This window comes from Myotis yumanensis, unplaced genomic scaffold (genome assembly GCF_028538775.1).
Source record: "Myotis yumanensis isolate MYYU_CA2020_CCGP unplaced genomic scaffold, mMyoYum1.0.hap1 SCAF_7, whole genome shotgun sequence".
NCBI lineage: Eukaryota > Metazoa > Chordata > Mammalia > Chiroptera > Vespertilionidae > Myotis > Myotis yumanensis.
Genome location: NW_027223758.1, coordinates 42732630 through 42975478, shown reverse-complemented (window position 1 = coordinate 42975478; position 242849 = coordinate 42732630). Strand labels below are relative to the sequence as shown.

Sequence of the window (242849 nt, the reverse complement as noted above, 5' to 3'; positions counted from 1 at the left end):
GCTGTCCTTGCTCACAGGTCACATCTCTCTCTGAGCCAGCAACAGTGTGTCCAATCCTTCTGGAGTTTCCAATCTCTGACTTTCCCCTGCCATCAGCCAGAGAAAACTCCCTGCTTTTAAAAGACACATGATTAGTTTGGGAACATCCAGATAATCTCTCTTGATCAGTTCAAAGTCAACTGATCAATAATCTACTTACACCTACAAAATCTCATTTGCCTTATCTAATATATAAAAGGCTAATATGCTAAATGTCAGATCATCTGACCAGTTGCTATGAGGCGCACTGACCACCAGGGGGCAGACACTCAACGCAGGAGCTGCCGTGATGCATTCTGGCCATTTCTAAAGAAATGGCACTGCAGACCTGGTGCCCACAAAGCAACACTCTGCTTCCCCCAAGTGGGACACAAGCCCTGCCACCACCCCGGAGCGACACCCCACCAAATTGCAGCCGACACTACTGAGACCACATGATGCAAAATGCGGCCCACAGCCCAGCCTAGCCTGGAAACGGTGGCTGTGGGAACTGGGTAATGATGTCACGTAGCAATGCCCGGCTTCCTCTCCCTAGCGACTAGCCTCCTTGGAGTTTCTTCAGCCCAGAGACACGACCTGCTTTATAGCCAGGTGGAAACATTTTACATTTTAACCAAATGTCTGTGAAGCATTTTCCTGTGCCTCATTTCATTTGATCCTCACAGAAGTCCTGGAGTAGGTAGATAAGAGACTCGGTGGAATCCTATTTTCTTTTCATTAGCTGGAAAATGGAGATTTAGAAAGCTTAGAAACTTGACCCGACTGAGAAGAAGTAAGAAATGGTGGACTTTGAAAATGACTTCAGGTTTTCTCACTGTGCAGAATATAGTCAAACACTGCTGCAGTTAAGTAGTTTACTGTTTTTTCTCCCTGCATAATCTAAAATAATAATCTGCTTCATGTTGATATTTACTGCTGTGTTGCTGACAATTACCTGAAAGAGAAATTAGAGTCCTTCACTGGGCTGGAAAAAGTTTAGCTAAATCAGAAAGCAGGTCTAATTAAGCAAGTTTATATATATACTAGAGGCCCGGTGCACAAAAACTTGTGCATTCAGGGGGGTCCCTCAGCCCAGCCTGTGCCCTCTCGCAGTCTGGGACCCCTTGGGGGATGTCCACCTGCTGGCTTAGGCCCACTCCCTGGGGGATTGAGCCTAAGCTGGCAGTCAGACACCCCTCTGGCAGCCCGGCAGCCCTCGGGGGATGTCCACTTGCCAGCGGGGAGCAGGCCTAAGCTGCAGTTGGACATCCTTAGCGCTGCTGAGGAGGCGGGAGAGGCTCCCACCACCACCGCTGTACTGGCAGCCATCAGCCTGGCTTGTGGCTGAGCAGAGCTCCCCCTGTGGGAGCACACTGACCACCAGGGGGCAGCTCCTGCATTGAGCGTCTGTCCCCTGGTGGTCAGTGTGTGTCATAGTGACCAGTCATTCCCAGTTGTTCTGCTGTTAGGGTCAATTTGCATATTACCCTTTTATTATATAGGATTATTATATAGGATAGAGGCCTGGTGCATGGGTGGGGCCAGCTGTTTTTTTTTTTTAATTAAATCTTTATTGTTCAGATTACATTTGTTCCTCTTTTTTTCCCATAACTCCCCTTCTCCCAGTTCCTGCCCCACCCTCCGCCGTCACTCCCCACCCACTGTCCTCATCCATAGGTGCACGATTTTTGTCCATTCTCTTCCCGAATCTCCCATTCCCCTTCTCCCCGCCCCCAAGAATAGTCAGTCCATTCCCCTTCTATGTCCCTGATTCATTGTAATCATCAGTTCATTCTGTACATCAGATTATTTATTCACTTGATTCTTAGATTCACTTGTTGATAGATGCATGTTTGTTGTTCACAATTTGTATCTTTACCTTTTTCTTCTTCCTCTTCTTAAAGGAAACCTTTCAGCATTTCGTATAATACTGGTTTAGTGGTGATGAACTCCTTTAGCTTTTCCTTATCTGTGAAGCTCTTTATCTGACCTTCAATTCTGAATGATAGCTTTGCTGGATAAAGTAATCTTGGTTGTAGGTTCTTGGTATTCAGTACTTTGAATATTTCTTGCCATTCCCTTCTGGCCTGCAAAGTTTCTGTTGAGAAATCAGCTGACAGTCGTATGGGTATTCCCTTGTAGGTAATTGAGTCTCTTTCTCTTGCTGCTTTTAAGATTCTCTCTTTGTCTTTTGCTCTTGGCATTTTAATGATGATGTGTCTTGGTGTGGTCCTCTTTGGATTCCTTTTGTTTGGGGTTCTCTTCGCTTCTTGGACCTGTAAGTCCATTTCTTTCACCAGGTGGGGGAAGTTTTCTGCCATTATTTCTTCAAATAGGTTTTCAATATCTTGCTGTCTCTCATCTTCTGGCACCCCTATTATTCTGATATTAGTGCGCTTGAAGCTGTCCCAGAGGCTCCTTACACTATCTTCACACTTTCGGATTCTTTTTTCATTTTGCTTTTCCAGTTGGGTGTTTTTTGTCGAATCTTTGGTTTGATTCTTGTGCTCCTCTGGTCTGCTATTTGGTATAATATTCTTTATTTCAGTCCGTGTATGCTTACTTTCTAATTTCTTTATCGTAGCATCGAGGGTCTCATTAGTTTTTGTGAGACTCTCCTCAAGTTTCTTGTAAGCCCTCAAAATTGCAATTCTTAGCTCCATATCCTCCATTTCTGTCATGTTTTTTTGTCTCCGCATCTTTTATGCTTTCTTGGTGCACCCCCTTGTGGTCTTTGTACGCAGTCTTGTTCTAGCCAAGCCTTAATTGTTGTAGTTAACACTAGAGGGATTTGACCACCAGGCCGACTGGCTGTAGGAATCAGCTGTGTGGAAAATGTCTGTCTTCTGGGGAGGCGCTAATCCAGCCTTTGCCTGAGGCGATCGGCAAATGGCTGTGTGCAGGGTTTGGGCGGGGCGGGCTCAACAGGGCGGGCGGAGGGAGCAGTTATGGCCTCTCTCAGTCCCGTTCCCAGAGGCTCTGCTTCTCAGAACCCCGGCAGCCACTGCAAACCTCGGAGAGAAAGCTGCCCTCAGGTTCCAACTGATGCCAGATAATCCCGCTTCTCCCGTTTGAGTCTGGGTCCCTAGAGACTTGCCCGGATCTGGAGCCCAGAGTCTGAGACTCACTCCCGACTGAAAACGACAACCGCGCCCTCAGCCACCAGCCCGCCTTCGCGCGCACCTCGGTACCTTTGTATTTTCCACACTGCGCCTCCTCTAAGCCTCGGTTTGCTGTTCTCTTTCCTTCTAGTTGTAGAGTCTCTCTTCAGCCAGCCTTCCTGTGGTTCTGGGTGATGTCTGTTCCGTCTTTTAGTTGTATTTTTGAAATGGTTGTTTGCGGCAGCGGTCTCCGGTGTTTACCTACGCCGCCATCTTGGTCTCTCCTCTGGGGCCAGCTGGTTTGCCCTGAAGGGTGTCCCGGATCAGGGTGGGGGTCCCGCTGGGTTGCCTGGTCAGCCTGGGTGAGGGGTTGATGGCTGTTTGCAGGCTGGCCAAGCCCCCCAGCAGTGACCCTCACCCCATGAGGGTGTGGCCAGCCTGGATGAGGGGCTGAGGGCCGTTTTCAGGCTGACCACATCCCTTTCAGGGTTTGGGGTCCTGCTGGGTTGCCTGGCCAGTCTGGGTGAGGGGCTGATGGCTGCAGGCTGACCACAGCCCCCAGCCACCCAAGCTCCCAGTGGAGGCTGGCTGGAAGCAGGTATCTGGGATTTATTTATCTTCTATAATTGAAACTTTGTTGCCTTGAGCAGAGGCCACAGCTGGCCAGGGCAGGCGGGAAGCTTGGCTTCCTCCATTGCCGGGACAACCAAGCCTCCTATTTGTTCCAGCTCCGTGGCTGCCGGCCGCCATCTTGGTTGGGTTAATTTGCATATAGTCGGTCTGATTGACTGGTGGGCATGGCTTGGGGCATAGAGGAGATGTGGTCAATTTGCATGTTTCTCTTTTATTAGATTAGATAAAGCTCTCGCTGGTGCCAATCACATGCATGTGTTTCCATTTGTCATTGTCGATTGTGAATTTGGTTGACATTTCTATTATAGAGAAAGGGTGAATAGTGATATTAAAATATTTCTTCTAATTAATTTCCTTTCAATGCACACGAATTTATGCACCGGGCCTCTAGTAACATAACATAAGCACAAGTGTGATATCTCACCATTTTCACAGTTCCAATAATTAGGGCAGGAAGTCATCTAAGTCCATTTTGGAACTCTTTCTCCAGTAAGCTCTCATTGTTAGCCATGTTTCATATTCTTTCATATCACCCTATGGGCCTGGTCCAGGATATTTCACAGAGACCCCTCTTCTAAGAGTAAGTTCTCCTTGCTTGCATTAGTCAGACAATTGCTGAGTGCAATTCTTTTCTCTATTTCTCCTGGAAAGACATAACCAAAGTCTCTTTAAGTCAAGTGAATCTTTAAAATATGCCCCAGACCCCGTTTTAAGAAAACTGAAATAATGATTAAATTAGAGAATTATGAGAATGAATCTTTCAACTTATAATGATGCAAACTTCCTTCCTTCTAATGCTGCTCCAGGGGCCCAAAATATTTCAATAGATACAAATTAGAATTGGAATAAAAAACTTTTGGCCAATCAGTAGCAGGTTTTCCAGAGAAGTATTTTTTACTGACATCGTGGAAACCAAAATAGGCTTCTCCCTCAGGGTCATCAAAAGAGTCTGGAAATATCTATCAGCCCTAAACACAGTCCAAGACTTTATGTTTTCTGGTTTTTTACAATGTCAGTTTTGATTTTTTATTGAGCAACAAGAAATTTGGTTGTTTATTGGAACAAACAAGGCTAGAAGTAATTCTTTCCAAGTGCTGGATCTTTCCACTCACTTAAACTAAATAAAGTATTTCTGGTATGCCCACGAGAGACAGGAATGTGGAACTGTGGAGCATGTCTTAGAAGAGTCCCAATGCCTCCCCCAGGTCATTTCCCAACGATCAGCCCATTTGCATTTTTAAAAATATCTTTAGCAATTCAAATTGGATACAAATTCTAACTCCCTGGTGGGGGAGTTGGAAGAAACTTTAAAAAATGAATAAATCAGGATTTGGAATTCTATGGCTACATCTTCATTTTAAAGCAAACAAACCTAGCATCATGTCCTCGAAGGTAAAAGCCTGGAGACTCCCACCCTGAAGAGGAGAGACAGGGCATGTGGTGGGGGACGAATTGGTGGGTGCCTTGGTGATGTGGCCTGTCAGTGTGAATGGTGACAAGGAATCAGTCACTGACACCCAGGAAGAGAGTGTGAGCATGTTGAAGCTGTAGCTTAGGCCTTTCCCTCATTTGATTGAAGGGTGAGAAATTCATATATAGTGTGATATCAATTAAGTAAAACAAAATCTGTGCATAGGAAAATGTTAATAGAAACAACTGTTGTGTAGTGGGATTTCAAGGGAATTTTTTATTCTTTATATTTTTAATATATTTTTTATATTTTTTTATACTTTATACCTATACTATAATTTTTTCTAAATTCTCAACATTGGCAAAAATGACTTCTGTAATGCAAAAGCAATTTCATGTTAAAACTAAATGCACTGAAACATTCATAGTTGTTTTTGGCAGATTGTAATATTGTGAATAATTTTTCCTTTATTCTAGTTTTTCTTTCATTCTCTTCTCTCAACAGAACCATGGTGTTTTGTTTTTTTTAAAAAAAATATATATATAATGTTATACAATCATCACCACTACTCACTCCAAAATATATATTAAGCATTCCCTATATCATTAAACATGCTTTCCAAACAAAATATTAACAACAGTCAAGCATTCCAGCACATAGAGGTCCTCTATCCAATCACTTATGTAAACTATTTTTATCTTCATCTGTCAATCCTCTTAAGCTAATGCTTTCTGCATTGTTTATAAAGCACATCTTTAAAAAACAGGTAAAGATGAATGGAGTATATCCCTGTTAGTGATAAAATTCTGGTTTTAAACAATATTCACTAGTAGACAATTCAACTATTAGCCAGGCTAATCAGGATGGGAGCCAAAATTCACCAGTGCCAACAAAAGACACAATAATTCCTTAAAAGTCCATAGCTAGTTCATGTATTACCCTAGTAATAGTAACATATGTTTTCCTGGTGATATTTTCTAGTGATTTTCTTCTAAGGACTGACAGTTTGATAAAAACTCTATTTGGTGATTGTTTAACTAGATTAAGAGACATATTAAAACTTTAAATCATAGAATTTTGATAGTTTATAATGTCAATTGCTTTTCCTTACAAGGACTTTAAGTATTAGCAGATGTGTAGCCCCCTGCTGGACCACTTAGGGTGTGGCAATACTTATTAATGAGGCTGGAAGTGTTAGTAGATGCAAATGGTTTAAGGACTAATTTTTGAATATTTAACCTAACTAATCCTTTATATACTAAAAATAGACATCCAATAGAATTAAAAGTACAAACCAGGTATGTTAGTTTACTAGTGATGCCTTAACAAAGTACCACAAATTAGATGGCTTAAAACAACAGAAATGTATTATCTCTCAGCTATGGGGCATAGAAGTTCAAATTCAAGGTGTCAGCAGGGCCATGTCCCTACTGAAACTTGTAGGGGAGAAGCCTCCTTGTCTCTTCTAGTTTCTGGTGTTTTCCAGCAGTTCTTGGCTTGTGGATGCATCGCTACAATTCCTGTCTCTGTGACATGTCAACATGGCCATCTCCATGTGGATGACTTCTCCACTTTATAAGGGCATCAGAGATATTGCATTAAGGACCCATCCTACTCCAGTATGACTTCCTCTTAGCCAATCACATCTGCAAAAACCCTATCTCCAAATAAGGCCACAGTCTCAGGACCTGGGGTTAGGACTTCAGCATAGTTTTTTGAAGGACACAACTCAATCCATGGCACCAGGAAATGGAAAGTTAAAGCCCCGAGTAACTGAAATTCCCCATGTGAGTATTTGCTCCTATTGTTTAGCTGGAAAGAGTGAATAAATAATAAAAACATGTTTCTACAATTGTGGGATGGCTTTAATTAATAGAGTGATGGAAAGTTCTCCTTTAGTCACTTACCAACCCACATTCTATTTAAATTCCAAATTTCAAGAGTATCATGTGAGCATTCTGAGAGTGTAGTATCTCTACATAGCATGGTCACAAACTTAGTAAGGGAACCTCCTGCGTTAACTACTGTTTTCTTGGAATTTCCCAGATTTCTCTGAATTTCAATATGAGTGATATGATCCAGAGTAACAGTACTATGTGATATAGAGTGATCTGGCTGGAAGGCACAAATTTTCCTGGCTCTTCATCTGATTTGCAATTGAGTCCATCTCAGTTGCACAAGAGCCAAAGGAGATGTTTCCCAGAATGAGCCTTGATTAGAAAAGTCTGCCCCAATGCACTCCAGCTACAGGCTAACTGGCAATGTCCTGAGTCACCAAAGACAGCATTGCAATGTGGCTTTCCTCGTCATTCTCCTCATCATTCTTGATAAGTAATTACTGGCCACTCGGATATTTCAGAAAGCACTCATTTAAACCCCAAAGCTCATTGATGAATTGATTGTCATGTACTAAATTAATTATACACAGACACTGTAGCCAAATTGTGCATGCTTTATTTAACCAACTGTGCTTATAGAATACCCGTGGTGGTATGAAGAATCTGTAGTATGTAAAATAAGCTTGCTAGTAGAATAATTTATAAAATACCCCTAGAACAAGCTCAACAAAGAGACTTACAAAGGTTAAGATAATTTTTCTTTACATTAGAACTGATGAAGGATAGCAGAAGGACACTTTGTGTTAATAATATGCCTCTCAGTAGAATGTACAGCACTATCTAAATGTTATTTCATTAATTGCCCCCATGGTTGAGGTAGGCATATCAGTTTAAAGGAGGAAAATCTGAGACAAAGAGCGAATTAAGTGACTCTCCTATGATCCGGGTGTTGGATAAAATTCAGATCCTTACTTAGGACTTCTCCAGTCACTAAGTGCACACTCACAGAAAATTGTATGCAGTATGTTTACTGAGCACACTTTGAATGCTCAGCACTCTCTCCTGTGTGGGACTTTCATGTATTATCTAACCTCACAGTAACCTTACGTAATGGGATTTATCAACTCCATTTTAAAGAAAAGGAAACCGAGCACTAGAAAGGTTAAGTGGCTTGACTATGACCCCTAGCTAGTAAGGTACAGCATAGATATGAACCCATGGGGGCAATTCCACCATCTGTTCTCTTCCTAAGTCTGGTTTATTCCCCTTCCTCTAAAGAGAAGACATCCTGTGGTTGTGTTTCCAGTCAATGCTCATTCCAGAATTCATCATAGATTCAAGTGTGACCTTAGTTATGTGAGCTGAAAAGTTAAGGCTCAAAGATGCAACAAGCAGCATCTGATCAGAACCAGCATCCTTGTCACTGCCATTGTCATAGATTGCCCATGATGTCCCTGCTGAAGGTCAGGCACGCACTGAAGTTTGGGCTCAGACAAGTCTGTGTGCGGGGCCATCGCTTCCTAGCCCTCCCAGGCGGCCAAGCCTCTTCTAAATTGGAAGCAGGCTGCAGGTGTCAGGAGAGCCAAGTACCTCCCTTGCATTCCTCCCAGCTCACATGAGCTGCTATTCTTGCTGTGGAAAGCAACCCCTGGATGTGTTCAGTATGAGAACAAGGATTATGAGAGATTATAAATAACACCCCACCCCCACCCCTCGCCGTAAGCATATTCCAGGAAAACACTTGGGGAGCCTGGAGGAAGATGAGTAAGTAGGAATAACCTTGGCCAGCTGTGACTTGTGCCAAAACATGCGTTTTGAAGTCAGAGTGTTTCTCTTTTCAAGTCAGATTTAACTCTGTAACAGTGAGCTGCTGTGGGGACCACCTTTTCTCTCTGATTTGTTTCTAAAATGTGTCATTCATGTACTGAAATAGTCCCCCAAAAGGCAAAGTAAACCCAAATAAAAGAACCCAACAGCTGACTTCATGAATGGATTACATGAGGTTTTAGAAAACTTGGGGTAACATCCCTTGATGGGGAATGCAAGAGGTGGTCTCAGTGGTTTGTTGGCCATGGAGAATGGGGGAAGGCACTGTGCCCTCCTGATACTCATAAAGTGTTTATGCAGCTTTTATCCTTAAAACTGGGGCCATAGCTTCCCAAGGAAGTGATATTGCCCACAAGGGGGTGTATTGAGTATGAAGCACACAGATGTCTCCTCCCCACCCCATCCCTGTGCTGTCTGCTCATCCTTGCCTCTGGCAGACTCACCGTGATTGCAGTAACCTCCCATCAGGGACCAGGCCACTTCCAACAATCACAACACCTCATTAACCACAACTTCCAACCTCTCCCATTGGGCTGCCTAGCAGAACTGTACCAATAGGGAAAGCTTCTGATGAAATTTTCATCCTATTTTCTTTTCTTCCCCCAGACTTGTAGAGCCTGGTGAGGTGGCTACATAGTGAAGAACTTCAGGAAAAACTGGCATCTAGAGGTCTAGAAACCTACACTATCTGTTCATTACATGAATAATAATTGATTGAGCTGTGAGGGTTGGCTCTGATTCATGGAGAGGGGAATGGGGTCCTAATCCCAGGTCGCATCCTTAACACTGGCTGCACAGAGCCCAGGACGTCATATCCAGGTGCCTCTGCTGCAGCCTCCTGCCCACCCGGGGAGCCAGCACTCAGCCCCTGCTGGGGTCAGTGTCTGTTTCCCATTGAGCTTCCCAGCCCATTTCTCTCTCTGAGGTCCTGTTAAGTCCTTTATCTTAGGGTACCCACACACCCAGTCATTCCTCTGCTGCTTGTTTTTCCTCAGGAAAGCCAGCTATAGCTGAAAATCCTCAGAAGCTGAGTTGATGGAAAAGAACCAGAAAACCAAATAGCCAAGGACCGAGCAAGGTAGTCAACCTGTCCTATAGCCTCCAGCCAGCTGAGGAGGAGGTGGATATGGTCGGGGTGAGACAGGCTGATCTGGACACTGGCTACTAGCTTCAGTTTCATGCCTGGAGCAGCTGATCTTTATCACTAGATGATGATGATGATGATGATGATGATAATGATGATAAAAAAAAAAAAACTTAGCAAATCGTTTCACAACTGACTCTGATCACTTTCTTCCGACCATGGTGGAATCATTTAACAAATAGGAGATGTACATCCTATATAAAGAATGCTACCATGCACTAAATAAATCTTTTTTTTTCCTTTTTTTAAAATATATTTTATTGATTTTTTATAGAGAGGAAGGGAGAGGGATAGAGAGTTAGAAACATCGATGAAAGAGAAACACCGATCAGCTGCCTCCTGCACACTCCCCACTGGGGATGTGCCCGCAACCAAGGTACATGCCCTTGACCAGAATCGAACCTGGGACCCTTCAGTCCACAGGCCAACACTCTATCCACTGAGCCAAACTGGTTAGGGCAATCTTTTTTTTTCTTTATCCAGAAATCAATTGTTAGGAATATGTTATGTATAAGGCCTACAGAAAATATTCAAAGATGTATAAGGTTTCTTGTCTTGAGTCTTAAACTTGGGCTTCAGGCTCTAGGCAAATCCCCAGTGACCCTGACTGTTTTCTTGTCAATAATGTAGTAACATGTCCTTTTGTTCACATGCATGTCCCTCGTCCCCAGACGTGCTTGAAGTAGCTTTTCTGGTTGTGGTCATGTTTGCAATCATCCATTTTTATGTGCTCACCAAGGTCCCTCCTGATTCTTCATGAATTTGCAGATGGCTGCCTGGAATTACGCACACAGCCTGTGGCCACGGAGCCCAGCACAGCTGTCTGGCTCACACAAGAACTATTCTATGAACCTTGGTGCCATGAGCCACCCAGTTGGGCCAATTAATCGTGAGTATCAAGAAGGCACCACAGGACACTGTGGGGAATGAACTCTGGATTCCCTTCCTCTTTCCTTAAGGGACTCTCAGACCTTGTTTGCAGGCAACGTCCAGGCTGCCTGGTGACTCAGGTCTCCAAGGACTCAGTGGAGATCAGACATGTCAGGAAAACAGTAGTGACAGATCCAAACGAGGTTTCTGCAGAGGGGTGGCCTAGGCAGTGACTTCTTGTGCAAAATAGTCTTTTTGTCTAGAGCCAGAGCTGGGTGGTAAAATAGCTAAGTGTGTGCTCTCCCAGACCATACAGGCCCCACCCTTACTGGCCAGGTGACCTTAGATGAGTGCCTGGCATTGCCTGCCTCAGTTGTCCTCATCTAGAAAATGGAAATCATAACACTTACCTGGCAGGCTTGTTGTAAGGACTGGATGACATCACATCACTAAATCACTTGGGACAGCCCTCGGGAGGGAATGAATGATCCATCAAGGATTGTCAAAATTGTTGGGGCATGACGGGGCACAAGCTCAACCGTGATGGAGACACCGGGAGGCCGAGTTTTCACCACAAGCACATTATTTGCACAGAGCCGTGAAGAATGTGCCTCTAATCTTCAGTCTGGCACCAGCACCCCAGCCTGGCAGCAGATAGTGGTATCACAAACAGGATTATGGTCCTTTCAGGGACACCCACACACCCACACAGAAAGGCCCTGCTCATGGGAAAACAGAAGGTGAGAATGCACAGGGGAAGGAGTTTCAAATGGGTTTTGGGCTCAGTTTGATCTCGGGGAGGGGGAATCTCTTCCTTTTCAGGGACTTTTCGGTACCCAAGTCGCCCCTCCAGGAATGATAGTGTTTTGAAGGCTTAGGCTACATCTTCCTGTTTTCCTTCAATCCCCTAAACTGCTGTGCTAAGTTTTCTTAACCTTGTCCTTATATTTCAGGGAAGTCAGGCCAGAAGCAAAATAGAGCCGGCCTCAAAATAGTTACTGTTGGCTACGGATTTCATAATATTGGGAAGACGTCCTATCCCCAAGCGGGGGCAACTTTCCCACTTTTCGTAAATGTCTTGATTTCCAGAGGTGAGGCCTTCGTGCTGCCGACAGGGTCGAGTTTCCTTTGGTAGCAACACAACTCAGTGGCTTTGATTTAGTAATTGCTCCAGGTTTGGAGAACAAGTTTGGCCTTAAGAGAAAGACAGTATTTTTTGTAGGGAGGGGCTGGTAAGCATCGGTAGTTACAACCACTTGCCTTCTGACCCCTTCCTTTGAGACTTGATTGAACATTGATAGTGTTTTTGTAAGGAGTGAGAAATAAATAAATACACAGCCATGGAGCTGTCACAGTGGCATAAAAGCTCCTGAGTCATGGTGTTTTGTGCTTTGGGGTCAAACATAGGAATCTCCAGTTACAGTGGTCTTTTCCAAAATGCTGGGCTTTAGTGCTGGTAGTAGGGAGACGGGAGGTGGCAGGCCTGGGTTCTGGTGATGGTTCCACTAAGCTACATTGTGTCCAACTGGATGGCCACACTTCACCGTCCATTCATCTGTAAAAGAGGGATGTTAGATACCAGGAAGGAAACTGATGATTGGCAGCCTCTGATTCCTGGTCCTTGCTTTGCTGTAGCCTCACACATTCATTCAGCTTTCATGGCCTGCAAACATTTAATCAATAAGCTCTACATTGGAGTCTTTGGTTTTATTTTATTTCAATTTTTATTTATTGATTTTGAGAGAGATTAATGTCGACTTGTTGTTCCACTTACCTATGCATTCATTGGTTATTCTTGCATGTGGGGATGAAACCACAACCTTAACCAATTGAGCTGCCAGGGCAGGGCCTCCACTGGAGTCTTATAAAAAAGAAAAAAAGAATAAGCTCGTTGTTTCTTTCCTTCCTGCATCCAACCAAAACTTTCTTCCAGATCCTGCAAAAGCAACAAAGTCCTGCTGACACCTTGATGTTAGCCCCAGTGAGACTGACTTCGGACTTCTCACTTCCGGAACTACAAGGTGATAATGTGGGTTGTTGTAAGCCACTATGTTGTGGTAACTTCTTCTTCTTCTTTAAATGTTTTTATTTATTTTAGAGAGAGAGAGGAAGGGAGAGGGATAGAAACATCAATGAGAGAGAAACATCGATGGGCTGCCTCCTGCACGCCCCTTACTGGGGATTGAGTCCACAACCGGGGCATGCGCTGTGACCAGGAATAGAACTGGTGACCTCTTGGTTCATGGGTCGATGCTCAACCACTGAGCCACACTGGCCAGGCTGTGCTAACTTCTTATAACAGCCATAGGGAACTAATATAAAGGACTTACACCACGCAGCACCGAGTCCGGGTGTGGGCACTTGCCCTGCTTGTCTCCCGTTAGAGCCGGAGCTCCTGGAGACAGTTGTTCTCTTGTTTACTTTTGTTATTACCATCCCCAGTATTGCCTGCCATACAGCAAATGCTCATTTGATTTTTTTTTCAGTGAAGGAATGAAGGTAGGAGAAGGTGTTTCTCCCCTCTCTTAGAACAGGAAATGAGTCGGTACTACCACACCACACCAATGCAAGCAACACAACCATCAACATCATGAAGACACGACAAGGTGGCCTGTGTGGCCAGCAGCGGGTGAGCAGAAGGAGGTTAGCTGGATGGAGCTGGATGCTCAGAGCAGATGGTGATGTGGCTGCACCTTAGGGCACATGTGACATGCTCGAGAGAATTTAAAACCTGAAGCTTAAGAGCTGCCTTGGATTTGTGAAGACTTGGAAAATAAACAGAATTCTAAGAAAAATATTTTCACAGTTCCTCCAGCTGAGAGATAAGGAAACTGCTGAACTAAGGTGAGAACACAGAGGTGGGAGGAGGAAGAGTCTAGGTCCTAGGAGGTGAGATCTGACCAAATGTAAAGGCATAAAGGAGACGCAGCCAAGGAGAGGAATGCATGGCCAGGAGGAAGCGATAAAGAGAAGATGGGAAATAGCCCTAGCTGGTTTGGCTCAGTGGATAGAGTGTCTACCTGTGGACTGAAGGGTCCCAGGATGGATTCTGATTAAGGGCACATGCCCGGGTTGTGGGCTCAATCCCCAGTAGGGGGCGAGCAGGAGGCAGCCGATCAATGATTCTCATCATTGATGTTTCTATCTCTCCCTCTCCCTTCCTTTCTGAAATCAATAAAAATATATTTAAAAAAATAAAAGAGAGAGAAGACAGGAAATAAACTAAAGGGTGGCCTGGGGAGGGAAGGGATTAAGCAACTGGGATTTGGAAACAGGAGATAAAAATCGAGTTGAAAGATGGACAGATGACTGCTTAGGGTGGGATTTCTCAGTCTCAGGCACGTTTGACATCTTGACCCTGACAATTCTTTGTTGTGAGAGGGGGCTGCCCTGTGCACTACAGGAGGCTGAGCAGCACCGTGGCCTCTACCCACTAGAGGCCAGCAGCATCCACCTCCCCACTTGTGACAACTAAAATGTCTCTGGCCGTTGCCAAATCTCTAGGGGTGATAAATTGTCCCCCAGTTTGTAGCAGGCAGTTAGACAGGCATGAGCAGAGCAGGAGCTATAGGCTACGTGCAGAGGGTCACCAGGGTGGAGACCCCTAGGTGCTTAGCAAGGGACAAAACTACAAGCCCTTGCAGCAAAATCAGATCAAGTGATGCCATGGCTGACATCAGAACCAGCTGCAATGGCCAATGACCCCCAGCCCTGGCGCCCACCAATTAGCGGAGACCATGAGGAGGGCACACCTGGAAAGCTGATTCCCTCCAGAGGCCCCCAAATAAAAGTCCGGTATAGGGACCCAGGTAGGCTCTCTCTATGGGGCATGCCCGAGCCTTTCCCCACCCCCCATCTTTCCCAGGATGCACTACACCTCCTCCCCCCTCCCCACGTGCTGGAACCTTTCCCCTCTTCTGCCCTACAGGCACAATTTCTCTGTTCTTTGTCTCTCTCTTTCTCCTAAGCTGTAACTGGTTTCCTGAGCTCACTTCTACCTCCGTGACTTCCTAAATAAACTTCCTCTTATAGTTGGAGTCTTGGCTCTGAATTCTTCTCTTAGCCAGAACTCAAGTACCAAGATTGCTGAACCCAGGTTAACACCCGGTGCTGACTTTCTGCCACTGGCAGGTTGAGAACCAGTGATTTTGAGGAGGACACAGGATTGGGGGAGGAGGATACTTGATACTTGGGTACTTGGGGAAGGATGGACGCTAAGGAAGAGCAGAGAAGGGGAAAGAAAATAACACAGATAAGATAAGGGGATAGAAAGTGAAAGTTGGTGGGTGAAAGGGCCGAATCTGACCAGAGGAGGAATTACAGCAAAATGATTGATGAAAAGAGAGGGACGAACAAGGAGACAAGCAAAAAAGCAGAAACAGGACTCAAAAGAAAATCAGGGATGACCGACCAAGAAGGAAGGACGCAGCCTGAGAGGGAATTGACTTCAAAGCAGGTCACTCGTGGGGTTTAATGATGGGTTCCTGACATGAAGGGTCAGAGCCCATTAATCTTCTATCAGGAGGTGAAGGTTCGAGAGCCAAATACATGTCAAAGTGCATACACATGACTTTCAGGCTCATTATATCTATACCACAGATAAATGCTGCAACAGGGAACATTCGAAAGGCCTTAACTCCCTTTCTGATGAATTGTCAGGATGCTCATCAGAATCAAACCAAGTAAACAACACAAAAAAGATACACTCGGGTCTAAACATCACTGATCAAGCAGAAGGAAGGTAAACAATTGTCCGGATAGGCCCCAAACAAAAAGGGAACCTAAACCAAGGCAGCTTATTTTATCTGGCATTCCTTGGGGCTTCTGCTTTGTTGGTAAAGATTAGAACTGAGGAATGCACACCCATGCTGATCTTAAACATCCCCTGCAGACTAGCACACAGCCTCTGAGAGCTGGGGGCGGGGGAGATCCCAAACTCTTCCGGCCATGCAACTGCTTACCCTCCTCTATTCTTTCCATATCTTTGAGAGGAATCAGTGTCCAGTTGGGAGGACATTGCATAGGACTATGCTGGACTCTGAAGTTTTAAAAACACGTTGCCTTGGTATTTCTTTGTAATGACTACAGAAATGCTTTCCCCCCACCCCGCAAGAGCTTTCCTAATCTCTACATTCTGTGCGAGTTCTAGGTCTGAGAAAGACCAGTACGAGGTCCAGGAATAGAACTGAAAGCATGGTTTGCAAATGTGCCAGAGCTCCCAGAGTTCTGCGCTCCGAGAGCTCTGCCATATTCCCACATAAATCAGCAGGCTGTCTGCCCCATGAGGACAGTCTGGTGCATCTAGCTCAGCTCTGTTGTAAAGAGAGGGGTCAGCTGATACACAAAGGTGAGAATTTATGGCAACGGGTTGGCCTAGAGCAGCAGCAGAAGGATTATACCTGAGCATGAACCATAATAGATCCGTAGGGTTATGGGTTATGGTGGCAGTCCTTTGGCTTCCCTGGTTACACCCCTGGACAAATTTCCAGGATGCAGTCTGTCTCTTAGGACAAAACTGCCCAGATACTTAGTGTAGTGTTGAGAGCATGGCCTGGGGGGGTCCAAAATGCCCCAATTCAAACCCTGCTCAGTTTCTCATAACTCTGGATCTGAGGCGAATTAATTGCAATCTCTACCTCAGTTTCCTCATCTGTAAAATGCAGATAATGATAGTGACAGAGGACTATAATAAGGATTAAATGAGACAGTGCTTTGTGCTTTGTCTCAAGTGCTCAAGAAATATTCTTTGTGTTAAATTCTTGGAAAATTATCATGATCCGTTGAAAGTTTGCAGGAATGTGGCTCTTTTGGTATTACGTCATGAATAGGTGCCATTTTAGTTCATGCATCTCATGTTATATTAGAATCTAACAACCTTTAACTTGAACTCTAAGATGTTGCTACACAATTGCCTTGGAACGTTTTCTTTATATCTTCTGTTTGTTTGACTTTTAATCCTCACCTGAGGATATTTTTTCTATTAATTTCCAGAGAGAGTGAAAGGGAGGAAGGGAGGGGGGGAGAGAGAGAGAACATTGATGTGAGGGAGACACTTTGACTGGTTTCCTCCTGCACGTGCCCCACGCCCCCACGAGGTATTTGCCCTTGACAGGGAATTGAACCTGTGACCCTTCAGTCTGTGGGTTGACACTCTAACCACTGAGCCAAACCTATCAGGACTGAAACGTTTTCTTAAAATGTAACTGCCCTGCTGGGAGATTGTGGCCTCCTCAGGCAGAGGCCCTTCACACTGGTGCAAATTTTCCAGACCTGACCCGCTTAAGCTGCCCAGGAATAACACAATCCCACCAATGGATAGCTTTGAAGAGAGTTTTTGCTCCACTCTAGAATTGACCACAGCTGGGTTTTCACTAGCCAGCTCCTTTACATTTAAGCCATGATTTCATTTAGAATATATGAAAGTCAGACAGCACAGTACCCAGAAGCACAGCTATTCTCCACGGGGAAGTATATACATTCTAATCTCCAGCCACTGTTATTGATTTCACTTACCCAGGGCCTTAATCACTCCCCAACGTCTAATTAAAGCACAGTGGAAACGACACTAATATCAACCCAGCAGCTTAGTTTAGTCTGTTCTGTGACAGGGCATCTCCACGCTGGCCATCCACTTCACAACGTATCTCTTAGGCAAAGCAAATGAGATGAGACAGGGTGGATAATTACATAATCACATCCACATTACTGAAGAAAAGCAGTTAAAATTATATTAGCTATCATTTATCATCTCCGATGCGACTTCGTCCCTGTTATATCTCTCATTTACTCTTTTCAACGATCTTGACTTGGAGATTGTTGCTTCTATATTTTTTATGGATAAACTGAGTCCCAGGATGGTTATGCAATTTGCTCAGGGTCGTCGAGGTTTTAGGTGGAAGAGCAGGATTTCAAACCTAATTTCTTCCCACTTCCCAACGCTATTTCTCAAAACCCATTTTTTTAAAGGAGGGAGGTAAAGTCAACCTCCTATCCAGAGGAAAAAGTTGTTTTTCAGGATACTAAGTACCCATGCTCTGCTAGCATGGGTAATATAGTTATTCACCATAAAAGATATCATGATTCAGATCAGAAAACTTTCAAAGCCAACATTCTTATTACCTGTCACACTGGCTTGATACCATACTACAGGGCTGAGTATCTTTCAGCTCTCACTAAATGTCATATAAGAACTCTTACCCTCAAGGAGATAAGGCATATAAACAGAATGAGCTCTACACAAGGAAAGCAGAGAAGCTGTGGGATTGGAGTTGACACACTCAAAGGAGCCAGCTCATAAATCCTGGGAGAATCCCAACACCCTTTTCTCTATCAGAGACTTTGTCGTGTGGGCCAGAAGCCCTGCCTCTCGTGCTGGCCCCTTACCCTCCCCTGTTCAGGCTGTGGGGACCACAAGAGATGGCGCCATCCCAACCACATGTCCTGCTGTCTCCACTTGTCCCAGAAGGAGTTACAGAATTGAGTGGTGTTAGAACCTTCTCTGAGAAACCCAGGGTTTGGTCCTACAGTTCTCACTGGTCAAGGAGACTGCCAACGCCTATTGTCTCAAGGAGCTCCTGGTTCGGGAGAAACCTGAGACAGGGACTCAGTATCAGAACTTTTAAGAATATGATACTAAAATCACAAGAATAATTTTTCTTGATTTTTTTGGAGACATTCAACCAAGTAACAAGAAGGTTCTCTTTTTTGGTATGGCTCGCACATTTTCTGTCAGCAGCCTGTACACACAGGAGGCTAACTCACCTTTTAAAATTGTTTTTATTTCTACGTTTGGCAAAAATGGTGTGATTTTGTTATACACATGGGAATCAGATGTTTCTTCCTGTCTTGGGAGGAAATTCCAGAGACCTATAGCTTCAATGTACTGCAAGTTAAAACTAAGGTAGAGTAAGTGCAAAGATAATGTACACACCCCAAAAGCAGGGCTTTAAAGCCCTTTCACTGTATTAACATGTTGGATTGTTGTTGCCCCAAGCATTTCCTCATAATGGCTTGGAAATTGGCACACTTGACCACTTTTCAAGGTGTAGCCCTGATTCTCTAAGTCTGTCAATCAAAACTGAAACTGAAGGAAAGGATTCAAGGCAACATGTTTATTGTCGAGAAATTATGTTGTACGTACATCACTCACAATTCAGTAGGAACTCAACCCATGCTTGTTGAGTCTTATTTCTGTGAAAGACATTTACCTGACAGCAGATGGCTGTTGTAACGTTTCAGGGAGATCTACAGGAAAAATCTGTAATTTTTTTTTTTGAGGAATTTATAGGTTTTTCCTTTATGGCAGCGGTTCTCAACCTGTGGGTCGCGACCCCTTTGGCGGTCGAACGACCTTTTCACGGGGGTCGCCTAAGACCATCCTGCATATCAGATATTTACATTACGATTCATAACAGTAGCAACATTACAGTTATGAAGTAGCAACGAAAATACTTTTATGGTTGGGTCACAACATGAGGAACTGTATTTAAAGGGCCAGAAGGTTGAGAACCACTGCTTTATGGCTACCATGAAACTTGTAACTGATCATGTAATTATCCTGAATGGACTTCTGAGAACCTGAGAATTGAGTGTGATCAACTTTAAACAGCACGGGACTTTCTGCTTATATGATCCTGTAGCTTCATTTTATTATCCAGTCCTGATTTTCCCCCCTTTGCCTTAATTGCTTCATTCAATCTTGTTCTATGCTATAATATGTCTAATATGCACAGAAATATACATACTGTATAATAATATGTATTTTTTTAAAAAAAATATGTTTTATTGATTTTCTACAGAGAGGAAAGGAGAGGGACAGAAAGCTGGAAACATCGATGAGAGAGAAACACCGATCAGCTGCCTCCTGCACGCCCCCCACTGGGGATGTGCCCGCAACCAAGGCACATGCCCTTGACCGGAATCGAACTCGGGACCCCCGAGTCCGCAGGCCGACGCTCTATCCACTGAGCCAAACCGGTTCTGGCATAATATGAATTTTTATCAGCCACCAGAAATCCTTTTAATTAGGACATTTTTAAACAAGCAATAGCAAAATGATTTGTGCCCCTAATTAGTGGTGTGTTTTTTTCTCTCTAGAGCAGGGGTCCTCAAACTTTTTAAACAGGGGGCCAGTTCACTGTCCCTCAGACCGTTGGAGGGCCAGACTATGGTTTAAAAAAAACTATGAACAAATTCCTATGCACACTGCACATATCTTATTTTGAAGTAAAGAAACAAAATGGGAACAAATACAATATTTGTATTTGCATGTGGCCCGCGGGCCGTAGTTTGAGGACCCTTGCTCTAGAGTAATATTTTTTTTATTGATCTCTCTTTTGTAATACTATGTTAATTGTCTCCAAAGGAGATGCTGGGGTCTCTTAAAAATGAGTGGGCAAAATGGGTGAAGATGAATGATACAAAGATATAAATGTCCAGTTATAAAATAAATAAACCAAGGGAATGTAATATACAAATCGTGACTATAGTTAATATCATCTATTGGAAAATTGCTAAGAGAGTACATCTTTAAATTTGTCATCACAAGAAAAAAGTTGCAACTTTGTGTGATGGTGGATGTTAACTGGACTTATTGTGGTGACTGCTTCGCAACATATACGAAATCAAATCATTATGCTGTACACCTGAAACTAATATGTCATATGTCAATTTGGCCTCAATTGAAAAATAAATAAAAGTTAAAAAAAAATGAGTGGAAGAGGCCACTGGTTTTATTTAGAAGGACACTCTCCGCTCGATGGCCCTAGCTTTTCTTTTCTTTTTTCCTTTCACGTTGGCTTTGTATGCTGGCCTCTGTATTCCGCAGCCCATCTCCTCATCCCCACCCCACTGCCCCCAGACAACACTCAGTGGTCCTTAACAATACCCGGGCCACCAGGGAGTCCAGCACATGGCACGGTCCATGCCCGAAAGCCCTGGACATGGTAAATTGTATAACTATCCACTCTCTGGTTTGTTTCAGGGGAGCTGACAGGTCTGTGTGGAAAACCTCGCAGAGTGGTATGCTGAAAAGAAATAATCACACAGAGCCTCCCCTGGGGAGCACTGAGGTCCACATCATTAATCTTTGTAACACTCTGATGGGAGAGGCAGGAGGCGAGTCTGCTCATCCGGTGTTTCAGAGAGGAGGGTGACATCGAGGGTCCTCATGACTTTGATTAAATTTTGTTTTAAATCCTAGCTCTAGAAATCCTCTCTGTCTATATCCCTCAGAGACCTATATCCCTCAGAGTCTTTCCCCCTGATAATCAACACCCTCTAAGGCAGCAGAGGAAGGTTGCCCAGACCTGCCTAATGGTCACAGTCCCAGACCCCTGGCAGCTAAAGATAAACTTCTTGACGTAAGTTGTGTTTCAGCTCCTGAGCCCTAAGATGAAACAACCCCCTGGCTACTTGTCCAAGAAACCAGACAGAGGGACGCTGGAAAGGACCTCAGAGCTGTTCTCAAGACCTGAAGAAATAATTCACCTCCCTTACCTCACCTCCGACCAATCAGCTCCCAGCAAGACCCAAACCCCTGGGACTTCGCCCTGTAGCCCACATGCCATCAGGGAGTTCAGGCTTCGAGCATTAGCTTCCCGTTCTCCTGGATGGCACCATTCATTACAAAACAGCCAATATTTCTCCACTGCAGTTCTCAGGTGTTGAGTTTTGGGCTCTGCTGGTGCCAGGAGGATGAACTTTCTGTTCTGTAACAAGGAAATGGGGAGGGAGAGAGTCAGGGTGTCAGGAGAGCAAACCTAAGACTCTGGAGGTCCCTATTACACTCAGCCTCATTCTGACATGTCCCATGCAGGCTGCAGCCTGAGCAGATGCAGGCTTTGTCTTTTACAGGAGTGTTTACCTCCTCAGGGGACTGTTATCCATACATGGCCAGTCACATCCCCTGCTGCTTGGCTCTGCTCTCTAGCCGGCCCCTCAAGCCCCATGCTGAATGTCACACTGTCAGTAGCTGCCAATTCGTTTAAGTTCCAGGCCTCCAGGCAAAGGTTTTCAAGAGGTCCCTGCTGCAGCTCACCTCCTTCATAAATGCTCCGACCACCCTTGGGATTGCCTCCCCTGGCAAACCCGGGCTGTTAGCTTGGCCAGGCCACCTTCTCTGACACCTCATTCTTATCTATGCTCAGTGTAAGGGGCTGAAAATAAGGAGGCAGCAAAGTTTGGCTCGGCCCCAATCTTCTGCCACACAGCTGTGCATATGGACAGTTTTGCTTTTATCAACTGCAGCCTGAGTTACTTTCTCTGCAAGGCAGCGTGTCCCCATAGGTGGCTGACTAGCTATTTAATGAAGCTGATAGCTAATCTCCTACACCGGTCTCTATTATCTGCAGAATTAGCATCCACAGTGCAGCAGTAGAAAAACAAAAGGAGTAAAGATGGGGAAAAGATAGCAAGATATTAAAATAGAATAATTGGTAAACAAATAAAATCACAACCTGCTAGAGAATAGCCTCTTCCCTGCAAGACGAAGATTAAACACTTTTGTGGGACAATCTGGAAGTGATACACTCTTTATAAATTCTAGGATGGGTTTATTTTTCATATGCTTGTCTCTTTAGGAACCCAAACAACAGTTGTGAAATAAACTCTTATATAGCCAGAAAGGGAAAGCTTAAAAGTTAAAACTGAAATTTCTGTGCAATGATTTATGTAAAAGAAAATAACAATAGTTAATGTCTACTGAGCACTCAATATATCCCTGGCACTATAAAAAATGCTTTATAGGCATGACCTCATTTAATACTCACAGATATTTATGAGGGAGGTTTCCCCATTTCACAAACGAGAAAACTGAGTTTCAGAAAAGTTAAAGGTAACGTGCCCAAGTCCGTACACCTAGGAAGCTCACAGCCTGGGTTTGAATCTAAGGTGTGTGTGTTTGTTTGTTTTTCTGACTACATAACGGCCACTCTCAGGTTTTGCAAACATCTGAAGTCTCCTCTGAATCACTACGTGAAAATACACTTATTTTGTCTAGTGCCATATTTAAATATTTGTGTGGTTTATGGTCTTCCATGTCTAGGTAAGATTTGCAGGGGGTGAAAAACACCTCACTGAACCAACAAGTCAGACTCGTAGCTTCAAGGACTATTGTGAGTGTCAAATAAAATTATAAATGTGGAAAATCCTTTGGAAAATATACAAGCATTCTACAGAGGAATGAGGATGTCATTGCTGTTAAAAATGTCGAGGTGTATGTGACAGGCACGGTAATTCTCAGTTGATCAGACTATTTTGAATCAAAACACCTGCCTACCTAACCAGTTAGCACCCCCATAACTTGTGACAAGCTACCTCCCACCTCATGGTCCTGGGGCTAGAGTTAGACATTACAACCTGGCGCTCTTCCTACCTTCTCTGGGCCAGACCACTTGCTTGGCACTTCGGGGCACGTTTATATCGCGAGCTTCTCGTTATCAGAAGAGAATTCCTAACGTGCAATTAAGTGTTAAGATGCAGACATATACGAATTACAGCCGAGCCCCCACCACATGCGCTGATGGACGCCCCCAGCCTGGTTTTCAGGCTATCCATACAGCGCTGTGTTAACTGGATGGGGTTGGGGGTGGACCTTCAGCCTCTCACCTGATCTTCCAGGAGTTTCCAGCTCTCACGTGTGACATATAAACAGCATTCAAGCGGCTCAGGGTAAGAGGATTTAAAACCCCTGGAAAGAGCCGCTGAGAGCTCATTACTGAACCCAGCAGCGCTGCTAACGAATGAAGCGAAGCGGGCGGGGAACTTTCTCCTGGGATTCTAAGGGGGGCAGACTAGCGATCGGACATGAATGGTAGTTTGGAAAAGCAGTCTTAGTCTCCCCACCACCTCCTTCCTCCGTTCAGGGAGAAGGCGGCGGGAAAGCCTAGGGCAGGCGCTCCAGGATGGAAAGCCAACGTCCTGGTCCTGGTCATTAGAAGCCAACTGACGACAGGAAGGAAGCGTGTTAACCCCTCGGCCCCCCTTCTCCCTGGGGGAGAAGCGGCTCCTCCTCCTCTTGGTCGGGCGACCCTGGTGTAAGATGCGAGCAGCCGCCCGCTTTCCGCACCCTGCCCTCCGCTCAGCCCAGGACCGAGGCAGGAGGGAGCGCGCAGCGCAAGGCTGAGTCCAGCGAGTCTGGTGACAGCGTGACCATCCCGGCCGAGACGACGTGGACCCCGCCACCCTCCAGGTCGTTCACCAGCCGGTCTACGGAATTTGCACTCTGCACCCCAACTCCTAGCCTGGTCCCCCAGCAGCCCAGCCCCTGTGCCTTCGCAGGTGGCGCAAACGCCCCTGCCCTCCGGCGCCCCCTGCCGGGGAGAGAGACGGCGGCAGCGGCGGGCGCGGAGGAGCAGGGCGCAGGGCGGGCGGAGGGCTCCGGCGCCTGGAAGAAGCCGGGAGCGTCCCCGATGGTGCCGCCGCCTCTGAGCCGGGGAGGAGCGGCGACGGGGCAGCTGGGCAAGAGCCTGGGTCCGCTGCTGCTGCTCCTGGCGCTGGGACACACGTGGAGCTACCGCGAGGAGCCTGAGAACAGCGACAGGTAAGCGCTGCCGGCCCCTGAATGGTGCACGCCAGGCGCTCCGGGTGCAGGCGACCCGCACCCTCGCCACCCATCAGTCACGGGCTGGGCGCTCAACTGTCCCGGGCGACACTCAACTCTGCCCGGGGGGTGACAGTCTCCGCGCCATCAGCCTGGGCTTCCCCCATCTGTGATACCTCTGCCCCCCGCTCCTGCCGCTATCCTGCGATCCGCTTCTTCAGCTCCAGTGCCCCTGGGACTGGGTTCCCTCGGTGCGACCCTCTCCGGAGGCCGCTGGGCGTCCGCGCTCGGGGACCAGTGGCTGCTCGGCGCGCCGGGACGCGGATCCCCCGGCGCGCACTGGCCGGCGCTCTCACGTGGGGAGTCAATGACTTTGCCTCTCTAACTTTTTCGTAGAGAAGTCTGCTCAGAAAACAAAATCGCCACGACCAAATACCCGTGTCTGAAGGCCTCGGGCGAGCTCACCACGTGTTTCAGGTAAGCCTCAGGCTGTGTCTTGTCGCCGCTGGGCACCCAGGCTGGTGGGAAGGCGGCACCGCAAAGGAGGGGGATGGAGGTGCTTTCGGGCACGGGGTGCTGGGATGCCCTGGGTGACTTCTCCGTGGTGCGCACCTTTCTCTGTGTTTTCTGGGCCAGGGCAGCAACAGGCACCCGAGAGTCTGCACCTAGAGTCTGTGCCCTAAGGGCCAGGGGCTGTTTGCTGGTCTCGGGAACTTTCGCGTGGCGGAGGTTGGAGGGGAAGAGGTGGAAAGTTTATAAGGAAAGTGGATCGGATTGTGGTTGTAAACAGCGAGGCAGAGACGAATGACTGCTTTTATATCTTGTTTTGAAAACACAACATCAATAAGTAAATACTTGGCCTTGGGCTGTCCTGTGACCTTCTGCCAGGACAGAGTGTAACACTGTCAGAGCCTCTGTGGGCAAAGGGGTGGGGAGATGGTTGTGTTGATTGAAAACAAAAACAAAAACAAAATGTCAAGATTGTTGAGCTATCAAGAAGAGGAACAGTCTTTTTCCTAAAACGTGGCCCACAGAGCACCTGTGTGCTTGTTAAAGCTAAGCCTGGATGGAGCTAGGGAATCTATCGTTTGAAAAATGCTCCCCAGTTGTTGTTTTTCTCAACAAAAGGAAGGGGAGGCACTGTTCTCTGCTTGCAGCTTTTTGGAGGTGAGGGTTGATGTGATTTTCATCATGTGTTCTTGGCTTCTATTCATTCCAGTGCTCTCACTGGACGGAGGAGGCGTGCACCCATAAGTGTGTATTAGTTGCCTGCTTTCTAAAGGTGCTGTGGGAGATACTGTGATCCCCATACACACCGGACTCATCTCCGTCTTTGGGAACCGTACACTGTTTGGGGTACCAGGATAAATATTGGGCAGTGCTAGGTAACACTGCAACCCCCAGAGATGAACTTGAAAGAAAAGGAAATTTTACTATTTATAATGTCATAGCAGATGAATCAACCATGATTGTTTTCAGCTTTCAGGAACATGTTATTTCATGGGCTCAGAGGTTCTGGTGTGAGTGGTTTCAGGGCTGGTCAGTTTAGTGGCACAAAAGCGCATCAGTTACGCCAGGTGCCATGCTTTAAAATCTGTCCTTGGCGGTGGAATGATGACGGGCTTTTAGGCGAATCAATAGTCACTCCTTGGGAAGGGCTGCCTTCTCCGGGACATGGTGTGTGTGTGTGTGACCACTGAACAAAATACGTGAGGGTTAGAGAAGGAGGAGGAAATGTGTTTAGTTGGCAGGTAAAAATCGGAAGAGGTTAACTGGGTAAGCAAGGTCACCCAATTGGTGAAATGACTTGGTGGTACTGGCACCAGAATTGCTTGCCTGGTTCTAGCCCTGTGTTTCATCCACATGACCACAATATTTCTTCGGACGCATTGTTTTCCTATCACCACAGTATAAAGCCTCTAATTTAATATGGAAAGTGTCCCTGAGGTGGTTTGCTCATTTGTTCAGAGCCTGAAGGTCCGCCTGCACATAAATCAGCGAGTTACAGAATGCTTGTCCAATTGCAGGAGCCACGGGTGCCTGATGAGTGTCCTAAGGTTAGGACAAGTCCATTTGTTAGGACTGTTACTGTCATTTTTTTCCCCTTCAGATGTTTGAAACAGCAGGGTTTCTTTCACACCTAGACTCTCAGCAAGAAACACTAGCAGTGTCTCGATGTGTTTCCACTAAGAGGAATGGGAGAGGATGTTTCCAGCTGGAGAAAATGCCCCGTGAATATTCAGTTATTTGGGTTTAAGTTACTTTATGGGAGTGGAGAGTTCTAGGTGTACTCCATTGCTTTAACACTACTTCGATAATATAGTGCTTTTTCCCTTTGTATTCTCATTCCTTTATTTTCTATTTTAGATTCCACCCCCGCCCCCCCAAAAAATTGAAATATAAGTGACATTGAGCACACAAATCTAAACTCTGCAGTTCCATATGTGTATACCCATGCAACCTCCACTCGGGGACAATATAGGGCAGTTCCAGTGGTTTAGAAGCTGTCTCAGACCGTCCAATCAGTACATTCCACCAAAAGTTAGTAATTTTGTAAAGATAGTGTCTTGGCAGTTGCTGCCCCCATTTGGTTTTTGAACCCTGAGAATGGAGGAATACTATGGACGCCTTGGTTTGTGAATTGTGGTTGTCCTGGCTCTTGCTAATTCGACTGTGGTCTGGAAACCAGCCACGTGGGGGGACCTCTGCAGATGGACCGCATTCACCTTAAACCAGACTGAGAACCAGCCTTCCAGGAAACCAACTCTTCAGCTCTTAGGCGACCCCCAATTAAGCTGTAAGTACCACAGCAACGCTACTGCTCTGGGAACTCTATCTGATTACGTAGGCCCACTCTTTACTAGCTGTCTTTTGGTGAACAATTTTAGCACAGAGAAAGAACTTCTTGAACTTGTTGAAAATGACTTAAGAAATTATTATTATTGATATGGAGATGGGTTTAATACTAAAATGAGTATGGTAGATGCAACAAATCTGATCTACCTAAAAAGATAGGGAGATGAAATAATGAGAATAATCTTTGTTCTGCCCCGCCCCCAGCCCATACATTTCTACGTGGCTTCACGTAAGCAGCATCTCTCCACTTTAGCCTTTTGCAATATGTTAAATAATGGCAATTTGAGGATTGACTATGTATTCAGCACTGTTCTATGCACTTTGCATACATTAAGTCTTATCCTCAAAGCCACACTGTAGCATTTGTATTCTCAGTTTTGCAGAGGAGGGAACCCAGACTCAAATGGATTAAGTAAACTTGCCCAGAGTCACAATTAATATATGTGAGAGCCAAGATTCAAACCCAAGTTTGTCTGACTTCAAAGTCTGGGTCCTTTTATCTTCCCAGAGGTGTCTACAGATGAGGCCGAACTTTCCAGATCCTGGGATCTAAGTAAGGAAGAAGACTAAATTCAAGTGACTATAAATTCAAAAGAAAGTTTAATAGAAACCCGGGTCATGGTGCGAACCCATTTAGATGGGTCCCAACATTCACCATGGCCATAGTGGTTTATGCCCTTGAGATCTGTCTTAAATAATTAACTCTGTATTATCATATTATACACAAAATTGGTTCATACATATATAGCTTTCCTTCCTTGTAGGATTTTACCTTAATCCTAGGGTGTGTCTCTAGAGATTATCTAGGGCAGTGGTTGGCAAACTGCGACTCGCAAGCCACATGCGGCTCTTTGGCCCCTTGAGGGTGGCCACGAAGTTTCAATCACACTGTACGTGCGCACCCGCATGTGGTATTTTGTGGAAGAGCCACACTCAAGGGGCCACAGTTTGCCGACCACTGCTCTAGGGCAATGTACATTGTGCCAATACCCAAAATGTACTACGCACTGTTGAATGAATGCCAATGACACCTTAACAAGAGTCCATGTTTACTTAACATTATCATCTGACATAGGGCATACTCTTTCCCAGCTAAGATGTCAGAGTTGGTGTGGGATGTAGCTGAGTTTATTAGAGCCAAATGAAGCATATAAAGCTATCATGGCCTTACTCCTCCTGTGACTATTAAAGCTTTTCCCACAAGCTGACTTTCCCTTAACCGTCCCCCCCCACCCCCCAAACCATGTAGCTTGAATGAAAGTTTTGTGTTTATTTTTACCTTCCTTTATGGGTCTCATATCAATAAAAGGAAATGTTAAAGGCTTTTTAAAAATAAGACAAAAGGAATACATATGTTATGTGTATGAATTGTCAGTAAAATCCAGTTTTTACTGAGTGAGGCTGTGTCTAATAAACATCCTAGTTAAATTTTTTTGTCTATTACAGATTTATTGAACATCTATTATGAGCTTAAAATAGTCCTAGAGCCCTAGCTGGTTTGGCTCAGTGGACAGAATGTCGGCCTGCAGACACAAGGGTCCTGGGTTCGATTTCTATCAAGGGCATATGCAATGGGTTGCAGGCTCAATCCCCAGTGAGGGATGTGCAGGAGGCAGCTGATCAATGATTCTCTCTCATCATTGATGTTTCTATCTCTCTCCCTCTCTCTCTGAAATCAATAAAAATATATTTTAAAAAATAGTCCTAGAAAATGAGCACAGAAGATTAAGCTACAGTCCCTGGTTGCAGTTTACAGACTTGATTTTTAGACAAGGCCTTTGAAACTGTAACCAACACACATGGTACATGATTGAGTTCAAAGTCATGTAGTTTACACTATACTATCAATGATCAGGGAGAGATTCAAGCAGCTGGGAACGAGTTTATGGGGAAGAGAGCACAGCTTTGTTTTTGAGCATGGCTGTTTAACATAGTGTGCTCGGTGTTTGTCTAAGTTGCGTTAGCTATGATTTTCACCATCGGGGTTCATGGACCTCCAAGTGGAGGCCCCCAGCTGCCCCTCAGCTGTATTTGTTCAGGCAGTGGTGTCTTACTAGGCACTGCTCTTGCTCAGGGTCATGTTCCCATAGGAAATAATGACATGGGGAGGCAAACCTCCCACTTCTCTTTGAGATAATACAACAGCGTTGCCAAATCCTATTAAAACTTGGAAGTTAATGTGATATTTCTGCAAATGTGTTTACTTGGAATTTGGAGAACAAGATGGTCACTTAATTAGAGCAGCATCACCAGATGAGAGCACCGGACTGTAGCTAAGGCTACACTGCGGGAAGGCCTGGAGAATGCACTTTCTGGTAGGTCACCGGGTTCCTACAGAAGACTTTGGTAATGTCAAACATGCATAATAGTAGAAACTCAGCCAGGGTTTGAATTCTAGCTCTACCATTTGTGTTGTGACCTTAAGCAGTTTCTTAATCTCTGTGCTTTAATTTTCTCCTTTGTAAAGTGAGGATCACATTAGTACTAGAGTTATAAGGTTGCCATGAAGATGAAATGAGTTAACGTGTGTAGGAAGTGCTCAACAACTATTATCTCTCGTGACTGCTGCTGTGTCTCCCTATGTCTGGTGTAGTGAGTGCATGTAGTAGATGCTCTGTGGACATCTGTTGAGTTTTATTTGTGAGTTTGGGGCTTACTAGTAGACATTTTTGAAAGTGCAAATTCAGATGACAGCCAGAAACACTGAGAGTGTTTATGTACCAGTCACACATCAGTTGTTTCTAGATGCCGTTCCAAATGTGGAGTAGCCCAGATTGGGAAAGTTACAAAAGAACTTATCTTTGCTTCCTGCCTTCTACCTGACTACTCAAGGTGCCCAACTTGTGTGACCATAGGGTCAGGTAGAGGCCCAGTTACCCCATTTTAGAGGATCTTAGCGGTGAATCCCTTGCATAGGGTCATGAAGGAGTCTTGTTGGCAGAGAGAAGACTAGAAATCAGATCATTCAGTCCTCAGCGCAGTTCTGGTCTCTCTTTCCGCTGCCCCCCTGTCTTGTGGCCCACATACTAGTAGCTCAGGACCGGCACCGAGAGCAGCTCTGTGAATAGTTGGCTTATTTTAGGACATGCGATCCCACTTTAAAAAAGCATTTATATCTTAACTGTTGACACCCTAATGTTAAGGAGAAAGTGGTAACGGATGTTGGGAAGAACAGAGCAGGGGACAGGTGAAGGTGGCTTTATGCAAAACTGCCTAAATCGCAGGCATGCTGAAGGCAGCCTGTTTCCCTGTGCTGGTCCTGTCTCCCATTGGGCAGTCAGCCCTCAGAGGGCTTGAATCAACTGTCCCCTCATCCACAGCTGTATCCCTGGAGGTTAGCCCTATGCCTGGACAGTCCTGCATACACATTATCAAATGACCAAGAGAATGAATATGTGAACATTACAAGTAAATAGTGATGAGATTTGACTTAAATCTTTCAGGCCTTTCAGCAACCCGATTACCTGCACCTCCACAAGATGCTGCCACAGTTTGCACTGGTTCCCAGTTTGACTGGCTTAATGTTAACTGCTGATGTAGTTAGTACAGGGCTAATTCTGGCAGCTCTGGCTAACTCCATGAGCTTGCTATTTTAAATAACGCCTGAAGAGGACCTGGGTATTCCTGCTCATGTGACAATTTCCCTATAGACACTGGCTTTGATGGGGAGGATGATAGTTTCAAAGGGAAGCCCGCTTCCTCCCACACTCTCTTATTTTTTAAGCTGAAGAACAGGTGTTAGAGGAGGGAAGGTAGCGGGCATCGGCCAAGGCAGCCTCTGTATCACTTTTCACTCATTCTTGGAGACACAATACAAAGTGTTAGGAAACAGCTAACAATTGAACTCGCCACCAAAGGCTGTGCTTTCACTGGTGTGTTCTTTGAGTCCGGGTCCAGTTGCTACTCTCATTGTCCCTGAAGTAGCTGATGCCTGACTTCCTACATTAATTCACTTCATCTTTTCTAAGTGAAGCTGGGGTGGGTGCACCCGGAAAAAGCAAATGTGCTCTTCCTTTGTTCTAGAATACTCTATCTTCTTAGGAGAAAGCTTGCATTTCAATCAGTAGTTTCCGTGTCAGTGGGTTCAGCTTCCGAAAACCCCTACCCCGCTGCTCAGCAGGACTCTTCACTTTTGTGCGTTAGAGGGTCTGCCTGCTCGGGCAGTTGCAGAATATCAGGAGAACAAAGGTCTCCAGTCTGTTCAGTTTATTGCTTTTATTTGGGGGATGAAAAAGTAAACAGCTATAACATCTGCAGCTTCTTTTTTTGCCAAGCTAGGCTCTTCCTTTTCTACGAAGCCATTTACCACTCTTCAAGTTTTACCAACAGTTTTCATTCATTTATTCAACAAATACCTGTGATCTTGTTTTGTGTGCCAAGCACAGTTTCTAGGCAATTGGAATACATCTGTGAATAGAGTAGATACAAAACAAACTTCTGCTATTATGGAATTTATGGATTTTAGTTCACCTTATCTTTCAGTAAAGGAATGTTGAGCCAACGATGACCTTTGGGACATTTTAAAGAGAGCTGTTTTTGGCACACATCTGATTAATATCACATTTTGGGGGTTAGGGACTTGAAATTTTCTGTGGCCCAGCTATATCCTTTCAGCAAAAGAACCAACACAGGTCCAAACAGGGGCACGAGAACATGAGGTTGGTGGGAATCAAAGATTTTTCTGCAGAGGTGCCACAAGTTTCTCCTAAGCATGATTGGAATGTGAAAGCATTACCGGGAGGTGGTGAATTCTCTGATCATGTGCCCTGACAGGTGGCCAGTGGCATCAGAATTGGCCCATTAGGGACAGATACCTTGGCCAGTTCACCTTGTATTTCCCAACAGTAACTTTAAGCAGAGTGCATCCACCTCCAACATTCCCCGATTCTCCTAATGATCTATTATAGATCTATTGTCATAAATGTATTAGGACCTTCTGGACAATTTCTGGACCTGAAACACCTGTAGGGGGTGGAGTGGTGTTATAATGTCTACGTGATAATCCCCATTGAGCAAAGGAGTGCTTTGTCTTCTTTCTAGCTTCAAGGTGTGATCCGTGCAAGTCAGTAGTAGGTGTGAGAGAGCTTGTCTGGGTCTATACGTTCCCTCCTTGTTCAGTGGGATAGAAAACTAGAACATCTTTCCATGCCCTTTATGATCTCAGAAACTTGATCCCCATCTATTCTCAGCCTTCATATCCCTTCTTACCCTTTCCCCCTTGGCCCCTTCTGTGGGGTGTTTTCTGTTTACTCCTACCAGGGTGAAGCCCCCCCCCCCATCTTTAATTCTTTGGGAATGGCAGGGGCAAATGTCAGCCTGAACTGGCGGGAAGCCAGGAGGGCCCTCTGCACACAGATCTGGCCCTGAGAGTTTGGTGTAGAGAATAGGAATTGGCAAAGTAGAGCCCATGGCATGTTTTTATACAACCCATGATCTATGGATGCTTTTTACATTTTTCAAGAACTGTAAAAGAAAAGTCTATGCAACTGAGACCTTATTTGGCCCCCAGAGCCTCAGCTATTTACTATCTGGCCTCTTGCCAACTTCTAAAGAACCAGCAGAATACAGAGACCAGGAGTGGGTTTCTCTGCCATACATAACCCTGTCCACAGGTCTGAGTCCTCAAAGAGATGACTTTGGGGGCATTTAGTCAGCTTCATCGTTGGGTCCTTTGCCTGTGTATTGCTTCATTTTATTGTTATTAGACCTCCTGGTCTGAGTGAGCATCTTTGACCATGACTTGGTTTGCTGAATTACTTAATAGTTTTTGTTGAGCTGGAACTTTATTGAATCATCACCCCTCAGTGATATGCTAAATAAACATAACTTGCCAGAACATTAAGAAGCTGGGTTTTTTTGCAGGTAGTTAAGTATTAACTCACTGCTGCCTTTCTGCATTCCCAAGATGAGCCTTCCTTGCTTGTTGAGCAATCCTGGGATAGCCTGGGCCGCCCTCCCACCTCCCCTAATGCCCCACTTAATTCCTAATGTGCATATTGATCATCACATGCTTTGATGACTCAAAGCCACCCTGTGAAGCCATAAACTTCATGTACAGGGGAAAACTTTTCTCATTCAGAAATTAAATGATAATATGTATTTTACTTGAAGAATGTCTAGAAAAAGTCATTTTCAATGACAGGTATTCTAAATCAGAGTTGCAATGTTATATTTTTCCTTATATGGCTAAAAAGTATCATACCATTACACAACTGCACTATATACAAGATAGGGTGAGGCAAAAGTCAGTTTATAGTTTTATGCGAAACAATTTATTCTTGTATTATTAATAATTGTATTTTCCACATGAACAACTGTAAACCTGCTTTTACCCCACCCTGTACATCAGTAATTAAACTTTTGAACTTAAACCCTGAACTGCCTTTTCACAATGCCAACTCTTCTTTTCTCCTAGGTGTTTTTAGAAATTTTTATTGAATCTATTGGGGTGACATTGGTTAATAAAATTATACAGGTTTCAAGGCTACAGTTCTATACCACATCAGCTGTATATTGAATTGTGTGTTTACCACATGATGCCAACTCTTCTGTCCCATGAAAGATGGAGGAGAGTCCTAAAGAGTGATGCCTTCTGACACCGAGAATGGGGAAAAGTGGAGAAGGAAAGAGACCTGTTTAAAAGAAATATTTTGAGGGGAGAGAAGCAAAGTTTGCCAATGGTGTTTTGGAGATAGGAAGAAACATGTTGAAATGCACCCCTTGACATACTAGGAAGATTAAGATGTTGTGGGGTATAGCAAAGGGGTGTGAAGGTTTGATAAGAGCATCCTGTGGGTATGAAGATGGGCCAAAAAAAAAAAAAAGTCATGTGGGAACTTGTGACATTGACCACAGTCATTTTTACTGATTCGGCTAAATGCAGCTTAAAAGAAAGGCAGACTGAGCTTGTGAAAGTTGACAGACTTACAAACCCATTTTTAACATCTTGCGTGCATGCATTTGGCAGATTGTATTCTAGCTTCGTACAAGTTCTCACTCAGGGTCTCTGAGCAGGTGTGTGGCCAAGCCGGGGTTCTAGGCCAGACGCTCTGACTCTAGAGCAGCCGTGGGCAAACTACGGCCCGCGGGCCGGATCCGGCCCGTTTGAAATGAATAAAACTAAAAAAAAAAAAAAAAAAGACCGTACCCTTTTATGTAATGATGTTTACTTTGAATTTATATTAGTTCACACAAACACTCCATCCATGCTTTTGTTCCGGCCCTCCCGTCCAGTTTAAGAACCCATTGTGGCCCTCGAGTCAAAAAGTTTGCCCACCCCTGCTCTAGAGCCTATATTCTTCTTAACCATTGGGCTCTCCTGAAAGGCCTGACAATTGCAGTTACCTTGCCAACCACAGATTTAAAAGAGGCATTTAGAAGAGGGAGGGAGGGAGGGAGGGCTGCTAGAACTAGGGATGGCAATCCCACTGGTAATGACTGGTGAAAACGTAAGTCGGACAAGTCATCAAGAGTAGACACAAGACCCCCCCCCCCCATTAGTTTGCTCAGGCTGTCTAAACAAACTACCATGGACTTGGGGTTTAAACAACAAATTTATTTTCTCAGGTCTGGAGGCTAGAAGTCTGAGCTCAAGGTGTTGACAGGATTGATCATTAGGAGGCCTTTCTCCTCGGCTTATAGATGGCTGTCTTCTTCCTGTGTCTTCACATGTCTCTCCTCCGTTCGTGTCTGTGTCCTAATTTCCTCTTATAAGGACACCGCCTGTTGGGACGCATTGGATTAGGGGCCATTCTGATGGCCTCATTTGAACTCAGTGACCACTTTAAAGCCCCTATCTCTAAGTATGCTCATATTCTGAAGTACTGGAGTTAGGACTTCAACTTACGAATTTTGGGAGAAAAGTTCTGCCCATAACATACCCCCTAAAAACACACCCCAAACACTGGGTCCATGTAATAAAGGGGGCATTTTTCATACACACCGTAATCCCCATGGCATCGCTGTCCACCATGGTGCTCCTGAGCCAGCCAATGAAATTAGAGAACCTTCAGCAATACCCCTGAAGAAGAGAAAGGATTAAGTTGTACAGCTAAAGCCTGTGTTGGCGGGCCATCGGAGCCTGGTGTCTCCCATCCCTTGTCTGCTGGGTCCCAGTCTTTTTCTCCTGGCATCTCCTTTCCACTCAGGGAGGGTGGGAGGGCAGTCAGGGCACGATGAGGTGGCCAAGGTGGATCACAAAGGGTGGGGAGTTCTGAGTTTCCGAAGCTGATCAGTCCTAAGTCCCATGGTGCGAATTCCATCACTTCATTTCCCAATGCAGGCTCTCAGCTTGGTGTCTCTAGCTACTTAGTGACCTTAAATACATTTTTATAAAATGTCTTGCTTTGTTGCTGTACTGCATGAAACCTTCTTCCAAGACGTAAACATGGCTCAGAATATTATAAATTAAAGCGTTTCAGTGTCAAGCTGTGTTTTTCTTTCCTTGCAAGCATCAAACACAAACACACTTTTTTCCACATAGTGTGATAGAAAATCTATGTGCTGGCCCGGCAGTCTCTCGAGTCTTCCCCTGTGCTAACTGAAAGAATTCTCAACCCCCAGTTAACACAAGGCTTTTTATAGGTTTGCATCAACTTGATGCAACGTGAGACAATGCTCTCTGCGGTTTGACTGTGTAGTCATCATCCCAGCCCTATATTTACCATATGGCCTTAAGCCAGGCAGTCCCGAAGAAAGGTCTAATGTAGTGTGCATAGTGACATTCATGGAATTGCATCTTTTGAGTGCAATAACAGCAATTATGCTGATTAAATCATAGAAATTACTATAAATCCAGAAATAAAGGAACTGTAACTGTATTTCAGGGATGGGTGTGCCCCTGAGCTTCTTACTGAGGGATTTCTTTGAATTGGAGGCTGGCAAGATGTGAAGTGGTTCATAAGTGGTCTTGGAGTTTGATAGCATATGAGTGTGGCACCCTATTTGAGAGGAAATAATAGGAATGGATATTTAAAATCTTTTTAAAATCTATTGAGAGGGAGGGAGGAGGAGGAGAGAGAGAGAGAAAAAAATCAATTTGTTGTTCCACTTATTTATGCATTCATTGGTTGATTCTGTATGTGCCCTGACCAGGGGTTGAACCCGCAACCTTGGCAGATTGGGATGACACTCGAACCAACTGAGCCACCTGGCCAGAGCTGGTTATTTAAAATCTTAAGTGAAGGCATGAAAGAATCCCAACAATTTACTCGACCCCTCTGTCACCCTCACTCTCGTCTTCAAGTCCTTTCCCAGAGACCTGTCATGTTTGGGAAGCACATTTTCTGATCGAGGCACACAGAGTGATCATCTGTGGAGGGCACGTGGAGGTCAATGACAGAGGACGCTCAGGCTGGAGATGCCTGGCCCAGGGAGCTCTGGCAGCCTAGCTGCCACCGTGCTGTCCTAGGGCGAGAGGAGGGTGGGGTCCTCACACACCTGGAGCCATTTCTGGGCAGTCAGGGCTGGGAGGGTGTGATGGGGAGGGGATGCCCCTTTTGGGAAGCTCCAGTGTAGACCTGCCCTCCCCCACCCCCCTTAGCTATCCAGTTCTGTTCAAGCTGCATCCCCAAGTCCAGCCTCTTCAGTTAATCCTTCCATTGCTGTTTCTTAAGATGCGTTTTTCGCATGCATTCTTTAAAATATGACTTGTATCATCTTTGGACGTGTATTTATCCGTTCACTTATCCACAGCTTGGCTCGGTTGGATTGCCCTGACACTGGTATGTGCTCGTATGTGTACCTTTGATGTGATGCAGCTTTTGTTTTGTGAAGCCCAGGGTGCCTCTGGGACCGCATTGAACTCCCTAAGTCCTGACAGAGGAGGGTTTCATCCACTCTTTTTAGGACTTTACAACTGAGGGGCTTGGCTTTCGATGGAAACTGCCTTGATGAGGAGGAAAACATGCTTTTTTATTTTTTAGGGAAGAATTTATAAAGGGCAGGGGTCATGCTTTGCAGTCCCTGCAGGGAAAGGGGCACAAGAAAGAGGAAATCTCCCTTTCTAAAACTTGACCTTTCTTATGATGATGATAGCAATACTTGCTCTTTGCCCATTTTTCATCTAGCAATGTCTGACTTAGAACTGCAGGCCCCCCCTAATCTCAGCCTCCAGGTTGACTGTCAAGGGACTGCATGCGTTTTTGGTGACCGTTCCCTACCTGCAGGCATTGCTCACAGAAATGGGATTGTTCTGCAGTTGCTTTTTCACATAACAATGGGTAAGGGACGCTTACTCATCATTACATAGAGTGCCAATTCATTTTTACAGCACGGTATTCTTTTATAGCGTATTTCATGTACGGATGCACCATCAATCATCTCTTCACTGGAGAGCTTTTTATAAGGCAATTATCAGATGCTAATGGGGCCCTCCTTGATGTTGAGGGTTCAGGTTTAAACTTCAGATGCAGATTTAAAATATATTAAGCTTTAACTAAATGAATCAGAAAAAGAAAACAATCTAGTGTCACCAGGTAGCACATGGGTCTGGAACCTTCGAGATATGGCCTGTAGGGTCTAGCCCTGATACTGCCCTCCTAGAAGGTATGGCTATGGATCCTCAAAACCCTATGGTTCTCTTGGGGCAGGGCGGGGTGGGGGGGGTGTCACTCTGATGGAGTTCCGTCTAGGATCGGCAATGTGAGCAGAGCAAATGGAAGCAGGGTTAGTTTACAGCCCAGAGGATTTGTTTGACAGAAGGAAGACCATCTTGACTGTGAAGACACTGTGGGATATTTGGACACTTATCTTCCTAATCTGCCCTAGAAACAGGACAGCCATTCGTGAGCCATCAGCTGCATCTCTTCAGTGCCTTGGGTAGTTTTCTTATCCCAATTGTTTACTTAAAGAGGAAAATGTCTTTTTACTTTCCAGATACATACTTTTGAAAGCCAGCTCCTCTTTTTAAAAAATAATTAAGTTTGTTTTATAGACAAATCTCTCTTTTTAAATATTTTTATTGATTTCAGAGAGGAAGGGAGAGAGAGAGAGATAGAAACATCAATGATGAGAGAGAATCATTGATCAGCTGCCTCCTGCAGCCCTCTGCTGGGGAGGGAGCCCACAACCTGAGCATGTGCCCTGACCAGGAATTGAACGTCGACCTCCTGGTTCATAAGTTGACGCTGAACCACTGAGCCACACCGAGTGGGAGCCAGCTCCTCTCTTTGCTGCAAGAACATGCTGGGTGAGCATAGGAGCCATCGTTTCATTCTGCCAAGGGTTAGGGACACGCCCCATCCCCACCGGCTTGCTTTGCTCTCTGCTGCTTTCTTTCAAGGTGTGCTTCCCACAAAACAGGGCGAGGAGGGTGAGGTGTCGGTTTCTTCACCTAGGGAGGACCTATACTCCCATGGTGACCTCTCCCCTTCTAGAAAGGAGAAATTATTTCATTTGGGAAGACTCATGAAAAGAAAGTGGGAAGAAAAGGTGATATCAGGTGAGAAGGCCTTTTTATAAAATTTCGCATCTTTTAGCCTAACAGGCTTAATATTTGTCTTATATTTACAAAAAACTATTATTACAAACTTATGGGTCCATGTGCATATCCTTTTGAATTGATTTCTCCAAGGGCACTTGTAAAGAGTTCATGTGCTGCAGCCCCACCGCCCTGTCGCCTTCTTGCTGTCCTGGTTCTGGGTCCATATTTGGTTCTGTTTAGAGCCACCAAGGAGACGGTGAAGCAAGGCAGTCAGCTACATAACGGAGACACTAGCCTTTTCTTTTCTTTTTCTTCCAGCCACTTACCCACATACCAGGATGAGGCTTCTCTTGCATTATCAGCAGATAATTGTCAGCTATTTGCCCCTCCCTTTCCACATTTAGGCCGGCCCGCTGTAGCAGAAGGGTGTGCAGGTGAGCTTCGTATTTGAAGCCTGTTTCTTTCACTTGCTCTGCCTGCATGCTAGCCTTCTTTGTCTGCATTTCAACATGTGTTCCCTTGGAAGGCGTTTAAATGAGGTTGGGGTTATAATTTAATGGATGACAGTGAATCTTTACTGCAGACTTTGTTTTTCAATGGATTTTACTTGCACCATAAATCACTTATAAAGGAAAAATGTACATGCCCTAGCCAGTTTGGCCCAGTGGATAGAGCCTAGGCCTGTGGACTGAAGGGTCTCAGGTTTGATTCCAGTCAAGGGCACATACCTCGGTTGTAGGCTCCTCCCCAGCCCGGGACCTGGTCGGGGCACGTGCTGGAGGCAACCAATCGATGTGTTTCTCTCACATTGATCTTTCTCTCTGTCTTTCCCTCTCTCTAAAAACCAGTAGAAAAATATCCTCGGGTGAGGATTAAAAAAGAAAAAATGTACAAATTGACCTTTTTTGAAGATGAAGACAAGCTGGCCATGTTTTCCCTCAGAATGTGATTCTGAATTATGAAACTCAAATATGCTCCAGTAAAATCCCTTCCCATCTGCTCATCACCAACAACATTTTGCACCATGTGCTTCATCCGCCCCATTTTCCTGTGCTAGTGTATTTTGCAGCAAATCCCAGACATAATGGCATTTGACCACTACATATTTCAGCACTCATTTCTAAGAAATGTGGAGCCTTCATACATTACCAAAATGTCATTATTATACCAAAAACTAACAAAAAACAAACCAATATGAATGTTACTTTTAAACATCGCCCCCCCCTCCCAAATAAAATAGGAGTTTGTTTTGTGAGGTTATTTCTGTTGAATTCTGTCATGGATGAGTGGTCCTTCTGTCACCACTAATGAGTGATCTGACATTTTTTAAAAATATGTTTTTATTGATTTCAGAGAGAGGAAGGGAGAGAGAGAGAGAAACATTGATGAGAGGGAAGCATTTGTCGGCTGCCTCCTGCATGCCCTCTACTGGGGATCGAGCCCACAACCCAAGCATGTTCCCTGACTGGGAATCAAACCAGTAACTTCCTGGTGCATGGGACACACTCAACCAACTGAGCCACACTGGCTGGGCTGATCTTACATTTCAACACATATGCTTAATTCTGAGAAAGTGTCTGGAGTAGAAACCCTGTATTGTACACTGTGGTGTTGCCGGTAGCAGAGCAGGACTCTGTGGGAGGCAGTGGCCCAGGGGCAGCTATTGGCTTAACTTTAACCATAAGGTTGTGAAATTTTCACCTTAATAAGAATATTTTACCTCAAAAGCAGTTTTGTACATTGACCCCCAAGATGATACCATACTATAGATAGGTGTGTGTTCTTAGATTAAAATGTAGGTTCAAGGCGGGGGAGAGGGGGCTAACTTTTAATTTATTTTTATACTTATATTTAGGTTTTATTTATTTATTTATTTATGTTTTTATTTTTATTTTTTTAATATATTTCTTTTTTTAAAATATATTTTATTGATTTTTTACAGAGAGGAAGAGAGAGAAATAGAGAGTTAGAAACATCGATGAGAGAGAAACATCAATCAGCTGCCTCCTGCACATCTCCTACTGGGGATGTGTCCACAACCCAGGTACATACCCTTGACCGGAATCGAACCTGGGACCCTTCAGTCTGCAGGCCGATGCTCTATCCATTGAGCCAAACCGGTTTTGGCTATTTATTTATGTTTTTAATTGAATTTATTGGGGCGACATTGGTTAATAAAATTACATAGAGTTCAAGTGCCAGTGGTCTTATTCCAGCATCTAGAAGGGGTTCAGGAATCTGGAGAAGGCGCTATGCTTAAATTGATAAAGAGTCCAGAGAGGAAACATAATTTTGAAAGGCATTTTGGGGAGTCAGAGAAGACTTAGCTAAAGGAACTAAGACTCAGGACCCCTTGCTATTTATTAACACAAATTGTCCTAAGGCAAGGTAGCTAGCTATACATCAAAGGCCAGGGTTTAGTATACAGAATCCATTGTCAAATTGGAAGAATTGCCTACGGCTGTTCAGGTATTTGGCCAGTAGGAGGCAATAACATGTAGATGGAAATGCCCTCAGCTGTCTGGCAGCAAGCAATCAATTTATGCATGCTTTTCACGTTTGGGGAAATGCCCTCAGTCATTTCCAGATGATTCAGCCCTGCTGACATGCTAGAATTGGCTTCTGGCATTCAGGTGTACAATTCTATAAATACATTATCTGTATATTGTATTGTGTGTTCACCACCCCAAGTCAAGTCTCCTTCCATCACCATTTATCCCTCCTTTACCCTCTACTCCTCTCCTCACCTCCCTTTTTTTTTTTTTTTTTTTGGTAATCACCATACTGTTGTCTGTGTCTATGAGTTGTTGTTGTTGCTTAATTTCCTCACCTTTTTCACTCAGTCCCCCAACTGCCCTCCCCTCTGACAGCCGTCAGTCTGTTTTCTGTACCCGAGTCTGCTTCTGTTTTGTTTGTTAGTTTATTTTGTTCATTAGATTCCACATATAAGTGAATTCATATGGTATTTGTCTTTCTCTGACTGGCTTATGTCACTTAGCATAATACTCTCTAGGTCCATCCATGTTGTCTCAAAAGGTAAGAGTTCCTTTTTTTATAGCTGAGTAGTATTCCATTGTATACATGTACTACAGCTTTTTTATCCACACAGCTACTGATGGGCACTTGGAGTGTTTTCAAATCTTGGCTATTATAAATAATGCTGCAATGAACATAGGGGTGCATATATTCTTTCAAATTAAGGTTCTGAGTTTCTTTGGATATATTCCACTTTTAATTTTTTGAGGTAGCTCCATACTTCTTTCCACAGTGGTTGTACCAATTCGAATTTTCACTAACAGTGCATGAGGGTTCCCTTTTCTCCACATCTTCGCCAACACTTGTTCTTTGTTGATTTATTGATACTAGCCATTCTAGCAGGTATGAGGTAATATCTCACTGTGGTTTTAATTTGCATCTCTCTGATAATTAGTGACATGTGGTTTTAATTTGCATCTCTCTGATAATTAGTGACATTGGGTATCAGTCTGTTGGCTATCTGTATGTCCTCTTTGGAGAAGTGTCTATTCTGGTCCTTTGCCCATTTTTAAATTGCCAGATCTTCTCCATCTTGGAAAAGAGGTCATCACAGATTCTGGTCAGTTCATCATTTCTTTATCTTCTGCTCCACAGCCTTCTCTAGCGAGTAGACATGCATCTGCTCCTTCCTTAGGCTCACCTGGCAGGCCAGCGCCTCTGCCTGGGCCTCGCTCCAGACCTGGGCAATGCCCTTGTTGGCCAGTCACAGTTTCTCCTCCACCTAGGCCTTCAGCGCTTGGTACCTCTGGCCTTCCTCCTTAAACCTGATGATATAACTGCTTCAGGGATTCTTCATTCATATGGTAGCCTTTGAGTAACTCCTCCTGCTTCTCAAACCTCTTCAAGAGGTTAGAGAATGACTTTTCCATGGAGTTCAGATCCACAGTCAGCTGGTCTTTTTCTCTCAGAATGTTTTGGGTCTTGGCTTTGGGAAAGGCCTGCTATTTCTGAGTGTTCCCCATCGCCTGGTACTTGAAGCTCTTCTCCCCATCCATGACCTTCCCCATCCCCTGGGACATGAAGCTCTCATCCCTTCCCCGTCTCCAGGTTCATCTGATGCAGCCCCTCACACTGGCTCCTCAGCCGCAGGTTCTCCTTCTGTGTTGCCTCCATTGCCCGGTCCAGGTCCTTGGCGGTCTTGCAGCATGTCCACAATAGAGCCCCCAGGCCCGAGGACACACAGAGGTGGGCCCAGCACAGGAAGGTCTGGTGCTCCCAGGAAGTCCAGCTCCACCAGTTTGGCCTCAGGTGGGCTCCCCAAGGAAGGCACATCAGCATCCTGTGTACTGCTGGCCTCAGGGCCATACGCACTGGTTTCTGAGGATTTTTCTTCAGAAACAGGTTCAACTTGAAGTTTAAGCCAGGGCTGACTCCTTCACCAGGAATGTCCTGAACTGCTCCAGGTAGTGCCCGCCAGCCCCCGTGCCTAGAACCTCAGCTGGGTCTCGGAAGTGCTCCGCACTCAAGTCTATAGTTGTCCATTTTAGGTCCTTGTTTTATTTTGCTACAGTACTTAAATGATTTGTAGCTTATTTTGTGTCTTTTCCTGACTAGACATCAGGGCAGGGGCCAGGCCTGTCTTATTTATTTTTGTATCCCCTGTAGTACGATGCCTGGTCCATTTTCTGTGCAGCATAAATGTTTGTGGAAGAGTGAATGAATCCACATGGTTACTGTATAGTAAGATCATCCTCTGAAACAGAGCCACGTTTTGTATTTGTGGATTTAAATTTATACTTGGATCTATTCCAGATATATAAGGCAGTTGGTAATACATAAAGTATGAGAAGATAGCATCCATTAAAAAAACAAAAACAGAATTGGAGACTTAAGGAAGGGAGCCAGGACTGAGGGTAAGAATGTATGCCATAAAGGCACACAGGCTTGCGACGACAGGTGGGTCATAGGGCTCTGAGCTCTTTAGCAGCCAGGGAGAAAAGATGTCAAACTGGTCCACATGGTAAAATGCCCAGGACTATGACAGCTGTTCTTCAGACCAAAGAGAAATTTCACCCAAGGGTCATGGTAAAAAGAACAATACATCATGTGATAGTGCTCACCCCTAGGATGGGCATGGCAAGTTGCCCATGGTCATGACCTTCAAGTATAGTCGGTTGCTGTCTTGCCAATTGCAGTATGGTTAAGGCCCATTGATGGGGCCCAATAGGAAGCTGTCCAGGCTCTAGGCACTGTATGACATCGTTGCTGCTGCTTTGGTTTCTGCTGCTGCCTGCTTCACGTTACCTATGGAGTGGGGGCAGGAGGAGAAACACATATTTGTTACTTTCTTTGACCTAAACTGCTGACTTTTATTATTCATTCTTGCTTATTTGCTCCTGCTTAACATTTTTGAGATCCCGCTCCTCTCCTTACAGACTTCTCTGTCCTTTCCTTCTAGCCCGTCCCTGGGTCTGCTGCACACTTCCTCTAGCAGCATCTTCTAGCTCCTAGTGCTCATCTCCCAGGCTGTGTTTGGAGAATGTCCGAACCTTCTTTATCCTCATATTCTATAAGTGTCTCTTCACTCTGGATGGACCAACTCTCGAATGTTGTGGGACATCCTTTGCACTCAGTAGTGCTGCTCTATCTTCACAGCCCCTGGGATTCTAAAGAGAATGGAGATGAGAGACCAAGGAAGTTATATTCCTTTGTAAGAAGAGTCAAGTAAGTCTTTTAATGTGGGAGTTGTCCATGTACAGTGAGACTGCTTAGAGCAAAACTTGTTGAGGGGCAGAAGCCTACCTGATAGTTCCGTAATCCTGTGTGTGCGGCAGGGAGGGCAGGTGGAGTAGCAGTAGATCTTAGTTAGTATTGCTTGGTTTTCCCCATAAGGAGCTCAACATGAAATTGATCACTACAGAAAGCAATCATTATTCTAGCTGATAAGCAGAACTAGCATATTTTATTTAGTACCCTGGGTAGTACAATGCAGAAAAACTTCCTGCAGGATCGGCTTTCATACCATAAATTGGATATAATGCAGCAGACGAATTGGAAAACACCTTTTCTATCACACGCTGTCACGTGGGTAAAGAATCCTTCCTTCTCCGCTGGGAGCTACAACACTCATAGCAGCAAACGTTGTCGGTGATACCTGGTTTGAGCAGCTGACTGTTCGATTGGCTTTGGGGTCTTCCCTTCAACATTCTTATATTCTAAGCACAATTTATTTTAACTTTGGGGTTTTGTTAACCCTCGTGTTTCTACTTTATGAAGAGCCATAGTTAATAAAAATAATGTTTACAAGAGAGTGCAAGGGATAGTCTTGGTGGAGATAAAAAAGGCCTTTTGAGCACAACCTGGATGTGATTAAATACTAAATTTTCTCAGGGATGTTTAGGTTTTACAGCCCTAAACCCCACCTTTTCCCTGTAGAAGCAGTTATTTTTATAACGTAATTGTTGATTACACAAGATTCCTTAGAAATGCAATGTATCAAACAACAGAAGAGATTGTGTTTGTTAAATTTTTCTAGATGGTACCAAATACACACTTAATAACATACTAATTATGGTGATGTTCAGGAATATTCTTTTTGACCTTTTAATGATAATAATTGTAAGTACTATGCATTGAACACTTATCATGTCCCAGTTGCTCTATGGAGCAAAATAGATGGTTTGCTTGAATGTTCTTGGCAATCTTGGGAGTAACAAACTGCTTTTATTCCTCATTTTACAGATGAGATACATTAAGGTTTTGGCTTACCAGCAACTTTCTCAAAGTCATATAGCTCTTAAGTGGAAGAGCCATGGTGGAATAGCGTTTCCAATTTTCATAGTTTATTCTTTGTTCATTTCTTAGAATTTTGTTCTATCAGTCATGTCCTGCAGCATAACCAGCTCCCCAAGCCTTAGTGGCCTAAAACTGATTTTCTTACGGTTCTGTAGGTTTGCAATTTGGGCAGGCCTCACACGGATGGCCTGGCCGTGCTCCATGTGGTGTTGGCTGGGGAGACTCAGCTAGAGCTGGAGGGACCAACATGGCCTCGCTGATGTGCGAGACCTTGGTGTTGGCCGCCAGCTGGAGACCCTCTGTTGTCCTCCAAGTGACCTTTTGCTACCTGCTCTTCTTCAGTCAGTAGTCTAGATGGGACTTCCTTCATGGCGGTATAAGCATTCCAGGAACAGAGATGGAAGCAGTCAGAGGTAGGAGCTTTGAAGCTGTAAACTACCGAAGACCGGACTAGCACAAGTCACTTTCTCTTTATACTATTGATCAAAGCAAGGGACAGGGCCAGCCAGATTCGAGGTGGCCTGTGCAGAGGAGCGGGAGGGTTGTATGAGGCCATGCTTGCAGACACGCTTCCCTGTAGGTCTCTAAACACCACCCTGTGAGCCATAATCCTTCTTCACTTGACTTTTTCTCTTTTTAAAAAAAAAAAAATATTGATTTTTTTGCAGAGAGGGAGGGAGAGGGATAGAGAGTTAGAAACATTGATCAGCTGCCTCCTGCACACCCCCTACTGGGGATGTGCCCACAACCAAGGTACATGCCCTTGACCAGAATCAAACCCGGGACCCTTCAGTCCGCAGGCTGACCCTCTATCCACTGAGCCAAACCGGCTAGGGCACTTTTTCCCTCTTGACTTCTAATCTCATATGGTTACTGTGATTCTCTACACAGCCACTCCAACTACTTTTTCTCTCTCTTGACTTCTAATCTCATGTGGTTACTATGATATTCTACACAGCCACTCCAACCACGTCTTTGATACATTTTATATTCCCTGTTAATTTCTTCACAGAATAGCAGTTTGGAGCCCTTGGCTCCAAGGTCTACTCCAATTATACCAGCATTAATGCATTTATTATTTTATGCAAATAAAGACGGTCCCCATGCCCACAGCTAACTGCCTTGTTACTTTCTTCCGTCCTTTTGAATGTTCAGGCTTCACTCCTCTCTTGCTTGAACTTATGATCTGTTATCTTCAAACCCAGCATCCTGCCAGCCTTGTCATTATTGCTAATAGAGCTCGTTAAACCTGCTATCTCAGAATGAGTATTGATCCCTTTCTTAGCTTCCCTCCTTCCTTTCCTCTATCTAATCCAACCCGTAATAACAGCCTTTGAACATGCCTTTTCCTCCTCCCTTCACCACTCATGTTCAGGCTTGTCTCACCTCATCCCTCACTTCACACAGGGTTCAAAGTGATTGCTCTCCCAGCCTTATCTCCCCCACTCCACTCTCTTCTTTCCGCAGCTGCTGGTCTTTGGAAATGCTCTTAATGAAACCTACATTCTGTCATTTTCCTCCCCACAGAACCTCCCCTCCCACCAGTCATGTCATACTGCTGGGTGCTTGAACTGCTTTCCTAGTGTCCAGGGCCTGTCAGCAGCTACTGCCTGCTGCCCCCAGACTCAGGGATAGTTAAGCGAGCATTCTCCCATAGTCAACCGCTGTCTGCAGAGCTCTGCTTGAGACCACTTTGTGACATGGTTTGGAATGTTAGTCGTGGGTTTAGATTTTGATTTTATATTGATGTGGGATCATGGGTGCCTGGCATTTAGCAGAATGTTTTGCTGAGGAGGAGATGGGCAGATCTACTTTAAAGTAGTGGCCCTATGGAGGTGGTTACACAGTTGGAGTTGTCTAAGACATGGGCCGACTATAGAAGTTGTAGAGGGTATGAGCCATCGCATTACTGTGCACACACATGCATGGCTATGAGGTAAATCCTAATTATGAAGGTGGCTGATAACATCTCCTTTAGGATCACCTTTTCCATCCTAAACCCACACTTTCTCATCTCAGACACGGCAGTGGGCACATGCAAGGTGCATCCAACTCTCAGAATCCTGGGGTGCTTTTGACAAAGAGGACTGCTTTCATTCATTCTTTGGGTAATTTGAGTATTAAGGTTGTTGACGCCAATATTTAGCCTTCACAATATAATCTGCTTTTTAAAGGGAAAATTCTCATGAAATAAGAAATAATAACATTAAAGGCCCGACACAAGTTGGTGGTAAGGAGGCTGCCTTATAGCTGGGGAGGCATTATATCAGAGAAGCTAAGAGTGTGAGCCGTGAAGGCAGATGGCCCAAGTTTTAAAGTCTCTGACACAGAGAAGCTGTGTGACTTTGGGCAAAGAACCTAACTTTCATGTCAGTTTACCCACCTGGAAAATAGCAATATTACTTTCCTCATACGGCTCCTATGGCGACTCAGTGAGTTAAAACACAGAGAACACACTGGCACATGGTACTCGATGAACATTATCTAACACAGTGATTCCCAAAGTGGGTGCTACCGCCCCCCAGTGGGCGCTACAGTGATCGGGGAGTGGGGGGGGGGGGGGGCGGTGATGGCCACAGGTGCATTTGGGGGCGATGAGTAACTGCTATTAAAATTTAAAAAAAATTAATTTCCAGGGGCTGAGTAATATTTTTTCTGGAAAGGAGGCGGTAGGCCAAATAAGTTTGGGAACCACTGATCTAACACCATCTACCCTTCATTTTAAGGAAATCATGTTCCATGAAATAAGATGGGATGCTCAGGACTGTAAGACCAGAAAGGTTCAACCAATTGCTATTTCCATCAGCTCCATATCAAAACCTATACCCCACAAGGAATAACCTTTAAAAAATGGAGAAGAGAAGCAACCCAAGTCCAGGCGCATGCCACACATTTCTGTGAGTGGCTTCCACACACATTACAGAGGTCGGGGGTCATGAAATAATAACTGCAAGTCCTCTGACCTCCTTGGAGAAAAGTTCCATGTCAAGACTGGATTATGTTACTGGAGAAATTACATAAGGAAATGAGGCCTCCCACATTGAAGTGTAAACACATTCCATAAGTGCTCTTAATACATTAAGTTAAAAGATTTACATGACTTTTTTTGTTTTACAGGAGCCAATTTTGAATGAGAAGCCAGTACAGACACTGTTAAATTCAAGAACACAGGTTTCTTACATGGTTTTTGAATAACCAACTAATTCCCAAAAGTGCTGCTTGATGCCTTCTTGTGAGTATCACAAGGTGGGCAGGCAGAAACTTACTCCCAGCCTTTCTAAGCATTTACAAGAAGTGATCAGGTTGCACTTTTAGCAATTTATTCATTGCATGCCCAACTGAAAGAGGAAAAGTGACATGAAACAAAATTCATCAAGGCTGTTAGTGTGAGCCAGAGAGCACCATGCCATGGCTTTGCCTGACCACAGTATCAACATTTCTAGAGAGCCTGGTCTCAGGAAATGTGGCTGGGCCTGGCCACAGAGTCCCCTGACATGTGGCTGTGTTTCATATGGATGCAGAGGAAATAGGAGGTCTGCTCTGGGTGGACTAAAGCAGAAACCTTTCCCATTGTCAGCAAGGAGCTGCATTATCAAACACATGGATGAAAGTTTTCTTGACCAGAGTTTGCTCATCTGTAAAATGAGAAGGCTGTACAGACAAAACAGTTCTCAGTGTCTGTGACACCAAGTCCCTTTTCCCCTAGCAACTCCCTGTGGAACAGTTTTCTCTTCTCTTTAGTTGTGTCCTTAAGTTGAGTGGCAGGCAATGCCGGAGTTTATTGAGCCCATGATAATTCTCCAGATGGCCACTTCAGGACTCAGGACCTCTGTGTACAGTGGTGTGGGTGCGGGCTAGGAGGGGTCAATGGGGGGAAAAGGAGGATATCTGTAATACTTTCAACAATAAAGATAAATTAAAAAAAAAGACTCTGCCTATGTAAGTAATAAATGAAAACCCAACCCAATTTGGCTTTCAAAGATGATATGAGATAATCCAAAAATTCCTCCTGGAATGCTTAGAGAATTAGATTCATGGAAGGATTCAGCTGGAACTATTCCCTCATTGGAATAACCTCATAATTTCACAGCCAACCACAGGTCTACAAATGCCCCGCCCCCCGCCCCCCCCCCCCCCCCCCGACATCCCAATACCTGGCAAACTTTGAGACTGAGAGGAAATGTATAAATAGATACATCTTTGTAACCTTTTCCACCCATGACTACTTGATGAGCATGGATTTTCTATGTGTATTTTTTCCTCCTTGACCAAAGCTATGTTCCCTGGAGATGTTCCAACAACATACTGCTAACATACTCCCATTGTGGAATTCATCTGGAAAATTTTGCAACTTAACAAAACATCGCAGCCCTCTAACAGGCGTCTCTGTGGACCTGCAGAGTGGAGACCAGAAGCACACAGTAAATAGTTTTGGTCTAGCTCGGAAGGCGTTCGGCGGATCTGTGCATCTGAGCTTATTTCTTTAAATAATTTACAGAAGAAGTTAGAACACTTTGTTCACATCCATTTGGTTTGGGGGTTAAGGATCTGGAGGGTCATATGGACACAACTGCTGAGTCAGAGGAGGGGCTTAATAAATATTTGTTGAATGAGTGAAAGCTTCAAGTCTTGCGCTCACTAGCTGTCTGCGTCTTGAGGCAGGACATTGAAATTCTTGGTGCTTTCATTTCTACAATTAAAGAAATGGAGCTAGTACAGTCGCTTCTCATTATCCGTTTTAGTTATGTCCTGTGAGTTCGTCACAAACATCATTTAACCATTACTGACCATGACTCCTACGGGAAATGCAGGGTTAGGCTTCCGTGAGCCTCTAGTCACAGCATTTTTGCCAACGGATCAATACATAACATTCTTTTATGTGTTTCTGCTGAAAAACACCTTATTTAATGAATACCCACCAGCACTATAATTCATGCCTGGACAAAGTGTACCTAACACACATATTTTTTCCCAAGGCCCATCACTGCTTTCTTGTGTTTAGGACACCAGACAGCACTTCAGCAGTATACTTGGGGGCCATTTTCAACTGTGAGATCACCAACAAAAATGCAAAAAAGTGGCGTTAAAAAAGGACACGTGTTTCCAATATGAAAACTGAAACGAGAAGGCAGAGCCTCGCTGGGTCCGCCTCAACTGGAAACATGCACAGCGGGACGCTCAGAGTTTTCACTGCTCTGCATGTGTCTGTGAGTGACCATGACGGTCCCGTGAGGACTGACTGGGAGTTACAAATAAATATTAACCCGTAGACAGATTTGCAAATGCACGCTCCACAAGTAAGGAGGAGTGACTGTACTTTACTCATTCCCTAAGTATTGACTGAGAGCCTTCTCAATGCCAGCCACTGTGGTGGAAGCTGACCAGAATGGACAGGTTCCTTCCTCATCGTGCTGGTGGTCCAGGGGGAGGTAAAGTTAAACTAATAATCACCCAAACATGTAATTACAAAATGTGGTAACTGCATGATGTGGAAGACACGGGGAGGCATGCAGGGGGACCACAATCTACCAGCAGGTTCAGGAGGAGGATGGCATTTAAGCCCAGTACCAGGGCATAGGTTGGAGTTAGTCAGGGGGAAGAGAAGGAGCTGATAATAAGCAAGAATAAGAGCGTCTACATTCCTAAATCGCGCCCCCCCCCCCCCATTGTCTTCCTCTCTTAGAAACTGCATTTACTTGCAGGGTAAGCCCAAAAGCGAACGTCAGCCCTGACTTCAAGTGAGATTCCACTGCAGTGTCCTCCTTGTGGTTTCTGCATGGGAGTAACCACACACAAAGGCCAAAGCAGTTAAGAGCATCATCTGGCTTTCTCTTCTCAGTGCCTGTGGACCTTCTGAAAACCAGATGGCCCGACCTGTGTCCCCATCGACCAGGGTGCTGTGCCCCCCAAGACAGAAGCTCACTCATGAGGACACAGGCAAAGATCCTCTGTTCACGAGCCAATAATAATATCTTAATTAGCTCCAGAGGATATTCTCTATTTCAGCATTTTGAACCCAATTTTGTTGGTGATGGTACAGAAAATATGTTGACCTCTGCTCAATGTATTAGTATTAAAGGCCACCCCAGTGGTTAACAGCAACTAAAACAACACACACATATACACACCAGACTAGATGGCTGGTGATCATGGGAGAGGACAGAATCTGCAGAAATTTTTCAATTTCATTCTAAATAAGTGGGGGATAATCCTTGTTAAGCTTACAGATGAAGCGAAGAATGAATGAAAGCAGTCCTCTTTGTCAAAAGCACCCCAGGATTCTGAGAGTTGGATGCACCTTGCGTATGCCCACTGCTATGTCGTGCCTGCTCCATCAGGGTGGGATGCAGATGGAGAAGATGACGTTTGTCTTTGGGGTCTCCATTCTCTCTCTCCTTCCTTTCAGCAACCTTCTTAGTATTCCCTGTGTGTTCCACACCCCTTACTAAAGAACTAGCTCTCTGTCCCAGCTGTGCCTGGGAACCTTAACCTTCCCCTCCATTGCGTCCAAACCTGCCTCAGGTCCTGCTTCCTGGATGCTTGCTGGGTAGCTGGGCGAATCTGCACCACTTGGTGTTGCTACATATGTATGTGATTGGTGGCCTTCAAAAGTAATTTCATTTTTGTCCAGGACTGCTAGAGATAATGGGACCAAGGAAAGGAAGGCTCAAGGTAGAATTTTAGGTTGTGAAAGATAGGGGTAGAGCTCTTTGGGGACCCAGACCTGTCCCTTCCATTGGTCCCAGGGAAAGATCAGTAAACAGTTTGAGACCCTAGATTCATCTTCATAGTTGTAATGTTCTTTTCTGCTTTTTTGGAATCTCCAGGTTTAGCTAATGACAGATTACAGTGGTGGCCTCTAGGTGCTAAGCACCCTGAGAGAGATGCTTGTGGTCCTCTCTGCACTCTAATCAAAGGTTATGGTCACATTAGTATGAAGTTATACTGAACCTACAGTAGTTTCCATAGTGAAGGAAGTCTGTGAAATTAGCATTCGGTACATAAGGAACTTTGTTCTTTAGACAAATAATAAGCCTGTGTTTACAACTTCATCATTAAAAACACTGACCTCTTAAAATATATTGGTTAGCCAAGCAATTGCCCACTAGATGCTCTTACAAATAATTAGGCCCAGATGCCATTCCTGACCATCAAGAACTAAAACTAATGACCTGGAATTCGTGTCCTCAGATTGGCGTCTTTAAATTCTCCCTTTAAGACCAATTTAGAGCAGTGACTCTCTGAAAGGTAAATTAACCTCCTTCCATATATTGCAAACTAGTAATGACCAAATATCCAGGAAAATAATTTAGTTGGTACATAGTCATTCTCCTAAGATTTAATGTAACTTATTATACTCCATCCAATGTACAGTAAAATGAGCCACAATCATGATTGCTTTGTAAGGTTTTAAAAATTCTTCTCCACTGTTTAAAAATAGTACAAAATATAACTGGAGTGTGTTGTTTTTTGCCATGAAGGATGAAAATTTCAGTCAACTATTGTGCCCTCTGAAACCAACCCTACCCCCGTCTCATTGAAATGGACATTCTTCTCTCTGATTCTCTGGAAATGGACCTGATTGTTGAAAATCTAATGGTAAAATTACAGTGCAAGTTCACTTGCTTGGGAATGGTCATCAGTCTTTTAAAAGATGCCAAAGTAGAAATTGCATTCAGAGCACCTTATCTCCCCCCCACCCCTTTTCCTCCCACCCCTCCCTTACGTTCTGTGATCCTGGGAACCACTTTTAAAGTAGAGTCAATATTTGGAATAAATCGCCAGACTAGATTGTTTACAGGTTTATGAAAACCTCCCAGACCCACTATGAGGCTCCATGAAAAAGTGAACGAGGTGTTCTTTGCTTTCTGAGTGATGGTGTGTTTGTTTTTGGCGTGTTCACATGGGGCTTGAGTGCCTGATGGCTGAGTGGCAGTCCTTTGTGACTTTGTGTGGAGACAGGTTTCTGCCAACAGTTGTGGCCCGTGGGCTCTCTGCAGCCCCACTAGCCTCTTGTGGGATGTTTTGGCTTGGGAATCACCCTCTGTCCTCAGGGGTTGGCCAGTAGCCTATGCGCTGAATCTGGCTGCTGCCTGTTGTTGTAAATAAAGTTTTATTGGAACATAACCACACTAGTTTCTTTACATGGTGTCAATGGCTACTTTCCTGCTACAATAGCAAAACTGAGTAGTTGAGACAGAGACTGTATGGACCATTAAGTCTAAAGGATTTGCCATCTCACCCTTCACCAAAGAGTTGCTAGGAGGTGTTATATCCTATTTGTTTTTGTTTGTTTGTTTGTTTTGATGACCTTTTAAAAATAATTCTTTATTGTTGAAAATATTACATATGACCCCCTTTCCCCACATTGATTCCCTCCAGCCTTCCCCCACCTCCCCACCCTTGCCCCAGGCCTTTACCACCCTATTGTCTGTGTCCATGGGCCATGCACATATGCATACAAGGTCTTTGGTTGATTACCTCCCACCCATCCTCCCTCCCCTGCCTTCAATTCTATTTGTTTTTAAACAGGTCCTTGACACTTGGCTTCTGTCACCTGATGCACTGATGCTCTCATCGCTCCGCTCAGTGGTTCAGCCTCACCTCCTTGAGCTCCCTCATGTTGCTCCCAATGGGTGACCAGTCTGGAAGCTGTGCTTGGGGTCAGGCTCTCTTGCTAACCTGTGGTTGGAGACTTTGTCCTTGGATCTCCATGTTGAATGGAGCCTATCAATATTATAGTTACAAACTAACATCTAAAAGTGGGACACTGAATTTTAGAACCAGAAGAGACCAGCCCTTCGTGATCAAGGTTCCTCTTTGTTTAGATGACAGTGTTGAGGCCATAGGAGGCTGAGGGACTGCCCTCACACATCCAGGTAGTGGCAGTCAGGGTCCCCACTGGGCCTCCTGGCCCAGGTTTTAGCTCTCTCCCCACAAATGCCACATTGCTGCCACACAAATGCACCCACTGGAACAAAATATGTGCTTTGTGATGTTTAGTTAAAGGTGAGCACATTTTTCCTCCCTTATTTCTACTGTGTGTGACTGTATCCAGGTTGGCCAGAGAGAGATGATTTATGCTCAGAAATTAAAGCAAAACTCCTGTTAATGCTGGATATGTTTATTCACTGTTTATTCCAGGGACTCAGCCATCAAACAGAATAAAATGTGTTTAACTCTTCCTGTCAGTAATTCTAATGCTAACCCTCTAACCTAGTTTTAAACCATCAAATTATGCTTTTTCCCCCTGTTATATGTTCAATTTTAGCAATGCCTGAAGCCTTCTGGCTACATATGTAACCTCAAATCAGCGGTTTTATGTATTAATGTTGCTTAGAGAGCTGATATTTTTTTACGATGTGTGTGCATTATAAGCATTTCAATTTTGTAATTAACATGACAGCCATCAAATAATCCACTTTTGATATAATTTCCTATTCTCATGACAGGGTCAGTTTTAAATTGGATAGTAACTAATATTTACACTTGTATTTGATTTTCAGCAAATTAATAGATTAGTTCAGTGAAAGGTAGTTACCATGCCTGGTTCTGAATTTTTTTTACTTTTTACTGTCAGCATGGAATCTCTTAATCTGTTTATAGCAGCATTGGCATTGAAAGTGGATTTCGGGTCCTAGCTGGTTTGGCTCAGTGAATAGAGCATTGGCCTGCTGTCTGATGGGTCTCGGGTTCTATTCTGGTCAAGGGCACATCCCTTGGTTGCAGGCTCGATCTCTGGCTGGTCAGGTTGTGTGAGGGAGGCAACTAATCAATGTGTCTCTCTCACATGGATGTTTCTCTCTCTCTGTCTCTCCCCCTCCATACCATCCTATCTAAAAATCAATGGGAAAAAATATCCTCCCATGAGGATTAACAGAAAATAATAATAATAATTTTAAAAAATTTTAAAAAAAGAGAAAGAAAGTGGGTTTCAGGGCTTACTGGATGACCTTGACCGTGGGCAGTTTCTTAACTTCTCTGAGCTTTAGAGTCCTTATCTATAAAGTAGAACAATGGTACTAATCTCATAGGATTGTTTGAGGGAAAAATTGGCAGAACGAGTGGAAAGCACATGGTACTGTGTTTACCATAGTGTAACTTAAGCATGTCAAACTCAAAGGCTAACACGGGCCAAATAAACAAGGTTTAAGTTTATGTGGGCCGCAAAAAAACCCAAAAGCCTCAATTTTCATAGAAACCATAGAAATGTGGGTTTATTTCAATAGAGACATGCTGAATACAAAGGGCTGAAATAAATGAGTAATCGTTAACATAAAATAATAGAACATTTTAATAAAAATTAATATTTTTTCTTGAACATTAACTTACCAGACACTGAATAACTGCACAAATAAGCATAACGCAAATAAACCTATTTTTCTTGTTCTCTGAAAGCAAAATATTTCCTATTGTGCACACCCAACAAGTCAGTACAAGACTAATGACATGGCAATTGGCTGCTAAAATATTCGCTGCTAGTATTAGTGGAGAGAAATGGTACACTGTAAGGCACGTAAGGGAAATGAATGCAACACTATTATAGTGATCAGTTATTAGCGAATGTTGTAGTTTGTTATTAATAATTATGTGTAACAGGATATTGTAAAAATTAAGTTACGAAATTTTTATTAAAACATTTCTTACATACCGTTATATTGGCTGGGCTGCAAAATTATTCATTGTGGGCTGCATGCGGCCCGCGGGCCAGAAGTTTAACATGCTTGATGTAATTAGTCCAAATAGAAGCCTTTAAACTATGTGATTTGTTATTGGTTTTCTATTTAGATAGTTATGAGCCCTCAAATATATTTGTTTTATTAAGCAGGTGGACTTAAAAAGAAAGAAAAAACCAGTTAATTTTATCCTTAATAGGGAGTGAGGAGTTTTTATGTCTCCTTCCTTAAAGGAGTGGCCTCCAGCGGTCTCAGGGTGTCTATGGAAGGTTAGTTTGGTTCTCACCAGGCTCCTGGGGACAGGAGGGATGCTGGCCAGCTCTGCGGCATTGGAGACAAGAACAATGTTGTTCCCTGAGAGAGTTGAAGGAAAGGGTACTATGTCAATAGAAATGTTTTTCCAGGCTCATGCCACAAATCTACAGATTATTTTTTGGAACATGGTGAGGAGGAGGGCTGAGAAGTAAAATCAGAACAGTCCTGCACAGCTTTCTTTTCAGAGTTTCATTTAGAAGCACCTTTATTCCGGGGGCTGGGACTGCACTGGGACTGGAATTCCCTTCTATGCCTGGAATTCCCTTTCACTTGGCTCTGAGCCAAAGTGGTACAGTATTGGCAATCTCTCTTTACCTCTTTACCCTAGTGTCACAAAATGTTTTTGTAGATCAACTTTGCTGATTATAGAAACCAAGGATGTAGAAAGAGCCTAATCATCCCATTATCCTTTGGGGTCAGGCTAGACCCCTGGCCACATGACAGATCCATCACTGCTGATTGGCAACATCTGTCAAAGAGATTCAGCTGGAATTCTCGTAACTTGTTCAAACCCATCAGTGATGAAAGAGGGCTGAGTTTTCCTTGATTCTTTGATTCCAGGGCTGAGGCTCCCTGGGGGGAGCAGGTTGGGGTGTGGGGTGGAGGAATTGAGCAAAAAAAAAGAGAGAAAAAAAGAGAGAGAACTTATGGACACAGACAATAGTGTGGTGATTGCTATGGGGGAGGGCATTGGGGGAGGTGGAGGAGGATATAGGGGGGGATAAATGGTGATGGATAGAGACTTGACTTGGGGTGGTAAGTATACAATACAGTGTACAGATGATGTGTTGTAGAATTGTGCACCTGAAACCTGTATAATTTTGTTAACTAGTGTCACCCCAATAAACCCAGTTAAAAAAAGGATTATGCATATATGCATATAAGTTCTGTGATTGATCTCTTCCCATCTACTCACCCAACCGTCTCTGAGATTTGACTTATATATGCATACATGTATAACCCATGGACACAGACAATAGTGTGGTGATGCATACATGTATAACCCATGGACACAGACAATAGTGTGGTGAAGGCCTGGGGCGGTCATGGTTAGAATACCAGTCAGGGCACATGCCTGCATTGTGGGTTCAGTTCCCAGTAGGGGGCATGCAGGAGGCAGCTGGTAGATGATTCTCTCTCATCATTGATGTTTCTATCTCTCCCTTTCCCTTCCTCAATAAAAATATATTTTTTAAAAAGAAGTAGAAAATCTTACCTTTTTGCAACAGCATGGATGGGCCTGAATATGATTTCACTTATATAAGTGGAATTGAATGAACAAAAACTAACAGAATAGAAACAGACTCATGGATACAGAAAACAGACAGCTGTGAGAGGGAAAGGAGTTGTGTGGCTAAGTGAAAAAGATGAAGAGATTAAGCAGAGAAAACCCCCCAGACACAGATAACAGCATGGTGACTGCTGGGGGGAAAAGGGAAGTTGGGGGAGGTCTAAGAGGGCAAAGTTGGGGATAAATGGTGACAGAAAGAGACTTGACTTTGGGTAATGAGTGCACATGAAGTATGTAGATAATGTGTTATACAGTTGTACACCTGAAACCTGTGTGGTTTTATTGACCAATGTTACCCCAATAAATTTAATTTTTAAAATTTATTTTAAGTGAAGTTAAGAAATATTACCCAGTATTCAGATTCATTAGCTTTCATTAGCTCACCATGGCCTGAAACAGTCCATTCTTTAAAAAACAACAACAAAAAACACTGACATATAATTGATACACAATATCCTAGTAGTTTCAGGTGTACATCATAGTGATTCAATATTTATATACATTATGAATTCCCCATGATAAGTCTAGTGGCCATCTATCACCATATCAAGTTATTACAATATTATTGAGTCTGTTCCCTATGCTGTACATTGCATCCCCATGGCTTATTTATTTTATAACTGCAACTTTGTACTTATTAATCCCCTTCACCTTCTTCTCCACCCTCCCTCCCCCACCCACACACACCCTCTCTTCTGGTAACCACCAATTTGTTTCCTGTATCTATGAGTCTGTTTCTGTTTCTGTTTTGTTTTGTTTTGTTTGTTCACTGTTTTTTTTTGTTTTTTGTTTTTTGTTTTTTTTTGATTCCACATATAAGTGAAACCATACATTTATTTGTCTTTCTCTGTCTGACTTATTTCACTTAGCGTAATATCCTCTGGGTCTATTCATGTTGTCGCAATCCTTAATAACCCCTCAAAAAGTTCATCTTGACCTCTAAGTACTATTTTTTCTGAAGCTGCACTAGACTTTTTCTTCCTCCAGGTCCTGTGCTGCTCCCATGCACAGGAAGAGAACCTTTGCTTCCTTATAATGCATCTATTTCTGCTGCTTCCTGACTGCAGACGGTTAACCCTGTTTCCCACTTCAGCGTCACTTTCCCAGGTGCAGTTTGGTGGTGGTGGTGGGCGGGGGGGGCGATGGGAGTATATTTTCAGGTGGGACCTGCAAGGCAGTAAGAGGAGAGGAACTCATAATAAACAAAAATGCTCAGCTCAGTAGCCCACAGGAGTGGCTGTAAGGTCCAAGCACAGAGTAGATTAGAGGGTGACGTGTGGTTGGTTCTAGAATGTCTGGGGAGCTTTCCCAGGGCATCAGAAATGTTTGAATGCTCACATTCCTGCTGGGATAATAACTTTGAGGACATTGCACTGAGGGTACGCTGGTGCTGAAGTTTTCCCTGAACCGATTATTCAGGCTTACACCGAAGGGATCAGGCACTTTCAACACATCACTTTCTGAGTCTACTCACGTTAGGAGTAGAATGATACTCCATGGAATGGTACAAGCTGAGGGGAACAGGAGGTTAAATGTTTTCCACAGGAGGAACCTGGAGAGAAACAGGGCACTCTGAGGAGTTTCAGAGCCTGTGTTTTGATGATGCTCTGTGATCCCTCCCCATTCCACTCAAAGTGGTATCCAGGCAGAGGTGGGCCCGGAAACTAGAGTCTACTGCTGTGCATCTGTCTTATTTTTCTAAAAGCAGATTCTCTTAGTCCTAGCTGGTTTGGCTTAGTGGATAGAGTGTCGGCCTGTGAACTGAAGGGTCCTGGGTTTGATTCTATCAAGGGCACATGCCCGGGTTGTGGGCTCAATTCCTAGTGGGGGGCGTGCAGGAGGCAGCTGACCAATGATTCTCTCTCTTCGTTGATGTTTCTAACTCTCTCTCCCTCTTTCTTCCTCTCTGAAATCAATAAAAATATATTCATAAAATAAAAACAGATTCTTTTAGATAATTCTATGGGAATTATTTTCATTCTGTAGCAGAAGCCTTTCTCTGGGGAGTAGTTCCATGGATTCTGCCATATTTCAGATCAACTCTATGGTGCTGAAGCTGGGAAGAGAGGGCTGCAGGGGACTGGCTCCCCAGTTGGGTAACCATGGCTCACACCCCCTCCAAACTGGTGTTAAACAAGCGGACAAAGCCAGCCTGTGCCCCTGAGCCCCTTTCCCATATGCCCCTCGAGGCCACGCTGTCATGGTCATGTCCTGCCACTAGGGACCACAGAGCTCCGACTGAGCTCCTTGATGGCAGCCATGGCGGGGTCACTCCTGTAGCTCCTGCACCTGGACTGGGGTAGCCCAGGTCCCATCACTGCACCACATGCTCCGTGAAGGTTTAGATTTATGAAACCTTTGTCTCCCACCCCACCCCCTTTTTCTGTTATGAGAAAGGAATGGAGGGTATGTGTGCTATTGAAATCCAACAGTAGCCCAGGTGGCTGAAAGAGTGCACTCTGGAATCATTAAGATATCATCGGTTGAATCCAGACTCACTGCTCAACAATTACAAGGGCAGTGGGGCCCTCTCCTCACCCTCTCAGAGGCCCGTTTCCACCTCTGTAAAATGATTGTCATGAGGTTGAAATCGGCTCTTGTGTGTAAAATGCCTGCCATGTGTTATTAAAATACTCTGTGAACAGTAGCTTCTCTTTTGCATAAAGCCTTAACTTGTAAACGACTTTTTAATTTTGGTGAATTTAAGCAGGAGCGCTGGGTGTGGATTTTGACTTGCATTTCTGTAAGTCGACTGCTGGTCATGTAGAGTATATTTTCCTGGCTTATCTCGGGACTGGAGGAGCCGAGCCCAGAGGCCTGGCCACCAGGTTCAAAGCAGGCCGCGCACAGATCTCCTGGTGGCCACTCCTCTCCAGAAGATACAGGGAGAGATAGAAGTTTCGTGAAGATTCTAGTGTCTGCTAACAAAATAGTAAGTGTGTGTTGTATTTCATGGAACCTTCCTGTCCACTCTTAGAAATAGACATTGAACTTTAAAAAGTCTCAACAGGAACATTCAAATTGTCCACAGGCATGTGGAAAGTCCTATAGTTAATTTGAAATGTGTCGGGAGATCACACCTAGAGATTTAAGCAGGATCATCGAATGACAGCAATTAGCACAAGATGCTCACAGCTCTAATCTGAGCATCTCTGAGAGGGGGCTAGCCTTGGTTGAGAAGTAAAGGGAGATAAAGGGTCAGGCCCTGTTCAGGCCAAGTTCTGGGCTGTGGGGGAGGTGGCCTGTCACTAGCTGAGTTGGTTTATAGACATCAAAAGTTTCCCAGTTCCAGCTGCTGGTACCTGGCTTTACAAACTCATCAGCCAAGGGATTCTAGAAACATCTGAGCTTGAACAGTCTCTCCCATGGGTTCTGTAGCCACAGGTTCTCCAAGCATTTATGTCCCTAGGTCTTCAAGACAAGACAACAGCCAGTTCCATGTGGCTCTCTTCTCCGTCACTGGATGGAGGGGAGGAAGGGACAGGGGTGACACCACCACCTCACACTTGTCAGTCAAGCCTATTGTTCCTTGCAGTGCGGGGGAGACTTGACAGAGGTCAACCTCAGGCTTTTCATTTTCATACATTCTTCCTTTTTGCCTTCATTTGCCTTGCGCTGTCTGTTCCTCTTTGTCATGTACTTCAGTTCTGATATAAGGATTTCCCCAGATATACTGTTATGGTGGCTCTCTGAGAGAGTCTGGAGATAATGGTATATGCAAAATCCAAAATAGTTTCAGCTTTTGGCAATATATTCCCTAAACTTCTCTCCCTCTCTCTCTCTCTCTCTCTCTCTCTCTCTCTCTCTCCACTTTTTAATTTTTTATTCACTTAAAACGCTTCAAGGCTGAAAGCCTTGGTTTCTTATTCAAAACCAAATTTATATTTCATTTATTCCATGAAAACAATTGAAATGTGTACCAAAATAATGGAAAATTGTGACAATTCTGCCCTTTCTTCCACAAGTACCAGTTGAAAATAGCATATTTGAATACACTGGAGGTTATTATTCACAGGTGGAAGGGCAGGTCTATAATACAATGCATTCATTTATTTCTGTGACTCTGGACTCAATTATGCAAAGTGGCCAGAATTTTTCAAAGGAAGGAAATGAACAGCATTTTCTGTTAATCTAGTTGGTAGGAGCAAGCCTTGCAGAGTAAACAGGGTCATTACAGATTCTGATTACAAAAGCAAAATGGTCATTGTTGAAAACTTGAAAAATGCAGAAAACTATAAAAGTATGAAAATAATCCATTATTGTGTCATCCAGAGGTAGCCTTACTAATGTTTTAGTGCATATCCTTCCAGTCTTTTTTCTGTGTATATGTGCACATGTTCATTTCTTGTTATTGTGATATGCACGTACTGTTAATCTAATTTTTTTCATATATTGTGAATATTTTCCAAGGTATTAATTATACAGACATAAAAATAATTTGGAATAGTTATATTTGGGGATGATTTTTAACACATTCCATTTTATTGCGAAATTTTCAGGCTGAATTTTTTTTCATTGAATACATGGTAGGTATTTTTAGGCGCACATGAAACCAAATGTAAGTAAGGGATTAAAGAAAAAAAGAGTCTGGGAAACTGCCACCAAAGTTTTTTGGTTTTTGGTGTTTTTTTTTTGTGTTTTTTTTTTTAAAGAGTATAGCATCAGCATCAACTTTTTCTTGAGTCATTATTTCTATTATTAGATAAGGTCAACACAGCAAATTTCTTCTAGAACTGATGCTCCCGTCCTTCAAAACACGGAATGACCAGAGCCTATTGACTGTTTCGCCAAGGCTGATGGTCCCTGGTGCTGGATGAGGAGTGAACATGGGCCCAAAGTGACTTTCTGGGAGGACCTGGTCCTCATCTTAGGCTTCACATGTCACGGACAGCCCCATGCTCGGCTGATGGTTAAAGCATATGGATCAGCACGTCATCAGCAGCTGAGACGCCCTGCACGCCAGACCCTCCACAGGAAGCACAGTTTCGAAATCATGGTTGCACAAGTTCAATCAAAAACCTGCTGAGAGATTTTATGAGGGATATTTATGTCTTCAGGGCATCTGTTCTTAACCATATTAGGTCACAGACCTATTTAAGAGTCAAAACAACTGGCCACATACATGTGAAATTCTTCATTCATTTCACAAGGTTTGCAGTCCCCTAAAACCCACGCTTCTTCCCACGTGGAGAAGTCTTGCTTTAGATACTCTGAGCTCTGCCCTGCATAGCACCAGCGTTACCTGAGCACTGGCCTCTCTAAATGACCATGCGCATTCCCTTCTCGGTTGGGATCATCACTTCCTCCAGGTGGGGTTCTTCTTGGGTGGGGTCCCTCTCAGGCCAGGCCAGCCCTGCTCCCTTCCCTAGTCCTGCAGGAAACTCACACATTCTTGGCCTTGACACATCCTGAGGATGATCATCCATCTTGGTAGCCTTTTGGGATTTTACATTGTGAGCTCAGCACTAGTCATTGTGGCCTCCAAACTCCAGTGGACACACCATACATTTAGGTTGTGCCCGGGAGCCCCTCTCACTGGTTTGAGGCAAAGGGAAAGTGACTCCATTAGCTTCCTGCAAAGAAATTCTCTCTACCTCTCTCTTAAACGGCTATTGTGTGATATTCTTAAGGTAGGTGATGAGCCAAGTCTAGTTGAATTGGTTTCAAAACCACTTAGTATGTCTTGCATAGTGTGTCTGCTGCTTCCTTGGAATAAGGGAAAAGGTCTTTGCCACATATTATTTTGTCCTAGTTTATGGGCAATCTGAGAAAGAAAGTATTCCATTTTAACATCTTAACCTAGGTTGCTCCTTGCAGATGGCCAAAAGTAGGGGCCTCAATAGGATGGGATTTGGGAGAGAATGCCTTTGGCTTGGGGAGAAGTGCAATGGATATGCTTCTACACAGGAATGATTCTGAAAGGAAACAGGTAGTTTTTTAACCTGGCTCCTATTTTCTCTCACTGAGAAGCAGAAGGGACATGTCCAACATTAGCATGACATTTTCCACATCCTATCATACTGCGTGTGTTAAATATCCAGATGGGAAATCCTGGTTCTCAGAAGCCACATGTGGGCTTGTGGCATTCCTGAGACTTCTAAACCAACAGGTGACTTACACTGGGAGCAAGCATAGCATCTTGATATGATGGATATAATTTTTCATCATTACTATTTACTAGAGGCCCTGTGCACAAAATTCATGCATGGGTAGGGTCCCTAGGCCTGGCTGGCGATCAGGGCCGATCTGTGGAGCAACTGGTGGGGAAATTGGGGGACCCCACTGGCACTGCCTTGGCCGGCCTGGCACCGCCCGTTCGCCAGCCCTGCCTTCCGCTGCTACTGCAAGTTGCCTCCCTCTGTGGGGCGACTGGTGGGGGAGATGAGGGGGCCCCCATTGGCACCCCCCTTGGCTTGCCTGGGGCCTGTGGGCTGGGGGAAGCTCCCGTGTTGAGCGTCTGCCCTCTGGTGGTCAGTGTGCATCATAGCGACTGGTCGTTCCACTGGTCATTCTGCTGTTTGGTCGATTTGCATATTAGGCTTTTATTATATAGGATATTTAGTAAAAGCAGAGACTTGAAAGCAAGAATTTGAGATACCTATTTTTCACTGACACCTTGTGGGAAGCAGGGAAGTCTTTTCTTTGGGTTTTAGTTCACTTATTTAAGAATTGGTAAGGTTATTCCCATGGGGGAGAGGCAGTGAAGAGTCTCTGTCCCCAGCTGCCTTCCCTCTCCCAAGCTGGGAGTTAGTAAGGGAGGGATAAAAGGTATTAGGGAAACACCTATACCCAGAAACACCTCCCCACATATTGTACCAGTTAGAGACTTTTTTCATTTAAGAAGCTTTGAAATGGCAAGTGGTCTCTGAAAAGGATTACCCACATGGATGTTCAATTAGAAAATCAAATTGTTCTCTTGAGGGTCATTGCTCTAAATAAATAATGAGACTGGGAAACAGTAATTTCAGAGCATGCAGCTCTTTACTGGAGGGCAGGTTGAAATGGTTTGCTAGGATTGGGTCTCACAGGGTGCTTTCTGTAGCCAAAGAGCATAGCAAGAGCAGAAATTATACCATCCGTCAATAGAGACCCCTGAGAGGTGATCCAGGTCAGTGTGTCTCAAACTATGTCCCACAGAATATAATCCTGTGGATGTTTCAGACGGGAGAGGAAGGGGCTATGTGGAGATATGTTTGGGAGGCATCACTCGCATCCCTGGTTTGGGCATTCATGGTACATTTTAACACATTAATAGTTCTGATAAGACTCACCATTCAGGAACTTGTCTAGTTGGGTTAAAGAAGTGTTTCCCAAAGTTCCTTAACTAAGGAACACCCTACCCCTCAAGTGTTAGGACTTGTGCCATTGGGATGTCGAGCATTTCACTCCTGGGAATATTCTCAGTTTTCCTAAGCAGCTGCTATGACTCAAGATGCATTTCAAGTTCTGGTTAAATTGCTTTGAAACCAATGAAAAATATGCTCAAGTGGCCTCTATGGTGGTTTGTTTTCTTTATCTTGAGGGTCAGTTTGAAATTAGAGAGAACCACATATTTAAGTTAAGGTCTGATAAAAAGATAAACAGGATTAAGTAATATTACTTAGGCTTAAATAACATGAAATAATTGGATACGTGAAATGCACACAAATATGTTTATATATGTGTGTATACACCCACACAGGCTTTGAGTGCAGTTTAAGAAAAAGGAGTTTCAGATAGGACTTTGATAATAACTCATGAAAATAAATAACTCATTTAAAATATACAAAGTCTTCTAGTTTTAATACATCCAATTATTTTACAACTATGCTTTAGATCAAAATATTGAGGACGGAAGCCATGGCTGGACCCTGGCTTCAATGTAACCAATTTTTATTTTTTATTTTTACAAATATATAGGAGTTTAACAGCAAATTAAAGTTCATCTGGGGGGAGGCAGAAAGAAAAGCCATTTATAGTAAATGATCAAAGTCTGTACTGGAGCCACCCATCCATCCATCCACTCATGCACTCACTAATTTTTTAAAAATTAATTTATTTTTAATTAAATTTATGGAGGTGACATTGGTTAATAAGATTATATAGGTTTCAAGTGTAGATTTCTATAATACATGATCTGTATATTACATTGTGTGCCACCATCCAAAGTCAGATATTTGGCCCCATTTACCCTTCATATCCCCCGTTCCCTCTGGTAACTACCATTCTATTATCTGTGTCTTTGAGTTTCATATGAGTGAAATCATAGGGTTCTTAGTTTTTTCTGACTGACTTATTTTGCTTAGCATAAGTGACCACCAAAGTGTCCTTCAATAGAAGACTGGGTAAAGAGGATGAGAGATTATACACACACACACACACACACACACACACACACACACACACTAGGGAATACTAAGTCATTTGCAGCAACATAGATGGACCTTGAGAATATAATGAATTCACTAATTTTTGAAAGAATAACATTTGTCCTAAATTATTTTATCTTCAGTGTGCTCTCTGTTAGCTGCTTTATTACTTCAACATTGTGTTTTAAATAATAATTTTTCCCTATTGTGTTATTGACTCATTTTCACTGAAATAAACCCACTGATGTTTCTCACATTGATGTTTCTCTCTCACTGTCCCCCTTCCTCTCTCTCTCAAAATCAGCATAAACATATCCTCGGGTGAGGATTAAAAAAATTATTTCTACCACATCATTTTGTGCTTTTTTCCTTTTTTATGATGCTGCTGTGTTGTTGTTTTTTTTTTTTTTAATTTTCCTGTCTTCTTTTTAGATATTTCATCTAAATATTTTCCCTCTATCTTTTTTGGAAGTTAAATACTTTATTTCTAGTCATTTGGTGGGTTACTCTTAAATTTTTAGTCTACACACTGATTTTCAAGTCTGTCATTAATAAGTACCTGTTTCTTCTCTTGAATAAGATAATATTAGACTATTTAAAATTGTGATCATACCTTTCATAATTTTTGATCAGTATTTTGGATATATCTTCCAATCCTTCAAACTATACTTTTTATTATTCGTTTTTACAGTGGCTTATTTGTTTTTAGATTTCACCACATGTTTATTCTGTCTTTGCTTATTTTTCTTTATTGCATCTCAGACCTCTCTTTCAAGATGGTTATTGTCCTTTCTGATGAAATGAAACCCTTTGGCAATTTCTTTTGCAATGTGCTATTCATATTTAACTTTCTCCTTATTTCCTGAAAATTCTATTTTTCTTTATTTCTTGAATGCCAGTTTAGCTGTTCACACAATTCTAGATTGATAGTTATTTCCTAAAAGCACTTTGAAGTTATTATTTCATTGTCATCTGGCTTCCATCTATAGCTGCTGAAGTCTGATGTCACATTGTCATAGCTTTGAAGTAATCTATTTTTGCTCTGTCTGCAGACTGTCTTTGCTTTCTACATTTTTATTATGCTGTATCACCCTCCCCTTTTTTCACTAATTAGAATTTTTTGTGGCTTCAGAATCTGAGAATTTTGTCTTTCATCAATTCTAGGGAATTATCAGCTTTTGTGGCTATAAATGCTGTTTTTCTATTCTTTTTCTGGGTTTCTAATTGGACGTGTTAAACCTTCTTATTCTCATAGATTTCCTGTCTCTTTCTCTTTTTTGTTAATCCTCACCCAAGGATTTTTTTTCCCATTGATTTTAGAGAGAGTGGAAGGAAGGGGGTGGGGAGAGAAACATCAATGTGAGAGAGACACATCGACTGGTTGCCTCCCGCACATGCCCTGACCTCAGGGAATGAACCTGAAACCCAGGTACATGCTCTTGACCTGGAATGGAACTGGAGACCCTTTGGTGCACAGGCCGATGTTCTACCACTGACCAACACTAGCCAGGGCAGACCTCCTGTCTCTTAATCCCTTTTTCACTTTTCAGTTTCAGTGTTGTGTACTGGGATGTTTCCACAGATAATTATAATTCAATCTTCAGTTGTGTCTAACCTATTTAACTCTTTTCTGAGTGTTTAATATCAGTTATTATATATTTTGCGTAATTAGAAATTGTAGTTTCTTTTTAATATCTTCTTTATTCTTTAAGTAATTTGTTTCTTGCTCATGTTTAGTTCCACTTATTTCTTCAAAATCAATGATATTTTACATTTGGGTATTTTATATTATTATTTGAAAATTCAGATTGATTTCCTAGGGCATTCTAATTTTTAATTTTGATGGTTTTGTTTTTTGCTAACTCTAGCTCAAGGAATTTTGTTTCCTTAGTGTTTTGTAATTTTTTTATTGTGAACTCATATTTAGTCATTGTGATTTGTGGGAATCCCAGAAGGCCTGGCTTCAGGGTTTGCCTCTGCCAGGTACCTTGAAATGCTTTTGAATTGGAACTGCTTTCAGTTAATTTTGCAGCTTGGGGATCCCACATCATAGAGTTAGGAAAAATGCAAACCCTGAGGTTGTGTGAACACAGATCATCTCTAATTACAGATTCACAGGGGAGATTTTTTCTTTCCATCTGAGCTGAGGCCCAGACAGGTTTCCTTGTTGTGCTTTGCTGCTGGCTAGCAAGTTTATCTAGCCTATCCTTTCACTGAGAACGTAGCCCTTTGAGGGTCCTGCTACCATTTGGCAAAAATGATTGTCTTTGACTTCAGTTTGAGGTTTAGCGTATTGAGTTTGTTCTAGATTTTACTTCCCAGGTGGGTTCAGTTCTCTAGTATGTTCAGGTTATTGAGACCCAAATGATTAAGAAGTCCTTTATTTCATTTTTATAGATTAACTGCAGTTCCTGTAATTTTGCAGGCACATCTGCCTGTCCTGTTTCACTTTCCATATTGGCTGTGTTTCCCTTGAGGTCACAGATATTCATCCAGAATTTGACTAAGCTTTTCCTATGCTAAATCAAGATCTGACCCTTTGATTTGGTGTTGATGCATTTATACAACTTATTTATGTTTGGGCCCCATGTCAAGTAGAATGTTGATACCATAAAATAAACCTAATATTTTGCCATACATTTTTATGTATGAAATGGATTTTTACAAATTCTAAATTATGTCAGAGTGTGTGTAATACAGGAAGGAGCAGCCTGTCTTTGGATAGGCTGGTTGGCCCTTCATTCTCCTGGCTATTTAACCTCTGAACAGTTTAAACTTCTCTCAGTGTTTTGCCTCATGGGCTATTCCTGGCTGAAGGTCCTTTAATAACACCTTCAGGGATTGAAAACCTGGAAACCTAGTTTAATGAAATGTACAGATGATGCTAATGGAGTGAAGTGTTCCCACTGTCCATGGGGACAGGAGCTCGATAGCAAGAGGAAAAACTCATGCTAAAGGCAATAAATAATGAAACAAGAGAATATGCCTGCATTTGGACTAGAGAAAATTAATGTATCTTCAGAAAAATGATCTTCAGTGATTCTCAGAGCAGTGATCCTACAAGGAAAATTGAAGCCAGAGAGGAAATGTGAGAAAAAGGGATGGGGAGCTATACTGTAGTTATTTTCAGCTAATTGGTTATAAGCTAAACAGCAGGGAGTCTTTCTTTTCTTTTTCTTTGCAGGGGGGTGGGGGGGGTGGGGAGTCTTTCTTAATAGAAGAAAATTGTTATGCTTGTATAGCAACACAAATACTTGCAGAGTGCTTGGCTGCTGTTTATATCCATCACCACAGATTATTTCTGTCATAAACTGGATTTTACAAGATATTCTTCCTGTGAGCTCCTGGAATATGAGTTATCCAGATGTCCTTAAGAAAGAAGGCTCTTTGTTGTTGTTGTTTATCCTCGCCCGCGGATATTTTTCCATTGAAATTAGAGAGAGTAGAAGAGAGAGGGAAAGACAGAGAGAAACATCGATGTGAGAGAAACACAACTGGTTGCCTCCTGCACGTGCCCTGACCAGGACCCAGGCAGGGGAGGAGCCTGCAACTGAGATATGTGTCCTTGACCAGAATCAAACCTGGGACCCTTTGGTCCGCAGGCCGACACTCTATCCACTGAGCCAAACCGGCTCGGGCAAGAAGGCTCTTTGGATCATCTCCTCTTAATGATGAAGTTATTTAAGCACAGAATACTTAAAGCCAATTTTAAAAATTGTATAGCCTTAAGAATGAATGCTTGACCTTTCCCTTATGATCCTCTCCTTGGTTAACTCTATTCCCTTTTACTTTGTAAAGTTATTTTTAAATGTCAAGTAGCAGCCAAGAACCTACATCTTGGATGGGCCCTTCCCTGACTCCCCAGCCCTTAGTGATCTCTTTTGAGATTCTGATGTCCTTGTGCCCCCTTTGTGGGCCCTCGTTTCCTCATCAGCAAAATGAGTAGCTTGGAATGGCTCTCCTGACTCAGGGTCTGTGGAGAGTCCTACCGCCCTTTTAGCCTGTGGCACAAAATTCAGTGCTAGTTATTCATTGTCTTGTATTGCAGGCTGGTCTTGGCTTCACATCCTGATTAAGTTCTTGTGGACATCTGTGTCATACTTTATTTGAATCCATTGGACAAACTATGGCAGTCCAGTGCTGAATCTAGAATAGGTAATTAAAAATGGTGGCTATCCCAGATCTTTGCTGTCTCATATTTCCTGTTATCTTCTCACCCTAAGATTCCCATCCCAACCACCAATGCTTAATATTAGGGCTCTTAATTATGGTCAGTTTACTTGTCAAACCCCAGACTTCTCCTCCCTTGATGCAGTGTTGCCACCTAGTGGGAAAAAATGGCAACTGTAGGCTATTCAGTGCCCTGCTCCCCTACCAACTCCCACCCCCCTGATGCTTCTTTAATTGATGAGGAGAAGTAGGCATTTTGGAGTGAGTCAGAGCAGTGTGACTAGAACCATGCTGTCCTTACACATAGCACAGTTGGTGGAGGTCTGCATCATGTGACATGAAGGAATTGATTTGGGTTCTGCTCAGAGGTCCTTACCCAGTGACCTTTCACGTCTAGTGTTAGAGGCTCATTCCACAAATGCCTCTTTACAATATTGTGTTGCCCTCACTCATTGTTCCTGGATGTAAGTCAGGACTGTCAGTTACAATGGAAAGAAGCCCAGCTCAGGCTTGTTTAAAGCTAACAAAGGGTGTGTATTGACTTATGTAACTGGGAAGCCCAGGGGTAGGCTGGCTGCAGGCATGTCGGAAACCGTATCATCAGGAATCAGCCTCTTCCAATCTGTCTCTTGCTCTGCTCTTGACTTTACTTAATGGCACTTATTTTTCACTTGGTGCCACCAACCCCTGCCCCCTCTCCCCGCCCCGAAGCTTACTTTATTCCTTCTCTCCAAATCATGCAAAACCTGGGGTTTACTATTGGGCCATGTATCAATCCCTGAACCAATTACTTCAGGGAGGAAAGAGGGTGGGGGAAAAAGTTGAGTTCTGGTTGGCCAGGTCTCAGTCATGTGCCCACCTCAATCCCATGGACTGAAAGGGAAGGGGTCATTCCCCAAAGGAAAATGGAAGTTTGATTTCCAAAAGGAGTAAAATCGGATGCCAGACAGGCAAGATCGGATGTCCATGACGTTGGCCATTGCTTTGATACTTACCAACATTTGCACATTGCTAGATATCTAATATGTGCTTAAGAACTACTGGCCGAATGATTGAGGAGTAGGTGGGAAGGGAGGCCAGTGAGTACAAGGGCACTGGGTACCCGGGGGAGGGCAGAGGATAGGTTGTATGGGAAAATTCAGAAACAACTGCAGTCCTTTTAAAACTTAGCCTCCAGCCCTTAAAATCCCTTCCAATGAGAAGTGCAGTCTATGTCCCCTGCCCTTGAATCTGGGCGGGTTTGCGATTGCATCAGTTAACAGAATATGGCAGAAGTTTCACTATGAGACTTCCAAAGAGCCGCCATAAAAGACCCTGCAGCCTTGTTCGCTGGGACACTTGATCTTGCAGCCTAGATCCACCACATAAGTTCAGCATGAGACCACCATACTGGAGAGGCCAGTCCAGGTGGACAGTCCCAGGTGAGCCCAGCCTTCCCGTCGTCCCTGCTACAGTACCAGCCATGAGAGTGGAGCTGAGCCCATCACCACATGGAACAGAACTACCCAGCCGAACCCTGTCTGGTTTCTTGACCCGCCAAAGTGTCAGGTTTAACAAAATGAGGTGGTTGGAAGCCACTAACTTTTGGGTTAGCTTATCACTCAGTAATAACACAAGGGGAGCAAACTGCTGTTTCTTCAACAACCTTTACGAGCAAGTAAAGACCAGACACATTGCACATTACTCTGACTATGATCTCAACACAAACGTGCTATAAAAAGAGCTGTTTATAAAGAAAGATTAAATGATTTTCCCCCCAAAAGGCTTTCAAATAATAAATTTGGATAAATAAATGTCTTCCTCCTGCCAGCAGCTTGTTGGCGGGCTGCCTCCTTTTATCTCAGGGAGCCCGTGCAGCATGCAGCGCGCGAGCAAGAGGCAAGGCTGAGCCCGCTTGCTGTCCCAGCTTTGCTGCACATGGTGGGGGCGTACAGGTCCCCAGGGACCTGCAGAATTTCCTCAGACGGATGGATCTGGGGGGCAAGCACAATGAGGTTTATTAGTATATTACAAAATAGAAAGTAGGTTCTCTTTCTAGAATTTTGATTCCTTTTTTCCTCTCCTCCTCCTGCTCCCCCAAGGCATATAGCCTCTTTCTTTCTCCAGAGCCTTGTTAATGACGGGGCAGGAAGAGAACTAGGGTGACGTTGGGAGGACCCCTTCTGCCTGCCCAGTGGGTTCCTCCTGGCCTTCCCTCTCCCTCCACCTACAGGCCCTGCCCCCAGCTTCCCCCAAAGTGTTCAGAACCAGCAGGCGCATGTGCACGTGTGTGCTTGGGAACCCACAATTTCCTCCTTAGGATGAAGTCTCCCAGCTGGGGCTCCATGGGCCCCCAGAGACTGCGCTGTCTTCTATTCCTGACCTCACTTAGCAAATGCAAAGGGACTTCTTGCTGGAAAGAAGGGGATACAAGCACTCCCTCTTGCCCGTCCCTCCTCACTCAATCAACCAGCAATCACGGAGCTCACACTCCAAGCCAGATGGTGAGCACCCTAGACTCGGGAATATGTACGCGAGCAAAACGGACAAAAATTCCTGTGGTTGAGGGATTTACCTTCTGAAGTGGAGGAGAGGGAGAGGCAGGCAAACAAGGAGCACATAAAACACCCTGCAGGTTAGGAAGCTGTAGCTGAAGTGAAAACTAGCCAGCGCAGGGTCAGGAATGGGTGATGGGGTTGCAGTGATGGATGGTGCGGTCAGAGAGGTCGTCCCATGAAGAAGACGGCATTTGAGCAAAGACCCAAAATAGATTAGGGAGCCGGTTACATGATATCCGGGGGAAAGTTATTCTGGGAAGAAGGAACTCTCAGTGAAAAGAGCTAAACTGGTAGCAAGGAAGCCTGAGTCTCTGAGTGTCCTGAGCAGGTGAGAGTAGACAGGTCAGGGCCATGTGGGCCATGGTGGGGACCTCTTCCTGTGACAGACATGGGAGCTGTTGGAGAGTTTTGAACAGAGGAGGGACAGGATGACTTGTGTCTCAGAGAGGTGGCTCTGGCTGCTGCTTAAGAATAGACTGTAGGGTACAAGGGTGTACACAAGAGATTTGTAAGAGGGTGTTGCAGTAACTTGGATGAGAGATGGTGGTGGCAGGACCCCTGGAGATAACTATAGAGGAGGTGAGAAGTAGTGGGATTTTGAGAGCATCTTGAAGGTAGAGCCTACAGAATTTGCTAATGGATTGGGATTTGGAGTGGGGGAAAAAAGTCAAGGATGAGTCTGAAGTTCTTGGTCTGTAACCGGGAGGATGGGGCAGCTGAGAAAGCAGGTTTGGGGAGAAGATGAGCAGTAGCCAGGCTGCATTTGGGTGGGAGGCTGTTAGACACCAACTAGAGCTATGAGTAGGCACTTAGATGTGCAGGGCTAGTGGTCAAAGGTGAGGATCAGGCTTAAAAAATGTTTTTATTGATTTTTAGAGAGAGAGGAAATGGGGGTCTGGGGGTGGGAACATCGATCAGCTGCCTCCTGCATGCCCCCTACTGGGGATGGAGCCCGCAACCTGGGCATGTGCCCTGACTAGGAATTGAACCAGCAACCTCTTGGTCATTTCACGGGACAATGCCCAACCAACTGAGCCACACTGACAAGGCCAGGACCAGGCTTTAATGAAAGAGCCCTTCCTATTAGACAGCATGATAACTTGGGTTAGATTAGTTCTCAGAGCAGAGTGGGCACACGGCTTTATCACTAGGTGTCAGAATGTTCTCTAGCCCATCTGGTCTTATGACCTTCATCTCTTCCACAAACTTGTGGACATTGTGGTGGTGACAGAAATACAAGATGTCTCACAGCACCATTCAGAGTTGTCCGTGACAATAGGGTTGGCCTGGCGCACAGATTGGACTGTTGGCGTGATCAGATAGAGAGCTGTCTTCTCTGATCCTGTGTGTATTTAAGTTTGGAGAGCCCAAAGACAGATTTTTTTCCCATCACCTCATGTCACATGGGGGTAAGAGAATTCAAACTAGAAGAAAAAAAAAATTAGGAAAAATACCATTTTATTCTGAGAGAAGCCAATACAAGAAAAAGCATTTTTTTCTGTCTTATTTCTTCTTTTTTTCCATTGAAAAAAAAAATAGCACTTTCACTTAGTTGATCCTTGTGTAATATTTATTAGTTGAAAATATTCTCCCAAAGGATGGACGTCCAAATCTGGCATATGTAATCCACTTGCCGTATACCTCTATCAATTTCCTAGGGTTGTCATAATAAAATACCATAAACCAGGTGGCTTAAAACAACAGACATTTATTCTCTCACATTCTGAAGACCAGAAGTCTGGAGTTATAGGAATGAGTGAGGTGCTGGGACACTGATGAAGCCCGGGAGGTAGAGGGACCTGGCCAATGTCTTGATAGGGGCTGGTGGCAAGAGTCTGCCTCTGAGCTTGCCCGAGGCTCGCTATGTCAGCAAGCCTCTCCGACTTGAAAGCGCTGTGGTTGTGTGCTTATAGTCATGGGAAGCTGAGGACCCACTGGCCCTGGGTCATCCTGTTTGTAGTCACCACCTCATCACAATATTTGAAAACTTGATTGTGTCGGCTGCTTCAACTTCAGGAAGCCTAACCCTGTATTTTGTTCCCTTACTCCCTGGAGTGTAACGAGGTTGGAGAGTTGTGTTCATTAGATGTCAGTAGTTCCAACAATCACAAATATATTTTTAAAAATTTAGAAAACCATTCCGATCTATTGCATGTTTCAGAAGTGATGCCTACATCTTTTCTCCACCACTTCCTATCCCTACCCCCTGAGGTCCCCTCATCTCAACTCCAGGATGCTCTTGTATTTGTAGCTGAGTCCCAACTGTTCTTTCATAGCCTTGGAATGGTTATATCACAGGCCAAAGAGAATTTGAGCCTGAAATGTTATGGTCCAGCCAAGGAGAAGGAAATATCCTTTTGTTCTCCTCCACCCTCGCAGTGAGGAGTCAGGGCAGCTAGAGTTGCAAAGCACTTCTTTACCAGAAGCTGAGACGCGGGCAGGCGACTACACATCGTCTTAAATTGCATTTCTAGTGAGCTCAGCCTGGCCAGACCACCCTCCTCTTTATGCGGAAAGGTGATTCTGCTACTAAGTTCACATTCACCCCCCATCATTTGGAACAACTTATTCCCAGTGGCCTTGTGGTTTGGGTCTGTATGCACTGGGGAACATATTTAATGAAAAGCACACAATTCATTTTGACAGACTTGGCCCATCTCTCCAAAAGTGAGTTGCTGCTCGTGACTTAACTCTCTTCTATTTTCAGTTTGTGTTTTTTTGATTGCAAAATCAGGCATTCCTTTGAATTCACGTGTGTCCTTATAAACAAACCAGCTGTGTTTTCAGTGGCGCCCCTCTCCCCTCTCTGTGGCTGTTGGTGGGTGTGTTTATTCTTCGGAGGGGAGGGAATGGTAAACAATCATTAGTAAACAGATCCCCCCAGGGTCCTACTGCTCAAAGGCAAAGGTGTAGCCCCGAAGTGCTGCCCTCAGTCAGTGGGATCCTAGTACTGGCAGGATGAGATTCAGGAGCGTTTAAGACCATTCACTGCTACATGGATGGACATGTTCCCCAGGTGTGGTCCTTCAGCGTGCTGACCCAGGAAGTACCTTGTCCCTGTGCAGACTTGTCTCAGTAAGAAGCAGGGTGGCCAGTGCACAGAGCATGGCTGGTGAGATAGGCAAGAGCAGGGTTTGAATATTTGCTGTGCCGTCTCATAATCCTGTGACTTGGACACGTGCCTTAACCACACGACATGCCTCAGTTTCCCTTTGCAAAATGGGAGATAGTGATAGTGTTCCTAGTTGATGCAAGAGTTGAGAGACCCTTCAAAGGACCTGGCGCAGGCACTCACTGGCCGCAGGGATAAGCGTGGTCCACTGGCCTCATCCTGTCATTGGTAGCTCCTTTTAAATCCCAAACAGTGTTCAGGTGATCACATTTTCATTAGATTTGGCCCTGGGTAACATTTGCCTCTTACCAAAAGTCTAAACAAATCTGAAAGAGAATATTTAAAAGAATATGTTGCAGACTATGGAAATAATTTCAATAGATGAGTTTCCCCAAAATTCTGAGAAATGGTAGGATTGTTGAAATAAATATGCAACTGCTATGGTGACTGGTTTTACCAGAAGCTCTAAGAAGCAGGCAGGCATCTTCACACCATATGAAACTGCATTTCTGCCTTGAAGGGCAGATCAGACTGAAGGGCTATGCACATTTTTTCATCCCTGTAGGATTTCAGAGGAGTGGCCTCGTGTCGGCTTGTAAACACTTTGATAAGAGGCAGGAAGCATCCTTGGACATTGCCACGGAAGAGAAAATACCAAGCGAAAGCCTGGACCTGGGAGATAGGGGGACAGATACAGAGGAGGTGGGAAGATGCTGAGAGAAGGCAGGCCTTGCCGTACTCAGTGCCAAGGTGGGGAGTCCGAGAGGACACATGCAGGCAAGTTTCTTTGCACAGCAGTTACGGGGGAGTCTCAGTCACATGGAATGTGAGAGTTCAGGTCGTGGTTGGACTCTGTCACCAAGGGTGAGGTCTGTGAGTTGCCTGCGGCTTGCACTTGTGTGACAGGTTCCCCATGAGCACTTAAGCTGATATTTCTGATGTTACGACAAAAAATGAAGGGACAGTGGCTGTGCCCAATTTCCCATCCCCCTCCAAAACACAGGCCCTCCCTTTCTTTTCTTTTAAAAAATATATATATTTTATTGAGTTTTACAGAGAGAAAGTGAGATGGATAGAGAGTTGGAAACATCAATGAGAGAAATATCGATTAGTTGCCTCCTGCACACCCCGTACTGGTGATGGAGCCCGCAACCAAGGTACATGCCCTTGACTGGAATCGAACCCGGGACCCTTCAGTCTTCGGGCCGACTTTCTATCCACTGAGCCAAACCAATTAAGGCTCTTTTCTTTTTTAAAATATATTTTTATTGATTTCAGAGAGGAAGGGAGAGGGAGAGAGAGAGAGAAACATCAATGATGAGAGAGAATCTTTGATTGGCTGCCTCCTGCATGCCCCCTGCTGGGGATCAAGTCTGAGACCCAGGCATGTGCCCTGACAGATTATGGAACCGTGACCTCCTTGGTTCATAGATTGATACTCAACCACGGGCCACACTGGCTAGGCAAGTTGGCTATGTTTCTGAGAATGCTTTGATTTTTAAGTACTTAACTCTAAAGGATCCTAGATCCACCTGTACAAATCTTACTTTGAGGTGAGTGGTATGATCCATTAGTTTATGGAGTACCTGATTAATCCTGCATGGCGTGAAGGCCGCACACTGACTTTATGAGCTCAGGCGCTGGGCCTTGTCCTTTCCCGTGGGCAGTGATGGAGCAGACAGGAGCATTTGCAGATGTGGAGGCCCCCAAGGTCAGCCTGGCTCAGACCTGACCCTAGTAATCCCTGAGTCGGAGAAGTATTGTCTCAAAAAAAGTTTCTGCCAACTCGGCTGCCTTCTGAGCCTAAAATGAAAAACCTGATGATAAAATTCTCCAGGGAAAGGAATTGGTCTGAGTCAAAGGCCAGCCAGGACAAGACTGGCATTGCTTTCAACCCATCAGGAAAAATTTTTCAGAAAGTCCCCTGAGGGAGGTTCACCTCCTTTTATCTTACCTCCTGCCCTGTGACCTGCTCTTGACCAGACAAAGACAGGCAGTCACCTCCCTGATGGAAAATTGCCTTTCTCTCCATTTAAAATAGAACCACCACTCTCATGTTTCCTGTCCTTTACCTCAGCAGCTGACCTTTGGGCTAAGGAGCATGTTGCAGGTGATGCCTCTGCCAGAGTCTGGGCGTGTGGTCCTGCAGGTGTCCTCTTCAAAGGCAGTTTTGCTAAACAAAGAAGCTCAGGCTAAAAATCTGTGAGCATTTAAAATCGCCTGTGACCTCAAAGGAGGAGTGACTGAATGCCTAAAGTTTAGAGAGAACAATGGGAAATGCAAAAGCAACATATAGTTTTGTCCTAAGGCGATTCCAGAATAATTCTTTCAGCCTCTCAATCGTGTGAAGCCACAATAGAGTGATCACCTTGAGCATCATAGCCATCGTCATCATATTGTAAATTCCTGGAACGCAGTGGTTCCCAACTTTGGCTGCTCATTAGAATCACCTGGGAAATGCTTAAAGATACTGATGCTCAGGTTCCACATCCAAAGATCCTGATGTCATTGGTGTGGGGTGAAACCTGGACAGCTAGATTTTTGGAGCCAAGGTTGATGATCAGTGAGCCCTGTGAAGCACACCAGACAGGCAATATTATTCTCACTTAGCAGATGTGAAAGCTGAAGCCAGAGTGATGAACTGATTACCCAACGTTACCCAAGTAGCCAGTGGCAGAGTAGGGATGAGAAACAAAGGCTTCCATCTGAGTGGACTTTCCAATGAAATCTGGCCGTCCATTTATCACACTGTGTGAAATTCTTTGGTTATTACATTAAGAATTCGTTTCTGGGAAATGTAATGCAACTTTTTAAATCCTGGAAGCCCTCCAACCTTAATGGACATTCTCCCATGCACCAAGCTTTCACTGGGAGGGAGAAAGATGAAGGCAACCAGCCCTCGCAAGAGTCAGGCCTGAAGGAATGGGTTTGGCACCAAGCCTCTAAGCGAGAGTTTCGTAAGAGACGAACTCCAGCCGAGATGGCACTCTCTCCCTCGCGCCCAGGGGACCTGTTTCCTCCCTGGGGAGCCATAACCCCAAAGAAGAGGAGGGGCAGTTCTCTGTCATGCTCTTGATATCTAGACTTGAAACCTATCCAACTTTCCGAATGTTTTAGATAACGCCACTTAACCTGAAATTGCTTCCCTCAGAGTTTGTTAATCACATTTGAGGTTCCCCGTAAGTCAGTTAGCCGTCATTTTTAAGACCTCTTTGGATCACCTTTGTGGATCCCCAACCCCACCCCCCATTTAGCAAATTTTGTATTTAAAGCAAGTTTCCCCCAAGTCTGTCATCTCTTGGTCTTTCTTCCTCCACCCAGTGCCCATGCTCCCCTGCACAGACCCCACCTCACCTGTTGGACAAGGCTGCCCATGTTTTCCAGAATAAGGGGAGGAGGGTTCTTGGCAGCTCATCTCCACTGGCCCCCAAGCAGATCCTCAGGTCAGGAGGCACCAGGTGTGTGCCAGCCAGGAGGAGGCCAGGCCACCCATTCATGGATCTGAACCTTGTTATGGGACCACAGCAGGGCTTGGCTGCTCTGGCTTCTGTGGCTTTAGAATTTTCTTTTGATCCTGATATGACCATGGCAGCAGGCTTTTTTTTAAGTCAGCTTTTCCTACTATTAATCGAAAGGGAAATGTCCCCTTTCTTCTAAAGGAACTCACTTGCTTATCTGCTTTCATCTTTCTTGTCCCCTTTCTTTCTCTTCTACAAATATTGAATGCTTGCTAATTCATTGTTTTAGCAATGACGGCAAACAAAACAAAGTTCCCATGTGGGCCATGTCTTTTAAGGTGATGTCTGTGTGCGGTAGGGGAGGACATTTATTTAGCACCTACTTTGTGCCAGGAATAACTTTATGGAAGAAATACTTTATGGAAGAAGGCAGCAGGTTAAACCAAGTATGGTGTTGATAAATAAAATGGCTCCTTGTCCTATGCTCACAATCTATTTAGGAGATAAACGTAATGGTATAGTTTAATATGGTCAAGGTGTATAATAAATGCAATGGACATAGATGTAAGAGGCAGTCCATTTCTTTTTCCAACAGCTAATCAGGAAAGGCTTGACCAGTGCAAATGACATTGGAAATGACCTGGGAATCAGGACTGGCATCTGATGAGTAGACAAAGAGAAGGCCGTTCTATTCAGGAGGAATTGGGTGGATGTAGATGCAGAGCAATGAGTGAGCCAAGTGCCTGGGAACAAACAAGAGCAAGGGATTCTGCCTGGGAAAGAAACTGGAAATAAAGCTTTGAACAGCTGTATAAGTCCTAAGGGGTGACCTTGTAGGTAATAGGAAATCATTCCAGGTTTCAAAGCTTAGTGGTTTAAAAGGCCTGTTCCAAAGGTCACTTTAATATAGTGGAGGACCTGTACAGAGTAGACTGGTTAGGATGCCCAGCTATGGGTAGTCTAATCAAGCCACTATGAGGTTCTAGTCTCCATCATAGACAGTGTGAATGGAGCAGAGAGAAGGACGCAAAGAGAACTGGCAGCCTGGTTGTCCATCATTGGTAATTGGATGTGCTAAGGGAGTCAGGGAAGGAGTCAGGAGATGGGTGTCTAGCTTGGACAGCTGGATGTGCCATTAACCAAGAACGAATATGCTATGGCTTGAGGTGGAGATGCAGGGAGCATAATGAGTTGTGACTGAGACACATGTTTCTTTGTCACATGTTAACATTTGTTCTGAAATCAACCCTGAGATATATGTCGGTGGGATAATGCCATCCATTCTGTACCAACTCAGTGGAAGTCAGGAGAACTTGCCTCAACTCAACTTTAGAACTGTGGCCACAGAGGCCAAACAAAGCCTTAAGAGAGAAGTGTTAAGAGCCAGAGAAATGAAAACTGTGCCCTAGGATTAAAGGAAGTTAGCCAGAGACCCAGTGTTCAGACTCGTCAGGATTGAGAAGTCGGCAGCCTGTACCTAAGTGCTCAGGCTGTGAGGCCATTCCTTCTGGATCGCATTGACATGACAGCCATAAGGGGAGGTGTTGAAAAATCGCCCAGCTGTTTGCTGCTCCAGCTTCCGGTAAACATCTGAACCAGCCAGCTGAAAACTGTTCCCTAGAATTAGCTTAGGAAGGCAACTCAGAAATTATTTAACCCTTTGAGTGCCAACCAGTATCCTAGGAACTATGCTAAAATTGCCAAGGCATTTTTGCTGATTTTACAGCAGTTTAGGAAAAAAATTACGAATCGCAAGTAAATGAAGTTACATATTCAAAAACTTAAGGAAACCTTTACTACATTGACATATTTAGCAATATCACCATCACTAATAAAAGCAGACTTAGAACTGGACACCATTTCGAAGCTTTGATAGAGCTCCTGGCACTTTTGGCGAAAGACAGGCGGAGGCGCTCCGTGGCACTCAAGGGGTTAAAAGGCCTGATCACTTACTTAGTAGATTGAGTGTGTTTTAAATTTAAGTGAAAACTATGTAAAAAAAAGATAAAGTAAATTAAGTCATTAATTTTTTTGTTATTTCTAATATTAGTGATAATTAAAATTCATAAAAATGTTGCTCATGAGAGAGAAATATCATCCTTGTGCTTAAATTTATTTATTTGTTAAATATATCTTGATTGATTTCAGAAAGGGAGAGAGAGAGGGAGAGAGTTAGAAACATCAATGATGGGAGAGAATCATTGATCAGCTGCCTCCTGCACACCCCACACTGGGGACCGAGACCACAACCCAGGTATGTGCCCTTGACCAGAATCGAACCTGGGACCCTTCAATCCACAGGCCAACGCACTACCCACTGAGCCAAACCAGCTAGGGCTATGCTTAAATTTAGAATAGTGAATTGGATAAAAGGCTTGGCATTAGTTTTACAAGTATGGAAGCATGAGAGACATGAAGAATGAATTATATTGGCATTTCAAATTAAAATTCTGAAAGTTAAGTTGTTATATAGTTGAAGTACGCTAAAGAGAATGGGCACCAAACATTTCCGAATGTGGTTTAAAACCTTCGGAGGGTATCATTTCCCCATTAAAAATAATTGCTAAAATGTGCTTGTCTAGAAGAAGATTTTTTGTAAGTTGAACTTTATTTCTTAGATTTGGATTTCACTTAAATGCATTGAATACTAATATTTAAAATTAATAAAAATTCAAACGTAACTTTTGAATGCTCTTTTGTGCATGCAGACACAACTCTCAAGAGTACAAAACCCACACCCACAGGAAACACTTTACAGTTGGCATTTTTTTGTCACTTATAAATGGTGACAAATGGTTCCTGTGCCCAGCCTCTGGTTGTGTAGTTGCCCCAACATGGGTGTACACTCTCACTCTCTCTCACTCTCTCTCTCTCTCTCTCTCCAGTCATTTTTTGAAGTGCGGGGCTTTGCCCTTTCTCACCCCATCCCCCACTTCAGGGAGCTCCCTTGAGGTCTTTCTTCTCTAAATCCCTTTAGGGTTTAAAATCCATACCATGCAATTTAGTGCTTAATTGTATGCCCTCTGGTCACAGTCTAATTCTTTCAGTGTGTGTGAGGCTAGTTTTTCAAACCAGAGCGAATTATCTCTTCATTCCTCACATCTAAGCTCCGGCCAGCCATCTGAGAGACAGGCTTCAAAAGAGAAGAAGAAATGAATGAAAAAGCAGATGTACACAGTGTTTGACTGATTGCATTCCGAGTTCTTTTCCCCGATGACTTTAGATACAAGGAAATCACATAAGGTGCATTTTAAGAATCAACTTCGTGGCACAGCATGGGGCTTAGGCTGCAGAAGGCCCTGCTTCCTGTCTGGCTCCGTCATTTATTTATTAGCTGTGTGAACTTGGCTAATTAATTGAGGCGTTCCAACCCTCAGTGTCAGCATCCCCTTAGCCCAGCGCCTGGGAAGTAATAAAGCTCCATAAACATGCATTGCTTTTGGCAAAGCCAGCTGTGCAGAAGCCTCCACCTTCTAGGGAAGAAGGGAACTGGCTCCACCTCCAGCTAGAGAGGCTCCTCTCCGCTGAGCAGGCCAGAGGGAAGATGGGCAGCTGGGCGGCACCTGTGTCCCCTATTGTAGTCCTGGAATTGCTGTGCCTGTTCTGCCCCAGAGCAGACTGGAGATTGGGGTCCTCTCCGTTCTAAGCTGCCACCACATTGCTGGATGGATGGATGGTTGGAGAGTGTGAAGAACCAGCAATTCTTCCAAATGACTAAGATTTCATGTGAGGTTTAGGATTTACCCCAGCGACAACCTGTTCAAAGATGAGCCAAGACTGTTGAAGAAGACACCATCATTAAGGCCACGCAGTGGGTTTCCTGCGTTGACCTGTGAAATCCAGGAACTCTTAGGGGACTCCACTGCTTAGGAGTGTGAGAAACCATGCAAAGCCCACAGTCATCACATCTGAGCAGGGTTCAGTGTATGTAGACTGAATAGCTTCAACCCAGCAAACCAGATGGACCTCACCCTGCTACTAAGACTTTCAGGCATCTCTCTTCTCAGTGACTGTACTTCACTCTGAACTTATACTTAAATCTCAGGCACAGTTTTGGAGCTTTTAACTCACCATCATGAATGTCATTTTTCTGAACTCAGTAAAGAAATGCTTTTTGACAACCCTTTGCTTTGCTCACATGTGGGCTTCTCCTAAAAAGTTTTGAGTTGTTGTCTTTCAGCTTTCTGAAAAATTTTACTATGCTTTTCTTTCTGAGCTATGCTCAGAGGGTCAAATCAAAGAGAAAGGCTACAGGTGACCTCAGAGTCCCCTTTTTCATTGTCACTCTCTAGTCCTGACCCACACGCTTGCCAGCCATCAGCTGGAAGCAAGCGTGGGTGTTGAGGGTACCAGCTGGATGGCGCCTAATAACTTACAAGGGACATGCATTGAGGGTAGTGCTGCCGTGTGGTGTTTGAGCACAGCTCAAGACTACATTGTTCTCACGTCAGAGTCAGCCATGAGCTCTGTCAGTTGATGTCTCAGTTCCTTTCAGGGCATTGACCTCCCAGTTCTTTGAAAACAAGCAGGCTGCTGCAGCGTTTCTTCACTTCCTTGTTTTATTTGTGCTAAAGCGTGACAGCCACGTGGTGAAAGCAAGTCAGAAAGCTGGGTGAACCTGATTCAAAGGGTGTTGGCTTGGGGACATCTCAAAAGTTGATGTTGTGCATAGAGAGGCATTTTGGATTGTGCCCAAGTGAAACACTTGTCGCTGTCCTGAGTTTTGGCAGAGATGTGGGGAACTACGTGCTGAGACCCACTGTGCCAGCTGGCTTGCAGAGAAGGCACCTTGTCACCTTCGGCCTCTGTCTGAGGCTCAGCTAGCTCTTGTTAACTATTTTCACTTTCTTGATATTCCCGTGCGTGAATAAGCCGAAGTCAGAGAAGGAGTTTGATTGGTGCAGAAATGTTTCATTCATGTTGTCCTGGTAGTAAATGGAAATCTTTGTCTTGCCCAGTCATACGGAAATACTAACCCCCATAACTGGATCATGGCCAGCATGGGTAGATTTTCTGGTCCAGCTTATGATTTGGAAAATGTGTGTTTTGGTAATGCTTCTTACTAGAAGAGTAGATCCTCTATGGAAGATGCCTTTGCAAATTTACTTAAATGTTCAAATTTGATCATCTGAAGACTGAATTGGAGGCGAGTGAAACTTGATGTGAGATAAAGATGCTTTTAGAGTGAATTAGACCAGAAAGTGTGAAGTCCATGATGGAACAGTGGCAGTAGGGATTGAAAGAAGCATAAAGATTTCAGAAATAGTAAGAGAGTAGAAACTATAGTACTTGGTGGACCAGAAGTGGAGGATGGAAGAAATGATTTCTATCTGGCTTTGGTCTATTGGATGAATAATGGAACTATGTTCTAGCATATGGCACACCTAGGAAGGAACCATTTAGATGGTGATGAAAGTGGATAATGATGATCAGTTTATCTGCTGAATTTGAGATACCTGTGAGATATGAGAGAGGAGATGTCCAGTAAGCAAGGTCACATATGAGTCTGGGGAACAGGAGGGATGTGTGAGCTGGAGCTAGACTTCTGAGTCATTGGGATGTGAATGGTGGATGAAGCCAAGGAGGTAGACGAGGCTCCAGAAGGAGTGTGTACAATGAGAAGGGGAAATGGCTGAAGACAGAATCCACTAGAATGCTAAGAGGTGCCCACATAGCAGCGTGGAGAGTAGAGTCCCAATAAAAGAAGCGAGAAAGTGCCATCCTGAGACACTTCTAATGGCTTACTAGTCATTCAACATCACCTCCTCAAATGCTGCTAATACAGTAGCCACCAGCCACTGAGTAGCTTGTTACAGACCTTTCTTTTTCTTCTTTAATATAAGCCCAATCACATATGTGCTTTTATTATCCTCATTTGACATATGGAAAATGAAGAATGTGAGTTTAAAGAGATTAATAGCATTGTTAGTGTCACAGAGCAGGTGGTTAGAATTTGAACTCAGGTTACGAACTCCACAACCTGTGTTTAACCACTGTGCTTCATGAGCTCCCAAGCCCCAGTATTCTGCTCTGGAATGAAATCTGAGGCCCTCAAAGGCAGCTGAAGGTCAGGGAAGGAGAACAGTGAAATAAATAAAAGGAGAACAATGCATGTTGAGATTCAACTACTTGGCCATCTTTCTTTTTGCCTAAAATGGTCTATGGCAGCGGTTCTCAACCTGGGGGTCGAATGACCCTTTCACAGGGGTCGCCTAAGACCATTGGAAAACACATATATAATTACATATTGTTTTTGTGATTAATCACTATGCTTTAATTATGTTCAATTTGTAACAATGAAAATATATCCTGCATATCAGATATTTACATTACGATTCATAACAGTAGCAAAATTACAGTTATGAAGTAGCAACAAAAATAATTCTATGGGTGGGGGTCACCACAACATGAGGAACTGTATTAAAGGGTCGTGGCATTAGGAAAGTTGAGAACCACTGGTCTATGGGATGGTAGTAACTGTGCCTCACAGTTGTATCTTTACAGGCACTTCCCATCTAATAAATGAGTTGTGTCCCATAGTTCATATGTCAGTGATTTGAATTTTGGCCTGATTCTGCAATCTGAACAATATTGTAAAAGGTTGGGCTTTCACTGGTTAGGCCTCCAGTGAAACACATCGGTATCCATGTAAATAATCCATCCTCTTGGTTCACAGATGATCTGATTCTGGGCACTAAGAGGAGGATCTTTATGTCATAGACAAGCTCATCCATGATGCTGATTGGTAGCTGCTTCTATAAATGTCAGCCCAAACTGCACAAAATTAGAGGACTAAATCCACAATTGCAAAAACACTGTACATTTCCACGTGTACTGGAGAGGATTTTGGGGTTAACCTTTATTTTCTGGAGTAAGTCTTTTCCTTTTATCAGTCTGACTGATGCATGAATAGGCTCACAGGTTTAATTTAGAGTGTGGGTAATGATGATTGGCTTAGATTTGGACTGGCTGAATTTTAGAAACCTGTGAGGCGTCCATTGAAAAAGGCTCTCTAAGCAGCTGCTAAAATGGAAAGAGAGAATTAGCATTCCTGCTTATAAATGTAAAGTTAATCCATTTTAATTCAGAAAGTGGTCATGCTCAAAGTCAGAATTCTTGAATAAAAAAACACACAAGCAAGTTGGTTTTCTTTTCGTGGTCGAAGAGCCGGCGTGACAAAAGAACCAAGATAAAACACGATCTGCAGAGATTATTCTTGGTGTTTCTTGACACCCTCCAAGGGTGTTTATGTCACCTTGTGGCCCGGTGGAGATGCCTGATTTACAGATGCTCAGCTGGTCTAAGATGGCAGCAGTTACAAATGGGTGCCATCTTAAAGACTAAAGCCATGCCTACTGCTTTATTTGAAGACAGTTTGCAATGGGATGTCATAACAGGCTTGTTAAGTATGTGGATAATTAAAACAAAGTCTGGTTTATAAACAAAAACAAAAGTCAGCATTGCACGCGTGCAGTGTGTTGTTTGCTAAATGGACATTTCCTCGTTACAGATGCCTTTCTGCTTTTTCTGAAAGGGTCACTGTGTCCCTATCTGTCACTTCTGAGGAATTTCATCCTAAGTAGCATTTTTTTAAGCTTTGTCATGGAGCATGCAAGTGTGACCTCTGCCTTCTGAGAGCTCTGCAAAGCACTTTGTGAAACAGTTAATAAGCAGGTAAGAACTAAGCTTGCATGACTAAGAAAGCTATACTTGTCCATCTTTAAGTTTGGGGTAAATTGGCGTTTATCTCAAAGCACAGTGGGGGCTGAGATCAGTTGCATGGTGATGGTGGTGGTGTGTGTGTGGGGGTGGGGGTGGGGGGGTAACACAGTTTGGGCAGGAAGCGATAGCTGGGAACTCCAAGCATTTTGATTCATGTCCTTGGTTCACTTCTAGCCCAGGCTTCCTGGGGCCTGGCCTAGGCAGTTTTCAAGCAGAGCAGGTCACTTCCACTCTCGTTTTCCCATAGAAACCACCAGAAAGTGGACAGGTCACCCCTAAGGCTGCCTCCCTGGGCAGTTGTCTAGTTGGCTCTGGAATAGTTGGGTCTTCCTCTGACTTTTACTCCCTGATGACAACCACGTACATTTTAACTCTGTTTGAGGATTCCTGGTGCTTCGTCATCTACTTGGGAACAATCACTGGGGTAAGTGAGAGGCAGAGGCGGGGCCCCTGAAAGTGCCAGGTGAGGAGAGAGGCTCTGTGTCATCCTTAGGTCCCTGGCTTTTCAGCAAGTACCGTGGCTCCGCCCAGGAACTCTCTGGGGCTTGTGTGGCCCTGTAGCTTGGAACCTCTTCATGGAGTGAAGAGGGCCCACTTGGATAAGTTTTCAGTTTCTTCTGCCTGCCTTCTCCATTGGCCCCTTCCTCACTGGCCCGCCCGAGATGGGGGTAAAGTGCCAGAGAGAAATGGGAGGCCTCTTCCCACTGTCAGTGTTACAAAATAATTGATCACAATACCAGTAGTTGCACATATTGAGTGTCAGGCTTTGTCTTTATCTTAGAAACTCCTGCAGAGCCATCCCTGTTTGGATGTGGAAACCGAGGCATGGAGAGCCTGTGCACCTTTCAGCCAGAGGAAGGCAGAGTAGGAATGTCCCTGTCCCCTCCGCTCCAGGTGCTTCCTCAGATCCGCTTGTCATGTCAGAACTGCCTTTTATCTCTTTCTTATTTGGTAATTTATTGGCTCAGTCTCCTGGGTTTTAACAAGGATAAGAGATTCTCCTTCTCTTAAAATAGGTGTGTTTCTTTATAGAGGGTAAGGGCGATCTTTCTGGAGTGGGAGGAAAAAATAACAACTGCTTTGTAGTAGGAAAAGGACACTAATTTCATTTTTCATTCCAGTTGAATAGAGCAACAAGATAGGAACACATAATTGCTTGGTAGATAATTCTCTAATTACTTAAAGCAGAGCAAAAACTTGGACATGCCCCAAGATGCAAAAGGTTTTGAAGCAGGGAGACACGCTCCCTGAAGAAAGCCAAAGACTGTATTTAAATCAGATGTTTTATGGAGGGATGAGCCATCGCTATCCCTGAAGGCCCAATTCTGCCTCTTCACAAGGATGGAGGAGAAAGCTTGTTGACAAATAACTGTATATACAGAAATCTTTCGGCCAAGGACCTGAAGGGCCCCGTTGACATTAATTGATGAATCCAGCCCAGCCAGTGTGGCTCCGTGGTTGAGCATCAACCTATAAACCAGGAGGTCACGGTTCAATTCCCAGTCTGGGCATATGCCTGGGTTCCGGGCTTGATCCCCAGTAGGGGGTGTGCAAGAGGCAGCTGGTCAATGGCTCTCTTTCATCATTGATGTTTCTATCTCTCCCTCCCTCTCCTTCCTCTCTGAAATCATGTTTTAAAAAAATTGATGAATCTTTGCAACACTAAGCTTCTCCTAATCCTTCAGCTCTTCAGAAGAAGAGATTAAGCCCAAGAGCTGAGCTCTATGCGCTGATATTTGAGGCTGCAGGAGTCCTGATTGTTTTCTTCTAGTGCTCATCTTGAGTGGGATGAGCATTTGGCTATGGTGCGCACATACCCTACATTCTTTCAAGGATAGTTTAAAATGAAATATTTTGTTCAACTGGTCTTCTATGTGTAATAGCGAACACATTCAGTATTCTGTGTTCCTGGGAGCACATGAGCGCAATTCAAGTGTTATCTCCTTTAAGTCCCACAACAACCCTCCCGGGTAGGTATTATCACTTCCTTTTATGATTCAAGACAATAGGCATAGAGAAGTTTAGCAAGTTGTCTAAGGGCACAGAGTCCATAAATGTGAAGCCAGGTTCTGATCTCAAATCTGTCCCATCTGGCTGCACCATCGAGTGTTTTGTGAGACCACCTGTTCTGGTTTGAAATTGGAAATAGTGACCATTGTATGTCCCTCCTCTCCATGGTCTGAGGGTCCCACTGCTATTGGGCAAGGCCATCTGTGTGTCAGAGTTCCTGGGGCTGCTTTGACCAATCAGTGTCCTCTGGGTGGCCCACTGGCTCAGGCCTGGCTTCTCTCTGTGAAACCCCCTTCCCATTCTTTTCCTCTTACTTTTCCAAGTCCTACTCATGCTTCAGAGTTTCCATATAGCCTTTCATGGTTATTCCAGTGTATTGTGAGCACTGCTTCTTGAGATTTCTCCCCACTCAGAACTCAGTTTCTCTTTCTCTCTCTCTCTCTCTCTCTCTCTCTCTCTCTCTCTCTCTCTCTCACCTCTATCTCTATCTCTCCTTTTCTGTATTCTATCTACTTTTTGTTTTCACAATGTGATTTTTTTTATAGCTAGGTCTTTGTAGATGGGAATATTTATTTATTCATTTATCCATCCAGTGGTTTTATATTGAATTCATGCTCTGTGCATAAGCACCAGGGATACAAATGAAATATAAGGAGAAGGGCAGTACTTTGAATCTTTAATGCCATGCTGATAAATTTTGATGGAAGAAGGAGGAAATGAAGGAAGGATCACATGAAGATGATAATACTCGTTGTCCCTGGACATGGCTGTTGAAAGGCAAAAGCAGAATAGAGAAAAAAGATGAAACGGAGTTGAAAAAAATCATCTCCTTTTGCTCCTCCAGCCTCTCTTTGCCCCCATGACACCCTAGAGGGATCCTGGTGCCAAAAGCTTGCACTTTTCTTAGGTTTTCCTTAGCTTTATAGGACTCAATAGGTGGCATTCGTAAAGTAAAATGAGGAGAATTCACATATGTAATAACAAACGGTCTCTGTAAATAATGAGCACTCGCAAGAACTGGGGTGCACCCTTTCACTATTATTCATTCCAATCTTGTATTTTACCGCTGTTAAGAATGTTTCAGATTTGTGGATGTTTTAACTTTCCTATATAAGCAAGCTGATCAGATGTTGAACTTGCTAATTATTTAAATATGGGCCAAGTGGAAAAGAAAAGATCTTTTAGAAAAATTAGCAGGCTACAGAGGGTGATGAAGGCTGTGAATGTGTGGGGAAAGGCGGTTTCTTCTAAAATTTCAAAGATATTATTTAATTAAAATGTCTGGCTTAACAAAAGCAGAATGTCCCCCTCCCCCAAGTCCATAATGTTCTGGACTTCACAGACTTTCTCAATACAAGTTTTGCTGTTAGATAGGTAATGAATGCAATTAAAAGAAAACCGAGACGGCTAATAAAACAGCCTCCTGTTTCAAGCAGAACATGGGCCCCCTTTTCTCTCCCCTAAGCAGGGAAATGGGTTTAGTGAAGTCTCCTAACAGAACGTTATTATGTATACTCTCCTGCCTGCCACTCCTCCACGCTTGAAATCTCTGAAGGAATATCAATTCCCAGGCTGGGGTGAGGGGTGAGGATGCTAACTGGAGAAATCAGGAGAGGACCCAATTTTTCTACATAAGAAAAGGGAGCTGATGGCTCAGATGGGAGACTCTATGGGGGAAGAGTGGGTGGTAACCAGCCAGCAGGGCTGAAGGGGGTGCAGCTGGAAAGAGAGGAATTTTAGGACATAGAGGGGGCTTCACTGACTATGGTGTATTGTGAGCCTTTCCTTTATCTTCTTACATATCCTTCAGTGGAACCTGCACTGTTCATTTAAAGAAACAAAAATGCCTGGCAGTTCTTCTGACATACAAAAACCAAAACCGCTGGAGATGAGGGCTCTCACTCTGGAATGATCTTCAGCAACAAAAAAAGAAATTTTTGCTCTCAAATGGTGGATGGAATCGGAATGACATGGTGTCTTTTTTTAAAACCAACAGCAGGTGTCCAAAGTCATGTGATATTGTTATTTCATAAACTGAAATGACATTAACTCCAATAAGAATATGGTTTCAGCCTGGCAAGCATGGTTTAATGATTGAGTGTCAACCTATAAACCAGGAGGTCATGGTTTGATTCTCGGTCAGGACACATGCCCGGCTTACAGGCTCCATCCCCAGTGTGGGGCGTGCAGGAGGCAGCTGATCAATGATTCTCTCTTATCAATGTTTCTCTCTCTAATTCCCTCTCTCTTCCTCCCTGAAGTAAATAATAAAAGCCTAAGCGACCATTATGGTGGAACGACCAGAACGACCAGTCACTATGATGCACACTGACCACCAGGGGGCAGACGCTCAACGCAGGAGGTCAGTGTGCTCCTACACGGGGGGTGCTGCTCAGCCAGAAGCCAAGCTTACAGTTGGTGAGCACAGCTGCCATGGCGTTGGGAGCCAGTGTGCCAAGCGGCGGCAGCAGGCACAGCAGGCTAGGATGAGTGCAAGCGGCGGGGTGCCTGGCCCCAATTTTGGCTCCTCCCTGGCCGCCTGCCACTTGGCACACTGCTACATCCCCCAAGGGGTTCTGGACTGTGAGAGAGATGTCCGACTGTCGGCATAGGCCCGATCCCCGTGTCATATATGATATCCACATAGAATCCTCATATTTTTTAAAGCATTTTAACAACCAAAAAAAAAAAAATCATGTGGGATTGGGCTTGAGCCAGCAGTCGGACATCCCTCGAGGGGTCCTGGACTGCGAGAGGGTGCAGGCTGGGATGAGGCCCCCCCCCCCCCCCCAGTGCACGAATTTTGTGTACTGGTCCTCTAGTGTATATATATATATATATATATATATATGAATGTGGTTTAATTGCCACAAATGAGTTCCTAATTTCTGGAAATGCCTCATTCCATTTGGAAGTCTCTCATGTGTCTGGACTCCATCTGTAGATCCCAGACTGTACATGGCCCACATTAGTTCTTTAGGCAGGACTTGGTGTCCTGGTGGTAGAGATGGAGAAGTTAAGGCACAGAGAGTGACCTGCTCAGATCTCACAGTCAGGAAGAGATGTAGCTGACGTTTGAACCCAGATCCGACTCTAAACTTTGGCTATTGAGCCACCATGCCACAAGGCATATGATCACAATGACATACTTCAGTAATTCCCAGGGATAACATGAGACTTATAGGAATAAACCATGTTTGGCTAGCTATTCACTACACTGTAGCAATGATAGTCAAGGGAATGGATCACAACAGAATAGTCATTTAAATTTTAGTCTTTATATAATTCAGGGCTGCTTCTGTTCTATCCGGGTATGATAATTGTATTCATTGCAGATGCCTCTGGATCCCAAACTGCATGTGTTCTCAATGACTACTTGTCATGTATCATTTTTAAATTAGTTCTAAATGAGATCATGGAACGAGTAGTGTGCAGCATGGTGCCACGTCCATGGCAATGTGGCCCCGCATTCTGCAAGTTCACGATATGGCGGGTTCCTCCAGCCGTGGCAACTTTCTATATCAGGGCAGAGGCAGTGTGATTCTGCAAGGTAGGACACTTATTTTTGGCAGCTCAACCTAGAGCCTGCTACTCCAGGTCTTATAAACCACTTAATACTTGGTAATATCTTTCTGCTTAAACTAGTTAGCGTGGTTTCTGTTTGCCCTCACTGATCCCCTATTGATATTACTGGAAGATGAGGACATGGACACGGGGTGAGCAGCACAATGCATGTCCCTGGGGTTCCTAAGCTCCATTTCCATTTTCTTCTTTCACTTCTCTCTCTCCATTCCTTTGAAATTCAGACTGGGAGGCTCCAGTTGTGTTCCTCAAGAGTTTCCAAAATATTACTCCTTCAATGATCTTGAAGAAAAGGATAGATCATTTATTTCTAAGGTGCTTAAATGAAATCTGTGCAGAAATGGGGATGGACTAGCAAGGCTCTTAAAGTCTCCCCAAAGCTTATATATCTGTGCTCTTTTGGACATTTCCTAATGAAAGACACTGTTAGTGAAAGTATCATGGACTTTGAAGTAAGATTTGGGTTCATAGCCCTGCACTTCTATTTGCTAGTTGTGTGACCTTGAACGACTGTGTTTCGTGTCTCTGAGGTTAAATCCTCTTGTGTGTAAGGGGATAGTAATAAGACCTCATGGATTCACTGTGAGGATTAAATAGTGTGCATACATCTTTCGCTCAGTGAATACTCCAGTAAATACCTTTCCTCCTTAAGCCTCATTCTGCCCCATCTGTTCCTTTTCTGACTCTACACTGCATGAAATGATAGCTAATACTAACTGAACAGCTATTCTGTGCTCAACCATATTAATATGGATCATCTCATTTAGCCCTCACAACAACCTCATGGGACAGGTACATTGATGATTCTGAGTTTACACATGAGGACATGGAGGCAGGGAGAGATTGTGTAACTTGCCTAAGTGTACACAGCTAGTGAGCAATAGATTCTAGACTTAAAGCCATCAGTCTGATCCAGAGCCCACAACCACTGGCTATACTGTTGCTTTATTCCTAGCACCCTGGAAGCTCAAAATATAGGGTGAGGGAAAGGTAGGTTTATAGTTGAGGACATGAAACACGGAGTTTATTCTTTAAATATAGATATATCCTATATAATAAAACCCTAATATGCAAATTGACTGAACAGCAGAGCAACCAGTCGCTATGATACGCACTGACCACCAGGGGACAGACACTCAATGCAGGAGCTGCCCCCTGGTGGTCAGTGCCATCCCACAGGGGGAACACTGGTCAGCCAGAAGCCGGGTTCATGGCTGGCGAGCACAGTGGCAGTGGTGGGAGCCTCTCCTGCCACCGTGGCAGTGCTAAGGACCCCTCGGGGTCCTGAAAGACCCCTCCACCCCCAGTGCACCAATGCCATACACCAGGCCTCTTATATTTATATATGAGAGAGAATCATTGATTGGCTGTCTCCTGCACACCCCTTACTGGGGATTGAATCAGCAACCGGAGCATGTGCCCTGACTGGGAATTGAACTGTGACCTCCTGGTTCATAGGTTAATGCTCAACCACTGGGCCATACTGGCTGGGCCACAGAGTTTATTCTTATATTATGATTTATTAATTATTGTATTTTCCATACGAACAACTGTAAGCCTACTTTTGCCCTGTCCTCTATTAAATGAATGTGAACGCTTTAAATAACGGAATACAAAGCACCCCCATTCCTTTTGGAAGAGGGTTTCATGAACAAATCTTCAGAACTTCTATTTCTCATTGTGCTCTGTTGACCTATTTGCACTGGCCACCCGCATGCTCTTCTTCTGTGGCTGTCTTTGTAACCGCAAGCCTAGCTTTATGAGGTCGTAATGGCAGTGTGTGTCCTTTGGCCACAGAACAGAGGCTTTGCCCATTGATACTGGTTGGTCTCCTTAGATGTCAAACCTGTGGCTTTGTTTCCAGATGAGTCCTGTTTTAACAAAACAAATTACACTGCCTTCTCAATGCAATGCTTTACCAATGGTGGGCTCACACCCAAGCCATCACTACATGATAGAAACAGACAAAAGGCTTCTTCAAACCCTTGCAGTCTCCATCATATAAAACAGGAGAATTGGCTGTAGGTGCTCTCCTCACTATCACCTGTGAGAGCCTGGGCTTGGGAGGGGGACACTGGGCACAGGAGGTTAGCGTCTGTAGTAACACTGAATTGTTTGCTACCTTCTTAGGGTGTTCTTCCCTGTTCATATATCAGAGCCAGGAATGATTTCCTGTGAATGCAGATCTAGCACGTGCCTGAAATACTATATGCTTTCATCTAAAACTTTTGAAAAGAATTCAGATATTGAAAGCGAAATATTTCATAAAGGGTCAATTCACGTAAACATTTCCATGTTTTTAGGTTAAACAAGGAAGACTAACAATTATTTGGCAAAATTGTTTTTAAAAAGTAGACTTCTGCCCTTGTGATCTGTTGTCAGTGGCCTGGAGTAGGGTCCACGGACCTGACATTGGACCTTCTGTCCAAGCTATCTTCCCCTCCACCCCTTCTCACAGTAAATCACTGAACTATTTTGAACTCTACATAATGTCCTCAGGGTTCATCCAGGTTGTCACATGTTACAGAATGTTCATCTTTAAGGATGAATAGTATTCCAATGTACATATATACATTTTCCTTATCTATCTGTCTTGAACACTGAGGTTTGTTTCCACATCCTGGTTATTCTGATTAGAGCTGCAATGAACATAGGAGACCTACTATCTCTTTAAGATCCTGATTTCAATTCTCTTGGGTAAATACGCAGAAGTGGGACACTTTTTAACATTTCAACACACAAATTGTCCAGAACCATCTTAGCATCTTCACTTGCACAGATAGAAGAAAGACATAGGGAAGACATTGGGGTAACTTTTCTTTTCTTTTTTTTTTTTTTTTTTAAATATATTTTATTGATTTTTTTTTTACAGAGAGGAAGGGAGAGAGATAGAGAGTTAGAAACATCGATGAGAGAGAAACATCAACCAGCTGCCTCCTGCACATCTCCTACTGGGGATGTGCCCGCAACCCAGGTACATGCCCTTGACCGGAATCAAACCCGGGACCTCTCAGTCCGCAGGCCGACGCTCTATCCACCGAGCCAAACCGGTTTCGGCATTGGGGTAACTTTTCAACGGCTATTTATCCTTAAGGAGGAGGATAGAGATAGAATGGGCCTTTGTTGGGGCCCCAAGGTAGCAGGAACCCTGCAGAGAGAGCATGTCTTTTTCAGGAGGTTGCCGCAGCTGGCTGGGCTCTGCTGAAGGAAGCATTTCCCCTGCCTTCAGTAGATTTCCTGGGAGGTTGAGAGAAGAGGGAGCCCGTGTAGTTATGCCTGGGTTTACGAGGGGCCGTGGTTCTCAAATGTGCAAGGTGAGCATGAACATGATATTGCCACTGGAATGAGACCCCCATTCCATTGTGAAATGGTGCCCCTGCAGGTACCCGCAAAGTCATTGTGGCCTTTCTTTTTCTGGACCGAAGGCTACCACCTCCAGTGACCAATTGAGTTGACAGCCGTGTCCCAGACTTAGTCACAGTTTGCACAACTAACTGATACAAGTTGGACAATGTGAACGGCCTTGAGTTTGCTTTTTCCCCTCTCTCTCCAAATGTTTTAAGTGTTCAAAATGTCAGCACAAATCAAGAATCTTGGGAATATGCAGCCAAAACTGCCTGCAGCTGGGATTACAAAGATTAGAAATGTGTCCTGTGAGTTCCCAAAATTTCAGGCCTTGTCATATGTAAGCACACTAGGCTTCTTTTACCTTTTTGTTTTTTTACTCTTAAGAAAAGGAGGCTATATTTTCTTTTTTTTTCATTGTCTGTGTTATTGAGGGAGGATGGCAATGTGGCTAATTTAAAACAGCTGATAGGGCAAACAATTTAGAATTTATAGTTGGTACTGGAATGCATTACAAAAGTTTTTGTTGGCAAAACTTAAAGCTTTCTATTCATGTGTTTTTTTAAGCTAATCTGAAAATTAGAATGTGTTCTCTGATCACGCGACATTCGAATGGAAGGCATGTGTTACACAGTTGTACTGAGTGGTAGAAAATGCTAGAGATGTAAGGATGCCCACAGATAAGCGTCCCATGGACAGTTGAGAAATGGCCAGGTGTGGAGTCTTTTCTCAAAGAGCTTTCTATTGTAAAATGAAATACTATATGACATAGAATATCACTCAGAGCAACTATGCACCTTAATATAAGGCAGATACCTTTGTGGCCACCACCCAGGGCAGGAAATATAACTGTCTGCCACCTAGAAGTCTCTCCATGTACCACATCCTAAAATATAAACCTTCCATCCCTCCAAAACATAACTACTATTGTAATACTTTCTTGCATTTCTTCATAATTCTGTCATGCACCTGTGCCTTCCCAAACCCTAGAATTTGCCCATTTTTAATTCAATCTCTCTTTCAATCTTTAACACTTTGTTTTATGTTTACTGTCTGACAGGGCTAGTCCCTCTCATCGCCTGGCCAAGCTTTTCTTGTTTAGTATTTTCTTAACTATTCTTTCATGTTTGCCTTTCCGTATGAACTTTAGTATCATCTTGTCTAGACCCATAAAAACAAAACAAAAGAAGTGTTGATATTTTATTGGAGTTGGTAATTTTACTGGAATTGGTGAATTAAGGAGAATTGACATCTGTGTGATGTTTAGTCATCCTGTCCAAGGACAAGGAATGTCCCATTTGTTCTAGTGTACTTTTTTGTCTTCCAAGGTATTTTAAAATATCCTTCATATAAACTTTGCAAATTTCTCACCAAGCTCACCTTTTAAGTAGTTATGTTATATGTTACTTTACTAATTTCTTTTTTACTGTGGATATTTTTTTAAATTTTTTCTCTTAGGTATACTAGTTTTTCTAGGTATACTATCATATCATCTGCACACAAAGATAGTTTTAATTCTTTCTGAATTTTGATGTCTCTGATTTCTCTAGTCTAGTTGAGTTGGCTAAATAGAATAATGTTCATGTCAAATAGTACTGAGATAGCATCTGTGCCTAGTTCCTGACCATAGTGGAAATGCCTCTGATGTTTCTCCATTAAGAAATTTGTTAAATAACATGGCGGTTTTAGGACTAAGCTGTGTGTCCATCGAGTCTTGTTTTCTTGAGCACAGATCTGTGAGTGTGTATATGTGTGTTTAAATCAAGAATGGGTGTTGAATTTTGTCAGACTTTTTCTTTACCACTATGGAAATTATGATCCTTCTTCCTAGATCTGTTCATCTGCTGTTTGTTGATGCATTGATGCATTTCCTACTATTGAACTTAACGTGAAGTATATCCTAGTTGGGATTTCCTAAATACAGTTGACCGTGGTGGGTTATTTTTAAATGAGACATTAGATTCTATTTGCTATTGTCTTTGGAATCTTATATCAATACTAGAGGCCCAATGCATGAAATTTGTGCAAGGGGCTTGGCCCTTGCAGCCCGGGGTTTGTCAGGAAGGTCATCCAGATGGTTGTTCTGCTGTTCGGTCCAATTAGCATATTAGCTCTTTATTATATACTAGGGGCCCGGTGCACAAAAATTTGTGCACTGGGGAGGGGGTTTCCTCAGCCCAGCTTGCCCCCTATCACATACTGGGAGCCCTAGGGGATGTCCTACTACCTGCTCCCTGCTCCCCTTGGGGAGCGGGCCTAAGCCACAGTCTGGCCTCCCTTTGTGGAAGGCGACCGGGCTGATCAGGGGAAGGCAACAGCCCCATCACCCCGCTGCTGCAGCCACTGCCAGTCACCGCAGCCACCAAGGTGTTTTCATCAACACGGACTCCAGTCCCTTTACCATGAAAAAATGACAACTTTCTTTAGGCATTTTCAAGAAGTGTCTTTCATAGGATATGACATTTCTTTCTTTCTGTATCCTCACCTGGGGATATGTTTCCATTGATTTTTAGAGAATGTGGAAAAGAAAGGGAAAGACAGAGAGAAAAACATCAAAGTGAGAGGAACACTTTGATTGGTTGCCTCCTGCATGAGCCCTGACCTGGGCCGGAGCCAGGGAGGAACGTGCAACCTAGGTACATGCCCTTGGTCAGAATTGAACCCAGAATCTGCGTTGGGCAGGCCGAGGCATTATCCACTGAGCCAAACTGGCTAGGACAGGATATGACATTTCTTAACCCTCCAGCAGCAGACCTTCATTTTTTTCTCCAGGAGTGTGGTAAAAAAAACCCTAGATCACTTTTTGGACTCTTATTACCCAAGTTACTAAGAATATTACCAGTGGCATACAGAGAGCTTAACCAATCAGAGGTCAGAAAAGGTGTTTCCTCTGTAGTTCACACCAATTGCTGGTTTGGCCCCTGCCCAGGCCTAACGCCTCTGGCGAGTCATTAGCCCTGGGCCAGGGCACCCTCAGCTCCAAGCCACCGTGGCCATCAAGGATCGCTGGCTGGCTGCGCCCGGGTTCGGGCCGTCACCACCATCAAGGATCACTGGCTGGCTCCTCCCCGGACCAGGCCTAAAGCCTCTGGCCCAGGCATTAGGCCTGGGCCGGGGCACCCCCAGGTCCCCGCCACCGCAGCCATCAACGATCCCTGGCTGGCTCCTCCCTGACACAGGCCTAAAGCCTCAGGCCAAGGTTTTAGGCCTGGGCATCTCGCCGCCTCTGAAGATCGCTGCTGGCTGGCTCCTCCCCGGCCCAAGCCTAAAGCCTCTGCTTGAGGCTTTAGGCTTGGGCCGGGGCACCTCCAGCTCCCGCCGCAGCTGATCGCTGGCTGGCTCCTCACCGCCCCAAGCCTAAAGCCGCCGCCGCCGCTCGAGGCTTTAGGCCTGGGCCGGGGCACCCCCAGCTCCCGCCGCAGCCGATTGCTGGCTGGCTGCTCCCTGACCCAGGCCTAAAGCCTCAGGCCGAGGTTTTAGGCCTGGGCCAGGGCACCCCCAGCTCGCCACCGCCGCCATGGAAGATCACTGGCTGGCTCCTCCCCGGCCCAAGCCTAAAGCCTCTGCTTGAGGCTTTAGGCCTGGGCCGGGGCACCCCCAGCTCCCCGCCGCAGCTGATCGCTGGCTGGCTCCTCACCGCCCCAAGCCTAAAGCCGCCGCAGCCATGGAAGATCGCTGGCTGGCTCCTCCCCGGCCCAAGCCTAAAGCCTCTGCTCAAGGCTTTAGGCCTGGACCGGGGCACCCCCAGCTCCCCGCCGCAGCTGATTGCTGGCTGGCTCCTCACCGCCCCAAGCCTAAAGCCGGCTGCCATCTTGGCTGACAGTTAATTTGCATAAGGATATGCTGATTAGCCAATGGGAAGGGTAGCGGTCATACGCCAATTACCATGTTTCTCTTTTATTAGTGTAGATAATTCTTTTGTGATGTGAGTTGTAACACTCGTTCTTGGTGCTGTCAACAATAGGCTATTTATCTAATATATGCTTCCTTTACTAAGCAGCTCCTCTTACCTCAATTTTTAAAGAAAATGGAAGCCTGTATGTATAGTGTAAGGTGGTTGCACACACTTAACAAAAAGTACAAGCATGACACATGATGAGGAATGTGATGCTGGGTGAGAAATGAATTACAGTGCCAGGCATTTGCTGTGTCTGTTGTAGCTTTTACCTCCACATGGGTTTATGATGACTAAAGAGTTATTTTGTTGACACTTAGCAAAACAAGACATTTCCCCACTCTTCCACTTCTGATCAGAGAAGCTAGAATTTAAAGTATCTGTTCTCCACAAATTTTAATGGGTTTGACTCAGAAGTCACTCACCCACCAGTTATTTTCTGGGCTTCTCTGATGCATCAGGCCCTGACCTTGGTGTTGGGGACCTAGAGGTAGCAAAACCCAACATAATCCTTGTTCTCAACAGGACCCTTGTGACTCCTTGTTTTCAGGAGTATATAGGATAGGGGCAAATAATCAATCAAATAATCACTGAATAAATGTAAAATTACCTTGTAGGAGGTGGTATTTAGGAGATTTCATGGGGATAAGAGTGTTTATAAGAGAGACCTCAGGAGAGGATTGGGCATCAGAGAAGGTTTCCTGGAGGTGACATTTATGAGATATGAAGGGTGAGCTGGGGGTGTTCCATATGGAGGGAACAGCATGTTGGAAGGCCGCATGGCTGGAAGGAACGTGGCATGTTGGAGAAGCTGAAAGAAAGCCAGTGTGGCTCAGGCCCAGACCCCCAGGAGGGGTGTGGTCCACAGTGCATGCGGCTCTGAGAAATGGCAGCGGGCAGAACATATGTGCTGAGTTTTGATTCTTTGCCTTGCAGTGGTAGGAAACCACTTACTCGCTGGTCTGAGCAGGAGAGTGATTAATGAGTCAAAGTTGTCTTTTGAATGGATTCTGTCAGGCTTCATACAGAGAAGGCCCTGAGTTTTCTGGGAGGTTCCAAGGGAGCATGAAGCCCATGAGACACTTGGAACCAAAGAATTGCCCTTCTCTGTGTGGGAAGCTCTCTGCTTTGACTCAGTCGTCCAAGACCCCAAAGGTCAGTGAGGGCACAAGGCCGTTGGCTGTTATTTAGGGGATGGCCTTTGGTCATAAGTAATACATCCCAAGGGAAAGTTGTTACAGAGCTCTTTAGAAAAGGGGCATTGGCTGCTGGGTGGATAATGAAAACCTGAAACCAAAGGATGGAGCACATTCTTGTCCTCCAGGCCTCTTACCTGGGACAGTTTTGCCCTCCACCCTCACAGGAAACAATTTTTGGTTAGGTGTGTGGGAGACATTTCAGATATAACGAACATTAACATGGACAGCTAGAGAGTTGAAGTTCCCTTTCATCTGTGAGAATCTTTAATTTTATATCTTTAGAAAGTTTAGGAAAAGCTTGTGTGTTTTATTTTTTTCTATGGACATATAATTAATGCTGAAAGCAGAAATTTCAATTTAATAAAGATACTTAATTGGGAGAACTCATTCATGTGCTGAGTTCAGGTGTTGAACCCAGTGCAGGTTTAAAATTTAGCCTAAAAATGGATAGTATTCACCTTAAAGCTCAACTTTTTCCCTCACAAAAAAAGTACATAAGCACTTTTCAGCTAGAGGCTTAGTATGTGTGTTTAGCTCAGGGGTCCTCAAACTACGGCCCGCGGGCCACATGCAAATACAAATATTGTATTTGTTCCCATTTTGTTTTTTTACTTCAAAATAAGATATGTGCAGTGTGCATAGGAATTTGTTCATAGTTTTTTTTTAAACTATAGTCTGGCCCTCCAACGGTCTGAGGGACAGTGAACTGGCCCCCTGTTTAAAAAGTTTGAGGACCCCTAGTTTAGCTGGTTGGAAAAGAGAATTCACTTTCTCCGATGAGTAGGATAGAATGTGAGCCTGAAGGCCATCCTAATCCAGGGCATGGGTGTGGGGATGTGTGGCTGCAGTGCTGTTGGCCACTCCTGGGCTGTTGGGGACAGATCTTTTGGCTCCACGACTCAGCAGCTCCTTCCTTCCTCGATGTTCCAGGGCACACAAGGTGCTGAGTGGAAGAGCCTTACTTCTTAAGCTAAGACTGCTTCTTGCCTCAGTCTCTGCTGAGAGTCTCTAAGAAAATTCTGTCTGTTTGTACAAAGCATATTTCTGTTCCAGCTTTTTCTTATCAAGTACTTGGCATTAGCATTGTGGTCTGGTGATCACAGTAAGGCTGGCAAAGCCTCAGGCATGGATACCATAAGCTCTGAGGTCTAACACGCTAAGATCCTATCATGAAAAGTCAATGCAGCCCACATTGAGTCGGGTCACGATGCAGTTTTTCTGTTCCCCACAAGAATCAAAGTTCAACAATCAAAGTATAAGAAAGTGAAAGGAAGGAGAGGTGGTGAAGAAAGGCCTCATGGAAGAATCTGCTTTTGACTTGGGTCTTAGAGAGTGGGTAGGACTTGGCTGTTGGAGGCAAGGGAAGAGAGCTTTCAGAAGGAAGGGAAGAGAGTCGTAGCATGAGGAACAGAGGCAGGTCAGTTAACTGAGTGCAGAGGTTTTGTGAGGGGAAGATGTGTTTGGGTCAGACAGTAACCCTCCATTTTCCTGACTGATCTAGTCTTCACGCTTGGCCCATGTGACAAGGAGGGTTATTATTACCCACGAGACAAGGATAGAAAATCTACAATATTAAATGAAGTGCAGATGGGGTTGGATAAGACACTTTCATGCAGTGCTTCTCAACTGGGTGCTGGGGACTGTTAGCAATGCCTGCAGACATTTTTGGTCGTCACAAGCGAGGATGCCTGCCACCAGCATCTAACACGTAGGGGCCAGGAACGCTACTGAATGTCCTGCAGTGTGTAGGACAGACCCCGCCTCCCACTGTGCCGCCCAACAAAGAAGCATCCGAATGTCAATAGTACTGAGGCTGAGAATGTCCTAAGGTATTTGGAGGGTCCACAAAGCCCCATTCAACCCCCTCTTTTCCTTAGGTTGCCCAAGATGGTAGCAGCCATGGATATTTCTAAACACAGGAAGACAAGCGTGCTCTTTGTTACCCAGTGAATCTGGGCATCTGCAAGCTGGGGTCTGTTAACTACCCTTGGGCATAACTCCTTCTTCTCGTATCCAATGTTTGTTACTTTGGGACTTCTCAAGAAAGTTGAAGAGACATGAGTGGGAGTGCCTTGAACATTTTCCACAGGAAATAGAAAGCCCGTCAAGTAAGCTTACATCTCTCCCGTCAGCGAGCATTCTCCTTGGCTCCCTCTGGGTGTTAAGTGAGGTATGAAAACTTGTCACTTCGGTTTCAGATGTGTTGGCAACTGTTGCTCAAACGAAAGGAAATAAATAAAACTAGCCAAGGGAAATGGCACAGAGGTCTGGTGCCTTCTCCCATCCGCCCCAAGGCAGCTCCGAATGAAAAGCACGCAGGGGTGGATAGAATCACAGTCAGACTTGGCCGAGTCCGGCCAGCACGCTATAGACATGTCAGGATTCTCGGGTCCCTAAGTGATCACACAGCATCCCAACAAGGACTGGACGTTGGAAGCAAGTCCATATTCCAGTGTAAAAGGCACAGACATGTCACAGGGCCCCCACTTCCGTCCTGGCCCAGTCACCAGACAATACCTTGGATAAGTCACTATGTTTCAGGGCTTCATGACTCAATGTCACAGATGAGAATGTGGAACTAGATTATGTCCAGGGTTTTCTAACCCTGAGACTTTCTATAAAAGGTTGACAACTGGCTTCACCTTCTTAGACTTTCAGGAGGGTTTACTTTTTTTTTTTCCATAGAAAAGAACTTATATTCAAATCAGATGTGATTTGCTCTCCTTGAATTATGTAAAGTAAAGAACTTCAGGTAGGTTTTGCCTTAGGCTCTTAGGCTCCTGTCTTCAGACCCTGGAGGCATCTTTCTCTCTCCATGGGCTCAGGGACACCAGGTGTTCAGTGAAGGCAGGCGCTGGTGGCTCAGCACATGCAAGCATGTTCCTTTGTAGCAGGGAAGAGTTGGGTCTGTGCATGCTGGTAAAATAATTAGAAATTCCTGGGCAGGGAATCAAATGCTGCTGCTGCTCAGGGACAGTCCCAGGTGGGTCTCACTGACAGGCTGTCTAATACAGTAAGAACCTGCACCTTTCTTTCTGTTGGCATGGCAGGTGGCACCGCACACAGTGTGGGGAACAATGAGGGTCCTGGAATGAGGTATTTGGGGAGGTGGCGTTACATAGTTATGAATGTTGACAAGGGTATTATGAAGGGTGGTCCCAGTAGCATTGTCCTGGGTTGGTAGTTTTCAGCTTCTGCTGCACATTGAGGAACTTTTAACCCTTTGAGTGCCAACCAATATCCTAGGAACTATGCTAAAATTGCCAAGGCATTTTTGCTGATTTTACAGCAGTTTAGGAAAAAAATTATGAATCGCAAGTAAATGAAGTTACATATTCAAAAACTTAAGGAAGCCTTTACTACATTTGTTTTCATCTTTGACATATATTGTTTGCTGATTGTATTATAAAATACTAGTAGAAAAAAAAATTTGAACAAAACATAAAATCTGAGTAAACTTCATAAAAGCGTAGTACCTGTAAAAAATTAGGCAGATAAATACCAGTGGTCAATTTTAGAATTACAAACATTCGGCATCATAAGTAATCTGCACTTAGGTGCCATCTGTCAATAAAGAGTGAACTACTAGCACCTAATAGTGACACTGCAGGAGGAGCGTGATAACGCTCCCAGCGCTCTAGGGGTTAAAGGGCCCATTGCCCAGGGCAGAGCATTTAAATGAGCATCTCTGAGAGTGGGACCAGGGGTCTGTCTCAGAGGTCCCTGGGGTTCTAGCATGCAGCCCAGCTTGAGAAAGCCATTCTTGAGAAATGTTTATCAGGTACATGATCTGTGTTCATGCATTTATAGAACCATAAAACTGTTGCTTATTTTTGCTTTTCTAGCTAATTTTAACAAATAAGGAGGCTAATCGGTGCATTTGCCAGATACGCAGTTACAGCAGTTGTCAAAAGAGATTCAGAAGTTGTCACGAAAAGATGAATGACCTGTGAGGCCTTTGTCAAGGGGATTCTTGTGTTTTGAGAGAAGTTGAATAAGAAATCTTATCTCTGAGAGTCTAAGATTCAGTGATTAGACTTCCGTCAATGAGGCTGAAATGAATCTGTCATTAAGCTGTTTGTATTGTGTTTTCTTCATGCTCTTAGTAATAAAAGCAAGTATCTTCTAGTGAAAGCACTACAGTACATTGACTCTCTGGGTGACCACTTCCTTCAGTCAAATAAATCACATCATCGATTTTTTCTTTTTACATCTGTTCAAGATTAGGTTGACATATTAATATTACAATTGCTGACTTTGCTGCGTGTTTTCCCAAGAAGATACATGGCATGTGTGGGGGCACAGGCTTGAATTGTATAAGCCCAGGCCCCCATTTATTCGTAGACACCTGTAGAATTGATTCTTTAAAATCCACAAGTCTTATGAGCGCTTCTTTCCATATGGCAAACCAGTTTGAGCCTATTGGCAACAGATGTGATGGAAGACCTTTGGGGTAGATTTCTGATGATTTAGCTTTAGAACTTGGGGAATAACAGAAGTGTCATCAATCAAGGGCAGCTTCAGCTGGTCCCTCGTGTCTTTCCAGGGGGCTTTCTTTTTTTGAATTAATATTTGAACCCACTGCCCTGCCAGACTTCGCTTTTGTTGGAGAGAAAACCAGCTCAAGCTGGAGCCTTTGCCCAGAGACTTAAGCAGCCCCCCAGGTAGGGCTGCTCTGCCTGGTGACCCTGTAACCCCTTCTCTCCCTGAGTATGCAGTGGCCTACACGTGTCCTTAATGCTCACACCTTTCTCTCTCAAACTCCGCCTCTCCCCACCACTGCCAGATCCAGAATCCAGAAATGCTAAACTCCTGCTTCCCACAAACACAGGTTCACATGAGGACCCTTCAGAGAAGGAACCAGGGTATCAGATTTGTTTCTTTTGTGTCCTAGCCAGCTGGCCTGTGGACTTACTACCGGGATTTCTCTTGGTCCTGCACATGGAGGCACATTCGTGATTGGAATCAGGTTTAGAGAGAAAATAGGGATTAGGGAGCAGTCAGAAAAAAGACCTCTTTCAGGTGCGGCAAAGGCACTCCGAAGAGTGGCTGGAGTCCTCACTTCCAAAGAGGCAGATCTCTCAGGGGAAGAGGCTGTCTGGGCGAGACACGCAGGAGCTCTTTACAGATGGATGCGTTTCACATCCTCAGTTCCTTTGAAGTGATCACTCACTGTTTGGCACCAAAACAGAAGCCATGATGAGGCGCAGTGGTGAGAGCAGCAGGTGGGACGGTGTACAGACAGGGACCTCCGGGGTAAGAACCATGTCCTGGCTCCACTCCCAGCCCATCACTGCAGGGGAGGAGCAAGAGTGATTTAGTCCCACATTTAATCAAAAGCGAAATAGAGGCAGAGAGAGGTAGCTTTTCGTCTTCACTTGAGCCTCTGTCCACTTACAGCATTGCTCCATTTGTTTTTTGCCTCTGTCGTAAATGTTACGGTTTTTGACAGCCTTCCCCATTTCTAATGAAGCTGTTCACTGACATTGTTTACCAACTGACTTTAATCTTTCCCTGAATGTCAAGGGTAATGTAGAGCCCATGGAGTTAAAAAAACAACAACAAAATGTCCTTTAAAAACAACCATTTCAATGGTCCAGCATTTTGGAAAACACTTGAACATTTTCTTATAAAGTTAAACATGCATCCATCATTTGACTCCAAAATTCCACTCTTGAGTAGGCAAAATGAAAACTTGTGTTCACACAAAAACTGGTATGCAAATGTTTGTGGTGCCCTTTGTCACCTCCCCGAACTGGAAGCAAGCCAGATGTCTTTCATACGGGGAACGTATAAAGCTGTGATGGATCTATACCATGACATACGTCTATACCACAGAATACTGCTGAGCACTAAACGGAGGGACTGTGATGCACGCAAGAGCACGAATGGACCTCAAGTGCATTATGCTACGTGAAAAAAAAGCCAAATGCTAAAAGGCTGCCACCTCCGGTGTGATTCCATTAAGTGACATTCTCACTGAAGAGTTACAGGAACAGAAAACAGATGAATGCTTGCCTGGGCTAGAGTGGAAGGGGACATGAGGGGAGGACTTGGGGTGATAGAAGTGTTCTGTGTCTTGTGAGTGTAGTTAATGAAAGTGTACATTCACCAAATTTGCAGATACTATACACTTAGAAGTGACTTTTACCGTATGTAATTTATAACTTAATAGATAGAAAGAAAACAAAGGTGAGGGTAGGGAGAAGGAACCACCTGTGTGAGGTGAGAAGGGTTATCACCCAATATTGCCCACCTGGGGCATTAAGATTGCAGCCACCAAAGTGGATTGGGTCCAGTCTGCCAGATGATTCTTTCCAACTGTTTTAACTCAGGACTTTATAGTTGACTAGCAAAGCATCAGTTAAGAATACAGTGAAGGCACATAAATGAAATGAAACCTATGCAGTTGACTTAAGTAAAACCTATTAACAAGATTCTACAAGGGTCATCTAGTCACCATTTCATTTTCCTCACTTTTTTTTTTTATTGATTTCAAAGAAAGGAAGGGAGAGTGAGAGAGAGATGGAAAATCAATGATAAGAATCATTGATCAGCTACCTCCTGAACAGCACCTACAGGGGACTGAGCCCACAACCCGGGCATGTGCCCTACCTTGGAATCGAACTGTGACCTCTGGTTCATAGGTCGACACTCAACCACTGAGCCATACCAGCTGGGCTCTCTTCACTTTCAAGTTCTTCTGTTTATGCTGATCCTGTTGTGCTAGTCAATTAGTCTATTATACACATATTGTGTCTTAGACATTCCTAGTATCAAAATTCTGATTATAATTTGTTGAACTTCTCAGTCTCTGAGGTCACTTTTATAAAAATGTCATTTTTATTTTAAAACTCCCTTATTCCTATAGGTTGGTTGTCCCAAATGTATTTGGTAAGACATTGGCTGCTGGCTTTGGGAGTAACCTAGGGAGGGTGGGCACTCGTGACCTTGCTCTGCTCTTAAACCTTTGGCATTATAACCGGTGCCTCCTGCAGCCCATCCCTTTGCGTGTTGTGCATGAGTTTTAGGGTACTGTAGGCAGGAGTGTGAGTTAGTTCCTAGGGCTGCCATAACAAGCACCCCAGCCTGGGAGGCTCAGAGAAGGGACATCTGTTATTTCCCAGCTCTCGAGGCTAGAAGTTTACTGACTTAAATGTTAATCCCATCTAAAAAGTAACTTTACAGCCACATCTATTCTAGACTAATACTTGACTAAACAGCCTGTTGCCATAGTCTATCCAAGTGGACAGACAGAATCACCCATCTCATGGGGCACACATGTACAGGGTTGGGCAAAGGTAGGTTTACAGTTGTTCATATGGAAAAATACAAATTAGCCCATAATACAAGAATAACTCTTTCTCATACTCACAACTGTAAACTTACTTTTGTCCACCCCTGTATATGGTCTTCACTGTTTTCAAGACATTGCATCCTGAATGAAGCAAAAACATCCCAAGAGATCATAGTTGATTCTCTTGAAAACTGTCCTGGGAACCAGCTTTGGCGACCTGCGGTCTCTGGGCTGCCCCCAGGAACTCTGGGCCACCCTGCTTATCGCTACGGGCTGAGGTTTGCAAGTGAGTGAATTTAATCCATCCAAGCTTGCCCAGACAATTGAAATTATCTTGACTGATTTACATATTTTGACATTTCACGAAAACACAGATTGTTTTTTTCAAATAACCAATGTGATATAAATTCATGATATGAAATATTAAGGGAAAACATGTTATAGAACCATTTTTCTTCCTTGAAGCATTTCATTTGGACATATTGTCAAAACAATGCATGGCAAAGTCTGTGCAGTGCCATTTCACATGGGTTTAATTATGTTATAAAAAAAAACCCCAAAACCCAAACACCCATATGATATTATTCTAGCATCTCCTGTAATAGCAGGAAATCCGGGCCCTCTTTTATTTAGTCTCCCTGTAACAGCAATTGGTTCCAGCTTCACTGGGCAAGGCAGAAAACACGTGAAATCTGTGGCAGCTACAGTAACACTGCACAGGCTGGATTACACTCAACAGCAAGCTGATCAGGGCATTGATTTGATGCCGTGAGACATTTTTAAAAAACACACATTCACTCACTGTTAGGCGCTTCGTGGTTTACTTCTTTTCATGCTCAGGAACTATGAAAATGCCAAGGTGATACCAAGTAATGTGTTCTTTTCATATTTGTTTTCTCCCCCAGACACCACCTCTGCCAAAACAACCATGGCAGGGACCCACTTGGGTGTCGACCTCAGATTATTCTGAAAAGGATGGAGGTGTCACTGGGCTTCTCCAGTGACTAGAGTCCAGACTAGACTCTCCAGGAGTCTTAAGTGTGGGCTCTGTCCAGTGTCCAGCCAACAATTAAAACTGGCTCAGACTATCTGATTCAGTAGGTTTGGGGTGGGCCCCGAGAATCTGCATTTCTAACAGGTTCCCAGGTCCTGGAATCCCTCTTCTGTGTATACCAGAGGTGACATAGGAGGTCAAATCAACCTTGTGGTAAGGCCCAGATAGTTCTCCTGATTGTCCATTTCACCTAGTAATTCATTTACTTGTTATTTAGTGGGACAACTATATAGATAGGTATTTTTAAAAATCACTGTCACCGAATTCCTTACAATCCATTTAAAATAAAACAAAACAAAAGGAAGCACACACAGAGGGAAAATCATGTGAAAATGTAGAGCGCCTCTCATCACGTGCCGAGCGCTTCAGCCTCTCCTGACGCCCTTGGCAAGCCGACCTCTAAAAGGAACTAAGTGAATCCTGGCTTGCTCCACCACGGACCGAAAGGAAAAGAATAAGAAGCACGTGTCATGCGTGGGGTTGACTGTTGTAATCAGAAGTGGTAGGATACACAAAAATAAACTCAAAATGGATAAAGGACTTAAATGTACGACAGGAAACCATAAAAATTCTAGAAGAATCCAAAGGCAACAAAATCTCAGACATATGCCGAAGCAATTTCTTCACTGATACAGCTCCTAGAGCAGTTGAAACTAAAGAGAAAATGAACAAATGGGACTACATCAAAATAAAAAGCTTCTGCACAACAAAAGAAACCATCAACAAAACAACAAGAAAACCCACCTCGTGGGAAAACATATTTGCCAACGTCATATCTGATAAGGGCCTAATCTCCAAAATTTATAGGGAACTCTTACAACTTAAGAAAAAGAAGATAAACAATCCAATCAAAAAATGGGCAAAGGATCTAAATAGACACCTTTCAAAAGAGGACATTCAGAAAGCCAAGAGACATATGAAAACATGCTCAAAGTCACTAATCATCCGAGAAATGCAAATCAAAACAACAATGAGGTACCATCTCACACCTGTCAGAATGGCTATCATCAACAAATCAACAAACGACAAGTGCTGGAGAGGATGTGGAGAAAAAGGAACACTTGTGCACTGCTGGTGGGAATGTAGAATGGTGCAGCCACTATGGAAGACAGTATGGAGTTTCCTCAAAAAACTGGAAATGGAACTCCCATTTGACCCTGTGATCCCACTTCTAGGAATTTATCCCAAGAAACCAGAAACACCAATCAGAAAGGATATATGCACCTATATGTTCATAGCAGCACAATTCACCATAGCTAAGATCTGGAAACAGCCTAAATGCCCATCAGTAGATGAATGGATTAGAAAACTGTGGTACATCTACACGATGGAATACTATGCTGCTGTAAGAAAGAAGGTACTCTTACCATTTGCAACGGCATGGATGGAGCTGGAGAGCATTATGCTAAGTGAAATAAGCCAGTCAATGAAGGAAAAATACCACATGATCTCACTCATTCATGGATAATAGAGACCATTATAAACTTTTGAACAATAATAGATACAGAGGCAGAGCTGCCTCACACAGATTGTCAAACTGCAGCAGGAAGGCCGGGGAGGGTTGGGGGGCAGGAGGGAGTGGGTTAAGAGATCAACTGAAGGGCTTGTATGCATGCATATGAGCATAACCAATGGACATAAGACACTGGGGGGTAGGGGAAGCCGGGGTATTGCCAAGGGCGGGGGGAAAAAAAAGGACACATATGTAATACCCTTTGTAATGCTTTAAGCAATAAAAGAAAAAAAAAAAAAAAAGAAGTGGTAGGGAGATTTTCTAAGTCAAACTCACATATTCCAACTCAGCAGCCCGCTTACTTCGTGATGGAGCGTGAAATTGGAGCAATAGGCCCCCCAGCTGAAGGACCAGCTTGGTGGGATCTGGGCCCAGGGCACTGCTGGGGCCATGTGAACGACAGAGGCTCTGATGCCTTGATTTTCATCCTGGTTGGTGGGCAGCCCAGGGGCGTCTGGCTCTCTTGCTCTGATTCCTTTGCCCAGCAGCAGTCCTGCCCTTTGTCCTTCCTGGAAGTCCCTCTTGCCCTCCCCACAATGTACACAGCACTTTCAATAAGTCTTTCATGAGCTGCAGGGCCCCCTGGGAGGTCCTGGCCTCCAGCACATGCCTGAGGGCACTTCCCTTTCATTTTCTGGGAGGTCATGCCCTGGCCATGTCACACAGGACTCTTCTCCCCTGGCTGTGATCCCAGGGACCCTGCCACAGATACTATGCGTGCTCACAGCTGTTTGGGGCTTATGTCAAATCCAAGAGAATGTATGTGAAGCCCTGCAGAAGCCAGAGATGTTGCAGCCAGCAGACCTGGGGCCAGGCGCACCTTCCTCAAACGCTTTGTACTCCCCTGATCAAACCCCATGTGGACTATTTCCAGTTCTGGCTCAGAGCCTGGCTTTCAGGGCCATTCCCTACCGAGCATAGAGTCTCTGCTTCAGAGGGTGGTCTGCTTGGCTTGGGTAAGCATTTGTCCCTTCTTTGTGTGGGTGCACACCCCCCAGCAGACTATTGTCCCTCTCCCTTATGAGTCCCAGGTTTAGTCACACTAAATGGTCTCAGCACGTAGCTTCCTACTTAATTCCTTTCTCAGGGTATCCAGGGAACTTCCTCTCCCCAGCTTACTGAACTCCCAACAGAAGTCCTTACACTTGACCCTTTGGTGACTAGTCACCTAGTTAGAGTTCTTATTTAGTGGGACAACTATATGGATAGGTATTTTTCTTTCAACAATACCCACTTGTTGAAAGAAAGTAAATGACGAGCAAAAGACTTTAAAAGGAGTTGAAGATGACTTTGCCTGTCCTGTTTAGGAAGGAAGAAGGAGAGTTTAGAATCTTACATCTTCCTGGTGGCCATGTCTACCTATGAAAAGGGAGCAGAATTGCTAAAAAATAATGTGTTTGCAACATCCTGTAAGTATAAATTTGGGCATTTCGACTCTTCAGTTTACTGGCTGTGTGATTTCTGTTAATTTACTTTCTCTCTCTGATGCTCATGTGTGTGTGTGTAAAATGAGAATTAAATCTACCTTGCAGGGATTTTGCAAAAATTAGAGGATTCGGTGGATATATGCAAAAGTAAATAAACTAATGGAGAGTCTGTTGGCACTGGCAGTATAATAGGTGCTCAGGAAACAATACCTGCCTTTTATGTTAATGTTGTCGGATATACCATTTCAGAGTTAAATGCTGGTAAAGTCATAAAATGAGCTACACAGAGACTGCAGAGAGTCTTGACCTTCTGACAGGCCAGTGCAGCGAGGTGTTGAAAACCTTCGTAATGGGGTAGTGGCCAGGCCAGCCCTTCCTGTTACAGTAGGTTCTATAACTTTCTGGATTGCTGGAGGCAGAGCCGGACTATGGGGAGGCACCTGGGTAAGGAAGATTATTGCGGAATAAAAGGAGGGAGGGCAACCAAACATCGTTGAGAGACAATTGCAGATGAGCCTCATTGCACAGAGGAAATTTGAAGGGGCAGCCATTGGGAAAGCACGTGGAAACAGCCAGTGAATGGCCCAGCCGGTGTGGCTCAATGACTGACTGTCGATCCATGAACCAAGAGGTGGCTAGTTCGATTCCCAGTGAGGGCACATGTCCAGGTTGCAGGCTTGATCCCTAGTAGGGGGTGTGCAGGAGGCAGCCAATCAATGATATTTCTCTCTCATTGATGTTTTTATCTCTCTCTCCCTTCCTCTCTCTCTCTCTAAAAAATAAATAAAAAACATTAAAAAAAAACACACAAAAAAACAAAACAGGGCAATGACCTCCCAGAAAGTCTCTAGATGAGAACCCACTCAGGTGGGTACTTGGGGTGGAGGTGGCAAGTGAGAGGGTTAGTTGATGAGGATGTCATTAGATTGAGAGAATTTATGCCCTGCCCATGGCCTGTGTGTCAGTCAGCTTGCTGTGCGACTCCAGGCTGGCCCTAGCAGCAAGCATCCTGTCCACCTTTTGCAGGTGAGCAGAGGTGTGCAGGTGCCCACCCAGGGAGCCCCTCTGGGCTCAGTGCACTGGTCCTGAGGTGGAGGCCTGCATGGCTTACAAGGCACATGCCCAGCTGAGGGCCTTCTGCAGCCCTGAGAGGTTGGCTGGGCTGCCTACAGCATGCACTGTTTTTTTCTTTGTGCATGTAATCCAACCAGATGCGCAACCTGGCTTATAAAAGACCAGCTCCTGGTCATTTCAGTTTAGCCATCTTCTCCTTAGTTCTTCTGGTCAAGAAAGGGTTACCTTGTTGGAGGCACAGATTGGAAGGCTTAATTATTAGAGATTCTTTTGAAACACTACTGAGAAGTAAAGAGTCAATGGACTGATTTTGTTGGAGGCCAGCTGGGAAAGGGGGGCACTCAGAGGACTCCTCACAGTGCTCTGTGCTGGCGTCTTTCAAGAAGTAGTTGGGGGAAAATAACACTATTTATTTTCAGCTGTATCTGTATTGAACTCCCACCCACCTTGCTCCAGTCACACTCACTCATTTGCACAGCCCCTGCAAACCAGTCAATTAGACAGAGCAGAGGCAGGAATTCTGGATCAACTCTCTTATAAACCAACTGAATAGCAGTGAGAAGACAGCACTGTGACAACAGAGCAGACTTGAACATTATTTTGCAGAAAACATCAGCTTCTTGCTTCCCCCAAGTAATTTAATTGAGATGTCAGGATTGGGAGGTATTTGGGGCTAAGTGTTTATGCCCCCTCCCCCCATTCATATATTGAAGCCCCAACCTCTGATATGACTATTTTGGAGAAAGGGTCTTTATAGGGGTGATTAAGGTTAAATGAGGTCAGAAGGGTAGAACCCTAATCCAATAAGATTAGTGTCCCTGTTCGCTCTGTGCTTGAATGAGCACCAGGCAAGGCCACTTGAGGACAGAGAAGGCGGCTATCTACAACCCAGAGAGAGGTCCCACCAGACTCCAGCCCTGCTGGCACCTTTATCTTGGCCTTCTAGTCTTCAAAACTATGAGAAAATAAAGTTCGGTTGTTTAAGCCATGAACTTGTGGTCCTTTGTTATGGCGGCCTGAGCAGACTAACCCAGGGGGGCTCTGGTTTGGAAAGGGCTGAAAGGACCCCCGCAGGGACCCCTTTTTTGCCCCCAAGGGATTTTCCTCGCTGTGATTCTTTCTGTACGAATTCGGGTTTCAAAAGTTTAAAAAAAATAATATTAAACCACAACAGTAATTTTTAAAAGCCTATGAGTAAGTAAACAAAATGAAAAGTTCAACACAAGTTAAAATTTTTTTTAAAAAAATAGCACAATTTAAAAATAGCATTAGGAAAGGGATGTCTTGGATCGATGCTCTGGTGCATGAAATCTGAGTCTATTGATAAAACCTGGAGCTGGTTCTGCTTTCCATCGGCACGTTATTGACAGTGACTTTGATCCCTGTCAGAAGCAGACAGTGTTTTGTGTGTGTTGTTAAGCAAAGTCACATTGTTGGCAAGTCTTGCATATAGTTCCAGACACTTCCAGGCAGAGCACAGCACAGCGAGGCCTGGAAACTGACACATAGAAGGGCCACTGGGCACCAGCAGAGGCAGTGGCCAGCGTAGAATCACTACAGTCACCAGGTCCACTTGGGTGGCAGCTGGGGACACTCCAGGGTGGAGTCAAGCAAAAAATGTGAACATTTGCTCCCCCATCACTTCCTGCTTTGTTTCCCTCTTAGCTAATTGAAGAGTGTGAAGCTTCAGAGATGTGCACAGCAAGAAAGGTTCAACGACTAAAGACAGCGAAGGAAAGAAACTGCCTTTTTCAGTACAGCCAGAACGTCGGAACAAGGAGAGACCTTGGAAGTGACCTGTCCCTCTGCCTCCTCATTTTATAGATAGAGAAGGGAACATGTGCCGAGTGATTTGTGGTGGTCACGTGGTCGCCTTAGCAAGGGGGTCTTAAACTAAGTGGGTTTTTTTTCTCATCTTAATTGTGCCTTTCACCCTGGCTTTCATCTCTCTACTTAATGTCTTCTGAGGCTTTAAAGATTTGTTGGTAGCTAGACATTCCAGGAAGCAGCAGCAATGGAGTGATATTTCTTAAGAACCAAATGTTAGTCAGCCACAGTGTCAACGATGACATTTCTTACGAAGGGAATTTAGGGGCTTTATTAATGTTCAGATAAGATTAGCAGCATCAGCAAATACCTCTGGCAGCATTCAACAGAGAGAGGTTCTGTCCCCCTCTTGGCTCTTTAAAGTTACAGGTATTTAATAACATAGCACTTTTAGGTTCATTTTTTTAACGTTTTTGCCTAAATTTTACAGCATTTCTAAAAACAAGTTGAATTAGATTTACTAGCAAATTGTGCAGATGAGCCTTAAGCAAACATGTTCAATATCAAGTATCCTCTTTCTCCCCCAGAAATCTCCTCCCAAAATGGTCACAAGAGGCAAGTGATCAACTTAGGGCCTTTTTCATAATGCAACATGGATGTGTTATGAGTGGGCCTGGAAGAAGCGTTATGTGCTCCCACAGGGGTGGGAAAACGACACGTCCGTGGATGGACTGCTTTGCTGCTTCTGTGGCACCTGGTTGCTGTAATTGCTCCTGCGGCGTGTGTCCTGGATACTCTGCTGCCCGAGTCCTCGTGTAGTCGCGCTCTGGGAGCACAGTCGAGCCCACTGCAATGGCCTGAGAGCTGTGCCTTCGGAGAGCAGAGGTCAGGGGCTGTGACCCAGGGGTCCTTGGCGGTGTGATGAGTGATTGAAGCAGCAGCCTTAGACTATTTTACACATGAGGTTGGGTGATTCATTTGATTTTCTTTGGGGATAAAAAAGTTTGAAAACCCAACAGCATGTTTGAGAATTTAGCAGGATCTTGATCTGTGCTGGAAAACAAATGACCTAGTGTTGACAGCCCACCTCCCTGGCTTAGTGCAAGGTCTGGGCTTGTCCTTCCTCACAGGCGGGGCTGCCTTCACGACCACGTGGCCTCTGCAGAGGACCTCATGCTCAGAGGGCCCTGAGCTTAGTTTAATGCTCTGCTATCACCATCTTGAGAAGTCCTCACAGTTTCTTAATAAGGGCCCCACATTTTCACCTGGCATTGGCCCTAGCAGAAATGTAGCTGGCGCTGCCTGCAGCCTCAGCCACCCCTGACTTCAGGCTGGGGAGGCACGTGTTAAGCCCTGAGGGGGCCCAGACATCAGTCTTCCTACATAGCCCTGTATGAGATCAGGCATGGAGAGTGAATTCGAGACCCTGCACTCCACCTGCTCTCACCCCTCAGGGTTGGCCCAGCCTGGATGCCTGGGTGACGGCCTGTTTCCCTGCAGTGGCCCCGACACAGGCCATGGCAGCCCTTCTCAGCCACTGACCTTGGGGCTGGAGCTTGCCCCTCCAAGGCCTGGTCTGGGATCCTATTCTAAACACAAGACTTCCTGGAGCTCTCACTCGGCCTGCACAGGTTCTGTATGTACTCAGACAGCTCTTCCATCTCAGAGCTGTTGCTCATGCTCTTCCTCTTCCTGAGAAACCTGACTTCCTCCCCTTCCTCCTCTTCCTCCTGAGAAACCTGACTTCCTCCCTTTCCTCCTGAGACACTTGACTTCCTCCCGAGACACCTGACTTCCTCCTCTTCCTCCTGAGACATCTGACCTCCTCCTCGCTTACTCAGACCTGCTGTTAATCACGTCCCTGCCCTGGCCCCAGCCAATGCTATTTCTTTACAACACTAAGGCACCGCTGATTTGGGGTCAGATCATTAATAACCTTTACCTTTGTGGGCCTGTTGCATATGATTTACTGACTCCTAGATTTTAAGCCCTTTAGTTGGTAAGAGCTGGATTCTAATAGTCTTTCAAGTCCCCGGTACCAAAGGATTTTGTGCACCCAGTACGCACGCAACAAGGACTTTGGGGCTGAATCGGAACCCAGGGAGCTTAGCTTGCAAGCATCTATTAAAGCTGGCTCACTTACACCAGAAGAGGCCTCCCCCTGTGAGCTCAGTGCTGCTCCGATTCTGTGACCTTGGAGCTGGTCCAAAAAGGGCCACAACCAAAGTCAAATAGTGGCATTGTTTTCCTAATTCACAGAGAAAAAAGGTACTACAGAATTTTCTCAAATTTTTAAACACCCTGATGTTTGCTGCCAATTGCCTGCTTATGAGTGTTGGACAGATGGCCAAATGAATGCACAAGTAGCAAAAAATATATTATTTTTTAAAATAAAATACAGCTGATCATGTTTATTTCAGCAAATTGGTTCTCCCCTCCCCCAACTCTCTTCTTCTCTCTCAAACAAGTGCTGAGTTTTTATATTGGAAACAAGACAAAGCTGTATTTTGTGTTCTGTCTGGATCAGGCAATGCTCTATCGGGCATGCACCCCTGCCTGTGGCTCTGATGCCATACCCACCTGGTGGGGATAGGGGCCGCCCTGGCCTCCTTATGGAGATAGGGCTACCAGAGAATAAAATAGGTAATTTGTCCCATTCACAGGCCAACAGTTTGGTTTTTCTTTAAGTTTAAGCAATTCATACCCTTGATCCACATGGAAGACATCTTTCCAGAACACTGCTCTCAGAGCAGCAGAAATGGCTTAGCAGAGACTAGATTGAAACATCTAAGATGGCTTCACTGCAAGTTCAGTGACATCACCAAGGACTGTACACATCATGTGTGACCACAGCATGAGAAAGGCCTTCCATAGCATCACAGGGTAAAGTAGGAGCAGCTGAGTTGTCCGCTGTCCCAGAGGAGGGGCAGGTCCGTACCCATGTAAGGCACACCTAACCCCTGGGCAGGAGTCGAGCAATAACGAAACCGTACACTGTGTGGGTTGGGGAGCGACACCTGGACTCTGGTCTGCACCCATTGGTTATAAGACACGGATCCCCTCCAAGCCACTCGGGTGGAAAGACGTTCTATTATTGAAAGTTGGGGGACTGTCCTGGAAGTGTGGTGCAGGGAAGACACTGGGTCACACAGGCACTGGGACTCCTCTGGCCCATGCTGTCTCCATTTTTTGGTCTCTCTGTAGTCACGTGGTCTTTTGTTCCTGCTTCTCCCTGCCTCTGGTCAATATTCTTGTCTGTCTGAAAACACATCAATTTGCCCAACGTGGAAAATGACTCCTCTCCTCCCCATGATACTAGGTTTGCATCTCTAAATGTCTTAGTATTCTAGAAAGGTATGCCTGGATTGGTTCCCAGTTTACCAATGGATGGGCTTCCTGTGGGTCAGGTACTTATGCCAAACCTGTGGGCACACACAGACTTTACACATTTCATGGAGCTAAGAATTCACAAGTGAATCTAGGGAAGATCTCGTTATAATCTCATCTTTGATTTTCAGCTTTTATGCAGCGAATGACACTGGGCAAGGAGTCCTGTCCTCCTGCAACCTCAACTAACTACAAAACTGTAATTAACCCAAGTAGACTGTTGAACAGAGGTTAACTGTTTTCCCATTTTGTTACAAAGTGGACTTGGATGTCTGTGAAATGAAGTTTGATGATTTCATAAATCAGGTGATCATGTTTCCATCTGCTAGCAAACGGAATGGTGTTGAGAAAGGGGAATGGGGAGTTGTTCAATAGGTATAAAGTGATGGATATGGAAGATGAATAGTTCTAGAGATGTGCCATACACCTTCATACCTGTGGTTAACAATATTGTGCTGTAAAATTTGAGAGGTGGATCTCCTGATGTGTTCTTACCACAATAGTAAATAACCACATGCCTACGTACATAAATACTTATACTATTAAAAAGTGCAGTTTACAAAGAAAGAAAAGTTTGAAGGAAGCAAGGTGCATTGTAAATCACTTAGAAAGGAAACCTAAGATACACCTGAGTCACCAAATATAGAACAGCTTTCTGTTCTTCCCTGGGACAGTTTTTCTTCCCAACACTTAACTGTGTCTGATCTTTGACAGGCAGGAGCAGTCGTGATAATGACAGTCGCACACAAAAAACTTCCGTCATACCCATGTACAGTGTAATATAGTTATGTGTATCCATTAGGGAATTAGTGAAACAGAAAAACAATGATAAAATAAGATTGTAGGGCTTTAACCGTATGCAATTGTGGGTGAAGGTTAAACAGTCTCTATAAAGCTCTTTCTTCTGTATCCAGTGCTGAATCTGAAGTCTGCGGGGTTGGCATCGCAAAGAAAGATGGACAAAGTGGGCAAGAGCAAAGACCAGCTAGAATCTATGTCTGTCTCTGCTGCCTCGAAGCCTCCAGATTTCACAGTGTGGGTGCCTGCAGGAGAAGCTGCACATGCTGGCCTGGGATGCAGAGATGTTGAAGGACAGCGAGATGCTAGTTGGGGGACGTGGAGGCCCAGCTGCTGCCCCACAAGCCCCAGCAGCACCTGATGCCTTGCTTGATCTTGAGAACAGGCAGAGCATGGCTGGGCTGCACTTCCCCTTGTACATGGCACACAGGTTTCCTCTAGTGACCAGTGTTAATATAGAAGCATCCAGGGCCAGGAGTTGTAAGAAATGCAGTCCCAGCTCAGCTGAGCTGACGTGGCATGAGTGCAGCAGACTCAGAAAATGTGTAAGTGTTTCCATAAGCAATGCAAACAGTTTTGTCTTGCTTAAAGCAGAAGCTATCCATAAAATAGACGTATGGAACCTCCTTCCTTGGAAACTATCACATTGACGAAACAAAAAACCATAAATCTCAGTGTGGGCTGGAGACGTTACAAACTGGTGATGTATTGATTCTCCAAGTAATTATTAATTTGAGAACTGATTAGAGCCTCCTAAACAAGGCTGGTTCTTTGAGCAGAAAGAAGCCTTTTAATTAAATTCTGACACACAAGGTCATTGCTGGGCCTTCCACCTGTTCCCTGCCCCAGGGTCTCTGCCTCCAGCTACCTTTAACGTTGCATAAACCTCTGCCTTCTGCAGCTGGGTCACATTCAATAAGGAATTACAGGGCTTCTGATTAAGGTCCCTCCCAGAGCTGCCATTAATCATCTCCAGGAAAGAATGCCAGGGAGGCAAAGGTTACGGCAGGTCACTTTCTCCTGACCTGCTGATCCGAGGTCTCCTCATGCTCTGCACCAGATCGGCGCTCACTGACATTGCTCTTGGAAGACAGAACACAGCTGGACGCGGAACACCCTGGGGGACTTGTCCACAGCTGGGCTTTGGCTCTGATGAGATCTCAGGGACATTCTAAGGACAAGGCGCCTTGTCTGCATTCCACGCATTTCCCCAAGCAGCCCACACCAAGGCCATAGCAGGTCGGTCAGTTGAGATGTCAGTCAAGCCAGGAACCAGACAGGAGGCGGTGTCAGAGGAGGGGGGACAAAGGTCCTGGGGCAGGTGTGGCTCACCTGGGAGCTTGCATAGCCGAGACCTGGCTGTCATGCTTCTGAGTGAACCCCGAAAATGGTGAGGGTCTGAATGCCCTGAGATGTTGCAGAAGGCACTTTGTTATCAAGGCTGCAGCTGCAAAGCACTCCTCCTGTGCTTTCTGTGAGCTCCCCCAGCTCCTGTTGCTAAGAAGGACTTATTTTATAACAGATGGAGTTGGTCTCTGTCTTCAGGATGTCCCCATGTGACAGGAACATTGACTTCCCTTCGTACAACATAAAGAATGACTCCAGGTCGTTGGCACTTGTAGGAGATACAGCAGCGTTTCTTTCCAACTTTTACATGTTCCGGATGAAACTGAAAACTTCCACAGTCAGTGAACTCTGTGACTATTTATTTCTAAGGTAACTGCATGGCCTGCTTTAGTCACTGAAATAAAAACCCAAGGACCTGGCACAGGAGCCAGACTCTTGAGTTATGCCATTGACCTGTACTGCAGGAGCAGAAGCTGGACACGACCTGTTGGCAAACATAAGGAGAGAGACAGCAAGAGCTGAGGATGCAGGTGATGGGTACAATCACAGCTCTCATGATTATAACATGCCTGTTCGAAGTTGCCATCAAGCCCAGCTTCCCTTCCCCCTCCCCAGACAAAGAGCCAAGAATCCATGTGTTCTTTTAAACTTTTCGTCTTTTACCTTTGAACATTGGGCAGTCCTCTTGTTGAAGGATGTGTTTTTGTTTTTTTAAATGTGCCATTTCAAGAATAAAAGTTTCACATTCTGAAATCATTTATCAACTAAAGTTCTCATTATTGGAGACGAATGGGTAATATTTCTAATTTATATGTTGAAATCTGAAGAACATACATGCCTATCAAGTTGGCTGAGGAGAATAAAATGAATGCCAGAGCCAGAGGAATCAAAGAAATCATGTCCTTCAACTGTGTCCTCATACAGATGACTTTAAACCAATGCCTGGCTTGATTAAGGCTTGTGCTGGTCACGGGCAGAGGATCAAAACTTGATGCTCTGAGCTTGCATTCCAGCCCCTTTCCCACTGTACCTCCAACACACTGTATCTTACCCAGCACGGAGGAGGCTGCTCACCTGCTGGACTCTGGAACACTTTCTTATCACCTTATCATACAAAGTCTCTGATGTCACAGGGAGAGAAGAGACTCTAGTAGCTCATGGATATCTGGCAGGTCTACCTTTTGAGTCCTTAAGGGTTGGCCATTTTGGCCTGTCATTGTACCTGAGAGCTCATTTCTTTTTTTTTTTTTTTAAATATATTTTATTGATTTTTTACAGAGAAGAAGGAAGAAGGACAGAGAGTTAGAAACATCGATGAGAGAGAAACATTGATCAGCTGCCTCCTGCACGCCCCCTACTGGGGATGTGCCTGCAACCAAGGTACATGCCCTTGTCCGGAATCGAACCTGGGACCCTTGGGTCCGCAGGCTGATGCTCTATCCACTGAGCCAAACCGGTTCGGCTGAGAGCTCATTTCTTATTGGAAGTCTCCTGGCCGCCCTGCCTCTTGGGACTGCTGACCCAGAGGAAAGTGGGAATGACATAGAAGTCAAGAAATGCTTTGAGCTGGATAACCGGTTTTAAGCCAGATGATAATGAAGAACGACCATATGGAACAGAGTCCACAAAGGGGGGAGTATGATGGGATGTGATGAACTGTATTCCGTTTTTTAAAATCAAACACAAAAGACAAAAAGTCATGAGCCAGCTCCCCTTCCTAACTCCTTTACTCCAGGTTAAGTTTTCGATTTGGAAAGACGTATACTCTTTTCATTGACGATTGATTAGCAACCAAAATTATCTTCTAGATGCTAGTTGTCCACAACAGTGCCTTATCCAAAGCCTGGAAGGGAATTGAAAACTGCACCGTCATTGGCCATCCTTGGCAATACCTCTGATATATTTCATTTACACTTCCAGAACTTTCTTCATTGGGCCTCCATGTCACCACAATGGTGACAGGGGCTGCAGTGTTGGAGGAGCAGCATGGAGTCAGTGGCTGATCAAGATTACTGAAAACAGTGGTGGCACTGTAGTTCTACTTGTCTTTTCAGTTTGGGGCTCAATAGCAGGACACTGACTGCAAGGCAATATCTGCCCACTAAAAAAGTGTGCTTTTCTCAAACAGAAATGGTACCTGGGGTAGGTCTGGATTTTGCCCCAAACTTTCTCCTTTTTCCTTTGCCCCTGGAACAGGAAGGATCTTAATGGCTTGGGTTTATGATGCTGCTGACAAGGCCCTATGAATATCTCCATACCCATTCAGGGCCTGACAGCCCACCCATTGTTTTCCAAGGCGGGACTGTCCGTGGGTTACAGATGCCTGGCTTGAGCAGTGGTTGTGTATATAATGATCTCACTGAGCCTCAGTCCCCTCATCTGTCAACTAAGGGGGTCCCTGGTGCATCTGAGGTCTGTGGTGTCATGGGTACTGGTGCTTGGATGAGATTGGTTGCTCAGTGTAGCTGTAATGCACCTTCACCCCATCTCAAAGTAATGACCGTGATTAAATAAGCAGAGACTCTCCCCCACTAAGACTGTTTTGCTTCAGATGAGTACCACAGAGGCCATTTAACGTTGTCTCATTCATTTGACCAGGGCTTTGCTGTCCTCTCTTATTGATTCTAGGAATAGGATGGTCAACCCTCTGACAATACATAGGCTGCAACCAGATTTGAAGAGTAGGGATGTGTCCTGACACTGAGAAGATCTGCAAAAGACTGTCAGAGTGCAGCTGTGTAATTAGCAGAGACCAGTGTTCCATCTTCTCCATGTCTCCCAATGTTACTATTTTATCTTTGACTGGCTGGGCATGTGGGACGACTAGATGATCAGAGGAAGGCCAGCGTCAGCTCAAAGGGTAAAACTCCACCCTTAACCAAGTCTAAACACTCATTTCAAGGGCATAGATAGACAATGATTTTTCCCCAAAAAATTATTGATTACATGGGCCCTTTCACTAAAGAGTCAAGCAAAAATACCCTGACATATTTTCTGTAGGTTGCTTCTTAGCATTATTTTTTGTGATACAAAATGAATTTCATAAGGTATTTTCCTTTTTGATTTAGACAGCTTCCCAGAGTAATCTTTCCAAATGAGGTTTCCCGATAGGGAAACAGCATTGGAACTATTGCCAACTTTGACGTACACTCCTTTCAAATTGCTAAGTGAGCAAATGAATACTCAGGACTGTTGAAGCATAAGGAGTTGCCAGATTAGTTCCATGCCTGCCAGAATCAGGATACACGCTAACGGGAGGAATGTCTTTGTAAAGATATACATGCAGTCTTGCCAAAAACTGGATGAAGAGTAGAGAAGTTCTTTTTATACGCTCCGGATAGTTCATGAACTTGACCCTCTGATGAAACATTCTGCATGTGTTACCTCATTCAGTAATCACAATAAACACAAAGGCATGAATGTCCTGGGGAAAACATGGCCACAGAATTTTGCAGCTCTTGCCATCAAGAGGTGGAGTCCATTTCTCCACCCCTGGTTGCTTCCTCTGGCAAATAGCATGTGACTGAAGTGATGATGTGCAAGTTCCGCAGCCTTGGCCACAAGGGGCATCTCCCCTCCTGGAATGCTCCTGCCCTCAAAGAAAGGAAGTCCAATATTTTTTTACTGGATGACAGGTCCCCAGAAAGAGAGAGAGAGGTCCATATGACAGCCAGTGACAAGGCATCAGCCACGTGAATGAGGCCATTTTATACCCTCTGGCCCCAGGCCAGCTGCCAAATTTTACAGCCACATAAGTGAGTCAAAGCAAGAAGAATTACCTAGCTCAAATGGAAAATGATGATCAAATAAGTGGTGGTGGTTTTAAGCCACTGAGTTTTGGGTTACACAGCCGTAGATAATAGATGCTTACCCCCACATTACAGATGAAAAAACTGAGAATCAGGAAGGTCAAGTAACTTGCCCATGAGTTGTAGAGGCAAAAGTGGCGGAGTTGTGATTTGAATAGGTCTTCATGATGTCAAATTCTCCTTTGCTTGTCCACATCAAAACTGCTTCAGTAAAAAAGTCCTGGATCACTGGAAATGGTTTTTAAAGGACTAGTCTCTTATAATCCTATATAATAAAAGAGAAACATGTAAATTGATCATACTGCTATGCCCGCCAGCTAATCAGGAGTGAGTATGCAAATTAACCTGACAAATTTGCATACACAGATGCAGGGTGGAGAGCAGAGCAGGAGAGCTGGAGGCTTGGGGGGATGTGGCTCCCTCAGTTGCTTCCCCCAAGCCGCCGAGCGGAGAACAGAGCGGGAGAGTGGATGAGAGTCAAGCAGCTTGGGGAACTTGGCTCCCCAAGCTGCCAGATGGAGAGCAGAGAGGGAGAGCTGGCTGCTTGGAGGACTTGGCAGAGTGGGAGGCCATGGGACAGAGACAGAGCAGGAAGGGAAAACCAAGAGCATGGGGAGTACCAGGAATGCTGGGAATCGTAGTTCTGGTGGCAGACAGATCTCCTAGACCAGTGATGGTGAAACTATGACACACGTGTCAGAGGTGACACGCAAACTCATTTTTTTGGTTGATTTTTCTTTGTTAAATGGCATTTAAATATATAAAATAAATATCAAAAATATAAATCTTTGTTTTACTATGGTTGCAAATATAAAAAAATTTCTGTACGTGACACAGCACCAGTTAAGTTAGGCTTTTTCAAAATGCTGACACGCTGAGCTCAAAAGGTTCACTATCACTGTCCTAGACACTAGAGCAAAGTGAGCCTGGAGTAAGTTACTGTTGCTGTGGGGGATGGAGGGAAAGTAAAGGTGAGAGACATAAGTAAAATCAGAGTGCCTAGGAAAAATTAAAGGGAAGATATCCTAAAACTTCCAGGAAATCTCCACCAGTGAAGCAAAGAAAAAAAAAAAAGCCTCTATTATTCTGTGAGCAACAAACCAAACTGGGTTCGCTCATATGATTGCAAAGACAGACAGAAACTCCCGGAATGGAGAGGGCTCCCCTGAGGGCTCCCAGATTGGAGAGAGTGCAGGTCGGGCTGAGGGACCCACGCCCCCATACACAAATCTTCATGCACTGGGCCCCTAGTAGATGATAAAGACTAGTTAAGTATCACCTTGTTTTGTTTGAGTCTTTATTTTTCTGTATTGATTAGGGAGTGTTTTTGAAAACACCTTTCGAGAATGTGTCACCTGCTCTTTGGGAACAGGATTCTCGATTTCACAGGGTTCTGGGGCTGCTGATTTTCTAACATCAGAGGGCGTGAGCAGGCACAACCATCTGAAGCACTGGCCTTTTCTAGTACAATCCACCTGATGAAGGAAAAGATTTACCAGGAGCCAGTAGCTGCAGAACTTGGTGTTCTGAAACTTGTGAAGTCTTATAGGTGAGGGCTATCTGAAGAGTGAGGCCACCAACTAGGGGTCAGGAAACTTTTTCTGTAAAAGGCCAAATGGTTTTTGTCACAACTACTCAATTCTGCCTGTGACACTCTTAACCAGCCAAGGGCAGTATGTAAAGCAATCAGTATAGATGTGTTTAAATAAAATTTTATTTATAAAAACAGGCAGCAGGCCATATTTGGCCCATGGGTCATCATTTGCCTTCCCATCAGGAGGCCACGGTGGCTGTGCTGCTGGCCTGGGGTCTATCAGGTTTGCATGAATACATAGCTTCCAGGTAGCTGTTGTGTAGACAAACTAAAGCTGGTGTAGATACAGCCAACAGGATAAGATCAAGAATTGCTTTCCAAGGATTCATGGAAGCACCCTTCCAATAGTGCCATCATCCCAGTGGGTTCCTGAGGAAGCCAGGCGGCAGGCAGACAGCCATCTGGCACAGGTGTGCCCTTGGGCAAATGATCTTTCTGAGTCTCAGCATATTTATCTGTATTATGGGGGGATGAAAAGGAGCAGACTCTGCAAATGAGGTAGTTCTTTATGTCACGCTGGTGTTGTCTTCTCCCCATGCTCATGGAGCGGAGTCAAGTTCAGTGCTCTCACGCCCAATGTGGAGAGCAGCTGCAGGTCATTAGTTATTGCCCGCTCGTTTTGCTAAGGGCATGCTAATTGCTCGACTAGACACCGTATCAGTGCCACACTGCTGACTGCTGGCCTTTCTTGTTCAGCTAATAGTCTGAGTTTTGGCATCTCCCTGTGGCAATTCACTCAATTGGTAACAGAAGGCAGCAGGGCAAGAGTGGGTTCAGTGCCTGTTGTCCCCAAGGGTTTAAGCAGCTGATTGACAGAGGTTACTTTCTGGGGTCCAGGTGCACCAGATGGTTTGTTTTAAAACTCAGCCTCAATCAGTGAGATCAAATATTACATGCTCTTAATTCAACTTGCTTTTTGGGACTCTCTTGTATCCCTCCATGGAAGTGCCTACGAGTATTGCTTGCTCCTTCAACTTTAGTTCATTTGATTTATTTTGCTGGAATTATTTTGGTGGAATAAGAATAGTTTAGTTTAGTTACATTCACCGTGATGGATTATTTTCAGCAATGTTACATTTCTAAAATGCTGCCATATGTGAATCAGATGTTGCCATTTTAAAGTGTGGATTATTTTATATTTTAGAAGCACACATAAAACATAGTCTGGTCTATATTTCCAACTGAAATGAAGAACCTTGCAGTGCAAAGTATATTTCTTTTGGTTTATGCTCTTAGTTTTAAAGGCTTTCTGCAAATAGTTTGTTGACCCATGATTGCATTTGTTGTGGCAGCAGTTGATTTCGTCTATCTGGGGTGTATCAGGAGGGTTTTCCTTCCCGTGTACTTATTCCTTGCCAGATTTAAAAGGAATCTTAGTGATTACCTAATCAGTTATGGACTGAATGCTTGGGTCCTCCCAAAAACCCATGTGTTGAAATCCTAGCATCCAATGTGATGGTATTAGGAGGTGGGGCCTTTGGGAAGTAACAAGATCATGAGGATACAGCCCTCATGACAGGGATCAATGCCCTCACAAGAAGAAACAAGAAAGCTTGCTTGTGTGCTCTCTCTGTTCTTCGCCATGTGAGGACACACCAGATCCGCTGGCACCTTCATCTTGGACTTCCCAGCCTCTAGAACTGTTGAGGAAGAAATTTCTGTTGCTTAAGCCATCCAGTCTCTGGTAATTTGTTATAGAAGCCTGAACTAAGACAGATGGAATTGACTATGTTTGAACAATGGAAACCAGAGCAATCTAGAAGTCTCCATATAATTTTATTTTTTTTTCATATCAGTGCAAATGTTCTTGGTCTTATAACAAGAATACCTTTCTTCTCAATGAAAGAACTATGAGCTGAGAGTAAAGAGGCTTGGTGTCTTGGCTCAGATGGATCACTAACCAACCTCATAATATGAGGAGACCACCTTAGATGGGCTCAGTGTGTGGTTGTCATTCTTCTATGGGCCCACCTGACCTTTTGATCTAAACTATTCCCCAGGTAATTTTTAATGTATGAAACATTTAGGATTGAACTAGAAAAATTGAGGACTTCCAAAGAAGGAAGTCAACATTCTGAGGAGAAGGCTAATTATGCATGTTGGCTTGTTCCATAAAAAATTTTAAATACTTTTCAAAAAGAGGGAAGAGGTCACTTCTGGGTGGCCTGGGTTTGGCGGGATCTTGGAGGAATCAGTCTTCCTCCATAGTGAAGTTCAAGAGGGTTGCCAGGATGAGGAAACCAGCGGTGGCCAAGAGAAGAGGGACATTGGCAGGGCAGAGCTTCAGCGAAGGTTTGGTAACATGGAGCCTGCCGCATTGGCACCTGGGGCCTCAGGAGGACAGAGCCAGAATTACTGCCCTCGGGGAGGAAGGGCTCTGTGGTCAGCGATGCTCTGACACCATTTCAGAGCACTCTTCAGTCCTGCCCTCCCTCAACTGTCTTGGCCAGAGGCCTTTTACATTGTGACTAGCTTCCCAGCAATAGCTCATAAATTCTTTAAAGCAGGGCCTGCCTCTTTTAGTATATTTCATTTTTCACATGAACACAGAGCACAGGAACATTAAGAATGACTTTGTCATCAGTCCTATAAAGTGGTAGTATCATTTTTCCTGATCCCTGTGGTATTATTTTTAAACATCTATAATATATTATTTAAAAAATCCATTTTCTTCAGTTCATGTAATTTTTCTCATCTCGGTGGTGCTTTAGGTTTGCATTGAGATTCAGAGTTCTGCCTTTGTATGAGAACTAATGTATCATGTTACATGGACTACTTGTTCATAGAAACTCTGGAATCTCATGTTTGGAAAGGTTGTCAGATCTCATACTGTGCAAATGCCCCTTAAATTCTACAGGGCTTTTCATAGAAGCACATACAAGACACTATTCAGCAACAGGGGACCCAAATCACACCGAGAAGGCACCGTTCTTTTAGGGACAGCTAGTTCTAATTGTAAGAAATGCTTTTAAAAAAATTAATCAGAAAACTATCTTCTGGCACCTTGACTAACTGGCTAATTCTGACCTTCTGGGAAAAGTAGAATGTCTTCTCTATCATGTCATATCACCTGTTGGAATACAGTGAGTGTATCACCCTATGGCTTCCCTCTTCAAACTCTCTTTCTCCCGTGGGTCACTCTCACGGCCCCTCACCCCTCCTGCTGATAGATGTCAGACAGCTCCAGTTACCAGTGACCCTGACATGTAGATACCTCGGACTCACTCCTGCCCTCTAGCAAGTCTGAACAAATGTTACGCCCTTTCTGGATACCCTATGCCTGCTGAAGTAACCTTGTCTCCCTCTTCCCCCCTCCCAGTTGTTTTGCGATATAATTGACATCTAAATTTGTATAAGTTTAAGGTATATAACGTGATTTGATCCATGTATATATTGAGAAACAATGATCACCAATAAGTTTAATTAACATCCATCAGCTCACATAGTTACAAATTACCTTTTTCCTTATGATGAGAACTTTTAAGATCTATTATCTTAGCAACTTTCAAATGTACCAGTGTTGTTAGCTATAGTCACCTTGCTATACATTGCACCCCCAGAACTTATTCATCTTATAACAGAACCACACTCTGCCCCCTGCCTCTGGCAATCACCAATCTGATCTGTTGCTATGAGTTTGTTTTGTTTAGATTCCTCACATAAGTGAGATCATGCAGCATTTGTCTTTCTAGGTCTGACATTCCACTTAGCATAATGCCCTATAGGTCCATCCATGTTGTAGGCAATGCCAGGATATCCTTTTTTTATGGCTGAATAATCTTTACTTATCTCTTATAGCAGGTGTACCATAGAGCAACCAATTTAATTTACAGTTAACTAAGAGCTTAAAATTTTTTGCTCATTAACTGCTATTGAGCCCCTTCGTTCCCATTCTAACCTTTTGAAATTGGTTGTTAGAATCCAGTCTACTTGTTACCTTGTTAGATTTGGCTTATTCTTTACAGCCTGTTGATCCTTTTGGGTCCTGCCTCAGCTCTTGCATAGTGAAGAGAAAGTGGGACTTGTCATCAAAGCATGGGATTAAGTCCCAATTCTGTAACTTATCCTGTCCAAGTCATTAATAAGTATGTAGAACTTCCAGGCCAACAATGAATTTCAATCCATTGGTCTTCTTTGGAACAACTGATATAATGGTATCTTCCCTCCACAATACGTACTACGTTTTTCCAGCTTCTCCTCAAGGAGATCATAAGAGACTGTTAAATATCTTGTTGAAATCCACATATGCTAGGAACGTATTGCATTCACTTCCACTAGGCTGGCAACCGTCTCTAAGAAAGCAATGAATTTGAAAGTGCTTGTTCTTAGCAAATCCATTTTTATTCCAAATTATCCCTACATCCCACTGTCTCCTTATTACAAAGCCCCATGGAAATAACTTAATCTACAAATTTTGCGTATGATTGTCGTAAATCTTCCTGGCATGCAGTTACAAACTTCACCTCCTGTTTATCCTTATTTTTAGTTTCCCATCATCGGTGCATTTGTTGTGATTTTCTTTTGTGTCTTTTTAAAGTAAATAAATTCTCTCAAGACGATTGCACCTAATTCCTCAACTTAAATAGTAGACATAGCAGTAAATAATGAAAAAAAGATGATTGCTTTACAAAGTTGTCTCATATAAATTATGTCATTAAGCAACCTTTAGAAATGGGTCAGAGAGACAGAAACATCAATGACAAGAGAGAATCATGGATCGGCTGCCTCCTGCACACCCAATACTGGGCATGTGCCCTTGACTGGAATCAAACCCGGGACCCTTCAGTCTGCAGGCCAATGCTCTATCCACTGAGCCAATCCAGCCAGGGCCAAAGTCCCCTTTGCCATGCAAGCTCACATGTACCAGGTTCTGGAGATTAGAAGAAGACATCCTAATGGGAGTGATAGTCTGCCTCCCAAATATATTTTTAAATATCTATTTTTCTTATTCGGTTTATGAAATATCCTTTATTCCCCTCATGATGCCTAAGGCCTAGCACAGTGCCTGACCCAGGAGAGGTGTTCAGTACTTGCTATAAATAGTTCTAGTTGTAATTTCAATTTATTGATATATACATGTAGATATAACAAATGTATGTACCGTTAACAAGTATAAATTATGAACGACCATCATAAATCAACCAAATAAAATTGGAAATAGTATTAAAAAAAAAAAAGAAATGGGTCAAATATTAATCTCATTGTGTAATGAGAAACAACAGCCTCAGAGAACTTTAATGAACCCTGCCCAAGGTTCTCTGGTTAGAGGGGTAAAGATTCAAATGTGATTCTCTGGACTCCAAATTCAGCCCTGCCTCCAGGGAAGAGATAACTAGTCTAAGTCTTTCACTCGTTGTTTTTCTAACAGGTCTATCTACTTTATTGTAAAGCACTGGCTGGACAGACTATCATTTCTTAGAGTTTCTATCATGATTTTTTTAGAACAGGAATCAGCAAATCTGTTCTGTAAAGGACCAGATAGTAAATACTTTATGGGCCATATGGTTTTTGTCACAACTGCTCCATTCTGTCCTTGTAGTATGAAAGTAGCCATAAGCAATATGTAAATGAGGGGTGTGGCTGAGTTCCAATAGAACTTTCTAAGAATGGGCAGAAGGCCATAGTTTGCTGAAACCTGTTTTAGAACTTGAATTCATTTAGAAGTAAAACCTTGCTACATAGAAAGATTGATTTCATTTGTGGAAGTGCTTATGTTAAGAAAATCAATGGGGGAAAAGGGTTGCATTGGCACTTTAACCTAAACCACTACTGTTTGAAACTGTAAGAAGTCAAAAAGCCCTCTTCCCCCCACACCACCAAAAAAATAAAAAATAAAAAAATAGAATGACAGCAGAGCCTCCCTTCCCCTTCTCCCCTATTACCACCCACGTAACACCAAGGTTGACCACAGTCCAACCAAAATCTGGACAAAATTTATGCTCAACTTCACTGGCACATGTTTGACCCTGACTTACTCCAATTTATTTATAAGAGACCTAAACTTCACTGCCTTCTGGGTCCTGTATATAGTTTTCTCAGATAATGGATGAAAAATTGAGCTGTTGGCTCCTTTGGGTTAGAGCCAATGTGAAGATCACACAAACCCCAAACAAGTAAACAAAACAAAACCAAAAATACAGTTGTAATGTTTAGCTGCCTTTCTCTATGCAGGAAATAAAAGAGTGCTTATGGTAAGTCCATCAATTTCTCAGAGATAACAGTGGGGGGTTAAGTATGCCGTAATTATTTATAATGCCACCTAGTTTCCACTATTTTATTCATCATAGGAAATGAGAGGTTTATCTCAGAACTCAAACTTTTATGGGCCCCAAATTATACATGATTTTTAAAGTCAACTAAGTGCATTAAAGCGGATTCAGGAGGTAGGGGGTGAGGCGTGACCCCTCAGAGAGAATTGACCAGTTAGAGTCTCCCATGGGGGAAGGGCATGTAGAATTTGAAAAGGCCTGTTTGCTACTATAAAACAATTTTATATTTCAAAAACAACAAAAGAGAAGAAAATCTTAACAAATCATAGTCTGGTATGATGTTGTTGTTTTTTAAGTTGAAAATCATGATTATTTGACTATTATGTGGGTTTTAAAGCATATTTGGTAATACAAACTTGGGGAGAACAAGAATTTACTAATTTAGTTCTCAAACTGGTAAATGGAAGTTTAGAGGTTTCAAGGAACCAGAAGATATGGTCATATTCATACAGTCCTGGAAAATTAGGATGGTGTTATTGCAAATAGCTTTATACCTTAACGGATTTTCATCATTAGTTGATAGACTTTCTAGCAGTTATCTATTGCTGTGTAACAAAAGAACCAAAATTTACAGCTTAAAATAATTCATATGTATTATCTTGATTTCTGTTGGTGAGAAATTCAGACACTGCTTGCTTGGGTTCTCTTCCTGTGTCTCTCACGGGCTGTAATAAGGTGTCAGCTGGACCATGGTTTACTCAAGGTTCAACTGGGAAAGAATTTGCTTCCAAGATCACGTGGTGGTTGGCAGAATTCAGTTTCTCATGGGATGTTGGACAAGGGCTTTGGTCTTCATTGGCTGTTGGCCAGGAGCCCCTCTTGCCAAGCAGGCTCTTCAATGTGCTTCATCAAAGCATGCAAGCCTAGGAGATGCTAGAAAGGGTCAACCAGCAAGATAGACGACACAGTCTTTTATAACATAATCAAAGAATTGACATTCTGTCACTTTTGCTATACCTATCGGTTCTAAATAAGTCACTACACTCAGCCTACCTACCCAGAACAGGAGGGGATTACAAAAGGATGCAAATACTAGGAGTGGGAACCACTGGGGTTATTGTAGAAGTCTGCCCACTATAGACTTCTAACTTCTTTCCTGTCAGGCCAATCCAGTCTTTGTAAGAAGTTACATGTAAGCTTCACTAGTGTTTTCACAACAGGTGGCTGGCTTTTGGCTCTTTTCTCTTGTCCTGTTTTATGTTAGGCATTGATTTTTCAGGTTGTCACGTGTAGTACCTTTGGCTAGTAGTTCTCAAAATTAAGTACAAATATTTTCATGTCTTTAAACTTTCCTTTTGGAAATTTGTGATACTTCAGAAGCTAGCCAAGAGAAGGCTTATGTTCTATAGAGAGAAGGCAGGAGTGGCAGGTTTGAGAGCTGTCTGCTGAAATACTTGATTTTTAGCATTGTTTTGTTTCTTTTGAAAGTATCTCAATAACAGATACAAACCTGTTTATGCTTATGTTTAATGGAGCTAAGTTCTGAGGAATAATGGCTTTATCAGAGGCATTTAGAAATAGAAATGGAGAAATCAAATGTGCATGTATATTTTGGCAACTGAAGAGGAATATTTTTTTAAGTTCTTTGAGGTTTGGGAACTATCTTTGGGTTTTTGAGAATGAACTCATCCATTTCACAGCTTTTATTCTAGCTATTCTATAATATACTTAAATTTGCTTGTCATTCTTGACATCCTTGGTATGCAAGACTATAAATCTTTAGACTCATTATCTATTGGTCATATCTAATAAAAACCAATATGTTTTGTGAAATATCACCTTGTTTTGCCAATGTAGCTTATTTATAACCATATTTATTTGGAAATACAAATTGCATTTATATGTTCTAGACACTCTTTATGGTATTTTAAAATAATAGTTCATTTAGTCCCCATAAAATACCCCTATGAAATACTAACTATTATTATCTCCATTTTCCAGATGGGGAAAGAGACATAGAAAATGTTCAGTGACTTGCCCAATGACGCATGGCTAGGGAAGGGGTGGGGCTGTCTATCGGATTCCATTAAGGTACATTATGTAGTTCAACTATAAGTTTTATGGATGAGTTGAAAACAGAGGGGTTAGCCAAGTTCCTTTTTAGTACAGAAATTATTTGCTTGCTAAAGTAAGAAACTTGGCAGCTGTATTCCAAGTATTTGTCACCTTGGTTTGGCTGGCATTGTGCCACAGAGACTATAAATATAATATAGAGAGCTCCAAATTCTGAGTTTGGAATTTAGGGACAAGATTAGAAAATGACAGCTTGAAAATGGATCAGAGCTAATACAAAACAATGACATTAACTGTTGGAAAAACCCCAGCCCCAAAGATAGTTTTTAAGTCTTAGCAGATGAGGTCAGAGGTCTCCCAAATTTACCCAAGAACTGGCACTAAAAATTATTTTGCTTTCTCCATTTTATAAGCTAGCGAAATAAAGAAAAACACAAAGTATTCTTCTGTTTTCTTGATTTCATGTCAAGAAACAAGGAGAGATGCCCAGTTAATATAATTTTTGCTCCCTTACTTTATGCCCATCATTCTTCTCATTTGTTTTCTTCACTATCTCCAGTAGCAAGTTGTGGTTCTCCTGGCACTTTATTACAAATCTCCCTCTTGCATTGTCTTGATTATATCTAAACACACACTAGATTAGCATAACCAATGGACACAGACACTGGGGCGGTGGGGGCTTGCCCGGGGTGGGAATGGCTGGGGGAGTCAAATTGGGGGAAAAGGAGACATATGTAAAACTTTAGACAATAAAAATAAATAAATAAAAAATAAATAAATACACACTGGTCAGTCTCTTACACATGCTACAGAATCTGAATGAATCTAGTTGACAAGAAAGAAGAAGAGCTAATGATGATGGTGGTCATGTTGCAGGAGGGGGCGGGAGAGAAGGAAGATGATGAACTCAGGGAAGGGACACAAAGATTTCTTGAAATCTCAAAACTCTCCCAGATGAGAAAACCAAGGTTCATTTCATAGAGGTTAATTTGACCAAAGTCTCGCTATTAGTAATGGCTAGAGTTGATATTCCTATCTCTCTAGTTTCAAAGCATATTTTTAAATAAGATATTTCAGACCCTTTACATATTATAAAAACATTTTGTATCTACCTTACAAAAATACAACATTACAAACAATTGAAAGTCTCTGTATATCCTTCTCCCTCTTGAAGTACACTCTGTCCCAAATCTGGATTGTATTATTTCTCAGAAATGTCTTTATGCTGATATATATATGTGTTCCTTGCCAATAAATACTACTATTTTCAAGTATTTAGATTTTGACATAAATGGTATCATGAATGTACCTTTTCTTCCACAGGTTGATTTTTGTATTTTCCATTATCAAAACATGTGATATTTTTTCAGTATGAGTAAACCACAATTTATATATTCATTCTCTTGTTGATAGATGTTTGAGTTATTTCCAAAATTTTAACTATTGAAAATGCTGCAGTGAACGTTCTTGTATGTGAGCCCTTGCACTCAGCTGCACAAATTTCTCAATGTTCCAGTCCTCAGTGTAGTTAGAGGAGTTGATCAAGCTACTGGGGTAATAGGCACATTTTCAGCTTCATTAGGCATTGCAGACTGCTCTCCAATGATTATGCTAATTTTCACTTACAGAGCATGAGAGTTCCTGTTGCTCTATGTGCTTATCAACACTTGTTTATATCAAGCTTGGGATGTCTGCCAGTCTAATGTGTGTGAAATAAATTTGAGTTCTTGTAATTACTACTGTGGAAAAACTCATTTTTGCAAAAGAGAGCTAATGCTAATTGAGTACCATCATCTAGTCAAATTTCAACATAGTCTACAGTCACCAACTTTGATAGTCTCAACATTTACTAGTTCCTTCTCTTCATTAAGATTCAATTATGCTCTTGATTTCATTATTACTGAAGGCAAAACTACAGCATTCTGAATTGCATGCCCTAAGATTAAAGAAATTGTAGTTGTGAGCAGACATGTGGTATGGAGAAGGAATTTTAGAATGCTGGTGAAAGCCTATGTTTTAACTTAGGTGATATTTACACAGGTCTTTCTTGATAAACATTTGTTACACTGGATATATAACTTACATACTAGTTTTATGTTTCACAATAAAATGCTTTAAATATTAATAAAGTTAAAACCAAATCATTAAATTTTTTTTCATATTGCTTACATTTTTTACTGATTTAGAGAGAGAGAGAGAGAGAGAGAGAGAGAAACATTGATTAGTTGTTCCACTTATTCGTTGATTCTTGTATGTGCCCTGACCAGGGGTCGAACACTCTAGCCAGCTGAGCTATCTGGCCAAGGCTGCTTACATTTCTTTAGCGGAGTTATGCATAGTCATTACAGTTAGTATATTATATATATGCATGTGTGAATATAAAATATGAAAAATGTGGGTTAAAAATAATATAAGAAAATAAAGTATTATTCTTATAATCTCTTTTAATAAATAACTGGTCTTACATGGGAGGATTTAATTATTTTAAGTTTTCTAACAGGAAAATGTGCCTTGGTTTTCATTTTTATTTTCTTTATTTCAAAAGACAAATATATAAAAAAGGAGACATATATAATACTCTTTGTAATACTTTAAGCAATAAAACAAAAATTTTTTAAAAAAGACAAATATAGATTTACAGTCTGAAGTAACGGGCAATCCGTATGCATGTACTCTGATATCACTGGCATTTCATTTCAACTTAACAATTCTAACAGTCCGTTTCCTTTGGACTTACTGTGCTGAGAATAAAATGTAATTTCTAGTTATAATCTACTTTTTGTTTTCTTGTCTTTTAAGATTTTATTTGAACATATGTTAAACATAATGAAATGGAAACCAAGAATAGCTTGGGGAGTAAGAAAACTAGGATCAAGGTTTCAAAATATTATGAAAAGGAAACAATCAAATGCAACACTTCCCTTTTATGTTGCTCTTCTGGCTCTGGTTCCTCGCCCCTCCCTCGGGGAAGTGCTCTGAAGCCAGTGGGCACCCGTAACCTGCCAGACAGGAGGTTCCAATTCCCAGGCAGACACAGCATTGAGGGGTTTGGGGGAAATGGATGACCCCTAGATAGCCTCCAGAATAATGCTTTATTGTATGGAATTGTTCTCTCAGGAGGAAAGTTTGCTGTGAAACCTCTATATTCTGAGTTCTGAACATGAACGTTGAAATCACACAGACATGTGCACTCCCCTCCCTCCTGTTCCTGGCCATGTTATATTTAATCCAAGTTGGTGAGAATGCTTCTTCATTCTGTGGAGTAGGTATCATACTATGTCACAGGATTTGAGTCAACAGAGAGAAAAGTGAAGGCAAGTTATTGAAATGTTACTTCCCATCTCTTCCTGCTCAAACCTGGTCTTTGAAATGTGGTGCCTGGTGCTGGCACCCTCCCAGCCAGCAGCTTTGAAGGGTAAGCAGGCTATTGGCCTGGCTATTGCCTGGCCCCATCATTGAATGAATTGCATGTGCTGCTAACCATGTTTTCTGATACAAATCCCGCTTTCTAGACATTGTCCACATAAAAAGACTAAAACAAGAACATTAAATGAAGAGATGTAGGTTGTCATGAGTATATTTATTTACTGCCCAGTTGATGAAAATGACATAGACATAGGTTTTTAAAGCAAACTCAACTGGTATGGCACATGCTTGGATTGGGGTCTTACATCACTGGGTCCTTTTCAGAGGCCATACAGAGCTGGCCTGCTCAGCACATCCCCTCCCCCAATCCTTAGGATGCAGAAGTTACTCGTTCTCAGCACATTAGTTGATGAGCCACTGGTAGGTGAGTGAATGGATGGACGACCTGTAGGTTTACCCCAGCCAATATGTTTTATGTTCTTATGATGTTTTAATAATGCTCTCAGAGAAGGATCATGTTTCTAGAAGCTGAGTGAGGGGCTGTGGAGCTCTTCAAAAGAACAATGTCCAGGGCCCTTGACTATTTTCTTGTTTCTTTTTAATTCCCTGAGGTTTTTGTTCATTTGTTGCTTGCTTTTCAATTCATCAAGACACCAGGACTCATCACCCATCTTCATGCCTGTCTTTGCTGTGGGCGGTCAGTACATCCACGATGAACTGGAGGGCCATCCATTTCCAATAGTGACCAGACAGGAGTAATAGTTAACACTCCAGGAATGCCTGCTGCTAGGTGCCAGGCACGCTTCTGAGCTCCTTCCAATTGTTAGCGTATAGACTTTTCTTGGGTGTAAGGATAACAGTGATACCTTGGAAAGTGTGAGACAGAATATCCTGGAATCAATATATGCTAGTTTCAAGATGAAATATGCAGGATTATGAGATCGTTGTAAGTAGACTCCCAACTATTCCAGTTTATTACTCAGATCCCCAAATGAACAGGTTGTCTATTGAATTCTGTGTTGAGTCACATAATCGTATGTAGCAACCAAATGCTAAAATGATTATTAATACTACCACATCAAAGGCAACGGACATTTTTTGAGTGCTTATTATGTGCCAGGCATTGTGATAAGTGTTTTACCTGCCTTATTGTCTTATGCTCCCAACAACCCTACAAGGTAAATGCTATTACATGAACTCCTAAGTTTCTGATTTAGTGGTCCTCTGATCCATGCTGCCTCTGTGAAGAAATCAGTGGGCAGGTGGGCAGAGGAGTTGTCTAGGGGCAGGAGGGTAAGCATTGACAGGGTTGGGGCCGGGATTCAGATAGTCTAACCTGAACCCCAATGTTCTTTCTATTACACTACATTGTCCTTGAAATCATCTTTTAGGTTCTATCTCCCTTTAGTTAACATACTATTATGTACTTCTGGAACCCTAGTTAGGACAAGATGGGATTTTAATGATGAAGAAAATGAGCATGCTTATTATTAACTATCCGTACTACTACCGCTACCACTACTACTAACACACACACACACACACACACACTCCTCACGTCAAAAGTTCTAACTGTTGTACCCAAGGGGCCCCACCTTCCTCTTCAGATGTATCCCCATCACTCTTCTCTGCTTCTTCTGCCCTTGCCATACCCTGGAGAAACTGTACAGTCTTGGACTTATCCCTTGCACTCACCCACTTTGCTTTTCTGAAATATCATAGACGTTTCTCCTCCTGTGTCTTCTGAGACTCTTCCATGGCTGCTGTCCCTGCTAGATGACACTCAGAAAACCTGCACCTTCCTGGTCTCTGCCACTCACTTGGACTGGCTGGATGCCAACTTGAATCACTCCTTACTTTATGCTGGTGTGCCTTGGGCATCACCTTCTTATAGAGAGTCCCTTGGATACATGGTAGGTATTTAATAATTATTATTGTTGTTCATGGAGACAAAAATTTTTTGCCTCTCTCTTTCACACACACACACACACACACACACTCACACACACACTCACACACACACACACACACACACACACGTGTTTTTCTTTTATTCTAATAAGAAGCCTGATTTAATAGCCCATGAGAGTTTGGACAGAAAGAAAGATCACATGTGGTTGAAAGTAAAAGTGGTTTTTATTTTTATCTTGAATGTGTTTTCTCATCTTTCACTCAGGCAGGGGCACAGATGAGGCCATATTTCCAGTGTCTGGGTCATTGCTTTTGCAGTGCTGGGAGTTCTGTTTTGTTCAGTAATTGTGTGGCCAGCAAGTTGATTTGAGGGATATCAGATCATTCAGCTCACCCCACGATCCTTATTGTGTTGGAAGAACATGAAGTTCTCGGGTGTATTTAATGAAGACAGCCCTCATTTAGCGGACATTCCAACTGGGTTTTTGGTATTTTACTTGAACAGTTTTGAACTCATCAATTCATGACCATTACTTAGACATCTGGCATAGTCAGAATGGAAGAGTTTGCTCATTAAATATTGTGTTTAAGAAAAATATTATGGATAATTCAAGAAATAATTAGACCCAAAGTGTATGTGTATCACTCTGTTCTCATTTTTAGTTCCTCTGTTTTGTGCCATCAACCATAGCTTAAGCCAGATTTTCCAGAAAATGCCAGAAGCCCTGTCACTTTGATGAATGTCAGCTATTAAACAGAGATAGGAACGACATTGAAAATTAGCACCAAAGGATGGGATGTCCAGCCTCGAATCAAGGCCAACCCCAACCTTGACCCCTTTCCCTTCTGCTTCCTCAAAGACTTTGCTCTGTTGGTTATCTTTTACTGAGTTATTTTCTGGCTTCTTCTCACCTAAAAAAATGTTTCAACATTATGCTGACTATCATCAGTCTCTCTTCCCACTTAGCATCCAAATTTGGTGGAAGAATAGTCTGTATATAACTCTCTTCGTTACTTCATTTTCACCTTCTTCCCTACAGTTGCTCACAGTAGTAAGACTTTTACCCTCACTGCTCTTCTGAAATTGTTCTTCTTGAAGTCAACAAAAGATCCTCTTGTTGTATGCAGTGTTCATTTTTCAACTCTTCTCTTATTGAGACACTGTTTCTCCTTGAAGCTCTTTACTCTTCATCTTGAACATGCTCTCTCGGGTTCTCATCTCGCTGTGAGCATTCCCCCATTTCTCCACTATGCATTCACTGGTGTTCCCCAGGTGCCATCCTTGGCTCACTGCTCTCCCTCTGCTCCCTGTAGCATATCTCTTAGGATCCCAACATTCATGTCTCCTCTACGGCCAATGACTCCCAAATTTTCCCTCTACTTAAGGCTCACTGATGACTGAACTCATCTCTTTGATTCAGTATCCTCCCTCCCCCACCTACTTGCTTCTCGTTATTTATTTCCAATGTTACCCAGGCCTGCATTAGAAACAGGAGTTGTCCTGTAGTTCCTCATCTTCCACATCCAATCCATCAGCATGCCTCTGACTTAAATTCCAAAGTTATTATTTCTGAATCCATCCCATGATATTTATCACTTGCCGTCTTTCTCCTGGACTTCTCTGATGGCCTCCCCTCCTACTGGCTTCAGTCTTATCCCCATCAGATTCTACCACTTTATTCCAGTTGGAGTCACTAGGCTAGGACTCACACGTGGTCATGCCATTCCCCTCCCTGAAGATGTCAGTGCTTCTTCACAACCTGCAGGATTAGTCTTGGCTCTTCAGCATGGCACACAGGACCCTGACTTCCCCATAGCTTCAGATTGCAATGCCGCTCATGACCAAGTCCCCTCTGTCACTTCCACTATATTCTGTTTGTAGAAAACAAGTCATGATGTCCAGCTCACACTCAAGGGGAGGGGAGTTACACCCCACCTTTTGGAAAGAGGAATATATTTCAAACAGGGAATTTAAGCCTAATTTTAAATAAGTACAAGCTAATAAAATTATTTCTAACCTGAAGAATGCAAATAACTTAGGAGAGGATCTGATTATCAAAGGAGAAAGTCTCTTTAGAGTGTTAAATTTGCTTTGAGGGCCCAGGCCTGCAAGTAGGGTTTCCCATTCACCCATACCAGGCCCTGGGCAATCCTGACTTCACTTGATGTTTGAGAGGTGAGGGGAGGGACCCCAGGCTCCAATTTATCAAATCTGATGTACACAAGAAGGAAGAAACAATCAAAAGAGAATGCACATATGGGATGAAAGAGCTGGTCTATGACTACTCCTATTTCTAATCTTTCAACTCGTTCAGGAACGTTCCATCTGTTGATAGTAGGCTGGATTGACTACGTGTCTCAGTTTGACAGCTATAGTCCTTAGACACTTGCACCATAAAGCTATTGAAGCCTTGCTTACTTTTCCTTCTGGGGAGGGTCAAAGTAGACAAGCCCCTCACTGACTCACAAAACTCAGCCCAGACTTAGTAGCTGCAAACAAAGCAGGGACCTGAGATATCTAAAACCCAATGGTGAGGTAATTAAATCTGTGAAGTAGATTAACCAGGACTAGGATATGCTTTCATTTGTGGTTTGGGTTTGTTTGGGTGGTGTAGATGTTTTTAAGGAAGGTTTAATAGCACCAGACAACTTGGTGCTTAGCCAACTAAATGCAAAGGGGAAAAACTGACTTTTGGTTCCTTGACTCCACTAGTCTAGGTGTAGGCTGAAACTGAGGCCCTTGTTGCTCTTCCAGACCTGAAAGGCAGCCTCTGCCCAAGAGACAGCAGCCTGGTGTTACCTCTCCTTGCCCTTATCGCTAACTCATCAAGCAGGTGCCAAAGCTGCCTCAGTCATCTCCCAACAGATTTCCTTTTCTAAACAGCTTAGGTAGACAAGGAGAGTCTCAGGCAGGGAATTTCAGCCTGCAAAGGGCACTTAGTGGACATGAGCCAGCAGGGCAGGCCTCCGCGAAGGACACGGTGCAGATGTCCACACACTGCAGGCAAACAAGAGCCACAGAGTGAGTGTGATTCAATGAGGTGTAATCACATCGGATACTGTGTCCTGTGCTCCCTTAACCTTTTGCCTGAACAGCGGACTCCTTGCTCAGCCCTTACTTAGCAAGGCTTCCTTTACTGAAGGCCTCTTGGGACCCAGGTGTCCCATGTCTTTGTAGTTGGGAAAGCCTGAAGGCACTTTGTAAGCTAGCAATGAAAGCACCTTCTATGCGTTTTATCTAACTTAACCCCTAGAGTCGCTCCTCCTGTCTTTTGCCAAAAGCGCCTGGAGCACTATCGCGCTCCTCCTGCAGTGTCACTATTAGGTGCTAGTAGTTCACTCTTTATTGACAGATGGCACCTAAGTGCAGATTACTTATGATGCCGTGTGTTTGTAGTTCTAAAATTGACCCCTGGCATCTATCTGCCTAGTTTTTTACAGGTACTATGATTTTATGAAGTTTACTCAGATTTTGTAGCTCTAAAGCTTCGGAATGGTGTCCAGTTCTAAGTCTGCTTTTATTAGTGATGATATTGCTAAATATGTCAATTCTTGCTGTGAAGATGACGATTTTGTGGAAGATGTTGGAGAAGGGTGTCCCTCTGTTTTAACATTATATGTTTTGTTCAAATTTTTTTTCTACTAGTATTTTATAATGCAATCAGCAAACAATATATGTCAAAGATGAAAACAAATGTAGTAAAAGTTTCCTTAAGTTTTTGAATATGTAACTTCATTTACTTGCGATTCATAATTTTTTTTCCTGAACTGCTGTAAAATCAGCAAAAATGCCTTGGCAATTTTAGCATAGTTCCTAGGATACTGGTTGGCACTCAAAGGGTTAAACTTCACAGCTCTGTGATGTTATTACAATTCCCATTATACAGTTGAAGACATTCAGACCCAGAGAGGTTAAGTAGCTTGTCTGAGACCACCAGCCCATGAGTTACACACCCAGGTTTTGAGTCCAGAATGTCTGACCGAGGACTGTGCTCATTATTGGTGCACACACTGCCTCTCTGCTGAAGCCCCTGCTCACTGTTGGGCACTGCCCAAGCAGGGCCTCTGTGCTGGGAATGTCTTCATTCCCTCAATCCCCACCGCTGTTCTTGCACCACAATGAATCTCAGTATATGCATTGCCCACTGGAAACAACTTTTAAAACTCAGTGCTCAGTGCTGATGGGGGGCCGGGGAGGTGGGGGGAGGGGCACTTTTTCATTGTGCTGATGGAACTTTCTGGAGAGCCAATTGGCAATCAACAGCCTCTAAGTCCTGTTTAGGAATATGTAATAAGAATATAACCAGGGTTCACATGAAAGGTGTCTATTAAAGTATTATATGTCTTAGCATAGAATCTCATTCTAGTCAAATATACAATAACTAGAGAAAGGTTAAATTGTGGTTTATCCATCTGCAAGAACACAATGTAGCCAGAAAAATGTCATGTAATCACAAAATCTTTAATGGCAGAAAATGTAAGATTTTCAAATGAGAGCCAGAAATAAAATAGTATAAAGAACACAGTCCTGATTTTGTTTAATATGTGAATATCTTATACAATAAAATGTAAATATTACTTATGCATGATAAGTGGGATTATGGAACATTTGTCATTTATTTATGCTTTACATCTTCCACAGTTATATAATCACCATATTGTATTTAGAAAAACACACACTAAGCATTACTTTAATTTTTTTCTCATTGAAATATTCATTAAATCCAATGAATGTCTTCTTTCAAAAGTTTGAACTTCTCACAAATGTTTTATTCTGCAAAGCCTAGAGGTTTCCCATAGCACTGTCTCCACATTAAAAACAAACACATACACAAAAACAGATCTAATGGTATGACAGATTGGCTTATGAGAAGAGGCCAAGGGTGATATCTGGTTCCTGTTTTAAATCAATTTTTTCCACCTGAACTTAGAGTGAGGTAAACACAGAAAGAATCCTTGACTGGCAGCCAGACCCAGAGATATGGGTGGGAAGCTGGGTCCAACTCTGCATAAGAGCCCTTGGCTCCACTGCTGGTTATGAAGACTATTGGCCATTTCCAAAATCATCTTGGAATTCCCTGTTGAACCCCCCGCCCCCGCCCCCCCCATATTTTGGGAATGCTCCCTGCAAAGTGACTTCTTTTCCCATGGAAGGATGCATTCCACCCAGACTCATCTGTGGTCCACATAACTCACAAATACATCTCTTCGTTGTCACCACAACCGAGAAACAGTGAAATCTGTATTGAAAAAACAACAGTGTTGAAATCACATAATAAATCCAAAATCACAGTTCTGATGCATATCAAAGTCAGAGCTGGGGGATTTTTATGTGCATAATGTTTTTTTCAAATTTGGCTTTTAATTTTCGACTTAGTAAAAATTCCTGTGTGCTTAAAATAGTCATCTCAGCTCTAATGGAGCAATATTTGAATGTGAGTGCAACACATGAGATTAGCTGTTGGCAGGGAGCATTGAAGATTCCACTTTGGACTGTAAAGTCTGCACATCTGGCTGAGGGATGAAGGCAGATGGATTGAGTAACGAGTCAAGTTCAGCATTCAGAGAACATCTTTCCAGAAAAACAGCTTTACAGCCCTTTCATGACTGATAAAAACCAACAAAAATGTATTACTTTTTAAAAATCACTATTTTAACAAAGCACCCAATGTGTACACTGTTACAGTTAAGAGGCATTTGCGAAAGTGGATTAATTTATATTTGTGTTTAGTATGTCTGGATCCTTTTTCTTTTTTATAGCAAGTTTTTTTGTTGTTTATTTAAGCATTTTAACAGGTCAGTTGGCCTCTTAGTCTAGCCTTTCACTTTTTCTTTTTATGTTGAAATAATTTTAGACTCAGAGGGCAGTTGCCAAAATATTATAGAGATTTCCTACAGAACTTCATTCAGAGTTTGTTAACATTTTGATATATATGCATATATACTGACTAAGTGTATATATACATCTATATTTACATTTTTTTGTATCTGTTCTTTTATTGAACTTATTGGGATGACATTGGTTAATAAAATTATACAGGTTTCAGGTGTACAATTCTATAATGCATCATCTGCATATGGTATTGTGTGTTCACCACCCCATGTCAAGTCTCCTTCCATCACCATTTATCCCTGCTTTACCCTCTTCTGTTGCCCCTCACCTCCTGCCCTTCTGGTAATCATCATTCTGTTGTCTGTATCTATGGCTTTGAATGAATGTTTTCCAGAGCAGGAAATGATGGTGAACATGAAGCTCATGCTGGCAATCAGCCAAATCAGCTCAGCTCAGAATCATCATGGAAATTGGATATGTGTGGTTCTGGTGGATGCTGCTGGATCAGGAAACATGAATTCAAATGTTAGTCTAAATTTTAGAGTCAACTTGTATTCTTTCTGTGAGTTTTGCCAATTACTTTGTATGCAAAATTGCTACCCCCCCCCCCCCCCATGGATATTTTGACCTTTATCTGAAAAGTCCCCATTGCAAGAAGTCACTTGGAAAAAGCTCAAACATATGTGCTTACTTAGAAACTACCATTGAGTCATCATGAAGCAGGTAAGCACAGTCTGTGTTGACTTTTACTAAATTCAAAACATCTCATTAAGGAACTAGAGTTTATATTCAACACCTTAATTTTGGCAATGGCATGAGTCTACATTATGTGTGACATGTTGCCTTTGAGAGAAGTAAGATCTTTCCTATCAAAGCCACTTCTCCTGGATATTTAATGAAAGCTATTAATTTAGGTAAAAGTTGATAGATTCGGGTGTTACTTTCAATTGAAATGTGTAGAATAAGCTATTTTTCTTATTGGCTTTATTTTTCTGCTATGAGAGAGCCTTCAAAATATTCAAGTAATTAATTTTTTAAAAATATGTTTTTATTAATTTTAAGAGAGAGAAAGGGAAAGGGATAGAGGGATAGAAACACCTATGAGAGAGAAACATCATCGATTGGCTGCCTCCTACACACCCCCTACTGGGAATTGAGCCCACAACCTGGGTATATGCCCTGACTGGGAAACAAACCAATGACCTTTTGGTTCACAGGTCAATGCTCAACCACTGAGCCACACTGGCTAGGCCTGAAACATTTTTAAAAATGGAAGTAAAACTTTCAAAAATGTAAAGCTTTGCATCGTGTGCATGCAAGTGCACATATGCTGAAATGAATGCATTCTCCCTTACATACATCTCTACATAAGCTGTAATTTCAAATATGTCTTAAAACAGGGAAGGGCATATTCCTGGATTGATTCAAATGCTTGTCAACTTAATTTAGAAGTAACCAGAGAGAATATATTTAACCAAATATTTTTTTCTCTAAAACATATGATCAATTTTAGTTAACGTGATTTTTATACTGCATGGCATATCCATTCTCTCTTCTTAGTAATATCATTCTCATTTTGTTTGGGAAAATTGTTCTTTCCCACTCTGAGTACATCAAGGTGAATAGACCTCCCGTACTGGTCCCAGGGTCAGAGCCTGTGGCTGACACATGAGCCTGTCAAAGCCTTAGCCTTCATGCCATGATTGGTACAGAGATGGGCACATGACCCAGTTTGGGCCAGTGGAAGAGAGCAGATCCCAGGAAATGTGCAGCATGTTGTGTAAGACCGTTGGACCTGGTGCTTTGAGGATGTGTGCCTGAAGCTGCAGGGAGTTGACTCAGAGCAGCAGTGCTGAGAGATGGAGCCTGATGGTGCTTGTACTTTGGATTGAGCCATCCCTTAAACTTAATCTTTCCCATTGTCTGAGCCAGTAAGTTTCCTTGCCACTCAATCTACTTTGGGTTCAATTTTATCTCAACTAAGTGAGCAGTAACTGGTACAGAAGCCAGATAGAAAAATACAGTAACCAGCCAGATACCATAACATTCATTCTGATTCAATACTGTGTTGCAGCACATTGGATCGTGTGCCTTTGTTGGGGACTCTCCAGTGTATGACACTCCTTTACCAGGAAGTGTTTAGAGAAGGTGAGCATTTGAAAATCAGCGCTGCATGTGTACAGGGATGTGATGGTCAGCATAGGGACTATAGTCAGTAATATAATAACTGCGTACAGTGACGGAAGGTTACTAGACTTGTCATGGTGATCACTTTATAAGGTATAGAGATGTCAAATCACAATGTTGTACTCCTGAAATGAATATAATATTGTATGTCAATTATACTTTTCATTTTTTAATTAAATACTTATTGTTGAAAGTTCTTTTTTTAAAAATGGTGTTTCATAGAGGTACCATGAGTATATCAGAAAAATGTTGTGAGCCACCAGAAAGTCCCAGGGTTCACCTGATCCTACTGTTTTGTGCCAAACCCACAAAACATAATTTCCTCTTTTCTCGTGATGCTGATCACAGGCCTAGCAACAGGGGTATAAGTTCCCTCCACCCCAACTTCCGAGAGAAGCGCCCAGCTGGGTTCAGAACCACGGACAGTGTCGTGGGAGATATCATCTGGCAATATAGGACACATTGATCCTGTGACACATCTCTTTTTCAATCTTTGAATCTTCCCCATCTCCATGACCGTGTGTGTTGTGTGGTTGAGAAAATTGTTATTGCTTCCAAACTCAAGACATATGACGTTCAGTGGCTGTAGCTCTAACCCCCTGCTAATGGCTCAGCAGAAGAACCAAGTGCTCTGAGGGCCCACTTCTCCCCACCCTTACTGATAGAAGTTCAGGTTATAAGTGAAACTTACAAATGGGAAGAAGGGAACGAAATTTGTTCTCTAATCAGCACATTCACTTCTTAAAATGAGGCTTCCATAGGACTTGGGGCTCTGGAGCCCAATGATATTTGACAGGTCAAAAATAAGATAATGGTGTGTATTACAGGGGAGTCGGCGAGCTTTGGTTTAAGGCAGTGGTTCTCAGCCTTCCTAATGCCGTGACCCTTTAATACAGTTCCTCATGTTGTGGTGACACCCAACCATAAAATTATTTCTGTTGCTACTTCATAACTGTAATTTTGCTACTGTTATGAATCGTAATGTAAATATCTGATATGCAGGATGTATTTTCATTATTCCAGGGTTCACCTGATCCTACTGTTTTGTGCCAAACCCACAAAACATAATTTCCTCTTTTCTCGTGATGCTGATCACAGGCCTAGCAACAGGGGTATAAGTTCCCTCCACCCCAACTTCCCACAGGTTGAGAACCACTGGTTTAAGGTGTATGCACTATATTCTTCATATGTGAATAAACGACATTTTTACCTGAAGCCAAGCTGGACTAGCTCTGCTTATCCTTGTGAACACACCTAAAAATAGGTGAAAATTCCTCCTGCCCCAACAAAAGGGAACTTTGCCCCTAAGGTAGTTAAATTGAATATTCCAAGAATGCCAAATGCCCAGGGTTCATTACCATTGGACAGCAATAGTGGAAAAGAATAGCTTGTTTATGAGTGAACCATTGAATTAGTTCTCAGTGATACAATTCAATTTCATGCCCCATTCTCTCAGCATCCTATGCTTGAAAGGGCCTTAGCAAGCTCATCTACTCCCATGTTTGCAAAAACAAGGAAATAGAAGCATTAAAATTAAATACCCCTGTAGGTGGTATCAGACCTCATCTCCAGTGACTTGTCCCACCTGCCATGAGAAAAGTGGGAATGCTTGATTTAGACACTTCTATCTCAGGTAGTTTAAACTTATGATAGAAGGGAAATGTACTAGGGAAAAAAGTGGTAATTAGGTGATCTGGCTGGCTCTAAGGAGCTTAATCAATACCTAGTTTATTTCAAGACCTGAACATAAGATACGATAGGAAAGACGGTCACACCATGGTTTCTACAGAAGACCAAGTGACAAGGTTGAGTTCGGACAAAGACTCTGTCCTGGCACATAGTGTGTGGACAGCCATTGTAGACATTTCCCAGCACACTCTGTGTTTGCTGTGATATCCTGGCAGCCCCTTGTAAGTTACCACACTCGCCTATCACATTTCACTGTAACCCTACCCGAGAAGACTGGTGGCCTCTGAAGCATCTGGAGTCTCAGGAACAAGGTCACAACATGGAAACCAATTAAATAGAAATTTGGTTAGCAAGCCAGGAAGGCCTATGGTAATGAGCCGAATCATCTCCTAAGAAGAAAAACAGACTCTGAAAATGAGTCATAACAGGAGGGTAAACAAAGATAAAGGTTGGTGACTCCCCAACTTGCCTTTCCAGCACAGACCATGTGCCCCCCCATCAGTGGAATGCAAATGACTCACTCCATCCACGAGGTGCCACGGCAGCAACAAACACTGGCAGCTATAATGGGCCATTTGACAGGTTTGGTGGCCCTTCTCATTTCCCTGGCTGCTGCTTCTCCCTCGGCCTTGATGAAGAGTTATAGATGTTTGTGTTCCTAGCTAAAGAGCGAGAATAAGTAGAGGTCTTTCTGAAGAGGAAAATCTTGGACCTTGTTCCCTTTCTTTGGCAACATGGCTTCTGTGAAGAAGGGTAGTTGTGCTCTGCAAAGTCAATTAGAAGAAAAAAAAAACACAAGAAAAGGCAAGCACCACACTTAAGCATTACTTGCATTATTCCCTCCACCTCCCCTCAAACCTTTAGAGTAGATCCTATTGTGCCCATTCTGCAGATGAGGAAACTGAGGCTCAGGGAGATTAGCTTGTCTGAGACACAGCTGGAAAGTGGCAGAGGCAGGATTTGAACTCAGCCAACCTGACATCCCAACCTTTTCTTGCCTCTCTCCAAAGACGATTTTACAAGGACTAAAAGAAAGCAACATAGAGCCAGCATGATTTTGAAGGTAATGTTTGTTTTCCCAAAGGATCATTTTTCTTACTATTTAATTAATTTTCATCCAACTTAAAGATTACCTTGGCCTCCTAATCTGAAATCGTGTCCAAGATGGACTTTCAGGAGGGTCTGTGTTGACATTCCCAAAGAACTGCTCAGAGATAGAATCAGAGCACTGGGAGTTGCTGGTCTCAGAAACACAGAACACAGTAGCTCTGCGAAGACCTAAAAAGACAGGGTGGAGGTCAGCCTTAACAGCATGTGATATTTATCTTTCTCTGACTGGCTTATTTCGCTTAGCATAATGCTCTTCAGTTCATTTGAGACCATGTATGGGCAAATTGCAGCTCAGGGCCCGTCTTAGGAGAGTACCCCCATGTTTATAGAGGACGTATTTAGTGCCATCCCTGGCATACAGTAGGCACTTAATAAGTAGTTGCTGTTTGAATTACTAAAATCTATTATATTGACTCCCGAACAACTGATCTTTAACTAAAATATAGCTGTTGTTTACATAACTCCAGTGTCAGCTTAAGAACGTTAGAAGTATGTGGTCCCCCGTGGTCAGGGGTAGGTAGGTTGTGATGGTCATGCGTTTTCCCCTTTGAACCTCATTCTAGGTCTGCTTTCCCTCCCACCCATCTTTTCTTTGCACCCCTGCTTTCCCCCCTTGTTCTCTTGATTTTCATGTATCACTTTACACGACTTTATATCTTCTTTGGAGAAAGCTATGACATGCATGCGTTTTCAAAGTCAAATAAATATCAGAACTTCCTGCTTCCCAGCTTTGCAAACTTGAAAGTAAAACCGGACGTATTTGAACCTGGCCCCCTGGTTACTGCAATTCCAGGCGTCATCCATAAGTACAACTGAGGGTCAGGAGGGTCAGGAATTGGAGTTATAGTATAAAGATTTATCAGCAACCCCGGAGAAAGCTGAGGGACTGTGGCCAAAACGACTTCAAATATATCTACTAAAACGGATGACTTTTCCCTCCTGTTTTAATGATTAAACCTAAAGGCATTCTGCGCCATGGCAAGGGTGCTCGGGGTTAAGGAGTAAGTGTGTGTTCTTCAAAGTCAGCAGATGCCACTTAGATTAGGGTTGCAGGCTATGGCTTTATTTTATTTTTTAAGAAAAGAAAAAAAGAAGAAAACATGCCTGAATCCCCCAAGGGAAGTCTGTATTCCACAGCAAACAAGACCCAGCCAGAAGTTACCCTTCCACGCACAGGGCTCTGAGCCAGCTGACCATGTCGCCCTCGCCTTTCCAAGGCAGTCTAGCTGGTCAGGTCGCTGGTCTTGGCTGCCCCGAAGGCTGAGCTTGGGGAAAACAAAGTGACAGATCAAAGAGCCAGATGGCTCTCAAGTTCACTCACTTGGGAGGGCCACGTGCCGACTGAGGAGCCAAGTGAGGGGCCTCCCAGACATGGTAATCAGCACTTATTAAGTGCCACTGTGTACTGTACCACCTAGCGGTGTCCGCTATATGCTGCAGAAGATGCAGGAGTGGTCCATCCCTTGAAGAGCTTATTTCGGACAAGTGGTGTCCTGGGTGGGGAAAGTTCTTTGAAAATGATAATAAAGCAATGGCCCCTTGCCAGATGGTGGTGGTCATACTGCTGTTTTTGGGATGGTTACTCTTGTCCCCGACCTCCAAGCTGCAGGTGTCCAGTGGTCAGCAAGGTCATTCAAGTCCCTTGTGCCCACAGCAGCCATGGTGGCCTGAGCATGGGGTGCAGGCTACCCCAAAGCAGGAGACATTGCGGACAACAGAAGGAGCAGGGGCTTGGGGCCATTCAGACATGCGTCTGCATTCCTGCTGTGAGCCTCAGTTTCCTTATCTCCAATTCAGGGCTCATTGCTCAGTTTGAGATCAGGCTGTCTCACATAAATGTTGTCCAGCCTCTCTTCCTGGTTTCTGTCACAGTGTAGCCTTTGCCAATTTGCAGGGTAACCAGGGCTATCTTCTATGCCACCTCCTTCAATCTCTTGTCTCTCAGTTGAAACTCCTGAGCAAGCTTGGTTGGCTCAGCCAGTTTATTGGGGGGACAGGCCTTCAAGGCTGGTGTCTGCTGATGGCGGGACAGAGGGAGTTTAAGCAGAAGAGTAACTGACATTTTTAAAAGATCACCCACTCTATTTGCTAGGACAGTGATGGCGAACCTGTGACACACGTGTCAGAGCTGACACGCAAACTCATTTTTTTGGTTGATATTTCTTTGTTAAATGGCATTTAAATATATAAAATAAATATCAAAAATATACATCTTTGTTTTACTATGGTTGCAAAGATCAAAAAATTTCTATATGTGACACGGCACCAGAGTTAAGTTAGGGTTTTTCAAAATGCTGACACGCCGAGCTCAAAAGGTTCGCCATCACTGTCCTAGGAGAACAATCTCATATCGGTAGTAAGGAAAGAAGGCAGAGAGACCAGAGGTGGATAAGGGTTTGGGACTGAAGACGTGGAAAGTTAGAGCAGAAATGAAGAAAATATAATGAAAGCCTAATAAAAATATTAGCATATGTTCTCCCTCAAAACTCACACAGCAGCATATGGCCAGTGGTCCCAGCATTCTCCACCATTCACCAGCAGCAAGAATGGATGGTCACGCAGGAGAACAGATGTTGTCACTTTGCCAAAACAGGAGGCATCGATCCCCAGGTATCTCTGCCTTTCATGGGCAAAGAGGAGGATGTGTCCTGGGCTAGACTTCCAGGGTGGGAAGCCTTTGGGCTCCATGGTGACGGTGGCTCACATTTCACAACATGAACTCTCAGCATTGCTGTGGCCGGGCGTTCGGGTTCACGGATTTTTCCGCTGGCTTCCCGCCTCTGGCAGCCCAGCATCCTTGTATAACATGATTTGCACAGTTACTCCCTTCCCCAGCCTGGCCCTCAAATATCACCATTCCATCGCTTGGAAAGCATGCTGGGTCACTTAAACAATTATTTCTTTTCTCACCCAGCTCATTAATAACGACATTCAATAAATCCGTCCTATCTACAAATACTTTCAGAGCAAAGGAGCCATCTGGCTTTCAGGGAGGTCATTAGACGCGCATATGAAATAACTGTTTCCTAATGCCCGCCGGTATGAGCTGGCTGTTTTCCACTGGGCACCAAAGGCCCTCTTTTGTGTGGTGTGCTTCTGAAAACATCAGAAATGTGCTAGGTCCTCCATATGTCCAAAATCTCATTGTTTCAGTATGTGACTGGTGAGGGGTTCTGGTTAAGGACCAAATTCTTTGTTTTTCCTTTTTTTGTCCCCTTGTGTTAATTATACTCAAAATAAAAATGTCACAATTTTCTTAGTATTTATCATATATCTGTAAATGCACAACAGTAAGAATAAAAATGGAATTTTCCTTTATGTATTAAGCCATTGCAAATAATTTATAGATAATATCATTAAAATTTTAAAAAAATATATTTTATTGATTTTAGAGAGGAAGGGAGAGGGGGAGAGAAAGAGAGAGAGAGAGAGAGAGAGAGAGAGAGAAACATCAATGATGAGAGAGAATCATTGATTGGCTGCCTCCCCCCTACTGGGGATCGAGCCCACAACCCAGGCATATGCCCTTGGCTGGAATCGAACCTGGGACCCTTCAGTCCACAGGCTGACGCTCTATCCATTGAGCCAAACCAGCTAGGGCTCATTAAAATTTTTAATCAGACTAGATTACTATCCATTACAGCTACTACAATATATGCAGTAATTTTTCATTCATGTTTACATAGAGAACCTTTCATTTAGTCTTTGATTTTGACTGTTAAATAATGCCCTAGAGCAGTGATCGGTAAACTCATTAGTCAACAGAGCCAAATATCAACAGTACAACGATTGAAATTTCTTTTGAGAGCCAAATTTTTTAAACTTAAACTATATAGGTAAGTACATTGTTATTAACTTAATTAGGGTACTCCTAAGGCTTAGGAAGAGCCACACTCAAGGGGCCAAAGAGCCGCATGTGGCTCGCGAGCTGCAGTTTGCCGACCACGGCCCTAGAGCAAGCATGTCAAACTTGCGCCCACAACGAATATTTTTGCAGTCCAGCCAACGGTATGTAAGAAACGTTTTGTTTCTTTTTAAATTTAAATTCATTATTGTTTAAAGTATTACATGAGTCTCCTTTTTCCCACATTGACCTCTCCCCAGCCACTCCCGCGCCCCCAGCACATGACCTCACCCCCCTACTGTCTGTGTCCATTGGTTATGCTCATATGCATGCATATAAGTCCTTTGGTTGATCTTCTTACCCCTTCAACCCCCGCCTTCCCTCATAGGTTGGACAGTCTGTTCGATGCTTCTATGTCTCTGGTTCTAATTTTGTTCTTCAGTTTATGTTGTTCATTATATTCCACAAATGAGTGAGATCATGTGATATTTATCTTTCTCTGACTGGCTTATTTCGCTTAGCATAATGCTCTTCAGTTCCATCCATGCTGTTGCAAATGGTAAGAATTCCTTCTTTTTTACAGCAGCATAGTATTCCATTGTGTAGATGAACCACAGTTTTCTAACCCAGAAAACTGGTGGACACTGTAGTAAGTTTTTAAATCAGGAGTGTGTGTCCTCCAAATTTGTTCTTTTTCAAGATTATTTGGCTGTTTGGGGCCCCTTGATTGTCATACGAATTTGAGAATCAGAATTTCCATTTCTGTATTTCTGTAGCATAGCCATCAACCTCCCCTCCTTGGGGCAACAACTATTCTCTGTTTCTTGAATAATTCTTTCCAGCTGGTGTGGCTCAGTGGTTGAGCGTCAACCTATGAACCAGGAGATCATGGTTTGATTCTCGGTCAGGGCACATGCCCAGGTTGTGGACTCGACCCCCATTGTGGGGTGTGCAGAAGGCAGCCAATCAGTGATTCTCTCTCATCATTGAGGTTTCTCTTTCTCTCTCCTTCTCCCTTCCTCTCTCTTTGTTTTGAGACGTTATTCTTCACTCATTGCAGTGTTTTCCTGCCAGCCCTGGAAAGGCTCTTGGCAGCGGTTTCACTGGGTATCCAGAGTCGGAAGCATTCCCCTTACCGCCCCACCCCCTCCAAAGCCCCCTCTGCACTCTGTAAGAACCGTTTTAATAAAAATTTCATAATTTAACTTTTACAATATCCCGTTATACATAATTATTAATAATGAATTACAACGTTTGCTAATGACTGATTACTATAATTGTGTTGCATTCATTTCCCTAACGTGCCTTACGTGCCGGCGCACCGTTTCTCTTCCCTGATAGTAGCAGCGAATATTTTAGCAGCCAATTGCCATGTCATTCGTCTTGTACTGACTTGTTTGGTGTGCGCAACAGGAAATATTTAGCTTTTGGAGAACAAGAAAAATAGGTTTATTTGCGTTACGCTTATTAATTTGTGCAGTTATTCGGTGTCTGGTAAGTTAATGTTCAAGAAAAAATATTTTTATTAAAATATCCTATTATTTTATGTTAATGATTACTCATTTATTTCAGCCCTTTGAATTCAGCATGTCTCTATCGAAATAAGCCCACGTTTCTATGAAAATTGAAGCTTTTGTTATTTTGCGGCCCACATCAACTTAGACCTTGTTTACTTGGCCCGTGTTAGCCTTTGAGTTTGACATGCTTGCCCTAGAGGCAGCTAGCATTGTTGATAAGTATGGAAATAATATGACAGCCACTATCCACTGTGGGATAAACAGAAACACTGGTTCCGGTTTTGTTGTTTAGAAAGACTCTGATCTAGAAACTAATTTCTGCTTGTTTTCAACTCCAGCATGACTGAGCAAAAATGTTGGTTTTATATGTGACCAGCAGCCAACTGTCCATATCTGGGCTGCATCTGGTTAAAAACTATATTCACTTATTGGCCTTGAGTATAAATTACATGACTTTGTTGTTCACTGTATTAACAGCTTAATTTTATGCTGCACTGTGCTAAGTGTTTTACATAAATTATCCATTCTTACCTTCACAATAATGCTATGAGGCAAGTTACAAATAGCCATTTAACAACTGAGGAAACTGAGGCACAGACAGGAGGAAATAACTTGTCCCAGGTAACCCAGGTGGTATATGGATGGTCTGGAATTCTAACTCAGGTCTGTCTGACTCCAAAGTCCAAGCTCTTAATCACTATAACATCTTTCTTAGCCCTCCTTTCATCCCTTGAAGAGAGGGGGTGGTGTGTCAGTGTCCCAGGGCTGCCACAGCAAATCACCACAAACTGAATGGCTTCCAACAGCAGACACTTATTCTCTTACAGTTTAGGAGGTCAGAAGCCTGAAATCAAGATGTTGTCAGGGTTTGTTCTTCTGGAGGTTCTTAGGAAGATACTATCCCATGGTTCTCTCTTCTGGTGGTTGCCAACAGTCCTTGATGTTCCTTGGTTTGTAAACACCTCACTGCAATCTTTGCTTTCATCTTTAAGTGGTTGCCTTCTCTGTGTGTCTGTCTCTGTGTGTCCTCTTCTGTCTCTTACAAGGATTGTCACTGGATTGAGGACCCATCCTAATCCAGTATAATCTCATCTTGGTCCTTATCTTATATCTGTAAGACCCTATTTCCAAATAAGGTCATGTTCTGAGGTTCCTGGGATGGACATGAATGGGGCTAGGAGCACTATTCAACCTATTATAGGCGGTAACAGCTCTTCTGTGGTCAGCTCTATGTCCCTGCACGTGACCTTATGGTTCCCCTAGACCAGGGGTGGGCAAACTTTTTGACTCGAGGGCCACAATGGGTTCTTAAACTGGACCGGAGGGCCGGAACAAAAGCATGGATGGAGTGTTTGTGTGAACTAATATAAATTCAAAGTAGACATCATTACATAAAAGGGTACGGTCTTTTTTTTTTTTTAGTTTTATTCATTTCAAATGGGCTGGATCCGGCCCGAGGGCCGTAGTTTGCCCACAGCTGCCCTAGACCTTGCCCATGCATTTGTACTTTAGTCCCTTCATAAACGACCACTCCTTGACTTATCCTAATTTTACCATGTCTTCTATTTCCCGTTGAAGAGCTGCCTGAGGAACATCCTTTTGGTAAATGCCTTAGGTCTTGTACAAACCTATATTAAAATGAACTCATCAAAGCTCCCTTTTGGGAATCAGCTGTCCGTAAAATTAGCCCTAAACATAGTGCTTAACTATAGAAGCTCTCTTTAAAGTCCTGCTCTATCGCTCTTTTCCTTTCAAATGACACTGTTATTTTGTTCTCATTTTAACATGTCTTTAAGAATTATTTTAAAAGATATGAAATTGTGTAATTTAGTAAGAAAAACGCTGGTTCTCCAAGTCTTCCTCTCTCTTGCCAAATTGCTTACAGTTTAAAGCTTATCCTCAGAGGAATCATATTCAAGCTGCTATTTTTCACATTCTGGGGGAAGTACATTTGACTAATCTAAAGAATTATGTCTTGAATTCCACAGTTGATCATGACTAAAAGGAATGTTTAAGTAGTTGTTTTTGGGGTGTTTTGTTTTGGGTTTTTTTTGGTGTGTAATGCTGAGTTTGTGAATAAGTGTGATATCCCAGCTTTTTCATGATGCACATTTCTCAGCATAGCTCATATAACCAAACATCAGGCCCAGTAACTCTTCCCCCGCTGGGCCATCTCTTGGTTGCATGCTTAGTTTGAGAATGCCAATGTCCTTTGGAAAATGAAGAGAAACATAACATCCAAATCCCTTCAACTCAATAGTTTGAATGTGACCCAAAAGTTCTATACTTTTGCACTTCATCATCCACCCACTAGAGAGTTTTCAAATAGTATCAAGATATCTGGCATTTTTCATAGAATTTTAGAGCTGGAAGAAAGCTGAACGGCCACGTAACCCAGCTATTTTGTAATGAATAGATGAAGGCCCAGAGAGGTGAATCCACCCCCGGTGTCCATGATGCATTCGTGTTACAGCAGGGACAGTGTTCTCATGGCAGGGTCCATTCCCCTCTGAGGTGCTGCATGCTACCTTGACAAATCTGAATGGTATAGCGAGTGAGTGCTAAGAAGTTCAAGGGGAGAGGAAGTCACTTCCTGCTTGGCTCCAAGAACCACGGATGGAGTCAAAAAGGAAGAAGAAATTGAGCAAACCTTGAAGTGTGGGCAGAGGTTAGCTAAGTTCCAGTTCACTGTACAGAAGACAGGAAGACATCAAAGACTCCAGTTTCTTATGTGTATTCCAAAGATAAGTAAAACCTCTAAAACTGTAGCATAGGAATTGTTAAGATTACATATATAGTCAGTTGTTAAAAATACAATCATCTTTGCTAATTATCCCCCATGAGATTCTGTTTATTTGGTCAGTGAGTGAGTCAGCAATATATCACTTATGAGCATGTATTTTCTGCCAAACCCTATGGAAATGACCAAGGTGAACAAGGCAAGTCTCTTGACTCCTTAGCTCACATTTTGGGTGGAAAGACAAACATGTACACAGATGAGACTGAAGGAGGAAACAGGATGTTTTACTGAAGGGATCTCCCAAGCTGGGCATTTGATGGGACAGGATCAGGGTGGGGAATGACAGAGAAAAGACTGAGAGGGTGGAGTGGGGTTGCTTGTGCTTTGCTAAGCGTGGGACTTGAGTTACAGGCAGTGGGAGCCAAGAGACATTATACAGAGTAATTAAGTAGATGTGCTTTAAAATATCTGCTTGATGTGATGAGGGGAAGATTGGAAGCAGGAAGATGAATGAAGAGGCTTTAAAAATGGTAAGGGGTAAGAGATTCTAAGGTCTGAACTAAGGTAGGTGGCAACAGGGATGGAGAAGAGAGGTGGGTTCCAGCAGTGAGGATGTAGAACAGTGTGATTTAGGAAGCCTAGACCCAGAAGGTTTGGGTACAGGTTCCAGCCTTGTCACTTAGCAGTTGTGTGACCTGGGCAAGTTGCTTAACTTCTCTGGACCTCAGTTTCCTGATCTGTAAAGTAAGGATAATGTCTCTCCATGGTACTATAGTGCAGGGCACTCAGGTGAAAGGCACATAGTATGTACTCATTAAACACTAGCTTTTGTTACTACTGCTCCTGGTACTCTTACACCCAAGTATCCTGACTCCCAGCTGGGTTATTGTTCCCCAATCACTCTTTCACAGCAGCTGGAACTTCATGGCAGGTAAAGGGGATGGGGGGAGGGGGAGGGGAACTTATTTCCACTGGGATAGTTCTCATTGCTCACCCCACAACCACCAACTGTACCCACAGCATGGCAGGCTGTGTCATATGCCCATCACAGGCTGGTCCTTAGAGAGAATCGGCACAGACCCACCCCACTAACATTTCACAGCACTTGTCTTGCTGACAGTGAGCCAGGAGCCTGTCTTTGCATGTGAGAGATGGTCTTTCCTCCACTTCCATTTGCAGATCACCCTAGGTCGGTCCCTGTTCCTTTTTTAAGAGGATTTATTGTTCATTGGTAATATAGAAAGTTAAGCATCCTTTGTTGGGAGGGAGGGATACTTAGGACTGCCTCCCTGCCAGGGAGTTAGGGCTGTTTGATTTAGGCAGCCTAGCAACAGAACCGCGCCAGCCTCACTGCGCAGCGTCCTCACCGCTCCGCTCCAGCCGGCTTGCATGCTTTCATTTCTGAAATGGAATTTATGGCCTTCTATCTAGTGTGCCTTGTTTTTCCTTTTTTTTTTTTTAAGGAAATTGGATCCACAAAGCCAAGTCCTATAAGCTTGAGAATTCCAAGGGCTTGAAGTGGGCTCAGGTTCACCAGCCGAGTGTTTGGCGCTGCCCTCTGGCTCACCTTTATTTAGATAAATAATTGAGAGTGTGCCATTTACAAAGCTCGGAGCACAAAGGAATCTGGCTGCAGGCTCTTTAATTGAAAGCAGGAGATAACCAACAACATACCCTGTTCCTCCCTTGGGATGTTAGCATGTGGAAATTTATTTTCCTTGGAATTCATGTTCTCGGGTTGCCCAACCCAGGAGATGACACACATACAGCTTTTACCTTATAAACAAAGCAAAGCATGCTCCCTCTCCCGTTGGGGCACTGTTTGATTTTCAGGCGAGGATGCAGTTACTCAGCAAACGTATGAGGAGTGTTGACTATGGGCAAGGCCTGGGATCAGTGCTAAGGGCAGCATGACGCCAGGCTGGGGCCTTTCTCGGAGGAGCTCCCAGCTGGTGGGGAAAAGGACATAGTGAAATCCCAAGGTGTTCCAGCTTGGTTCTCAGTCTTGACGCTTTTCTTTTCTTTTGAGATTGTTATTTATTTTTAAAACTAGAGGCCTGGTGCATGAAATTTGTGCACTTAGGTTGGGGCAGAGGATGGGGGTCCCTCAGCCCCGCCTGCACCCTCTTGCAGTCCAGGAGCCCTCAGGAGATGTCCGACTACCAGCTTAGAAGCCGGCCTAAGCTGGCAGTCGGACATCCTTAGTACTGCCATGGAGGCGGGAGAGGCTCCTGTTGCCACCACCGCTGCACTCACACTGGCTGAGCAGTGTTCCTCCTGTGGGAGTGCACTGACTACCAGGGGGAAGCTCCTGCATTGAGCATCTGCCCCCTCGTGGTCAGTGCTCATCATAGTGACCGGTTGTTCTGCTGTTTGTTCAATTTGCATATTAGCCTTTTATTATATAGGATAATTCTTTATTGTTGAAAGTATTACATATGTCCCCTTCCCCTCGCCACCCCCCCCTTTGATCCCCTCCAGCCCACCCACCCCACCTAGGCTTTCAGTACCCCTGGCACTTTTCTTAAAATACCAATTCTCCAGTTCCAGCCCCAGAGATTCTGATTTTAATTACTTCAAGGCTGGGCCTGGGCATAAATATTTTTTCATCTTTTATTTTTAAACAGTTCTCTGGTAGATGTCTAGCATACAGCCAGGATTAAGAACCACTATTTTCTTTGGTTTGTTTGTTTTTTCCAGATATCCTGAGATGGGTGCAGATTGTGAGAATGTGAATGTTCAGAGAAAGTGGAAACCCCTTCCTGGGGAGGAATTCTGAGGAGGCTTCTAGGAGGAGGGGCCTCTGAAGAGTGCATTAGATGTGTTTGGGGTCAGGCAGGTAAAGCTATTTACACTTTAATCCAACAAGTCAAGACTGGGAGGGGGAGGGCGGGGGGGGGGGGGTTTCCTCTGCAGCTCAGCAGGTTTTCTAGCAATTCTGAAACCCTCTCAATTCAACCTGGCACTCACTCAGAAGGCTAACTGCTCATCATCCCCACCTGTGTCCTAGGAAGGATGAACTGGTTTTACCTATCTTTGTGTCCTAACCCAGTAACCATGTATCCAGAGCTCCCCACCTAGAGCCAGGGGATGGAAAGATGGGCACTGTGCCCAGGAGGGGAGAGAGCAGCCCAGCACACGGTGCCATCAGACTGATGGTCCAGCTGAGTGGCTCTGGCACTCCTGGCCTCAGAAGTGGGCTCTGCTTATGGTGGCTTGAGGACTTCCACATCTGCATTTTTTTCATTCAGATGTTAATCAGTGACTGTTCGGAGCTAGACATTGTGCTTCCCTCTTTGGGGACTGAAATCTCAGCTGTCCCCCTTCTTCACAGTGTGACTTTGGGCTAGATTCTTTAGCTGTCTGGCCCTCAGTTTCCTCACCTGTAAAATGGGGATAGTCACAGACTGTCTTGCTGTTCTTGATTCACTGAAACCATAGAAGGGGGCAGTTTCTTACCTTGTAACTCACTGTGAGACCCCGAGGGAAGAAACCCGACGGCAGCAGGAACACAGTCTTTAGGGAAAGGTGGGAAAGACCTGGGTATGTGATTTCTCTTTGGCTTGTTGGCTTCTGCTGGAGGGTATGATGGCACCAGGCTGTGCACAGGAAGCAGTAAATGTTACCACTGTTCTGCTGATTCTACCACCACTGCCTTTCAACATAAGGCCTGCCTTCCAGGTTTTATCAGACAGTGGGTCTAGACCAGTGGTTCTCAACCTTGGATGCACATTAGAATCACCTGGGAATCTTTTTAAAATCCTGATTTCTGGGCCTCATCCTCCGGAAATTCTGTTTCTTTGTTATGGGGTGGGGCCACTTAACTTTAATCCAACAAGTCAAGATCCAGAAATCAGGATTTTAAAAAGAATCCCAGATGATTCTAATGTGCAGCCAAGGTTGAGAACCACTGTCCTAGAAGGATGCTCAGGAGACCATGGCCAACTAGAACTATGGTCTCTGTCAGCAGAAAAAAAGCCAACAAGCTACAGGAAAGTCACATACCCAGGACCTGCTGGACCTTCTGAAGGCCCCCACTGCTGTCAGAGCTGCCTTTTCTGTGACAGTGGAAATACAGAAAGGGTGGGAAAGGTGTTGCTATCATTGTCTCCCAAAGCAAGTCACAGGTGAGAAAATGGCACTGTGGGGGTCTCCCAGGACCTGTGGGAAAGCATTGTGCTTAGGCCCAGCAGGTCAGCATATAGCCCTACAATTGTGTAGTAGGGTCGGGCTCAGGCTGCTGCTGATGGGGTGGCCTGGAGCTGAGGGTGGTCTGGGTGGTTGTCAGGGTGTTCTTGTTCTGCTCTGGAGGTTATCTTTTGACTCAGGGAAGCCCCTGCTGGGGCTAAACCCTACCTTGTAGAATTCGGCCATCTGGTAGACCCGGATTTGATAACATATACCCTGTGTTAGCCTTCTTCACAGCTGTCCAAGGCCCCCAGAGCTCCCGTCCCTGGGAAGATACTAGCCCCAAAGGGAGTCACCTACAGCGACTGTGGTTCTTTGGGAAAGGGCCATGTCATCTACACCTGTGCCCCCACCCGCCCCCCCACCCACCCCCGTCTTGCTACCACACACAAGCACACTTCAGTCCCAGAAGTTCTGAATGAAAAGCCAGCTGCTGGTGTCCTTTATTAGACTTCAGAAAGCAACCCCCACTCCATCTTACCACAGAGGCATCACTCCCACCACAATACCTGGATTCTATCCTTTATTATGGTGCCTGGAATACCATCAAAGAGTTACTCCTCTGAGTTGAATACTATCCTTTTTATAGCTGATGCCCTGAAATAGTGTTCTTTTTTTTAGGATGCCCAGTTCTCCTGGTGGACTTTTGTTTGACCCCTAGAACTAAATAAAAGGAATCCTCTGTCACTAGACTAGATCTTCTAGCAATGCTTTGGGGTGTATGAGTAAATGATACTGAAGCCACTATAGCAGGTTTTGAAAGTTACGTATTACATTTAATTGTATGGCACTATTTTCTCTTTATCTTAAATGCCATACTTGGGATGGGGGGGAAAAAACTACTCTTTCCAACTTCTGAGAGCTTTATGGCCTTAGGTTATATCAGGAGAACAGATAAGAAAGCATTTCAAAGATCTGGAGGAGCGGAGTCAGTTAATTCCACAACAAGGAGTGGTCAAGTGCATGATACAGTGCATCTGTTTATCAGTCTGAACCCTTCTCTCTAATGGAACCCACAGAAGGATTTATTTTGGCTGAGAGTAAAGATCCAGACCCCAGGGAAAGCCAAACAGAAGACAGAGAGCACCAAGGTACCGCCAGTGAATTATGCGTTCATGTTGCCAGAGACACTAGAACTTCCATGTTATTTAAAGCAAGCTCAGGCTTGTAAAGCACATTTGATTTTCTTTTTTTTTATTGGGTTTATTGGGATGACATTGATTAATAACATTATATAAGTTTCAAATGTACCATTCTCTAATACATCTGTATATTGCATTGTGAGCTCACTACCCTGGAATGGTGGCCAAGCTGCTAAACAGCCCCTGGATTCTAGTTCTAGCCGCTCTCTCTGTCTACAGTCTTGTCCTTTCTACCTCTCCTCTGAGCCTATATGTGGCTCTCTGGCTTACAGATTAAATAAAGTTTGGGTTTGGGAGGCACATCCTAAAGGTTGTCTGAGGACACCCTGAGCCAAGGACAGGGACATTTTCCCCAGAGGGAAGCTGGGATAGCAAACCAGAGAAACTGAATTTGGGACCAAGCTGGAAAGGCAAGACTGGTAGGTTGTGAGGGCGGGTGTACCTTTATATGGGGCCTGATATGTTTTTCTCGGGCAGGACCAATTCCAATGGGCCATTGCCGTAGACCAATTCCAGCATGTCATAATTTCAAGAGTTTCATCAAAAGGTTGATGAGACTTGGGGACTCATCTGTTGGGAATGGCTAAAGGCATTTCCCCAAACCTCAATAGGAAACTGATTGTGGCTGCCAGACAGTTAAAGGGCATCTTAATCTACATGTTATTGCCTCCTACTGGCCAAACACCTGAACAGCCGTAGGCTATTCCCCAAACTGACAATGCTTCTGTACCCTTTGAAGTGTATTATCTCCACCTTGCCTTAGGACAAATTGTGTTAATAAAAGCAAGGGTCCTAGACAAGGAGGGTCTCTCTTCGGTTCCTTTAGCTGAAGGCCCTCTGACCTCCAATGCCTTTCAAAATTATATCTCTTCTCCGGACTCTTTATTAGTCTCTGGATTCCTATGTCATCTATGCACAGCCCCTTTTCCAGATTCCTGAACACTTCTTCATGCTGGGACATGAACCCCGGCAAAAATGGACGCCCGAAGTGGGACTTTCTGAACCCTGGAAGCACCAGCAGGTCATAATTTTTGCAGCCGCTGAAACTGAGTTAATATTCTTCCCTCTCTTCCGAAAGAACACATTATACTTGTGTTAGGATGCTTTTAATGCTCTCTTGGGTTATTCGTAGCAGTATGTATGTATATGTGTGTGTGTGTTGTATGAATATATATATATATATATATATATATATATATATATATATATTTCTCCTACATTGTCTTCAAGGGCTAAATGCAAATCTTAATCATTTCCATTTCTCCTGTAACACCCAGTTCAGGGAAGAGGTGGCCTCGGGAGTCCTGCAGCCTGGGATTAATTTATCCAGCTCAGCTACCAATTTGAACAAGTTACTTAAGTGCTCTGTGCTTCAGTTTTCCCATATGTAAGAAAGGGTGGTTATGAGAATTAAATTAATCTATGAAAAATACTTGGCTTGGTGTATAAGTAAGCTCTCAATTAAGTGTGTGTGTTGAATTAAGTCAGACTCAGTGCTTCCAGTTCTTAACTAATCTGAATTGAAATTTTTGCTTGATATTGTCTAAAGCAAATAGAAGATTCCTTCTCTTATCTGTAAATGATTTCCAGGTAGAAATCCTATTTTCAGTGTTATTTGAATTTTTACCCTTCAGTGACATAGACCTGAATCAATGTCAGTTGTATTTTGTTTTCCATGAGGGTTTTATGCATGTGAGGAATGGGCTGTGTCACATCATGATTAATTAACCTAAGAGAGAAAATCTCAGATTGGGTCCCTTCTGTCTTTCCACGTCATTACAAGTAACACTCTCTACTTTAAGACTGCCTCATTTAATTCCCAAGTGACTGACCTGTGGGCAAAAATTTGAATCAGCAAATTGTATTTATATGTTTCCTGTGCTGAGGTCTCTCTGGAAATGCCTCATTGACATGGTGAAGTGTAGGAAAGGGGGCTGAGCACCAACGAAAGTCTGTCCACTGTGTGGAGAGAACTCCTGTCAAAGCAGAGAGCTCTATAGTTTTGGATAATTTACAGAGAAGGTTCCAGACATTTATGTTTCAAGGGTCAGTATTTCTTAAGGCTCAAGGGTTCCATGCACAGTTGTTACTGGAGCAAAATGAAAGGCCACATCTTCTCCGGGCCCCTTTTGACTTATAAACCTTGCATTTCAGTAGACTCTTCCCCAAGGATTTATTTCCATCAGTTATTTTAGCTTAGGCTACTGCAGCTGAGGCCAAAAATAGTAGCTTAAACAAGATGGAAGCTTGTTTCTCTTACACAAAACTATCAGAAGTCTTTAGCTCACGTGGTGGTGGACAACATCGTGGACTCAGCTCCTTGTATGTCCATCCACTCATTGTTCAGGTGTCAATCTCATTGTCCAAGATGGCTCCCCACCACTTCTTTCAAGTTCCCACTCATGGGAAGGTGAAAAATGGAGGGCATGTGCCCCTTCTACTTAGGGGCAGCACCTGAAAGTTGCACACGTCACAGTCACTCACGTCCCATTAGTCAAGCTGATTCATAAGGCCATGCCTGCTAGAATAAGAGCCTGGGAAACATTTCCTTTATTCTGGGTGGTTATGTACTCAGATATAATTTGGGATTTTATTATTGAACAAAAAAGAGAAGATTGATTTAGGAAAACAGCTAGCTATCTCTGACCTTTTGAAAAGGCAGCTGTTGTGGGGCTTCTACTAGGGAAAAAAAATTAGAGGACAATATTTATAAAACAGGATTGTGGATTATTTGCCTTTACACTCTGAGTCCATCAAGGATGCTATTCTATTCCACTTTGGCAGTGAGAAATTATTTTTTTCTCTTAGTTTTAAAATAGCACATTTTACATATGTGTCCTTATCAGACACATGTGTAATAACTGAATCAATAAAAAATAATAATAAAAATTAAAACAATAAAATAGCACATTTTCTCATTACAAAAGTAATATCTGATAATTATAGAAAACTTAGCAAATTCAGGCAAGCAAAATGAAGGCCATTAAGATCCCCGGAAGTTTGCAGGTTAGGAGTCATGAGTAGAAAGGTGAGAGTTTAAATCCTGAGGCTAGATCCACCCTTTGAAAAAGAGAGAGGAGTGAGGTAACAATGGTTCATCTGTAGAGAAAGCCCCGAGTGGAAGGAGAAGGTGGAGGAGCAGTCAGGAAACTTCCAGAAATGCCTTGGTAACCACAGTAGATAACTCGTATGGCTCAATTTATCATGAATAACTCAATGCTTGAAGATAGGATTTTCTTGATGAATGCCATTGCAGCATATGGTTATTAATAACCATTCAGGTGATTCTAGAATGCTTAGAAAGTTAAGGTTAGAATAAAAATAAGTCAATAGTGAGGGCTTTGGGTCCTGCAGTGTCATTGTACTGTCCAGGGACAATGACCCACAGAGTGAGACTTGGTTCACAGCCATCAGTGCTTCTGAAAATTAGCAACTGTGGAAATAAAGGTGAGCAGAGATTCCTTGGTTTAAACGTGTCTCACAAATAGAGAAAATTGTTCCATTAAAATTCTCTCTATGACAGGGGTCCTCAAACTTTTTAAACAGGGGGCCAGTTCACTGTCACTCAGACTGTTGGAGGGCCGGACTATAGTTTAAAAAAAAAAAACTATGAACAAATTCCTATGCACACTGCACATATCTTATTTTGAAGTAAAAAAACAAAATGGGAACAAATACAATATTTGTATTTGCATGTGGCCCACGGGCCATAGTTTGAGGACCCCTGCTCTATGAGAAATCTCTATTAAACCAGTTATTTGAGGTGAAAAAATAATGAATATCCTGCCAAATGGTGCACTAAATCCCTGAGGCCATCTATCTACACTAATAAAAGAGAAACATGCAAATTGGTGTCACTCCGCTACCCTTCCCATTGGCTAATCAGGGCGATCGATATGCAAATTAACTACCAACCAAGATGGCGGTCGGCAGCCAGGCAGCTGAGAACAGGATGCTTGGTTGACCCAGCGATAGAGGAAACCAAGGTTCCTACCTGCGGCTGCGGGGCTCTGAGCTCCTGAAGCAACAGCTCCAAAAGATACAATGTTTCAATTATAGAAGCTAAAAGATGGCGGTTAATTTGCATACTCAGGCTCCAAGCGGTAGAGCGAAGCCAAACAGCCCTGAAGCCGCAGAACAGAGAGGCCTCACTGCCCGGGGATCAGCAGAGCCGGGAGGCCTCCCGGGCCAGGATCAGCAGAGCCGAGAGGCCTCCCGCCCCTGGATCAGTGGAGCCGAGAGGCCTCAGGGCCCTGGGATCAGCGGAGCCTGATGGAAGCCCTGTGTGTTTATGCACCCTGGGGGTGCAGAGGTCCTGTCCTAGGCAGAGGCCTATGGCGAAATTTCCGGCTCTGAGAAGCAGCCTGGGGGCTGGAAGGCGGCTCCTCTGACCTCAGTGCTGGAGGAGACCATTAAGCAGAAAACTAAAGAAACCTATTTTATATCATTTCTCAGGTGGAGAACAGTTGGCATGTAAGCCCCTGACCAGTGCCCAGCCTCTCCTCTGTCAGTCTATCTCACTCTTAGGTACCATGTTCTTTGTTCTGTCTTAACTGCAACTCATTTTTAAACTAGATTGCTTTTAAAAGAAGACTAAATAAAGTTTCCCTTAAGTTATTTAGGTGGTGCTGGGGCTGCTGGGCCTGCTGGGGCTGCTGGGGGCCTGATAGAAGACACAAACAGGCAGCGGGGGACCTCTACCCAGCAGCCCCAAGGCCCACCACCTTGGTGCTGGGGCTGCTGGGGCCCTGATCAAAGACCCGCAGCCCCAAGCCCCGCCATCAAGGTGCTGGGCCTGCTGGGGGTATCAGAGACACAAACCCGCAGGCCAGGCACCCAGCAGACCCAAGGCCTTCGTGGCAGCACTAAGGAGCAGCAAGCCGAGCGGTAGGAAGCAGCAAGCAGGTGGGCAGTAATGAGGGAGGGGTCCCGGACTGCAAGAGGGCACATGCTGGGCTAAGGGACCCCCCAGCAATCCCCAGTGCACGAATTTCGTGCACCGGGCCTCTAGTCAATCACTACTCGGCAATATGGGCCAGACAACCTCCTGCGGTCCCTCTCAGGCTGTAAAATATTTCTTCTAATTAATTTCCATTCAATGTGCATGAATCCATGCACCAGACCTCTAGTTTCTTAATAAATACCATATATTGGTTCCAGGTGACTTGGTCAAAAGCAGTTTGGTTGAAACCTAGGTGGTAAAGTTGCTCCAAAATGTCACTGCTCAGTCTCTGGGTTGGTTAAATAACCCTGTAGGCAGTGATGCTCAAACACGTGCTCATGAGCATTATACCCTAACCAACTTTCAAATCAGAGTTTCTGAAACTGTTGCCAAGCCTGGCATTCAAAATGTGCCAAACACCCAAAAGTTCCCAAAGATCTCTCTATTTTATTATTCCCTCTATTTTCTCTTACTACAAAATCAACACCTGCTCATTACAGGAAAACCAGAGAACACACAGAAAAGAACATGAGAAAAACACCTCATCCACATAAGTCAACATAATGACTACCCAACATGATCTTTGTATTTTAATGTAAAATTATCTCACAACCTATACATATATAAGTATGTGCATAGATAAAATTTTATATTTTTACAAAGATAATACCAAGCTACTTTTTCCAATTTGTTATAATTTTTTTCTTATATTTCAGAAACTGGGAAATTGGGAAAAGGCAGACCGGCAACAAGACAGTTGGGGTTCACGAGGTAGAAACGCATTTGGGGACATAAAGAATGGGGGGGAATGTGCGAGAAGAGGGTTGAGCACATGAAATTGGCATAGGTGAGAAGAGGAGTTGAATCAATCCCAGGTTCTTGTTCCCTCTGGACTCTGGTGGCCCACTGCGGAGGTCCTTGACCCTGTGAGTCTGAGGACACTATGCCAGGGAGTTGGGGCGGTGCTGGCAGAAACACCCTGCAAAGGTGACCACGCATGTGCTCAGCCCACAGCCTGGGCTGTTGTCTGAATTGCCCGTGTGCTCCTGGGCCAGCTTTGAGTAAACAGTCAGGGATCCAAACATGTGCATTTCATCAATGATAACAGATACCGTGCTGATCAGAGAGAGGGAGGTGGAATGCTTTAGGGTTTCACTTCTCCTGCAAGATGATACGATAAAATCATCTGCACGCAGGCATTGGCATGGAAACAAATATGGCCAAAATACGGGCCTTTGTATTGCTCTGCCTCTCACTTAAAACAGGCCCATGGGAAGTCAGACTATGGCGGGGCTGCAGATTTCCTGGCCCTCCCTCCTCTGCAACACTCCAGGGTCCTTGAAGATGGGGGCAGACCAGTGACACAACAGGAAAACCAGTACATTTCTTCCTATATTTTCTGTTGGAATGAATGTAGGCCAGCAGTGAAGTACTAAAGTCTATGCACCTGAACTCATTGATCCCTCACACCAAGCTGGTGAGGTGGGTTCCATTACCCTCCCATTTTACAGATGAGGAAATTAAGGTAGAGGAACTTAAAGTCGCTTGTCTAAGGTCCCACAGCTGGAAAGCAGCAGAGCCTGGATTCAAACCCAGAAGATACATCCCCGAGGCCCAGGGCCCTCACCATCAGCTATTCTGCCTTTGGGGTAGATGCAATATCAATGTTTGTTAAATGAAGAAATTATTGTCACCCACAGTCTTGTAGGGGTAAATACCTTCTGGTTGTTACCTTAGTTCTGTTTAAGAATAACCACACACACTTTTCCCCTGTAATTCACACAGCTAAAACCTATATGATACCATGACCAGGGTATTAATGGTTAGAGGAGTAACTTCAGTGATGTTCCTTCCTCACTTGATCATTTTGTGTTTGTGTAGTAAAATATACACAACATAAAATTTACCATTTTAACCATTTTTAGGTATTTAGTACAGTGAACATTAAGTTTTTCCACATTGTCATGCAATTATCATCACCATTCATCTCCAGAACTTTTTCATCTTCCCAAATTAACACTCTAACCATAACTTCCCATGCCCCCTCCCCCAGACTCTGGCAACCGCCAATCTTTCTGTCTCTGTGGATTTGACCATTCTAAGTACCTCATATACGTGGAACGATCCAATATTTGTCCTTCTGTGTTATTTCATTTAGCATAATGTTTTTAAGGTTTCTCCATATCGTAGCCTGTGTCAGGATTTCCTTCCTTTTTATATCTGCATACTGTTCTGTTGTGCGTATAGAGCACACTTTGCTTATCCAGTCATCTGATTGTGGGCATCTGGGTTGTCACCACCTTTTAGCTATTGTGAAAGGTGCTGCCCAGAACCAACATCCATTCCAGTCTTCTTTCAATTCTTTTGGCTGTCTACCCAGAAGTGGAATTGTTGGATCACGTGGTAACCCTGTTTAATTCTTTTAGGAACTACCATACTGTTTCCATCATTTGATCTTCACCATCAGTAATAGCATACACTACAGCAAGTTATACGTAATAGGTTCCTTACCATTCTCTTAGTATTGTCATTGATGTGGCAGGAACAAGCTTATACATAGATGAATAAATGGGTAGGTTTGTTTGGTTTTTAATTTACCGATTGCTGTAGTGAACATATCATTCCATTTTTGGGCGGTGGGGTGCACATTCTGGCTTAAAGGCTGGAACCAAGCATACCTAGATGGGAGGTGAGTCATTTTACTGGGTTCTTTTCTCGGGACTTCTAGCATGAAAGGAATCCTAGTAATTCACAGGAAGTCACGAAAAGCTCAAAAGTTTTGGAAAGCAAGAAGGTTAAAAGGGAAAGAGGAAGGCTTCCTCACTCTTAGGAGCTTTCCAAGGAAATTCAGGACCACTTTTAGATCCTCGGGCCCTTAATTATAGTCTTGAGGAATTCATGTTCTGCGTTCTTCCTAACTAAAGTTTCTTATGGACCCCCTCCACAGGCATGCCACAGCGCCGTTGGAATGGTGAACATGAATTAGGCAAGTTGGGCTCTACAGATTTTCAGTTTCATGGGTCTTCATTTGGGACTGACTAGTTGATGGGAGGAAGCCACCATCAGTTTGCCTTTAGAAGCCATCACCAGGAGGGCTTCATTGTTTTGGAATGAAATATGAAATATTAAATTGAAGGGGTTCTTTAAAAACATCTGGAACTCTGCATGTCAGGGTTCCACTCAGTTCCCTGGCTTGGTGTCCCAGTCTTGAGTTTCTCCTGTAGAGTTCTCACAAATATATACTTTCTGCCTTTTGCATGAGTAGGAAAGGGTATCAGGCTAACTGCTTGGAGTTGGAGCGGGGCCTGGAAATCCAACTTCTTGCCCAACTTTCAGCTCATCTTGCTCTCTTCGGGCCTCCACTTTCTTCAATGCCTGGTGTCTGCAATAGCTACGCCTTGCTTCATGATGAGCTCCTCTGGAGGCACTTAGGTTTGAGTTACTCCACTCGGCAAAATCACTCCCATCCTTCCATCCACTGGCCATGTTCCGAGTTAGAGAGGTCTCCTGGATCCATGGCATATGAGCTTGCATTTTCATTTTGTGTTTATTTCGTTATTTGGGATTAACCTGTGGAAGAAGAAGACAACACTATGACTTTTCCATCATCTTGAAACCAGAGCCCTCCCCCCCACCCCCCCCCCGCTTTTGGGGAGAAGACGGAGCATCTACCACTGAATAAGAAGTGGAAGAAAGAGATGAGTCTTAAGATGAAGGCATCTGGGTGGCATGACTCTTGTAGTTTTCTTGCCATGTTCATAAAACTGCAGCTAGTATTCCATTGTGAAAGTACCACAGCTTTTTTATTCACTCATTATTGCTAGGGGTGATGGGTGCACGATGCAGTGTGCAGACGATCATTTATTGAGTTATACACTTGAAACCTGTTCCCCTATAAGTTCAATTTAAAAAAAGAGAGAAAAGAATAAGTAAATTATATAGCTCTTTAAAAAAAGAAGAAAAGCCCTGGTTGGGTGGCTCAGTTGGTTGGAGCACCGTCTCTTTACACCAAAAGGTTTCAGGTTTAATTCCCTGCCAGGGCTCATACATAGGTTGTGGATTTGATCCCGGATCAGGGTTGGGGCATGTACGGGAGGCAACTGATTGATGTTTCTCTTTTTCTCTCTCCCTTCCTGTCCCTCTCAAATGAATAAAAACATATCCTCGGGTGAGAATAAAAAACAAAAAAGAAAAGAAAAGCAAGCTGCAGCTAGCACACTGTTCTGCCCCTGAACCAGGCCCTGTGCTAGGTACCTGTGTTATCTGTAATCAGTGTGATAATCCTGTACAGCAAATGTTATTGTTCATGTTTTATCCATGAGGAATCTAAAGCTCAGCGAGTTTCAGAAATGAGCCCAAGGCCACATCTTGAGCTCTTCCAGTGGCACAGCCAGAACTGCAAACCTGGTTTGCTTGACCCTAAAGCCATTGCTTCCCCCATTGCACATAGCTTGGCACCAGGAACTCACAAAAGTGCGGTTCTCTCATTTTAAAAAAAATCTGATCTATCTGGTGCATGTCTAGGCAGTTCTGGAAAGGAAACCCTAAGTAAATCATAGGAAAATTTACTGTTGCCTTGGAGCATGTGTTGACATATTTCTTGCCTACTAATTCACTTGACCTTTCGAAGTCCCTTGTAGTCCTCTAATTCTTAGGCAGTTATTTTTTCAAATTCTTTTCTAGACTCTGATAACTAACAGCAGACAGTCGGATGACCGTACCTCTATTATCTTCATTGCCTTGATTTAGTTTTCCCTCCCCAAAGCTCTCACACACATTGGTTGATGGGATATATTTCAGGCTGCACTGTTTTTATTTATGATTTTTTTAATGTGTGTTACTTACTCGGAGGCACCCAGGGGAAACCTCCACAGACTTTCCTGATTACCAGATGTCGCCCTTTCTGTGTAACAACTGTCTAATCACCACGGCCTCTTGCCAAGAAACCAGAAAAGCATTTGCATTTGGAAAACCAAGCTGCGCCACGTGAAGCGTATTAAGAAGGACGGCCTGCCCTGAATCCACATGAGCTTTCCCCCGTCTGAGTTTGTTTTGCTTAAAGATAAAAACCACACAGCCGTGTTTGCAGTTAGGACTAACAAGTGCTTGCGTAACCAGGAGATTTCACGTGGGCTGTCTCAACTTCATTATGCGCAAATTGTGTTCTAAGTAATCTTTGAACCAGTAGAACATGTGTAGCCAGTGTTTGTTTTTGGAATATTTCAGTTGTTTATTTTAAATGGTGATTTATGATGGATGTGTGTTTAACATGCAAAATAATGCTACATCCCCAGGAATTCTGGGGGAGACAGGAGGTTGTGAAGGCGTCTCAAACCTCCTTTTCTTGAGCAGGGACATGGCATTAGTTATGCAGTTAAGAAAAAGCAGTGGAGGGGAAGGTAAATCGTAGCTGAGCAGGTATTTAAATGAAGCATGCCCATCCTGAAGCTCAGATCTGCTCCTGCCAGAGCTCTGGGCCTTTTGAAAACATATCAAATCACTGCTTTCTCACTTAATTTTGTAACAAGGCCAAGGACAGGTTACTTTGGACTCCACTGTGTGGACAATCCCAGGCCCTTGAAATGCTCAACGAGGTCAGAGTGCCCAAGTTTAATGTCTCAGATGTGGAAAGAGAGATTGTAAGGATTGCATTCATTTGCATGAATTTTAAAATGCCATCAAACACCTCTGAGGCTGCACGATTTAAGTAGAAAGAGCCACACAGAACCATATGTTTAAATGTGGTGCTATCCTTGAGACATGAGTATCAAAAACACATGTTTCCCCCTCCATTCAACTCTCTCATGAATCGCTTAGTTTCAGACCATGGAGTGCACTGCTTTTCCTCTTATAGATTTCTGTTGGACAGCCTCATGTAACACAGTAACTAATAACCATAAAATTGTAATGAATGCTCAATTAAGCCAATTTTCTTCTTGGTTGTTAGGAACTTGGTCTTTCTTAAACCATGGAAAACTAGGCGGAGTTTAAGTTTCATGGAATATAAAAGTAGATCCTCTACCTCTGTTAGAAATAGTAATTATCATAAATTTATACCCCATGGGATTCTTTTGTCATGTAAAATTATAATTCAGCCGGAGATGGTGGGAAATTATATCTAATGGGAAAACTCTGGACGCTGTCACATGCCATTTATATCAGTACATTTTATTTATATATGAAGAAATACGTGCATATACATTAAAATATATACATAAAATATATATACACTCCCTTTTGACATAAATATGCTGAAGAAAGATTCAAAATAGCCTATATTGAGTGGACACGTACAGGTAGGCAAATGTGTCATTTGCAGCACAGGGGGCCCTTAGCTAGTTCACTCAAGTCAGTTTTGAGAGCATCCCAGATGCCACTGTGTTTTATAATGAAAGCCCAGTGTTACGCCTTTGAAGTAAGATTATCTCTCGCAGCTGGGCTGCACATGAGACGTATTGCAGAGAGAAAGGAGGCAGTGTAGTAGCACCCGATGGGGCCTCAGAAACTTCTCCTGCCAGATGCAATGTTTACAAGCTGTATACATTTTTCATAAATTTTATGTAAAACTTGTAAGTGACAGATTGAATATAATTTTTCTAAATTTTAGAAGTTTTAGGAAGAGATTGCTGGAGTTTCTCTTTCACCTGGCAGATGGAAATCCACCTAGCAGACCAGTCCACAAGAGTGGATTTGACCTATAGTATAGAGTATGCTATTTGCAAAAGTAGAAAACAATGCTGATAAATTATTTTTTACTACAATGTGATGGGAAAAAGACATCTAAGTGTATCAAATTATTCTTCAACAGCAGGCCTTGTCTAACGTGGTTGAAGGGCACTTGCTTTAGTTCCCACCTTTGATTATCCTATATAATAAAAGACTAATATGCTAAGTGTCCAGGCGTCCGGTTGTCTGGTTGTCCGTTCAACCAATCAAAGCATAATATGCTAATGATAGGCTAAGGCTGCTCAACCGCTCGCTATGATGTGCACTGACCACCAGGGGACAGACACTTCGACTGGTAGGTTAGCTTGCTGCTGGGGTTCAGCTGATCTGGACAAAGTGAGAGAGACCGGACATACCTTGGAGCCCTCCTGTGTTCCCTCCCCAGCTGGCCAACCTCTTATATCCCCCCTGGCCCTGATTGTGCACCGGTGGGGTCCCTCGGCCTGGCCTGTGCCCTCTCACAATTCAGGACCCCTCGGGGAATGCCAGAGAGATGGTTTCAGCCTGATCCTGCAGGCCAGGCCAAGGGACCCCACTGGTGCAGAAATTCGTGCATCAGGCCTCTAGTTTCTAATAAAAATAATTACCTTGTGTTGGTCCCCTGTTCAGAATTTCAACTCTCCTCCTAAGTCTGCCAGTTGGATTGACTCTTCGGAACTCTCACATAGTTGATGGATGCTGTTTTGTCTGGAAGGTGCAGCTGCTATCTGCAGAAGGGTAGGCCTGTTAGGAGCCCCCACTCCTACCAGAGGTGGAATCTTCCCAGTGGAGATTCCCATTTGGAATGGATGTCACCATTTCTCTACCACAGGCAGAGATGTAAAACTTGGATGTGGGTTAGTAATTGCCTGTTTGCCTTTTTCATCCTTAGCTAATTTAGGTCCCTTTCAGTACCTTCCATGGTACTCCAGTGGGAGTTAGAATGCTTGGGTTCCAGTCCCCGTCTTCTATAACTAGAATCATTATGTTGTAATTATCCGGTGGTGATTATACTTAGCTAATTGTTATTATAACTGGCAAGTCCTGTGAATCCTTGGTGTGTAGGATGAGGGGCCAGGTCAGCCTCGAAGGTTCTTTTCATACCTATTCCTGCAGACCTGGAATTATCTAATTTAAGTATCTTGAAATCTCTGAGTGAATTCACTTCATGGGATTCAAAGGAACATGTGATGAGAAGGACATTCTGCTATTAGAAGATGTGGTCATGTGATATTGACAATATTTTTCCTTTTTATCTCAGATTTCCTTTAAAATAACTCACCCTGTGTTGCCTCAGTGTTTCCTGGGCACAAGGTATTTCATTCAAGACCAGTAACTGGAAAGAATGATATTTTTATCTAACATGTCCCATTTAAAATGTGTTTTTGTTTGTTTGCCTCTTAGGAAAAAGTGCTGCAAAGGGTATAAATTTGTTCTCGGACAATGCATCCCAGAAGGTATGTCACAGGGAAGATTTTGCCTTCTCATCTTATTCATGACTAATCACCAGATGTCTGTAATGTTCAGATGTACCTGGAATGTATGTGTGTTATCTGTGTCTGGTTATCTGTGCATGTGTGTGTGTAATTTCTATGTGCGGGCATTATACTCTTCCAATGCTGATTTGGTTATATGTAGCATGCTCTGTCTAAATCATTACACAACATGTAATCATACATTAAGTAATTCTCTAATCAGCATATCACACACAGTTAGAACACAGCCTCCCTCCCCTACCTCTCTATCTGCTTTCCATGTGTTAAACTTGAAACCCCTTCACGTGACCATCAGCAAGCCCTGTGTGCAGCCCAGTGCTGAAGAGACAGAGGCCCGGCCCTCAACGCCCTCACCCCCCAGCTGAGTAGACAGGGTCTGGACAGCGCAGAATCAGAGAGACCTGGATTTCCTCATGGTTCCACTATAACAAGAATACCATATATGGCAGCTTAAATAACCAGCATTTATGTCTCACAGTTCTAAAGGCTGGTAAGTCCAAGATCCAGGTGCTGCAAGATTCAGTATCTGGCGAGAGCTTCCTGGTTAATACACAGCCGTCTTCTTGCTGTGTCTTCACATGGCAGAAAGGGCAAGGGAGCTCGAGGGGGTCTCTTTTACAAGGTCATTAATCCCATTCATCAGCGCTCCACCCTCATGGCCGAATCACCTCCCAAAGCCCCACCCAGTACCATCACATTGAGGGTTAGGATTTCCAACTATGGATTTCAGGAGGATGCAGGCATTCAGTCCACAGCACACTTCAAAGTTACTTTCTAAATTTAGTTTTTGCAAGAAAGTCTTAGTACTTGACTCATATGGTTGTTTAAGACTATTAACGCATCTAAAGTACTTAGATCAGAAGCTTGGTTAGTGGCAGTTACTGTTATGGTTGCTGTTGTTATTAATAATAACTGAAATATGTGCGCTAGAAGCCTGCAGTGCAGCAAGTGTTCGGGGGCTTGGGGGGCGGGGGGCACGTAGCACAGAGGACCAGCGTGGTCAGAGGTGGTGTCTAAGAGGAGGGAGACTCAAGCTAGGTTATCTGGGAAGGCTGCCAAGCACCTAGACAAGTAGGAGGAAGAAGACTGCAAAGGATTAAGCACTGACACAGGGAAGGCTAAGAACCATTTGAAGAGCGTGAGATTAGTTGGCCCAAAGCTTGGGACAGACAGGTGAGTGAGTGATGTGAAATGGGTTTCTTCACTGTTGCCCCAGAAGTCAGGTCCCTGAGCCCAGCCAAGCTACTGCATGTTGTGTTATCTCATGGAGAGCAATTGTTTTATTTGTTAGAAATAAATGAATCCCTCCTGTTGACCGCTCTCTTTAGTGGAAGGATGGCAGAGTTCATTAATCCATAGCTGGGACCTCTGAGGAAGTTGGGTTGAGGAAGGTTCTTAGGAAATCTCATCACCTATGATGGTTTATATGGCCTCGGGTCTCTGCAAGACTGACTTTCTCACACCAGCCAATTCCATTGCTGAGAGCTTGGTGGAAAAAACCCACAAAAATTAAAGTAATTGCCTTCTTTTATAAGCCAGCTTTTCTCAGTTACCAGCTGTGACTTTTATATTTCAGTGTGGCAGCTACCGAAAGAAAATTAAGTTTAGGCCAATCATTTTAAGATCCCAGCTAAAGACCTTACCCCAACTAATTAAAAACACATTATACAGATACCACATACTTACAGTTCCTTTAAATGTTAGGTATTGTGGTTTCAAACATCTGGGACAAAACTAATCTCCCTCACCCCAAGGTGGGGCCACAGCACCTATAATTAATGTAACCTAGAACTGAGTGTTTCCAGGAAAAGTGGTCTCAGGAGCTGAAAGCTGCTCTGTCGTAACTAATTCTCTGCTCTCTTGCTTTTGCTAGAACATTTTCAAAAGTTAATTTGTTTTAATTTGTGAGAATAAGTCAGTATTGGCTTGTTTATCTTTCACTAAAAATACTTTTAGTCGTAAAGGTTTCTATTACCCAAAAATGCCAAGTATAAATGTAGGATCTCAGAAAAGAGGGTGTATTAGTTAGGATTCTCGAGAGATTTTAATTTTTAAAGAGTTGGCTGACAAGATGTGGAGGCTGGCAACTCCAAAGTCCGCAGAGTAGGCCAGCAGAGTGGGGGCCCAGGAGAGAGTCAGAGTTTGAATCCAGAAACCGTCTGCTGGAAGAATTCCCTCTTTAGCAGGGGAGGTCCATCTTTTCCTTATTAAGGCCTTTAAGTGATTAGATGAGGTTCGCCATCATTGTGGAGAGCAATCTGTTTTACTCAAATCTACTGATTTAAATGTTAGTCTCATCTGAAAAATATCTCTACAGAAACACCTAGAATGTTTAACCAAATACCTGGGTAGTGTGGCCTGGCCAAGTTGACATATAATTTAACTATCATAGATAGTAAACGGAGACTAGAATTTCTTATCTTTTTTTTAGGCTAAATAAAGAATAGAAGCTGTCATTAAAACAGTGTTATTGCCTCATAGTTGTTGTTCTGGAAGTTAAGAGTCAGCAAGCTATGCTTGTGGGCCACATCTGACCCACTGCCTGTTTTTGCAAATAAAGTTTTATTGGGACACAGTCATACCCATTAATTTAAGTGCTGAATGCTTTTGCCCTACAACAGCAGAGTTGAATAGTTGTAACAAAGGCCTGCAAAGCTAAAAATATTATCTGGCCAACCAGATATATTTTGCCCCCCGTGCTGTATTATCTTAATTGGCCAGGTGACAAGATGATCTGATTTGTTCAACAATTATTAATTGAGTATAAACTATAGGAGGAGAGTGGTGCTGTACTCCAGAGCAGTGATCACCAACCTTTCAGACCTCACGGACCACCAGTGGTCCTCGGACCACCGGTTAGCAGCCGCAGCACCAGAGAACTCAGTCCCTGCCAGGTACCCAAACAAGTGTAAGAACTAGGAATTTAAAAAGCAGAAGAGCAGGTGAAGCTCTCACTGTGTGTCAGGCATTGTGCTTAATGCATCATCCTACGTAATCTCATAAAAGCACCATGAAGTCGGTACTGTTGTTACCCTATTTTATAGGTAAGGAAACGGAGGCTTAAAGAACCCAAGATCACAGAGATTGTGGCAGAGCTCGGAAGGTTGGCTCCAGAACCTGTATGCTTCACCTCAGTGTGGCACCGTCCTACATTAGGCCTGCACAGAGTAGGCATTTGATAACCATGTGGAAGCCCATGAGCATGAGCATCAGAACACTGATGCCTGGAGGTGATGCTTAGTTAAGTAAAGCGTGTTGGACCAGGGACACACATAGGCAGAGCAGCCTGGAATCTCCATCTTAGGGAGAAGCACTTATCCAGGGCAGCTTTCCAGGTCATCATGAAAATGGCATGAGCCTTGTCACACACACACACACACACACACACACACACACACACACACACCGTAGCAGCCCAACATTCCACCTTCATATGTCCCAGAGCGAAGCCAGGCTCAAGCCCTGTCCAAGGGTAGCTCGTCTCTCAGCACCGGGGGAAGATAGTGCAGTGATTAATGAGAGGCTGGATCTAGTCGGCAAGTAAATGTTCAGTCTGAGCACCTGACATAGAGCCAAGTCCCTTCAGAGGCTCGTTAACTACGAGTTTGTAAGGATGGAGAGGAGATGCTCTAAGTCACTGGTTCTCAACCTTGGCTGCACATTAAAATCACCTGGGAATCTTTTTAAAATCCTGATTTCTGGGCCTCATCCTCCGGAAATTCTGTTTCTTTGTTACTACAGTGGGGCCTTGACTTAGGAGTGTCCGGCTAACGAGTTTTTTGAGATACCAGCTGTCTCTCAGCCGATTTTTTGCATTGAGTTGATAGAGTAATTTGAGTTAACGAGCTCCTTAACGAACTCCTTAACGAGCTCGGTCTCGGAACGAATTAAACTCGCAAGTCAAGGCCCCACTGTAATGTTGTGGCCCGACCCCATAACAAAGAAACAGAATTTCCGGAGGATGAGGCCCAGAAATCAGGATTTTAAAAAGATTCCCAGGTGATTCTAATGTGCAGCCAAGGTTAAGAACCACTGCTCTAAGTCTTCACAAGTAATAGACCACCCACCCAATTCACACAGGCAAAGGGCCAGAATGAGATCTCTAGCTATTCAACCTTATTCAGCCCCTTCTCAGCATGCAGAATCAACCCCTGGCATGCAGACCTACAACCCCCACACACTCTAACTCACACACATCTCCATTCCAAAGTCTCCCTCACACCCCGAGAAGCCAGCCTGACTTCTGGTCCTGCTCCCCACAGTATAGGGACAACGCCCATCATCAGGCCGGCTGTTCTTGAGTGTTCCACCAGAAAGAACTTCCTGTCTCTACAGCAGTTGGTTAAAAACAACAACAAAACAGGCCCTGGTAATGCTGCAGAGCAGAGCAGAGCCAACTAGAGCTCCCTTGCTCTTGGGATGAGGAATAAAGACCAAAGAATGAGGCGGTGAACACCCCCCTCCCCAGGGGGAAATCACAAGTGATGTTTGCTTCTAACCACTGCGGAGCTGGACACCACGTTTCTCAAAGGCCCCCATGGCTGGAAGAGTGCATGCCCCTCCAAACATAGGTGGTCACACGTCACAGTTGCCCTAGAGCAGAGCACAGCCCAAAAAGTCTGTTCCAGACCAGAGCCAGGTGACCCCTCTCTGCCTCCAGAGTGACTGAGTTGACATGAGCTCACACTTTCCTCTTTCAGATTATGATGTGTGTGCTGAGGCCCCGTGTGAGCAGCAGTGCACAGATAACTTCGGCCGTGTGCTGTGTACTTGTTACCCGGGATACCGCTATGACCGTGACAGACACCGGAAACGGGAGAAGCCCTACTGCCTGGGTGTGTTGGCAATGCACATATTTTTCAGCTCCTGACACTGCCTCTTTCAGATGAGTCTATGCTTGCTTGGACGCTCTTCATCAGTGGGACCAGCTCCCAGGAACCGCTTTGATCTTTGATTCCTGCCCTTCCCTCCTGATATTTTGTTGGATGCAGTGTGTTGGCATTATCCTAGGGCAGCGGTTCTCAACCTGTGGGTCGCGACCCCTTTGGGGGTCAAACGACCCTTTCACAGGGGTTGCCTAAGACCATCGGAAAACATATACGTAATTACATATTGTTTTTGTGATTAATTACTATGCTTTAATTATGTTCAATTTGTAACAATGAAATTGGGGGTCACCACAACATGAGGAACTGTATTAAAGGATTGCGGCATTAGGAAGGTTGAGAACCACTGTCCTAGGGGATCACTGCCCTTCACCTCGATTATTGAGATGAAAAATGGCCACAGAATTCTTCAGGGAGTTGGTGCCAGTCAGGTCTTCATGGGCAGTGAGGTATACGAGCAAGAAAAGGGGAACATTAGCAAATGTAAATTAGGAGAATATAAAACAGAACATTAAGTGAGAAGAAATGTAAAAACATAAATGAGAGTAAGCATTCTCTCAGGAGAGAAGTAGGAGGAGAGGCTGGGAAAGAGGGCATCCATGTGGCAGACAGGTTGGAAGTCAGAGAGAGCTGAAGCCAGCCCCCAGCCTGCACTCTGAATTTCTGAGGCAGGTTGATTATCCTCTGAAGCCATGTTTCAAAATGTGGTCAGTCCTGGCTAACCTCTCAGAAACATCTAAGGTCCTCTCTTTAAAAAAAAAACAAAAAGTGTCTGGCCTCCCCTCCAGACTCTGAGGGTGGGACTGGAAATCTGCATATATCTAAATGCCTCTAGTGACTCCCATGCACAGTCAAGTTTGAGCATCAGCTTGAGGATGAACCTAGGAGACTGGCGCATGACCCAAGTGGAAAATAAAGGAGCTGCAATGAGCAGGGGCTCTAGAGAGAACCATTCAAAAGAAGTTCTAGATCAGGGGTCCTCAAACTTTTTAAACAGGGGGCCAGTTCACTGTCCCTCAGACTGTTGGAGGGCCGGACTATAGTTTTAAAAAAAACTATGAACAAATTCCTATGCACACTGCACATATCTTATTTTGAAGTAAAAAAACAAAACGGGAACAAATACAATATTTGTAATTGTATGTGGCCCACGTGCCGTAGTTTGAGGACCCCTGTTCTAGATATTAGGTCTCCTGGCTTCTCCCCAGGGCCCCATGCTGACAAGGAATGGGATTGAGGCCACCAAGTGAATGGAGTGGGGACCCAAGGCCCCTCCTACAGAAAGCATGGGATGCCACTCTGGACCCCTAAGGTCCCAGGCACAAGGGCTCATATTTGTGGTATGGTACCCTGTTCTTTTCATTTGGGGGTCAGCAAAGCCAGCTTGCTGCTGAGTTCCATCCATTTCTATCTCTTTCTGGACATAGAGGCAGCTCCACGCTTAGGTGTAGGGCAGGGGTACGCAGAGGGCGTGGTCAGCCTGAGGAACTGCAGGGGAGGATCCGGCTATGTGACATCATCTACAGAGGACATAGCCTGTACCGCCAATGGAAAAAATGACCACACGCCCCTCGGCACACACAGGGCCTCCCAGAGGCGGGGCCATGGCAGCTTGTCTGGGGAGTAGTTGTTGGAATCCGGAAGCGAGGGCTGGGCTGAGTCAGCTGCCACATGTGCACAGTCTCCCACTGCCACCCAGGTCTTCAGTGAATGAGAGAAAACAGACTTGGGCTCCCTCTCTTCTTCCTGGTGGGAAACGGTTTTGTTTCTACCCCACTCAGTAGGGGAGCAAGTCTGTGATGTGCTCAGTTCACGGGGACTCTTACTGGTTACTTGTTTGAGGGTCTCACGGCTCATTTCCACAGCTCACAAGGAGTCTGTTTGGGTCATTGATGAGGCTGAAATTTCCTGGGGAGAACTCTCTCCGTTAGGCCCATTATGACTGTTTTCTTTGATCAGAAGTGGCTTTTCTCAGGTACCATCATGTCTCTTAACTGGGAAGGAATCCTTCCTAAGTGACCTTGGGTCACCACATGCTACTTGGAATGACAGCCAGACATAAAGAAAACATAAAACCCGTGGCACACTGGATCCTGGCAGAAAACCATTTCTATAATGCTCACTTTTGCAGAAAACTGTTTCTATAATGCTCACTTTTCAAAGTGTGTTGCCATTGGGGAGCTTGGTTTCTCACCTCAGGAGCCTTATGGAGTGTGTAGGGCAGTCTTCATTATCATGGGTTACAGGTGACAACTGTGAAGGCTGGCGATGGCTGCACCAACCACCTGACTTGGTAATGGCAGAGCCACAACCAGGAACCCCATCAGTGACCTGTTGTAACCATGGTGACACGGCCTGATGTCTTCCTGTCACTCAGGTTTCTAGCTTCCTGCTCTATGCCAGGCTTCTCTGCTAGAGCCTGACAAAGTGTGCTTTGCAGACATAAACATGTCACTTGTGTTGGAAGTCAATTCTTGGAAACTAAGTGTCGTCTGCATTTTGGTCCAAACCTAGATATCGACGAGTGTGCCACCAGCAACGAGACTCTGTGTGCACACATCTGTGTCAACACCTTGGGCAGCTACCGCTGTGAATGCCGGGAGGGCTACATCCAGGAGGACGACGGGAGGACATGCATCAAGGGAGACAAATACCCCAATGACACTGGTGAGTGGGGCAAGTATCGTGGGTGGGTGGGTGGCTGACTGGATGGACAGGCACTAGGAAGGGGCATTTATATGAATGGTAGGTGTGACTGGGTAAGAGGAGGGTAGGGCATCAGGTCAAGTCTCTTCCAAAGAGACCTGGTGAGAGCGATGCCCGTGAGCAGCGAGGTTGTGAACTGGTGTGTGTTTGAGGAAGCTCTCCACCAGGCAGAGGTGGTGTGCTTGTGGATAAATCAGTAGAGCTTAGTTACATGCTTAGACCAAACTAGGATGAGCAAAGAAGAGACCAGAAACACTACGTTCTCTCAAAAGAGAATGGGCTGAATATAAATATGAAACATTTCCATGTAAGTAAGCTATCTACATCAGTGCAGCTCAAAGTACATAGTCCACGGCCCTATGCCTGCCGACAAGCTATTAGTGATTTGGTTCAGGACTGGGTAGAAACAGAAGTTGAGAATGTTTAGAAGTTTTTATTCCGATTTGACAGAGAAATTTTGTTTAGATCCAAAGATTTCTGCTGGTATTTTATGCTTTATTTTTCTAGCAATTTGTTTTAATTGTATTTTGCAAATACAATCACAGTGGAGTGGAAATTTTTAAAAGCTGGCCCTTCTTCGCAGCGTTTGAGAAGCTGATTGAACTGAGATGTCTGATCCCTAAGGATAAGATTAGCTCACATATTGAGTTACTTCCTTATTTAAGTTTGGAGGGAAAGGGAGGGAGGGGGCAGGGGAGGCAGGAAGGAAAGAAAGGGGGTAGAGGGAAGGGAAGGAAAAGAAGGAGGCTTTGTGCTCCTTATCCAAGGCTCACAAGGCCAGGAAGTCGTCATCTTCCAGAACCCAGGACTCAGACCCTCTCTGTTATCCTGGGGAGGGAAAGGGGCCTGGATGCTGGTGGTGGGGTGGCGAGGCTGCCTGGGTCTGGGCCATCTGTGGGTAGGGAGGGAGCGAGTCCCAGGTACCAAGAAATGCAGGGAAATGAAAGGCCAGAACTGTCTGGGTACTCAGGAGCTAGTTAGCGATTTGGGGGGTGTAGTCTGAGGTTCACAAAGGGGCGGAAGGCAGTTGCCATCGGCTCATCACAGCAAACAGCTGGGGACCAGCTGCCTCCCACGGGAAAAACTACAAAGCACAATTATGAGGTTGAGTCATGAGGAAGCCACCAAATATTAGAAATAGAGGCAAAATATCTGTTTGGAGCCAGCTCAGAATTGGGCAATTTGGGATAATGTGAGTGAATCAGAGGACCTGTGAAATCTACTGAAAGCCGGAAGCTCAAGGGACCCGTGTGCCCAGAGGTGCTTAAAGCAGGGGTCCGTTGGGGAAAAAAATGTGTGCAGGTGGCTTTTCTTAGAATTCAAATTTAAAATCCCTTCATTTTTGTTTCATGGTGGAGAGGGTGGGGGAGGGGTGGGACGTGTAATTTACCTCTTAGATTATGTCCTATATTGAAAGGAAGAATCTCATTGAAAAAATGAGGGGCAGCCTCTTGGTCACTGATACATTGATGTGTGGGTCAACTTAAGAATTAGCAGCAGGAGAGCAGCGTTCCCATTTTTCATTCTGGAATTGGATTTCCAGCTGCGCTCTGAGCCAGGCAGCCCGAGGCTGTGGGCCACTCAGCCTGCCGACTCCATTGTCTCTTTGCCTCACGTTTCCATTCCGGTGAAATCCCATTTACGTGGGCATGAGGGGCAGTGTTGAGCACCCCAGTCTAGAGCACAACCATCAGAAACAGCAACCAATGCTTACTGCTGAGTGTCAGGGTGGCCTTTGATGGTAGGGATCTGGTAAGACCTGGCCCCGCCCCACCAGCAGTTCCCACCTGGTGGGACAGTGACCTGCCCAGAGACTTGGTCTTAACCAGCAGAGACCAGAGAAGCAGAGACAAGTGTGAGATGTTATTCACTGGATTTACTGGTTCTTTGGTCTCAGTGGCCTCCACATCTTGCAATGATTCTTAGGTTCTGCAACCACATCCCTCTTCAGTCTCATACATTGCACTGCTGTGTGGTTCCCTAGGGATGGCTTTGAGCAGGACAAGGTGGCCTTGGTGGCACTCACCACCCACCTTGTACTTCGCACTGTGCACCCAGGAGGGGCCCAGCCACAGGGTAGGGGTACGGGAAGGTCTCACTGCATCTTTGAAATTAGCAGCCTGCCAGGCCAGCGTGACTCAGTGGTTGAGCATCGATCTATGAACCAGGAGGTCATGGTTCAGTTCCCAGTCAGGGTATAAGCCTGGGTTGTGGGCTCGATCTCCAGTTGGGGGTGTGCAGGAGGCAGCTGATCAATGATTCTCTTATCATTGATGTTTCTATCTCTCCCTCTCCGAAATCAATACAAAAATATATTTTTTTTAAAAGATGAAATTAACAGCAGATGGTGCTCAGTCAATCCTGAGACCCCACTCTTGTTTCTGTCCCTGAGAAACAATTTCTCAAACACACAAAAAGTTTCAGTGCAAGAGATCAAGAATTTTATTTAAGAGATGACCGTTTGGCTTCTGCAGCTGAGAATTCAGTAAAAACCTAAATAGTCATAATTAAAAGGAATATGTATTTGCAGCTTTTTGGGTACTTTCTCTAGTATTACTTTCATGTAAAGGCATATGTGACCTCAACCATTTATTACAGCATTTCCTCACGTTGTGTTCTATACACCTTTGGGGTCATATGGGTATTGCTGAGCCTTTCTTCCTTAAGAAGCTTCTGTGTTCAGAGGTTTGAGGAAGAATGTGTTACTGCACCCACTTCTTAAGGATTCATGATGCGAGTGCATTCAAAGGTCTGAGAGATGGCCATTTTCTACCAAAAAAAAATGTTAATTTTAATTAAACCTGAATTCCCCAAAATTAGTTTCTTAAGGAATACCTTCTAACATCTCCCAGATGGTGGTGTCCTGGAAATTAGAGTTTGGAAAATTCTAACTTACTAGCATCAAAACTCTGAGCTCTGGGGCTCAACTTGGTAGGTCATCTGGTCGACTTTCAGGGAAGGACGTTTTTGGACGCAGCCACGAAGTCCAGAGGGAAGCCATTCGCTGCAGACAGCAGAGCATCTGATGAACAAAACAGGACGATACTCCTCCATTCTGCCATTCCGAGAGACAGGATGTTCCTGTTTACAGGGGCTGGGAGGGGGTGCCCTTCTGTTTAATCAGAAAGAACTGTCTGGTGGCTCTACCGCTGCGCTTCATTATAATGAGCTCCTCACTGCCGATTCTCTCCCTCCTCCTCCTCTACACATAGCAGCCTCAAATGACTTTTTGAAAACCTGAAAGGTCACCACTGTCAGTTGTATCATATTCCCCCCGCCGCCAGCAGCAGCATTATAAAAGAATTTCTCGGTATTTCATGTTCAGTAACTGGTCTCTATTGAATTCACCACACACGCGCAGAGGGCTTAGCATTTGGTTTTAGTATTTTACTAAGAAAAACATTCCAACACCCGTAACCAAGGAAATCAGGGAGTCACAGCCTGAGAGGAGTAATTCATACACAAAATTATGAGAAAGGACAGGCACATTTCTTGCCCTGAATGTTAAAGTCATAACTCATGTGATGGGCCACCGAGAAAGTGAGGGGCTGGCTTTGGTGGTTCTGGCAGCAAAAGGCAAGTGCCCTGGATGCATTTCTTTGACAGTGGTGACGCCCGAAAGTTCCTTGGTGTAGAAGTTAGGAGAGCTGGTAGCTGGAGCTGCGTTAGGATTAACCAGCTGTTGTGGGCCGGTCGCCAGGCCTCAGCTTCCTCCTCTGTAGACAAGAGGGTTGGATAAGGAGAGCTCTGAAGACCCTTTTGCCTTTTGCAAATATTTTTTTCCAATGTGGTGTGAAGAGCTTCAGTAAAAGTAATACAAGCCCTCCCAGCCCTGGGAGTCCCTGTGCGGTCACGTCTTTATCTTTCATCTAAGCGAGTGCCAAGACTCTAAGACATGCCCAGCTTCACTACCAAAACAGAGAACTTACTATATCTCAACAGATGAAGCATCAACATCCAGCTATTCAGCTCAGCACTAAGAAAAGTTAGGGGCCAGACAAACCTTGTATCTGGAACATCAGAGGCAGTTAAGTGGTTTCATCTGTTTTGGACTAATTAATAAGTCCCATATTTCATCACGGTCAATTTTTTTTGGATGAGGAGGTAATGATTATTAAGTATAAACACATGATGTAAAACCTCCTTTCCTCCTCCTGTGTTTTTTTTTAAACTTTGCATTGTCCAATGTCTGTAATATTACAGTCAGAGGAATTTAAAATCAAGGACGGCCTCAGCTGTTTATCCAGAGAGCAGGTGAAGAGCAGAAGGGGCTGGCCCTGGAACTGTGTCTCATAATCCAAAGGCCGCTGTGCACACACAGGCACAGTATCTCGGCTGGCTAATAGGCAAGAATGGCTCACTCAGTCACTTTGATTCTCTTTGAAAATATGTAGCTGGAGCCAGCTTAGTCACTCCAGGGAGTCTGTGTAGCCCCCCTGAGGAGAAGAATTAAGGGCAAGTTGGCTCCATAGTAATTAGCTATTTATCAACTTTTGTTTACTTTCTGATAAAGTGACCGTGACCCCCAGTGCCACGTAGTACAGTTCAAAGTGTCAGGGACGGCCAGGTGTTTCATATAACTTTCAAGCTCCACTAATCCATAGATCAGTGGTTCTCCACCTGGGGGGGCTTGAAAAAATGCTGATACTGTCCCGTGCTGTGACTCCCAGATGGGAGGGGTACAACTTAGTGGAATTTTTAAAAGCCCCCCAAGCAGTTGCAATGTGCCACCAGGGTTGAGAACTGCTGCCGGGGCACAGATCTGCACCATCAACTTTTAAAAACAAACATGCTTTGTTCGTTTGTGACACTGCTGGTATGAAGTGTGTTGGGAACATTCTTTAGTTCTTCTAAGTTTATTAAATATTACTAATATGGTATGTAAGGAATTCTATTTCTAGTGCTTAGGATGTATGTATACCCTGCTCAGTTATCAGTAAAAATTAGAGCTATCTGCCCTCATGTGGCTAATTGATAATATTGCACCTTTATCTGAGCAGGTTGGAGCAATATGTTGTGACTAGGGGCCCAGTGCATGAATTCGTGCACCTTGAAAGGAACTGTGGGCTGCAAGGCTGCAGTAGGCACAGGAATGGGTCTCGACCCATCCTCTGTGCTCCTGCCCGCCGGGGCCCCGGTCCCCTGTCTGCTGGCAGCCCCACTCCTGCCATCACCACTCCTACTCGCTGAGGGTGCCAGCCCTGCTCACACCTGCTGATGGCGTGGAGCGATTGGGGCTGGCACCAGCAGCAGGTGCAAGTGGGGCTGGCGCTGTCAGTGGGTTCAAGCAGCAGCTGCTGCCCGATCACCCCTCAGGAGCAGGAGGAGGTGGAGAAGCCCTCAGGGGCTATCAGAGCCAGCAGCTACTGCTCACACCTCCTGATGGCACCAAGTGATCGGGACGAACACTGGGCATTGGTAGCGGGTGCGAGCAGTGGCTCCGGCACTGGCTGCGGGTGCGAGTACCAGGCAGGACCACAGCGCGTGGGGAGCAAAGAATTTTTAGTAAACACCAGAGCCTTGCCTCAATGACAACGACTGGCACCCCACCCTGCTCACCTGCTCCACCATCCTGCTGTGGCCAATGCCCACCATGTTCCACACACACCCCCTGCTGGTCAGCACATGTCATAGCGACCGGTTGTTCAGTTGTTCTGGTTGTTCCACCATTTGGTCTATTTACATATTAGCCTTTATTATATAGGATAGTTCACTGAACATGGTCATAGTCACAGTCAGAGACACTCAGTGGCTACATTGAGAGGATTGAAAACAAAGTCCCAGATTCCTACCCAGATTTCTATATGAATTATTAATGTAGCACACACAGGATTATTTTAACACATTTGACAGTACTGTAGACAAATTGCAGGAGAGATGAGCCCCAATTCAGAAGAGATGGTGTGCTCTGATCTACACAGTTATTTATCTTTAAATCCTCTGAGAGCTCTTTCCAAAGGAAAGACATCTGTAATTTTGTAGGTAACATAATTTTTAAAAAGATACCAGCATCAACAATCATATCAGCATTTATGGAGCATTTGTCATGTACTAGACACTGTTCTGGGAACTTACAGGTGTTGTTAATGCCTCACAGCAATCCCAGGTGGTAAGTGTCATTGTCACTTATCACGTTTCAAAGAATGAATGCTCACAGAGGCTGTGACTTCCAACCCAAAAGGTACAAAGCGGCAACATCAGGATTCAGTCCTGATCATCGGACTCCACCAGAGCCTACACCCCTGGCTACTACTAGTATGTTTCTCTTTCTGTGGAAGCTTCAGAAGTCTTTGGAGCAAAGTTTATCTTTTGTGTGTGTGTGTGACAAAGTTTCATTATAAGGCAGTCATATACATAATTTAGAATATGTAAATTTTTTAATGATTATTGTAAAGAAACATAAAATGAAAAATTTCTTATAGGGAACCCCCAGAGCTCTGAGATTATGTCCATGAATCCTGAGGAATCCATTTAAAAAGAGTTTGTAGTCAATATTTCCTAGTGCATTTGACTTTAAAACCTCGGAGCAAAGTTCATCTTGATCTCTATTCTGATCATTTCACAAAGGGACAGCAAACAGACTGAGCACTTCTAGGTCAAAAGTCACTCAGCAGGGCTGTTGTCTGGGACAGTGAATGTGGGTCGTTTAGAGGGCTTTAGTAGACGTGCCCTAGGCCCACTCCCAGGATTTCGGATTTCAGAGAACAGATCCCTGTGTGATTGTGGTTCTGGTGCTGCTGGTGGTCTTTTGATCACACGTGGGAACTACTGCCGTGGAGCCAGCCTGGCAGACGGCTCTCAGGTGTTCCGAACAGAACCCCCTGTAGCAGGCTCTCTGCACCCGCACGGTGCTCAGTCGCTGCCCATGGTGCTCTGGGAGACCTTATCTGTAAAGGAGACTGAACTAAAGATACATTAGTCCTAACACCCCATGATATAAATGAAATAGTCTAGAACCTGGTAAAGAGGTTTACTCTTATGAAAATATCAAATTACCTTAATTATTACCACCCCTTGGTGAGTTCAACTGAGTATATAAAAGTAGAAATAAAAAGACGGGCTTTTAACCCTTGTTCGTGATGGCCTGAGGGTTAGGGTTTCAACATATGAAGTTGGGAGGCGGGGACAATTCAACATCTAACATCCTATTTCACAGACATTTTTCGAGCATCCACTATGTGGCTACCAAGAAGCGACTCCGGTTCTTAGGTGGCTCCCACTCTGCACCAGTATCCCCTCTGCAGGGAAGCCTGGAGCACCCGCCACTTGAGTGGGGCACGTGGTCAACACCGCTGACCTCAGAAGCCTGAAGGGTCTCTGTAGACAGAGAGGTGGGCTTCATGGACACTTGAGCTGGATCTTGCTAGTTGGTAGAATTCACTAGTGGAGGCAGCCAAGAGGCCTTCCCAGAAGAGAATAGTAAGAAAAGCACGTGGACCAAGAGACACAGGAAATGACTTGGGGGAGATGTTGCTCTACTGTCCCTGAGTTACATTCCAGGTAGCAGTATTATCCATCACAAACAGCACACCTGGCCCCACACCAAAGGCCTCCTAAGCTAGGAGGAGAGTTTCCACTTACCTGGAGTCACACTGCCCTATCCGCCCCAAGAAAAGATTCGTACACCCACTCTTGGTCCACACCGCGGCCGCCTCTGCACAGCCTTTGGTGGTGTTCACCTCCTCATCAGTAGCAAGGTTGGCCTCCAGTGTCTAGTCTCCAGCACACAGGTGTCTGTAGGCATTTCAGTGCCGGTAGGATGAGAGCTGGGTAAATTCTTGGCCATGGCACCATTTGACCCACTCTTTCTTTAGTGAAATATGATTTTACAAAAAGCCCTTGATATTCCCAGTGCTCTACAAGATGTCACTGGGATCCTTCCCAGTGGATGGCAGGGGTGCCTTCTCAGGGCCTGTTCCACTTGCCCCCAGGTGGGCGTGTCCAGAGTGTCTGGCACGTTTTCCATCCCAGCTTCACATCTCCATGGAGCTCAGTGCCCAGCCCTGGTCTGTGACCCCACCTGGTCTGCTTGTGCTGCCTTTGATCGGCTGGATGACAGAGGTGATAAGGACCAGCTTTGTGAGCCCTGCACCCGAGGCCCACTGCCTGAGCTTGGGGATAATTTACGGCGTGTGAACATTGGCCTTTGGAAGGGAGTATAAATCATGTCGCATTGATGCAGCCTGCCTCCCAGAAAGTTCTGATAAAAGGGCGAGGGTTCACATTTCCCACATGAAAGAGAAAGAGGCTGGGTTGCCTAAATGGGAACAGCTGAGCCCAAAACATAGAAGGGTCCCTCTTGCTCTCTCCACTACCTGGGCGTACTGTCAGTGGAGAGTGCTCCCCTGAAAACCATAAAACCCTCGCACGTTCCACTGTCAGCCAGTCTGCCCATGTCTGCCTTCCATGATGCTGTCTGCGGGGCTGGATGTCCTCCGGCCTCCCAGATGGACCAGAGCCATCTCCTCTCTCAGGGCATGATGAGAAGGCTGAGAACGCGGTGAGAGCTGGAACCTGCTGTGCTTCATGCAAGGAGTTTCACCAGATGAAGCAGACGGTGCTGCAGCTGAAGCAAAAGGTACATGCCCCTCGTGTTAGACAATCACAAAACAGGAGCACTCGGCAGAGATAAGGTGGATGAGTGCTTAGAAACAGGAAGGAAATAAATCCACAAACTCGTTGAGCGTTCCCTGGGGTTGGTGCCAACTAGGGTTAGGCTTGAATGCTTTGCCCACCACCCTCAGAGCTGACCGTCTGAAGGTCAGCAGAACACAACGAAGGCAGGGCATGGACTAAGTGACTAATAGGCCCCCAGGTCAGGGGCACGTGGTGGAGCTGTGGAGGATGAACTATGACGATTGAGACTTTTTTGTGAAATGATCATCCAGACACATGGCCCTGGAGCCAACATAGGCGATTCCATTTTTATCTGATATTTTGCCTATATTCTATCAATAGGGAACATCCTCTCTGTACACTTCCATAAGCTGGTGATGATTTTCTGTGGCAGCTTTATTTTTCACTTTTAAAAATTATAGCCTGTGCTTTGTCTGGGTTCCATGCACCTTGGAAAGTAGCCGTTTGGGTACCCCTTGTCACCAAGGGTGAGGACTGACTCTCCCTAAAAGTCTCCCACGCATGCCTGGCAGAACATCCGGGTTCTAATAATGGCGGTGTGCTGTGGGTAATGCCCTGGGATGGACCTGGTGACATGGTTTCTTGAACAAGCGTCCTCCCCCACATCAATGGTATTCATTACACCTACAGTCAGTCACTTCACCTGTTTGTCAGCAGCTCAGAAATTGCACTTATGCTGATAAAACACAAACTCTGGGTTTAGAAGGAGGATCTCTATATCCCCTCTGAGCTCTAACTGGCTCAGATAAAGGGAAAGTATCAATAGTGCAAAGAATCTCCTGGCAGTAGAGTCATCGCTTCCTGACTGAGGTTTCTCCTCTCTTTGCAGATCGCACTGCTCCCCAACAGTGCCGCCGACCTGGGCAAGTACAACACTGGTGACAAGGTGCTGGCCTCGAACGCCTACCTTCCAGGGCCTCCTGGCCTGCCTGGGGGTCAGGGCCCTCCTGGTGAGTGTGGACAAGGGCATTGAAGGGCAAGAGTCACCAGCCAAGGACTCACATTTAGTGGGGGCTGGACGGAGTTCTCTAGCTTCCATGGATGAGAGCAGAAGCAGGAGTCCAGGGAGCACCCACACCTGTGTGACCAGAGGGCCTTGGGAAGTTGGTCCTCAAGCCCGAGAAACCCTCATAACCAACAGTATTTGGGGAGAAAAAGGTCATTGTCCTGGGCTTGGATAAGATTCTTAGAGATCATTTTAAATTACAGAGAAACAAAATGAAAACTATTTTTTGACATTGATCTATATAAAATAGATTGGTGTAGTGAACTCTTATGGGCTCATTGCCCAGCTCTGCGGACTCAGGGCCAGCCTGGTGTCCACTATTCCCTATGTCTCTCAGATGCTGAACCCTGAACTCTTGACCACTCCCCAGGTGTGGTAACCGCCACCCTGCTATGATTGATGGGATTCAGAGGAACCAACAGTTCTAAGAGAAGTGAAAGAGGTAAAATGTAGAGGAACTGGTCACAGATTGGATGAGGGGATTATGTAAACAAGGAAATCTATAGGAAGATTCTCAAGATTCTGGCTTGAGTGGACAGGTGACTGGTGGTTCATGACAAGAGAGGGAGAGGAGGAAGTCCATTTAGACTGGGTTAAATTTAAAATGCCAGTGGGCCGAAACCGGTTTGGCTCAGTGGATAGAGCGTCGGCCTGCGGACTGAAAGGTCCCAGGTTCGATTCCGGTCAAGGGCATGTACCTGGGTTGCGGGCACATCCCCAGTGGGAGATGTGCAGGAGGCAGCTGGTCGATGTTTCTCTCCCATCGATGTTTCTGACTGTCTATCTCTCTCCCTTCCTCTCTGTGAATAATCAATAAAATATATTTTAAAAAAAAATGCCAGTGGGACATCCTAGAGGAGGTGTCAGAAGGCACAGGGCAGAGTGCACAGAGAAATAGCTACAAGGGCTCACAGACTTGTGAGCCAGCGCCCTGGCCTTCCTCGCAGGATGCGGAGCTAATGAGCTGTTCTTTGATTGCAGGCTCACCAGGACCAAAGGGCAGCCCAGGCTTCCCGGGTATGCCGGGCCCTCCTGGGCAGCCGGGCCCACGGGGCTCAATGGGACCCATGGGACCATCCCCTGATCTGTCCCACATTAAGCAAGGCCGGAGGGGCCCTGTGGTCAGTATTTTCTCAGAGATCCACTTACTGTTGTTGAGGAAATCGTGTTCTTGTTCCTTGCTTTTTCCTTCTGTTAAACGAGATCCCTTTGTCTTGTAGGGCCCACCAGGTGCACCAGGAAGAGATGGCTCTAAGGTAAGTCTCACGAGTGGTCCTTAACAGCCTAAGGTTTCCCAAGTTCAATAAAGCTCAAGCACTGCTTACTGTCCCCATTTTGCGTGACAAAATTGAGACACAGATACACTTTTCCCCCCAAAGCTGGGAAGAAAATCTAAAAAGCAATTTCCTTAAAATAGGAAATAACCATAATAACAAAACAACCACCAAAACCACTCCTAAATTACTCTTATGAATTTTTAAAAATATTCTTATTTATTAAATTGATTGGGGTGACATTGGTCAACCTGAACATATAGGTTTCAGGTGTGGGTTTCTAAGTTACAAGATATGTATATTACACCATGTGCCCACCACCCAAAGTCAAATCTTCTCCTGTCACTTTATATTACGGCCCCCTCCCCCATACCCCTTCTTATGAATCTTAAACAAGCCCCTGTGTTGTCAGAGTAGCACATGCTTTTCTCTTTAGCCAGTGTTCTTCTGTAGGGCTATTTTGTGTGTGATGTGTTTAAGTCAACAGCAGAAGGTCCTTTCTGTGCAAGTGGGGGTGGTTTCACTTTGAGAACTACCTGCTACTTGCCTCATACAGTCAGTGTGAGTTCCTTTAGAAAGCTCCTAACTTATCCCACACCCTGCCTGGAAATGCAAGCATTCCTCTTGTCAGATCTGGTTTTAAAATATATGACCTCGGGGAAAATATGAATGAGAGACACTTGACCCAAGCAGTCTGTTCAAATAAGTGGTCCCATGAGTCCAGCTTAACCTTACATTTGTTTCCGATGGGAAATTGTTGTTGTTTGGGGCAGGGAGATGGTCATGGCGGGTGTCTACATAGAGACTGTGGTGGTAGCTTCCACATGGTCCAAGAAGCTAACCCTGACCTTTCTCTGCTTTTAGGGGGAGAGAGGAGCTCCTGGACCCAGAGGGTCTCCGGTAAGTAGCACCATCTGCCTCGCTTCCCCAAATGTTCTCGGGAATGCAGCTCTGAGAAGTCTGTAAGTTGGTCTTAATAGCAAAAGCTGGCTTCCTCTAGCTGTCACTCAGCCCGCCCAAACAGAACGAGGTGGTTAGGAGGGAAATCATGGAGGCCTTTAGCAGCTGCTTGGAATTTATTTTGAAATTTTGTTTTCTATTTCTTTTTCCTTTTATCATGGCTAATCTTATTTGGAATGTCTTAAGATTCAAAACCTCAGTATGCCATGAGTCTGTTTTCAAGTATGTCATAAAACATCTGAAGGAGACTAGAAGAGAAATCTAAGGTCTAAGTCCTAACGCTGAACGCTTCAGAATTTAGCCACCACTATAGCCCTAGCAGGTCAGGTGACCATTCCCTCCAGAGAGTACAAAGGCATGCAGGGGGGTTGGGACCATGGAGAAGAAACTAGCTGGATAAATGCATAGTATCTGGGGGATTAAAAATGAAAATCAGTAGTATCCAATCTCTTATCCAAAACACAGAAAATTCAAGTAACTCCGTTGCTTTTGAAGAGGTCAGTGTCATTTCTGAAAAAAGTCAAAGACCTTTAGCGTTAGAGGTAGGAGGTCTGGATTCCATCTCAGCTCTTACATCTAGTAGCTCTCTGATCATGGCCATGTCACTTAGCATCCCTAGGCATCCATCCTCTCACCTGTGCAATGCCAAGTGGAATCTGATCTGGCACCCTTCTGCCAGCATCCAATGATGTCAAAATACTACACATCTTAAGTATTTGCATGTGTGAGCTGCTGTTTCTAGCACAGCGTGGAGGTTCTCTCCACTTCCTTTAGGTTGTAGTTACAGTCAGGCATCCTTATAAACACTAATAATTTTGTTTTAAAAGATAACTTTTTTTTAGCATTTACTATGGTCTCAGCCCTTTACATTTATTAACTCATTTATAGACGCACTTGATATGAAACCCAATGAGGTTGAGTCTATTATCTCCTTTTTATGGATGGGGAGATGGAAACCCAAAGAAATTAAGTAACTTGCCCGAGACCAGCTAGTAAGTGGCAGAGGTGAGATCCAAACCCAACAGAGCCCCAATCTCTTAACCCCTACTCTGCCTCTATAGTATCGTCCGGGTTTCTTTGGAAAATCACATGGGACAGGTTATTCTCCTATTCTTTCATTCTGCCAGATTTGATATAGCCTCGAATTGGGAGGGAAGAGAGGTTATACGAGTGGTAAGGGAATCAGAAGGCAATTTGAAGAATCCCTCAGGTTATGCTAATAGTCCGTATGTCTTCTCCATTTGGGACACGGAATTATTGACCCAGTAGTTGCCAGCACACAGCAGGAATAGCAAACTATGGAGCCCTGCAAACCTTCACTTTGCAAGGGGCTGAGTCTGTGGTTCTGGCTTTGATTCCTCTCATGCTCAGGGGCCACCTGGTTCTTTTGACTTCCTGCTGCTGATCCTGGCTGACATCCGCAACGACATTGCCGAACTGCAGGAGAAGGTATTCCGGCACCAGACGCACTCTTCCCACTCTTCAGCAGAGGAGTTTTTACCTCAGGAATTTGCCAGCCATCCGGAGACCGTGGACTTGGGCTCTGGGGACGACTACTCGAAGGGGACTGAGACAAGAGACGTGGGGACCCCCAGGGACTTTTATCCTTAGCACATGCCAGCATCTTCATGCCAGACGAAGAGGAGTTTTCACACCTGCAGTTAAATCATCTAAAGAGAAGACAAGAAAACAAAACCCACCACTGGAGACCTAGACAAGATACATTTTAATGATCTTTGCTCTTTTCCTGCCTTCTCCCTACTTTTTTTCTCCCAAATACTATTTTCATAGGCCCCTACTAGAGCTAATGGTTATATGAGGGAGTAAATGATTGGTTTATATACCTCCCTCTGAGAGCAGTTGACATTGGAACTGCTCTTTTATTTATTTATATTTTTTGGAACTTCTGGGTTTCTGAGTTCAATATTCTCACAGTATCTTAAATTTGACAGAATAAAAGGGAAAAGTGGCAAGGAGAGCTCCAAGAAATGTTAGGTTACTTATTTAAAAAATTAGACATGTGTCCAAAGGAGACTATTACTGCTCAGTATCAAAATGAGGCTCTTCAATGAAAAGGTCAAGACAACAGTGTATATTTACTTTGGTGGATAATTCTTTGTCCTTGTTGATCTAATAGATATTCAATATTCTAGCCTCTTGTCCAACCTCACTTTCCAAATTCAATTAAAGATAGGAGAGAGTGAAGAAAGAACAGTTAGGGAAGATGGAGAAAATGAGTCATAATATTTACTGCTATATAGGTTGCTACATTCTAAATTCAAATACAACTATTAAATGTTCATGCCATGCTTGTCTATAAGTATCCTCCTCAGAAAAGGAAGTTACCTAGATGTAGGACTAAGTCCTCTTTTCAAAAAAGAGAAGTAAATAAAGCACCCTGATTCACATTAGGACAATGGGTTCCTGTTTTGCCAGGACATTTTAGAGCTGTTTGATCAAACGAGTGGGCCTGTTCAGTAAATCACAGATTATTGGTTGAACAAAGGTGGCCGACCCTTAGAGAGAGTTGCAGAAATTCCCAGGCTCTGACTGGGTGCCCATTGGAAAAACAGAGGTGCCATTAGGCTATGATTCAGGTTGGGTCGATGCACAATGGGACTCAGGGCTAGAAGGAGGTAGCTGGCTCAGGTTGTTGGCTAGGGGGAAGGGGAACCTCGGGCAGGGACCCCACTAACCACAGAGACAAGTATTTTGCTCTCCTCAGGGATTAGAAGTCCTCATCTGGGGTCAGCCAAGCTTGCCAGCATAGAGAATTATACACTATTGAAAGTTCTAGATGTGGAAGGGGAAAAAAAACAAACAGTGTGGCAGAAATTTCCTTCCCACTAGTCCCTTTTTTTCTTAATTGTCCATAATTTAGGTCAAGTTCCAGATGTTGCAGGCCTTTCCGTTCCCAGCCAATGCAGAAGGCCTTGGGAAAGGGGTATATTCCCCCCTCCATTCCGTCAGTGTTTGCTTGTACACCTCTGGGCCCCATGGGAAGCAGGCTCTGGAGCAGGCTTTCTCTGGATCCACAGAGGCAGGAGCGAGAGGACGTGCTCCCAAGGACCAGCAGAAGTGGCTTCTCCCTTGTGTTTTGGGGGAACCACTTAGCTTTGAGGGCAGCGTGCAGGTTTCTTGAAGTACAAGTTCTCATTTGACACACGGACTGGCTTTTCATCCACCTGGTCAGGAGCCCTTCACCCTTACAGTGAACCTCACCAGTTATCTGTTTGCTTGTGTTGGGATTTCCATTTCCCATCCTATATGATTCCCCCCCGCCCCCATATTTCTGGGAGATTCATGTTCAGTTTTCTTTTCCCATCATTTAACTCTCTTCCTGGGAAACTTGTTTCAAGAGAACTGCTGTTGGTGTTTGCACGCCACCTTTCCAGCTTGCTTCAGGTTGATGGGCAGGGCTTCTGTTTGCGAATCTCAAGGGACAGCAGCCTTCCCTCCCATCATTAGAAACTTGGGACTCCAGTCAGTCAGCCAATGGCCGAGTTTTTCACAAACACGCCCGTGCTTCTTCCTTGTGCAAAATTCCTAAGGACTGTCCACCAGAATGTCACAGCTGAAAGCCACACATTCCCAACGCTCCTCTCCTAGCACTTCCCTCCCCTCTCCAGCCTCGCCAGCACGGGTTTACGAGGCAATGAACTGAGCAGCCGTTGCTTCGCATCTGGAATATATGTAATGTTCGCCTGCTTGTGGAGTACAGTATTTAAAGGGTGTAGCTGGATGAATGCTAAAGAAAATTGTGCACAAGCTCTATGAGAAATTATTAGGTCTGTCTTTGATTTGTTTTTAATGAGGAATTTTATTACCTTTTCTTTTAACAGTGAACTGTGTTTAGAACTATAATCTTCTTTATTGTTAAATGCTCATAAAATGCAAGCAAACTGCATGTTGGACATGCAGAAGCTAGGATAAATATATTAAAAGCATTAACTGATGATAGTAATATCTTGGATTCATGAGACTATTCTAGATAATATTCTCCAGCAAAATACACAATAACCTCTATTTTATCATCTCAGGCTGCTGGATCAGGTCAGTTTATAAAATAATTTTTCATCCTCGGATTTTCAAAAGTTGGACTAGGACCACAGGACTAAATATGCACTCTGGATGCCCAAATTATATTTTTAAAAGATAAGACATAATAAGGCACTGATATTTCTAATATATCTTTCAGTTATGGATAGAAAACAAAAGCTTCGCTAATCTAAACAGGCCAGTTGCTCAAAACCGAATGGAAAAGCTGCTTTGGGGATAAAATTTGCTACAGTTTTGCTAAATCACTTCATGGTTCAAGGGGGAAAGGGTCTTTGTAACCTCTTCAACCCGCCAGCAGAAATGTCGACTTCCATGTTTTGCACCCTGATAACTAGGACTTATTACTAGGACCTAAATAGATTGCTTCTGTTTCGGGACAGCAATGGGAATAAAAATCTGCTATTGGAAATGGTGCAGGGAAGGCAAACATTTTAGTTTGGGAATATCTCCCTCCCTTCCCAGTTCCAGAGCAAGAAATGTTAAGCTTACTATGCCAAAGGGCATGGGGGGTACAGAGGGAATGCTGTCTTCTCTCTTCTTCCCTGTTAAATTGCAACACCTGCCACAAAATGGATTGACCAACTGAAGTCATTTCTATTGTATAAAGGCAGACAGGTGTGTCCACAGTTAATCAGGTAAATGATGAATGCACATGGGCATCGGTGGGAGTATCACCCCACCACATACCAGGTGGAGGGCACCCTGGCTCTGGTCATGCTCCCTCTCCAGGGTTCGTAACTGCTTTGGCCTCGTGAGCCCCATTTCCAGACATGCCAGGGAAGATAGTCTCCGTGCCAGACATGTCCTTGGGGTGACAGCAAACCCCTCATTGTACTTTGGGTGTTACTCCCCCGCTCTCTGTCCCCCCACTCCAGCCTGTCACAGAGAGAAGCAGCCTCATTGTGCAAACTTAACATCGATCAGATAGCCTTCCTGAAAAAGACGTAGATTTGCAGGAATCTGGGCCAAACAACTAGTAGAATAGAGCCATCTAAAGTTATTAATGATGAATTCAGGGAAGTTGATGGATTTTCCGTGGAACTGTCAACATGTATGTCTCAGAACAAATCAAAAAATGATTTTCCATTTGAGAAAAAACACATGCGACCATGACATAATTATTAAAAATCTTGGGCTTTACATGCTCCTTCAACAAATACCATTAGTGCTTTAGGGAAACCATAGGAAGAAGAGCTTTCCACATCCCCCAGGGACCTCGGTGTTCTTTGTTATTTCCCCAAAGCAAGTGCCCTGGGGGGGGTGTCATCTGTGTGGGGACTTTCTTTACTGCCCAGGGACTAGTCCTATTCTTCAGCAGCTATTTTGTTCATTATTTGTAAGAGGTTCACACAACAGCGGAGCTAGTATGCAAATAGTTATGGATGTGATACTATGAAGTACTTTGATAAGATTGTATATGCTTAATAACAAAGTTATTTTTCTTATGTGGTTGTACTGTGTTTTGTCCTGATACGCAGTCCTGTGCAATGTGTTCTCTCTCTACAAGATGAATACAAGGGATGGAGAGAGGGAGTTCTCTCCAGAGCTGGAGCCTGCATTCTGGGTAGGCCACCTCCTGGGGTACCAGTGTGGTCCCAACATTTGAGCCTGAGTCCAGGTCTGAAGGCCTAGGTTCCACTGAATTCTGAGTCTCAGAGGCCCATATCCCCCAGCTGGGATCCTCTGGTCCTGCAGGATGGGGTCTTCAAACCAGGGACCCCCAGGGGATCACTGGAGGTGCCTAAGGCGCTCATGTATGGAGGGCCTGTGAGGGTTCCACCTCTCCCTACACCCACTGCACCCCAAGCAACTCCATTTTTAGTTGGTTTTGGATTAGAATTTCTCATTAGGTTTTCTTTGGAGGAGAAAAAATGACTGCCTAAAAAAAGGTTAAAATAGAGTTGAGGGGAGGAAGCCCCATGAGTTGGTAAGTGAAGTGCCCGATGTGAGGATCAGAGGAAGGGAATTTTCATCAACGGGGCCATACAGGAGGCGGTTATAAAGCAATAAAAGGGGAGATTACTTCTAAGGGATTTTTCCCACTCTAGAGGGTGCCTTTAGCATCCTGAAGTCATCCATCTTTACACATCTCCCTCTCCTTTCGCAAATATTTATCAAATGCTTGCTGAAAGCTGCGCGCTGTGCTTTGCGCTACAGACACCATGGGGAGCGAAAAGGCCATAATCCCCACCCTCCTGGGGATTTTTGGCAAAACGGACAAGGATCCTTCCAGGCAAAATAAATCATATAAACATGCAGTTACAAACTGATAAGTGCTATGAAGAGCTGTAAGCGTGGCAAGAGCCAATAGCAGCTCGTGCCAGTAGGACCCGCCCTTCGCTCCCCAGTCACACATGGAGCACCCCACAGCACCCAACAGCGTCCACACCACAGCCACAGGAGACCTCGGCCCTCGCAGAGAAAAACTGCCCCAGTCCTCGGGGCAAAGCTGCCATCGAAGGAAATCTGGGATGCCCCTTTATGTTTAATGTTTCCTGTTCTTCCTTTAAAAAGCAGCTCAACGAACCCACATTGGCTGAAACACCCTCACTGCTTCTGGACACCCTGCATGGGAACCTCGTGCTCTAGTGTGGATCCCAGCGGAACCTGAGGCCAGCTTCTCCCCACCTGGTAGACCGCAGTTTTGAAAAAGCATCTGCGCTTTAGAAACACCCCCAGCTCCTGGAGAAAATCTGCACTTGGAAATTTAAATACCAGCTCAGGTCCAGATTCCACATTCCAGGGTGGCCACGTGCAAATCTGCATTTAGCTACTGAGGGTTGGGGTCACAAGGAGTCCTTGAAGGTTATGTGGGGGAGACTGCAGTTGACTCGCAAGGTTCTGGGGAACTGGCAGAGATGTGAGGATGAGGGTGTGTTTGTTTCCTCGGGCTGCAGTAGCAAAGCACTACATCCAGGTGCTTAAGCAACAGAAAAGTATTTTCCTACAGTCCTGGAAGCTGCAAGTCCAAGAGGTGTCCCTACCTCCTAGAGCAGTGATGGCGAACCTCTTGAGCTCGGCGTGTCAGCATTTTGAAAAACCCTAACTTAACTCTGGTGCCATGTCACATATAGAAATTTTTTGATATGCAACCATAGTAAAACAAAGACTTATATTTTTGATATTTATTTTATATATTTAAATGCCATTTAACAAAGAAAAATCAACCAAAAAAATGAGTTCGCATGTCACCTCTGACATGCATGTCATAGGTTCGCCATCACTGCCCTAGAGGCTTTCTGTCCAGGTTCTGGTGGTCAGCAGCCGTCCTGGTGTTACTTGCCTGTGATGTCACATGCTCTTCCTCCCTCCTGTCCCTTTGTCCCACTGTCTTCACGTGGTGTTCTTGCTGTGGGTTCCATTTCTCTGTTTTCTTATAAAGACTTACTAGATGAGGGCTCACCCTAATCCAGTATGACCTCATCTCAATTTAACTGGTTATATCTGCAGACATCCTATTTCCAAATAAGGGCACATCCTCAGGTTCCAGGTAGCCATGAATTGGGGGAAGGGGACACTTCAACCCAGTGCAAAAGGAAATTTTCTCTCTATCCATTGGCTCGTATCACCCTGCTTATTTCCTTTAATAGGATTTTTCCAATCTAATTTTTTTTTTTTTTACCCAAGGATATGTTTTCCATTGATTTCTACAGAGAATGGAAGGAAGGAAGGAGGGGAAGAGAGAAAAACATCGATGTGAGAGAGACACATTTGTTGGTTGCTGGGGCTGGGAACCTGCAACTGAGGTACGTGCTCTTGACTGGGAATCAAACCGACGACCCTTCGGTCTACAGGCTGACGCTCTAATCACTGAGCCAAATTGCCCAGGGCCAATCTGAAATTTTTACTTGCCCACTTCACTCAATAAAAATGTATTGAGGGCCAAGGGTGTAAAGTAGTGACAATACAAAGTCCCTGCTCTCATGGACTATGCATTCTGGTCCAGGAAGACAGACAAATGTATGTATTAGGGTTCTACAGGTTGGGGCAAAAGTAGGTTTACAGCTGTTCATATGGAAAATAATACAATAATTAATAAATAATAGTACAAGAAGAAAATGTGTGTACTCACAACTGTGAGTGAGTGTGTGTGTGTGTGTGTGTGTGTGTGTGAGAGATATGTGGATAGATAGATGGATATATATATGTGTGTGGGTTTATTATTACAGAGAGAGATTTATTTTAAGGGCTTGATTCACAAGACTGTAGAGACTGGTTCCAGAGACAGGAGGGCAGAAATGAAGTCCACACAATCCATTAACTCAGCAGAACTAGACTAGCCCCCTGTTCCAGTATGGTGTGCTGTCTTCACCAGCATCCCCAGGAGGTTGAGGGACTCTTGACTATCGCCCATTTCTGACAAGGTGACAACTTATGTTCCGGATTCTCACTTCTCCTCCAGTCCATTTTCTGTGGCTGTGTATCCTCTTCTGTCTCTAACATCACTGAGGGCCACACTGGACTGGGAGCTGTGGGGAAATGACTAAACCAGAAGGAAAGTCGTATCGATGGAGTCATGTTTTGCTTTATAAATAGTTTTGGTGATATATGAGGATGGAACTGTTTCCACAGTCAAGTTCTCTTGTTTTTGTGTTTTTTCACTGTGATCCATGGGTGTTCTTGGCTCTTTCTGCCTTGCCTGTCTCCCTCACTGAAACCCAGTAACGTGCTGGAACGCCCTGAGTCAGCTTGGGGACGGCTGTCAACCTTGTTACCCCCAGCATCCTGCAGATAATACACAGCATCTCTCTAGGCTGCCATCGTGCCCTGTAATTGAAAGATCATGTGATGTGGAATACTTTCCCCTGTACCCACGGGGCCACTAATTTACGATTCAGTGAAAGTCTCAGCCAAAACCAGGGAACATAGAGATGACTGCAAGAGCCGTATGCCGGTAACTGGCCTCTGAAAAGTCTGGAAGAGAGAAGGTAACACAAGTTGAATTAGGCTCAGATCATTCAGAAAGGAAATAACAGCTGCAAAACATTCCAAACAGAGGTCCCTTCAAAACAGGCTTCCCGGGACAGCAGCCAAGTATAGTTTCTTTCAGGGCTTATTTGACGGTGTTGTTGGCGGCTGAGGTTCAACACCACCGTCCAGATTGACACACTTTATGTATAAATATTCACACGTGGTGGGGTGAAAACCTCTGGGTTAATATGATTTGGTTTGGGTGTTCCAAAAAAATAAAAAAGGATAGACTTTCCCAGCTACACTGGCATCCTTCTACCACAGTTAAAACCCGGGATCGTGGAGGGGTCACTTTCTCTTAGCAAGTCTTAGTTGAGTCATCAACACCCGCTTTGTTGCCTCTGGGTCTTCCTCTGGTCAGTTCTCTGATTACTGGACTTGAAGTTCCACTCGGTGGCCTGCCCATGGTCAGGTGGGACTGGAGGGCTGCAGCCACGCTGTCCCCCTAAACCTATTTTCTGGAGAGGTATATGGGCAGCTCACAAGCATTGCTTCCTCAGGCAGATCAGTCTCTTTTTTGCTTTTGTCTTGATTCCAAGGTTCCAGGTGAGACCAAGAAATCTGGTGACTGTTCTCAGGGGAGTGTTGCCCACACCCCCAGAATCACTCAGGACTGTGGAGGGGATCCCATCCTGTCTGCACAGAAGGGGCCTCAGAGAAGTGAAGGGCCACCCTCTGAGGGAATAGGGAATCTGCACCTGACGACCCAAAATACCGAGCACCCCATTCTGAATCTGCCTCAAGTCTGCAATTCTCACCACTAACTTCCCTTCTTACGGAACATTCACGCCCCACGGCTTTTGGTTATGGATACTGGTTTATCCAATAACCAGCAGGTACATGCAGACGTTAATCACCTGACTCCATGTTAAGATCCAACAGGAAGCAATTTGGAGAGAATTAGTGAGATAAAGTGAAGAGAAAGGAACAGATCTAATCTGAGAGCTAAACTCAGGCATTGCTAGTTCCCAGGGAAGGCGGGTGGGTTATAAAATAAGCCAAGACAGCAACCCATGAGCTATATTATCTCCAATGCACTTTCTCTTCCAATACAATGAATGTTCTCTCCACTAACCATCATTTTAAACTTGGGGGTTTCTGGGTCACTTCCATTATTAGCTGGGTGACCCCCATGTCATACTGGGGGAACATGAAGGAAAGATCCAGCCTCACAACAATGTGGACCAGGTAGGAGCTGTACCAGGGGATTCTCCATCTCCCACTCCTTGCTGGCTTCAAAGACCAGGTCTTATTTTCTCCCTAATGGAATCTGGACACTTTATTGGGAGGTAGTTGTGCCAATCTGTCTCCTACCCTTACTCATAAACTTCCTGAGTATAGGAATGTTAACCATCTTCATAGCTTCTGAGGGACCTAGGAATAAGAGTTCAGGAAATGTTCTCAGGAAGCAACTGATTTCTAATAACACAGCCACTAATGGCCCCCCAATTACTTCTGTTCATTCAATTATTCAACAAATATGTACTGACTGCCTCAATGTGACTTACACACTGGAAATATAGTGGATGTGAAGACCAGCCCCAATCCCTGTGTGTGTGGAATTATGGTCTCATGAATGAAGTCACAAAGCTGTGTCAACACACACTGAAGCCCCATCAGCTTTTTAATTTTCCTCTGTACAGGATTTCCTGGAAATATTTATTTTACAGCTCAAAACTGGATTCTGCATCCTAGATAACACCACCTGTTCTGACTTTCACCCCTTTAAAGGAAAAGGATCCACCATTACATACTGGCCAGTAAATGAGGCTTCTTTTCCTGCTGCCTCTTCCCACACTAATGTATTACAGGTGCATTTAGCAAGCTGTAAGGTCTGTTCAGTTAGTTTTATTTATGCCTGGAGATGATCTTGTTTTATCTTTGAAGTCGGCAAGGGCCCAATCACAATCTAACACAAGTACCCAATAAGCCGGGGACCTGAACATTTAGACATGTTCTTTCATCTTTGTGAGATACAGCACCCTTTGGCCTTTGGCACTCTGCACTGTTTTCAGAGGAAGAGAGACATCTCTGCTGTAACCATTCTATCATTTCATAACTAACGTTGCCTAGGGGGATGCATGGAAGGAAATCCAGACATAGGCAAAAACTTCCTTCCAATGCCAGGGGCAGTGAGAAATGAAGGACATGGATGGTAAACCAAATGTTGAGGTCGTTGGATTTCAAAATGGGAGGGAGAGATGCATGCTGGTGCAGATTTGCCTGCAAAGATCCACAATTCTTAGAACTCAGGCCCATAATTTGGATAGTGCTGTTGACACTGGGGATGTCCAAAAGTCTTCATAATTATTCTTGATTGAGATGACTCACTTTAGGAGAAGGCACATGGAGGATAAAAGCAGATTTGTTTCTTTGGCCAGATTTATCTAATTCTGACTTGTGCATTTTGGGAACTCAGTCTATGACACCATTAAAACATATGTGAATATTATTATTTTTAAACTCTTAAAAACAATCATTTAAGATGTCATGATGTCTGTTACATGATATCTTTAATCCCAGGGGATAGAGGGAATGGGTGTGAATATAAATAAAATCAGATTGTCTATGTGATGATAATCGTGAAAGCTGGGTGGTAGTACATAGATGTTCATAACAATATTCCCTCTATTACTATATATGTTTGAAAATGAAAATGTCTATAATAAAAGGCCTTTCAAAATTGCATGAAAACTCAGTAGCTTTAGAAAATCACTTACTGATTAACAAAGGGAAGCATTATTTGTCCTAAGGTAGAGATCACGGTTTAGCTGCCCTTGGGGGGCAGCTCCGAGCCCTCTCCCTCTCTAGAGCAGGCTGGCTCTGTCCCAGAGAAATCAGAACCACATACTTTGGATGAAATGAAATCCCATCCCTCTGGTTTTACTCTGTCTTTCCCTTCCTTACATAATGGGCCCAATATTTGTGGAAAAAGCTGAGTTGTGTACACCCTTCACTACCATTTCTGGGCAAGGTTTGTTCTCTAAAAAGCTCTAGGGGACTAATCTATTTACTTGGGGATTTGTCACAGTCATTTCCTGACCATCCCCATGACCATAGGCAAAAGCACTAGGATTAGGTTTGATTCCTAGTGAAAAGAAATTCTCAACTCCCAACAAGTAAAAAAAATCTTTACATGGAATTTGCTGTGGGCCTTTTTCCACACTATCAGGCTCCACAGATTAGTATCAGCTTCTCTGTACTCCTCTTGACCAGACAAAGGAGATATGGTAGAGTTAGACTCTGGATCTCATGGGAAAAGATTCCAAAGATTTCCAATTTTTTTTGTCTCTTTAGTCAATTCAGTATGTTCTAATTCTAAGTGAATTAGAAAGTTTGGTTTTCTGTAAACAAACACAGCATCTACAGTGCTGACGGGGTATCTCTGTTGTTGATTACCCAGCAATTCTATCTCTTTCTGGTAACAAAATCTGCTTCCCTTTGGAGAACCCATTTGATATGGTTGGAGTATGGCTGACCCCTCTTCTACCACAGAGCGGGACACATATTTGACCCAGGCCTATCTACATGGTATCTCTGCTGCCAAGGAGTGCCTAGAACACATAGGTGAACAGTTATAATCAAATGAATAAATTGATGAAAGAAATCTTGGCTCCAGTGATCGATTCATTAGTAAGTGTGTATATCCCAGCAGTTTTCGAACTTTTTCTCCTTAACACCCTGTCATGTTTTTAACTATTATTGAGGACCCCAAAGAGCAACCATTTAAGGCAGCAAGTCATATTTTCTGCCACATGGAGAAATCCTGCCTGAGAATAAAGTCAACATAGGAGAAAGCAGAGCCAAGAGATAAAAAAAAAAGAATCTGGACAATGAGATGAATACCTGGAACAGACCCAGAGTAAGACCTACCCCAGTGTTTTTCAGGTATGTAAGCCAGTCATTTCCCTTGTTGCTTAAAATAGTTTAATTGGGTTTCTGTTGGATTTGTTGGTTACTATAGAATAACTTAGGCTGTATAGTCATGATTCCTTACTGAGCTCATTCTCATGGGTCTGACCGATCATTATGAATGGGTCCATATGGCTGTGGAACTTACAGTGAAGCAGTCCCTAGGACCTCTAATAGCTAGTGGCCTTCAGAAATTTGGGAAATTTGTGAGATGTAATATTTGTGAGACATGTGAACCAGAACAAAGGCTTTGAGTAGTGGTTAGAATATACCCCAGAGGCATTTTAAGAATGGACAGGCTCAGGACAGAGTGGCAATACTAAGCTACATGAATGTTTACAAAGCCTCAACATTAAGAGTTGTTTTTGGAGTTAAAGCCCAAAGGTTGAAGCTTTTGAGCTGAACTGTCTCAATTGCCTAGAACACACTTGATGGTGGGTGGAATTCATGCCAAATTCATGATCATATCTATGGCCCTGCAAAGACTGTTTTGTTTTCATTTTCTTACAGGAAGAACTATGACAATCTGCTTTTTTCCAAAGAATCACAGAATAATTCTTGCAGCCTCAGAAGTCTCCAAAGTGAGCTGATGGAATAATTTAAAGAATTAATAAGCAATTTTGAACTTCCTCACTACCCAATAGACCCAGGCGATCTCTTGCAGCTGGTGAATCTAATTAGAAGTGAGAAAAACAGAGAGGTAAGTCTATCAACAGAACTGGCCCCCCAAAAAAAACTCAAGCAAAGGACTCTGGGTGGACGTAGAGAGCCAGAGTGATGTAGGTGTGACCGGCAGCCCTTAAAATTAGACCTCTGTAGAGACTATTCATTGTCCTTAACCTTCTCTGTTAATATGAAAACTCCTGGTTTGTAGCTGGGCTTGTGTCTCATTGACCAGTGGAAATATAACCAGACAGAAATAATTAACAAGTGTCAAGGTACTCTACCCAAAAGGTACTCTATCCTAAATAAAGACTACATTTTCCAGACTCCATTGCAGCTAGAGATGTCATATGACTAGGTACCAGTAAGCAAAATTTTATGTTTAACTTCCAGACTTGTCCTTAAAGGGAGGGACATGATCTTTTCCTCCTTCCTGCTGGCTGGAATTCAGATGTACTGTTGAGAACGTAAGCAGCTATTTTATACATAAATTGGACCATTCAGATGGTAAAGCAGAAAGAAAATGGGGCCAGGATCCTTGATATCTTGGAGCCATTCCACTAATCCTTGGCCGCTTAACTCTGGCCTTGTATGTGAGATGAAAATGAACTATCTCTTTTAACCACTTGAATTACTGGTATTTTGTTTTGTTTTGTTTTCTGTAATGTGCAGTTAAACTTTATCTGATCTGATAAAACCCTCAGTAGACAAATTCTTTGCAAATGAAAATTAGCAAATCCTCAGAGCCAGCTGGGAGACCTTCCGAAACTCTGCCCAGGTCTGGGATGGACAACATTTCCTGGCATATTTCAGTGGTGAGGAGATAGTCATTCAGCATTTGGCCTTTAGCCCCAGGATTAGTAAAATAGATTCTGAAAAGATGGGGACTGGAGATATCTTACTTTCTTTGGCTGTGGCATTGAATAGCTTTGAGTGGCTGTTTGCTCTCAGACTTGCTTTTCTTCCCATCCAAAGACTAATCTTAGAAGGATTGGGGATGGGTGGTGCAACTAATAATGAATGCTACAACTTACATGTTTGCCTGCTGCTCTTTGGGAATTCACTTTCCCCAGACCCAATGCTTGTCAGCACCTCCAGGGGCTGCATACACACCTAGTAAGAGAAGGAAAGTAGAAAAGGGAGACATTAGCCCTATGCTTCTCAGACTTGAGTGAGCATCATAATCACCCAAAGAGCTTCTTTAAAACAGACTGCTGGACCCCACATCCAGAGCTTGCGATCCGGTGGTTCTGGGGTAGGGCCAGAACAGTTGTGTCTCTAACAAGTTCTATGAGCCATCCTTTCAGAACCCCTGCCTTTGACTCTGAATAGAAATAACATATAGGTGGCTCCTTTCAATATTGGTTTTCTCATTGACCAGTGGAAGTATAACCAGACAGAAATAATTAACAAGTGTCAAGGTACTCTACCCAAAAGCAGAATTGAAGATGAGAGGGGTGAATGAAAAGAGAATATTTCCCAGAATGCATCTCTTTTCAAAGGCACTGAGAGTGGGAGGAAATGGTCCTTTGGAGGAGGCTCTGCAGAGGCATGACGCAAGGCAGTCCTGGTGACCGAGGCAGTGGGTAGGGGGTAGGGAAGAGATAATTGGGGGAAAGAAGCTAAGAATTAACTTCACTGTTTGTGAAAGAGGTAGGTGGGAAAGACGCAAATCAATTTTTTAAAAGAACAGAGTTACTGTGAAACTGTAACTGGCAGATGCAAACACAAACCCTGTCTGCAATACACACCACTCAGAGAACTAGCAAGTGCATCAAGATTTCGTAAGCATCAAACTATTTAAGCAGCATTCATTATTATAGTCGGATCTGTTGTGTGGACAGATAGTCTTCATTCTGGAGCCCTACAGGGTGCCCGTAGGATAGTTATTGGAGGATTGCTTAAAAAATGTTTAATGTATCAGAGCAGAGAAACCTAACTTGAGTAGTTGCAAATTTATATTAGCATCCCACCAGTTCAGGCAGGATGCTCAGAATTGCTAAATATTTTCCTTTTCTAAACATAGAATTCCTGCCAGGATTATATTTTGTTTAATTTTCATATCTTGTGCTATTTTAAGATGAAGAATATTTAGGAGATTTGTTTTAAAAAAATGTTGGTCATATTGAACCAATCATTTGAAATTCGTATTTCTTTTCAAGGAGAAGTCATGTAGGACTTTTGCCTTCATCTTGCACCACAAGGAGTTCCTGTTTCCAGGAATATTTTGGAGCAGATATTCAGGAAAACCACTCCTTTTGTGAACTTTGAGATGATGGATACAACTTCGTCAACATTTTTTTAAATGCCTGTTGACCTAGTGGGAAACTAGGAATTATTTGGTGGTCGAAAGTGACAAATCCAAACAGACAAGTGAGAATTTGAGTTGGCATTTACCCCTGGGTATCTACTAGTCCCTGGTCACCTTGAAATTGCATTTTAATGGACCATGTACATGTGGACTAGAAACAAAGTCTGGGACAAAGCGGGGAGTTATGGGTTTAATTGTGTCCCCCCCCCCCCCAAATTAATATGTTGAGGTCTTAACCCCTAGTAGACCAGAATGTAACCTTATTTGGAAATAAGGTCATTGTAGATGCAATTAGTTAAGTTCATTAGGGTAAGCCCTACTCCAATATGACTGGTGTTCTTATAAAAAGGAGAAAGAAATTTGGACACACATGCATGCAAGTGAGAAAGCCATATAAGATGAAGGCAGCGATCTGGATGATGCTTCTACCAGCCAAGGAATACTGAAGACGGCCAGGGGGCAGCATGGAGCGGATTCACAGCCCTCAGAAGGAGCCAACCCTGTGATGCCTGGATTTCGGACTTCTAACCTCCAGACTGTGAGAGAACACATTTCTGCTGTTAAAGCCACTCAGTCTGTGGTGTTGGTTATGGCAGCCCGAGGAAACTAACATGGGGGTGGGAGAGTTGGGGAGCGGGAGGCAACTAGATTGGATGCTTGCATCCCACCCAAAGCCTGGACACACCCAGTACGACCAGCTCAGCAGGCAAAGGAGAGGGAGAAAGCACCCACAGAGGAATCACAAGATGTACCCATCACAAGCTGAGCTTTAAACTACTCCTGGGAGGGGAAGTACTCAGGGCTGAAAATTTTGTTTAAAATAACCCCAGGCTGATAATGTTCCCAGGCACCTGGCAGAAGCAATCGCAAATCCCTCCAGATCTTAAATAAAAATCCCACAGATGACTTTCCAAGAAACATGAACCCCTGGTCAAAAATCATTAAACACAAGGAAACAAGAGTGAGGGTTGATGGAAACAATGAGAACTGCAAAGACCGCAGATATGGAAACTTTAGATGCAAAATATAAAATAAGTATGTTCAACATAATTTAAGAAGAAAGACATAGAAAATAGGAGGAGGAACACGGGACTTAAATTTAATCAGGGATATTTAGAAAGGAAATCAACAAAACTTCTATAAATTAAGAGTATAATCACTATTTGAAAAATAAAATGGATGGTTTAAACTACAGGTAAGTGATAGCAGAATTGATGGACTGGAAGAGAGAGCTAAAGATGTTATGCAGAATGTAGACAAAGAAAAGATATGGAAAATATGAAGAAAGAGACATATGGAACAATATGACAAGTACTAAAATACAACTAATTGGAATTCTAGAAGGAAGTATTAGAAAGTGATAGGGCCCTGGACAGGTGGTTCAGTCAATTGGGATATTGTCCAATGTACCAGGGTTGCAGGTTCAATCCCCAGTCAGGGCACTTACAAGAATTAACCAATAAATGCATAAATAAGAGGAACAACAAATATCTCTTTCTCTCTCCCATCCTCTCTCTCACTAAAAACTCAACAAATTTAATTTTAAAAGTAGAAAGAAAGTGATAAGTTGAAGAGAAAGAGAAAATGGCTGAGAAATTTTTCTAAACTGTTAAAAAAAAAAAAAAAAAAGCATTTCTCAGACTCAGGAAGCCAAACAAAAATACAATTAAGTGGAAAACCCACCTATACATAGTAAAATTGAAGAACTCCAGGAAATAAAAAAACACACAAATATAGGAAAGACTAGCCCAAACTACCCTTATTTGCCAGGTGCCAGCCATGAGCAATAGAAAGATCATTTTTAAAAGATTCTGTTCACCATAGCAACAAACACTATAAAGGACCAGCAGTAAACCTAACAAGAAAGTTATGTGGCCTTTATGTAGAAACTATAAACTTTCCTAATAAACATTTAAAAACAAACTGGGCAAATGGTCATTTTTTTAAAAATGTGTTCTTAGATAGAAAGTTTCAATATTGTAAGGTTTTATATTTCCCAACTTTAATATATAAGTTCAAAACAACTTCAAACAACATTTCCACATGATTTTCTTCTAACTTGACAAGCTCATCCTAAAATCCCTAAAGGGAAGTGAAAGCACAAGAACAAAACAAGAAAAGATTTGCCCAATCAAATATTAAAACACATTATAAAGCCACCATGATTAAAAAGGCATAGTATTTTTATACCAGAAGGCGAATAAATAGAAAAATCATTGAAGGATACAATAGGTATCAGAAATGGCCTTAGGTATATATTTAAATGTAGTCCATAATGAAATTTGCACTTTAAATCATTGGATAGATCATTAATAAATGTTGTTTGAATATAGGCTTTCCATTTGGAAAAATTATTTGGTCCTTAAGTTCATACCACTAATATAAGTTAAATCCAATTAGTTAAATATAAACATAAAAGTATTAAAAGAAAATGCTATATAGGAACCTATAGGTAATGGCATTACTGTATGTGAAACCTTTTAATCAACCCATAAAAAACTAAGAGTCATAGAAAAAAGTTTAATTTGACTATATTCAAAGGTAATACATTTATTTAAATGAAAAAAACTATAACAATGAAAAATAAACAATTTTATAGAAAGAAAGGCATAATGGGCAATTCAGGATAGGATTGGTTGATAAACATGAGATGCTTAGACCCACTTAGAATGACAGAAATACAATTTTTAAAAAAAATTGAGATATTCTCACCCAAAATAATGCCAAAGTTTTAAAGTGACAATAACAAGAGTTGCCTAAGTTAATGAGGAAGGCAAATGTTGCTAGTAAGTATAAACATTTTAGAAGGGCAATTTGCTCTATCCATCTATATTTTTAAGGTGCATACCCTTTTGCCTGGCAGTTCCTTCTCTCAAGAAACTAGCACATGTGCACTAAGAGGTAGGAAAGAAACTAAGTGCCCATTATTAGGGAAACAATTGTGTAACCCGTGATATACCATTCTATAGAGTGCTTTGAAAGAATAATGAGGCTGATCTTTATGCTCTCTCTGACATGGAAAAGGATCTAATCATATTAAGTTGGGGTAGAGGGGGAGAAAGCAGTGTGAAGACGTTGCATTGCATATGTTCAATTTAGGAAAGCAAATAGGTCTTAGATACACCCCATTTCCTTCCGGGGAGTGTACTTGGATTTGTATAAAGAAAATATACAAATGAATTCATGTGAAATGTATCTCTTTTTTAATATATTTTTATTGATCTCAGAGAGGAAGGGAAAGGGAGAGATAAAAACATCACCAATGAGAGAATCTTTGATTGGCTGCCTCCTGCACACTCACACTGGGAATCGAGCCCATAACCTGGACATGTGCCCTGACCCAGTATTGAACCTCCTGGTTCATAGGTTGATGCTCAACCCCCACTGAGCTGCGCTGGCCAGGCTATCACAACTTTTTTTTCTTTGCTAATCTGCTTACTTTATTAAATTTTTTTGAATGAATCGTGTCTGTTTTTTTAATTTAAATTCTTTGTTGTTTAAAGTATTATATAAGTCTCCTTTTTCCCCCATTGAACTCTCCCCGGCCGCCCCCACCCTCCAGCACATGCCCTCACCTCCCCCCAACCCCCACTGTCTGTGTCCATTAGTTATGCTCATATACATGCATGCAAGTCCTTTGATTGATCTCTTACCCCCTCACTCCCCACCTTCCCTCACAGGTTAGATAGTCTGTTTGATGCTTCTATGACTCTGGTTCTATTTTTGTTCATCAGTTTATGTTGTTCATTATATTCCACAAATGAGTGAGATCATGTGATATTTATCTTCCCCTGACTGGCTTATTTCGCTTAGCATGATGCTCTCCAGGTCCATCCATGCTGTTGCAAATGGTAAGAATTCTTTCTTTTTTACAGCAACATGGTATTCCATTGTGTAGATGTACCACAGTTTTTTAATAACTCATCTGCTGATGGGCGCTTAGGCTGTTTCCAAATCTTAGCTATGGTGAATTGTGCTGCTATGAACATAGGGGTGCATATATCCTTTCTGATTGGTGTTTCTGATTTCTTGGGATATATTCCTAGAAGTGGGATTACTGGGTCAAATGGAAGTTCCATTTTTAATTTTCTGAGGAAACACCATACTGTTTTCCACAGTGGTTGCACCAGTCTGCATTCCCACCAGCAGTGCAGAAGGGTTCCTTTTTCTCCGCATCCTTGCCAGCACTTGTCGTTTGTCGATTTGTTGATGGCCATTCTGACAGGTGTGAGATGGTACCCATTGTTGTTTTGATTTGCATCTCTCAGATGATTAGTGACTTTGAACATGTTTTCATGTCTCTTGGCCTTCTGTATGTCCTCTTTTGAAAGTGTCTATTTAGGTCCTTTGCCCATTTTTGATTGGATTGTTTATCTTCCTTTGGTTAAGTTGTAAGAGTTCCCTATAAATTTTGGAGATTAAACCCTTATCAGAGATAACATTGGCAAATATGTTCTCTCATGCAGTGGGCTTTCTTGTTGTTTTGTTGATGGTTCCTTTTGCTGTGCAGAAGCTTTTTATTTTGATGTAGTCCCATTTGTTTATTTTTCTCCTTAGTTTCCATTGCCCTAGGAGCTGCATCAGTAAAGATATTGCTATGACAAATGTCTGCTATTTTGCTGCCTATGGCTTCTTCTAAGATTTTTATGGTTTCCCATCTTACATTTAAGTCCCTTATCCATTTTGAATTTATTTTTGTGTATGGTGTAAGTTGGTGTTCTAGTTTCTTTCTTTCTTTCTTTCTTTCTTTCTTTCTTTCTTTCTTTCTTTCTTTTTTTTTGCATGTATCTGTCCAATTTTCCCAACACCATTGACTGAAGAGACTGTCTTGACTCTATTGTATGCTCTTGCTTCCTTTGTCAAATATCAATTGAGCATAATGGCTTGGGTTGATTTCTGGGTTCTCTGTTCTGTTCCATTGGTCTATAGTGAAATGTATCTTTTTAATAAAAGCAAATGCAATCTTTTTACAAAAAGCTAAATTACAGTTCTATTATTCTCTGCAACAATCCTGTTTGCAATGGAATCTATTTCAGTCATGAACTGTCTTTCCAAAGCGTTCAGTTAACCAACTATTTACACACATCTTCTCCCATCTGTCTGTGCTGTGCAGAGTATATCTGCTCACTGGAAATAGTGAGAATGTCAGTAAATCCGGAATTAGTATACTGGTGGGGTCCTTATTTACAGGCATGATATTATTCTATCTCTATTTTTTCACCTTCCACTCTCCATGTATGAGGGCCAAGCTTTGGAATCAGGCAGAACTCTGCTGTTTAGTGGGTTTGGGGCCTCGGATAAGTTACCTAATGTCTCTAAATTTCAGATTCCACCTTTCTAAAAATCAGGAAAACACCTACCTCAAAGGTTTGCTGTACTAAGTAAGGCATTAAAAGTGAAATTATTTAACCTAGTGCCTGATCCTACTATGCCACGTAAACAGGTGTATGAACTCAAACAAAGTAATTCAGTCTCTCAGAGTCTCACTCTCCCTGCCTCTGAAATGGGTATAACAATAATTTCCTTATACATATGAGTTTCTCTGTATCATAAATGAAATGAACAACTCAATATGGGGACCAGAAGAGTTATCATGTCAGTGTTCCCCCTCCTTCCTATATCCCTCCTTTCTCCAGCAGCTTCTGCATTTCCTAGGTGACCCAGCAGATGGAGCAATTGAACTGCACGATGAGCCTTGGCGCAGCTGGCCTGAGTCACGTCCCCACAAGCAACTGCCCTGTGTGTGCTGCTGCTTTCATTGGGGACAAACCTACATTCATTCATTCTCTCTCTCTCTCTCTCTCTCTCTCTCTCTCTCTCTTTCTCTTTCTCTCGGTAGGTATGTCAGAGTCACTCATAAAGTTTAATGCATTTCTTTTTTCAATTACAGTTTACATTCAGGATTACTTGTATTAGTTTCAGGAGTACAGCATAGTGAATTATCTAACCACTTTGTTCCCTGATATTTCTAGTACCCACCTGGCACCATAATCGTTATTACAATATTATCGACTGTATTCCCTACCTGTATTTTGCAATCCCTTCTCCTTTTTCACCTAGACCTTCCCCCTTCCCCACACTGTCCTCCCCTCTGGCAACCTTCAGTCTGATCTCTGTAACTATGAGTCTGTTCCTATTTTGTTTGTCCATTTATATTCTTTCTTCAATGTGCATCAGATGAGGCCACCATCTTAGTAGGGGCAGCAACAGCAGTGCTGAAATACAGTCTGAGGTTTCCTATGAACCCTGAGCCACCTGGGAGCTCTCATAGATGCAACGTCCATCACTGTTATGCCTGGGGCAGGGAAGTCAACTCTCTATTGCTTTTCTGCAGGCTCACGGACAAGCTTCAGAGGTGCTTCTTTAGGAGCCAACTTCTTATCAGTTCATATTCCGTCTGTTAGGAAGACTGTTACATACCTGGGTTTCATGAAGATGGTTTTGGCTTTTGGAATCAAGGGGAATATGTTGACTCCCCGCTTTCCAGTCTACTTGGGTGAAGGGAAGTTGATGCTCGAGGGTGGATACAGATTAGAATAGGACATCCAGAGGCAGCTCCTTATATCGGGCCATCTTTCCCACGCCAGTCCTCAGAAGTTTATGAGCTTGAATGCAGCACCTAACTTTCCAGGATCCAAAAAACATCTCCTGGTCTGCCCAGCTCCAAGAAGCTGGGTAAGCACTGGACCCACATAAGGAGTGGAGGGTTGAGGTCAGGGCACTGTGGTATAATTGCAGAATGTCCAGCAAATGAGCGAAGAACCCCTAGCAGCTATATCCCAGAGCACAACAAAATGCCAGATTATTCCAGCACAGCAGCCTTGCTTGGGACTATAAGTTCAATTAAATAGCGCTTCTCAACCCTATCAGACCCAATGCTCCCCTTTCATAACAAATACGGTATAAGTCTTCCCTTTAGTATCCTAAAATGAGATGCACAGATCCAACTTATCTATACAGGTAATATTTTACTCACTCTAATGTCCTAACAGTAATATAAAGGAGAAATAAAAACAAAGTTGTCATAATACATTAATATGTGTTTCAACATGTAAATGCTGAGCCACGGTTATAGGTAGAAGACAAAATGGAGTAGTCTGATGTCTGTGCCTGTACTTCCTCAGTGGTCTGTGACAGCCACAACACAGAATAGGTGGTGGTGACTCGACTACCATGAGCTGCATTGTATTAGTGAATAACTCAGTAAAGTTCCAACCAAATATAAGTATAATCTTTCCTTAATTTACATGGAGTTATTGTAGATTAAAGACATCTATACTAATAAAAGGGTAATATGCTAATTAGACCAGATAAGACCAGACAAAACCACAGTGGTGAGGGCCAAGGCAGAGGCAGTTAGGGGCGATCAGGCTGGCAGGGGAGAGTGGTTGGGGGTGATCAGGCCAGCAGGGGAGAGTGGTTGGGGGCAATCAGGCTGGCAGGCAGGTGAGCGGTTAGAAGCCAGTGGTCCCAGATTGCGAGAGCGATGTCCGACTGTCCAACTGCCGGGATCGGGCCTAAATCGGCAGTTGGACATCCCCTGAGGGGTCCTGGATTGGAGAGGGTGCAGGCCGGGCGAAGGGACCCCATCCCTCTGTGCATGAATTTCATGCACTGGGCCTCTAGTAAAATATAAATTGTGTTTATATGTAAAACAGAGTTCGTTTTTCATTACTTGAGGCAATCCCTCCTTTACCTCCTACACACACACACACACACACCATTCATAATTTCCTAAAAACCCCTAGGAAGCAGTATTGCCACTGTTAAGAACCACTGGTGTGGAAGGTCAGGGAGTGCTCCAAAGCATGGGGAGTGCCTTTAGCTGCCTTCCATAACTCCAAGAAAGCATCAGGTTTTGCAGGTAATTACCTAGCACTTCTTTCAACTGCAAAATCCAAGACTTTGGCACACCTGGTGCTGGATTTGATTACAACACAGAGTGGACACCTGTCACAGGGGGCTGTGTCCTTGATTCCTATATGATGATGCAGCTGCGATCTCAGACCTCAGATAGAACAACACTGCAGTCCACCACAGTCAGCCTGGGAAAAGGGACACCTGGTTTATCCCCTGAGCCACCTTCCACTCTACTTCAACTTTTCAGGCCACCAAGGAAAGTCCTAGAAAGCTGGGCCCATAACAGATTCCCACAGACCAGGGCTGGCCTGCAATTATTTGGGAATCAGGGATGTCGAGGGGCTTCTGGATGTTCTGGTTACTTGACAGTTAATTCACAATCCTGTTTGCTTCAATATTTGTAAAACTTTTATAAAATTCATGAATTTACCCTTCACCAAAATAACAATAGTTTAGTTAGGAGGCAAGATTCCTTTTTCTCTCTTCTCTTCCAGTCTCTCATGATGGAGTTATGATATTTCTATAGTAGTAGACAGACATTTAGTAAACACACAAGTCCAGTTTCCTGACTTAATGTATTGTCCAAACCAGAGCACTGAGCTTTTGTTTAAGTTTAAGAATACTGAAATTCAGGCTCCTCTTTCTGAGCAGTCCTCACCAGGTGCCTATGGAGACATCAGAGACTGGGTTTAGTGTGGATTCTGGTCTCAGGAAGTCTCATGAAAGTTTAGTCAAGTTTTAGTGTGTTTTTCTGCCACGCTAATTTTTTTTCTACAATAAGTGTAGTGTGTGCTGTGTCAGTTGGAGGTCTTCTAAGAAGCAGATGCAAAGATGGAATTCAATGTACATGGATGCTATTAGAGGAAAGGCCTGTTTGAGAAAGTGAGGAAGGAGCCAGGCCTGGTTGAGAGTGGTCAGGTTATCATGCAAGTATGAATCCACGTAGTTATTGGCATAATTATGTAGCTAATTAAATATTGACTAAATCTATGAACACATGAGTACACATAAAAAGAAAACAAAATTGAACACTTTGAAGACACTGGGTAAAAACAAATATGTAATCACTAAAACATTTTTTATCACATATGGGTAAGATAGCTATAAAAGTTTAGAGGAAATGCATTAATATTCAATAGAATTCTACACTGTTATTGTGTTGCATTATCTCTGGACATCATTGTCAATATGTTAAAGATGTGACTTGTGCAAAACAAATGATAAAGAGCTCAAATCAATGGGTCCTGCACAGAGAAAAGACGATAAGTTTATATCACAAGATTGGTGTGAGTATACATGTCTATGCTTTAAGCCAAATGAAATTTTTTTTTTAGAAGTCTGTGGTTTGATGGACTTTCTCAATTAGCCAACCAACTACTCCTGACCATGGGAGGCTTTATATGTGTTAAACACAGTACAACTGCACTTATCACTATTTTTGTTTAATGTGTGACATAGTAACAAAAACAAAATGTTCCTCAGATGGAAAGAGTACATGAAGGTCAACTTAGGGTCATGGTTAGATCCTTTCATTCCATAAATATTTGTTAAGAAGGGTTTTAGAACCTCATCTAAATCACAGATGGCCTCCTTTGATTTCACATCTATATTTTGCAAAGATAGATAGACAGATGATAGATGGATAGATATGCATAAATTTCAAGACCCCAACAGATAGAAATAAGCATAATGGTTTCTCTACTGTCCCATATATTCTCTACCCAAGACCTGCTAGGGAATATTCAGCTATCACCTACGTTACTCTCTGCTGAAGGAACTATTCTTTTTAAAATTTGATTTATCAAAGGTCCATCTCCAGCCCTAAGCTATTTCTTGTGGTTCATTCATTCATGCAGAATTGCCTGCAAACCCTTAACTATCCCCCACTCTCCATCCCGGGGTGGCATGGGGAAAGCACACACTGGAGCCACGCAAATCTAAGCTCCACAACATGTCTCTGCCACCCAGGGATGGATGGTGTGATCTGGGCAGGCCCTTGTCTCCCTGCTGCTCCAGGTCCTCAACTCTAAATAAACGTCCTAAGGCAGCGGTTCCCAACCTGTGGGTCGCGACCCCTTGGGGGTCGAACGACCCTTTCATAGGGGTTGCCTAAGACCATTGGAAAACACATATATAATTACATATTGTTTTTGTGATTAATCACTATGCTTTAATTATGTTCAATTTGTAACAATGAAATTGGGGGTCACCACAACATGAGGAACTGTATTAAAGGGTCGCGGCATTAGGAAGGTTGAGAACTACTGTCCTAAGGGCTACTTTGAGGTCTTATCATGAGGCTCACAGGAAACCTCATGATAAGGTCGTTAAAGCTCCTGGGTTACACTAGACACCAGGAGTGGACACTCCCTCCTAGCGAGAAGCCTCCTCACAGCACTATAAAGTTACGTTCTGGAAGAAGCTTCGTCTTTGTCCCCTTTGTAGGCCTCTATTCCCAATATCCATCATGCACATACCATATTTAATCAAATCTTCATGAGATGCACATTGTTTCCCACTTAAACATCTACAAAATCATATGCATCTTACAAGTCAAAGACTTTTTTATAATCGTTGTCAACCAGGTGCCAGTCTTCATGTAGTTGTCATCACCTGTGTGTCTGCCAGCTTACCCATAGCTGGTCACATCATTATCATCACTTCCATTGAGTTATATGGATTATTGGTACTCCATGCCCTTTAAGGTGGCTTCAAAAAAATTCACTCGGATTCAACATTGAAACAAAAAATTATTGTGTCCACAAAAAGGCACAGAACCAGAACAACTGGGCATGAATTTGCTACTAGTTAAGCTAATATTCTTCCATGGCAGTATGATCACAATTCTATATTTTCTTGCAAACCACTTTAGAAGATTTAAGAAATGTAGATACTTTCAAACAAGTAAAGCTCCGTCACCTTTTATCTACTGAGATACATGCTAAAAGATTGCTTACCAGGCTCCAAAAATGCAACAGAAGGCAAAAGAAAGGGTCAAATTCCTCAGAGTGGATGAAAGAAATGTCAAAGCAATCAGAAGCCAGTGACATCAATTCATGCATTGCGAAAGACTGTGTAAGATAGTATCAGTGTTCAATGGGCAGTGGTTTTTCCTCTTTAGTGAGACTTATGTCTTATGACATAAGGCATCTGAGAAAAGATAAGGCATGGTACTTTCCTATTCTTATCAAGAATAAATGAAGTCAGAATGATGTGAGTGTTCTGAAATCACACTGATACCCGCATATCACATGAGAGGCAGAAGGAGTGGGGGTTAGACCAGGGCCCTCTGCCTTCCTTCCTGATGGCCTTGCCTTTCATGATTTGTCTTCCTTGCAAAGCCCAGCTGCTCTTCCTGTTCTGAGACACCTGTTATCCTTGCAATAACTCACCCTAGCATTTTCGCTTTCTTCATTGATGGGGTTCTACCTCTGATAATTGTTAAATCTTGCTAAGCCATGACTGCTGCATGCATAGCCCCACCCATTGGTCTACTTCTCCAGTTCAGACGTAGCCTCTTTCTCAAGGTGTAATCAAGGGTTTTACTGACTCGCCCACATCCTCTTGTCCAGGCTTCTAATAGCCCAGGATACCCCTGTGCTGGTTGGGAGGGAGCAAGAATCTTCAGAATGAGAGACCCATGTGTATGCTCTCTAGGAACCACTCCATTGATTGGCCTATGGTTTGGGGTAAGATTCTTACATTTAGTATTTCAATAATTATTCATTATAAGTCAAGGACAGTAAGTTATCTGATTGATTGAGTGGGAGGTGGTCAAGATAAATATTCTGATTATTATATAAAGATCATACGTGCCATAAACAACAACAAAAATCAAAGAACTAGACAGAGCACTTTATCCTGAGCACATTTTACCACAGCAGCATGTTACAGCTCCTTTTTCTTAATACCAATTGTCTTCATCCAATAAGGTTAAAACTCCAAGTTTAATAAAGAGGCAGATTAATAGAATGCCAAATAATCAACATTTCATACCTGGGTTTGGGGAGAAATTTCTGAGAGGTTAAATGTACATTCAGTGTGCTTTTCATTAGTTTCAGGCTTTATATCTCCTCCAAAAATAACCTGAGGCCCGAGGTCATTTCCCTTCACCTGTTCCCCATGCCGCTGAACAAGCTCTAAACGTCCCCTCTTCTCTGAAGCACATCACTGTGCCAGGGTGCAGGCTGGAGGCAGAACCTCCCTTTCCAAGGAGTGAGCCCTGGCTGCCGAACAATTACCTCCAACCCCTCAAGTTCAGCCGAGCTCTGCATGCTGGCGGTACAAGTTGCTGCCCCGTCTTGCTGGCAGGGTGGCCACTACAATTCCAAGGGCAGGGAGCAAGCTGGGAAAGATTGGGACTGAAGGCTCCTTCCAATCACTGCTCACTGGCGGGTTTCAAAGAGCTGGAGGCGGGGGCGAGGGGAAGGGATTGAGCTAGACCTGTAGAGTTGCTTGGTGCAGGACAGGGTGGGGGACCGCTAAGAAAGCCAAGTATTCTGGGGAAGTCGGAAATTGGGATTTCTGACCCTTTCAGGAGGAAACAGATGTGGCTGAGAGCGGCACTGGGGCACATGAATGCCTACATGCAGAGTGGATGTTTGAGAATTAAACCATCCATACAGCAGGGCATTATAAATGAGCTGTGAGGGTGGCAAACATTGACTTTGGGCTGCAGAGGTCTGGATGTGCTGAGCAGCGTCACGGGTGAGTGGATGACAGGGGGGTTGGAGCCCAGGAGGTTACCAGGACCTCCTCCATGCTCTGCAGGGTTTTCCAGTCAGTAAAACTGACCCTGGTGTGATCTGGTGGCCAACTAGGACAATATAAAAAAAGCCACAAAGAGACTCCAGCCTAATTCTCTTTTTAATAAAGCTGGGTGCCTGGGGCAGGGGAGTTCCTATTAGAAAGTTTCATGGTGCATCTGTAGCATATTACGAATCCCACTTTGGAATCAAACAAAACGGTTGGAACATACCATGTTCTGAAGCTGGAACAAGATGGTCAGGGCTGGCTTTGCTCACCTCCCACGCTAAGGCACCTACCTTCTCGGGAAAGAGACGAATCGCCCCTGTGGTCTTTGTGGCCCCAGCTCACCCTTTGAAAACCTCCTCTTTTTTCTCTTTCCTTCTGTCCTGCCTTTATGTACATTTGGTTCCCACAGGCTTCCTTTATTAATATTTCAATTGCTTGAGGCTGACCTATACTTGAATCCAAATATTTGCCCTATTCAGTGTGAATTGTGCATTCAGCCAAGTGCTTGATTATGTCTGTGCTCTTTTGAGCAAACTGAATGGGCTACTTGACTAGGTAATGCCGATATAGCCTGGTCATTAGTAATGTTTGTTGGAATTGACCAGATGCAACAAGGAAGGGAGGACAGAGAAAAAGGGGGCTTGTGTTTGGCTTCCCTTCCATGCAGCCGTGGTGAAGAGAATGAAATTGTGTACTTTCCAGGGCATAATTATAGACTGTCTCCCTGTCCTTCCAAACGGACCCTTAGTCTGGTATGAATCAAACGAGCCAGCAATCAAAGGCGAGGACTGCCCCTGATGGCTCATAGTTTCATTTACTCATTAGAAAATTATGCCCTGTAAAGTGAAAACACTATTATTTTAGTGGTAGCTAGCATTTTTATTTTCTTATTCATTAATTGTCCTCAGTTAACCTCACTCCCTACACTGCCATACAATCATGGCATTTTTTTCTATATACAAATTGTCTTTTATAAACATCACATATCACAAGACTGCACAATTTAGAACTATGATATGCCAAATCGTAGCTCATACACTTATGTATGGATCTACTATACAAGGTGCCCAGTCCTGAGTTATGTTGTGGAAACACTTCATGTGGAATAAGTTCACATTCTTGGCTCTGGCCCAAGGGAGGAAGCCAGTGCAGGTCCAGGAGGATTTTTGCCAGAACAAGAGTGGTTTTGAAATGGGCATGAACTTGGCCAGGGCCCAGAGCAGGAAATAATAAGAATGTACCTGTGTGTTTACACTTGCCTTTGAAGAGATCAGAGCTTGTTGAAGAAGGCAGATATGTAAACAAAGTAGAAAGGTTAGGAAGGAGAACACTGGAGCAAGATACAAAGAGATTTGGTAATCGTGGACCAAAACCAAAAAAAAAAAAAGGAGGAAAAGAACTCCTGCCCTTTAGGAGCTTACAGTCTGTTAGACGAGCTCATTAATGAACACAAACAAATAGTAACCACGGCAGGCTGTGCTTAAAGGTGGTATGGTGTTCTTGACCATAGAGAAACACCAGATGTCAAGGTACCCCTCAGAGCTGGAAAAGGCTATATCCAAGTGCACTGGGTATGCCTAACACACACTAAAGAGTTTACAAAATTCTTTAAGCATCCCCCACCTAGCTCTTTAATTACAAGTGGATTTGTTGTCTGACTGATTGCAATGCCTGATTGTATGAAAGAGGGGAGAAGAGGAAGGAGGTGGATATCTATTAAGCACTTACTATAAACCAGCCATTGAACTAGACACTTTCGACCTTGTTTCTCACCTGTTTAAGGAGATTTTCACTTACTCCTTGGTTCTTGGGTCTGTCGTTGCTATAAATATATAATTTCTCCTATAATTTTTGAAATGTACCTATTATCTTTATTTTAACAAAGATGGAAATGGCTTCCTGTTAGTGAGAAGGTCACCTGGACATCTGGTCTTTCCCTACGGTCAAGAACACCACAGAGTAAAGGTAAGACATGGAAGAGGCCTGTGCATATGGTATTTGATTTGGGGGGTGAGAAAAGGGAGTGTCAGAGGGGTGCCTCAGGAATATATTTTCTAATAAATATCTAGCAATGATCAAAATGTTTTTGCTTAAAGGTCTTTGGAGGAAAAGATTATAATGACAAAAAGATGTTGTTCTAATAAAAGATATTAACATGATTTATATAGGAAATCACTGTACTACTGATAATCATGATGACAGAAAGGTAAGGTCCATTACTTATTACAAAGCGAAGTAATCAACTCTAAAGGTATTTGTATCAAACCTGTGTTAGTTTCCTCCATCTGCCGGAACAAAGTACCACAAATTAAGTGGCTTAAAAAACAGACACTTACCTCACAGTTCTGGAGGCCAGAAGTCCAAAGTCAAGGTGTTGGCAGCGCCTTGCTCCCTCTGAAGTCCTCTCTCCTAGGCCCTGGTTGCTCACCAGCAACCTTTGGTGCTTGTAGGTGCCTCACTCCAATCTTCTGTCTTCTCATGGTGTCCACCCTGTATCTTCACATCATCTGTCCTCCCTGTGGGTCTGTCTCCCTGTGTGTCCAAATTTCCCCTTTTTATAAGGATACCCAGTCATATTGGATTAAGGTCCACACTATTCCAGTATAACCTCATCTACAAAGATTCTATTTCTAAATAAGGTCATATTCCCAGGTCCTGGGAGTTAGAACTTCAATCATCATTTGGGGGGAACACAAGTCAACCCATAATAGCACCTGTTTTCCAATAACCTTGAAAAATCTGGTATTGCCCAGCTATTCCAAAACCTGAGTGTGTTTCATGTTTTCAAGTCAAGAAAATAAGGTCTTGAGCAAGAACAGTAGCCATTTCAACAATGACCAAGCCTAGTAAATATAACCAAAGGCCAGAAAAATGTTGGTTCTCACATTGGCAGAGTGGATTATTTTCTAAAACCACTAATATTATATTAATTTAAGGGAGATACCTTGTTTGGATGATGAAAAAAATTTACAAATAATATGCTTTTGTTGGCTGTGACAGCAAAAAATAGGTGAAATATGTGCAAATTATCTGACAGTCACATAGACTTGATGTAGAAAAATACATTTTTCCCCTTCCTGGTATTTTCTAAAAGGTTAGGACTCTTGTATTTGATGTTGGTTGGTAAATATTTTATAATCTCAAGTTCTCAGAAATGTACAAAGCATTCTAATGCCATGTTTAATATCTTGTGGTTTTAAAATAGTAAATGGTGATAGAAGGAGACTTGACTTGGGGTGGTGAATACACAATACAATATACAGATGATGTATTATAGAATTGTACACCTAAAACCTACACAATTTTATTAACTAATGTCACCCCAATAAATTCAATAAAATAGTTATACTTCCAATATTATGTTATGAACCATAAATATTAAATATATGAATTAATGCAAAAAATATATGAATTGATGCATCTTGGGGCTTTTCCAAGGTATGAAAGGCATTTAGCTTGGTTCAATCAATTGTTATTATTAACTAGAGGCCCGATGCATGAAAATTCATGCACTTGGGGGGGTCCCTCAGCCCGGCCTGTGCCCTCTCCCAGTCCAGGACCCCTCGGGGGATGTCCACCTGCCATCTTAGGCCCATTCCCAGGGGATTGGGCCTAAGCTGGCAGTCAGACATTTCTCTGGCAGCCCAGGAGCCTTTGGGGGATGTCCGAAGTTGGACATCCTTAGCGCTGCCAAGGAGGCGGAAGAGGCTCCTGCCACCGCTACTGCGCTTGCAGCCTTCAGCCCAGCTTGTGGCTGAGTGGAGCTCCCCCTGTAGGAGTGTACTGACCACCAGGGGGCAGCTCCTGCATTGAGCGTCTGCCCCCTGGTAGTCAGTGCATATCATAGTGACCAGTCGTTCCAATATTAGGGTCAATTTGAATATTACCCTTTTATTATATAGGATACCATCCTTTCTTTATGAAGGGGTCCAGAATAAGGCATTGTGGCATAAAAATTATTTGAGGTTGAAAACATTTAAGTTCCTGAAACATCTTATCATCCTAAAAATATTCTCCTAAAAGAACTCAATTGTCATAAACCATCTCCTCTGGAGCAACTCTAATCTCTTCTTGGAGAGGAGTCTACATCACACCAAACAGACATGACATTGTGACATTATCGTATGTATCTTCCACCTATTCTCCCAAGGGCCCATTTATCTTTCCGAAATGTCATTTGTTTCTCCTAAGTGCCTTTTCTCCCTCTCCCCACACCATGATTCTAAGAAGTCATTTTTCCTCCCAGAAGTACCCCATCCCCTATGAAAATGGTTTGTAAACCCCAGATTTCTCCTTGAGTCACATTTTTCTATGAATAAAACTCTGTCTTTTCTGATGCTAATCTATCCTTTGTCATTTTATCTGCAGGCCTCAGAACAGAACATAAGAAGTTAGAGGCAAAGTTTTCCCTCTGCAACACCACTTACATTCTGAAACTTGCAAGGCATTGTTTATAGGTTTACTTTTTTCATGTGTTATCTTGTCCTCACAAATGGGTTTATTATCCCCATTAAACACATGAGATAACTCAGACTGAGAAAATGCAAGTAACCTGTTCATGGTAGAGGGGGATTCTTAAAGCAGACCCATCTGACCCCAAGTTCCATATTCTTTCCATTGAGCCTTATCTTGTTTGATGGTTATGTCACATAATTTCAGGTTTTGAAAAAACTAGCTATGTGCTCTTGTTGGGGTCTCTCTCTCTCTCTCTCTCTCTCTCTCTTATTGTTGTGCTAATGATTGGATGATTGAACACCACTTCACATCCAGAAATACCTACTCCATTAATTTACGATTCAAAGGCATATAATGAACCATGTGTTATATGATTTTCTACGTATACATCCCAACTAGGATAGAATTGCCTACTGGCATAGACTCTTCTTTATATACAAATTGAGACAGAACCAATGCAAACATACTTGATGCTCTGGATGTTACAAAAAACAGTTCTGACCTCAAAACCAGAGCATGTGTGTCCCCAAGCCTGCCATATATGGCCTCTGGTCCTGCCTTTGCCATGCACCATGATTTTTAAGGAAATCCCTCAGAATCCCTAAACCTCTGCTTTTTCACACACACAAAAAATCTAAGTCTTACTTCATAGGATTTTTCTAGCAAATGAGAAAATGTCGAGGAAAGCATTTATTAAATGTTAAATCCCCAAAGGTCTATAACTTTAAAAATCATTATGAAATATATTATTAGAGCCCATGTACCTAGTGTGGCCCTGGCCGAGGTGTTAGGTCAACCACCGGCTTGCCCAGACAGCGCACTTAGGGTTTCTTTTCCCCCTAGAAAGGAGGGCCTACATGGCGCCTTTCAAAACGCATCTTAGAAAGCCCAGATAATAAATTATTAAGAGAACAAAGACTGAGCTCATCGAAAAGCTATTGCTCTGTGGGTAAATACAACCCCACTGTGTATTAAACAAAAATTAAACCCCATTTTCTTTTTCATAGTTAAGTTGCCATCAATTCAAACAGAACAAGGCAGTGGACACAGTTAATAGTCCGCGGGCCAGCCAGGCTGGGCTTTGAAAGCAGTTAAGCTTCCCTAAAGTGCTGCTTGTGCCCAATTATAACTCACTACTTACCATCTTCATAATTTAAATCTGTCCGCCCCTCAGGGGGGAAAATTTTTTGCTAATCAAAGCCATGAATGCACCTTTTTCCTTTTGACAGCATTAAATTAAAGCTAAATGGTTGGTTTTGAATGAGTTACTGTGAAGAATAAAGGCATTAATGAGGTAATTTCATTACGGAGACTCATCCAGGCCTATGTGAAAACGAGGGAAGTAAGTGGAGGGGAAAGCTGCGGGGGAAATTAGGGTTCCTTCCACCCTAATTAATGTTTGGGGGCATTTAGGACAGGCACCAAATTAACTGCTCCAAAGAACTCTCATTGAAAAAAAAATACATTGTGGCTGCCCCGTGTAATTAGAAGACAGTACAAGAACACTCTGTGAGTAGAAAGCCGGCTCTAACCCAGGCGGCTGGTCACAGAGAACAGGCCATTAGGGAGGCGAGGTTTAAGGGAGCCCTGGACAGACAATGTGGGATTGTTTAGGTCCTTGAGCTCCGGGAGCTGTAAACAGGTAGCCTCTGAATAAGGAATTATGAGATTCCTGGGAGGCCTGTCTTCCCAGCAAAACAGTCTTAAATGCATCCAAAAGGAAGAAAGAAAGGTGAATGGGCCCAGCGTGGCCAACAGAGAGAATGCTCAATGCTTGTCTTAAGTGATTACATGAGGTTGTACGGGCCTCTCTCATTGAGTTATCTTTACCCTGCTTTTGTCTCCCCTAATTGGAGCTGATGAGGTGCAAATTGGAGGCTTTTTTAAAAAGCCCACTACTTTAATCATTGGGAAATCTGGGGAGACTGAGGGAGTGGAGTTAATGAGACAAAAGAGAAAGAGAGAGAGAAAACTTCCCAAGTGTAGCTGGACAAAAAATAAAGCTGTCATTTGCCATGTCTAGGAGGGGTGAAAGGGAGAGGCTTGATGGGAGAGAGAGGCAAGCAGCAGAGATATTTTATGTAAAAATCTTTCCAAAGCGTCTTCAGAGGTTAAGCTAGAAAAGGAATCATCTGGTTAGTCCAGTTGTGTCTTCCCTTTAATTCTCATATTTAGTTCTCACAATTCTCTGAATTCAGGCTAAAGCCTTTGTGTTTCAACTCTCTGGCTCCTTTCCAAAACGGCAAGAAGAGAGTGTATAGAAGCATGTGTCATGCTAACCTGTGGGTCCTCCCTCCCCCACTTCTTCCCTCCCCACCTAAGTATTCAAGTGATTAAGTTACATTTTCCAAGCTGCCTTAATGCAAAATCCAGCCATGCTAGCCACCATAAAGAAATATGGAATTGACATGCTGCAGGTCGAGCACGTGATGTGTGCACATCCTAGTGGGATCGAACTTTATCCTTTGTGAAATGAGTTGATACATGTCAAGAGCTTGGAACAAGGCCTGGTGCACAGTTAGGAGTCAGTAACTTACAGTCGATAGGCACATGGAGACGGAGTAAGAGAGGTAACCGGGGGAAGCAAAATCCTAAAAGACAAAACTGACGTGCAAGGAAAAAGATGTTGCATTTGGTTTGAAAACTAAATCTAAGGAAGAGTTGGTTTGTGGGGAGATATTTATAATGAACATCGTTTATGTCCTTTATGGACTGAGAAGGCAGCCCACCAGTGTCTTGGCTCCAGGATGGGGAGACAACACTCTCCATGTGGAGAACCTCAGGATGACAGTGCTGCAAAGATTCCCTACGGGTGCCACGGCTGTGCAGATGAAGAAGTGATGTGCTCACCATTGCCCAGATCACCTCGAGTGGCCAAGTCCACACCAGACTTTATATATATCTCCAGCCTCCCAGGTCAGTGCTCAGTAGCCCCATAGGACCAGGAATGGGCCAGCCTCCTCCTCTGAAGCTTCTGAGAATGTTAGATTAGAACAGGAGCGCCCTGATATCCTTGCACACACGTGCATGCATTTGCACACAAATACCAGCTCCTAGACCTACACATTGGCCCCAATTTGGGGGGGGGGGGGAATCCTTCTCTAAACTCACATGGACAATTTAAACATCAAGAGGAAGGTCTCTGTGTATCTGGGTGACTCTCCATCAAACTAATTCATTTGGTCACTCATGCACCCATACATTCAGCATCCAGCAAATACTCATGTGCCTGCAAATATCATACCCTAAGCTGAGTGCCGGGGATCCAAAGGTAAGCAAAACTGGGACATAGCCCGACACAGCCTGCCCTCATGGAGCTTCTTGTCCCATGCAGGAGGCAGGCCTGACAAAGACTTATACAAGGAGTGGGCTGATCCCTGATGCTGTGCTGAGAGTGTGGTGCCAGAGCAGGTGAATGCTATAGGTCATTTACCCAGGTCTCCAGGTGACACTGAGGCAGGTGCTTTGAAAACCCTGAGCTACAAGTCAGCAGACAGCAGACACCCCCCCCACCCCCCCACCCCCTCCCGCTCACCCTTGCTATGAAAGCAGCTTCTAGTGAGTGAATGAGCAGCCTGGAGGCTGGGGGAGGGAGGACACTCAGCAACCTGAGAGCCCAGCAGATGCTTCCGCAGGAGGCTGGGATGCTATTTGCAGTGGGCTGCAGCTTCTGAAAGAGCAAGCAGAGGGTCCAGCAATGTGGCCTCTATCAGGGCAGCCACCACATTTTAAATAATGATTTTAAAAAGCAGAGCACATAACTTAACAAATTGTTCCATTTTACATATTAATTTGACAAAATAACTTGCACAGACAAAAATTAAAATGAACTGAGTTACATAATTATTCAATTGGCTTTACTGGAAAAAAAAATACCTTTGGGACACACGAGAGCCGGGAATTAAGTTTTCAGCATTTTAGCTAAAATGTGAAGATTGTAGAGACACTCCTCTCCCCCAGTGTGATAAGGAAGAAACAAAGTTCCAGGAAGATCAGTGACTTCCTTACAGGTCAAGTCAATGGTAACATTAGACAGCAGGGCTGCTGGTCACCCTCGCACCTGCCTGGCCCATGTATTGGTCAGCTGCAAAGTAAAAATCCATCCAATTAAATACATGACACGCTCCTATTAATAAAAGAAATCCAAATTAAGACTCCATGATGTACCACTTTTCACCTGTGAGATTGGAAAAGTTCAACAAGTTGTACCAGAAAGCAAGAAAACTATCCAAGTTTCCTGGGATTGTATCAATGGGACTGAGGAGGCAGCTTGAAGCGGGCCCACAGAAATGATGTGAGCACTAAGGACAATAACAGAACTGGATTAAAATGCATCAATATGTTTAAGAAAAAAAACATGAGTTCAAAATGATACCTCACAATAAACAGAAAAACAACACTCAACAACAAAAACGTATAGGTCACTTTTGGAGGATGCCTGGGAACTAACTCTAGCTTTGAAACTGTTTTGTTTTGTTTTTGTTTTTGTTTTTTTAAGGACAGAATCAAGCATTTTTCTTGCCATTAAATAAGCTGTACATCAAAGTAAATCATTGATGAGAAGTTTCTTTTTATGGAAGCATCCAACTAAAAAATGAAGAAGAAATGGAGGGATTAGAATATCACCATCTCATCAAACCTAATTAAATGATGGATGCAGGAAATAATTGTCAGTGGCTGCTAGTGAAAGTACACATTGCCCACAACCTAAGAATGATTCTTGCCAAAAATTCCAATGGGTTGGCCAGTGCTTCCGATGGCTCAGCATTTTCAGACGTGACCTTTGTCAGGGCCTCAGCAGTTCTTACTGTTTTGAAATAAACTCCTAAGTGATCCTCCAGCATTTTATAGTCCTTTAGTCTCCTCACCTCAAACCTCCAGACTGATCCCTATAAAGTGTATTATTTATATGCATCTCTCCCTTGCTTTAACTTGCCAGTCCCTATTTTGGGTTGAATTTTATTCCTTCTCTCCCCCCACCCCAAAGGTTTGTTCTAGTCCAACCACCAGTATCTATGAATGTGACCTTATTTGGAAACAGGATTTTTGCAGATGTAATCAAGTTAAAATGAGATCATCCTGGATTAGGGTAGACCTTAATCAGTGACTGGGGTCCATAGCAGAAGAAAGAATTCAGACCCAAAAACACAGAGGGAAGACGGCCATGTGAACATAGAGATAGAAATTTGCCTGATGATGAATCCATAAGCCAAGAAATGCCAAGGGTTACCACAACCACCAGAAGCTAGCAGAGCTGGCTTCCCACCTCATCTGCAGAGATCCCTCCCTCACACCCTATCGCTGCACCAAAGCAGTCACAGCTCCTCCAGGGTGCCAAGTCTTTCACACCTCTGACCTTTGCACGTATTATTCCCTTGGGCTACAATGAATGTCATCCATCTCCTGATTTGCTCAGATACCCTCTGGTCTTTGAACCCTCATATTTCCTCCTGAGCAGAATTAAAGCCCTCTGGGACCCAAAAGCACTTTGTGCCCACCTATTCCTTCATGTTTGCCAGGCAATATTGCTGTCTGTTTTCCACCAGAGGTACGCTCTTCCATAGCAGGAAAAACACCTTATTCACTCCATAATACCAAATGCTCAGATGAGTAACAATAATAGCAGCTAATAGGGTTGAGTGATTCCTAGGTCCCAAGCATTGTTCCAAGCCTTTTCCATGTATTGACTCCATTAATTCTCACAACTCTGAATCATTATTCCCATTTTACAGATGAGAAAACAGGGGCACACAAGGTGAAGTGATTTGCACAGTATTACACATAATAAATGGTGATGGCATGCATGAATCAAGACCATTCCAGACACAGAACTCTCATACTCTACTGCCTCTTAGGACATGGAGAGATTGGATGGGGGAGGGAAGTGGGTGACAAATGAATGAATGAATATGCAAGACTTCTCATCATACTAGTAAGGGTTCATAATCTAAGTCTAACCAATTCATGGCTCTCCTGGGTTTCCCAACTTATCCCAGAGTTGGAAGCACAATTTGAAAATGCATCCAAGGGATGTTAAATGGAATGGCAAAGGAGCCCAGTGGTGTCTCTGTGGTTCACCAGTACATGAGTCCAGTTACTGAAACCGATTTTTGTCCACAGAGTTCTCTCTGGCCATGCTTTCTGACCCCTCAGTTCTTTTAAACTCTTGCACCTCTCTCACCTGACCTCAGCAAAGGTTTCGTTTCTCTGCTTAACCTTGTGGAACTGCATTCTACTTGATTCTAGCCTAATTTGGCCAGTTCATTTTAATGTTAGTTTTCAACAAGGTACAACTAGGTTTATTAGCTTGATGTTTTCTAAAAGCAAGTGCATGTTAAAGTTTTAGTATTCTGTTCATGAATGGAATGTTACAAAATGTAAACACAATTAGCAGCTCCACCCACAAATGACCCTTGAGGAAATGCCATTTGGTGTGTTTTTCACTCTTTTTTTAAAAAAAATTATAACACAATACACATAACGTGAAACTTACCACTAGTGACATTTAGTACATTTACAGTGTCATACAACCATCACCATTGTCTAGCTGCTAAACATTTTCATCTCCCCTAAAGGAAATCCTGTAGCAATTAAGCCATCATCCTCTTGTATCCCTTCCCACTGCCCCTGGCAACCACCAACCTGCTTTCTGTCTCAATAGATTTGCCCATTTTGAATATTTCATATAAATGAACCCATGCAATATGTGACTTACTGTGTCTGGCTTCTCTTACTTAGCATAATGTTTTCAAGGTTCGCCCATGTTGTAGCATGTATCAGTACTCCATTCCTTTCATGGTTGAATAATGTCACCACATTTTGTTGACCCTTCTTCAGTTAATGGGCCTTGGAGTTGTTTCCACCTTTTGGCTATAGTGAATGGTGCCGCTATGAACATTCACGTACAAGTTTTTGTTTGAACACCTGTTTTCAGTTCTTTTGGGTATATGTCCAGGAGTGGAGCTGCTGAGTCATATGATAAGCTATCTTTAAGTTATTGAGGAATAGCCAAACCGGTTTCCACAGTGATGGCACCATTTCACATTCCCACCTGCAACGTACAAGAGTCCCAATTTCTCCACACCCTCACCAACACTGACTTTCTTTTTTTTTTTTTTTTTTTAAGAAATCATAGCCATCTTAAGTAGGTGTTCCTTAAAGTCTTTTCAAAGCATCAATAGATTATAGCGGTGCTTCTCAAGGTTTCGTGCACCTGTGCAGCACTCAGGGATCTTTTAAAATACAGATTTTTATTCAGTCGGCCTGGAGTGGAATCGGAGATCCACACTTCTAACAAATTCCCAGATTACACCGATGCTGCTGGCCCACAAGATTCATATATTGGCAGAGATCACAGAGCAGGATTATAGTTGTCCCTGGCTAGAAGCCCTCTAGTAGCTGTCATCTATGATTTAAAAAAATGCAAACTCCTTATCATGTTCAGAAGGCCCCTGCCATCCTTCCTGCCTCCTCTCCCATTGTTCTCCAACTACTGACCACACTCCTATCATTCTGGGCTTCTCTTCTGCTCTTTGAACAAGCCACAGCTTTCCGTGGACTCTCCACTCCTGTCCCCTCTGCCTGGGACACTCTGCCCCTCATCCTCACTTGGCTGCCTCTTCATCCATCAGGCCTCAGATCAAATGCCTCCCCCATAGAGAGGCCTTCCCAAGGCCCTCTACCCAAAGTGACAGTTCCCCTGCCTACTCTACCCACAGTCACTCTCAATCCCATTACTATGTTTGTTTTGTTGTTGGCGATTGGTTGGTTGGTTGGTTGGTTATCAATATCAGAATTTGAAACTTTCCTTTTTTTAAAAAATACATTTTGTTGCTTTTTTACAGAGAGGAAGGGAGAGGGATAGAGAGTAAGAAACATCGACGAGAGAGAAGCATCGATCAACTGCCTCCCGCACACCCCCTACTGGGGATGTGCCCGCAACCAAGGTACATGCCCTTGACCGGAATCGAACCCGGGACCCTTCAGTCCCCAGGCCGACACTCTATCCAGTGAGCCAAACCGGCCAGGAGGGCTGAAACTTTCTTTTAAGAAATGTGATCACAGTTTTAGTCTCTATCTCCCCGCACTAGTATGAAGAACAGTATGAGACCAACACCTCCTCTGTATGATTCATTTTTCTACCCCTAATGTTTAGAGCAGCACTCAGCACATATAGGTGTGCAATAAAGCAATTATTAAATGAATTGATGACAGTTTTAGGCCCTTCTTGCCCATCTCCATGGTTTTCAGATGTGGCCGTACATATCTGAAATTTAACCCAGAGGAGGTTATAAATTATTGTCATGATTATAGATATGAAGTACCATCCTGCATACTCCAGGACCAGTTAAACAGTCATCAATGGCTTCAGTTTATCTCAACCTCCCAATTGGCTTCATCATTGTCTCTACTTCCAAATCTACTTCCCTTCCCACCCCAAATCTACTTTCCCTTTTCTATCTGCTTACAAATATTCAGAGAAAGGACGGTAAGATATGCCCTCTATCTCTGCCTTTTGTGTAAATGCACACAGCTGTGTGAACAGCTCAGCCAAGGGTCATCTATTTCCAGTAGGACTTTCCCCGGGGTCAGCTCATAGGAGGCACGTTTTCCCCACTATACAAGGAAGTGTTCTCCACTTCCCTTGGTGAAGCCAGCTTCTTTGGACCTGAAAGCTCCGAATTCATTTGGATCTTATTTGGGGCCCTGCTTCTCACCCAGTGATCTTATTTGGGACTCAACTCCCATAGTATTTTGAGCTTTATTCTATCAGGTTTCCTTTTGTCTTTCATATATATATATATATATCCCTAATATGCAAATAGACCGAATGGCCGAACAACTGAGCAACCAGTCGCTATGACATGCACTGACCACCAGGGGCACGTGCAGAATATGGCGGGCATTGGATGCGGAGGGATGGTGGAGCAGGTGGGTGGGGAGGGCGCCAGACCAAGGCGGGGGTGGGGGGGGGGGCGCCAGTCGCTATCATCAGGGCGAGCTTCTGGCGGTTACTAAAAGTTTTTTGCTCCCACATGCCGCGATTCCACCTGGCGCTCGCACCCGATGCTGGCACCCAGTGCCAGCCCCGATCGCTCAAATGGAAACTTCACACTGGTCTTATTTTCCTGGTAAGGAAATCATAGTAAATCTCCATCAATATATCTTCCTTGCTCTTTACCTTTTTCTGCCTTAACCCAGAAGTTCAATACCCTCTGCTGCTCATCTATTTCTAGATTTGGTGATTATGAGCTAAAATTTATCACTGCCAATATTTCCTAAAAATTTTTCTTCTGATGCCGTGTTTTAGTCAACCATGCCATTGGCTTTGGCCTTGGTGATAAATGTCTTTCATATTACTAGCTCTCTTTCTTGTTACTGACTATCCAAGAATGTACAGCGCCAGATGTATGTCCAGCTGTGTGTACATCTCTCTCAGAGCTTATAGCACATTTCTGCCTACTTACCTGCCTCTTCTCTAGTCTGTGAGCACCTGCTGTCAGGCACCATATTTTATTCATCTTTGTCTCTCCAGCAACTAGCACAGTGCCCACCTCACAATTGACCCTTACTATATGTTTATAGAATATGAATATATATATACCATGACTTATAAGCCAAGAGACATAAACCAGCTGAGACTATTAATGAACACTGAAAGAGAAACTACAGTGGAGTGTGAAAAGGGTTTCAGTAAGTATTCAAAGAAGGGCAGTGAATAAGGGCTCACGGAGTTGCAGAAAGCTTCATGGAGAATTTAAGACCCAAACTTGGCCATTAAGGAACAAAGAGAGAGAAGCAATAAGGAATCTGGTAAGATGCTTGAGTTTTCCACTCAGTCCCTCCCAGGTTTCTGTGCGAAGCTGCTTTTGTTTCCTTCTCATTTATCACAGCACTGTCATTAGGTCGCCTGCACTTTTCTCTTCCACCTTTACCAACCTGGTCTAAAATCCTCTTATGGTTCTGATCTGCGCAACCTTATCTTATTTTTCAGCCCAGCGTGAGAAATCAAAGACTCTGGTGGACAATGCCACTTTTGTCTCCTCTTCCAAAGGTCCCTTGGGCTGATCTCCCAGCCTGATGTGGTTGCTGAGGCTGTCCCTCTGGGGAAAGACGGCTGTGGAATAATTAGGTCATAGGAAGCACTGAAACCAGAGGATTCAGTGAAGACCAGGTTAAAATTCATAAATAAGATTGGCATAGCTTGAGTTCAAGATAAGCTAATTTTAGATCCATAGGCTTGGTCTAACAGAACAGTGACAATTATATCCTTCTCTCAATGTTTTGCCTCCCCTGACTTTTGAAGCACTTACTTTCTATTGCTGAATCATTCAATAGCCATATAATTGTTATTTCCATTTCTCTGGCCTAAATGGGTCTGGGAGGCAGTTACCATTCCCAGTTCATTAACCGACTGGCCTTAGCATTAACAGCCCCTACATGGGGGTTGCCTTGGAGACAAAGCTTCCTGTGGGTAATCCAAGATTATCTAGCTCTTTATCCTCCATGTGACCCTTAATTACTTGCTAAATTAGAATGGTTTTCTGAAAATCACAAGCGGAGGTTAATATGTTCTTCCAGAGCTGGTCAAGCTAAGATGACACTGAATTCGCAGGGAATTCAAGTTCCATGATCCCTGAAGGCGTCTCTTTGAGTAAGAAGATGAACTCTCCCCCTGGGAGGCACTGCCCCCCCATAAAGCCCCTGTCACTCACTGTTCCTCCGCCTGCTTTTCTAGTTGGGGTTTAATCTTCTCAGGACAATTCTCTATGTCAATATTGTGCAGATTCATCCTGGTCAGGATCCTGCCTCCATTTGTCTTTGATAACTAACTACTTTAAATTGAAGGGCATATTTTTAAATCATAATTGCAGGGGTTTGCTCTTTGCATTTACACAATTACAAGGCTTCATGTACCAATGTTGGACAAGCAGGGGAACTGAAAAAAACTCTTTTTAAAAACCAGAAAGTAAACACTTTGGGGAGGAAAGTTTGAGCGCTGTGTGAGTGTCCTGCCTGGCATTTTATGGCCTCAGAGGGAGATGAGTGGAAAGGAGGGATTCTTAAAATGTACCTAATGAGATGTCTCTTTAAATGGTCTTTGCAAATAAGTAAAAGATGAGTAAATGCAGGTTTCAATTGAGAAATGCCATAAGGACTTACATTCAGCATTACTAGATTTTTATTCATCTATAATGAAATGATTGAATGTAGTTAAGGGGGGGAAATGTCTTAAAATGTTGAATGTTATAATTATCAACATTAAAGTATCAAACTAGAAATAGTACAGAGCCTGGAATCGCATAGGCATCCATCCAAAAAGTGTTTAGGAAACTGAACTGAATTGAATGTGTTAGAAATAAACTTCATTGGTGACTCAACCCTCCAATTATTTACAGTACTCAGATTTCCGAAGGAGTCGTTGGCAAATTGCTGAAATCTTTTTCAGTCAGGATGCTAGACTGGTTGCACAGAAAACTTTGTGTATTCATGATTATATTCCTTGGCTGCGTCCCACCTTTAGAACGATTTAAGCATCTATTGTGTATAAGGCATTGTGCAGCCCTCATTTTGTTCAACTGTAGTAGTCAGAGTAAGAATTAGCAGAAAAGTAATATGAAAATCATTTTATTACATTGGCTCACAGCTTAATCATAGGATGTGTGAGACATCAGGAAGTTGACTTTGACTATGGTACACTTAAATTAGCTGGCAGAATGAACTTATTTTAAGGAGAAGTTTAGTAAACCTTGGAGTGGTTATCAATGGAAACAGATCTTTTAAAAGTACTTTTGCTTCCTCAAGTGTGTTCCACAAACAGAAGTCCTGCAATATATTAATGTGTTGTGTAAAAGGGATTCTGTGATCAAATAACCTTGGGAAATGTGTGGGCTTCCACACTAGAGAACTTCTATGAGCTTTTAACACTTCAAAGGGTGCAAGTGAAAAGTCAAGTCTCAAACTTACATGCTTATAGAATTCTCGTAGTACCTCATAGCAGCTCTTGGACCTATGAGTTTTAAGGAGCACAGTTTGAGAAACACCTTTGGATTTTTCTTACCTTGCTTTGGCTAATAGGTGCAAATGCAACTAATAAAAAAAATTGACAAATCAAATATTCCATTTCACATCTTCACCTATTAAAAGGTACCCTAATTAAAAACCATCCTGAGATGAATTTAAGCAAATCACTTTGTAGCCCTCCCTAGCAGTTACACACTAGCCTTGCAAAAACAATAATGGCTCCATAAGCCCAGGATAGAGATGAGCCGGAGAGACTAGTGGCAGTTCTCCATAGGGAGTTGACTCAACTCCATGTTCATCCTCCTTAGAAACCTTACCTCTTGTTTTCCTGTTGATTAAAAAATGTCTGATTATTTTAACTGGGGTGTAATCTTGAATTGAGAACTCATATTATCATGTCCTCCTAACTTAGATAGATCACTCTTGCATTTTGCATCCTTAATAAATAATCTACAAAATCTATAAGACATTACCATGTTCTTGCTTACATATGTGTAGGAGACACTGTTGGTTGCCTTTCGAACTTTCAATTCAATCTTCTTCCTGAACTGCTTTGATCAGATATTCCCCCTCTCACACATAGCCCATGTGACTCAGGGAAGCTGCCTCTATCATGATTTTTCTAAGCCAGTGATTCTCAAAAAAGTGTAGTCCCTGGACAAGCAACATTAACATTACTTGGAATATGTTAGCAATACAAATTCTTGGTCACTATCTTTAACCTACTAAACTAGAAATGTTGAGGATGGGCTCTGCAGGTGATTTTTTATCACACTAGTTTGAGAACCACTGTTCTTGAACAAACCTGGTAATGCTATGCTCCTTACAGTAATTGATTCAGTGCATGGCCTTTCCCAGGCTCCTCTTAGTGTTCCAAAGATGGACATGCAACCTAAGTTAACCTAACCAGAATGAAGGGCAGAAATTGTATTCCAAGGTTAGAAGAGAGATCTGATCTTCTCTTCTCTTCTCTTCTCTTCTCTTCTCTTCTCTTCTCTCTCTCTCAGAACATGAGGAAGAAACTGCCATCTTAGAACCCAGAGAGAAGCCTGAAGACTAAGTCAATATAAGGAGGAGCCAGGGACATCTCAAAGATGCAGAGCAGAGCCTGTTTGTACCCTCCTGCACCCAGTCCTACCTCTATCTTACAGTTCTGTGAGGTGACAGGTTTCCTTATTGTTTCAGCCACTTTGCATTAAGTTTGTTGTTGTTTTTTTTAACTTGCAGCCTAAAACATCCCACTTATTAAAATATGTATAA

At 43.7% G+C, this 242849-nt stretch overlaps 1 protein-coding gene and 1 pseudogene across 1 annotated transcript; one reads left to right on the top strand and one right to left on the bottom strand.

Moving 5' to 3' along the window:
* The first annotated feature begins 23814 nt into the window (after nt 1–23814).
* Nucleotides 23815–202083, top strand: CCBE1 (collagen and calcium binding EGF domains 1). The gene is made up of 11 exons (XM_070420390.1): nt 23815–24382; nt 24779–24859; nt 177019–177071; nt 181811–181945; nt 184511–184663; nt 193177–193280; nt 194169–194289; nt 195327–195466; nt 195566–195601; nt 196484–196519; nt 197951–202083. Exons 1-11 carry the CDS (start codon nt 24252–24254, stop codon nt 198188–198190), a joined length of 1230 nt encoding a protein of 409 aa, XP_070276491.1. The 5' UTR covers nt 23815–24251; the 3' UTR covers nt 198191–202083.
* Nucleotides 42153–45801, bottom strand: LOC139014277 (transforming acidic coiled-coil-containing protein 3 pseudogene; annotated as a pseudogene).
* Nucleotides 202084–242849: the final 40766 nt, after the last annotated feature.

Bases quoted from the DNA above. Each gene is read 5' to 3' on its own strand.
- CCBE1 (XM_070420390.1), top strand. From the start codon at position 24,252: ATGGTGCCGCCGCCTCTGAGCCGGGGAGGAGCGGCGACGGGGCAGCTG. The intron at 194,290-195,326 runs GTGAGTGTGGAC...CTTTGATTGCAG, and splicing joins TGGGGGTCAGGGCCCTCCTG to GCTCACCAGGACCAAAGGGC. The intron at 195,467-195,565 runs GTCAGTATTTTC...TTTGTCTTGTAG, and splicing joins AAGGCCGGAGGGGCCCTGTG to GGCCCACCAGGTGCACCAGG.